Source organism: Nyctibius grandis, chromosome 14 (genome assembly GCF_013368605.1).
Source record: "Nyctibius grandis isolate bNycGra1 chromosome 14, bNycGra1.pri, whole genome shotgun sequence".
NCBI classification, from domain to species: domain Eukaryota; kingdom Metazoa; phylum Chordata; class Aves; order Nyctibiiformes; family Nyctibiidae; genus Nyctibius; species Nyctibius grandis.
Genome location: NC_090671.1, coordinates 5899614 through 6115423, shown reverse-complemented (window position 1 = coordinate 6115423; position 215810 = coordinate 5899614). Strand labels below are relative to the sequence as shown.

Sequence of the window (215810 nt, the reverse complement as noted above, 5' to 3'; positions counted from 1 at the left end):
CTCTCCAGGTCTCTGAATACTCCACATTTTTATTACAAAACATGGTAAAAATGGCTTCACTTTTTGTATTCATTGCTATACGATGTGACACACTCTTGCTCTTCTTCATGCTTTGCAGTTTACAGATAAAGAAATAAAAAAGCAGTGGCTAGGAAAACACATCCTACTGATCATGCCTGGATTTGTTTTTCATTGATTGGAGAGTCAGGGATAGAGGAGAACCCATCTTCTGGGAGTGTGTTGTTGGGGTCAAGGAATATTGTGTCTGTCTGGTTCTGGAAATGAGATCCTCACTACTGACTGTTGCAGATGCTGCACAATAAAATTTGCAAAAGGACCTGAATACTGAGCAGCAGTTACTTTCACAGCCCTAAGGCTCCTGCTATTTTATCATCACACCATCCTCCAGAAATATTTGTAGCAGTACCAAGAGCTAATACCGAGAGCATTGGACTTCCCCAGCACAGCCATCCTTCCTATGACAATCATCATATTACAAAAAAAAGCTAGACAAAGTTATAGTTTCAAGGTTGGAGGTCATGGATTGCACAACACTGCAGTAAGAACCAACATACACTCCTTCTTCTGGTCAAAAATGCAGGAAAAAAAAAAAAGAAACGTTTAAAGTACTTTGAAAAGAAAGGATTAGGTAAGACCTTAATTATTTTAAAAGTCTTTTTTTTTGGTCTGGTCTTTCTCAACCTTACTGATTCCCAGTGAGGAAGTTTTTAGTGTCTTGTAAGACAAATACAGTTTCCTTATACATGACTTTCTACAGCATGATCTTGTCCAGCATGCCTGACTTCTTCCCTTCTTCCCTCCTACTAGTAAATACTGTCTGCAAGAGGGGAAGCATGGTAAATCATTAACATTGCCATAAACTAGCATGAATTGGGAATAAAGGTTAACGAAGTACTTGTAAATCTGCAGGGTACCTATTTGATTTCCAGGATCACACAAGTGCAGCACATGGCATCTTTGAAAACAAAATCCCTCCAAGCCAAGGGTATTGGGTCTGGAATAAGCACATTTCTTGTAGTGTGCAAATTCTATGTGGAAAGACTCGTCCTGTCCTCCTCTTTAGGAAAATAAATGAGAACTATACTAGGCATTTAAGTCTTGCTTTCTCCATATTGCAGCAGTGAACAAAAGTGTGAGGCCAGATAGAAATGAGACAACAGTATGAGTATTCTGGGAGGAACAGGGCTCTGCAGGGACTCTTTGATCAACCAGATGTTAAAATCTGGCCACAGACAGAGCGTTTAAAACCCCCTCCAGAAAGACCCAGAGCTGCCCTGCATGTCCTTCCTTCCAGCAGCCAAGCTTCCCATCCTCAGCTCAAAGAGCAAATCCTGCTTTCCCCTCTAGTTCATTCAGGCTCATCTGCTCCCTGCCCGTGTCCCCACTGTAACGTGCCTGAACCCTGCTGTCTGAGTCTAGCGAAATGGTTTGCTGCTTGTCTGGCAGAACCCCTTTGAGAGGGAAAAGAAAAATAAAAACAGACTTGCAAGGTACAGTACAGCATTAAAAGGTCTGGAAACAGAGATATGACATTCATATTTGATACAGGAAACAGAAGTTGTTAAAAGGAAAGTAAAGATAAAATGAGAAAAACGGCAAAAGAGAGGGGTAATGATTTCAAAAGGAGCTTTTAGTGTGTCCTGACAGAAAGCAAGAAGTTAACACTGGGTTGTTCAAGTATCTTGTTAGGCCTTTCTGCCACAGGAGTTGGGAACAACAAAAGTTTACAAGAGTTCAAAGAGGATCTCTGTAAATGTGTGGGAGGAGCAAATATAAAGCCACCATCCTGACTGACAAAGTCCCAGGGCTGTGCATCACTGGGGCCTGGAAGACACACAGGGAAAGCATCACTGCACACTTGCTCAGTTCTTATGCTTTTGCCTACAACTGCTATTTGTGACTGACAGCTCTGGGTTACTCTGCTGGACACAGTTCTGGCCTGATCCTGGAAGATAAAGTGGGCAGTGGTGGGAAGAGAGGACAGGGGACAGCTGTGCAATCTGGCTGAAGTCTTCTCTGCAACAGCAAAATCTTTGGCTGAGGGGAGGGCAGTGGCCAGTATTGAAGTGACTAGAGACTGAGAGGAGGAATTTGTAAGAAGCAAGAGAAAACCTAAATAAAGACAGTGATTTTTCCAGTAGAAATTGAAGAGAAAGGTAGATTCTGGGGTGTTTTAGAAGAGGAAGTGATAACGTTTGAGGAGTCTGTGCTGAGAGGGGAAGGAATGAAATACACAACCACAGCTGATATGGAGGTGAGGAAGACTTCAGGAAGGATGAAAATGGAATGGGTGGAAAGAAGAATTCAGCTTGAATTATTTCACTGTACCAATGTGCAACAAGACACCCAGGCAGAGGGTTTGGAGAGAGCATTACTGGGGCATCCAGCAGGAGAAAGGCCAAGGCGTGACTCAGCAAGCTCGCCCTGTGCTGCAGGGCACACGGCCCAGGGGACAGTGTGGGGCTGGTGTCAGTCACTGTGACATGAAAAGCAAACTGTAGGAGGAACATCAGTGCTTCCACCGTGCTCCTGAGCAAAGCTGCTGTTGCCTTCAGAACCATAACCCCACCTTCCCGCCTCCCCCTTTGGCACTAACCATAGACAGTTAAATCTTTGTAGTATAGAGTGAACTATGTTGTATTCGGTGTAGTACAAAATGTTACGTGTAATACATAGAAGCCTGAAGGAAACGAGAGTTAACTTACACTCTTTGTAAACAGTTAAGTCTTTAGCTGATTCAAAATCTTTTTTTTAAGGTGAAAAGTACTTCTTAAAATCAACTCTCAAGCCAGAACAGAATGAGCATCCCGCTCTGGCACACAGTAGGCCATCTCCACTGTTGTAGAGAGGGAAGATTGAGGCTTCTGAATGATTCTGGAAACAGCCTATTTCCATAAAGAACTGGGTTTAGCAAGGACCCAATATGCCAATATTCAGATACTTCATGTTCTGCAACTCAGAAATTGTTCAAATCACTTCAAGCAATTGAAAATCTTATAGCACGCAAGAAGAGGCATTACAGCTCAGCTACAATACGAAGTGGCTTGTCTCTGTAGTAGACTGGAGAGGAGGAAAACACTCTCTGCCTAAGCTGCTTGTCAGAGAGGTGAAGAGGGACCCTGCTCCCCTGAAGGACAGATGGTAGCACCATCTGATTCCTTACACAGCAGCAACACGCAGTTGTTTTAGCAGTGCGAGTAACGGGGAGTGCTCCCAATACAAGAAGGATAAACATTTACCAATGTTGTAATCAACTTGGCATATCTGGGTTTTAGAATAATTAAACCAACAAGAAGTGGGCTTGGCCAGTGTTGGAGGAGGACACAATTCACGAAAAGCCCCATAGTTAGAATTTAACTTCTGCGCTATGATCCCAACTTCTTATAATCTCAGCATAGAAAACATATCTCTCATCTGGCAGACTTGACAAGGGCTCTCAGAGCAGGCAGGTTTTCAAGGGGAAATGGCTGGTTTCCTCTCAGACCTGGTGAGTATCCAACTTCTTGTCTTCTAGCCCTAGTCACTAACAGCAGCATGATCTTTAAAGATTACAGCAAAGGGAACCAGTATTTCTTGTAACAAAAACGAGCAACAGAGCTCATGGTTGGGTCAACAGTGATTCAGCAATAAGACTACACGGCATCTCCAGAAAATATGTTCGAAATACAAAAGAGTGAGAGGTTTAAAAGAGGACCTGGGAAACCAGGAAGGAATAGGCATTTTGAGGAAGACAGAGAAAACAGTAGCAACGAAAAAGACAAAACAGAAAAAACCCTCCCACTGTACTGCCCTGCACTCTCAAGGATATTTGAGGATACTCATCTGTTTAGAGCGTGACCTGGCGAAATGCCTGAAAACATATGTGCTTTGAAGACCGCTCTAAAATCCAGTGTACACCATGGAACCACAGCATTTCAAATAGGAGTCATTCAAGTAAGGACTCTAAAAATGCAGTTTCCTATGGGGATAATAAAAGTGAAATGTAAAAAAAAAAAATTTAAGAAGACAAACTTGATTAGTCTCTGGAAACATTGGGTGAACAATGTCTCTGAGGAGGCAAAGTTGAAGGAAAAAGGGGATTCAAGAAAGCTGTAGCTTCTTACTAGTACAAAAGCAAATACAAACTATCTGAACAAGGCTTTTATGACTTTTTTTTTAATTTCTGTGTCTAGCAGAACTAACAGAATTAGAGACTGCATCTTTTCAGGCTGCTAATAACCGGGAGAGGAATATAAAGGGACGTGCAGATTTGCATCTTGACAATTTCCCAGCAATTTTGCTTGATTATTGAAAATTTCAAAAAGGGTTTTTGCATTTTAAAGGCTTCTTAATCATAGAAATGTGAAGATATAAGATTTCATAAATTATCTCATGGTCTGAAAGCCATGCTGGTATCAGGAACTTAGGATGTGTTTCATCATCTTTGGCAGGTTCAATACCGGAAGCTATTGCTAATGATTACGGTGCTAGGAATTGGTGGAACCCACCTATCTGGTTTTCAAATGTCTGTGATCAATTATACTTCTCCGGTAAGCAAAGCCTTCAGAAAATCACATCTGTAACTGCCCTTCATGGGACTAGGCCTTACACTTTGAAGATGGTCTAAAAAATCTGTTAGTTGTTGCTATGTGAGTTTATTCCCAGCTCTTTCCAATGCCATACTGTCTACTGTCAAAGGACAAAATGAGTTTGCATGATTGTTAGGAGCTGTGCTCCAAAGAGAACTTCCTACAGCATTGTGTGTAATCAACATATTGAAACACCCTCCTTAAAGATTATGCCATGGAGAAAAAAGATTAAAAACTAGCTGACTGAGTCTCAACCTTCAGTTCAGCCCTTTTCTCTTTATATCCACTGCCTGCAACAAGAACATTTGCACTTCACTAGAATCAATAAATGGTCCCAATGTTTTGGTGTAGGAGAGACAGTATTCAGCAGACTAAACAGTATAATTAATTTTTGAAAGATTCTTTTACACTATTAGGCTGTATGAGAGGAAATATCAATCCTAATTTGCAAACAAGTGTCCCATAGTCATGCTTTTACTAATGATTATTAATCTATTTTTTTTTAAGTTGTAAACATTATGAAGAACTATTGTGATTAGTGGAATGAAAATCTCTTTTTCTGTCCCAGTACATTCAGAAGTTTATCAACGAAACGTGGCTGGAGCGATACGGTTCTGTGCTGCATCAGGAGACACTCACATTATTGTGGTCCTTCATCGTGTCTATGTACTGTGTAGGTGGAATGATAGGGTGTCTGTGTAGTGGGTACCTGACTGCAAAATACGGAAAGTAAGTATATTTCCCAACAGCTCACTAATCAGGGGTGCAACAAGGGAAGCAATTAAATATTACCTAATGTAATGGATGTCAGAATTCTCACTGCCCCCTCCTAGTGCAGAATTTACTCTACCCAGCATGTATAACTACACTGCAGTACTTTAGAGAGACAAGAATATGCAACTATTCCTGATTCCCTTGTCATGGTTTTTGGTGCCATACAATTCCTGTAATTTTGCTGAAATTTCAGTAAAAAATAAATATCTGAAATTTCTTTATTGGGCAATAATGCCCTAGGTAGCCCAACAACACTGCAGTAGTGCAGAGGAGGATAGATATTCTGGAGGAAAAGTGCGCTTTTTTTGACTTTTTTTTTTTATTGGTCACACCCTTTAAAAAAATTGTGCAGGTTTATTCCTCTGTAAGAATAATGAGAGTTTCAGCAAAGGTAAGCTGAAGTCCCTCAGGCCACATTCAGAACCCTCTCTTTGAGGGTGGCCATAAAGGACAAAGCCAGAACTCTCTAGCTTGAGGTGGGCAGTGAAGCAAGTTCTCAGTGAAACTGGATTTGCCTTGCTCTGGGGACATGTGCAGTGTTTGAGATGGGAGCCTCGCCCACAGGAAAGAAGTGAAAAAGACCATTCCTTATCAGTATTTATCCTGCAGGAATTTCCTTCAGCTTCATGATGTACTCACATAGTGTTAGGATGGAAAAGAGGATATCTAGCTTCTCCCTTTGCTGCAAAGACATCATGTCTTTTCATAACCAGATGTGGTTGTCCTATAAGCGATGGATTGAAACATGGCCATGGCTTAGTCTGTAAACCCAGAGGAGAACAAGCAGACATTAGTCAAAGATGAAAAACTAAAACATGGATCATACCCACGTGTTGTTTGCTGTTGCAGGAAGAAAAGTCTGCTGTTCAACGACGTGGTCCTAATAATAGCCACACTGCATACTGCCTTCAGTAGGAGAGCCAAGTCTTTCGAGATGATCCTGATTGGGCGCTTCCTCGAGGGCATCAGTGCTGGTAGGACTCCCCACTACTCCATGTTAATGTGACTTCTTTGGGGTGGATACAGAAATCTTCCTGCTAGGAGTACCTGGGCATGCAGAGTAACCCCAGTGGAACAAGGAACAGGTTGGGAAAAGGTAAGATGAGCTGTCCTTTGCCTTCAAGAGGTCTCTTGAGAGAGAGATCTGATGGATTAGCTAAACTTCTTGCTTGAAGTAAAAGGTACATTTTCAGCTAATTATTATGGAGGTTATATAGCAAACAGTTTGGAAGAGAGAGGTGAGAGCTACCTTTAGTTGAAGGTGACATGAAAAGGGACCCTCTCTCTTGCTTTCTATAGCTTTAGCTCTCTCATGTCTTCTTCACTTTAGGAATACATATAAGTGCCCATGTTCAGTATGCTGGAGAGATCTCACCTAAGAAGTTGCGTGGATTTGTAAATGTGACCTGCTCTGTGTTTCTTGCACTAGGAAAAGCTGTAGGAAGAGTTCTTGGATTACGGTACTTGTGCTACTCCTTTTCATCCTATTTTCTGTTAATTTTTCTTCTGTGTGGCAGGGAAGTGTTGTTCTCCCAGTCCTAGAAATAGACATACGCTAAGGGCAGGGCTTTACTTTGCTTAACTACAGCTGTCAAAAAGGATGCGCCTACCCCATACCAGTCACTGAGGTTTCCAATGTCATTCACTGGGGAGAGAAAGGTCCTTCTCTTGAGAAAGGACGAATCCATCTCAGATGCATGGTCTCTCTGCTGAAGTTAATAAGAAAAGATTGTATGTAAACACTCTTAGTAAACTTTTGAGATCTGAAATCTCTGCTAATTTCTTGATAACCTCCTGCGGAATTGCAGTGTTGGTTCAGAGGGCTTTTATGGGACTATTCAGACTCCACTGATCTTTAGAAAATATTCAAATTACAAGAAAAATATCAGTCTTGCAGTAAAAATAAAGTGCTGGTCTATTTTCCTTTCCCTAGACTAAACCTCTTCTATTTCAATTTATCTTTTCAAGATCTGTATGTATGTGTCTCTTTAGCTAGCCTAGGATCTAGTTATAGACTGTAATTGTACTGGACTATAAATACACTCTAACGTGCTTTCATAGAGATCTTTTAGGAAATGAAGACATGTGGAATGTGCTATTGTCCTTCTCTGGGTTGGTGGCATTGATTCAACTGGTCTTTTTGCCATTCTTTCCTGAGTCCCCTCCCTATCTCTTGCTGCAAAAAGGAGACAAGGCTGGTTGCTTGAAAGGTAAAATAAAACTTTAGATCCTTAATTTGTTAAACCATAACTCTTGGGAAAGTGAAGCTAATAGAGGGAATCAGCTTTTCTATTAGCCAACTACAGATTTCTTGATAATTATATGATAAAAGCCCTCCAGACTAAGTGGAGTCATCAGAAATATTTAAGATCTGCCCCTAAATACTACTACAAGTTGAAAGCCATTTTCCAGGGAAGTCTCACCACATTCCAGTAAGCAATGTTCTAGTTCTTTGCTCAGTGACTGATGAATCAAAGCATGGACTGAACTGCAAATGTTTAATGTCATTAAAAAGTTGAAAAAACACAGAACTCTGAGTGGATCAGGTGATGGAGGAGTATACTTCATTCTATCTCTTCTGTAGCCATGAAGCAGCTCTGGGGAGAAGGGAATTATCACACAGAATTTGATGACTTGATGAAGGAAAAGGCTCTAACAAAAGGCACAAAAATCATGAATGTCCTAGAGGTGCTGAAAGAACGATCCGTGTATCCGCAGCTGGCTACCATGCTCCTCCTTCTACTGAGTCTACAGCTCTGTGGCCTGAGTGCAGTTGAGTATACTCTATTTCCATGCTTAGATCTACTATTAAGCAACCGAAGCGCCACTATTCCAACTTCTCACTCTCCTCTGGATCTGCTTACACTATTTACATGACAGAAGCAGTACGCTTCTTTCAACTCTTTCTTTTTTTCCTGGACTTTCAAATCCCTTTTCTTCATCTCCATTAACCTTTCGATTTTTCACGTCACAAGCAGTTATGTCACCTCCACTAAGCCCCAATAATGTACTGCTGCTTTTGCAGTGATGACAAATCTAGTTCTAAGTGATGCTGGATAAGCACGTTTCACATCTATTGACTATGCTTAATTTTTAAAATGTTTCTTGTTTCCCAGATCACCTTTTACACCTCAGAAATTTTTCAGACAGCCAACCTGCACGAAAGCATAATCCCATATGTATCTTTAGGAGTTGCGATCTCTGAGCTCATCTCTATCATCTTCTGTGTAAGTCAGACCTTTCTGGGGCTTTAAGAGTTAAAGTACATGTGAGTTGAGTCTATTCTTCTTTAAAGAAAATGAATCTTCTCTTTATGCACTAAAGAATTTTTCTGTGGTACTGCATAAATCTGTAAATTGGTTGTTCCATCCGCTCCAAATTTTGTCCCACCTTTTAAATCTTTCTTCCCATCTTCATTCTCCATTATTTCTTATTAAAAACCCTCTCTTATTCATACAGCTATAAATGAAAAGTCATTCAAACATAAATATGTATACTTATTACCATATATTTGTGTATATCTATATATTCGAATGGAGTCATAACATGCTTCCATTGATTACAGTGTTTATGAAAAAGTAGCAGCAATGCTGTGCAGCGATGGTAGTTCATAGCATTAGAGAGGCTAGAAGGAATTCAATAAAATAACAAACTTGGTGCCAATAAGATTTGTGTTCTCTAAAGTAAAAAGAACTCAAGAAGAATGCTTGATTTGTTGGATGGCTGACAGCTGGATTTTGCCATACTTCTAGTGATAGGCAATTTTTTTCTACTCTTCAGAGCTCCATTATCGATCGTTTTGGACGCCGGATACTCCTGTGGGGTGGTTATTTGCTGATGGCACTGATACTGGTGTTGCTTGAAACAAGCCTTCTACTGAGCGTAAGCAAATGTCTCTCTGGGAGTGGACCTGCATCAGAATTCTTTGTGCAGGACGGCAGATAGTCAGCCTTAGCTTGCATGCTCAGAATAGCAGGTCAGAATATCTTCTGAATACAAACTCATAGCCCCTCTGCAAGGCTTTTTTTTTTTGTCTTGCCTTGTAGTTGACCTTTTTTAATCAGGTTTTCAGACAGTCAGTGAAAAACATTTTGTAAAACCATTGGCCTGCCATAGCGTTCCTCCAGCTCTCTGCCTGCCTGGGCTTTTTCATAAATATTTCTTCTCCTATGTGTTTGGATCAGCTGTGCTGCAGCTATAAAATTAATTTTCATTCTCTTCCCTCCTTTTGCCTTTCTCTAGGATCAGTTCCTCTGGATGCGTTACTGCAGTGTTACTCTCATCTTTTTATTCATCATTGCCTATGGATTAGGACCAGGTGAATACAACAATAACAGCAACAACAGGAAACATTGTACCACATGGATAAGCACAGGCCATGAATGTATGGAAGTGGAACTAGACTGTGTGAATGTATCTTTGAAAATCAACAGCTTAGTTTTGGACTGAAATTGGGGGAGTTCCAATTTTTGTTGAGTTAATGACCCAAGAAACAATTTCTTTAACAAAGTATTTGAAATTATTCAGACCCTGATAAATCAGGACCCTGTTTCCTCTCACTGGATTACAGGTTCAAGCCAAAAAAATACTTGTCAATCCATTCACTAAGACTCGTTCTGGAGGGTGTGAATGCTGTTCAGTGCATACAGGCTCAACTGGTCCATCTCTGTCTTTGCCTAAAGGCAGAGGTAGCCTCTTCTAAAATATCAGTTTTCTCAACTGACCTGTAAAATCCTACTCTATTAAAGAATGATACCTGATAGCACACATAGTCTGTCTCTTAGCATTGCTCTGTCCTTTCTCATCCTCTCTTAATGTCACTCTGAATCACCTACACCAGAATGCCAGAACCACACTTACAGCTCTCTATTAGGACCTCACTTGCCTAAGACCAATATTTACTATGGAAGTTCCCTGACTAAACACTACTTTTAGTTATTACAGCCTCCAAATTCAAATGGGAACCTTTATTATGGTAAGGGCTGTATATGAGGACCATGAATGTCTTGTAAACCTAACAGAATTCCCATGGTAGTGGAACTCACGTTTCTCCTATGGGCAATGGAGAGAAATAGGCGATTAGGGCCATTCATCTTCATATTTTTTACATCTTAGGTGGTTAGAAACTGCACTTCAGGGGTGTCCATCTCTCTCCATAGACCATAAGAGAAGTCTGTAGGGAAATGCAGATAGACATGGCTGTGCTGCCCAAATTCAGATGATCTCACAGTAGCCTGCCTTACTGGGGCTGTGTTTGACCAGTGACATCAGTTCACTTACTTGGAGGAAAATGTGAACTACAACAATGTTTCTATTGCTTTTTTATGGTTTTTCCTCAGCTGGAGCCGTGGCATCTGTCATGAATGAAATCTTCACCCTTTCAACAAGGTCCTCCGCTTTTGTAATTGGTGGAATCGTCATTTGGCTAGGCCTCACTTTCACTGGAATGATTTTCCCCTTTGCTGTCGTATGTAATTTGATTCAAATCTTCTCTTTGGCTCTATCAATTTAAACTGGTTTCTAGGCTGGTCTGGACAGGGAGTAGAATGTAATGCCTTGCGGATGATCAAAGCTGTGAATCCCTTATTGCTACTGGCATATGGAGGCCATTTATATAAAACACTTCCTAGACTTCAGACATCATCTGCTGCCTCAAGAACAGATTGAAAAGATAAATAAATGTTCCTTGTGTAAAATCAACTTATTCCTCATTTCACAGGGACAAATCAACCATTTTCAAGAATCTATAGGGGCAAGTGTTGTCAGGGAAATCACTCATCTTATTCTATTTTTATCTCCAGATGCTTCTTGGTCCTTTTTGCTTCCTCATCTTTATTGCTGTCCTGATCATTGCAGCAGTTCTCATCTACCTGTTCCTCCCAGAAACAAAAGGGAAGTCGACCTCCGAAATCACAGAAGAATTCAAAACACGCCAATTTAAGAAGAAACGTCATCAGACTGTGGAGAAGAATGCTACCGAAGAAAAGACGTTCTGCACCAAGCTCTGATAGGCCACCATAAGCAACTTCCACTGACAAAAAGCTCCGTCTCAAAATTGAACTGAAAGCTAAACCTTAACATGGACTTTCCTCAATAAAATGTAATCCAAAAGTAATCCACAGATAGCTTGTCGTTAATCCAAGTAGTCCTATTTTATATTCATCTTTGCTTTTCATGGTGCGGGACAATGGCTCCTTCCTACAACAGCTCCGTAGCAGGAAGACATTAGTAACTACAGACACTTCTCCGAACTGGCATGTGGAAAACATTTTCAGGCATAACACATCAATTTTATTTCAAGTCTTTCTCCTTTGCTATCATTTTAAAGAAGCAGGATTTGCTCTATGTTTGTTACTTTGTAAGAAAGCTCTGCTCAAGATTAAGAGCAGGATGAACAGAGGACGAAACATAAACATAGTTCTTGCAAACAATTTTCATGTCATCTCTTTATGATATCACACTGTAAAGGACCAAGTACTGATCATGAACACTGCACATGAACAAATATCAGGTAGAATAACAAGGAGAACTCAGTTTTGTTCTATTTTCTTGGGCTGACATCAAGTAACTGTATGTCCTGATTGTCTCTAGAATGACTGTCAGCGATCAGCCCCCGTCCCTGGGCATTTGGTAGAGAAGAACTCTCACCTGCATCCTCTGGAGCAAACTGACTGCACCCTCCGTGCATATCAGTTGCAGCAAAATCTGGAGCAAGTTTTTGTAGCGTAAACAGTGCTCTCAGCCTTATTCTGGGTACCTGATGGATGGCACAAGGGTTAACAAACACACAGGCAGTGCTGAGAGCTAGAGGACCAGAGCCCTGGAGTGAGTCAGGGAGTAAGACACTTTGAGAGAGCACTGAGAGAGTAGACACTTTGAAAATTCAGCCCATTTTATAAATAACTAACTGCTCCAAAAAAAAAGCAGAAGCTGTGATAGCCAATGTCTGCTAGCTGTGTACTGGCCTAGGACACATTGCACTCTACTAGTGCACATCAGCATACAATATTACACTTTTTACCACTGCTGTGCTCCACAGCACCCATATACTGCTGCTATTCAAGAGCTGTTAATCTTGCTGACCACTGCAGCATTTAATCACTTCCCTCACCAAACTCTTCTACCTTTGTATAGGACAATCAATTATTTTTCCATTTTCTGTCACAGTTACAAAGGGTATACCATGCCTCCTGGTTAGTAGGACCATAAGTCCTATCTTTCTGCAGTTTAACCACTCATATTGATTATCATTGTGCTGGAGCACTGAATCAGTGTTGAGTTTTAGGGAGTTTTCTATTTAAAAATTTCAAATAATATGCTTGCTACTTCTAACGGAATAGCCACAGAAGTGGCTCTGGTATTAAAGCACCAGTGTGTGTTCCAGCAACTGAAACTTGGGCTAGATTTTATATTTGATCTGATTTCATTCCCTGTATCAAAATAGGGAGCACTCATGCTACAAAATGTTCCCATTCAGAAGGATCTTTCCTATTGAGTCACTGAAATATTGAATCCATCCGTTCTAAGCACTGTCCAATTGCTGCAAAAACCATCAATCAACAGAAATCATACGAAGTAAACATTAACCTCAGAGTCAGACGGTTACTTATGCAGAAGCTGCAGAAAAGGCATGAGGGAAAACACTTCCTCAGTCTAACAGAGTTCTGTCTGCCTGGGATCAGCCACCCCTTCGATATAAGATGGACAAGCTCCTTTCAGCAGTGGTGAGTACTACAGCTGGCAGTACCAGCTGTGGATATTAAGCTTTCAGAAGAATTGAGAGGTTGTCTTTTGCAGTTACCATTCCTAAAGAAAATACAATACATATGTACCAAAATATTTTTGAAATAATAGGGTAGACAATGGATAATCCTTCTAATTTTGTTACTGTAAAAATTAGAGCCAACATTTAAAATAAAAAATCAAAAGACACAGAATTAACTTTCTGGACTAAATCATCACGTAAACTTTGAAGGAAGTTCCAGCTGGGTAGAGAAACTGATTTTTAAAAGAAGTTTAAATGTCCTCTAGTACTTAAATGGTGAGGCATTTCTATACTGTTTTCACCTGCTCCCACACCTTCCCACGTACAACTGCGATACTATTAAGCTTTCCTAGCAAACAGCCTGATAGTGATATGAAATTGTGCATTTGAAAATAAAGGTTTTGTGGATTGGTTAATTAATTAATATGAAGAAGAGTAGCAAAACTGATAATCCAGAACCTTTATCTGGCTGATCTTTTTTTGCATTCATGCTTTCTTTGCATGTTCTGCTAAGATTATTTAAGCGTCATCAAACAAGATATCCTAGAAATGCAGAGACTGTGATATCACCAGTTTCTTTTGTGATGAACTCGTACTGTCAGCAAACTGCATAAATTACCTCATCAATTTACTACAAATTCTTTCCAACAAATCTGTCTAGATACAGCATGACTTTGAAATTCTACACGGAAACGCACATGCATACAAACACAAAGCCCTTTAATGAATCAATATGCTACGTTATCAGTGCAAAGAGCTGCCAGTGACTGTGACCGTAGTTTCTCTGTTCGGGTTCAGGGAGGGCACTTCCAAGGTGCTGTAACAAAAGCCATGTTATTCGGCAGGCAAAGAGAGAGATCAGAGACTACTGATGTTTTGACAACTGTATAGTGTTAATTGAGGTTTATATACTAACAACTGTGAGACAGGATCTTCTTATCTGCAAGACTGTAAACACAGGATATAAACATATGTCACTGGTGTTACCAGTGCTTGTTAATATCAGGATGTCTGAAACCTTAGGGGAATAACTAATTAATAATCTAAATAAATCTGCATGTACAAATATTATGATGCATGAATAGTACAGTTGTATTAAGCGTTCCTCTTTGTTCTGCACAGCTATGAAGAAACTGTGGGGTGAGGGAGAGCACCAGGCAGAAGTGGACAATCTGCAAAAACAAAAGGCAGCGATGGAAAACACCAAAATCCTGAGTGTGCTGGAAGTGATGGAAGACCAACCTCTGCACTGGCACCTGTGCATTTTGATTATTGTGATCATAACTCTGCAATTCTCTGGCATTAATGCAGTTGGCTATCTTCCCCTGTCCATGCATTAAAACAACTCTTAGGTGTCAATAAGAAAATTCTGCAGTTTAAGCTTGCAGACACTATCAAAGAACTTGTATCTGGGTGGGAGTCAAGCAGGCACGAGATTTACTCCTGGCCATCAACTGGCTGCTGTTTTGGCTTTGGATGTTTTTGCCCATTGATCTACCAGTTTTTATTTGGAAAACTGGCATTCACTATCTATCTACCTGACAGAAAGAGAGCTTCACTGAGCTGGCAAAGTGCTACATAAATGCACCATGTTATCTAAGAAGAGAAGTTTTGAAATATGGACATTTATTCTGCAATAACGCTGGGGACAGACTGGCTTGTGTATGTTAACCTGCCCACAACAGCTCCTGTGCCTCCACACCTCCAAAAAGCCTAACAAGGTGCTACCTGCATCCAGGCTAAAATATGCTTCTTTTTGCCACCATGTCCTCTTCCCTCATCCCCTCTGTGGCAGTGCTTCTATTCAGCTTGCAGCTTCCCTAACAATGTTGTAAAGGGGAATTTCTAATGCCTGAGTTTCCTGTTTGCCAATAAGAACAGGACAAGACCAAACGGAACACAAATATAACATTTATCTTCTTCCATGCTGTTCATTTCCCAGTTTGCACAGATTTCACAACGTGGTGCAATTGCAAGTGGTAGTACTTCTGAACTGTGCTGAGTAGCCATGGAGTAGCTACCTAAATAGACATATAGAAAAATACATGTTAGGATCAGTGTTCGCTATTGGCACTGTACCAGATCAATAGTGTATTCTGCTGTGTTAACTTCCACTTTCATTTGTCAGTTCCTTCTCTCTGATTTTACTCTCCTCTCTCTCATTTTCATATCTTCTCTTCAAGAGTCCCAACCTTTCTTCACATACAGAAGAGAAAGTTTTCTGTGGTAATCTTGGTCAGTGTGACTTTGTCTTTGCTGGTCCTATTGCAGGAACCAGTCTCAGCAGAAGCACAGCTGGAACATTGCAGAGGGACTGTTCATCCCTGTCATACAGCACCAGGTCAGGTTTAAAAGCATGAGCCTGGAATCCCTCTGTCCCTCTCAGGAAGTCCAGCCATGCTCACTCTGATACAGCTCCAGTGTTTCCTGCAAGAAGTCAGTCCTTCACAGGTAGTCTTGCTGGACACCTTCACTACTTCATGGCTTAGGGAACCTTTCCGTCTCAAGCATTCATCCTCTCAGGCTGCACAAATCCAATGTGCCAAACCTCAGGAGGCCTGTTCTCCCAAATGCTTACTGGTGCTGCATCTCTTGCAGTTACTGATAAACTGGGCAGTACATGATTAACCTGCCAGTATTAATGTCTGCATGTTGTTTTAACTCCATGCCAAGGCCTTTCTTTCTCATACTTCTGCAAGCAATATCTCAAATTATTTTGACTATTCACCCTGCCTATCTTTTACTCAAAAGGAGAGATAAAACAATTAAGCTAGGCTTTTTTCTTTTAGCTTTCTCATCTTTGTAGTACTGCTGCTTCAGTGTCATTGCTGTGACTGACACCTTCAAGAAGAAGGTGGAAATTTCGGTGCCATCCAACCTTACTTATTTCAATACAGGCCCATCAGGGCCAAAATCACTGTTCTGAGGCTGCAGCTGGCATGCAACAGAACTGAATATAAGCAGTGGCATCACTGTTAGTGTGTCAGGGTTATGCTTGCAGCTGTTCAAAGGAGGTTATGTTCTGTAAATATTATGGCTCCAGTAGCTGTTGTTGTTGTTGTCAGGAGAGTTAATAAAACTGGCTAGAAGGCAGAGCACAGCCTCTTTCAGCTACTGCCTGATAGAGCCTTCTCATCCCATATTTTTTTGTCTTTTCTTGGGCCTGCCTGGACATAGTGGGGCTAGAATAGCTGTACCAGTAGTGAAAAGAGAAAGGAAAAAGCTTCATGTGAATTCCCTCATCTTCCTCAGGAAATTCACCCATCATTAACACCTCTATTTTCACTTCTGTAGGTCCAACACTAGATGATGATAGGTCTATCATTTTTCTGGACCACAGCTGATTTGTATCAGACAATGACTAGGACAGAAAGTAAAAAGACAGCAGTTTCTTTCTGTTAAAAGCATGTGAAAAGCTTTTAAAAAGACAATTCCTATTTCTAACACTTCCTATTTTCTTGACAATCAGCAAAAAGGACAGGTCACTGGTGGAAATGTACCCCATTTGCTTGCTTACCAGTCCTGACATTAGAGGTGATATCACACCTTCAATCCATTGTTTCCAATGCAAGTTTTTCCTTCTGTTGTGTTTTCTGGGTCTATTTCTGCATTTCTGAGGTGCTGCGCACAGCTGGGCTTGAAGAAGGCTTTATTCCACATGTATCAGTAGGAGCTGGTCTCTGTGTGTTCCTTCCCACTCTGCTGTGTGTAAGGTGCACTGTATCAGTGTGTTACAAAGCTTTAGCTGTGCTTACAGTGGAGTGAGTGCTTTTCCTGATCTTCCAGACCCTTACCATTGAGCAGTTTGGCAGGAAGACATTGCTGTGCAAGGGCTATGCTTTCATGGCCGTGGCACTGTCTGTCCTCACAGTTACTCTCTCCCTTCAGGTAAGAAGAAATTTTTAACTGTTTTATTCCTATTGCTGTTCCACACCTAAAGACTGACACATTTCATGTCACAGTGACAAAACAACTGGATGTAGACAGCTACAAAGTGAAATTTTGCCATCATTGTCATCATTTTGTCATCATGTTCAAAGTGCTGTAAAAGGAGAAGAAAAAAAATTATCTTTCTCTGCTTTATTTCCAGAAAAACCTTGTCTCTTTCTGCTTCCTTATCTTTACTGGGATCTTCATCAGCTCAGGCATCTTCATCTACCTCTTCCTTCCAGAGACAAAGAGGAACTTGGTTATGGAAATAGCTGAAGAATTTAGCACTTTACATTTTAGGAAGAGACCTCATTCCTTTACAGCAAATACTTCTCTTGAGGAACATAGCACCTACACTAGCTTCTAGCTGGTCAGCAGAAGGACCATATATTAAGCAAGGTCATAAAGGACCTTGATCCTTGCAGACAGCAAAACAAAACAAAGGCAAATTATTTGTTTTCCATTATTGGAAAAGATATGAATGTTCCTTCACAGACACAAGTGCATCTTCATGAACGAAAGTCACTCTCCACCTTAAAAACCTGAGAGCAGTCAATAATCAATAAATCATCATAACATAAAATATGTGCCGTGCTGAAGATACAGATTTCACTTAGGAAATGTTTTGTGCCTAAATGTCTTCCTTAGTTCCAGTGTCTGTGATTTTGCTATTCAGAATTTAATTTTGAGTTTTGGATTATAACAAACCCAAAGTCTCAAATCAAACCTAGAAGAAATCACTGAGTCCCACTCAGTGTGAAAGTAAACTGCAAATGGCTTCAGCCATCCACAATGTGCAATACAGCGTAGATCAAGCTGGCTTAGAACCAAGACCAGCTTTGAGCTCTTTAGACAAATTTATGACACATCTCATGAAAGTGAGTTTCATGTGTTTGTCCGTTTCACAGGAAGCATTTCTTACAGCTCTGTATAGAACAAATTAAAAGATCTCCTTAACTCTGTAATAATTCTTTAAACATGAAACCATGCACAATTTTTATAGTGTAACAGAGCTTTTTCTAGAATATAGTTGAAATTTTTAACAGAAAGGGTCAATTCCATTGACTTGACAAAAAACAAGAGATCAGCTCCCAGGATAAAATCCTCCTAAAATTGCTGATAAGGTGAAACAGTACCAAGCTGTATAGTCATGTGTAGCTCAGAATCACCAGAAATCCCCAAAAATATACAAGATATTTTACTGTGAGCTGGTGGAATTTACTGCTCTTTGAGATCCTCGATAATTATTTTCAAGGAGTGTAGGAATCCTTATGACATAACCCCCCTACACTTTGATACAATTTAAGAAAAATTATGTAACTAAAAGGAAACATTAAAATTAAAAAATTAAATAGTCAATAGCTATGCAACTTGCATTTTTGTACAATCAAAATGTTACAATTGTTGGCGTTCAAAAGAAAATGCTAACAAAAATGCCAAATCGTTCTAAATGCTATTGCAAGCCAGAATAAACACCATTTGCTATGTCATTATATGGGCAATAGTTGGAATTACACAAGTGAACAAGGTTTTATTATTAACATGTATTTTTTCTCATTTCTTTAGACTCCCAGTATCTGCAGTAAACCCCTCTGTAAATAATTGCATTCTGTGTTTTATGAACTGAAAGTACAAGTCCTGAGGGTGAGCTTGGGCATCTACTGATAGCTTCAGTACAATCCCATTGCCCCATCTGCCCTCACCCCAAGCCTTGAGGGTGGGGGAAGTCCCCCGGCATGAGTAAGAGCAAGCAAAAGACTTTGAAGGCAGGAACAACATGAGAGCCCCAGGCAAACCTCTTTCTGCCTTTTTACCACTCCTGGCCAACAAACATCCCCATAAACACCAGACAAGAAACACCCTTCCTCAGTGCAGTCCAACTGATACATAAAGCCAGAACAGCAGAATTAGGCTTTGAAATTTGCTACTTCTACTTCAAGCCCAGTGAAGGGCTGTGTGCTTCAGAATTTGCCTATTTTTCATCTGATGATAAACAAAATTTACTATACCAATGAATCTGAAACACAACACCACACACTTTACTTATTAATAAATAACAGTATCTAAACAATGTACCAGCTGCTTTTTGCTTTGTGCAGATTACAGCAGAGATACTTCTCAGTCTGTATTGTAGCAGTAAAGTATTTTACTGTTCCTGGAAAACTGTTTAGATTTTTTTGCCTGAACTGTCCTCCTCTCCTTTTCCAAAGCCCTTGCTACCCACCACGTGCAAAATTCCTCTGCTTTGAAACTTTCCCCCTGCAGACTGAACTAGGTGCAATTATTTCCTGAAATATTTAATCCAGCAGTGTCAACTTTGGCCAGTCCAAGTAAATATAAGTGAGTGAAGGCGAAGTAGTAAAAATTTAACTCTGGTTCCTGAAGCCAAATGCCCACTGCCATACCAGCAGGCAGGAGACAGAGACACAGAAGCCTGTGATGACAAAGACACATCACACACTGGACAACCAGCCCCTAGCCAGAGATGACCGGCTTCCTATCAGACCTGGTAAGTACTTGGTGGGGTATTTACATCTGGGGTATTTTTGTACACTACTAGTGTTTCAAAGAAAAGAAAATCAGTATCTCAGTAAAAACAAGAAGGCTCCTGTTCACTAAAAGCATGTCAGAAGTGGTTCTGCCCACTATTTTGAGATATCACAGATGTTTGCACTTCCTATGCTCTGCCATACATCTTTGTCATATTTTTATCAATACGTTAACATTTCTTAAATGTTTTAATTTACTGGAAAATACTTGCTTATCCTCAAGCATAATTTGCTTTTCTTACCTGCTGAAAAAAGAGTTTTGTTAAATATATCACTAATTATTTAGTGCAAGAGATGACAGGCAGAGGTTTTGAAAGGCAGGGAACAGGACTGGATGTCAGCAGCTGTGGCACCTTGACAGGGGTGTTTGTGGGAGCCTGCAGCATTTATATCCTGGCTATGACTGAGTCTTGAACCCTCACACATCAGTGAGGCACCTCCAATTAGGACAGTGTCTCTTTGAGAAAGAGCTCCCAGCTCCTGCTGGGCCCACTTAACCTCTTATCTGGGAAAGGGGAATATGGCAGGGCACCTCTGAAAGGCTGGCAATTTTTCATTCATTTATGGCTTATTCACTATGTCCTGCTGCAAAGGCTGCTGTAGTGGAAACCTAAGTGCTGTGCCGGTTGTGTATTTTCAGATCTGTAACCAACTAGAAAAGTATCAAAGTGGGATGCCTGTTCTCAAAGCTCACAAGAGATTAATATGACCATGCTGCTTGAGACAGACAGGAGGTGCAAGAGTTCAGAACTGATGATGGTAATAAGAGCTAGAAAAGACACTTTCCTCCCGCAGCGCAGCTTGAGCAGAACCAGTGCAGAAGGGAAATTCTGTCCCAAGACTTTTCTTTGCTGTTCCCTCCTCTCTGTCTCAGTAAAAATACCATGGATTTCTAAGGGCTGCCACACTGACAGAAAGCTGAGTGGAAAAACATGCTACAAGCAATGTAAGTCTCCTTTTTTGCCCATTTCAGACTTCTTTTTAAATTTTTAGCTGCTGTGGGCAATTTCAGGAGGCTTTGCCGTAAAACTTGAGTTGCGGGATCACTGCCCACTATTCAAGGGCCTGAAGGGTAGCTAGCACAGCGCTGCTCTCTCAGATAGGATAGGAAAGGTCTGGGTACAGAGGGCCTGATCACTACTGTGGGCACACGTCTGAGCTGCAGATAGCCTGGCCACTGTCCAGAGAGCAGAGAGGAAAGTAAGACCTCCCTCCTCAAAACCACTCACTCACGTATTAGCCTTGGAGTGTGGAATGACCTTCAGCTTGCTACTCTGTTGACTAATTATGAAGGAGGGGAGGGAAACGTAGTGGTTTCCATAGATAAAGGCTGCGTTTCCTTGAGTGGGATGTAGGGAAATCACAGGAGGATGTACACTTCACACCAGGGCAAGCAGAGGGAACATGCCTATCTGCAAATCCCTTGAACAAATGAGATGTTTCCGGAGAACGAAAGACACATTCCAAGACCAGCCTGATGTGTCTACGAGCTTAAGAAGACTTTGTTCTACCTCTGCAGGTACAGTACCAGGGGCTCTTTCAAATGATCGCTGTCCTGGGGATTGGTGGAACGTTCCAAATTGGCTTTCAAATTTCTTCCATCACCTACATGTCTCAGGTAGGCAAAGATGCACATGGCACACTGGTTAACGGTGGCACTGAGTCTGCATTCCTGCTTGAGGATGCTCCTTTCTGGCAGTCAGCAAGGGTTTAATAACAGCATTCTCCTCTCACGATTCTTTCTCATTACTATGCTATCATGTAAAGCAGAACATGTCAAAGTGTTGAAAACAGAAGAAAAGAGAGACCTGCAAGTTGTTGTTTATAAAGCTGTTCCTCAGAAGACGCACACTGACTGGGGTGGCATCTGTCTCCCCTATAAACCTACAGCACATGTGCCTACCTCAGTGGTCTCATTTGACACTATTCTTCACTGCAATCTCAGCCAAAAAAAACAAAGAATGAACTCCTTTTAGTGGCAAAATGAACACACCATACTCTATTACACTATGTCTATTAGCTAACGCATACTTTCAGAGTCAATATGAAATAGTGACTTTAGCTGAAACAACTAAATTATGTTTGAAATATAATAAAATACATGCACTGGAGTTACAGTTATTATTAACGAAAATCCTTTTTTCTGTCTCAGCATGTTAAGGCTTTCATTAATGAAACTTGGCTGGAACGATATGGCTACCCCATCCATCAGGATAACCTCTTGTTCCTATGGTCTATCACTGTGTCCATCTTTGGTATAGGAGGTCTCTTGGGTTCTTCAGGAAGTAGATACCTGACTGTCAAGTATGGCAAGTATGTATGTTTAAAGACAATTTGTCAATAGAATCTTAGCATAAGGAAATGACAGTTGAGGTTTTACATGTGAGACAGACTTTTAGGCTTAGTCATGGCTGTAATACAGCCAGCTTAGCAGTGATGTCAACAGATTTTGCTGTTTCTTGCCCTTGTCCTGTCACACATGCTAACCAACTGTGCCTGTCACACCAGACACAGTTATTCAGGTTGGGTTAGTCTCGGCAAGGAGGAAACGGAGCCCCCCAGATGAAGACAGAATGGGTTTCTTGGAGGTGCTACTCAAAATATAGCAGCATTGAGATGCTCCTAAGTGCTGCATCAATGTGTTTCATGATGGTTTTTCAAGTGCAGAAAAGCTTTAAGACTTTTCTCCACTACAAAACCCAGAAGTGTTCCCAAACTCCCTGGTCTAGCCATGTGCCAAGGCACACTGTCAGTCCAGAGTATCCAGTGCCAACAGTGTGGAAGGGCTTATTTTGTCCTGGACCACATATGTATAATTTGACAAAACTAGCAAGACAATTTCACCCAAGACATCCTACATACCAGAAGCTTAAGTGCCACTTCCTTTCTGATTTACAAAAATTCTTTTTACTTTTCGGCACTTACAGAAAGAAATGTCTCCTGTGCAACAATCTGGTCATGATAGTGGCAGCATTCATCATGGGCTGCAGTAAAACAGCCCAGTCCTTTGAGATGATTCTAATTGGACGCTTCATGTGTGGAATAAGTGCAGGTAAGTGATTTCTCCCACAGGTCAGCAGGCTCTCCCAAAATTTTACATCTTTATTCAAAGTAAACAATAACCCTCCACTAGGAAAATAAAGTATTAAAGTCAGTGATACCTCTCCAGAAGACCTTCTATAACACCCAGCAATAAAATGCATAATTACTACTAATTTCACTGGTACCAAGCGAAATTCAGCTTTCCCAAGCACATAAATATTCAGAGCTGTCAAGAATGTTTTGATTTAATATGAAACAAGTTTTTTTTTTCTTATGGAAAAATATGTATAGTATTATCTTAATTTTGGTTAACAGTACTGGAAATTATATGGTATATGGTTTAAAGCTGGTATTCTCATAAAGCTCCAGAGAACCAGGCTGTTCAAAGCCATGGCCATTTAATTTTGACTCTGAACATATTTCAGTTATGTTCTACAGGGATATTCAACCTGATTCAAAGCAGTAAGTCCTTGAGGATACTACAAAGACCTGGGCATAATCAAACAAAATCAGTGCTGGCAGGTAGACCACATACAGCAAAAACATCCTGTGCTGGTATGACTTGTATTTGTCTCCTACACAAAATGTTGCTTTTCCATTCAGTTTGGATATTCACAGGGATGCCTATTTTAACTTACATCATTAGAAATTAATGTCTGTTCTTCAAATAACAAGATTTTGTACGTTGCTTCTCTGACATACAGTTGTACTGAAGAACAACAGTTGTATTTTGAGAACTATCCACGCACTCACCCTGCTATGATCTAGAACCTGTATCATGCCTCATGCAAATACCTAATTTTTGTTAAAGAGATTGCATATCTCCATTGCTTTGCCAACACGTAAAGCCAGAAGAACATGTTGCTTTCAAAACAGATAAAAGGGGCTGTGACCACCATATCAGGAAAAAGCTCTTGTTCCCAGAATAGTTTTCAGAATATCTGAGTTATTAAGTACTTCACTAATAGCTGGAAACATCAGCTCTGCCAGAAATCATAAAAACTATTGCTGGACAATGGAAAAGAAATACTTGTGTCTTCCCCCAAATCATGTACAAATCAACATTGAATATAGCACTGTATATTTAAATCTGCTATGGTTCTACCATGCTGCTCTTCTATAGCTCTTCTTTAGCATTGTGTCAGAAAAAGCTGAGGTTATGTGGGTTAACTACAAGGAAATTAAATATTACTACAGGGTGTTTAGTTATTCAGGACTTGCATAGTCTGTGTCCTTTAAAACATGCTAAGGCTCACAAGAGATACTGTGATGAGGCTACACCTACACGCCAAAGGGAAAACTATATATTTCTTAAGACTGGGAAACTGTACTGTGCAAAAAGGACAGGAACCAAATACTTTTGTAGAAAGGATTAGAAAATCTAGTACTGAAAAATCTCACATGTGGGTTGAGGTATGAGAAACAAATAGGTGCATGAGGCAGCTATATTCAGTAATGCTTAATTATTTACATGCAATTTTATTTCCAATGGTTATGAATGTCTTCTTTCTTCTCTCCCATAATTGTCTCCTCACCTCAAGGTCTTTGTATTCCTCTACATCATCAATACATTGGTGAAATTTCTCCTAGGAAGCTACGTGGATTTGCAAACTCTACTTCCTCTTTCTTTTGGTCACTGGGAAAAGCCGTGGGGCAAATTTCAGGACAAAGGTATAATACAATTGATTTCCCACACAATTAATTTCTGGATCCCCTCTACCTTTTGCTTCTTCCTCTGCTTTTCCATCCATTCCTTTCTCTCCTTAAAACAAATGCAATGAACTTTTATTCTACACACATGTTTTATCCCCACCAGGGAGCTGCTGGGCAGCCAGTCCCTGTGGCCCATGCTGATGGCCTCCTGTGGACTGCCAGCACTGGTCCAGCTGGTCACTCTGCCCTTCTTCCCTGAGTCCCCACCATATCTCCTCATGCATAAAGAAGACCTGGAAGGCTGCAAAAAAGGTAACCAAGGGCTCCAGGTTCCTGTTCCTCACTTGTCTTTCAATTGGTTTGTGATGTTTGCACTCCTCATATGGAAAAAAATAAACAGGACAACATTTCTCCTTGCTCATTTCTAAGATGACTCTGTGAATACCTACTAAGTATATTTTTGTTGTAGTCTCCACATAGAACATGAAACTACTTCTCTCTACAGCTCTGTATTACAAAACCTTTTGCATTCAGCTGACACCACTTGAGTGGTCAGTCTGGTGATAAATGATAAATGATAAATGGCTGTTTGCACTGCAGGACTCCACAGTGCACCCCTCAGCTCTGGTTGTTGGCTGTGTACCCTGCTCACACCCTGAGAGAAGGAGGGAGAAAAGTGGACCCATGGGCAGAGAGGGAGTCATTGTGCACCTCACTAGGCCCCTCTGTCAGAACAGGTCCCTTTGTGCAGGAGGGGACCAGGACTCTCGAACACGCTATAGGATATCTCTGCTTCACACCATAGCCACAGCCCATGCATGCTGTGCTGCCAGACACTTGCACCACCTACTCAACAAACTCCTTATGCAACAAACAACAGAGATGAATTAACATGGCAGGTCTCGCTCTCCTTCTCCACAGCCATAAGGCAGCTTTGGGGTGAAGGCCATCACCAAGCAGAGATTGATGACATCATGAAAGAGAAGGCAACAATGAAAAACACCAAGATCTTGAGTGTCCTGGAGCTAATGAAAGAACCAGCTTTCCGTTGGCAGCTGTACATGATAGTTATTCTGACCGCCACAGTTCAGCTATGTGGCATCAATGCAGTTGAGTGTATTTCCCCCTTAAAGTCTTGAAACACTTATTGACAACCTTAAAGGAGACATCAAGGCTCCCAGGAGCTCCCTCCATTTTTCTCAGGCTTCTCAGGCCACAACTTGCTGTCTGTCAGCCCTCCTACAGGAGTAGCAGCAGTCTTGACCAGGCTTTTCATGTGACATCCCTTTGCCCAGTTCTTGGTCCTTGCTGGAGTTACCTTCCTCGGTAGTTAGGCTTATTTAACAGCCATTTTTGGAAGCTATTACAAGGCCCCAGAACGCACTCTTACAAATGAGCCCACCCTATATTGGCAAAATTCACAATGTGGTTTTATGTTACTGCTCTCTGCAACTGCTGCTATTTGGCCCGCGGCTCTTATCATCCTAAGGTGTTGGGATGGCAGTGTGCTCACTCTATGTTTAAACCTAATCAACCAGCATGCTCACTGTTCTGGCAGCTTCTGCAGTTCTCCACCTCTTCCTCAAGCAGCACCTTTCTGGGATCATTTCGAAGCCACAGCTTTGCAATTGCCTGCATGATTTTTCATCACGGTGCAGCAACATCTGTAAAGGAAATACACAGCTGAGTATGACACAGCTTAAACCGGAATCTTTATTATCTCAGCATATCTCCAAATAATAGCAGAGATACTTGAAAAGAAAAGACGCTTGTTTTACCCCCTCACGACTCCATAACCCATGGTCTTCTTTCTTGAGAAAGGAGAGTATATCCTACAGTGATGTTTTTGGGTGGGCTCCAGAAGTGATAATATACGTGGCTGTTTCTGAAAGCACCTAAATCAGGACTCTGCAAGCCTAATTACTTTGCAGCAGCTGGAGGTCTTTTTGTCCCAGCATTTTGTCTTTTATCTAATTAATTAATTAATCACATTTTACAACATTTTTATCTGCCAATAAAGTGAATACTACCAAAAAAAGTGCAGAATTCTAGCTCACTCCAAAGCTGAGCTTCATACTCCTTGGTTAGCAGCTCCTATCCAGGGCAGTGTCACACAGGTATGGGTAAGAAATCAGTTATTTTCTTCTCTTACTGTTTTATGGGTTTTTTTCCAGATTTATTTTTATACTTTTGAAGTCCTCCAGGCAGCCGGCTTTGATGAAAAAATTATCTCCTATATGATCCTCTCTGTTGGACTCTCTGAACTCGTAGCTACTGTAGTCTGTGTAAGTCACATTACTATGGGAATGGGTCACAATTTGCTGTTCTGGCACTGATACCAGTGTGATTTCTGTCCTTCAGAGCTCCATCATTGAGCGAATGGGCAGGAAAGTGCTCCTAAGAGGAGGCTATTGGATCATGGGTTCACTGCTGGCTGCTATCACCGTGACACTCTCCCTACAGGTAAGGAAAATCTTGTGGCAGATTTCTCTATCTATTCTATTGATAACCTCTGCTCACAGGCAGGACCATGCTGCTGAGAAAGGAAAGTGAGGCTTAGAAGTGCCAAAATAACTTCTGTGTTAACAGCTTACCCTCTGGGAGGGGAATATCCTAAAGATCAAGCTTGTCTATACATAGGATTAAACCCTCTCTCAGCAAGTACTCTCTTGTACTCCTACCTTCCTTTCAACATGATCCCATGAGCTCAGTGAGGAGCACATAAAATATTGGAGACTAGCGCTGATTCCTGATTTCCTCAGACTGCAAGCACCAAACACTGGCCAGCATAGATCAAAAGACAGTCCTAGGAAAATGGCCCTTTCTATTCATGCAGTTTTTAACAAGTAACAACAAAACCCCAGACTCTTTGCATCATTTAAATTGAAATTTAACTTTGCTGCAGAAGATACTGGGAATGCACATATTTGTTGACAGACTGGAGACCAGTTCACCTCTATAACACTGTCATTGCTGTAGCTTCTTCATAAGCAAGTGTCCTGGGTTACCAGTATTCATCCAAGAGCTACTCCATAGACGCTACTGTAAAATTAGCCTTGAAGCAAGGTGGCAGCAGACTTCCACTTTTGTTTCATTCATGAAGGATCTCAAACATAGGAGGGAGAGATTTTTTTTCCTAAAGCATTGAGTCTTGTATCTTCTTGACTAAGATGTAGGGAAGTTCCTTTTCAGTACCAGTTATTGAACAATACTTTAACAAAAGTGGAGAAAGATGTGACTTGGCCTTTCCATATCTCTAAGGGTTGGAGGAAGCACCGTGGGGTCAAGAAGAAAGTAGGACAGGGTGGAAAAGTACTATTCAGAGTTCCTTTAACTGAAGGCTTCCAAGCTTGACAGCTGCTCTGCACTAGCAAACCTGCTTCTCTGCTCACCTAACAAAAACCTCACTGCTCCATCCACAGGGAAAAGCACTCACATTTCTCTGCCAGTTTCCCCACACTGTATATTTTTTCTTGAGGTGACAGTGTTGGAACACAAGCAGCATTTCTCATCTATGGCTATCAACAGATTTCACCCAGAAGTTCATCATGTTTCTTTTCCCAGGACTGGTATTTCTGGATGCCATACTGCAGCCTTTGTCTGATTATCTTGTTTGTAGTTGTCTTTGGAGTTGGGCCAGGTGAGTACTTCATTCAAAAAGAAATAAAGGAATCGAGTCATGTGAGTTTATTAATAAGGCTAGGAAAACACTGCATAATATTGCATAAGATTTAGCATAAGTAAATTCATTTAACCTAATCTTGTAGTCATTTAAACATTGTGGGTCCAATCATTGGCCAGAAACTTCAATGGTTTGGGTTTTGCTAATGAGAGGAAAGGAAGAGAGCAAAGAGTACTCACTGGAAAAATACAGCAAAAATAGAGCAAAAGCAGATGGGTAAAAGATTTTTTTAAAATACTAAGAAAAAAAGAAAGAAAAAGAGAAGCAAGAGTTCTCTTAAATTCAGTGTTGTATAACATTACATCTTATCCCACATAGACAGCAGTGCAGAAGACCTACTTCAGAGTAATTATTTTCCTAGCATACACTACCTGCTGCTCTTTAATTTTTTTTAAAGCCTGTTCATTCTTAAAATATTTGCCTTCCCATATGACAGGGACGATTTTCCTAACTCAAAGCTGTCGAAGACCTGTGACTTTGAAATATAACTGAAATGCCCAGGAAGAGAATCCAGGAAGATCATTCATTGGTGATCTAGCAGTATCATGCTGGGAATTCTTGTTAGTAATAATAATTGTTGTTATTTGGTCAATGACATACTCAAGTCTTTTGAAAGCCAGTCCATGACAGTACCCTCTATTTGCTGACTATGTAATGGTAACGCTCAATCCAAATGTTGAAACCAAACACATCAACAAGTAATGATTCTTATTCTTCTTTCCTTTCAGCTGGTGCCACTGTTTCTGTTAGGGTTGAAATTTTCAAGCTCTCATGCAGACCACCTGCCTTTGTGATTGGTTCAGTTCTCAACTGTCTGGGCATCTTTGTGATCGGAACAATCTTCCCATTCGTTGTGGTAAGTGACTTTCCCTGGGACATTTCCCAGGGGCACTAAGCTCAAATCGGCCATGGGAGCAGGAAGAAGAGCAGCACATGATAATGCCACGTCAGTCTAGAGTGGCCTTGGCACCTGCTCTCCCCGTCCACTTTTGCAACTGAAGGGCCCTGATTTGCTAAAGGTACTTATTCAGACTGAAATATTTGTCAAAGGTCAAAACACAAAGAACTCCTTATCAAATTCAAAGTACTTTGGGACCCAAATACAAAAACTGTGGCAAGAAAGTGACAACAGAAGAGATATGCTCATATTACTCTCTTTCTCACTTTGCTCTTCACTGCAGGAAAGACTCAAGCACTTCTGCTTCCTCATCTTTATGGGGGTACTTTTCACTTCAGGGATGATCATCCACCTGTTCCTTCCAGAAACAAAAGGGAAATCAATCATGGAAATCACAGAAGAATTCAATAAGCTAAACTTTAAAAAGAAGAGTATTCCAACAACTCCAAATCACGTCACAGAGGATTACACCTTCTGCACCCGGCTCTGACCGGCCGTGAGGGGGAGTCAGGCTTTCTTAAAAGGAAAGAAAAAAAGACATTTGTCGTTTTCTGACTAGCAAGCCTGTCCAAATGGACTGCCAGCTTTCCTACCTGTCTCTTACAAGGTTTCCATTTTGCCAAACCAGCACCTTTCTCAAGCACTCCACTCTGGGCAGCTTAGAAAAGGGATGATGGCTGATATTAACAGGATAGACTCATGTGAATCATGAGCATTTTGGCTTAATTTGCTGATGTGTAAATCTCTTCGTAACAGAGCAACAAATACACACTGAAACTACATGTAGAATTTATAAACACTCTGCTGACCACAGGGAAAGGGAAGACCTGTGATCCCCTCTCTCTCTATGATTTCTGAGTGTGTTTTTACAACCCTGAAATGAGAATAGTGAAGTTCTTGGCTCACTGTCTCTGGCTAGGGTTCAATCCATAACAGAAAAAAAGAAAAAATTTAGTGTTTCTCTAGACTCAACTGACTAATCAAACCCTGCCAGGTTCCCATGCATAACACCATGTTGTCCTTGTGTTTTATCTAGTTTGACAGACTTCAACCCTTTTGGATTGAAGTTTTCCATGTCAGCAGCCATCCTTGCTTGGACTTAAATTTAATTTTTTGCTAAAAAATTCAGCCATTGATTCTAAGTTCAGACTTGTTCATGAAAAAGTATGGGGAAAAAGTTCCTGTACAACTCTTCTCAAGGAATAGTGCCTTTCAGTGGCAATACAACTAAAGGACTCATGAGTGGAATCCAGTTGCCATAAACCACAAGCACCTAGAGTCATTTTAGATACTCTGTGCTATCTTGCCCATCACTGTCATCATCTCAAGTCTGTAGCTCCTCTTCCAGGATCACAGTTCCTACAGATATCTCATAGGCTGTGAATCCCATAGCAATTTAGCTGCTACTTTCCTCTGTGTGACTTTCAGTTACCTGGACCCAATTCACCCCAGAAGAACTGCCCCAGACTGGAACTCCTGGCTGTACAGAATAGTTGTTGCTTTATAGTTTCTCTTAAAGACATCTATACACTACCTCGCTGTATGTACAGCAGACTGCCAGCAAAGGCCCAGTCATGTCCTCCAGCTCTTGGATACAAGCAGGGCTCCTGCCTAGGGTGTATTTCTCTATCATGACTAAGGAGTGATCACATATACTCATATTTCAGGGATGTGCGATCAGTACAGACTCCTCAGTTATTGTTCACTGCAAGTGTAGATGCTGATTGACAGCTGTAGAGATGACTGTAAATATTTTATGCTTTGAATATTTTGTCAGACTCATACAGCTAGATAAGATTTACAGTAAAAGTGGGAAATGTAATTCTAACATAACAACTTCTAAGGCGTTCATTTAAGCATTTCCAACAACAATTTATGGTTTAATTTACAGTCTCTCATAGGAGTTTTGCCAGTTTTTACAAGCATGTAGTGTGCACAAAGATAAGGAAACGAAGTGAAAGAATATGTTAAAACATATCATATGCAAGTTTTCTAACTTCCAGATTTAGTGTGATATACTATTCCCAATGATCTCTGTTGTAGGAATGGATGCAATATAATTTTCTACACTGATCTATAATTAGTATCGGTGCTTGAGTTCACATACTGCAGGCTTTCAAACTGTGAATGATCTTCAAGGCAATCTGATACCAAGTTCCTAATTCTTCTCCCTGCTATACATAGTTAAAGGTAAAAAGAGTTTGTGAGCCTTATAGGATAGTGTGATCTTGTAAAGTACCACAGGGATTAATTTCACCAGAAACTTTTTTTGAAATATGCAAACTCATGGGACTTTTCTGTTCTTTAGAAAGTGTCTAATATTCTGCACGTTTCCCTCTATTAATAAGAGGCTTACACAGTCCTAGTAGCAAAGCAATACTATTAGGAAGAACATGAACAAAGCTAAAGCTCATAGTGGAGCACACTATAGAAATTAAAATCCAAACTCTAGACTTGCACAGTAAAATAAGAGTTTTCATCTCTGATATTGCTTTGACTGGCATATTTACTTCAACTTAAATAAGGTTATTCAAAATATGAATTCAATTGTTCATCTTAACTGCTGCTTATTTTTAACTGGAAATGTTAAACATAATAAAAATGGCAGGTTGCCTTGTAATAAAACTTCTGTCTCCACAAATGTTTCTTTTCCAACATCAGGATCTTCCTTAGGGACAGCTGACTAAAAAAAATGTTATTGGTGTGCACACCCTTCCATGATTGGGGTTTTTCATTATTCCTGTCTTTAGTATTGAGGGACACTTAAGACTTCTCATTAAAAGATATTCTATGAAACATGAAGTGTCCTTAAAGTCAGAAAAGCTCAATAATTTTGTAGTGTTCCATATGCATATAACATGATTAAAAACTACCAGTCGTTTGGAGACAACTACCAATATAGAAAGGAAATCTCAACTTTTTGCAAAACAGAATTCTCTTTTCCTAACCAGCTGTTCTGAAAACATCCTTCATTCCATTACAACAATATCTGAAGTCTTTGGAAATGTAAGCAGAGTGGCATCGTGTAGCATTGCTGGAGTGACTCCCTAGTGAGCCACTCCTCTGATCTCAGTTATTCATTAGATGTTATTAGGAAAGCCTTCCCCATAAGATCCTCACCAGGAAGCGAGCGGATGCCCTATGGAACATTAATGTGACAACGAAGTGGAACAGCTATTTGGAGCACAGGTCAACCTTTGCCTGTGCTCAGTGGAGCAAGAGGAATTCTGGTAACAGTCTGGTCAAGGGATGAAACAGCAAAAAGGTATGGTTCAAATATACATGGGAGGTGACAGGGACAAAGAGGACAGTCATTCAGAAGTTTCAGGAACACTACATGTACATTTTTTTCCAGAGATGTCAGCTGATAGGTAAGATATGTCTCAAATACTGACTCTAACTGAGGCAGATGTAAGCACTTAAAAACTGGATCAGTGAACTGCTGTCAGCTGGACACAAAAAGCATAGATCTGGTCTGGTTGGCCAGTACTAAGGAAGGCCTAGCACAGCTTTGCATATGTGTGCCATGCATGACTGTAAAATTGCAAGATAAATGACTAAATGACCTGATGTGAGATTTACTGTCCCGATCACAATTATGACTAAAGGATATCGGTAAGATATCTGCTAACTACTTGTTAGGACTAATTATGAAACTGAACATCTAATAAAGGGGCCTTCAGCACAGTGTAAGTAATAAGAGCACAGAAGCAGTACAGTAACTAATCAACACAAATGCAAAAGACATTACGCATTAAGGGCATTAATGGGAGAAAGACTCCCAACCTACCAGAAGTAGGAATCCTAAATTAAAGTACAAGAGCAAAGAATAAAATTTACAATATGTATAAAGCATACTAAGTAGAAGTGGGTGAAGTAGAACATAAGAAAATATGTGCAACAGGCTGCATTTGAGAAGGAATGCCCCATGCTGGTGGCTCCATATTATTGCCTGCTTGTGTCTTTCCCCAATATCATCTAAGCAAGGCAGATACTAGCAGCTAACATGGCTTTCTTTCCTTTGTCAGATGCATATTATGTTGTTTCAACTTTGTATGACTTTACAGAAAAGGAAAGTAATTCTTAGCATCAAAGGGACAGGCTTGTTTGTGCTCTAACCACAGCTTATCTGCTGGAGAACCTAATCTGGGAAAAAACCTGCCATGAACTCTCATTGCACATGGACAACAAAGTCAGCTTAATGATGAGGACTGCATAAAAACGGGAGAAAGGGCCGGGTGGTGCTACATGCTACATTTCAGACATTAGTTAGAGAATTTGTGAATATTCTTTGCATGTGATGTTTTTTCTAGTAAATATGACTGCTTGCATCCAATAAGCCCTTTACAATTTCTTCATCCTCATCTTCTTTAACTGAAGTGTAAATGGCAAATTATAACTTAGCCATTTTCCAACTTAATACATACAAAACCCTCTTAATTATGAAATAAATTAAGTTAAAGCCTGAGAATCTTCTGTCTGAAGGAAGAGACATCAACCCAGCTATGGAGGTTACAGGACAGTTTCAAAGCAATCTTTTTTTCATCACAGACACAGAAATAAATATACTGACTAATGGAAATACCAGACAAAACTGTGCATGACGTTGAATCTTCCTCTCCCAGCAAAGGAAAATCAGCTACTATTAAATATTTAGCTGGTCAAGCCTGGTGTGCCACTGTAGAATCGTTAAGTTTGCACCCTATTCCAAAATGAAGGAGCATTTTAGTTCCTTTAAGTAATGATTAAGTTACAATGTGCTCCACTTGCCGTCACATGAAGAGAGAATAGGTCTCTCCTATTATATGTCAAAGTCCTATAGTTCACTGTCCAAGCCCCATCTAAGATTCCTAACAGGTAACTTTGTCTTTATGTTTCTGAGCTTATACTGAAAACTGAGTGAGTTATGATTACTGAAATCCTGTTTAAAACTGATGTCTCGGTTCCCTATCCCCCCAGCACAAGACAGAGTTCATGAAGCATACAGGTTCCCCGCAACGGAGACCATTTTGTTTACTTGGGCTAGACACAACCATTGGTTGAAATATTTAATCCAACAATTCTAAACTTTGTACAACAGCTGAAATATGTGTAATTAACTCAAAACCCTTTGAAGTAAAATTTAACTTCAATAACATGGGACTAGTTCACTGACACTGCTATTGCATAATGCGAGCATTTGGTTCTTTTGGCAGATACTAGCTAGTAAGCAACAGGAACCAGCTCTTTCATAGGAGATGGCTACCTTCTTCTCTGATCTGGTGAGTACCTGGTCACTTTTTCTCAGGGCTCTAACTTATAATGGACAAAGATAACATAATACTAAAAATCCAGATTTCTTAAAGATTGTAAGCTCTTTTGGGACAGAGACCATCTTTCTCTTCTGCATTTAAACATCACCAAGAACAACGGGGCTTGGGGCCATGATAATCATGTTGCATGGTCTTTTCCATGCAACAAGATAAAATAAAATAAAACAAAATCAAATCAAATCAAATCAAATCAAATCAAATCAAATCTAACAAATGTCCTGGCAGTTCCACCACTGACAATGTTATTGTCTTCTGAATTATTGAAAATAACACTAATTATTAAGCACTCTGATTACTTCCCAAAGTAATGAATAGAATAACTATACTGCAAAAGGCTCAGAAATTCATGACATAAGCTTTAAAATAAATTACTTTCTTCATTTCATCCAACGATATTTAATGAGTTTCCATAGTCTTATACAGGGAAGAAATGACAAGTATTTCTTGCTCTATTTCTCAACTGCCAGCAAGAAGCTATTTTGCTTGCCTTTTTAAGTATTAAAATTGTTAATTTGTAAGCCTAGTGCAAAAAAAAGGAAGAGTGAGAAGTTGAGTTCTTAATTTGTTTGAATGCTTTTGCCAATTAGCAAATCCATTGAATTTGACACAGGATTTTTAAGGAAATTTAGAGTCTTCTGGTCCATAGCTTCTTGGTTCTTGTCATGTGACAAGTTGGGAAATCCAGCTGTGGACTAATTAAGTAACGAGCTCTTGATAGATAGACCTAAGAACCATAAAAAAGGAGCGTTCTAAGTATCGCCTAGTCCAGCATTATTCACGCTTGCATTACTGTGTTCCTGACTGATGGCATTTTCTGCTAGCTTGTCTTCATCCAGGCACTGATCTCTAAAAAGCTGTGAGCTCATGAAGTTCGTATCTGATATGAAAAGAAGAGAGCACAGTGTCTTCTATCCAGAGATAATGTTACTGTCCTGGTCTGTGATGTGCTGAATAAAAGGAAGAGGCAGTCAAACCCCAAAGGACCCTGAACAGATCCTGATGGGGCTAAAAATCACAATTTTGCTAGGTTTTGTCTGCTAGGTACAGCCTAAGATGTTTGAGGATAATTCCATCTAGCCTTGCAGGCACTTGGAAACAGGATGGATGACCAGTGGTATCACATGCCTCAAAAAGGTCTAAGTGGTTACATGTTATGTTTTTTCTTATTTACAGTTAAAATTATTTCATTCGTCAAAGCAGCCAGTGTATCTCAGTCCCTAATCCTTGACCGAGGAAATTTTAGATGGACAGTATTCCCCTAGCCTGGAAGATGCCAAGCCCTTCAATAGACAAGCACATACTTTCATGGTTAAATAAGTAGAAAAAATAAAATATTCAGAAAGGAGAAATGAAATCCCAAGTCCATCAGGAAGATTTTTGTTTTAATGCAATTACAGAGGCTATTCCAAATTATTCTCTTTGTAGTCCATGCCTTTCTGAAAAAGATGAATGTTAAAAGGATCTTTTCTTTATTATGCTTAAAGATATGACACAGTCAGAAATTAAAGCAGTGAGTACAACAAAATGTTGTTGATTTTTAATGCTGTACTTTTATGGCATGACTTCATAGCTTGATATAAATAGGTTACTGCAGATTGCAGACAAGGAGACTGATTCCCTCTTCCCCACACCTAGGTCTGCCAACCTGTCAGATATTGCAGGCATACAGTGAAAGCTATGCTATCAGGAATATCTTTTAAAATTCTTTCTCCTTCTTGTAAGCAAAGTGGTGGATTATCACTCTTATACAAGCACTTACTCTTGCTATGGCAGTGTGGCTGATGATTGCACTTTGGCAGTAAGTTAGAGGGATTTTGGAAAAATGTTTAATTCCCAGAGGGTTTGAAGTGAACTATGCAAGTTTCCAGAGGGGAAGGGCAAGTGTGGCTACAAAGACTCTGGCCCTGCACAAATCTGGACTAATGAGAAGGTAATGGAGCACTTTATTCTTGCTTTGCAGGTTCAGTTCCGGGGATTATTTCAAATGATCTTAGTGCTGGGAATTGGTGGTAGTTTCCCTTATGGATTCCACATTTCTGTCATCAACTACCCTTCTGTGGTAAGTAGCCATCTCTCTGAGGTTGAAAACAGAAAACGGAGAGCCTGAGCTCTCCATTCTCCCATAAATCTCAACTTTACTGAGCATTCAGCTCATACATCTATGCCTTTTCTTTGACTAACGTAAGATCAAATGTGTAGAGAACTTTTTCTCCCGTAAAGAACAGGATGGCACTTTCTGTTTTAATAAATTGTTACCACAGAGTATACAAGCTTCCAAAGGAAGGCAGAAAATGTGCTTTTAGCAGGCTTCATCAGGGAGCTTACTGACTGATACAAACTTGAAGATTCTGCAATGTGATCTCAGCTAACATGTTTCACTAAGAAAGTTAGTTTCAAAAGAAGTCTAATAGTGGAACCACAGGGTCAATCTGAAGTACAACAGGCAAATTATATGAAGGGATCTTATACCCATTGTCCAGCCAAATCTCATTTTATTTTTCAGTACATCAGGAAGTTTATTAATGAAACCTGGATAGAGCGACATGGCTCTCCCCTCCATCCTGAGACAATCATGCTGTTGTGGTCCTTCATTGTGTCTGTTTATGGGATAGGAGGATTCCTGGGGAGCCTCTGCTGTGGCTACCTGACCACAAAATACAGGAAGTAAGTGTTTCTTGTAACAGCCCAATACTCAGAAAGTACAGGGAAATACCAAGGTGCTTCTTGGTTGAAGCAGTCTGATTGAAGACTAAACGGATTTGGTTTGCTACCACATCCACCTCTCTCAAGTAGCAAGCAGTTTTTTGTCTTGTTTATCTGCCCTCCCCAGTGAACTCTATTTCTATAAAGGATGCATTCATCAACACATCACCAGATCAGTGCCTCTGGGAGTAGCAGGGTAGTGTAACTGCCTTGTGTTCTCTTCAAGATCCCCTATGACTCTCATAAAGGTCTCCCAAGCTCTACAAACCCCAGAAAAGGAGCTGTGTGTCTTGTGTTGTAACATGTTACATGCAGTTACTCTAATCACCTGGAAACCATTGTGTGGAAGATATCCTTAAGTGTCAAAGAGCCAGATTTCCACTTAAATACACTCGCTCTTGGGTGATGACATAATATTAAATATTCATATCTACTTTCATGAAAATGTGAACAGAATAGAAAAAAATTATTTACCTGTAACTATGCTGTAAAGACACAATCAGCACCAAAACAAATTATCCAAGAGACATCTCTGTGCTTGGCAATCCATTTTACTGAAAGTCAGTTCCCAGCTATCTTTCCCACTGGATGGAGAAAGGATTCCTCACCAGTCGGGTCTGTTCCCAGTGCCTTGTGTGTAACACCACTAATTTCATTTGCAGAGAAATTGGCAAACATATCTACTTGGTGTGACCCACTTAAAGATCTGCTCCACAACCCACTGATCCAGAGGCCCCTCACATGGGTCTCAACAAACCATCTTAGCCTGCCTGCAATTGTGTTCTTTCCTATCAGGTAAGTGCCCCCAAGAAATTTCTTGTGGGACACTGCCTCATCCCACACTCAGAGGGTCTCCCAAGACTGGAAACAAGACAATGCACTTCTCCCATGGGTTGTTTAACACATGATAACCTAATTGTTGAATCACAGTCTTCTAAACACAGGATCTCTGTGAATCCTTAATGTGTGCAAGAGGACTCTTGTCTAGCAAGCATCACTGCGAAACAACTGAGTGCAAAAGACTGATTTGAGCCTGAGACAACAGGGTTGTGAACATACCAGCCCACGATTCACACGAAGTGTCTTTTGAAATATGCCTCTAAAATCTCTTTCTGCCATCTCAGATCACATCCATTTAGCCAAGAGTGTCTTTAATATGAGCCATTCTAGAATGGGAGCCATAGACTCAGATTATTTCTGGGAAATGACCTGACATTTTAGGAGGAGTTCTAGCCATTTAAAAATCTTGGTGACAAGCTGGGACAGTTCTTTGATCTCTTTCCCCACTTGTACTGTGGAAATGCTGATGAAGTGTTCCAACTGTTTAAATTCTGCGCTAAAAAATATTAACGAATTCAAATCTAAAGGATCCTGAAATTTTAAAGAATTGCTTTGACAATCCAAAGTGAAAATTATTTCAGCCATTCCTCAAAACAGCAGGAATGGCTGGACTATGCTTCCTGTCACAGCAAGATTAGTCAAAAGAGCACAAGAGGTTCTCATTTCACACTAAATTCTCATGGGCTTTTTTTTTTTTTTCCCAGAAAAAAGTGCCAAATGTTCACCAACCTGATCATGCTGGTAGCTGCACTTTTCATGGCCTTCAGTAAAACAGCCAAATCCTTCGAGATGATTCTGGTCGGACGCTTTCTCTATGGCATTGGTACAGGTATGTGCTCATGCCACTGTGGAGCGCAAGCCTCCTTGCTGTCCCAGGATTGTTTCTACAGGTATTGCCATTCTTGGAGAATAATTTTTAAAGCAAATATACTAGGCACTTCATAAAAGTGAAAGACATTGTCCCTTCTGCAAGAAATTTTAATCCAAATACCAGAGTGAATGGAAACAGTATAAGAGAGGATGGAGTTAGAAATTTAAGCTTTTCTAAATATTTTAACAGTCATTTATCCTCTTCTGTGTTAAAGGTTTTTCTCTCAATATACATCCTCAGTATGTAGGAGAGATTTCACCCAAGAAGCTGCGTGGTTTTACCAACTCCACAGTTGCTGTTTTTCTGACACTGGGAAAACTCACAGGACAGGTTATTGGACTACGGTAAATTCTCCAATCTTTCTATCAGGTTACACTAAAAGTAGCAGAAATCTTTCTATCACTTTACCCTATCCCATAGTCAGTGACTCAGAAACCCTTTCACCTTCCCCAAAACAAGCCTTTGCTTAAGCCAGAAGAAAAGTTTTGATCATATTTGAGACCAACATACAATTCTAAATATCGGAGAATGAAAAATTAATTACTCATAATCTGATTTCTTCTTATTTCCACACTCTTCTACCAGGAGACTTCCTCTTCAAAATTTACTACACTTACATGAAAAGTCTTAGCAAGATGTTTTGGTCCTGTGGTCAAACAGTGGTCAAATCAGTCTCATCAGCTCTCTAGACATTATATTGGATCCTAATGATATTTAGAAAGTTTTCCAAATAATTTATTTAAAATCATCTGAAATAAAAATAGCCAAATTCGTGAAATTTGCCAAATTATCAATGCGGGTGTTTGCTCCAGTGCACTCCCGAATGGAATTTGAGCAATCCTCATCACTCAGAAAAACTTACTGAACATTCATTCCATTATTTCAGCATAATTTTGTTTCACATACACTTTCCAGGGAGATTTTAGGAAGCGAAGCTTTGTGGCCATGGTTGTTAGCATCTAGTGGACTGTCAGCATTGGTTCAACTGGTTATCCTCCCATTTTTCCCTGATTCGCCATCCTATCTCCTGATACAGAAGGGTAATGAGGAAGCCTGCAGGAAAGGTAGAGTGTCTGCTTTCCTCCCTTGCTTCACTTCATTTGATATGTTAGACTGACAGCCTCTGCAGAAGACAAGAAAGCAGGGCAGGGCTGTACATCACAGTGCAGTGCCATGGAGTAACAGCAAAGGCAGTTCTAAATAAAGCAGTTGAGGAGCCTACGGCAATACGTCTGTATGAACCTGGGGTCTCACTCAGTTTAATTTTATCAGTTAAGACAAGAAAGATAGATATATATTAGCATGTCTAACATTTCCCACTTTGGTGGGCACTACTTTATTTCTTTAAAGGAAATGGTTTAGGCAGCTCTTTTTTTTATTAAATAAAATGTACTTGAATGTTTACTTCATTTACAATTAAGTTAACTCAACATTAGAAAGCTATGCTATACTGACAACCAGTGAGACAAAATTCTTCCGTTCGCCCACTGCCCCACAAGTAACCGGATGGCAGAAGCAGACAGCACTGACACCACCACCCACGCCAACGGACAGGGAGACTAAAGGGTTTAATGTAACCACTTGTGACGGAGCTATACTGGTAGAATAATCCACTCCCCTCTTTCTCTCCAATAGCCATCAGGAAGCTCTGGGGGGAAGGAGACCATCAAGCAGAAATTGATGACATTATGAAGGAGAAGCTTGCAATGACGAGCACAAAAACCTTGCGTGTCCTCGAAGTAATAAAAGAGCGATCTTTGCGCTGGCAACTTTACATTTTGATGACTGTCATGACCACCTTGCAGCTCTGTGGAATCAATGCAGTTGAGTGCTCTCTTTATCCCCAGAACAAGAGACGACTCTAGGCAGCATTACAAACCCCTCTAAGTCAATGTTATTACACCAGCTTAGAACTGCATCACAATTGCAACACTTTTTTCACAGGTGCATTTCCTCTCTGCATTTTTCAGATATACTTCTATTCTTTTGAAGTATTCCACACAGCCAAGTTTGAAGAATACCTTATCCCATACGTGTCCCTGGGAGTTGGGTTGTGTGAATGCTTATCCTCTATTCTGTGTGTAAGTCTTTTCAGACTTGAGTTTGAAGGAAAAATTTAATGTGGTCAACAATTGTACTCTTCCTTACTTATAACTGGGCTTGGGGAAGATTTGCATAACCTAAGACACATCTTCTTGCTTCTGCAAAACCACATGCAGGACAAAAGGCAGCTCTTTTGCCAAACTATTTGCATTATTATATGTTTTTAGACTCATTTTTATTCTGTAAAATAATTTTCTGATGTTCTGGATTAGATGTGTGTATGTATGTGTGCACAATTTGATACACAGCAGCATGCAAGAAAGAGAACTGTCTAACAGCCTAGGGTTGACTAATAAACACAGCTTAGCTTAATTAATAATGAATTAGCTTTGAAGAAGCTAATCAAATTCATTAGGAATTAAGAGATTCTCAAATGACATTGATTTCTGGCCATTATTGAGATAAGTCTTCTGAAAAGAACACATGGAGAAGGGAGGAATTATTTCATTTGAGAACTGGGATTTATGACCCCTGTGTTCTGCTTTTCAGAGCACCCTTATAGATCGCTTTGGGAGGAAGGTGCTGCTGTGGGGAGGATACACACTGATGTGTTCTGTGCTAGCGCTCCTTACCATGACCCTGTCGCTGCAGGTAAAGAGGCAGCAGCCTTCTGGCTACTTACTCAGCATCAGCCCACCTTTCTGGTCTTGCCTCACAGGTTATGTACAAAAACTTGAGTAGAGAGCTCTGCTATTCTACCACGTATCTAACGGTTTGCTGTCACTGGTTTCTCACTTTTAGCATCAGTTTTTCTGGATGCATTACTTCAGTGTTATCTTGATCTTCCTATTCGTTGTCTTCTACGGAATGGGACCGTGTGAGTACATCAATTGTAATGTTGGGAGAAAATTTTATACCATATTGGTTGGTGACACAACTGGCAGAGGAAGAATAGACTAGTCCCATGGTAAAAAGTTCTGGAAATTAAGGAGGTAAGGGCAGATATGTACAAGTGGGAGACAGGAAAAGGATACAGACACCTCAAATTTTATTGGTGATCACAGGATCTAAATAATTTAAAGTACAGTATCATCTTCTTCAGAGGGTTTGAGACAGAAATTTCAGAACAATTTTTAAAATACTCAGCTAAAAACAGGATTCTAGGCATTGCCAGGTATATTATAGCAATCATCTTTATTAACTTATCAGGTTAAGCTTTATGCCTACCAACATGCTTCAGGTGGAACTGACCACAGGAGCCAAAAGGGGAGCTGGTTTTATAAATTACTTGCTGATAGTGGCTACCAGTGCAATATGGAACTGCACAGATCCACTGGCACCAGAAAAAGGATTCCAGTATGTACAAGAGAAGCCTAAATTAACATCTGTAGTCCCTTTCTGGAATCAAGGTCTTTCACCCTCATAGCAGAGGCCACCTGCCAACAGGCCACCTACGCTGCCTGTTTGTCATTTTCTACCACTGCCATTGCGAGGATCTTCGGCAGGAGCAAGGAAACATGTATACCTGGTTTGTGTTTTGCTTTCCTTTTTCAGCTGGAGCCACTATATCTATCATGGTTGAAATCTTCAGCCAGTCCTTCAGACCATCAGCCTTTCTGATTGTTGGCTGCATCAACTGGATGGGACTGTTTGTACTTGGGATGATTTTTCCATTGATTGTTGTAAGTGACTTGAACTGGATCCCTCCCTCCAGGCTAATCCACTTCTGATTGCTGACAGGGAGCAAAATAATAGCAATAAATTGCAATGATGTGCAAAGCTGAGAGCTCTGTCCAAGTACCAGACCTGCTCAGGAATCCCCCAAGCCTGTCAGAAGAGCAGCAATTGGACTCAGGTGAAACATGGCCAGTGGAAACTCCTGGTTTGATACCTGTCCTGGTTTGTGTATTGAGCACATCTTTGAATTTTCATTACTAAGACACAGACTTGCAACTAGGGGCAGGGAAATAGAAATGAGATTCTTATTTTCCTTACAGTGTCTCCCATTTCTGCTTGCAGGATAACCTTGGACCCTTCTGCTTCCTTATCTTTTTGGGAATCCTTGCTTTATCAGCAATTTTCATCTACCTGTATCTCCCCGAGACCAAGGGAAAGTCAATCATGGAAATAAAAGCAGAGTTCAACAAGCTGAACTTTGGGAAAAAAGAAACCTCAGTCACTGAAAATAACTTTCCTAAGGATCAGTTGTTCTGTACCAAACTCTGAATGTTCAGAGGAACAATTTGCATCCCTTAGAAAAGACAGGAAACGATGTTGCAATAGAACTAAAAAGAAAACATTAAAAACAGACTGCAAGCTCTGCTGTGTCCTACTCCTTTTTTTCTTTTTTTTTTAAAAAATACAGATACGAAATTCATTATGCTAGAGTTTTATTTCTTTATGATATCTAAACATTTTCACAGGAAATTTCACCGCTCAGTTTTAAGATCTTCTGGATATAAAGAGATTTTTTTTTCTATTTAAAAAACCCTTTTATGACAGTCTACCTTATGAAGTTTTAAAACATTTTGTTAACAGTCTGTAGGGCCCAAATCCTGCTAGAAAGAACATACATACAGACTCTGCTCACAGCTCTGAACCCACAACCCTGGGCCTCAGTTGGTCTGCCTTGCTCCCAGGAGTCCTGCCCAACGCCACAGGTACCTGCACAGTTTGTTATTGAGCTTTCCTAGATGAGACCTCGCTAGCTCTAAGCACCTGAGAATCAGGAAACTGCTGACAAATAGCTCAGAGAAGAGTATCAGGAATATGAAGGGCCAAGTAAAATAAATTAAGGCGGCAAACCAAGGCAAGGAAGGATTAAGATAGCTAAATGATCATCAGTCATGGGGCTGGGGAAACACAGAAGTCTAAAATATTTGACTAGCAGGCCGATAGAGGAAAAGCTAGATTTAGGGTTAGATTTAGATTTGGTTTAGGGTGACTCAAGGAGATACGGATTCAAAACTTAGCACAGTAAATTAGGAAAAAAGGTTCCAACCATGGTAACAGCAAAAAATATTGAAAGTGAAATTGTACTGTGCAACAATCCTTCCAGAGATGTAATGGAAATCTCAGTGGAGAACATCCTAGTAACTCTAGGCAAAGAGAAGGACCTGCTAAACAGAGAGATTACTGTTCGCAAAAGAAGTAAAATGGCTCCTATAAAATAAAGCACACTCCCAAGAGTATCTGTGGTGTCTAAGGATCTGATTTCCAACCTGGTACATTGGCTTCTGGGAATTACATCAGATGTTTTCAGTGAAGAAAGAGTTTGTTTTGGAAATGTTTTCCTTGTTATGTAAGCAAGCTGCGAATAACGAGTGATTATTGTACCCAGCAGAAAAAACAGGTTGTGAAGTTCGTTGGAAATACAGTCAAAGTTTTTCCAAGTGACCACTACCAAGTATAGTATGATTTGTGACTAACTGCTTTGGATCATGCCACCTGCTTTCAACTAATCGTTGAAGAAAAGGTTCCTCAATATTACAAACAGAAGTTCCTCTCCATATGGATGGAGCTGTCACTTGAGTTTGTTTTTAACGCTTTGACATAGGAAACATGCCCTGAAAAGGCTGTTTGTACAAATAGATTTTATTTCTCAATTTTTTTCAGGATTTTCACTATTTTCAGAAGGTTTTGGATACAGGAGACACAATCCACTAACACGGGCTGTAGATGAACACTGGCACATAGCATTCATCTCCTGACTTTTTATTTGCTGGCTTTTTACAGCAAGGGTGCTGCAGTGAAGGAACTGACTTAAATCAACATACACCACACAATCAACTGAAGCACGTTCATACAGGGGTTTTCACCATTTAAAAGTATTTGTTTAAATTACACCGTTGCAGTACAAGCGTTTAGCGTAAACTATAGAAAGCTCTCCCTCTTTTGCGCAGGCTGGGGAATGGAGTGAGTAGAAAGGCCTTTAACTCACAGAAGCTACTGGGCATAAAGATACCCATCACCTTTACCATGGAGAGATTAACAAACCATTTCTTTTATCCCCATCAGCATTTTGAACCTGCTTCCCCCACACACATCTCACTGTGAACACCCCTTACCAAATGCTGTATGACCCCTCTAAATCTCTTCTCTTGTGTAAGACTCTACTAGGCAGCAAAGAGAACTGATCCCAGCTCTGCCACATACTCCACTCTGGATAAAACCCTCTCGTTTTAGAAAGCATGTGGATTTCCTTTCTCTCAGGCAATCCTGTTGACTGTTATGGGACTATTTGCACAACAAAGGAGCAAGTTGAAAACAAACCTCTTATGAGTATGTAGAATCCAGTGCCCAACACAGAAGAAAATCAAGACCCTGATTTTAAGGCATCTTTGTCATGACTTAGTCACAGTTCAGGAAAGGTCTCCACAACATGTGCTACTGTTTTTTTTCTGTTATGGTCTATTCCACAGAAAGAGCTCCAGACTTCACAACTGAGGCGTCCATCTACCTTTTTAAAATAATTATAAAACTGGCATAAAGAGGTACATTATAACTCTCCCACTCTCAGTCTCTGAAACACTTGCTTTTTCACTGGTTTTCACGATCAGCCTGTAGCCATATATGAAGTGTTATTTTGGATGCTTTGATTTCCAGAGCACAAAAAGCCCGCTTTCACTCCTGTGAAAGCTGCACATTGACAACAGCAGCCCACAGAAGGCACATGTGGCCTCACCTCTCCCAAGGCACTCCCACCCCTCTGGGTGCACCTGAGGAAGGCACCACTGACTATTTAAAGGCTCCTGACGTGCTTACTAGAACAGTTGGGGTAAGCCATCTTGGAGGTGAGTTAGAAACAAAGCTGTGAACAAGGTGAGCTGAAAGAAAATCCTCTTGTGATCCAAAGATGCCTAAATTCATTGTTAACACAAATATAAGCAAGGATAAAGTTCCAGAGTCTTTCACGGGGGAGCTCACCCAGCAGTTATCAAAAGCAATGGGTAAACCAGCACAAGTAAGTCCAGATGCTTAAATGTTTTCCTTATTTAGTCAGCTGTGCCTATGTAACAAGCTGTTTCTTAGTGATAGCTTCTATAAACTAATATACCTAATGACTTCTATAAACTAATATACCTAATGACTCACCAGTATTTAGAGACTTCTCTCTGTACAACTATCAAATACTTGTTTGCTGTAACGTAGCTTTCTTGAGGCCTCAAAACACTTAAAGTATTTAAGCTAGCTTTGTGTGTGATGGTATTCTATGTAAGTCTCCATGTAGGTCAAGACACTTGATGTGTGGGGGACATATACACAGGTATCTCGGTGAATCCCTCTCAAGAATCTAGCAGACTGAAAGCAGCCTTGCTCTCTAATTTCCTTGTTGAGTCCTGCTGAATATGCTGGTTATTTGCCACCAAATTGCCTGTAGCCTAGTGGTTACAGCTGAAGGGAAAAATCAGGTATTCAGCTTGCTTGGACATCTAGCAAAAATACCCATGTGACATCCTGCTCTTGTAGTCAAAATACCAGACTAAAATCTGTCTGCTAGTTTCTTTACCAAACTGAGGGATTTTTACCTGCCAAAACCCATGGCAATATGCTACTGAGGTAAAGTACTGAAAATACCAATTTAAAACAACTATCATTAAGGTCTTGCAAGGCTTTTATTTTCTTCATTAATCCTGAAAGGTCACTAGTTGTTTACTGAAGACTGTCAGTAAATATGAAAAACAAAGTGAAAGCTCCTCCATAGAGCTGTAAGCTTTATTAACATGAGCTACTCCTCAGTTGCTGTGCCAGCAGTAATTTAAGCAAGTCAGCTATAGATTTTTAGCAGCTTTTCTAAGCTTTCTCTAGCTTTTTCTAATACCTTTTCTAAGTATTCTCTAGCAAATCAGCACTTTGAGAAAATGTTTCTTATTTTACTTTGGGAGTGATGCTTTGAAACCTGAGAAAGAATGAAGTTCTGGTGCCTGCAGAAAGGATTCTGAGGGCTGCCCAGTGAACCTTTCTCTACTCACTGGGACACCTGAAGCTCTTGAGCAGATCTTTGCTCTTCATGGAAACAGTGTTCTGAAAAGGTAGTCACACCAGATTACTTAAGATAAAACCAGAGGTCTCTGAACCCCTTAGCAATTTTTGATAACTGCCATGGCTGGAAGTGTCCTGGGAAGGGAAGAAGGGGAAAAATGGACCCAAACTTAAAAAGCAAGTGGGATAACTGGGAATATTAGAACAGACTCCTGAATGTCTTAAAAATCGTAAGAGGAAAATTGTGAGCAGCTGGCATGGTTTTGTCAAAATTAGGAATGTTTTAAACAGTCTCACAGTCATGCCTTATGCTCAGATCTAGTCAACACTTCCATTAATGACTTGGTGGACTGAGGTGGGCAGATGACAATAGCTTGTATGTACAGGAGACTAAGAATTCAAGAAGATAATAAGAGATATCTTCTCAAGTCAAGAACCTTTCTTTCAATAGCTGATTAATAAGTCAAACTGCATAAAAGACAAAGAATAATTCGTTAAAGAGCAAAGGATTTGGGGAGCTATTATGGGTTACAACATGAATAAGAGTTAAGACTGCTTGGGAGCAGGGGAATTTTGCTCCTGTTGTGCACAAGGTGGAAGAAAGCCTCAGCAGGAGTACTCCATCCAGTCTCAGGCCCTCTACTTTGAGAAAGAGGTAGGCAGACTAGAGATGCACCAAAGGAAAAACCCTGAAGAAGTAAGAGACTATAAGGATCAACTGACACTCTGGCTCTTCTAGGAGAGAAGGCTGAAGAGGGAGGCTGTTATGCAAGAGACAGGAACATATTTTTTTCCTTCATCAGTGGCATGAGGCAGGAAACAGCCAGCTTAACTTGCAGCAAGATTTCAGCTGGTTCTTGAAGGAAAACTTTTAAAGTTTCTGTGACTTCTAGTCAGGTTCTGCATTGGACTTGCGCCATGGATCCCACCAGTGGTAGGATGGTTAATAGTACTGACATTTCTTTGAACAAGTAGAAATTCTCAGTTCAGCACTGATAATTAGAATATTTCTATTTGTTGTTGTATGGCTGTAGACTTTAGACAGTTGTATGTGGTTGGATAATCTCATAAAATTGATTTGATGCCGAGATTAAAAAGCCAATTGACCTGGAGAAGCATGGTTCTACTGTGTCTCTTCCAGGCAGATTGTTTGATGTCTGATAAAGGGACCCCTCTTTCTCTAGGGACAGTAATGGAGCTCTATGCAATCAACCAGTCTCATTAAACATGTAGGAAATCAATCTCTGCCAAATTGGACTAAAGTTAGTTATCTTGGGGAACAGAAGCATGTTTTAGGCTTGTATAAGCCTTATCTCCACGAAAAGCAGGCTAAACGGTAAATGGGAGTAAGATTTTTTTTTCCAACACATGCAGTAATATAATGAAATTCTTATGTAAAACTGATGTGTTCTATCCCTCTTCAAAAAACATTTTTTTTATCAGTCTAGCAACCAAGCACTTGCTGCTGGGGGGGGTGTCAGCTGGTGGTTCTTGCATAACAGCTCCTGAATATAAAGCTAGAGGCCAGGGCTGGGATGCAGCTGGAACAGGTTTGTGGAGCCGTGTGGAAGCGATATGTAATGGGACTTAGAAATATACAGGGAATAACAAAGAGATTTTTTGAAGAGGACACGTAAGCTCTTCATGACAAAGGAGGCAATAGGAAAGGAAGAGTCTCTTAGTTATAACACAGAAAGAAGGAAAGGATTAGGGTGGGCTGGAATGCAGACCTTTCCTCTTGCAGGAAACAGTACCATTTGGAAAAAATACTGATTTTTATTTTTAATCAGATAGGGTTTTTTCTACTCAAAAATCTGTTTCAAACATTTTCAAACTGCTCTAAGAGAAAATAATGCTGATTAACACTTCAGCTTGATTTTTTTTTTAAAATAATGATCTGCTTCTGGGGTAGATATTAAAGGCATATACGTACCTACATCTGGCATAAAGTTGAGAGCACAGGGTGTCCAGCCAGGGGATAACAGAGCTAAGCAAGTGGTACCTCAGCAGGACCTCCTTGGCTTATCCTGTACTGCTGTGGTCTGATGCACCTTGCACCCAAACAAGCCATAAATGATGGCCAAGGCTATTACCCAGACAACTCAGGGTACTCAGGCTAGCTGGTTTTACCAAGAGGGTTAATTGCTGCTGAGTTCCAATGATGCGCTGCTAATAAACGTGGGTAAGAACAGAACAGAAGCCAGATGGATGCCAAAGGAACTGATCCCTGGACTCTCCAGTATGGGGATCTGACACTGTGTATTAGCAACAGGGAAAATTGCAGGCTGGTCATTAATATTAACATAGATACATTCTTCTATTTTTCCTGCTATCAAGAACAAAAGCAGGATTAGGCTGTATTTTGTTTAATGAGGGGGGATGTTGATTTAGACCTGTGCTGTGTCAGTTCACATTTACCTCAGCAGGGAGGACTGCAGCAGGAGCCAGTGAGGTGCAAAATCCCTCTGGAACGTATGGCAGCAGCAATGCAATTGCACACCCCCACTCATTCTTGGCCTTCCCCCACACAGGCAGGGAGAGCTGGCTGGCTTGGAGGAGGTTCTGGAGGTATTGCGGGTCACTGAGCTCTCGGAGCACCTGAACTTTCTACACAAAATTCAAAGTCAGTAAAGGGTACTGCAGGGTCCTCCTTCCAACAGTGTACCAGGGCTGAACATCCAGAACCTATCTTTTAGTAGGTAATTGGGCACACGGGGATTGAAGGTTGCAAGACAGCTGGCAGGGAAGGATCTTTACCACAGGGTAACTTAAGAACAAGAGTGAAACTATTTGCATGTTAGTAAGTCGTGAAAAGTATCTCTGCGTGCCCAGGACTGCTCTTTTTTTTTGTTGTTGTTTTTAATTTTATGTGCTGCTAGTACTTTTGGTTAAGAATACAGGCATTCAGCAATAGATGAAAGAATTGTGATGGCAGTGCCTGTTTCCAAACGGTATGTCATGGGAATGTGATTGTATTTCATACCTTCTCATCTTTGGGACTTGCAGGAAAACATTTAGGAAGTCTGGAAGTGCAATGAAGTACATGCAGGACAATTTCAAAACCATAACTGATAGGCATGCACCTATTTTCACTGCACTTTAGGTACACAAATACCTTCCTGATTTTCAAAACTTTTCCTAACATGGCAAAGGAAAATAATATTCTTTTCTTCTTCCAACAGTATCTAGCAATACAGATCTCTCCCAATCAACTGATGTCCTTTGGTGGCTCCACAGACCCCTGTGCTATGTGCTTTCTCTACAGCATTGGCAAGATAGGGGAGCAGGAGAACAAGGTCTACTCCAAATTGCTTTGTGACCTGCTCAACAAACAGCTGAAAATACCATCTGACAGGTGAGCTCATACAGCAACTTGTCTGACGTGACTTTACACAAATTAAGACTATTAATCCCAGACTTGTCCTTTGGTGTTCTTCTATTAACCTTCTGCTTGAAGAGGCTAAATGCCAAGTCAATAGAGCAGCTCTCCAATTAAAAAGAGGACAGGAGCAATTGCATGAGCTGCAATACCAATGCCCAGAAGCTGTAAAATTTCTTTCAGTTAAAATGATGGAGGCTTAGGCACTGCACGTACCCACAGATCTCATATGCGTGAGAGCCCAGGTACAGACACAATAACTTGATGTTATTAAATTGATAACCTGAGTAACGTATACCAACACTTCCCTACTGCCTGTGGGGTACAAGTGGAGGTCTAGTACAAAAGCTTCCACTTACATAAAAGCATTTCTAGTCCTTCTCCTGAAGGTACACCAATCTGCTCCAGAAATGACTGTAAATAAAACACAGCATCCTGAGATCTCCTTAAAACAACAAGTAGGAAAATACCAGGAACTCCAGAATGCAAGTAGACAAGGCATTAAAAAAGGCGAGGGGGCAATAATGCAACACTCAAACGCCTGCCAGAATTGCAAAAGGAAATCGTAACTTGCTGAGAAGCAGCGCAGGCCTGAGAAGTGTAAAGCTCTGGAGACAGTCTACAGTGTGGCTGTGTGTGTCCTGCTGCAGGAACACCCTGGCCAGCCTGCAGCACTCTGCTCTCAGCAGCTAACGGTGTCTGTCTTCCCTTTCAGAATCTACGTCAGCTTCTTTGAGATCAGTGCTGGCAATGTAGGCTGGAACAACACCACCTTTGCTTGAGGTGCCTTCGGGTGGTAACAGCTTATTCCTGAACCCTCACCGTGGTTTTTGAGCACTGCCGCTCTAGTCGTGTTACCGGTATCTGGCACAAACCCAAGGCAGTAGTACATTAGTTGCTGCTACCCGCTGCTGTTTAACATCTTGTCTGCTGCTTAAATAAATGTAAAAACCCAGGAGGAGAGTTATGATTTAGGCTGTCTTGTTATTCTGAAAGGCCTGTGGTTGAGATGGAAGGTGCTTTCTCAAAATACTCTTAACAGAAGCATTTTTTAAAAAAAACAATTCAGTCTTTTGTGCAAAGATGAACACTCCTTTTGGGTATGCCTTTGCCCCATTCATGCTGGACAGCCTGGCCAGATGTAAATACAGCTATCTCGACCTGATTTCAACATACACTTACATTTAAGTCAATAGATGTGGCTATCAATGTGACACACGGCCTCCCTTCAAAAGGAGGAAAGACATGACTGCCTCTTATTCCAAAAGGATGGATTGCAGACCAGGTCCTCCTACATGGACTTCTAGCTGCTTAGCAGAAAAACTGGTGCTGCTAGACTCTCCCAGGGCTCAGGATAGGCAGAGGGAGTAAGTGGAAAAACCCACTGTTCACTGTTCTGCCCTCCCCTTTTCATCCATTGAACAATTTGCAGTGACAGTGAAGATCAGAGCACAGCTCAAAATGAGGCAGAGGCACAGTGAGCCATTCCCGGAGGCCAAAGTAATGAATTAATTACAAAAGGAAGATTTCCATATAAATATTTATTATTCAAGCCCTGGGTCAAATCAGAGCATTTGCTTCCAAAGTAAAGGAGAAAGATTGAGTACAGATCTGTTTCCTGAACCTCTGAAATTAAGTGTATTGTGACTTTTTTTTTCTGGAAGAACAAACCCATCTTGCCCCTGTTCTGAGCTCTATTGTGAACATCCCATTTTGTCCCTAGCACAGCTTTGCTTTGTAGCCGTGGTCTTAAAATACAAGCCTGTACCTCAACCTGCAAAAATGGTTTGTTGAAATAACAAACAAAAGCTACTTTCGTGAATCAAAGCAACACAGCCAATGAAGCAACGTGCTACTTAGCATCTAAATACAGTATATCTTATTAAATAGATTTCATTGCACTTAATGCCTTGCAGAGTGGCCCAAGGAAGGAAGACACAGCATGAGGTAGGTAGTCTTTTGGCAGAATTGCTTGTGGAGAACACACAGCAGGACCTACCATGGGGAAGCAGTTTCCTTCTCCATAAATCAATCTGCCTTCTTCATAGAGCCACCTGCTCAAAGAACGCTGCCTTTGCCTGTTCGTGGAGCCAGAGCACCAGCATTCTCTGATGTTCTCCTGGTCCAGTTGCTGTGTCCTCAGGCTTTGACTGTGATGCAGGTGGGCATGTATAATTGCAACCCATGAATGCCCCAGTGCTGCTATTTGCAGTCAGCCTCCAGGAAAGGCTTCAGCCTGCCCCACATCTCTTCTGAAGCCTTTCTGTGCTAGATGCCTTCAGAGTTATTCTCAGAGCATCCAAACCCTGAAATGTGTGTTCCTAAGGTACGTCATAGCACAAGTACGACTAAGACCACCTCTACTTGCTAATAATCCTTCTACCCCCTAATAGGGAATGTAAAAGCTTTCTTTGCCTCTGTCTCTGGCACATCATTAGAATGTTCTTTGGTATATTTCTGTAAAACATTTTACCTTTCAGTTTTTTGCTCTTAGACACGTTTCTTCATTGTTCTTATTTTCATCACAAGCAATTGTGTTTTAAAACAGATGCTGTACATCCAGAAAATGTATTGTGAATGCATGAGTCTGGAGCAATCATGTGAGGGAGGGGTGCATACATACACGCTGGTATTTGGTTAACTTCTGAAAATGCATCTTTAGAAGCTATGAAAACATATGCACTGCTTCTTCCTTAGTCAAGGGGGCAAAAGAGAATGAAATTGTAGATGTCTTTCCATTGCATGGCAGCATGGTCAGGGTCTATCACTTTGGGCCTGACAGGCCACAGAGCGGGCACACCAGTGGTGACATTGCTCTCCAGCTTTTCTCCCTGCGCTGCCAGAATTCCCACCCTACCTCCATGCAACTACTCTGGGAGGCAGGAAGGTGGGAGGAATAAGTGGCACTATGCAATGGCAAGGAGCTGAGGATGTCAGTTCTTAATAGCATTGTTAATCACTAAAAAAATAAGTGCTCCAGTCCTGCTAGTTCTCAATGCTACAGCCTGGGCCAGTCCAAAGCATTCCCATACGATACCATCCCTTATTCTTTGTTCAGGGCTATGTGTGTTCGCACATGTAACGTCTGTATGGTCAAGCTTTCTAGCAGCAGCAGTGCCCGGACTTACTTTGTTAAAAATTAACGCATGCTCGATTCCTGTGTGTAAAATGTCTGTGTGGAGAGGGCTCAGGGCCTGATCCTCTTCAGCTTTCCTGTGAGTCATCTCAAGCAGCACAGCAGAGAGCTGCGCCGCAGTCAGGGCAGCGTAAGAGGCAGGGTGGGGAGCCGTGCCCTCTGCAGCCTACGTGCATCGCATCACACAGCCCAGCAGAAGGCTCATCTCAGGCTGCCTCTCACCTCCGAATAGACACGCACCATTTCATTTCTAAGCAAAAAAAAAAAAGATCAGTTCTGCCTTTTTCCAAGTAGAAAAATATGATATAAAAATGAGGACGCTGAGGAGTAATAGATCCGTTTCAATTTGACCGAAAAACCTTACAGAATAATTAAGATGCCAGCAAGTCGGACATTTCAGCTTACACTGCATTAAAACTACGCATAAAATTAAAACAAAAATGTACAAATCTGCCTTTATTTTGCAAAAGAAGAAAACTCCCTTCAGAGCCAGGACTAGTATCCCTTTTTGCAACTGCCAAGCTAGGGCCTGTAGCCCTTTTTGGCCCTGATCCTGCAAAAGCCAGAGTGGGCGCTGCAGCCGTGGTACCGCATGCGCTAGTACCCGGTTATGTATGAGCTGCCCAGCGCGGCAGGGCTCGCTCCCAGGGAGGAGCCTGCAACACACCCTCAAAAAATGCTCCATAGTAGTAACAAAGCAAACGAATAACGGCGGAAAAGGGGCAGAGCTCTGGCCGGGCCGCTGCCGCCGGAGGGAAGCCGCAGGCCGCAGCGAGGGCAGCAGATTGGGGCGGCAGCCTGCCTCGCCGCTCCCTCCCCCGCCCCGCCGGGCGCGGCCCCTTTAAGGCCGGCGCGGCCCCGCGCGCACTAAAACCGCCGCCGCCGCCGCCCCGTCCCACTGCGCCGCCGCTCGCTCCGCTCCGCTGCCGCCACCGGTCCCACCGCCCCCCGTCGCCGCCACCATGCCCATGTTCGCCATCCAGACCAACGTCTGCAAGGACGCCGTGCCCGACAGCCTGCTGGGCGACCTCACCCAGCAGCTGGCCAAGGCCACCGGCAAGCCCGCGCAGGTGAGGGCGGGCGGCGGGGCCGGTGCTCCCGGAGGCGGAGGGCCGCGGCCCGGGGGGAGCGGGGGCCGCCCCGGGATGGGGCCGGCGGGGCTGCGCTGGGAGCGGGGCGAGCACGTGCGCGGCGCCCGGCGGAGGGGCGGCGGCCCCGGCGCTGAGGGGAGGCCGCGGGGCTGCGGCCGCTCTCTCGTCCGCCCGGGGCGGAGGGGTCGCGGCGGCCGAGGGGAGTGTCTGCGGGCCCAACGTGACCGCGGGCCCCGCTGCTCCGGGGGAAAGGGCCCGTTCCTCCCCCCGCCCCCGGCAGCCGCCGAGGGAGCTGAGGCGCGGCGGGCGGTGTCCCGCCGCCTCCGTCTGCGCTGCTTGCCCGGCCCTAGGCCCGGCGGCTGCCGGGGGCCATCGGCCCGGCCGCCCGGAGCAGTAGCCTGAGCTGCAGGAACCTCGGTGCTCGAATGGCTACAACGGCGGAGGCTTGTCTGTGCGTGCGCCCGGGCGCCGGGATTCCAGCCGCGGCGCTGGGCCAGCGACACCTTGGGGGGAAGGGGCTGGTGGCTGCAGGGCCGGCGAGTCTGTGGCAAAGCGCTGTGAGGGGTACGGGAGCTCCCGGCTGTCCCGTGGAGGGATGCAGCCCCTCTCGGGCCGTGCTGCTGCAGCCTGCGAAGTCAAAGCCCGATAAGGCTGAATCGCAGACAGGCTCTTAGACAGGCCCAGGGCTCAGTCAGTGATTTGAGGGTGTGAATTCTGGCACGCACATACAGTTATACAGCCTTTATCTCCAGCCGTGTGCTCTGCCCTGTGCAGCCGTGGTGCTGTGGCAAGGCGTACCCATCTCGCCTGCAGCTTTGCACAAACACAACCATCGTTCCTCAAGCTGGGAGCCAGGCTCGGGGGATCCCCGCAGCGCGCTGCTGTGCCACCCATGTGGGCTGCAGCGCCTGAGCCTCGGAAGGGCGTGAGCTGTGTGGGCCACGGCGCAGCACACAACTGCGCTGTGTGAAGTTAGTGCCTAAAGCAAGGTTGTATCAGGAGAGGGAAGGTGAGATACCCAATAACCGTTTGTTCTCTTACCACAGTACATCGCTGTGCACATCATACCTGATCAGATGATGTCCTTCGGGGGCTCCACCGATCCCTGCGCGCTCTGCAGCCTTTACAGCATCGGCAAAATAGGAGGGCAGCAGAACAAGACTTACACCAAGCTCCTGTGCGATATGATCTCTAAGCACTTGCATGTATCTGCAGACAGGTAAGGCTGGGACATGATGTTGGCTTTCTGAAACGGGTTTGAAAAGTTTATTTAAAAATGCAAAAAGCCAGGAATAAGTCCATGTGTTTGAGAAAATACAAAGTGGTCATCTGCAGCATTTTTCATGTCCAGCTAAGAGTTTGATGCCTACGTCTTTCCCTTGAGTCCTCTGTTAAATGGTGTCCTGTTCTCAGAGTAGGGAAAACTCCCAGAGGACTGACAAGTTGTACAGTGTGTTTTCTGCTGCTGAGGTGTGATGTCTGCTGGTGATGGGAGGCTGAGAGCACAAGGGAGGAGCAGTAACGAGCTGGAGCTGAAAGACAAAGAGGAAACCAGCAGGCTATGAACCGTTCCCTCACAGGCTGCGGAGCCTTGGGAGAGTGTCTGCGTGCAGCAGGGAAGGATGGGGACAACCTGCTGCCACTGACGTGCTGGGGTTGGAAGGGAGAAGTGCAGAGCTGGCCCCGAGGGCCTGCTTGGCTTTCGTAAGGCTGCCTGTCTGTTTGACATGTGTGAAGGACTGCAGCCCTCAAAAACAAAAGGTTTTGATCTCCGGAAATTCTTGACAGGCTGCTAACCAAAAGCTGTCCAGTGTCTGGACAGTCCCCGACTGAAGTAGAGTTTGTATTTTAAAAAAGAAAAAAAGTACAATTCCAGGGACTCCGAGGAATATTGACTGTTTGGAGGCTCCATCAGAGAAGTTAGCTAGATTTCAGTAAAAAAGAAGCTTGAAATTTCTTCTGAGGAATGGGAGGCACTGCCCCCTGTCCTGTTGCCCTGTCTCACTCATTACTTATATAAATGAGTTAATAAGGTCATTGTGTCTTCCTGTGCCTCTTCTGCAGGGTGTACATCAACTACTTTGACATGAACGCTGCCAATGTGGGCTGGAATGGCTCCACCTTTGCGTAGAGCTCTGCCGCCTGTCTGAAGAGGCTGCTCCTGGACCTCCCCTCATCCTGCCCCTTAGCAGAGACCACCGCACAAATGGCCCTGTGTTGCATTTTGTGCTCTCTCAGATTGATGGCTCCCTGCTAGCGTGTTTCAATATTACTGCTTCAACATTCCTCTGTTTTCTCTGTGTAGAAAACCAATAAAGATTTAGAAGTAAGCTGTCTGGTGTAGGCTTTGGCAGGCTGGGGCATGGGAGTTGGGCAAACAGCAACATCTCTCTCACTCTGATTGATGAAGCAAACAAAAGGAACACTTTGGGTGTGTTTCACTTTCTCAGACATGGTATTTCACAGTATGATTTGAGTGGCAGGTGCCTGACACCACTCCAAGGTGATTTTTTTTTTTTTTTTTTTTTTTTTTTTTTTTTTTTTTTTTACCTTGCTGGGCTCCAGAGGCTGTAGGTGCCTTCAGGGCTTCTTGTTGTTGTGAGTTTTGGGGTTGTTTTTTTGGCTGTGTCCTCTTGCCACAGAGGAAGGAGTCCTTGGGCCTGCCCTGTGCCTGCTCCTTCATGGAGGTTTTTCTCTAACACTGTGCCAGCCGCACGGGGGCAAGGAGGGAGTGCTCCCACTCACGGAGTCAAAACGCTGCCATGCGCACGGCTTGTGCTGCTCCCTTCAGGCGGGCAGGGCTGGGGGGCCTGTGGATGCTGCGGGAAGCCTGTCCCCGCGGCGATGCTGTGCGCTGCTGGGCCTCGGCCGGGGGTGCTGCCGCTGAGGCTCTCCCCCCCTCAGCCCCCTCCGCCGCCCGTTCCCGCCCAGCCGCCCTCCCCTCAGGCGCGCGCGGCCCCGCCCCTCCCCTGCCGCCAGGCGGCGCGCGCCCGCCCCCGCGCCTTCTGGCGCCTTCCGTCGCGCGGGCTCGGCTGACGTCATCTCCGTGCGCTCAGAGCGGCGCGGCGCGGCCATGGCGCTCTTCTGCATCAACAGGTACCCCCAGCCCCGGCCTCTTTCCTGCCCGGCCTCTCCCCAGCCCCGGCCTCTCCCCCGCCCCGGGAGCTACGCTCCGGCGTCCCCCCGCGGCAGGGACTCGAGCGGAGGGTGTCTGGGCGGACGGGGCCTGGTGCGGGCGGGTTGTTCCTGAGGAGGTTTTGTCTGGGCTGTTTCAGGTACGGCGGGGAGCAGGAGGAGGAGGAGGGGGCCGAGGCGGAGGAGCGGGCTCGGGTCCTGCTGGAGCGGCTGCGGCAGCAGGCGAAGGCCCGGCAGCTGAAGAAGCAGCAGGAGGCACAGCCCGAGGGAGGGGAAGGTGAGCTGTCCGGAGGAGCCGGCCCCGGGGGTGAACCCGGGGAGGGAAGAAGAAAGAGGAAGGGGGAGAGCGAAGAGCAGTCCTGTGCGCAAGGGCAGAAGAAGCTAAAGAAGAAACAGCCTCGCAGCCCTTCTGAAGAGAGGGCGGATGCTGAGGAGGCAGCAGATGGCAGCATTCCGTCGAAGAAGAAGAAAGAAAATAGAAGAAAATCGAAAGTGCCTCAGGAGAGGAATGAAGCAGGTAATGATAAATTGAGGCCGTGGGATTTCAGGTCATCGTGGTTGACAGTTCTCAACAGAGAAGTAGACGCCAGTTGCCCTTTGAGTAATTTGCTGAATTTAGCTGATGGTAAATTTTGTTTTCCTCTGCTTTATGTGTTCCCAAAGTAATTCTTTTTTTAGGGGAAAGCCCTGTACTGCAAACTTTGAGGATCAGTTTAGGGTGAGGGAAGAAGGGAAGCATATCACCTCAGTCTTCAGTTGCCTCCATACCAATGAAGGAGTGTTGGGCTTTTGCACTTGGATTTAGGAAAAAAGAGGAGCTTGCAAGTTGTTGCTTAAGTCCTACATTGTAAAATGTTCCCTGCATCCCTTTTCTGTAGCATGTTCTGACCTGTAGCTTTGTATTCCTGTTATCCAAATTCCAGATTCTGAAGAAGATATCAAACAACAGGAAAACAGAAGCAGCTTTAACAGTAAGTCTTCTAAAAGGAAGAAGAGGGATGAGGAAACAGAGGGAGCTGAAACAAGGCAGAAAGAGAACAGTGGAAGTACTGAAGGAAATGAAAGCACAAAGGAGGAGCTGTCCTTAGCAGCCTTGGAGGAAGAGGCAAATCCTCCACCCTCCAGCTTGATGGTTCTTGGAGACTACGACAGAAAGCCAGTGCAGAAGGTAACTAGCCTGACTGAATTTTGATGATAGTCAGAAAGGAACATGCATGTTACCAGCTTACTTTATGTATGGCATTGCCTGTTTGACAGCAGAAACACTTTGTTATTCTCCTGTCCCTCACCTCAGGTTCAGCCCTTCTTACCACAGTGGCTTGCTCAGCCCAAGCTAGTGCAGAAACGTATCAAAGATAATCTAATTCCAATCGGAGATGTCCCAGGAATTCATCCCAGGCTGTTGAAAAAGCTGCAAATGAATGGGATAGAGACCTTTTTTCCAGGTACCTTGATACTGCTTTTGCGTCTTCCTAAACTGACTTACGTAGTTCCTGCAGTCTGTTGCTGTATATTTTATGTAGTCAGCGAAGTAAAATATAGAACAAACCCAAGTTTAATGCATCAAAGTGATTGTACCAGTTTTAACGCTTCACTTTCAAAGCTTTATGTAGGCTGAGTAATTGAAGTCTGTCATCTAGTCATAAATGCAGCTTCACAAAATATGGTGGCTTGAAGTAATAGCTCACAGCTGCCAAAAGAGGGAGGTCTTTCTTGTGTCCTCCCATTTTCCCCCTTATGCCAGGCATGTGCTTTAAGTTCCTTTCTGCTGTCTCTGCTTCTAATCAGACCTCTCTAGGAACCTGTTCAACACATTAAAGCAGCAGAAAACTGTTCAAGCAAAAAAAAGCTGTTGATTTTCCATTATTTTACCAGTTTTGCAGTCAAGTACAGTAAGTAGGCCAGCTCATAAATAAGGAGAAAGCACAGCTGGAAGCAGGGATAAGAAGAAGAAGGTGAGATCTCTGACCCTCAGCCAATTTCTTGGTCCAGCTGAGCCTGGAGGGTTAGACTATCAGAGACTCACCAAGGTTACATTGGAAAGCCAGCATGTGTCTTCTCTTTTTAATTATGCTGTTTCATTACGTTTTAATATAAATGCTATTGCTTATTTTGTTCTGGGAGATCTTAGCAGGTTGCTGATAGCAACTTCTTGTGTTTTCTTGTAAATCAAGTGCAGCTTATGGCAGTTGGTAGTAGATAAATCGAGCAATGTCATGCTCTGTCTGGCAGAGATGGTGTGCACTGAAGTCATATGTCATATGCGTCACTGAGTATGGTCTTATCGTGGAGCTAGATCCCCTTGCTGCTAAACCTTGTAGATAAACCAAAGCTGGCCAGTTTGTCAGGGCTTGTCATGGGGCAGGGAAAGGAGAGAGTTCGTGCACGATAGCCAGAGCAGTGGTCTGTACAGGACTGTTTGCGTCAGTCCTTGAGTACTCTCCTGCAGCGAGCTTGACTTACTCCAAAGCCTACAGGAGTTGTGCGTTTTGCTCCTTGGCAGATAAGGCTGCGTTGCCGTGTTGCATATTCTGTGTTTATGTAAGAGTAGTTTGTATTTCAATGAAAGGATGCTTACAGACAAGTATTTATAGGTTTTAAAACTGCCCAGTGCTATCCTAACATGAGAACAAGAAAGCAGATATGAGTGGAAGACAATATTTAACACAGCAACATCCTAGCTGAGCGCTAGAAATAGCTGAATTCTTGGAGAGGGAAATATCTGTATTCAGTGCTAAGCTCTTGTGAGTCAAGAAGAATCGAGTAAAGCCAGATAGCGTCTCTGTTAACAACTGGGTTTGATTTCTTCCTCTCCTAGGCCTGTAACAACAACAGCACAGATGTGGAAACAGATTTATTGTATATACCTGCCTTTCTGGCTACACTGGGTTTATCCCAGTTAACTGTGTAGCTAATGCTTGTTTCCATTTTTGTTCAGTTCAGGCACAGGTGATTCCTGCTATTCTACAGAGTGCGTCCAATGGGTATTTGATGGGGCAGGGAGGATACCGCCCCAAAGACATCTGCGTCTCTGCACCTACTGGCAGTGGTAAAACCCTGTCTTTTGTCATACCCATAGTGCAGGTGAGTTTACCCCCAGTGAAATATCTATAGGGAAAATGCTGGGGTTGATTTTTTTTGAGCGAAACCTGAACTTAGAAGCAGGTCAAAAAGCCAAGGAATTTGTGGCTGCAAAGCAGCAGATTCTTAGCTCAGAGCTGTCTGAGGGAGCTGTGTGAGTCCCCTTCATCTCAGCATCCCACTCCTTTTCTCAGACAACAGGCATAGCATGAGGAATTGGGGGTGTGAAGGGGAGTAAAATGGAAACAAAACTCCGTGAGGATGTGTCAAGCCCATCTCTTCTCACTAGGTCAGATACAAGAACCCCCTTCTCTCCCCACTGCTTTCAGGGACTAATTTGGCCTTTGTTTTGGCAGGTTCTACTGGATCGAGTAGTGTGCCAAGTACGAGCTCTGGTTGTTCTGCCCACCAAAGAACTGGCACAACAGGTATGTGGCTCCTCGCCTTCTCTCTGAGCAGAATTGGACCAAGACAAAGGCTGGTGCAGTCAATACTTTGCTTGGTTGTTCTGTGAAGCAGGCTGAAAACCTGTCAGGGGATTTGATGTTAGCCTAATGGAAAGTATTATTTTAACTGATTTTGTTGTGGCTAACAAAGCCTGTCTCTTTGCAGGTGAGTAAAGTGTTCAACATTTACACTGACGGGACAGGTCTGAAGGTCATTTTGATTACTGGCCAGAAATCTTTTGCAAAGGAGCAGGAGATGCTTGTCCAGAAAAAGTAGGTAAAAAGGCCTTTTGATAAGGTTTGTAGAGGTTGTAAACTATTTAATCTCAGTAAGCAGAGGTCAAAATATAGGCTGTTGCATCACACCATCATGCAATAATGATTTTGGATAGTGTGCTTATATGCTAGACACTGGTTGTTCTGTCTTTGTCAAAGTGCCTGCTGCCACCCCTTTTTTGTGATTGTTGTTTTACTACATTCTGGGGGTTCTTGACCAGCTGAGTAGAATGCAAACATTTACCTTATACCTGCAGGTACAAATGATTGTTATGGGATTTTGCTGCAATTAAGCTTTTTTTAAGAGCAATGAAGAACAACACTTTCTGTTTAAAATGAGGCAGTACAATGGAGAATAGTGTTTAGTGTCCAGCACTGCCTTTGCATGCTCTCCAGAGTAAAGTGCATCTTTGAATTTTATTATTTCTCAGTTAATTGAAGAGTAGGAAAATCTTAAGGTCTGCTGACCAAGGATCTCTGTTGCATGTTTTATGCTGTAGGGAGAAACGTGCTGATGGGCTGCTTGTTCTTTCAGAGTGACAGGCTACTGCAGCCTGGCTGATATTATTGTGGCTACACCAGGGCGGCTCACAGATCACATTAACCAGACCCCGGGGTTCAGCCTGACGCAGCTTCGCTTCCTGGTGAGTCAGCTCCACAGCTCTCCTATCTTAGTGCAGGGTCCATTACAGCTGTAATTTCTGCTTTGTTCTTGCATGGTACATAAATACATCTCTGTTGGAACTGTTGTATGGGCCTAGTCTATGCTCCAGATTGCTCAGGCAGTGGTCTCAAGATGAGGTGTTTTATTCCAACTCGTGACACCCAAGCATCCACCATCCACTTCCCCTTCTGTCTTAGCCTCTTGCAAACACAAACTCAGAGAAAAACCTTATCAGTCAAGGTCAGGTTAAATAGTCAGAATGTAGTAGCTTCTACCATGTGGCAGCCTGTGCAGAGACATAGTTGCAATCTTATTTAGGATTGTGGAGACTTTTATCTCTTATTCAGAGCATGGCTTGGATTTACGTGCAAATGAATGTGTGTGTAGTTTGAATGTCACGCTAGCTACTGAGTTACTGAAATAAAAGCAAAATTCAGTTTTGGGGTAGAAACTTCTGCCTTCATTTGATAATGATAATATTACAAAAGGAAAATAAAAGCTGCCTAACACTAGACAGTATTTAACAAATAGTGTTTTTTGTCCTTGTGAATTCAGATTGTAGATGAAGCTGACCGTATGATCGACGACATGCACCAGAACTGTCTGAACCAAATTGTCAAAGCTGCATTCCAAGTAGAAAATGACTCTGGCTCCAATATGCTTTTTCAGAGGACCAAACCAGGGCCTGTAACAGCAGCCAGGTAAGTTGCCAAATGCATTTCTTTGAACTGGTAGCACAGACACCAGCACTTAGATGCCACTGCCTGCTTCACAGTCCTCCCTCACAGGCACTCCCAAAGCTTGCTTACTCTGAGAAATGTCCGCCGAAGTAAGGCAACTGCTTTTTCAAAGCCTGAAAGAGCAGGTAGTGAACAGCTGATACTAGAGGATGTCTTTTAGACTGAAGCTTAGGTATTGTATTCTCCAAGCTTTCCTTAACTAGACTAAAGGAGCATCAAAAGAATGCAGATATTGTAAGTCTGTGATTCATTTGTACAGTAACTATAGTAATGCCCTCTGGCAAGCTGAGTAATGGATTTGAAGGAAAACTCTGGGAACTGTCTTATCTGCAGCTGCTGTTTTCATACAGCATGGATGGTAGAGGTGTGTTAGAAACTGAAATCAGCGACCAAGGAAGGAAGCAACTAAAATGAGGACACGGATAACTAGGATGCAAGGATGTGTGGAGGGGTAATGGATGTGTGTTGTGCAGCTGGTTGAGAGTGCTGATCAGTTCTGCCTGTGAACTCCACCATAAAACAAGGGTGGAAAAGAACCTACAGGAAAGGCACAGAGCAGGAAGAGAGTATCAAAAAGAGTTAATTGCTTTCCTCATAACATCATCTGAAGGCATTTGTGGAGGAACTCCTTTGCCTCATCCTCAGAGCTCAGCTTCTGTGTGCTGTTTATTTCAGCTCCTGCTATCCTCAGATACCCTTACAGAAACTGCTGTTTTCAGCCACGCTGACCCAGGACCCAGAGAAACTGCAGCAGCTGGACTTATTCCAGCCTCGCCTCTTCACGTCAGTCTATTCTGAGAAAAAAACGCTCAGAGATGGAGCAGAGACCGAACAAGATACTAATAAGAAATACACACTCCCTGAGGGGCTATCGGTATGACATTAATTCTCTTGAATAATTTATACATGAAGATACTCTGGAGTATCTAGTTATGTTTTACCCTATAAACAAATATGTCTTCTTGATGATTCCCTGCATTACAGAGGTGCTGGGTGAAAGTAGCTTTGGGAGTATTTATGACCCAGAGCGCTCTACCTTTGCGCATTTGTTTTCTCATTACTTAGTGTTCGTTTGGCTGAGACTGGATTTTTTTTTTTAATTAAAATCTCTTCATGCAGAATTAAGTTTACCAGCAATGGGGAGTGGAGATATGAAGTAATGTAGTAGCGCTTATCAGCTCTCCATATGTATAATATGCATTTCAAGGCATGTAGATACAGGTCACACTGTAGACGAGAAGGCAGTGCATGTTGTTACTTGCCGTGGAGAAGTGAGAACATGATAACAGCCCAGGTCTCCCGTCTCCACCTTATCTTGTATCCTCCCAGACTGTGACTTGTTCTAAAGGGGGTGGCGTTGCGGGGTCTGGTTTTGCTGCTATTAGTTGCAAAACACCTGAGCCTGTGTCGGTCATGGAAGGGTAGTGGGTTTCAGAGAAAATAGCCTTGGCAAGAAGTAACTTTTCTCTCTGAACTTCTTCCCTGTTGACTACAGCAATGCTACGTGCCTTGTGACCTGAATTCCAAGCCTTTGCTCCTCTTGCATTTCATGCTGACAATGAAATTTACCCGTGTGTTGTGCTTCACCAACTCCAGGGAGGCATCTCACAGGTGAACATATTAATAAGATCACTATAGTAGGTGTCTGTCAAGTAATGTCACAGAGGTAATAAAGTGACTGTTTCTATCCCATTTACCTATAGATTGTTCCTCCTGGTTCAGGCCTTTGGTGGAGTCACAGTGGCTGAATTTTCTTCTCGGTTAGCTCCAAATGAGAGACGCAGAACCATGAAGGAATTTGAACAAGGAAAAATACAACTGTGAGCATCTTAAATGAGTTTCCTGCATGTCTTCCAACATAGGCTATTTCCAGTGTGAAAAGCTAGGTAGAACCAAGAACACAGTTAAATGGGGTCATCTGTAAAACAGCGTGTGCAGGAACCAACTTGCAGAATGTGTGTGAGACGTGGACTTGTGACCTTTGAATTGTTTACCCTGCATGTCACTTGGCCTGTTCTAATCTAGCTGTAAACTGAATTTCTGTGTGTTGTTTTATAACAAGCAGTAAATGTAACTGCTTGTTCATATAGTTGCCCAAAACATATAGAGTTCTGAAAATTGTAAGTTTTTATGTCTCTGTGCTTATGGGAAGAAAATGCATGTTGGTGCTAGAACTATATATAGTAGTAGTGCTTCCTACCAAAGAAATCCCTGATTAGACTGGCATACAGATTTAGTTCCATCCATGTGTTTGATTTGCTTTGTGATTTTGGTAGCTGTATGGGATTGCATCTGTGGAATGTCTCTGAGAAGAAGGTAAATATTTATTTTCTGGATTTTCTTTTTATCCAAACCTGGTGTTTAAGTTCCTCCTTGACTGCTGGAATTTCCAACCTCGCTGTCTGCGTTCAGTGCTTTTGTGGAATGTTCAGATAGATTACAGATTGTAACCTCTAATGTGGTGGGAGCCGTCTGGCTTAGTGTTGTGTGCTTGGAGAACCTGGAAACACCCAGTAACTTTTTATACATGACAGCAGGTGACAAGCCTGTAGTGATGTTTGGAGGTCCACAGGCAGATAGTAATGCCAGTGACAATAAGGAGTGACTTAAAATGCTGCTGTCGTGCTCGGGGGTCAGAGACTGGCTGCCCACTTTGAACAGAGATCAGCAAGAGTTGTGCTGTGTTCACTTGGGTTTGAATTGTGTGTGTAGTGCGAGAGATGTTACCTGAAAATGACTATAATTTATATTATAAATTATAATTTAATTATAATTTTAAATTTTAATTTAAAATTCTGCATTAAATTAACTATAATTTAAAACCAGGTTAATCAGCACAGATGCCACTGCACGAGGAATTGACGTTAAAGGAGTGAATTATGTAATAAACTACGATGCGCCGCAGTTCATCAGGACGTATATTCACCGGTAAGACAACCAGGAACAAAGGGAAGATGTCTGAGCTTTGTTTACTTTGAAATATTTAGCAAAGGTGGCATGCACTTAAAAGGGTTTTTAGCTTTGGGTTTTTTTTACTTTAATATGGAAAGTAGCTTTCTAATGAAAATTAAGCCCATAGCATCACTAGAGTAATGCAGTATTGAAACAGAGAACTTAGCACCCTGTGATAGAAAATGTCTTCTACAGGAGCTAGAAATACTGTCCTGGACAGCATCGAGTATTGGATTTCTAGATGTTCAGAAAACTGCAGTGGCTCAGCAGCTGTGAACAAGCCCTGGAAACATTCATCCTTTGTAACATGGCTAGTCCTGCTGTGCTAACCTCAAAAAACTAGGAAACAGACTTCGTTAAATCTGGAGAATTTCAGAATCAGACTCTTGGAGCTGATAATGGCAGTGACTATGTGGCTAAACTGACTTCACGCTATTTTTTTTGTTTTTCAGAGTTGGAAGAACGGCTCGTGCAGGAAAAGCGGGCGTCGCTTTCAGCTTGGTCCTTAGAATTCAGGTATGTCGTCGGTATGGGATTCATTTGATAAGATTGCATGCAGGGGCGTAAGGAAGAGAAGGCTCATACTGCTTCCCACCTTTTCCAGTCAGCTGAGCTTTGTACTTGGAAACTTCAGTTGTTTCCTGACTAGGCAGCACGTTCCACAACGTGCTCATTTTCTAGCTGACAGGCAGTGGGGTGTCTCATCTCCTGTGTCTGTTTTCTTATGCAGGAACGTAGGTTTCTGCGGATGTTGAAGGATGCCGGCATCCAAGACATAAAGAAGCACCCAGTGAAGGGCAATGCATTAAAGCCATTGGTGCAGCGATATGAGGAAGCTCTGTGTAAGCTTGAGAAGACAGTGAAGGTAATAGAAATGGGGAAGAAAAAAAAAAATCAAACTACAACTTGCACAGCTTATTGCAAATCATGACCAGCACAAATATTAGTGTCCAGGATCCTTTCCTTTAACTGAGACATTTCCATTTCAGTGTGAAGGCAGCATTTGTGGGGGCATCATTATGAAATACTCAGAAAGGGTGGGGAGGGGAGAAGGAGGTTTTCTGTTAAAAGAAAGGCAGGCACCATCCCTGGGGGTATTTAAAAGACATGTCGACGTGGCACTTAGGGACATGGTTTAGTGGTGGACTTGGCAGTGTTAGGTTTATGGTTGGACTTGATGATCTTAAGGCCTAAATGATTTTGTGATTCTGCTCTATGATTTCTGGTGTTTCCTGTTCTGTTCTGCCTTTCTCTTTACCTCTGGAGCTGGGATTTTGGCAACTACCCAGAGGAAGGCACACAAAATGCAGAGATTAAACCTTTTGTCATTATAGTTTTAAGGCTGTAATTTACAGCCATGCTGACTAGAATTGGGTATTCCAAGCCAGGAAAGCATTTTCTGCATGCCCTGCTTTATACACTGGTGGGAAGGTTGAGAGCTTTCAGACAAAAGGGGGGTAGCATTTACCTTGCCAGACGGGTAGACTAGGGATCCGTAATAGACTTTCTGTGCTGTAGGATTTGGACAAGTGTTCTTGCTCTCTAATTTGAGGACTCCTGATAAACATCTGTCCTTGAAAAATTATGATTTTGAGTTCTAGACTAGGAATGTTTGAGAACCGGGGCAGAAAGGATTAGTAAATTGTCCCATTGCTCCCCGAAGTCCCTTCTGTGTGACTCTGAGACAGGGGCATCTTCAGTCACCATCTTAACTTTAATTTTGAACAGAACGAGCGAGCACAGAAACGAGCCTGAATGAACGGAAGCTGAGAAGGTCATGTTTCATGGCACTGAAGCTGCTGAGCAGGATAGGTCATGGACTGCTACCCGGCACGGTGACAATGAGACATGGTCCGTGAATGGAGCTGCGTGGTTGGCTCCTCAACCTTATCACACCTAAAGTCATCCCCCTTCCAAGGACACTGAGAACAGAGTTCAGCTACTGGTTTAAAAAAAAAAAAAAATATCTTGAGATACAGTTATCTTGAAGAGGATTGCATCATATCCTACGCCATATGTAAAACTACCACCAGTAAAGAGAAGAGCCATCACACAGCTCTTGAGCGGGTGCCTGATGGAACTGCTGTCTCCAAAGGTGAGGGCTGCGCTCTTTTTGCCTCTGAACTGGGACAACTCCTGATTCTGTCTTACTGCACAAGCAGCTGCATCTGTAAATGCATCAACACCTCTACAGTGCCTATAGCAGAATTGTGTTTGAAGAGCTGCTCTAGGCTGCAGTGACTGCAAATTTTAAATAAATACTATTATATATTTTTAAAACAGTGTCTAATAAAGGTTCCTGGGTACAGGGATGGAGATAATGTTGGAGAGATTTTTCACTTGAGTAGTCCTGTGCCTTTCTTGTCATTTTCTTGCCTATGTGGTTTGCTTCCAGTATTCAGTACCAGTGGCAACAGCAGGTATTACTAAGTGTTGTGTTAGTGTTAATGCAGACTAAAATGTCTGATGTCTAATATGAATATCCTGGAGCCAGCTACTCTCACTGCAAGCCATAGATCTGTATTTGACACATGCCACTGATATTTTTAGCTGCCCCTAGTCGAAGGCTTAGAGCTACCCTGTAGCTTCAGCCTGCCCGCCAAGACCTTCAGCAGGAAACTCCCCTGCTCTGGCTTTGTATTTTGTAAGATGAAATAAATGTACACCAGTGTTAGCAATACATTATTGGAGCAAAATGAAGGGCTGGGAATCTTAGAGGGATGGGGGTTGGGAAGGGTGGTTGTAAAGATGGGAGCAATGTGGGGTGTTATAGCAGTGAAGTAGCATGTGTCTTCCTACTGTGCGACTGCTTTCTCTTGCAGTGTTTGCATAGCACGGGTGCCTGGGCTGCTGTCAGCGTAGCAGGAACGGAAAGTCCTCTTAGGCCAGGGCTGGGAGCTGCTGTGAGCAAAGGATCTGCCTGTTGTGCACCTGCACCCCGCCAGCCTAGCTTTGGTTTTCCTTATCATTAAGCAATTAAGGGCAGTTATTAAGACAAGCCCGAGTTCAAATCAGAGGTGGCAGAGCCTGGTTGGGGCTTTGCTCTGGAAAACTGCCATCGCCCCCGGCCTTTGGAACCACGGGGCGCGGCTCTGCCCGGCCCTGACCCCCGGGGTCTCCCCGGACGGGGCGGGGGCTGCTGCGCTCCGCCCCCGCGGGAGGGCCCGGCGCTGCCCCGCCCCGCCCCGTCCCGGGAGCGCGGGGGGACGGGACGGGCCGGGAGCGGCGGGACCGAGTGGGAGCAGCAGCAGCAGCGGCGGGATGGGGCTGGAGCTGTACCTGGACCTGCTCTCGCAGCCCTGCCGGGCGCTCTACATCTTCGCCCGGAGCAACAACATCCCCTTCGAGTTCAAGCACGTGGAGCTGATGAGGGGTGAGCGGGGCCGGGGGCGGCAGGGGCTGGGCTGGGCTGGGCTGGGGTGGGGTGGGGTGGGGTGGGGGGGGGGGTCCTCGGCCCCCCGCGGCGGGACCCGGCGCTGTCGGGGCGCCTGGCTGTGCCCCCTGCCCCTGCTGCTGCGCACAGCCAAGCTGGGCTCCCCCCGCGCTGGGCTCCCCCCGCGCTGAGCTCCCCCCGCGCTGGGCTCCCCGAGCCCAGACCCCGGAGTGGGCCCCCCGGGCCGGGCTCTCCCCGGGCCGGGCTCTCCCCGCCGCTCCGGACACCGCGCTGGTTCTCGCCCCCGCGCAGGGTGGGACCGCGTTACTCAATCGTCCCCCTCGGTGCTGCCAGCGGGTGGGGTGGCCCTCCAGCTGCACAAGGCTCCCGATGTCAACAGGAAAACAAACCCTAATTTTCTAAAGAACCCCCGCTCTTTAGGCGGCAGTCTGCGTGCCTGCGCTCCCCTGCACTAAATACGACCCTGCGAAGGCGTGTGATGCCCCTGAAGTTGACCCTGCCCCAGCAGAAAATGGGTCTCCAAACCAGGACAGCTTTTCTGAGAGGCAGCGCTCAGATGCACGGGGTGTGAGGCCGTTTAGATGGAAAACAAAAAGCAACAGAGATGGGACGCTCACGTATGGGCGAGGCCAGCTGAGGTGCACGGTTCTTCCTCTCTTAATTCAACTTCCTTAGAAAACGTTGCTCTCCGGTAAGCAGCAGCGGCTGCTGCAGAGCAGCTTTTCTCCTCTTAGCAGGGGTTAACGGCCCCTTGGGAAGGATCCTCGCGCCCAGAGCCCGCTGATGTCCCCCCGTGTGCAGGTAGGGCAGGACAGCCAGCCACCCCTCTGGGGGTTTCATCAGGTCAAGCTGCGGTGGAGTTACTTTGAGAGGGTTGAGGACAGGTTTGCACAGACAGCGAAGGCAGCGGAGCGAGGCAGCGCAGCCACCAGGGATCTGAACGCTGAGAAATGGAGAAGAGAAGGTGGTTTAGTTTCTATTAAAACCAACTGATAATCAGTAGGAGCCTGCCCAAGAGGTATCGTGTGTTTTCACCAAAGGATGCCCAAAGATCTGTATCTCTTCTCTTTGTGACTAAAGCTGTTAAAAGCAATCCTTCAACCTTTCCAGAGCTCTGCTGGATTTGAAATTAAGATAAAGTATTGGGCATAAAAACGCCTCAGTAAGTAACGCCTAAAAACAATGAAAGATGAGAAGGCTCCTGGGGCTGAAATTGATAAAGGAACAAAAGAGGCTCCAGCTTGTGACTTAAACCTCAGGCGTGTTGTGGTTTAGGCTCTGGGTGTTCCCCTGCACACCTTAGCTGTGCGTTGGCTGCACCTCGCTGCGGCTTTCCTCTGACCTGCCTCGGTAGGAAAAAATTGTTGCTATTGTTTGTAGTTGGGGGCAGGCCCATGTAGTGTCCTTCCTCTTCATTCTCAATAAATAAACAGTTGGGGTGAGACACTGGGGCAAAGAAGAGGAGGGTGGCAGGCAATGAGAGCAGGAAGGAGAATGGAGCAACTGAAATACGGGTATCGGGGAACTGAGAGGAAGGAAAGTGAATTACATCACAGTTTCCTGGTGCTCTGTGCCCTGGGGCATCAGCACTTGCTTTTGTTCAGTGGATTTAAGATGGGTAATTTGTTTTATGGGAATGTTGCAGGTGCGTCCCGTTCCCACAGCGTGTGCACCTCCCACGCCGTGGGGCAGCACTCCTGGTGCCCGCAGCTGGGTCAGCTCGGCATCCGGCTGCTCGGCAGATGGATGTGGGCACACCGGCCCCCGGGTGAGCACTCACTCGGGGATACGGTCCAAGGACCCACGGTACATAAGAACCAGGTGGGGGAACATATATTCAGATTTGAGCTAAATGTGACCCCCTAGAAAAGCTCTGGGGCCCCTGGCAGGGTGTGTCTCAAGGAAATAGGTGGAAAGAGTGAGAATGGATAGAAATCACAGGACACTCCAGGGACACCCGAGGACCTGGCATCTGCACACCGTGTGTAGGAAATCCCAGCGTCTTTTTGAAAGGGGGTGGGGGAGACGAGCTGTGAGCCAAGTGACAGGGGAATAGTCACAAATCAGGTTTACCAGGTACTGGGAAAACTAAAACCATTTCCAGAGCATCGCCTCTGGCACAGGGATTCTTGGGTGACTCACACAGAAGGACATGGCACTGGGTTAGACGTTAGAGGAACTTGAACACAGAGATGCACACGTATGACTGAAGCCAGGGGCTGGAAAAGGCTGGCACGAACAAGTCACGTAAAACAAGGCTCCTGGGACTGGGTTCAAACATAATGGAGCACTCTGAGACCTCAGGTGAACAAAGGACCTTCTCCTGTCAGGTTTACTTTCGGAGGGGGGACTGAAAGGTAGCTTAAAAGCAAGCTCAAATCCATATTTGCTCTGATAAAGGATGTGCAAAACTGACATAAAGACCTGATTGATAGATCTGTAATAAAGTACCCTGGTTTCATAGGGGATCACAAAAATCTATTTTCATCTGAGGACTAAAAAGAGTTGAATATAAATTACATTATCTTCCAGCAAAAAAACCCAAACATATCCTTTGCTTTCTCACTGTCCTTGTGGTTTGTGTTTCTGATGCCGAGATCTCTTTCCTCCAAGGCGCTCAGTGTTCACTCTGGGGTTGTACAGGACAGGTACCTCCCGGCACAAACTTAGAGCTGATAGAGCCCTGAGTGGACAAGTGCTGCTGGTATGAAAGGACTCTTAACCATTCTGACCTTCATCAAGAGGTTGTTCTGGTATGCAGGCAATAAGCAGGTAAGTTGACATCATAGGGCACAGCCCGTATTCACCCTGCAATGTTTTTTATTGCATATAAACTTAAACAAGACTGTATTTGTACAATCGAAACCAGGAACTTGAGGCCAGATGGTCCCCACAGACTCCTCGGGTGTTTGCAGACAGGTCCTGAGCATTGCTGCCATGTAGAACTTCTCGTTTCCCTCCTCAGGGCAGCACAGGACGGAGGAGTTCCGGAAGGTGAACGCCCTGATGCAGGTGCCCGCGCTAAGGGACGGTTCTTTCACCTTAACAGAGAGGTGAGGCTCCAATAAGCTCAAAGCCCTACTGCAGTGTTGTTTATCCGAATGCTGGGATTCTGCCAGTGTACTCTTCGGTCTCTACTGGGACTCCAGCCCAGGTAGCTGTTTGCTTCCTTCCTGTCTGTTCCACTTGCACGTAAAATAAACCCTGTTTCAAGAGCTGCTTTCTCATGTAAGCAACTCAAACAGCATTGATCATGGAAAAACCTGTGAGCTGCTGCTTGGAGCTGGCTTGCACGTAGGCAATGTCTCTAAGCCGAAATACCTGTCCGCGTGTCCTCCTGCTCTCTGCCTTCAGCTGGAGGTCAATGCAGTAACCCTGACGCAAGGCACCCGCTGCTGGATGCCCAGGCAATACAAAGCTCTGATTTGGTATAAACTCATTAAAGGTCTTTCCCAACCAAAACGATTCTATGATTCTGTGGCTCATACTTGCTCAAAAATGTCGATGTAACTGTGCCGGCAGGCCACGTCTGTCTCACGGGGCTGATGTATCAGATAATTGCTGCCCACCAGCAGCCGGTCAAGCCAGCACAGACTCTCCCATGTGCTGTGCCTAGCTGGCAGTTGTGTGTCCTGCACTTCTGCCTGCCTCAGACCAGGTTTGTGCTGCTGCTGGTCCAGCAGTGCGAAATTTGGGGGAAGAAGGAAGGATGAGGTGCTTTAATCTCAGCTGATCTGCTCACCAGACTGCCTTGCTCTCTGGGCAGCATTGCAATCCTGCTGTACCTGGCACGGAAATTCAAGACTCCTGATCACTGGTACCCATCCGACCTGCAGAAAAGGGCTAAGGTTGACGAATACCTGTCGTGGCAGCACGTCAGCATTCGTGGGAAGGGGAGCAAGCTGTTCCTAACCAAGGTAAGACCATTATGTACCAAAAACTTAGTGCTAAGAGCTGTGAGTGCAATGGCCCAGGAAGGACCTCCTGTGTGCGGGACCTAAGCAAGTGTCCAAGCCAGGTGACAGATAGGAACAAAACTAGATCTGGAATTGACTTTGCTGCTCAGCTGAGCCTAAGTGAAGTGGCCCGAATACTTCGTGCTGCAGCCACAGCTCTGTGTGTGCACTGAGATCCACAGCAAATTCGTCCTGGGTGAGCAGCTACCACCAGACACAGCTCACTGCCTTCGGCCCGGCTTCGTGGAAAGAATGAACCTCCCTTTGGAAAACAAAACAGCGTTGCCTGCAGATGATGCAGCCTTCCCTTGGGAGGAGACTCTCATGGTTGAAATTTCAGACTTTCTAGGGAGGAGACAAGGACAGGCAGGAATTAATGACTGACATTAATGTTAATCTGCTGAAGGAGATTAGCACTACTAGTTGTTCTCATGCACGGCTGGTGAGGGATCCTTAGAAGAAAGCAGTGGGAGGGTGTGGACTAAGTTTGGAGGGAAATATATAAAAAGCAACTTGTTTCTTCTTCCTGCCAGGTGTTTCTGCCTCTCCTCACAGGCCAGCCAGTTCCTCCAGAGAAACTGGAAGGTGTTGCTGAAAAGCTGAACGTTGTCCTGAAGCAGTTTGAGGAGAAGTTCTTGCAGGACAAGCCTTTCATCGCAGGCAGCGAGGTCTCCCTGGCAGACCTTGTAGCACTGGTGGAGCTCATGCAGGTGAGCATCAACCCCAATGCTGTTGGATATGCAAGCTGGGTTACAGGCAGGCCAGGCCAAGGTGTAGCTACACCACCAGCACCCCTTTAATCTTTCACCCTGCAGTTAACTCCTTAGTGGAGTTAAATCTTGTTCCTTTTTGACTTTGACCATAATTGAGCTTGCCATGGACCACCTACTTTGAGACAGTTCTCTCTATAGAAGTGTGGACAAAATTCCTCAGAAAAAAAGATAAATTACAAACTAGGCAGAGAAGGTACAGATACTTGGAAGAGAGGTGTTGGTGTGCATGGACCTCTGTGTTCTGCATTAGACAGTTCCTGGGTTAGCCATGGCAGTGCTCTTTTGCTGCATGTCCCAGGGGACAGCAGCTGCTGAGGATGACAGCACTCGCTTCCTACTAGCTAAGAGCCAGAGATGAACTCCACCTAACGTGACGACTGTCTGCTGCCTTGAGCCAAAGGCATACCCGTGCTTCATTCTGGTCCCATCCCTGGTAAATGTGGTGTTTGACTCACTCCCAGGTTCTCTTGCTCTCTCCCTGCAGCCTGTAGGTGCTGGCTACGACCTCTTTCAGCAGAGGCCAAAGTTAGCAGAGTGGCGCGGTCGGGTGGAAGAAGCGGTGGGGAAGCAGCTCTTCCAGGAAGCCCATGAAGGGATCTTGAACATCCAGAACTTGACCGCTGATCAGATGCCACCTGAACTGCTGGAGCATTACAAGCACCAGTTCCTGAAGCAGGCCAGCCAGAATTAGGGGGTTATACTCTAAGTAAAATGGATTATTTTGTGCAGGCTTTTTGTAGTATTTCAGCATTTCTTCTAAAAATCATACCGAAACACCATTCCAGAAAATTCACTTCAATCACAGCCTTTCTGCTGCTTAGAAGGGAAGAAAACTACATCTTAAACAGACTGCAGTGAGCTGCTTTCCCCTCTTGTCCACTACTGGTATGTGAGCTGTAGCCCTGTAGGCTTTTCTTTCTTGCTCCAACACCACTGGATCTGCTTGAGGACAGAGGTGATTAGTCCGTGTGGGAACTGGGGCCAGTCAGAACTGCCCTTTCCATCCCTGTTTTGAGTTTCCCAGGTCACAGCACTATAGAAGGGACAAAGGTTTCCTCAGGGTGTGGCAGAGCAGATCTGTCTGAAACAAGGGAAAATCATTGAAAATGGCTTTCCCTTTGCAACAATCTCAGCTGGAAGATTTTTGCTCTTTCCGTAGAGGGACAGGTCCGGGCCCAGCCCTTGGTGGGGACCCTGCCAGGTCTCTCAGAGCACTTTGCCACTAGAGGCTGCTGTGTCACCTCTGGGAGCAAAGGGACCTGATCCCTGTGAGCAGGGGGGCTGTGCAGGTACCCAAGTGAGGCCTCCAGCTTCTGGGAAGGACGGGGTTAGTCCTGTCAATAAAGATCCTCAACTACAGACTCATGCCATACTCTACAAAGAACAGCCTGCACGGCTGAGGAAAGCTACTCTGCTAGGTGAAGCTGCTCCAAACCACGCGGTCCCCGTCCCCAAGCCATCCCCGTGCTGTGTCCTTTCCCCGCAGCAGGTTTGTCGGTTCGATGGAGGCCATTCAGGCCAGGCTCTCTCCACTGATGAGTGCTGCTGTGGTCAGGCCAGCACTGGTGGCAGAGGGAGCTGTGCTGGCCAGCCCCGGGTGAGCAGAGCGCACGGTGTGAGCTGAGTAATGCCTCAAGTACCATTAATGTGCCACTACTCTTGTGTCATGTCAGACTCTCCAGTAAAGTTAATGGTTACACTCGCCATGTGTTGTAGCTCTGCTTGGATTTGTAAACAGGATTTGGAAGGAAGAGGCCACTGATTCATCCTCTGCACCTGTGCAGCACCCTTCGCACCGCTCGCCTGTGTCCCTTTGTACCCCTCCTGCCTTCCTGTCCTCTCCCGTCCCTGTGACCTCCCATTTCCCGGTATGAGCCGTGAGGAAGGTTCCAGTTGGCAGAACTGGTTTTTTTTTTCCCCTTCTTGTTAAGCTCTGGTTGTATCTGGAAGTCCATTTGTCTCTGCGCTGTGGCCTGCTGAGTGGTTACACTGCCCGCAGAGATGGCTGCGTACTATGCTGGGTCTGAGATGTAACTCATCTCAAACCATTCTATGATCTTAATGCAAGTCAAGTTACTATAGTGCTCAGAAAATGTGGAAGTAGCTGCTCAAACCAGTCTCATGCATCCTTTCATCTGGACCTCCTGGTTTTGGGGAATGAGCCAGCTGTCTCCTGTGTGTTTGTTTCCTGAGTAAACCTGCCCTTTCGTTCAAAAGGGCACCGTGAACCACAGCTCGCAACGCATGTCCCCGCGGGCTGAGCTGAAGCAGCCGAGCAGGCTGGTCCCTTTTACTTTCCAGTCTTACAACCTGCAGGAAATCCTAAATGTCAGTGGTGAAAAATGAGATTTGCCCCAAAACCCTTTCAGTTTCAATGCTGGCACAGGCAGGGACATTTTTCTTCTTACCTGATTTTTTATTGGTGAGTTTGTTGAGGAGAGCCTATTTCACTCCAGCCGGCAAAGTCGGTGACAGCAGCTTTCTTCTCGCCCTGAGAGCGCTTGCGTGGTTGGTGCCCAAGCAGCGAGCCCGTGGGCACTGCCCTGCTGCTCCGCCCTAGCAGCTTGCCTGCAGTGCTAAGCCGAAAGAGAACAACAGCCTGTTTCCACTGTGCCACCAACCGCTTCCTTTCCCCTATAATCTGCAGCTCACCACAGCCACCAGCTGGGCTTCTGCGCACTGCTGGAATAAAACGGGTCCTTCTTTGCTACCCCACCAAAGCAGCCCAGCCTTGCTGCACTCTCTCCTGTTAGCATGTTTGTACTTTGCCCAACTGCCAGATTCCTGACCTCCAACTTCTCCCTCTTTTTGTAGAGAGCAAACCTCCTCCTACCAGCACAATAAATCCTCACACAGCTTCTGTTCAAGCAGAAGCAGAGCAGAGAAACCATCACAACCAAAAGCCTAATCTATAGAGTGCTAATCTTGACAGACCTCAAACCAGGCTTGGTAGCAGAGCCCTTCTTGGTACACGTCTCCCTCCAGAATCTCGACATAGGGCTGCTCTGCGTGCAAAACCATTGCAGGAGCCAAAGCAAATAGTGTGGGTTTTTTTTTTTCTTATTTAAAATGATACTTGCAGTACAAGAGCTCCATATAAGAGAGTCTTGAGCCAATTTTCTGCTTGTTTGAATAAGGCACAAGTTCCTTAAACGTCACCCATTGTGTGCTCCTGCAAAGACAGCTGCCTTCAAAAACAAGTTGGAACCGTGCTCAGAGCTTGTTGTCTGGTGCTCCTCTGCTGCCAGTGCCACAAAGCATGAACACACTGTTGGGTATTGCCTCGCTCTAGCACGGTCATGGTGACAGGAGGAGATTTTAAATTGTTTTCACCACAGTCACCTCTGTCTGCTCTAAGCCCACCTGAATTGTAGTTTCCCTCTCCCAGTGAAGCTGTGTGTGCAGTGACCAGTGCCATTTGGGGCCCTTCTACACACGCAGGACAAAGCACCTCAGTGTAACTCCTTGAATGGCACCAGAGCTGTACAACAGATAAATCTGCCTTGGTGTTTTTTTCACCCTAAATCATGGAGATAAGGCATCTCGTCCTTGTACTTTGCTTTTGCTGTCCCTCCACCTCCCCCAGTTTGTTCATGTGTCATTTGATCTTGGCTGGTTCCAGCTCCTAGACTGAAAGCCCCAAGAGCTGCCTGCCAAAACCCAACGGGTTGTGCCAGAGTGTTGCCTGCCTCAGTGCAAGGTCTGTTTGGTGTCCGCTCCCCTTTCACCTGAACACAGAGAGAGGTGACACCTCCAGTGACAGTTTCATGTGCTCTTCTGATGCCATTTCCTCAGTTCTTTCCAGGGGCTATTTGGAAGTTGGTGAGAGCCTGTGATTTCTAGAATAAAATGAAGCTGGGATACAGAAAATGGGAGGAATGTTTAAAAAAACCAGCTACACATCCTGAGACATTTTCTAAATGATTAAGAAATAAACTGCAAAAATTACTGCATTTTTCTGTGTTATTCCTGTTTCCAAAGAGCTGATTGGGAGGAAAAACAGCCTTTGAGGTGATGGAGCCAAATGAAGCTGGAAGCTGGAAGCACTAGCCTAGAGCAAGGAATAATGCAATCAAATGCCATGTAACACAACCAGATAAAAATATCTCTGTGGTTGTGTGGGCTGTGCAGTGCAGTCAGCCAACTGGAGAAAAACCTAAGGAAGGAACATTTCCAGGAGGCACATGAAAAGATCTTTGAAGTCCAGATAGGTCTAATGGATCCATTGAACCATAAATAAAGGAGCAAAGTGAACCCCCATTGCTAATCTTGCTGCCCACCGCTGAGATCAACGAACTCTTCTCAGTGGTATCTGAGAGCAGGGACATGCAACCATTTTGAAGCACAAAGACTTCTCAGACTATTACCTGTGCAGAGCCACATTCACGCTCCTTTTCCCCACTCCCTTCACATTTAAGATTTCTTTGCACTGAAGGAGTTTGACATGAACCCAAGCACCTGCCACAAGACACTGAGCCTTCATCTCCAGCGTGTTGGTGATGCATGTGGGTGCTCTAGAGGGTAAACTGTACTGTGGGGGAACTGAAGTGTGTGTGTGCACAGCCCCTCTCCTTGTTCTGGCCAAGAAACTGAAAAAATCTTATCGTGCAGTTATAAATCTGAACAATGGCTCTGAAAATAGGTGTGTGGTGCAGTGGACTCAATACTTCATGTTGAGATGCAGCTTGTTCACCAGACTCTGGCAGACTGACCAGTCTAACGATAATCCCCACTCCTAAGGAGTTCTCAGAGCAGAAGTCTTGGCAAAGTGGTATAAAATGAAGCACCTGAAAGTGTTCCAGTTTGTAATTTATCCAGTCAACGAGCTCCCGGCTCAGTATCCAAACCTTTTCACCACCCTTTGTAATGATCCTTTACACAAGTAAAAGAGCAACTGATCCTCCAGTTCCCTCCCCCTGAGGTTCCTGTGGCTCTTTCCAAGGATTTCTGCGTGACATAGAAGCTCTCTGGCACAGCACTGATAAAAAGGTGTCAGCTGAGCCGAGGTGGGTTTGACTGGGGGTGACTTTGCTCTGAGCGCTTCAGCCACTCTATCTTCTAGAGTCACAGAAGTCCCTGTACTCAGCCCGCATGTCACCTTACCCGAATCACACAGCTCTGAAATGCTGTGGGCTCCATGCAAGGGCTTGAATTCAGTCTGAATTTCTTTAGTCTCCTCTGCTTGTGCGGAAATCTGAAATGACAAATACCAGGCAGAAAGGAAAGTCATTTGACTGTGAGCATGCAGAAGTAACGCCCGCAGAGAAGTCCTCCACGCGTCACTGCCATTCAGTCGTCACCTTGCAGCGCTGGGCAGACTACATGACCAGAGAATTATCTTCTGAACTGAAAACCATACTAAGATCTAGAGGTGCGAGATGAACGCTGGCTTAGGGATGTCACGCAAGGGCCCCATTTGCAGTGTGACACAAGTATTTACCTTGTGAGAGCCGCGGTGGGATGCTGCAGGTGACAGCAGGGTGACCGCACAGCAGGGTGATAGCAGGCTGCCGAGCCCCCACGGCATCAGCCAGGGCTGCGGAGGGGAAGGATGGCCCCTGCTCCCTCAGCGCTTAGTACCAACCTCCCCCCTGCGGTTAGTAATTTACCGTTACTCATAAGTTACTATTACTCATCTGTTACCTTCTTGTCCTGCAGCAGGCCTGTAGGCAGAGGCCAGCCCTAGGGTGGCCAGGGCAGCCTAACCCTGCTGGTGGGGACCCCTGTGCCCCGCCAGGCTCCAGCCCTGCGGGGTGGGGACCCCTGTGCCCCCCCAGGCTCCAGCCCTGCCGGGGTCCTCCGGCATTTCCCCTGCCCTCGCCCCGCAGGAGACTCTTGCCCCTAGGCCCCCCCGGGGCGCAGACCCCGCTTCCCCCCGCCCCGGGGGAGGCCGCGGCCCCGCTCCGCGCCCCGCCCCGCCGCCGCCACCTCCCCTCAGAGCCGCCGCCCGGCGCAGCCCGGGGGAGGGAGCGAGGGCATCTCCCGCCCGCGCTCGGCTCGGCCCCCGCGGGGCGGCTCCGGGCGGCCGGTGGCAGAGCCGCGGCAGCCTCCCCGCGGGCCGGGCCGGGCGGCGGGATGGGGCTGGAGCTGTACCTGGACCTGCTCTCGCAGCCCTGCCGCTCCATCTACATCTTCGCCCGGAGCAACAACATCCCCTTCGAGTTCAAGCACGTGGAGCTCTTCAAAGGTGGGACGGGCACGGCCGCCCGCCCGCCGCCGAGCTGCCCCGCGGGCGGTGGCGGGCGGCGGGGCCGGGGCGGGCCGCACCCCGCCGGGGGTCGCGGGCTCAGCGCCCCTCTCTTGGCTCTTGGCAGACTCGGTGCTGGGGAAGAAGCCGGCGGCGGGGAGCGGCGCGGAGCAGCCCCGCGCAGGTGAGGGTCCCCCCGCAGCGGGCACCGGTTCCCCTCGGGCGTCCGTCCGGTCAGGCCGGGCCCGATCCCGGGCGGCGCTGGGTGCCTGGCGGCGGCCCCGCGGGCAGGGAGGGGACGGGCCGCGCTCCGGGGCGCTGGCAGCACCCGGCGCTGTACCGCGGTCCCGGGCGGGGGCTGCGGGGGGCCGGGCCGAGCCCCCCGGGCGGGGGCTGCGGGGGGCCGGGCTGGGCGCCCTGGGCGCTGGCAGGGCCGAACGCTGCGCCGGGCCCCGGCAGCGACCGTGGGGCAGCAGCGCCCACCGCTCCGGGCCCGGATCGCGCAGCCCGCGGGGGGTTTTGCCCTCCCGGCCCCCGGAGGAGCCCCGTCGCCTCCCCAGCATAGGAGCAGGAGCGCGTCCTCCTGCCCGGCCGTCGCCGCCCCGGCTCGGCTCTCGGAGCAGCGTCGCACCGCCTCCTGTCCTGGGCTGCTGCTCTGGGAACTGACGAGCTATTGACCCGGTTTGGACCGTTCTCGTAGGGAGGTTCAGTTCGGTCCATTCCGGATCAGTGGAGGGTCCCATCCTCCTGAGGCAACGTCAGCCCGTGTTTGGGGAGGCTCAATCTCAGCTGAAGGAGGAAACGCTTGAACCCTGGAAGCCAGCAAAGTGCTGGAGCTAGTGGAAGAGGGAGATCACCCGTTTATGAGAGGGATGCAGAGCTCAGAGGAGGCTTATCTGTGGTCTCACCCTGGTGTCCTCTCAAGACAGGGTCCCGTTCTGCCGGGGGAGGGTGAAACAGGTCAAGCCTGCCCAGACTTGCACTCCAGAGCTGAATCCGCTCCCAGCCCCTGGCAGCTCTGCTTGGCCCGTTGGGAGGGAAACACAAGCTCCTCGGATAACCTGAGTGATTTTAGATACGTGCTCTGCTGAGGAGCCTCAATAGAGTGGTTTGACCATGCAGCTCTTACTCCCAGAGCAGTCTCATGGCTATACTGCATCTATTTTTGTGGATCCCCAAGGAATGTTCCTCCAGCCATTTCTAGCAAATTAGTCACAGTGACAGGGGAGTGCTTTGGGAACGGTGTGCTTACAGAAACACTCAGCTGTTCAGACTTGTCCAACTGTGTAAGATGACTATTGCCCATTTACATATTGCATTTTCCTAGTAAATTGTTCCTTTTTTTGCCTAAGGTACTTGGAAATCCTTGGCTGAAGGGATGATTAGGCAGGGATGTGATTGGCAAATAGACTGATTTTTTTTTTTTTCCCTTTCTACTTCTGTGAAATCTTGTCCACTGCTCTTTTTACCCACCAGTACATTTCCTTCCCTGCACTATGACTTACACTTAAGAATTCATCCTGTGTGCAGCCTGCCCTGCTTTTTGACAGTGTATAGTCTGCTTATTAAAGTTACTCCTCAAAGCCCAGCAATACACACACTTTGTGTGTGTGTATGTGTATATCCTTGTGGGAGATGCAACTGATGTTAAACAGCCCCGTAAGTCGTCAACATGACAGGAATGATAAAGATGGGCCACCTAATGCCACTAAACAAAAAGGCTAGCTTTGCTTGCTGGCAGAGAGGCACAAGCTCAAACTCTGCTAAACAGCAAATACATATATTGGTCTCTAATACAGTAAGCAATGGGTCCTAATGAAGCAACCTGGCATTAGTGAAAAGGCTTTTGCCAGTTTGCGGCGCAGTGGCAGAGGCTCGGCACAGGTCTTTTAGGTCTTTACGCAGAGACCCTGTATGAGCCAAAGCAAATAAGGTGCCATCTCTGGGCTGCAGTGCAGTGTGTGTAATGGACACCGACCTGCTGTCCAGCCTGCTGTAGTGACATGTTAGTCCCATCAGGGGAGTAGTATGTTCAGTATTCCTGCTAGGACCGCTGCACGCTGAAAGAAGGCTGAAATCTGATTCAGGCTGCCCTCACCCGCTGATTGCTCTCATACCGTTGTTTCTCAGTTGCCCGCTACCTTGGGTAATAAGCACAGAACAACCAGGCAGCGAGGTCTGAGAATGGACTGCTCATTAGCTGTAAGCATTACTGACTTGCAACTTTCTGCTGCATTTTTCCAGAGACTACCAGAGATCTACAGATCTCACCAGAGCTGGGTGTGTGATGGCCATTGGCCTTTGGAGCCCTTCTAAAAGCACAGGACCAAGCACCTTCCCAGAGCAACTCCTTGCATGACAGTAGATTTACACAAATTTGCTTCACTTTTTTTATCATATAAATCATTAAATCATGGGCGTAAGGCACCTTGTCCTTGTACTTTGCCTGCTGGCTTGATTTTTAGGGATTTTTTTTTTAAGTTTCTCAATTATTAGGCTTAACTTGCACTTTCTGTCTGGCTCTTATTCTGAAGAAGCGCTTTCTTCCTACCTCTCCTGACAATGCTGCCTGGTTCTGCTGTGCATGTAGAACCTCTTTCCCAGCTAAGCTGGAGGCCGCCATCACTGCAGGTAGCCAGAGGCGTTCCCCAGTGAGATGGGAGACGTGGGTTTGAATCCCCTCAGACAGCGGATGAATGTGAACCTTGATCTCCGATGAAGCTGCTTATACCAGAATTTTAAAAAAGCACTTCTCAAACAAGAAAGAAGGTAGAGGCTGCTCAGCTAGAAAGAACAGGGTGGTCATGTTTGCTCTGCTTGATTTGTCTCATTATGTGAAATCAGTATTGGGAAAGTAGTCTGTAATTTGTAATGCAGCAACCTTCCTTCCTCCCACCTCTTCCCAAAGCCAACTGCAAATGAACTTGATAGTCCAAAGGCTGGTTTTATTTCTTGGAGACCATTTCCTGCTGCACGTTTGTCCAGTAAAGCAGACACTGCCGTTGCCTCCTGAATGGGGGCAAATAGTTCTTGGGCATGTAGATCACTGCCTGTTAGTTAACAGCCCTTATTTTTTTTTCAACAGAGGGATTTTTGTACAAGATCTGCTGGTCATGCTGATTTGGTCAGGATTTGCACCCTAGAATGTCATGTCTCTTTCTAGAGAGCACTTAAAACAAGCAAAGCGAACAAACTCCTCGCACCTTTTCTTACGTAGGTGTTCCTGGACTTTTGTACAATCCCCTGGCATTTGACTGCTGACTGGCACGAGCAGTGCCTGCAGTGGGAAACTGAAAACCTGATTAGATAGTCAGCTCTTAATGCCTCCAAACTCCAAGGGACTGTGGAGTTTAAACTCTTTTATGGGATGGTGTCTTCCTCCTGCGTTTTCCTGACAGAGGCAGGTTGACACGCGGAGCCAGGAGTAATGCAGGGTGGAGGTGTGTGAGCTTCCCTGTGTCCCCCATGGCAGAGTGAATTCTTCCGTGAGCCTGCTGTTGTATTGCTGACATTCATGTTTTTCCTATCCCAGCAAAAGCTCTGGAAGCATCCTCAGCTGCATGTCTGCCCAGGGCTCAGCTCTGTTGACAGCATTTGCTTTCTTTGTAAATGCTCAATTCCCTCTGCTCTTCAGAGACAAAAAAACAGGAAAAGGATTTTGCTCCGTGGGTCTATAAGCCAGCTGGGTTCTCTTTGATTAATTAGCCACTGCAGTGATCTCTGTGTGCACAAGGCTGTCAGTTGCTTTCCATCGTGACTCCTTCCTAGCTAGAGTCAGCCACATTTACAAGCTGCAGGAAAATTACTTTGTTTTGGTATTGCCTGTGGGAACAGGAGCAGGGGTAGCAACCATCTGCCCTCGTTAGGATGCCCTGCGTGCAAACTCAGCTTCTCCAGACGCTGCTTCCTTGGCAAATATTAAGTACTTTTTAGGTGCTCAGTTGTCTTCATCCTAACTCCTGTCTTTTTCCCCGCTGTCTCTAAAGCCGTAGGACACACGGTTCTCAAGGCAGTTAGCAGTTCCTGGTTATCTGCAGGAGTGTTTTCAATACCAGCACCTTCATTCTGGTATCTAAATGCCTCTCCAGGAGTGATTTTTTTTCAGTAAATTTTGCAACTATTACTGGTACCTGAGTCAAGGAACAGAATTCCTGTATAGAAATGTGAACTGCTCCATTCCACGTGCCCAGCCTGGGCCGATTGCCCTCTACAAACAGCATTTACACTGACTCTTCAACTTCAGTACCTTTTAATGGTGAAATATGACTGTATAGAGAAAACCTCACACAGTTCACTGAATGTCCCGTTGGCTACAGGTATTTCATTCATCATTCACTGGCAGATATACTTCTAACCTCTCACTTGTCTGTTCATGTTTTTAGGGCCATCAAACAGTGAAGGAGCTGGCAAAGTCAGCCTCTTGAAGAAAGTACCAGCACTGAAGGACGGAGACTTCACCTTAGCAGAATGGTAAGAACTCAGTCCTCAGACTTCCTTGGGTACCAGTAATCTCTGCAGCGTTTAGGAGATGTTATTCCTGCTGAATGATTCAGGATCACGGAATTTATGAACATGTTGGTTACTTTTAATAGTATAACCTCATTTCCTCTGTTTCCATTTTCTGTTTGAATTATCTTTCAGAATGTAAACAAATCAGATGACTTAACTTCTTGATCTTACCCTAATGCAGTTGCCTCAAAATGGGATTATAAACATTCCTGGGAAATGTTTAAAGCTTATAAAAATCCCTTTTACCCTAGGAAAAAAAATCCCTTTTACCCTAGGAAAAAATTCTGTTTATCTGAATTAGTCATAAAGGCCAAGTGAACACCTACAGAGATAAAATTTATGTTTTACATTATAAGGTTAATATGGAGACTGGTTAATGGTGTCATAATACTGAAATAATTGAACTCTAGTAGTATCAGCATAGGACGAGGGTCTGCATTTTCTTCTGTTTTGTCAGCACAGGATTTTCTATGGCATCTCTTTTTGTAGTAACAGCCTACAAATTGTTGCAGATGACTAAAATATTTTTCCATCTGACTTCTCCTGCCAATTAGTGAAAATATAAACATCTGGACAAACACAAAAAGATTCTGGAGGCTCTCCTTGTTGGGACCTCCACTGACTTCAATGGAAGCTGTGGGCTAGAAAGAGAGAGATCTGGTGAAAAGGCAGCATAACTCATCAGAGAGTTTCATTTAGTACACAAGTGCATAAACATGCATAGGTCTCAGAGAGATGGGTCAGAACAGTGGAGGAATAAGTGGGATTAGCATTGCTGATAGATGACTATGGAGGCTTATTGTTTGTTTACCCCAGTACTGTCCAGCTGTCCTCTGCACCAAGGAACAGTGCTGTGATTTTCCAGCAGGTTAAAGTTTTCATGGGAACTAAGGTGATTAAGTGGCATCTCTGATGGCAGCATGAATTAGATGCCTATGCGTGGCTCCTAGAGTCCATCGGAAATCCTGATCTGAGTGCTTTTTAGCAGAAGCAGCAAGCTCAGAAGGGGCAGGAGAGGGAGCTTAGGCGAAAGCGTTCTGCACCATAACTCCCTGACCCCTTTCTTGTCCTTGTTAATGTCTGAGCAGCACTGCCATTCTGCTGTACCTGAGTCGAAAGTACAACACTCCTGACCACTGGTACCCATCAGACATACAAAAACGGGCCCAGGTAGATGAATACCTCTCATGGCACCATGCGAACATCCGGGCTAATGCTCCTAAGACCATGTGGATCAAGGTAAGGACACTGAGTATTAAAATGCGAGTAAAGTGATGTTTTCCTGGCAGAATACTGAGCATTTGAACAGCCCCAATGCGGAGAGAGTTTGTCACACTGGAATAACAAACCTAGGCCATTCCTAGCTGAGAGGAGCTGTTAGAGAGGGAGCTGTTCCTAATTGCTCAATGTCAGGATCTGGCAAAAGCAGCTTTGGTCATTTTGCTTTTTTCCTTAAAGTAGGTCTGGTACAGAAGGTCTCAAAGCCTGACGGACTTCCATTGCCTGGATTTGTGAACACATCTATAACAGATCGGGTATTGGCTCCAGAAGCCTCCCCTCCCTGCACAGCTGTGCAGAGTGTGCACATAGCAGTTTTGCCTCTTTGGCGAGCGCGTGCTTTGTTACTGGAAGCAGAAGGGCTTGCATTCATACAGCAAGTCCCTGCAGCCCCATCAGGGTGGAAATCCAGAAGGAGCCTTCTGCTTCCAACACTCTTACGTGCTTCTCTGAAATGGGTTCAGGGATAGACAGAACAGAGACACAGGGAGAATGGCAGAATTTCTTTATTCGGTGTGGTCAGATCAATTTACATTTAGGCAAAATTAACAGAATCACCCTGAGGCAGAAAATCATTTCATATCAGATGATTTTGCTGGACACCTATTCCCAGCCAACTCACCAGACAGTTAATGCAACTACCCTTGGAGAGGCCCAGGTGCAAGTACAGCCCTGCAAGTACAGCTGTGGTGTGGAATTTCAGGTGAAATCAGGGTTGTCAGTAAACAGGTAAGAACTTCACTCCGTGTAAAGTTTGCCTTTGTTTGTGCCTAACAAAGCATATCAGGACTCATTTAGCTTTTTGATTTATTGGCATTTGAATTTTTGGCTAGAGAGCACAGAGAAGCAATTCAAATATGAGTCAGATTCATACAAGAAGCAGTTTCTTCCAGTCTCTGCAGGCTGTTACTGCAGTGCTCCAAGGCAAAGAAATCCAGCTCATTGCTGCTGCTGATTAGATAACCCAGATACACAAATGGTCCTTGGAATAATTGAAAATAGGGAAACATATAAAGCCACCGTGTAACAGAAGGCATATTAGCTAGGCATGGGGGAGGACAGACTGCCCTGACATACCGAAAAGGAAGGAGATGCTGTTTCAAGTGACTCTATCCGGAGAACCCATCATGCATAATTGGAACCACTTAGGAAGAGAACTGGCCATGAATTTTCTGATGAAATAGATTCCACATGTATTTGGCAAAAATCCTGGCTTGGATTAAGCAATCCCGACTTGAATTGTTGAATATAGTAGCAATAAGTAGAAATGCAGTCCACTCCGACCGATGGAAATTTGTATCTTTAATTTTGCTTCTCTAAATAAACTGTATTTCCTTACCTGTGGTAGGTGGAGGCAGCATAGTTGTGAACCACTGAGGGCTCCAACAATGCATACACTTCTGTGAATGCTGACTGAGCTCACGGAAAGGCAGCTACCCCCTGTGCCAGCAAGTCCGTGGAGACAAGGACCACACTTATATGACTGGTCTGGAAAAATTTCTAGTGGTTTAAAGAATGGTGCTCGGGAGGCCACAGAAAGGCTGGTGTGAAAGTGGCGCTTACCCACTCCCAGCCTCGCTGGCTGCTGTCACGCAGAGGAAGCCATTTCCTGCCTCTGCAGCCAGTGCTGATGCATTCCAGTCCCTCCTACGCTCCCTGCCACAGCCACCGCCATGCCCTCCTCCCTGTCACCCTGCAGGAGAGGCAGCTGCCTGTCTGCCTGCCTCCAGCACCCAGGTACACCACAGGGTGGATAGCAGGGGCGGCTGGTGGGCAGGCGGCCTGCTGACCCGTCTTGGCAGGCTCTTGAAGCAGAGGACATAGCAGGGGTGGCTGTGGCAGAGGTTTGTCTTCTCTGGAGCTGTTGCCCGTTTTTCTTTTGTAACCCACCAAGGTGGAGTGGGAGGGCACAACTGTCCCGCGCAAAACAAGCTGAACCCTTGGCTTCGTTCTGCACGTTGCTGCTCATTAGCTGGAGGTTATTGTCACGGCAGATCAGCCACTTAAGACTGCTTGTGTGCTCTCTGACCATGAGCTACTTGGAACTGCAGCAGTCCATGAAGCTCTAGCATCATCCCTTCCTGCAGCTTTGCAGGATCACTGACAATCATGAGTACTTAAGGGGGTGTAACTTAAAGGACTACCAGCAGATCCATGAGAAGACAGCTAACTGTACTCATAAGTCCCTTCTTTCTTCAGGTGCTGATTCCGCTCTTCACAGGGCAGCCACTGCCCTCCGAGAAGCTCCAGGAGGTTATGGAGGGGCTGTCCACTTCCCTGAAGCAATTTGAGGAGAGGTTTCTGCAGGACAAGGCTTTTATCATCGGGAGCGAGATCTCTCTGGCGGATCTTGTGGCCATTGTGGAGCTGATGCAAGTGAGTGCTGGAGCATGGGAAGGAAGTCTCAGCGCGAGGGAAGAGAGATGCTGCTGGGCAGGGAGGGCTGCAGCATGTGGTAACACTTCACTAGAAAGAGGAGTGAGTGAGGGCATATCTCAGCAGAGCTGGGCTAAGACAATGAGGAGAATATGGGAGTGGGTTCAGAACACCAGTTGAAAAACAAAAAAGCTGGCTGCAACAGATCCCTTTTGTTTCTCTAACAATGCTTCTCCATCCTTTATCGTGACTTTATTTTTAACCTCCAGAGAAGGACTTAATATATAAAAGTGAGAAGCAATAGCAGACAGTTCTGATGAAGTAAGAAAATGATACAGGAGTATTTTTATCATACAAGAATATTCTTCTTCAGAGGGTACTTTCCTGTGCTATGTCTGGAAGATGCAAGACTGAATCGCAGACAGAGGCAATCCAATTAAGTCTGTTACAAACTGGTTGTTCTCTGCCAGACTGTCAGGGCCTGGATCGTGCAGCCCAGAAGTGATTCTTTCTCCCAGTTCTGTATCCCAGAGACTGAAAAATATCAGTTCAGCCTCTCTACAGCATTGTGTTCCAGAGAGTGGCACAGGCAGCAAGTAGAAGGGGGGTAGATTATGTCAACTGAGACAGCAGTTCAATTAAACGCTCAGCGTTTTGTGTTGTGGTTTTGCTATATTATAGCAAAGTCCGTACTGCTGACTGTGCAGTTGTCCCTGGAACTGTCAGCCCACCATCTGTTCAATGCTGTAGTTGAAAATCACTCACAGTAAGTGGTAGGTCATCCCTGCTGCTCCTAACAGCGGTTCTGGCACACGGGAATTGAGTTGTAAATGCCCTTTAAAATACAGGCTAGATTCTGTGTCCCCCAGATAGATACACCTGACAGAGGAGATTTCCCTCCTTCCTAGTGCTCCTCTGTGAGCTCTTCTTCATTATTTCACCTCTACCTGTTGCTCTCTCCCCCTCTCTACAGCCTGTTGGAGTTGGTTGCGATGTCTTTGAAGACAGACCTAGGCTGATGGAGTGGCGCAGGCGGGTGGAGGATGCTGTGGGGAAAGAGCTTTTCTTCCAAGCCCATGAGATGATCCTCAATATCAAAGAACTGAGCAACATTCAAATTGATCCGCAGCTGAAAGAGCATCTGGCACCTGTGTTGATGAAGATGTTGAAATGAATTAACCCATCTTACCATTTTTCCTGCCCTTTTAACTTCTTCTCTGACCTCCGGTTCTACACGTAACTGGAAAGAGCACTGTAATTCTAACACAGAAATTGCAGGGTGTCTCCCCACTCCCCAGGCCTTCCCTGTGTCTTTGGGGGTGGAAGCTGGGAAAGTTTTAAGACCTGAAATGTTAAATTTATACAAAAGGCTGAGGCCCTGCAGGTCACTTAACACATGCATCTGGGTTTTATTTCAGTGTCAGTCTTCTCAGAGGTGATGGAGACACGAATGGTATTTCTTGACAAAGATTGAACCAGGCTGCACACTGGGAACATGAGAGAACTGTAGAGGATGAGGATCGTTGTTTTCATGTGTTTTTAACATTTGCAGCTCCTTCCCAAGTGGCCAGCACTGCAAAGCATGCCTGATCCTCACCTTCCCAGCACATATCTGCACAGACAAGTGTGGAGCAAAACTACAGGCAGTCACAAAAGTGAAAAAAGACATTGAATTTTTTTTTTTAAGTTTCTTATTGCTGGGGCATCTTGCTTGGCTGTCCATGTACATTCCACACGTCTATTTGCCTTTAAGTTCCTGTGATAAGTTTCTTCATATTCATCTACAACTGTGAATCTTCGTAATTCTTCAATTTAATCACTGCTCTTCATTTTTGAAAGCCTGGGTTTCGTTGGTGCTCGGTCTGCTGGTACACAGGTGGCAGGGGCTGTTCTTGGAGATTTGTCCAGTAAAGACCAAGCCGCTTCAAAAAGCTGAGGGTGGCCACAGCCTTCGAATAACTGCCTACCTAAAATACTCTGTTGATATTATATTGGGAATACACTGAAAGAATGCATTCACAGTGATTTCTTGAAAGAGAATATAACAATCAAATCGTGTTTTTTCTGTGGTAATACTGTAATGGCAACCCACATTTCTCCTAGAAAATGCACAGGGGGGAGTAAATCTAGACGTGCTCTTTGGGACTGTTTTGCATGGAAGTTCACCAAGTAAGTCACCCTCTGCAGCTGAAGTAATAGGAGAGATTTTGTGGCATTGAGCAACATATGTATCACAATAAAAGGGCAGAGAATTGTTTTGGAGCTTTTGGGCTCTTTTTCTTGGCTCTGTTTATTTCTGGTTAGCTGTAGCTCAAATACAAAACCCTTTTGTACTGCGGCACAATTTGTGAGGTAAAACTGAGAGAATCTAACCATTTCTAGTTTCTTCAGTTGAAAAAAGCAAATTATAAAGGATGCAGAAACTGATGGAATATAAATCTCTGAATACTTCCATTCACAAGCAGTTGTTGCCCTTGAACCTTACCCTGAAATCCTTGCCCCAAGAACTCTTCCTATAAGGAGTAAGACAAAATAAGTAAATAGTTCAGGAATTGCTTCTCTCACTAATCGAGTAGCTTCTTTCCAGTACTACCATGTCTTGGCTAGTGATGTTTCTGCTGGTATGTTCTATAAAGCCTGATGTGTTCTGGTCATGTTTTTCACTAAGGTTTCAGTTCTAGATAATACTGCTTTAGTCCAGAGCCTAGGGAGATCTTTAAAGTCCCTGTTTGGAAAGAGATTCCCATTGTATATTTCAGCTTGCATTAGCAGGAAATTTTGTTTTGTGATTATGTTCTCTATAAAGACAACAGACCTGACTGAAGTCACTCTCTTTTCATGAACCAAAAATATTGGAAACAGACACACGTTTATTCCCACCCCTCCCTTCTTTCCTTCCCAAACAGTAGATGAATAATATGTTTTTATTGATGTTTTATTCACAAAATATTGTCTACAACTGAGTTAAATTTTAAATGGGAAGTGGTTGAAATTTTTTTTATAATTTTGAGAGTGGAATTGCTAAGTGGATGATGACACATGCAAATGTCTGCAGGAGGGAAAAAACTACCGTGATTTTCCAAAGACTGAGCATGTTTGAGACTACTTGCTGCTGTGCTGTCCTCTCTTGGTTGCACGTTCATCCCTCTACAAGCATTTTAATCGCCCACTCCAAGACAGAAACAATAAAACACATGTCTTTAGTTTAAAAACTCTGTGAGGCCGTGAACAATTTGCCATTCACATGAATCAAGAGCGAAGGACAATGCGTATCATCAGTGATGTTTGTGACAGCCCCATGTCCTGTTGTAATTGCTGACATCCGAGACTTGAATCTTGTTTCCTTTTGGAGCCTTCTGATACGCTGGTTTCTTGTCACATCATGTTTTTTGGCCTTGGAATTGAAAAAGATTTTTAGTACTTGAAGGAAGGTGAGAGAAATAGAAAAATGGATCCATTACCTGGAGGCAATGACTCCCAGCAATCAGGCAGAACTGGGCTTGCACCAGGGTTTGCAAGATGGCTGAATACCCCCACTGCCTTCATTTCAGTGACAAATTTGGGATCATCTATTTACAGTACTTTATCTTTCTGTAAATTTACCCTGGAATCTAACAGTTTTCCTGGGTTATTTCTTCTGCTGCTTTCCTGGATTAGAAGGGAGCCACCCGTGCCAGCCTGCCTTGCCCTGTCCCCTCTCCGGTTGGGTCTCTCTCTTCACTCTCTCTCCCCTAGAAATCTGTTTCCAGCCTTTTTCCTGGCTGGTTTATACACACCGCTCCTCATGCCAGTATTGTCTTCATTACCTGCAGTGAAGGCCAAGCAATTCCCCCAGCAGAAAAATGTGCAATCCCATCAGTTTTCATTAGGATTGTCTAGAGCTGTAGAAAACAAAAAAATCACATTGTACAGGGCCAATTTTCACAACAGTGCTGTGCCTTAAACGAGGTGACCTTTTAATCTAGCTGGTTCATAACCTTTTGCTGTAAATGAGCACATACAACCCTCACTGGACAGTAGCTCAGCAGCTGAAAACCCTCTGATCTCCAGATTAGACACCTCTGACCTGTAGATTAGACTGTCCCTGAGACCCAGCCTGCCAGGGTCACTTTTATCAATTTTGGAGCTCAAAGTCCTGATTACAGAAGCTTGTTTGATAATTATGTATTTTGGATAAAACAATAAACCTCTCTGCTTGCCTTTTAATTTCTTGTAGTGCTGGTTGTTCTGAGAAGTCGCTGCTCTTCCATTCGTAACCCTCCCTGCACAGACAGGCGCAGAGGTGCCTGTTGCGGTGACCAGAAACGTCTTCCCACCACCAGTAAGGACCATCACAAAACTCATTTTAACCTTCTGGCAGTGAGATGTGATTTTTTGCTCTCTCAGTCTCTAATACACCTCGCAGCGATGCACACCGTGAGAAGCAGAAGGCCCGAGAGCCAGCTGATGTGTTTGGGGTAAAACAGAGAACAGCCAAAGCCCTGCCGGGGGCTGGCACAGGGCGAGGAGCCGGTGCGAGGGCGAGATCCTCGTCGTAGCGCTGCAGGCAGCCCCGGGAGCGGCGGGGACGGTGCCAGACCCCGGCCGCTGGCTCCCGCCCCCGCCGGGGCTCGCTCCGGGGGCGGAGCGGCGGCCGGGCCGGGCCAGGCCGGGCGGAGGCGGTGGGGGAGCGCAGGGCTGCGCCATGCCGTTCCTGGAGCTGGAGACCAACCTGCCGGCCGGGCGGCTGCCGCCGGGGCTGGCCCTGGAGCTCTGCGCCGCCGCCGCCGACATCTTGGGCAAGCCGGCGGAGGTGAGCGGGGGAGCCGGGGCGGCGGGCGGCGGGGCCGGGGCGGCGGGCCCTGACGGTGCCTGTGCCGGCAGCGGGTGAACGTGACGGTGCGGAGCGGGCTGCCCATGGTGCTGTCGGGCTCGGCCGAGCCCTGCGCCCAGCTGCTCGTCTCCTCCATCGGCGTGGTGGGCTCGGCGGAGCAGAACCAGCGGCACAGCGCCCGCTTCTTCGACGTCCTGACGGCGCAGCTGGGCCTCGGCCCCGAGCGGTGAGTGCGGGCCTGGCCCGGCCCGGGGGGGCTTAGCCCCGGCACCCCCTTCCCCTGAGGGTCAGGGACACTGTGCTCAGCCCTGGGCAGGGAGAGGTTTGTGTGTGGTGTGCGGATGCATGAAACACGGCGAACAAAGTACGGGAAGGTGTTCAAAGTGGTGATGATGATGTAGGTTTCCAGGCCCTCCATGAGATTAAGGTGTAATCTAGGTCCAAGACTAGATAGCAAACATTAAGGGCTGTTGGTTGCTGAATCCCAGCCACATGGTTTAGGTCCAGATGAAACCATGGGCTGGTTGCGCTCATTGAACAGTCTGGGAACAAGTGTTCTCTGAAGATGGGTAGTTCCAGTTGGTGTAATTGGTGCAAAACCCAGTGGGAACTGGTAGAGCTTCGCAGTGGGGACGCCATGCCAGAACAAGGCTGTTCCTGAAGGTAAGCCATGTCCCTCTCTGCCCCTCTTCCCCATCTCCCCAAGGAGAGGAATAGCATTTCGCTGCCTCTTGGGTGCTGTGAGGGTAAATACCCAACAAGATTATGAGCTGCTTGGGTCCTTCTGACATGGACAAGTACCTCGTATAAACAGTGTCGAAATTCAGTCTGCTTTTCAGTTTGTGTGGGTGAAGTAAGTCTGGCACCTGTTTGTACCCTGCCCACACACAGCTTATTTTTGCTTCTGTTAAATTAACACCATGAAGTGTGAGCCAGCAAGAGCTTAGTGCAGATCTTCGACCTTGTTGCAAACTGGGCAGGGATACTACTTAATAGTAAAATAATGTTTTCTGTCCACTTCAAAGGATTGTCATCCGCTTTTACCCACTGGAGCCCTGGCAAATCGGCAAGAACAGAACAGTCATGACGTTCCTGTGATCCGTCGAGTGCCTGGCTGGAACAAAGCAATGATGAAGACAACGCAGAAATGACCAGCTCCATCTATCTACTTGTTTCCTCTTATGATCAAATCCGTGTAGCTCCGCACCTTTACCTGTACGATTCACTTTTGTCTTTGCATCCCATGCACACAAAGCGGAAGAGTGGGGCAGTCAGCTGTGCTGATTTTACTAAAATGGTTCAAGGTCTTTGTCTCAAGCTTGTCTCGTAGCCCAAAGGCTCTCCCGCTGCCTATGGCTAAGCCATTGCAGTCTGGTGATGGCCATATGTAGGCCTAGAAAAAGCTCTTTCGTAGCAGCAAAAAGTTTAATTCCAGAACACGTTTGAGGACCAGAGAGGTTCTCTGCTTCATCCATATTTCCTCATACTCTGCAAGACAGAAAGATCCTTGTTTCTGTTTCTCTGTGGCAGCAGAAGGGTCCCAGGCTGGCTACGAAGACCTGGGAGTTAAATTATTCTCTTTTCAGGCTCCCTAAAAGCCCTTTCTGGAAAGGAATGTGATTATTAGAAGGGAAGTTTATGCATTTATGTAATTGCTTATTCAAGGCTCACGTCAGATCTTGTGCCCTGTGCTCTAGCATTGCCACCCCTGCTGGCTGCTTCCACGAAGTTTTATTTGTCCACAAGATTTTCACGTCTGAATGTTTGTGTGCCGATGGCAGCGTGTAGAGGAGGGAGTCACTTGTGAAGAATTGCACTGTGCCACAGGAAAATATTTTGAAGGTTCTGCTACTGCTAGATTTAATTCCTGTCATTCATCCAGTTGTTCAAAATACTTTTCCTCACCCCGCTGTTACAGGGAGTTTTGGGATGATGCAGCATCTCACTGTGTCCTGTGGATGGTGTTTTCAGCTCACTGTCCCTGCAGGGAAGTGTTTTGGGTTTTTAGGACTAATATGCTCCCTCACTTTAAAACTGGAATACACATGGCATTTGATTAAAACAAAAGGATGGTACTTCTTATGTATAATGTTCTCTGTCTTCCACTGATAATGAAAACATTTACCAGTTTCCTTTCCACTTTGTGACTTGGTCAGGTCCCAGACAGGGAGCTTGGAGGAACTGAGAGCATGCCCTTGGGACATGGAGGTCCATGGGAACGCAAGGCTGAAGGGTGCTTCTGCTCTCCTTTGTCATTCTGATTGGAGTTTTATTTGTTTATGACTTGAGGTCTCAAGATAGTTGAAAATATTCCTTCTAATTACCCTTGGAAGTTGCTTGTTCACTATGTAGCATAAACATCTTCTATGTTTGCAAAATCTGTCAGGAACATGAACCAAACACAAATTTGTGTATCAGGCTAGGGGGGCTACACCTTATCTGCTTAATAAAATGTATCAAAGCCTCTTTTGATAAGTATCAGTTTCTTGGCTTGCAACATTTGGTTTTTTAGCTCTCAGTGCTTGGACACAGGTGTCATGGTTGCCCAGGTCCGTGCGCTTTCTCAGGAGGTCTCTTCAGCTAAAACTTTTTGAAACTCAGGTAATGAACAGGTCGGTGACCTGAGTCTGAGACGCACGTGTCACTCAGGAGTGCTCTCTTGCAGGGAAGAGGGTGGACAGCCCTGGCTTTGCAAAGGGCTTGACCAACTTGAGGTGAATACTCTGAAACACAGAAAATAATGTCGCTTTAATTCAGATCTGCAGATGGCTCATTTTCTGGAGGTCCTTCTACCCCGTGAAGGAATAAGCACAAACTCTTGCCAAAGCCTTTGTTTCCTTCAGAGAAACCCTGCTCTGCCCTGTGCCCCAGCTCTCCTTTTTTGGCATGTTGGCCACTGCCAGGCACTGCTGCAGGCTCTGTGACTTCCCCTCGCCCTCGGCTGCTCCCCATGTGGGCTCTTGCCTAGGAGCGACTTTCCCAGCATTGCAGAGCTGAGCAGGAAGAGATAAGGAAGGAGAGGGAAAGCTTTGCCATGCAAAGTTGTCTGAGTAAAATGGGTCCTCGGTGTGACTTTCCCACCCGTTTCCATGCTGTGGCTGCGTTCTGGCGTTATCTGACAAAACGTCCTAGAATAATGCAAAATCACTGCAAAAGTGCTGGGTCAAGGCCCATCTTGAGGATTTTATCGTTCATGGACTTTGAGCTTTTTTTATAAGAGCAGTTAAAATATTAATCAAAGGATCATTTGGTTATGAATTGTTTGTGCCTTGGTCTGAGCCAATCGATTGATACTTTTTTGGTGCTGGGGTCTGTCAGCACAGAATGAGCTTCTGAGAGTCCTGGGAGCTTGCAGATGGCCGTTTTCCTTCAGAAACTGCTGGTGCTGAATATACTTTTAATGTTCATGTTGATCTGAAGAGATGGCCTATTTTTCGTCCACTGTGCTAATGTTGGTGTAGGTTCATGCAATATTTTAGGGCTCAAGAAGGATACCCTGCAAAGGGGTTATGTAGCCCCCCGAAACCCACCCTAGAGCCCGCACACAGAAACCAACAGAAGCAGGAAATGTTTTCTCAGATCTCTTGCTTATTCTTCCTAGTTGGAGAAAATCAGATACACCACCCTTCTCTAGGGCTCAGCAGTAATGTTATAAAATCACTTTCCCTTGAATGCTACGTGCAGATTGTCCCTCTTCCATGGGATGGACCCTGCCTGACATCTGGATTTAATATCCCAGCTACAGCAGATCTTTTTACCGTTGTACTGACTCTGTAACTTCCCAGGCTTGACCTCCTAAGGTTAACTAATATTTCTGCTCCCAGAAATGGCCTCTCCTGGTTTGTTTGAGAACCCTGTGTAGGCATGTTTGCAAATTCAAAGGTAATGACCCGATTTTGAACACTGTGTAACCATTTCCTAGCTTCAAACCTTTGAAGTGAGGACAATCTTTCTGTGTATTTACACAAGAGAGGACCTGCGAGGCCCTGAGCACACTGAACGGCACTACTGACAGCAAAGCGTTACAGAAGCACAGTAGCCTTGGAAGTCACCCTGCAAGCACAACGGTGTCGTGCTGCAACGTACGTGGATGGCAACCCTGTTCTTTGTCATGATGAAAGGATGGGTGTTATTTTCTTCCACAAACGGGACCCCGGAGTTCATACGTTCAGGACTGGGAGGACTGTTCCTTACAGTGCTAAACACTGATTCAGTGAAATGCCTGATCACAGGCTTAACTTCCCCAGCGTGATGCGACCCGTTGTAACAAGGGGCAGCTTTAAAGGTGTGGTCGTACCCCACAGACGGAGCAAGGCCCCAGTGCGTTCCTCAGCCTGTGTCTGCTCAGAGCCTTCCCCACATGGTGCCTGCACCAGTAGGGCTCGCGTGGGGCTGCCAGTGGCGCGCCTTCTCTCCAAGACTCGCTGCAATATGATCACCTTACATTTAAACAAAGCTATTTCCACCAGAGCTGTGGCGGGCATTGTCTGGCTCGGGTCCCTGCCTCACGCCGTGCTGCCGCCATCGCACAGGGTCACCCCCCAACACCTCCCAGGGCCACGAAACCCTGTTCCCGCCTCCAGCTGGCACCGCGGCGCGTTTCAGGGAAAACCAGCGACTTGGGGATGATTTCCACACCCACGGGAAAGGGGATCCGGGATTTATTTAATCGTTTGCACCCGCACCCCACACGCAGAGACCCTTCGGCCCCGCCAGCCCCCGAGCGAACCTGCGGCCCCGCCCTCCCCGCCTCCCTCTGCCCAGCGTTTCTATTGGCCGTTTAGGGAACGGCTGCTCGGCCAATGAGCAACCTCCTTATTGGCGCGCGGGGCTCCGGGGGTTCGCAGGGGGTTGCCGTGGAGACCGCCGGTGAGGCCGCGTCTCCGGGGAGCCGCCGCTCGCCTGAGGGAGCCGCTCCGGGAGCCCGCGGCGGCCGCTCCCCGCCCCCCGGCCGGGAGCAGCGCCGGCGTCCCGGGGCGGCCCTGCGAGGTGAGTGTCCCGTCCGGCCCGGCCCCGCGCAGGGGCCTGAGGGGCTGCCGGGGCTTGGCCCTACGCGCAGCCCGCCGGCGAGGGCTGCGGGAGCCCGGCCCGGCCCGGCCCGGCTCGGCTCGGCCTCGCCTGCCCCCCTCCAGGGAGCCGCGGTCAGAGGCAGACGTGGGCTTCCTCCCTCCCCCGGCTCCTCCCGGCCCTTTGTGCCGCCCGCCGGCTAGTGGAGCCTGGCAAAGCAGCGAGAGGGGCGTCCCTGCTTCTCTTTGCGGAAAGTTACCGTATTTCGGTAAAAACGGCTTTAATAAAATGCGGCGGAGGTGATCTGCGGTGTTAAAAACCCAAACCAAAACAAAAATCAAGTGTTTTTAAAACAAGTGTGTGTTTGCAGTGTGTGGATCCCAAGTGTAGCAACAACAAAAGCCAGCAGTGCCCAAGTCACTCCCTTTGTTTCTTGTTTTGAACTTGAGAATCACACAAGCTCTGGGAAGAAGAGCTGCCGTTTGAAATTTTTACTGAAGTTTTAAACTAGTGAGGTAAAAGGAGATAAGATTTTGAAGGCAAAAGGCTTTAAAGAGGTATTGTTGCCCTTTGAGGATGTGCTCACCTGTCGTAGCCATAGGCTTATAGCTGAGACGCTCTTGTCACTGAAAAACTCCAAACCGTTTTGTAATGCTTTATATTAAAGACTAATTCTTTTTTTTCCTCCCTACCTGATGTAGCTGTGTTCCCCTGAAAGTGATTGTAGTGACATACTTAATTCCTACATGTTATGACACTGTTGTAACTCAGTCCACAGTTAGGCTTGCAACCATGCACAGTGCCTGGTTTAGAAAAATAAATTAAACCAGTGCCCCACCTGCCTGACACACCAGTATAAATGCTGTGCAGAGGCAATATCCTTGTCCTGTTTTTCAAAAGCATTACACTGTTCTGTTTGGTTATGCTCCCTCAAGTTGCGATTCCCCGGAGAGGAGAGGTGCTAAATATTTGTTACAAATTTTCTGTATAAGTAAAAAGAATTAAAATTGTTTCCCCACTTTTCTGTAGTTGTGGTTTCACTGGCAGTCTAACCACAGAAGTAAACTCTTGACTGTAGTCCCTCTCCTGTTGACTTCCTCTGCTGCCTTGAGCAAGATTATGTGGATTCAGCAAAAGACTTGGGCATATTTCTGAATATAGGCATATTTGTAAGTGAACTTAAAAACACTCAATTTAAATATGTAATTGATTTGGGATCATACAGTCTTACTTATTTAGATGTCTTAAGCATCTGGCCTTCCTGTCAAAACCTGGGGCGTTCAATATTCCTGAAAGAGATAACCATTAATCTCTGCATGTTTTCTCCATATAGTAGACAAGGAATCCTCGTCTTGAAAGAAATGTGAGATTTTATTAACATTTACTTAGTGACTTAAAGAGAAAAATGCTTTATTGCTGTGCCGTTGCCAGTCTGATTTAGCTGCAAGCGAGGAAAGTAAGTGGTGCATGGGCAAGCAAAATATCATTGCTGAATGAATGAAATTCCTGTCAAAGCATTGTTTTCTCTACATGCAGAACTAATCATGATGATGTGTGAGTTAATTCAGCTTATAGTTCAGAACTCCCACTGCTTCCTGCTGTGGTTAATTCTGGATTTATTCTTCTATTAATGTGGCCTCCAATGTTAGACTGTTTTTGGCCTGTCTTGCATGTGTCATCTTTTTGTTTCAGTTGATGGGAAGGTTTCAGCACATAGCAGTGAAGCTTTTCTAAAAAAGCAACACAGAATTATCTCATATTTTTTTGCCTTTACTGACATCATGTTTCAAGCAGTTCATAGAGTATAAATTATGGGTTTAGTTATGAGGAAAAATGACTTACAGATTATAAATGTGTATTTTCCGCTTTAAATTTTATCAGTGGTAAAAAGACTGGAAATATTAGTATCCTTCCTTCAGAATGAAGAAATACTGGTTATTACAAGTTCAGTTTCTTTTGTTTGCATAAATCTAATAGATCTAAGTGCATATGCAGTAGCTACAACTTGGTTTTGCATTAGAGGTGGTCTGTGGAAGTTGGTAACATACTCAGAAAAGGCAACTGTGTTATAAACACTGGTTCTGTTCTTGCAGGGATAGCGGTAATGAAAACATTTTTAATCAGAGGAATTTCCAGGTGCAGACAGTATTTTGAGCAATGGGTTGACTAGCCACTGTGGCCTGACACAGATAACCTTCCCTTTTTTGTCCTTTCCTATTCTGTAAATATCCGTAACTGCTGTGGTTTCTAGACATGAGAGAGCGCTCTGGTTTGTGCTGTAGATAAAAGGTGCAGGAAAACTTCCATAATTTTTTTTAAAGTAACTGAAGATAAACTCATAAGCTATAATGATTCATGCTCATAAAACGTCAGAGTATTCAAGAAGCTTTTTTGGTTTTAGCTTTTGTCATTAAAGGGATTAATATTGTGATGTTGTTAATATAATGTATGTTCATTAGATATTATACAGTAACTGAATAACTTTATAGCTGTGATTACATTGCCAATACTTCCAGTCCCCCCACACCACCAAGACTAGTCTTCAAAGCCATCCTGAAGTAATGGATGTTCTTAACTTTGTATTTTATTCTCTATCTCTAGTTAAAATTCACTTCAATGTTATTGTTCCTATGTGGTAGGGCAGTTTATCTCTTGTCATGGGGTGGTGGTGATATAGGACAGTTAATTGGTTATTGATTAAGGTATTCCCAGCCTGTCATTTAGTTCTGAATGCTTTCTTTATGGACAGAATAAACATTCTAATCCTGTTTGCTTTCCAGACCTGTTTGTGTTAGGCACTTGCTCCCAATCCTGCAGAAAACCAGTGTGAATAACTGTGAACATGGTAAGGGCTTATTGAGATGGTTTTTGAGATGTTTTGGTAGAAATAAAATTGACAATTTTCTTTTTCCCCAGGACTAAGAATAAGTTGGCATAATGAGAACATTTTAAGCTGTTGCTTACCAGACACTTGAAATTTTGTTTTTTTCAGCTGATTTCGGGGGGAAATTGTTTTGATATTTTATTAATTGCAATTAGTGGTGACTAAATTCATTACAGTTCTTGTAACTTCATGTAGAGATCTCTCAGTATTGTCCATTTACCAACTGAAGTTAAAAAAAAATAGAAAAATTTAGTTTGCAAGGGAAACTGGGACACATGTAGATGTGGCATTTCTTGTGACATCTCCACTGTTGTTCTAGATTCGAATCGCAGCGCTGAATGCGAGCTCCACAATTGAGGATGACTACGAAGGTACCTTCAAAAGTCATAAGACACAGACAAAGGAAGCTCAAGTAAGTAAACCCACAGTTTTCTTAATGAAGTTCTGTCTTGAGGGGAGTTTTGTCCTCTCTTTTGCAGATATTGTTCAACCATAATTTTTTGTTTTTAGGGAAGTTGTGTTACTATCTTATCTCTTGAAACCCTCCTTTAACAAGATAAAACTTCACTCAAATGAGTTGTTTGGTCAGTAAGGCTAATGTTCTGCCACAGAGTCTGGATGTGGACTGCTATATAGCAGAAAGTATTAAAAGTGTGAAACCACTGATATTCATAATAAATATAAGAATATTGTAATAAGTATATTTAATAAAGTTGCCCTACGAAATAGGTTCTAATTTTTTAAACCACAGGAAGCAGAAGCTTTTGCTTTGTACCACAAAGCTTTGGACCTTCAGAAACATGACCGATTCGAAGAGTCTGCTAAAGCTTATCATGAGCTGCTTGAGATTCGTCTTCTGCGAGAGGTCAGTGACCTTTAAAGAATGAAACTCTAGAAACTATTTTTATTGTATTTTGTTTTACTTCATTTCTTATTGGCTAATTAGAAATGTCAGTGTTATCAACTGGCAAGTTGTTTGCTGTTCTTTTTACTTGTCTAATTCCTAATGCCTGAGTTGCAGGCATTATTTTATCATTTATTTTATCATTTCTAGGCAGTTCTTTCTGGTGATGAGAAAGAAGGGCTGAAACATCCAGGCTTGATGTTAAAATATTCCACTTATAAAAACCTAGCACAACTGGCAGCACAACGGGATGACTTAGAGACAGCCATGGAGTTTTATTTGGAGGTATGGTACAGCTGAAATAAACCACTGGAGCCTCAATGGTTGCAAACACTTGCCAAAATATAGATGTACACCTTTCAGCATACATCATTTGAATGTATGTGTGAATGCTGGGTACTTTCTGACGTTATATGTGATATAACTGGCCCACCATTCAGTCCCCCAATCAGTAGTGAACCTGCTGAAAACTAAAGCAGTGCCAATCCCTGTAGACAAGTGGATACACATGTGTGAAATGTGAATAATGCTGTTTGTGCTGCTTTCTAGGCTGTAATGCTGGACTCTACTGATGTCAACCTATGGTATAAAATTGGTCGTGTGGCAATAAAACTAATACGGCTACCTTTGGCTCGTCATGCTTTTGAAGAAGGTCTCAGGTGTAATCCTGATCACTGGCCTTGTTTAGATAACCTTATCACAATATTGTACACACTCAGCGACTACACAAGTAAGTACAGTACACCAAAAAAATTCTCAGGATATGTGTAAAAAAATTGCAATGGTGCAGTCGTATAGGAGAAAGTGTGTCTTGCATAGGCAGTACATGAGGGTATGATAGAGACTTTTACTTCATGATAGAGATTTTTTATTTCATGATGAAGTATGGTGATTTGTATCAGTTCTGGTTACCCTAAAAATAAATGCCTGTGGTCTCTTAGATCAGAGCCTCTGCAAGCAGTTTCCCTGTAGACTGTTCTCTTGCCTTTCAATGTATGTTGGTTTTGTCTTTCTAGTCATTTCCAGCTATGTAGTTCCAGGATTTGGGTATAAAGCTACAGACTAGTTCATAGCCTAGGTGATTAATTGTAGTTACAGCAGTTGATACAACTGACCCTGAGAATTTTACATTTGAGTAGTATCCAGTGGATGAACTGATTCAAAGGAAGTTTAGGAGAGAAGTTGCAAGATGGCAGAAATATTGAATCTATTCTGGTTTGCCCTACTGGAACGGTCCTAATTGTCTTCATGCAATTGCCCACACGAGCACAAACCTGGTGGGATACATTGCTTGTTACACTAACGGAATCTGGAGTTAAGGCATTTGATAACATGAAAATGGTAAATGATTGTGATTCTGCTTTATGATTCTAATTTCTTTCGTGCAGGAATGGAGTCTTGAAAGTAAATAAAGGATGTACTGCAAAAATTGTTTAAACAAAATTAATGATATTCTTTTTCTGGATATAATATTTGGGAAGACATAATATGTTATTTTAACTGTATGCATGTAATTATTTGGCATGTTACAAAGCTATTGGTCTTATTTATGTAAATATCATATTTAGTTGGAATTCAGTGGTGTATATGAAGCCCAGAAATGGGAGCTTTTGAATGAACCAAAGCAGCGACTGACCATTCAATTTCCATTTCTCTGTCAGCATGTTTGTACTTTATCTGCAAAGCTCTGGAAAAAGACTGTCTATATAGCAAAGGATTGGTTCTGAAGGAGAAGATCTTTGAGGAGCAGCCTTGCCTCCGGAAGGATTCCTTAAGGATGTTCCTCAAATGGTGAATGTCGTCTTATAGTATATACCGTATTTGGAGTGTAAATTTTGGGTTTGGGGTAGTTCAGAAAAGCTGGTGACATATAGTGCTTTAAGCTATAACAATGTCTTGCTGACCTGCCTTCTAAGTAATAAATCAATATGAAGTGTTGGTGCTGCTGACAGAATGTTCTTCAGTAATTACTTTTGGAGAGAGGTAGAAAGAGGCAAAAAATCCATTTGCTGCTACTATCTGCAGCATTCATTTTAGTTTTCCTAACTAAAAAAATGAAACAAAACAAATAACACCCCCCCGCCCCAAAACCCACACACATTACTGCTTTTCCAAGCAGTTACAAATTTGGAACTTGATACAATTTTCTCATATCAGTAGGTTTCAGGGAGTCTTACTGATTTTTGTTGACAAATGAGTACAGTCAGAAGACTTTGTATGTTTCATCAGTACTGGAGATGCAGAAATTCTTAGTTCATTAAGCTTTCAGACCACTGCAGCTCTGACAATATTTTGCAATATTATGTTTGAGGTTTTAGTCCTTTATTATTATTTTTTTTTATTGCAGTATGTAAAACTTTTAGTAAAAGTTTGGTGTCATGTAGCTTTGCAAAGCAGACTGTCTCTTTCTGTGTGGATTTTATAGTGCGAGTGAATATAGTAATCGCTGCATGTGCAGGTAACATCAGTGCCCTGTATAGATTGTATGTGGTAAATGGAAGTGGAACGTGAATCCTAGCATACATCCTTAAGTTATGCAATAAATCAGTCAAAAACATGTTTAACATTTTAGACTGCTATACTCTAACATCTAAAATGTGAAAATACAGAGTATTTAGAAGATATAGAGGAAAAAGGATAACAAATTTTAAGCCTCTAAGATTCTATGTATAGCAGTAGACCTTTAACAGAAAGTCCTATTCAGTTATAGAGACCCTGATTTCTTAAGGTGCCTTAGGTCTGGCACTTAAAATGAGTTACACGCTGAGTTAAGCCTCGGCTTTTAGCCACTTGTTTTTTGTTTCTGGATGGTAATATCTCTGAAAAAGTGGATTATTTTTCACAATTTTCCGCTCCAAATTTTATTTGTGATGGCATGAATTCCTTAAAATAGCACTTTGGAATGAAAGGAATTTCTCAGCCATACAATTTTTTTCTGAACCAAACACTTCTGTCCTAGAAAGAAAACAAAACCTCCTGCTTTCCTTTCATTTCTCAGTGTTTGGAAAACAGAATACGACAATCTCCCTTTATCTTAATTTTTAAGGGAGAACAAAGATTTCGTATGGTGAACACTTCTATATGCATGCTATAAAGTTTGTAAAATAATGTTTGAATACTTGTTTTAACACTGTTTATTTTTGTTACATTGTAGGAAGATATCAAATGAATCTCCCCGGGCTTTTTTTTTAAAAAAAAAAAACAAACAACAAAAAAACAACCAACAAACAATAACTTGTCTTCATTTCTTATTATTTCTTAGTGACATGTCTATCCATAATGTAAATGTGAGTGCAGCTGAAACAGACAGAATCATAGAAGAAGCACTGGAGCTACGTAAGAAAAGACAAGCTTTGCTAGTGCGTGACAGAGAACCCGACCTCAGACTGGTCCAGCCAATTCCCTTTTTCACGTATGTCTTTATATTTTCTCTTTTTAAAAGGTTTCTCTGAAGCCATTTATGCTGACAACTGTGTTGCACTTCAGATTTCTTCAGAACACTTTTTCTTGTAAAAACAAACACACCAACCCCCCAGTGTTTTCATATTTTATGAGTTTATATGTTGGTTTGATGTGCTTATAATTTTAGCATAAACCCCATATCTGTCAGTTTTCAATCTTTGAATCAAAACCAGTGATGTAAATGATCTGGCAGCCATTCCAACTGTATTATTGTTTTTTTCATATATGACTAACTTGTATATGGACTTCAAAGTAAGTTTAGCATTTTAAAAAATGGTTTTTTACTATTGGGATAATGGAAACTCAGAAACAAATTACAGTTCTGTGCAGCAAGATATAAGGATGCTGATGAGTTGTTGTATGTGTCTTTATTAAGGCATAAAGGATTGGATTTTGTTGTTTTTTTTTTTATTGCACATATTTTTCTGGAATATTAGTGGATGCTGTGCATAGGTCCTGTTGCAGAGAAGTTGCTTCTACTTGTGAATAAGGGTGAGACTGTTTTTTAATTGTTGTTGTTTGAATGCAGAAACTGAAAATGGTTCCTTTGACACTACTTTTTTAGGGTTCAGTATAAAGTAATTTCCTCAGCAGCTACTGCATAGACGTTTTTTTGTTAGAGACGCTTTTCGAGATTAGGCACATTGACTCCCATTTCCTTCCTACTGCAACCAACTCACCAGTTTCCTCTGAAAGCTTTTGCTTGCTGCCACATTTTGTTCTTGTTTTTCTAAGTGGTGTATTCTAGAAGGAAAACTCCTAAGGACCTCTGTTCCAGGCCTGGAATTGTCAGTGGTCCATATGACAGGAAATACAGAAAGATATTCTCCGGCTTTTCTAGTCGTGGGACAGACTTTGACACTCAAATGTGTATTCCTCTCCCGCTGAAAAGCTGCTCTTACTGCCTCTAAGCTATTGGAGAAAAACAATTTTGAATGCTGTTAGGTTTGTAAATATAATTTAGAAAATAATATGACAAGAATTAATGAAGTTGTGATGCCATTGTGTTTCCACATGCAGGTGGAAGTGTTTAGGAGAAGCTTTACTTGCCATGTATCACCACCTCACAACATGTGATCCCCCTCGACCCAGTCTGGGAAAGAGAATTGATCTCTCAGAATACCGAGACCCGGTTCAACATTTGATTCTTTCTCCTACCTCTACTCCTGTCAGTGTTATTCAGCCAACTCCCGTCAGCACTAACCCAGTGGTGACAATGCCAGATCCTGTATTACCTTATACTCCAACGACACCCAACTTTCCAAGTCACAGTCAGAATTCATTGGAGCCAGGAGCTACTGGAGGTGAGCAAGGTACTTCAATCTAAGATTCAAGATATCTTTCCTACTTATCTGGGTATTAAAAGCACTACCAAATTCGTTGGGAAATGCTGTCTTTAAAGTGCATGTTGGTGGATTCAGAACCTTTTCAGCGTGTGTATAATAACATCTGGTAGAAAAAGTGACGTTGAGGTCTATAAAATTGAGATCTCTTAGCCCTTCACATTAGAAAAGGAAGGCCACTTAAACTGCCTGAAAATCATTGATTCCTGACTAAGACGTAGGACCAGTGTTCAGGACAGTGGACTTCCCTATGTCATGGAATTGAGAGTCAGGCTGATTTGTTGTTGTTAATTGTTACTCCAGTATAGGAGTATCTAGACCTCTTCTGGCTATTGACTCATACTTCAGTTTTTCAGTCGTTAAGATTAGAAGAGTCATGACTGTGTTCCAGCAGTGATGCACATCAAGCTTTTAATGTTGTGAAGAGTCTTGAGCTCCTTTGAATGAGCTGTTATAGAAAATGATGACTGGATTATTCTTGTGCTTGTGTGTGACTTAAAGAACCCGAGAGAATCAAGCTGTCAGCTATAATTATTTGAAATCTGTAGCAAGAAGTTTGAATATTTTGTACTGTAGCTGTATTTATATTTACATATCTAAAACTATCGAGGAGTTACTAGTATTTTGTTGATATTCATGGGAGTTTACAGGTGTTTCTGGAGTTAAAGGCAGACTCCTCTGATTCCCATTTCAGAAACTTCTTGAAGACTAAAATAATGAATTCTAAAGAATAATGAAATGCAGAATTTTCAGTAAGTCTGCTTCTTGCCTCAGACCAGCATTTTTATGCAAAATGCCATAGCCAGTTTATATTAAAGTGATTTTTTTAAAATTATTGTTAAATTTTTGGCACTGTCTTCAGAAGGAAACCAATGGATCTCAAGTGTTGCTGTAGAATAAAATAATGCATCACCCACAAATAACTTCTTTTTAAATAAAGATTATCCACTTTTTGTTTGGCAATTTAACCTGTCAGTATCTTTTTTCTTTTTTTTTTTTTCTTTTTAAAATTCTGTTTCTAGGTGACATATCTGCAGGTGATAAATCCAAGAAAGGTGTGAAGCGAAGGAGAATTACAGAAGATAATGGTGAAACAGCAAAAAGGAGATCTGCTAGAGTCCGGAACACCAAGTGTAAAAAAGAGGAGAAGGTTGACTTTCAAGAGCTGTTGGTGAAATTCCTTCCTTCCAGGTACTGTACAGCAATAACTTTCACTATCAGAGAATCAAGAGCTAAGTAGAGGAAGCTGTCTGGGGTCTTGTTTGATTGATATGCCCCAACCTTAAAACCACTGGACTCATGTTATTTTTTGAAGCAGATGTGATGCATTGTCTTCTCGTAAATTTAATAAAACTGTTTTTAGTGAAAATTACTAAAAACTAATCAAAAAATAAGGAAACTTTTATTACTGTGAAACTGAATGAGAGGACAATGCAGATGTCAAAATGGATAAGATAAACAAACAAAGTAATCTTGGGTTGGCCAAAATTTGGGAACTGGATGTAAATCTCTGAATTTGCTTCAGTTAACGTAGCTTCACTGTTAAAATATGCACAATGTGCCATGTTTAGGTTTCACTTACTAGTGAAAGAAAGAATGAGGATTTTGTTGATATTGTGGGTTTTGCCCCCCTTTCACACAGACTAAGGAAATTAGATCCAGAGGAGGAGGAGGACCCTTTCAATAACTATGAGGTGCAGTCAGAGATCAAAGAGGAGAATTTCCAGCATGTTGGACCACATAGAATGTCATTTGATTCTACAACATTTATGGAATCTGGTAAGGATTTCATTATAACCCCCACTCTTTCTCTGTTGTGTCTTTCATATCATATGCTTTATTTTCTCTATTTTTCTATCATATCTAGAAGATACAGAAGTATCTATTATTTTAAAAGTATAATTTCATGGCATAGAAGTATCTCGGTAACAGGTGTGAATTTTTATGTCTTGGGGACTGCTTAATTACTGTGTGCAAGAGCTCTGTTGTGTGGAGTTTCCCATTTAAACAGATTGGAATACAAGAACTTAATTCTGCGTGTGTGCAGCACAGGAGAACTGCTGCAAGATTAGTGCATAAAACACTGCTGAAACTTACTTCTTTCAAGTTATGGTCTGCCTTGACCTTAAACACATATGGCTTTCTGTTTATCTGCTTTCTAGAAAAACAGGACGTTCATGAATTCCTGCTGGATAACCTGAACAATGGTGGGATCTTGGAGCTGATGATGAGATATCTAAAAGTTATCAGCCAAAAGTTCCTAGTGAAGTGGCCTCCTGGCTTGTGTGAGGTGGTCCTTAGTATCTATAATAGCTGGAGAAAGCATAGTAGTAGTCTTCCCAATCCATTGCTGAGGGACTCAAGTAATCAGCATATCAAGGTAATGAAACACTTTTTCTTATACTTGTTTGCTGCTGTGTTGCTCTCTGTGTACCAAAAGTACCTAACTGAAATCCAGCCATTAGATGTAGGTTTTGTTTAGCTCTGGCTGGGGAGCTGCTTGTTCTGGCTGTTGCATCTTTCATCAACTGTGGTATACTGCAGCTCACGGAGCTGTGTGTTCCTGAGCTCCTGAACATATCTAGGTGATGCTATATGCAAGTATACCCTCTGCATAATATGTGTGTATATACACACACATGCATATAGACCTAATATAAATGCTATAGACATAAATATATTTTACTCCTTTGTTCTTTCTTTTTCTTCCCTCCTTTGGTTTTGATATGACACAAAGTTTTGTTTTGTCATCAGGTGAGTAGAGAGGCTGCTCTGTTCACACTGGCTGATTGAGGGTCAGCATTTCTGCTCTCAGTAGAGTAAATACAGTTTAGTTTTAAAATAACCTACAATTTACAGTAAAAAAAAAAAACAAAAAACAAAAAACCACAAACCAAAAAACAACCCCACCCCTCCCAGCATCGCCATTTTATTGCCTTTATAAATTTGTAGATTTCAGAAATGCAAATAGAAAAAATGGTAAGTTCATTAAATTAACGTTAAACCAGCTTAGTGACACAAGATGATACTTCTTGAATTATAAAACCAGTACTGATACTTCTTGTCCACGGAGCCTGCTTATGTTATCTTTTCAGTGTTGGCAATGTATATTCATTTGGAAAGTTACTTGCCTTTGGTATGACTGCAGTTTGAAATATTTTTTTCAGATCAACAGTGTTTCTACTTTTTTGCAAATTAAAAATGAATTCTGAAAATCATCTTCCATTGACTTAGGTTACAAAACAAACAAACAAAAATATTACTATGTAGCAGATGTTAATCTTTTTATACATCCTGTGATTTTGTATTTCTGTATATTTTTCATAGATACATACCCCTTTTTTAAACAAACGTAAATATCTTTATAAATGCATTCCCTTGGTTCTCATTATGACTGCATAACTGCTTGCTTGTATGTAAAATTTAAAAAGTCAAGGCTTTGTAGCTCTGTTATTAAAAATCACTGTCCTCATGCTTGTCTGTTCTTTTTCATCCTTGAATTTGTTTTAAACTTGATCTGCAAGCTATCCTGAGTGCAATAAATGCAGGTTTTTAAGATTGTAAAGGGCTGTTCTGGTAGCGTGTGTGGACTTTTGAACCTTTTCACAAGCACCTGTTTTTTACAGCTGGACCTGTAGCCCTTATTCCTATGAATTTAATCAGAAAATAGTATTTCCTTCATTGCACAAAACTACCAAGCAGAGATCCATGGTGACGTGATTTTTAATATACTCCTGAACTTTATCCAGCAAGCATTAATAAGCTGATAAGACTAGGGTACATAGTCTCATGGAGATAAATAATGAAAAAATTATAGGATGTAGACTTTTTATTTCTCAAGTATCAGTACTTCTATATTCTGGAAACATGCTTTTAGCATGATTTAGCAATTTAATATAGTTTTATTTCAGCCAGATATAAAAATAAGGGTGTCACTTTTTTCTAACATCAGGCAATGATGTTCTGACTACCTTCTTTTATGAGCTGAGATTTTTTTTTTTTTTTTAATACTCCTTCTAAGTATTGTTTTGGTTTGTACCTGTTGATTTGTAAATGCTAATATATGCTTCTAGACAGAAGAAGTAGTAGTTATAGCTTGGGAAAAGAAATCCCAAGAGGACAAGCTGAAGGTTTTCTTTGAAGTAAATTGCAAATTTAGTGGTGTTTTTTTTAATTCTTCTTTTAATGTATTTCTCCCTGTATTCTCTTTTTTGATATCTCCGTACTTTTTCTGAAGGATATGATGTTGATGAGCCTTTCTTGCATGGAACTGCAGTTAGATCAGTGGCTACTGACGAAAGGGAAGAGCTCTACAGGTGAGAACTGGATGTTACTTTCTTCAGAGACTAAAAACTTCAAGGTATATGAAGAAATGTTTCCAGGAATTCATTGGACTTTGGAACTATTTTTTTCTTAATATCTTTCAGATCTGTATTTTGATAGACCAATAATTGTTTGCCTTACAGAAGATAAGTACTTTTGAAATACTAGTATGTAGGACTCTTTTCATGGGATGCTAGTAACTTTATGATAAAATGTAATTAATTGGTTTGCAGTTTCTTCAAGAAATTGCCCTGCTGCCTCTGTGAACGGAAAGTTTGGTCCTGACTTCCCAGGAACTCATTTCTTGGGAGACCTGTTGCAGCTGTCATTTGCATCCTCACAGCGAGATTTATTTGAGGAAGGCTGGATGGAGTTTGTCACTCGGGTGTACTGGCTGAAAGCTCGCTTTCTAGCACTGCAGGTTTGTTTTACTTTTGATTTAACAAGTAAAACTTTTCCTAAATTAAAACCAATGTTGTTCAGAGACACTACAGCTGATTTGGGAATCTCAGCTTATTTAAGCAAGCTCAAAACATAGTGGTTTCATTTTACTTTTTAATATAATGAACTATCCCTAAGGGTAGAGGTGGAAATTAAGTAGGAGGTCTCACATACTAAGCTAATACTCAGATATGTTTAATATGTAAGGCTTTGTTTAAATTAGCTCATGTTCAGCTTAAAAAAAATATGTTTGAACCAAAGTTATTTGGAGTAGTATTGTGTAGCTGCAGAACATGGATTTTTTGGAACCTGAACTAGTGGTTACTATCAAAGTCCCAGACAGTCCAAAATGCAGCTTTCAACTGAAGCAGACTTGTATGTTTAATTACCCTCCCCTCTGCTTTTTCAAGGTAGCATGATTCTTCTTTCGGAGACGTTTAATTTAATATGCAGACTTTGAAGCAGAGGGTTTTAAACTTGTCACCAAGGGAATAATTTGAAAGAAATGTTATTTGATCACAGGCTTTTTTTTTCCCCTCCAAGTGTTGCTTCCTCAGGACATCAAAGAGTTTGTTTATGCATCAATTATGTTTAAGTCAATTGTCAACTAATAATGTGGGTCAGTTTCATGTGAACCAAGCAGTTCCTTCCATTTTTATTTTTTACATCTAAGGATTCCTTTCTAATAAACTTACTTGAGGAAAAATGAGAGTTCCTATATGGCTGCTGCCATTTTTTCTTTAGATATAGAGAATTATATTTTGCCTGTGCAGCTTGCATTCCTCACCTGACTACTCAATGTCAGTATCTACTTCAGTTGGACAGAGCGAGTAGAATGCATTCACTTTGCAGAATATAAGAACGTTTTCTTGACTCAGTGTTTTTATTTACACAAATGGAAGAGATACTTCTGCTGTTTTACTCTTCCATGTTTTTAAAGGAAAGGGACTTTAGCAATCCAGACTAATCTTTCAAATTTATGCAAGCTAAATTCTGTTTCTCTGATTTGTTTTACCTGTTATTTAAGTCACTGGTAAGATATACTGGTTTTTTTGTTAGTGGGTTTTTTTTTTAAATTTGAGGTTGTCAATTGGATTTGTTTTTCATTGGGGAGGATGTGTAGTATTCACACTGCCAGTGCCGGCATTGAATTTAAGCGTTTTCTCCATGCTTTAGAAACCCTTGCTGCAGACAGAACTCTGTTTTCTTGTTTGTTTTCCTCTGTACTGTTTCTTTAGGGAGACATGGAACAGGCACTTGAGAACTATGATATCTGCACCGAAATGCTACAGAGCTGCACTACAATGCAAGCTAAAGCTGGCAATGAATGCAGCATCGTAATACGGTTACCTAACCTACATATTGATTCTGTTGTTTCTTTAGAAGAGGTAAGAATTAATTTGCAGGTGTATTCTCCACACTTCATCCCTCCTAGTTTCAAAGGTCATCTATGAATTAGCTCTTTTGTGATGGAAGTTTACCATAAATATCCTAGAATTTTTCTAAGAGTGAAAGGACAGGTTCGTAGTACAATGATGATGTCAAGGCCATCATCTCCTTTTCAAAAAGACACCTTTTGGATCTGTTGGTCCTGTGCAACTTCAGGTTGCTTTTATGCAAAATAATAATATTAGAGCAGCTGCATGTAGAACAGTAGATTATTAAATTAGTGTTTTATTTTCTGTTCTTAAACATAAATTTCCCCTTTGCTTAAATGAGCTCTTTGCTTCAGCAGTCAGTTTTCCCTATAACAATTTGCGTACACTTTTAAAGGGGTGTCCATCTTTTATTCTTTCTATTGCTGTTTTGGGGGCTGAACTCCAACACAGCAGATACCATCTTCACTTTGAAGTCCATCTGATGGATGTGTTCTTGCAGTATAGAAATGTGTGATTTTGGGATTTGAAGCAAAAAAATTTAAAATCATTACAGCACTAAAGACATATACTATGTAATAATTAAAAACCTGTGGAATGGGTGAAGTGTAACATAGTACGTGTTTTCTTCTGGGTTTGTATTCCTGGATGTAGGTGTAGAGTTCACATAGCTCCACAGCTAAACTGCTAGGAGAAATGTCAGTAGTCAGTGTATGTGAAGACAAAATTAAAGTTGGATTGTACCATCTGTGATGTTTGCAGATTGAAAAGAACCTAAAATCTCTGGAGAGATGCCAGTCTTTGGAAGAGATCCAGCGACTGTATGAGGCAGGGGATTATAATGCCGTGGTGCACCTACTTCGTCCAACATTATGCTTTAATGGTTACGGCAGAGCAAAACATCTGGAATTTGCAACATCCATACCAGAGAGACCAGCACAGTTGCTTCTCCTGCAGGTTTGTTTTGTTTCTTAAACAATCTTTTTTAGAAGGGGATTAAGACTTATTCCTGAAAACAGGATGAAAGGATTTCTAGAGTGGGCATTAATGGTTAACGAGTCTTATTTGCAAAGCAAAACACGGAACCAAATCTGTAGATGGTCTGAACAGCATAGCTTTATCGACATCATTAGCAATATGCCACCTTTTGCTAACTGAGAATGTGGCTAAAGATACAAGGTGTCTGAGGCCTACATGAAATGGCCAGAAGAACTGTAAATTCAAATAAACTTGAATCATTTGCAGAGACATCTTATGGATGGCTTCGTGCTATCTGCGTCTGCTCTGAATACTTCCTGCTTTTGCTGCTGTTGACTATATGGGGATTTACAGCCATTCTGAAACTTAAAAGTTATCTAGCATATGAATGATTTTTATGATGTGGTGTATCTGTCCTGCATGAATGACAAACCCTTGATAGATACATGCAGTATAATTGCTATAGATTTAGTCCATTTGACACTGTGAAAATAAGTGTAGAAATGAGCTCAGCTGTAGGAACAATTTGAGTCTGTCAGGTTCTCTGGGGGAAAAAAAGGTTGCACAAAAATGGATGGATGCTCTTTTAACTGGACTGAACCAAATGCCGTGTTGTGACAGACTTGGCACAGTAGAAAGAAGCAGGAGGATGTTGCTATAATGCTAGCCTTATAAATGCTATTTTGTTATTTATGAAGTAATAGAACAGTAGCACAAGTTCATAAAGATCCAAACCCTGTTTCTGTAGGGCCTCTATTCAGCTGCATATCATTAGAACTTTAGACCTACAGCCATCCCTTTCTGGAATATTTTTTTATCTTGCATCTCTTATTAAAGCAGAAAGATTCAGTGATGATTTTTTTGAAATTTAGATCCTACTTGTATATTTGTCATCCAGGGTCTGTGCACCTCCTATTGTCCTTTTGCAATGTCATATTTAAAGGTTTCTGTTATTGTTTTATTAAAGTAACCACATTAACTGTATATAGTGTATTGCTTTGCCCTGCTGTACCTTCATGATTTAAAATAAACCCTTCATCCGTATAATAGATTTTTTTCATTTTTACACTCCCTAGGACTCCCTGCTTAAACTGAAAGATTACAAGCAATGCTTTGAGCACTCAGAAGTTGCCTTGAATGAAGCAATTCAGCAGATGATGAATATGACAGCAGCCTCAGCTAAAGAAGAGTGGGTTGCTACGGTAACACAACTGCTCACAGGAATAGATACTTCATTATCATCAGTCAGTAGCATCCTGAAAGACTCTTCTATAACACCAAGCCTTGTTCGATTAACAAACAACCTGATTCAGGTAACCTGTTTGCTTGCACTAGGAAAGAGGTTTTGTGTGCTACAGACCTTCAGACATGATACAGTTGCTGTCTGAATTACCACCCACTTGCAGTGACGTTTTGGGTTACATTTTTGTTATGGGAAGGTCAGGAGAAGATGAGCATTATCTTCATAGTTTTCATTTCAGTACGTTAGAAACACTGAGCACACCTGTTTTAGAATCAGTAACAGCAGGTACCTTCAAACACCAAGCTGCCTAAAATAATCAACGAATGGTAGTAAGATAACCCAAGGAGCAACACTATTTTCTTATGCTATTCGAAACGATGATAATGCGAAGACCGATTGAGCTGGCTGGGTGCAGTGTGTAAGTTATGGCACTGATCTTGGCTGTATGTGCTTTGGCCTAGAATACAAGATCCCGTAAGCCTTACGAACATGTTAGAGTTGCTTGCAAGTGCTGGCCAAGCTAAGGGTTTTTCCACTGAAAACAGAGAGGGTGATGAGAAGAGGACAGGAAAAAAAGTGATGTGCGGACTGTTTCTGGTGTTACGAATACAGCTAATTTTAGCCTTTTAAAGAAGGTACTTTCAAACCATAAAACTACTGAATGAATATTTTTCAGTCCAGGTAAAAAATGGCAGACTCTCAGTTCTGTTAAGAAGCTAGTTTAGTTAATGTCAAAATTCAATGTGCTTGCAACTCTCAAATCTTCATTTCCTTCAGTAAAAGCCAAGGACCTTCACTACTCAAAAGTTCTTACTCTCATTGTGTAAAGTTGTATGTGTCTCACTATGTTATGGAATGTAATGGAATTCTGGAGAACAGAGTATTCGTTGTAATATCCTAAATGGTTTCTGTAGTAATAATAAATACAGTTCTTTATCTACATCAACACCAATAGAAAAACTGTTGTATGTGTGAAAGAATGTGAGAAAAGTGTAGGACTTCAGAAATTCCTGGCACTGTGGCAATAAAATGGGCAGTTGTCTATGAGAAATACTGGGACGACAGTTCCATGACACAGCATTGTGTTGCTCAGAATTTATTCAGTTACATCATTTATATAGCATCTGTTAATGATTCTAGTTCATCTTTAACAGTTGTTGTACAACCTGGTAAAGAATTCAGGAATTCTTTAAACTAAGTTCCTCTTCCTTGCTGGGTTGTAGATAAATTTCTTGTACAGTAATGAGGCCTGATAACACTAAGAATTTATGCTGCCCATTTGCTTGCTTTGAATTGTTTGTATATGGTATTAACAGAGAAATAATTAGTTGGAAAATGATGACGCAAGAGGAATGTCAGGGTAAGGGAAATTATGTTCTACCCTTCCCCAAACCAGCTGATCTTATTTGTAGGACTTTTACTACCACTCATTGTGAGAAGTTGAGTCTCAGCTTTAGATTATTTCCTTAGGATAAAAGGCATTACCAACTTTGGGTTGTTTGGAAAGGATTCACACCTGATGTTTATTTCATAACATTTTGTCTGTATAATGTCTGTTTCTTTATTAGATCATAGACTGCAGCATGGCAGTCCAGGAAGAACCAAAAGAACCATACGTCTCCTCAGTGCTTCCATGGATTATCTTGCACAGGATCATCCAGACTGAAGAAGATTCTTTTCGATCCCTTTGCTGCCAGCAGCAGCAGAACCAGGGAGAAGAAGGTGGGTTAATTATTCACTTTTACATATTGGAGCTGAGCACCTTGCCATCCGGCTCTGGAATATAAGTAAGAAAGTACTTGTTTGTTGTCTTGTCTTGCTGGCTGAAGGGAGTAGAGGGGTATGCAAACATCACTTTCTTATCACAGAGGAAACTTCTTTTTGCCAGATGAAGCATTGGCTAGTTGGTTTTAACTCAATTCTGTGCTACTTAAAATATTTACCAACTTCTTTATTCCAGTGAGTCCTGATACCCCTATGTTGCCTTCTTCACTCATGCTGCTGAACACTGCTCATGAGTATTTGGGAAGAAGATCTTGGTGTTGCAATTCAGATGGCGCTCTTCTCAAGTTCTATGTAAGTGTTAGCATCGTAGAATAAATTAGGTTGGAAAAAAATACACTTTTAAATTCGCTTTCCTTCTTCTCACAGACAAACATATGAATGTTTCAGTCAGTTTAACCTGAATAGCAAAGGCTTGTTATTCTGTACCCCTGTCCATCGGTGTGCTTTCTAAACAGGACTTTTAGTCAGACAAGAGCATCTGGATTGCTATTGATCTCTTGCAGACCATGTGGTGTTACCTGCATTTCCTCCTGAAGCTTTGATGTATTTGGCTGTTCTGCTGTTGATAAATTTGACTTGTTTGATTATATCTGCCTTGATTTTATACCACATACTGAAAAAAACAGTAATTCTATTGCTTTCATGTTATTAACTAAATGTAAATTCAAATATATGTATTGAGTTTGTCTGTTGAACAAAGACGATGAGAATGAAGAATTACTTCAGTCCTTTGCTTCCCTTTGTGTGAAGGCTGTTCTTTGCTCTGTTGTTCAGATGGTGGGTGTGTTAGAAGATCTAATATGCTCCAGAAATGGGTGTCTGTGCAGTAATACTGTAGCATTATTAGATGAAAGGAGTTACCCATTCCTTGTTGACCTTTTTAAGATTATTCCTTAAGGTCTAGTTGTTAAACCAGAAATGAAATTTCCCATGGTTGAAGGAGAATATTTCTGTGTGTATTGCTGTTTCCTCACTTTATCCTTAGCTCAGAAACCGAAGTGCAGTCAGCTTTTCACTGTGCAGCGTACTGACAGTCTGGGATAGCCTGGCTGTTGGCAAACCCCAGATAATATGGTACTGTGGCGTTCATTGAGCAGTGCTCTACAGGGATAGTTCAGTGGCACTTTACAGATTCAGCTTGACTTCATTGAGGTTTATTACCTTCAGCCAAGAGAAAATCATTATTAGTTCTGCATAGAACTGCTCAGGAATCTCTTGATTTCACTTCTCAGCACTCCCTGGAGCTTATTAGCCACAGCTCAGTGCCAGACCCCATCTACCTCTGCACTTGAGCAGCAGCGTGTCTAGGACAGTAATTTAGACAGCTAGGAAGGATGGCACGGAGAGCCTGAGGGGTTCTGCAGGAGTCGGCTCACCCTGGTAGGGCTGGAGCTAATGAACAGTGTTTGAACTGAGGCTGATTCAGTGTAGGACTATTAGATTATCTCTGCATCCTACTCTCCTCAGTCTCCCTGGTATTGGGAGCATAATGCTGATACAATGGAGTTGCCTCTGCATGGATCTGCCTTGGGTCCGGAGGGCTTATTAGCTCAGGCACGGTGCTTCATGAAAACAGATAGCCTGTTTCCAGACCCGAGTTTGCCCTCGGATGCAGTGCCCCAAAGTGATGAATCTAAATTGTGTCTGTATAGTGTGCCTGTATCCACAGCCTGCGGAGTCTGGTAGTATGCCCTGTGGACTGGGATAAACTACAGATAATTGAGAGCTGTGAATGTATTTACAGATAGATCTTTGCAAATGTCATCAGGTACTTGGAACAAAATCTTCAATTTTCAGTCACAGAATTGCCCACTTAAACTAAAATATAATATGGTATTATTGAGCACAAGAATTTAGTTTTCAGAGACGAGGGTGTTGGAAGGGTATAGAAGGCAAAGATAAAATGGGATTAATTATTTGAAGGAAAGGCAGCTTCGAGAATGTTAAACAAAAGTGTGTTTTATAGGTTAGTATTATATGATCACCTTCTGGAGGTAAACTGTCTGCTCAAGTACATTGTGTTGCTTGTGGCTGAAGGTGGGGTTAATACGTAGTTAAGTCCTTTAGCAATAGTCAAAGTCTGAATTATTAAGAAAATTCTGGGTTACTGCCAAGAATTTAAAAGCTGAATAAGAACACGAGATTGTTTTTAACACTGTTCAAGTGAGAATTCTGTTATTGGTGTTAGATGTGATTCTGTTTGCAGCAGTCGGAATATCATGCTTTTGTTACAGTACCCTGTGATGCTTACATCTTCCTTTCAACTTATTTATCTACACTTTTTGTAAATTTCAAACATTGTTCACTAATTCTTACAGGAAAAGTAGTGGAAATACGGTGTCTGCTGTGACTCAAAGGTGACTGCTGAGACTCAAAATTTAATTGAAATACCTTCTAAGAATTGTCTTTACTCTTATTTTTTAGGGTTTTGGCTCTTAATAAATGGTACCTTGTTCTTAGCGCAGATCTTTTAAGCAGAAGAAAATTAACATCTTATAGTTAATCCCAGCACTTATAAACGAGCTTCTTACATGTAGAATGCCAGAATTTTGCCTTGTGATGATGTGCAGTGTTTGTAGTGTCAGGAAAGCCAGTCGTGATGAGAAGCTTCTTGTAGCACACATTGTATGCGTAAACAATTACAATCCTAGATGTTGAAAAATGATAAACGGTGATAATGAGGCAGCTGAAGTACTGTAAAAGTAATATGAACTTTTATACGAATTGCAAATAGATTTTTTGACTGTTTTGCATTTTCAATTTATGACTCCAAAATTTCAGTTGAGGAAACTCGTAAGTTAACCACTGTGTTGGGGAATGAGTGTGGCTGGTTTGGAGAAGTCAGGTCTTACTAAAATGAATAAATGAAAGTTGATGCTTTCTATCAGAGGAAAAATGGTAAAGGAAATTACTTATCAGTTAATAGAACTCTTCTGGTAGTACACAGCTTCCTAAAACTTCTGAGGCAAATCACAGTGGAGAACTTGGTATTTTTCTGTACTCTTCAGTCTCCCAAATGATAATTACAGTAGAAGCATTTCTCTACTATCACCTCAAATGAGTTTTCTTCAGACATAAGAGGTGTGCTCTGATACTGGGGGCACACACACAACATATTGCTGTTGGATGTGTAAGATATTATGAGTGTAATTTCTACTTACACATTTCATTTTTTAATTTAAATTTCAGAGTGGAACATGTTGGAATTTATCTTAAACGTCAGTGATTAAGTGTGGGTTTTGTTTTGGTTTTGAAATAAAAATCAAAAATTTCACTACAGAGATTATTCTTGGTGAACATGTTTTTATTGACTTTGAAATGTCTTCCTGGAATGTGTTCTTTTTTGGTTTGCTTTGTAAGGAAGCTTAGCAAAAATTTTCAAAGACTTACCTTTTGTCTTTTGGCATTCAGCTGCAGTTTTCTTCAATGAATGTTTTAGAGTAATAACATCTTCCAAAATATGCTACTGATGGGTACTTTTTCTTGTAATGTTGAAGTTAAAGATAGCAACTTGCTACAGTGTTTAATCATTTGGGATCAATCCAGCCACCTTCCTTGGTGTGTAGCCATCGGTATAATACTATTCATACTGTGCAATTCTATATCCCTTTTAGCCAGATTTTCGTTAGCTGTTCCTTCTTTTTCCGCAAAGTCCTCTCCATCCATGTTTTTCCATGCAGAGGAAATTGTTGTTTGTGAATTAGGGCAGAAATTCTTCTGTGCCTTTTCCTAATTCTCAGGGTTTACAAATTGTAGTGTTTATATTCACAGAAGCAACTTGGTGTGTAGTGGAAAACTTAGAATGATCTTAAGTCTGAAACATTAAGCCGATATCTAATCTCATTGATTAAAGACAAGAGTTCATGAATTAACATAGGAAAAAAAATAAAAGCACTTTATTGCAGTTACAGTGCCACTGAAATTACTTGTGTGAGACTTGTTTACAGAAATACGGGTACTATTTGCTTGTATTTGGAGATAAAATATGTGTAGTTCCCTAATGTCTTTTTCATCATCTGCCTTCAGACAACTAGGTAACTTAAAGCAATCTTCAGCTTGCAGATGACTTTTCCATTGGTATTTGTGGTGTTGTAGGTTCAGGTACTACAAAAAGAACTTGCAGCATCCACTTCTGAAGATACTCATCCATACAAAGAAGAGCTGGAAACAGCCTTGGAACAGTGTTTTTATTGTTTATATGGTTTCCCTAGCAAAAAAAGCAAAGCAAGGTACCTAGAAGAACATTCAGTACAGCAGGTAAGATACGTATTATTTAATGTCAGTGGAATATCCTGAAGTGATGAAAGATACACCCTTGTTTGCTCTTAATGCACCTTAATATATTTTGGAGAAAGATTACTTTTATTTCCTTGTAAATTTATGTATTTTACATGTTGTAGAAAATAAACTCATTTAAAAAATATGGAAGCCTTTATGAATATAGTGGTTCAGATATTTGAAATGAAATGCTAGTATAGTCTTGTTCCCAGTAGTCTGCCATTTTGAAACTACTGACTGATTTTATTGAGCCATGACTTTCCTTTTTTCAGCAGAGAAGGTCGTCAAGATTGAGGAAAATTAGAGAGGAAAAAAAGTCAGCTTGAGAGAAGAAAACTTTAGCAGCCACCCTTGCAGTTTATGAAAGTGAAAAATGTCACTGTTAAAAATTAGCTTATCTTGAAATCTATGATGGTAAATATCTGGTAGCTGTTTATGAGAAATGTGTGAAATTCAGTTGAGTCTGGGAGAAGAACAACTACAGAGCACGTTGAGAAGAGCGTTGTAGTACTAAGGAAGGGACAGAAAAAGCAGGTCAGCAATCCTCTGCCTTGAAACATCACTGATTTTGTTCAAAAATCTCAGGTGATCTTTGCATTTGCCAAATGTGAGTGATCATAGAATTATAAAGGAAAAACAGTTTCATACAAGCAAAACAGTTGTCTGGCTTCTTTGAACAGACTGTCTTAAATACACAAACACTGTTAATGTTATTACTCATTGAATATTTGTGAATCCTGTCTCTTAAACTTGCCTGTTAGAAAATTAAGAAAATGAAAAAAGAGGAATAACTAAGAAAAAGGGAAGTATAAGGAGATTACCCTCTGCCCCCTCAAAAAATAAGTATGTTACATTTGAGCAATTCTGGATGAAGATGTTCATATTGAAATAATTGACAAATTGAATCTTAGTAATGCAGTTTCCCTGTTTTTAGTGCACGAGCAAAATTTACCGTAAGAAATAAGATGAACAATAAAAGGAGAAAAAGTCTAACAAGAGAACTGTAAATTTTTCTTTTTTTTTTTTTACTGTTTTCAAGAAAGAAAAGTGAAGGGAAAATGAGGAATAAATTCTGAAAGTACCTTTCTGTAGAGAGTTTGAAGATTTTTGACTCAGGATTTTGTCTGATTCCCATTTCATTTATTCTTCTTGAGTTTGAAATTGAAGGTGTAGAGCTTTTTTCCTCCATATTTTACCCATGATGTCAGTGTGACTCAGGATGCTCGCAGTTGATTCTTGCTTATAAACAACTTTTCTGAGTAACTCTTCTAAGCAAGTAGAAGAGTTTCTTTTTCGGTGACGTACACTAAGGTACAGCCCAATACCTTAGTCTTTTAAATCAGTAAGCTGTATGCTATATTTGTGAGCAGTGTAAATTAGTGGCACCTTTAGTTCTTCTGTTCTTGGGAGATTTAATTTGTTTCCTGCTAGAGTAATATGTATATTCTTACGAACTAGAAAAGCCATAGAAACTCATTGTTAGTAGACTTTTGGATTTTGGAATTTGAGATAATTTTTTCCCCTCTCATCTACCTCCCTCTTCAGGTTGATCTAACATGGGAAGATGCTTTGTTCATGTTTGAATATTTTAAGCCTAAAACTCTTCCGGAATTTGACAGTTACAAAACCAGTACTGTGTCTGCTGATTTGGCCAACCTTTTGAAGAAGACTGCTACAATTGTTCCTCGAACAGACAAGCCTATGCTGAGCCTAGATACTGTATCTGCCTATATTGAAGGAACATGCAGCAAGGTATAATTAATTGCTTTTTTAAAAAAAAAAGAGTAAAAATTATTGCTGTTATTTTTATGTTGACTTTGAGATAGTTAGTGGAATTATTTATTCCATTATGTTGGATTTCCTCAGGTAATTGCATTTAAATGAAATAAGAATGACACCGCTAAAGCTTTTAGTCTTGGAATAGCAAGATGTAATGTTGATTAATATGGAGTCAGTATGAGAAGTTCATTAGGGTTTGTAAGTGCATCTGTGGAATGCTTTCACTGTCTTTATATTCAATACCTTCATATTCTGTGATGTAAAGGCTGCTTTCACTACAAGGAAGGAGCAAGTGCACAGCTCACTTAATAATGAACATTTTAGTTAATATGAACCTTTACTTTTTTTTTATTTTCAGGCACCATCTCTTCCGGATGGTGCAGTCTTGGAATAGCAAGATGTAATGTTGATTAATATGGAGTCAGTATGAGAAGTTCATTAGGGTTTGTAAGTGCATCTGTGGAATGCTTTCACTGTCTTTATATTCAATACCTTCATATTCTGTGATGTAAAGGCTGCTTTCACTACAAGGAAGGAGCAAGTGCACAGCTCACTTAATAATGAACATTTTAGTTAATATGAACCTTTACTTTTTTTTTATTTTCAGGCACCATCTCTTCCGGATGGTGCAGACTATTCCCCACCAGTGGTGACTGAGTTGTACTATCTTCTGGCAGACTATCATTTCAAGAATAAAGAACAGTCCAAGGCCATTAAATTTTACATGCATGACATTTGTATTTGTCCAAACAGGTCAGTATTATTGAATCCTGCTGCACGCCTTAATTCTTCTCAACTTCTTCCAGTACTGAAAAGCAGACAACAAAAGATATTTATTTTGGTTTCAGGAGTTAAAAAATAAATCAAACAAAAAAACCCATTCTGCAGTCCCCATTATCATAGGCCAATTGTATCATTAAGGGCATCTCTAAAACAACTGAACAAACAAAACAAAACCCAAAACCTAGTGTTAAATATTTGATTGTTTTGAAATTAAAACTGAAAAATGAAAGGAGGCGGGGAGGAAGCTAAATTAAAATCAAGACTAACTGGGAAGGGCAAGGACCGAATCAATATTTCTCTTTTGCACCTTTTGTTCTTTGTTTTGGCATGCTCATACATGACGAGGAATGAAAAATGTCACTGTTTAATAGCATAGCTGTGGCACAAATAGCATTCTTTGGTGGATTAACTGTTTAGGCTGACCTCTTACTAAAAGCATTGATCTTGCGTCTAGAGAACTACTCAGAGAATATAAGCTCAAGTAAAGTATTTAAGTGATAGCTAAACTAAAACACCTCGTTTCTTGAAAATTTAGAATTTACTGAAATACCACCAAGATTAAGCTCTCGTATCTTAAAATTAAGCATGTTTTGAATAAGTCTTCTAAAATGAAATTAAATAACCTTTAAATTTACTGATTAAATAGAGGGTTTGCATATTAGATTTTAGCTATCATTTTAATTCTCCTTGAAGTTGATAGATCAGGGTCAGTGATAAAAACCCTAGTTTGATAGATTTGAGACAAGAAAACGGTTTCTAAATCCACTCACGTAACGGAGACAAAAGGGAAGGTGAAGGCACAGAGCAATTTTACATGTGAAATCTACAGAGGAAATAGCTGTACTTTAATGTTATTGAATCTTCTAGTCTGGGAACTGTGATTAGCAGATTGCTAAAAGTTTTGTTTGAAGCCTGCTAAAGAAATTACCACCACCACCATTTTTCTGTAATTTTGATACTTTAAAACCTAAATTAATAAATAAATGAGTGCAATGCATTTTTACTTTAATGTGTGACATTTTGTTGCTCAGAAGATACTTTATGTGATAACATAGTATTTTTACTCCAGCCAATATGAGATGTTACATCAAACCTCTGTGTTACAGTTCCCCTTCCATTCCCCTCAGGAATCTGACTATTGAGGTCACTTGACCCAGAAATGGGTTTTCAGTTGAAGTAGGCAAGAAATTACAAGCCAAAATGCGAGAACATTACGATTATTCCTTTGGTGTTAGAATCATGGTAAAATTGAAAAATTCTAGAGCCATTGACCCCGGATGTTAATGTGAGATTATGGAATATGGCAACCACTCTTTAGACTGTATTGTCAATGATCTAATAAACACAACTAGGTCCTGAACAGTCCTCTCAATAAGCAATCTTTATTGTTCAGCAGAATTTTCCTACATGAATCCATTTTGGGTTTCGTGATTTTTATGTTAGAAAATGATGATGATAATAAAGACCATTCGCAGTTCAGTCCAGCAATACAAAGTGTCATAATGGCTGTCTGCTGGCCTACAGAAATAAAGGGTGACAGTGTGTGGACAGGACAGCATGGTTACTGAGAGAAGAAATCAGTGGGAGTGCTGCCATTAGAAGTATAGATATGCTGGTTTTGCATGGCAAATAAAAAACCTTGTTGTTGTTTCGTCTGTTTTTCATGGGTGACTATTACTGGGGACAGTGCTTTATTAAGAAATTATTTTCAATAAAATTAGTATAATTTGGCTATACAGCCTCTGTTCCACTATGAGAGGAGGAGGAGATGCAGAAATCTGTTTTGACAGAGTGTATGACGAAAGGAAGAGAAAATTGTGGATATGAGAAAATGAATCTTGTCTGTGCCATTCGGTGTAACATTTAGGGGGGAAATTGTTCATGTGTTGTGTTCTTGCTTGCATAGGTTTGATTCGTGGGCTGGCATGGCTCTGGCTCGAGCAAGTCGTATTCAGGACAAGTTAAACTCTAATGAGTTGAAAAGTGATGGCCCGATCTGGAAGCACTCTACTCCTGTCTTGAATTGCTTCAAGCGAGCCCTGGAGATTGACAGCTCTAATCTCTCCTTGTGGATAGAATACGGCACCATCTCCTACGCCCTGCATTCTTTTGCATCCCGGCAGCTTAAGCAGTGGAAATCAGAACTCCCCCCTGAAGTAGTGCAGCAGGTGGGATCTAACTGAGAGCAGTATGAAATTTTAAGTATTTTCAATGATGTTTTCTAACTTAATAACTGTTTGAATTACATATTTACGTGCTGTATACCACATATTAGTCTGTATGGTTACTTAGTAATATTGGAAATTCTAATATTCATTCACATAAGCTGCTGGTGTCAAGCAATATTTAAAGGGTTTTGTCCTTTCTTTTTCCTGTGTAAAATTAGTTTGAGCCTGATCTTTGAATTACCTTTCAAAGGTGACATAAAATTATTGTAACCTTCTGGAAAGGGGAATTATATTTACCTTACCTTTCTGTAAATGTCGTACAATGTTTCCACAAAAAGGTGAGATGTATACATATTTAAATAGTGAAAAGATCAGGAATTTCTCTGATATCTGTTCATATGTCATCTCTTGTATCTAAAGACATCCTCCCCCTTTTCTATGTTTTTGGGCTATTTACTTTAAAAGATCAAAATGAGGAGATTGATAGAATTTTCATAGAAAAAGTTGTTACAAATTCATCATGCCCTTTATGCATGATGATGATGAAAAAGTTAGAGTTATTATGAAGTTTATGTAAACATGCATTTTAAAGGAGAACAAATGGTTTATTAAATAGTATGTTTGAAATGACAGCTAACAATAGAGTTTTCTTTCTGAGGGTTATTACATCCAGGAGCTCCAAAACTAACTACTCAGAAAATGAAGTTATTACATTTTATGCCTTTGAGCTATCAATAGTTGGGTTTTACTGTCTTGTGGCCTTTTGGCTATGAGGGACTTGCTGAAGAATTCCAGGGATAATGCTGGAGTTATTTCGTATTAGCAGATAAAAGGTACAATGCAGAGCAGCCATCTCAAGTTGTGGATTAAATCAGAATGTTTGTTAAGGACTACTTGAATCTTCCTTCTTTCAAGTGAGTGTATTAAAATGGCATAATTTACTGTGAAAAGCTCTACGATAATAAAAGATAAATTGGAACAATATAATCTCCCTTCCAGGGATATATCTCTTCAGGTATGTGTTTCTCATACGTAAAAACCTTATTATTTTTTTCTTACAAAATATTTAGTAAAGGAAAGGCTATGTTATAGTTCTTGAAGTGCAACAAGTGCTTAGGGTAGTGTTATAGCCCAACAATTTAAATTTATAAAACTCTTTTTCAAAGAGAGAAAATTACATTAATGCATCTTTTGACCTATTTTTTTTATGTTACTTTATTGTCAGCTAACCTTAATTTATGCTGCTGGTTTTAATTTCTTTGGGGGAAAAAAAAAGGTATTCTTGCCATATTCAGCTCAAAATTAGATGCATTGCAAGCAAGATAAAATACATTTCTTCACAAATGATAGTGGTCCATAGTGGCTCTAGCAGACTTTAGTTGCAGAACAAAATAAATGATTTCTTTCTTTGAAGAGTTAAGATAATTACAGCTCTGAAAAAGTGGTAAAATTACTTTTTGTAGATATGTATATTGGTTTGTTATTTTTCAGATTTATATTTATATGCATATTCTTACACTTCTGTTTACTGTTTTGTTCTGGATATTTGTGTCAGCAGTTATTGGAATGAAAAAAACCTATCCATAAACACATTTTGTGGGCTGTCAGCATGTATTTGATCACTTGGATATGTTCTGTGTCTCTTAGGTTGAAAATGTTTTGAATGATGTACCTTGTTTATGCACTTTTATATGTAGGAGTGTATTTTTAGAATTTTTCATCCCAGCCACAGTGAATTCATGTATTCTCAACTCTTCATTCGATCACAGATGGAAGAGCGTCGAGACAGTATGTTGGAGACGGCCAAATTGTGTTTTACATCAGCATCTCGCTGTGAGGGAGATGGTGATGAAGAGGAGTGGCTTATTCACTACATGCTGGGAAAGATTGCAGAGAAGCAGAAACAACCTCCTGTTGTCTATCTGCTTCATTACAAACAGGCAGCTCATTACTTGCATGAGGAGGCTGCCCGATATCCAAAGAAGATTCACTACCATAATCCACCAGAACTTGCCATGGAAGCATTGGAGGTAAAAGAAAGCTAAATAAGTAGGCTTGAAAACCTTGTTCTCTACAGATAATGGAATACCAGTTATTATTAGTTCCTGTTATTAGGCATGTGCACATGGTGCTCTGCGTCTGGGAACATTTACAAGACTAACTTGGAGAATAAAATGGAGCCTGTTATTCAGGCTGGTCTTGCTTTAAAGATGGTTTATGTCTATGGTCTCAGGATTGGACAGGCTGAATTTCCACTTCTGGATTTTTCTGCACACAGTTCACTAGTCAGTTTTGATCAAAATCAAACGTGGATGGGTTACACAAGCATCTCATACCTATGAATGCAAAGTTCATGCAAGAGTTGGAATAGTAGCCATAACACTTTTGCTTTCACTGTGTTGTCTGGTAAAAATAGTGTATCTAGAACATACCCAGTGATGACTTGCTTCCAAGGAGACCAGGCCTGCTTTCATTGTTGTATTCTGTAGGGTGCAGCCATAAAATTCTTACAGTGTTCAGATCTTGTCATTTACAAGCAGCTTTCAAAGGCAGGAAAAGTCCTGTTCAGGTAAGTTTAGGTAACAGATGACTGTCTTTACTAACTCCTGCAGTTTCTACAGAGAAGAGACTACTTGTAATAGGCTGCAGAGCTATGAATTCTCTACTGACCAAATGGACTTCGGTGTTTTCTAGGTATACTTTCGTCTTCATGCTTCTATTTTGAAACTTGTGGGGAAACCAGACTCTGGAGTAGATGCAGAGATACTAGTTAGTTTCATGAAAGAAGCTTCTGAGGGACCATTTGCCAGGGGTGAGGAGAAGAACACCCCAAAAGTTCCAGAAAAGTGAGTGCTAATTTCCAGGAGTATCCTCTAAAAGCATACTTACAAACTACTGTATAATAAACTATTAAAACGAAGCTGAATGAAATATAAACCAAAGTGATTAGAATTAATTCTAATGTTTGCAGTTTTCGGGTGTCATGGGCAGTAAGATTATACGCTACTCTGAGATCTCAATAATTGGCACAGTGTAGATGGAAAGGGAACTAAATAGAACAATTTTGATCTTGTGATCCATTTTGAAGCCACTATTTATATTTATTAATAAAATTAATTTTTTTATCAACTTGTAACAAATGCAAAAGCAAAGGGTCTTTATTTTAAAGGATAAGAGACTTTAGTCCTCATAATTTGTCTCATTAACAACTACAAAATAAAGAATGTTTTACTATTGACCAGTGACAAGGGAGGAATATAACCTGTACTAAGAATCCATCATTTAGAATTTGTTAGTAAGATTTGATTACTGCATCGGGAATGTTGTAAGAACATGTAGGTCTCTTTTTGTTCTTTGTGCATGTCCCTAGTATGTTAATATTTTATTTTTTTTCTTGCCTCTCCCAGGGAAAAAGCTTGCATGATTGATGAAGACTCTCACTCTTCAGCCGGAACAGTGCCAGGCCCTGGGACTTCCCTCCCCTCATCCTCCGGTCCAGGTCTGACATCCCCACCTTACACAGCCACTCCAGTTGACCACGATTACGTCAAATGTAAAAAACCCCGTCAGCAGGCAACGCCGGACGGTACAGTCCCTGTTCTCAATACTGGCAGCACAGGGAGGTGCTCTAATCATGGGGGGTTTGACCAGGAATGATCAAACTGCTCATTTCAAGGAGGGTGATGGGTCTGTGGTAACACGGGCAATATTGAAGCTCATTACCTTTATAAATTCAGTGCTTTAAATAGAATCAATGTACAGTCAGAGCTTTAAATACAAAATTCAAAGTTGTCACCTGCCACCATTGGTACCTGTCACTTAGTCAAAACGGGAGCATCAACAGGAGGAGTATGTAGCTGACTGAATTTGCAGTGATATTTTTTTAAAATTTTTTTTTCCTCTAGAGCTAAATGTCTGAGCTTATTAGGAAAGATGTGGGTCCAGTCTTTAGAAGACTGAACACTGTTTCAGTGCCTGTGTGAAATGACCATGTGAAAAATTGAACTGTGGCTGCAACAAGACAAATTGTTAAAAAGGCAAAACCTAATGGTATTATCCTTTTTTGAAGGAGGCAGGTGGCAACTAATTTGAATATATTGTGTATCAGCACGAAGTGATTTGCATGACAGTCCAGTAGACTTCATCTTTTAATTTTTCTTTATCATTTACAATGACCGGTTAGCATCTCATCTCTATAGAATATATAGTGTTACAATAAATATTTGGCTTATAAATGCAGAAGGTAGGGTGGTATCACAGTGTTATTGAAGATTTTGTGAGAGAGAGAGAGAGAGAGAGAGAGAGAGAGAGAGAGAGAGAGATTAGATATTAAGTTACTATTTAAGTAACCTGACATTATTATTTGGCTAGGAATTTTATTCTGATTCTACTCTTCTGGTCATTTGTTTATCCATCTGGATCTATGAGTATCAGCACTCAAGGAGGAGTAAAATATCTGCAATGTATAGCTTAGTGTTGGTAGAATGTGGCAGACCCCACAGAAATGCTCTGCTTGATACGATTTTATTTCTGGAGGGTGGGCTGCTTCCTATTGTCATTTTCTGAAGAACAATAATTAACTTGAACACAAGTGTTCATATGCATGGAAACTCTGCAGGGTGAATTTATTCCTTTACCCCAACGACTAATTCTTGGTGAAACTGACAGAAGATCCTTCATCTCTTTCACTAAATTGAATAGAGAAATGTTCGTTTTACCCATGCTTACATTTCAGTAAGGAGTAATTCTTTGGGCTGTTTTGATATCCTGTGTAGTGTGTTAGCGTGGATGGGTTATATAGCGATCAGGCTCTTGTATTAGCCTTTTGATGTCTTTTGACACGGTAAGTGCAGAAGGGAGTAAATACTTAAACATTTCCTAAGTAATATTCCCTGTGAGAAGCAGTTCTGCCTCAGACTAGATCTGCTTAGGTCCTAAAGACTGATGAAATGTTCCCAGGAGATACATAAGTTAGATAAATATTCCAATACGTGTTGTTCGTACATTCACTCGAAGTAAGATATTATGGACTGTGGCATGCTAATTGCCCCATGGGAGCAAAGTTGGCTGCTTAGCAAAGCCTGAAGGTGCAAGCTAAGGACCATCTGCCTCTGCCACGGCTGAAGGAGCAGTTTTTGGGTCCACTAGCTTAGCCTAGCTAGGACTAAGCTTTGCTGCTGTCGAAGCAATTCAAAATGTCAGCTGCTGAAAGAAGCGGAGTTAGGGTGATCTTTAGGAAGGCTTAGTGTAACCATGACAAGTAGAATTGCAAGTACTGCATCACTAATAATGTTTTGTAAGTTGCTGGCGCAACTAAACTCTGGATACAGCATATTGAAGAGCCCCAGGAAACGGAAACATTTGTCTTGGGGCTGTTACAGATGGAAGGAGAGCTAACAGGCTGAGCAATGCTCAGGAGTCTTCCACTTCCCTATTACTACATTTACTGCGCTCCTCTGCGTGCGTTTGCATTGTACTTGTATTAAAATACATACTTTTGACGTAAAATGCTCTTGACATCTTACATGTAATCACATCACTGAAGTAAACTGGTGCCTGCATTTCCATTGTGCCATTCCTAAAAATAGCAAGAAAATATCCATAATTTGACTACTCTTTAGACTTTTTTCACAATTCTGACGGCAAACAAAACTGTCTGTATTGTTGTTCACAGAATGAATAATCTGGCCTAAATTCAGCCTATATATTTATTCTTTCTGAGGCTTGACAATACTCTTATTTACTTTTACTCATGTATTGATATTGTTGATCATATATGACATAAACAAAATAAGAGCATTTTGCAGAGTCTTACCTACAAAGGTCTCTTCATATGTTACCACAAGCAAACATGCTAGCTGGGATCCCTGTCATTGCTGACCTGTGAGACCTTCTTTGACCATTTTTGAGTGTTATACTTCAAGAAAACATGACCTGTGAGGAAAGAGAGAAGGAATTGGGATGGTTTGTCTAGGGATGAGAAGACTAAGGGGAGATATGACAGCAGTGTAACCTATATAGCGTCGAAGGCTGTACAAAGAGTTAGAGGCAAAAAAACAGGGTTTCCACGTCCATGAGAGACAGAACAGATGGTATTAGACTTAAATTGCATTTTCAATCTGGACATTAGAAAATAGTGTTAGAGTAGTATTAGGAAATTCTATTTAGCAAAAAAAAAAAGGTGAAACACTATAATATGTTCCTGGGGCTAGTATAACGCTGCAACACTTCAGCACTGAAAGTCTTTAAAATGTGGTGATACAGCCATCTGCCAGGAATTATGGAGATTTAATTTATCCTGATGGAAAAAGGAATGGACTAGGTGAACTCTTGCGGTTCCTTCTGAGCCCTATTTCTTCTATTAATTTTATGTTGTTTATGGGGTTTTGGTTTGTTTCTGGTTTTTTTTTTTTGTCTTAACAAGATAACCAGCAATGTGCCTTCTAGTGCAGCAAATGATCTCATTACAAGCAGGAGAGAATTACTGTACAGCCAGGTGTCTTTTCTTGAAAATTTTGGGACTCTGATCTTGAAGCATTCCTCCCTAGATAGGTAAAGTTGTGAGGATTTTGGATACGTTGTATTTAAACGTGTCATTATAGTTCTGTAGCTCTCCAGCACGTTTTGCTAGTGGAAAAAGAAGACCAGGATATGCAGAAATCACTGTTAAAGCTGAGAGCACTGAAAAGCTTTATATCCAGTGAATGTTGGCGATACTACTTTTAAGTCGTATATTTAATGGAAATGGGAGAAAGGAACCAGTAAATACAGCTTGTGAAGTAACTAAACTTCTTTTTCCTCGTGGCAGCTGCTAGCATGTGTCTCCTTCAAGCAGACAGAAGTTTTGCTGAGTGGCAGCTGTTATTTGCTGGCTGACTAGCTGCTGTCATGTGTGTAAAATAGGCAGCTTCCTTTCTCTTTTCTTGTCCTTCCATTCAGCAGCATCTTTTCCTTCCTTCTGTTAATCCTGTCTTTCCTGTCATCACCCCTGCCTGTTGCTGTTTTATAGCCCTCCAAAATGAAAACTTGGATTTGATAGGAGAAGCCTGAGGCTTAGACTTTTTTTATTTTCCAAGAGCAAAGTAGGAAAAAAGAAAAAAACAGGAACTCAGCAGGAACCAAGACCATCATTACCTGGGATGTCACTGTATTTACACAGCTAAATGGCCAGGGTTTTATATACCAAACCAGACATGCTCATTGTCCTGCTTTATACAGGCTGGATGTATGTAGTCATTAAAGACCAATCACAGTACAGACTTCAAGCAGTTTCAATTTACCTAGATTTTGTGCTAAGCATTAAAGTTAGTTCAGAGAGCAGTAAAAGTATTAAAATTAAAAAAAAAAATCTGAATGAGAAATCTGTTTCCCAAAAAGTGAACTGGGAGATTGTTGTGAGGTCTTCTTTGCTGTAATAAACTTTTGTTGTGTTGATATTCAATTCTGTATTATTGTGGTGGTATGCAGTTGATGTATGCCGTATCCGTTGCTGTTGCAGTGTTAAAATGTCTTATTGTTTAAGTCTTCATCCACGTCATGTAGTAGGTTATGTGTAGTTAGTTGTAATTGTCCTTTTTTGGTGTTTGTCTTTGCCTGATTGCTTTTGCAACCAATATTGCCCGTGCTGCCTCTAACCTTTATACAAATCTCTGTTCCCCAGGCATTCTCTTCCTGCTTTTACCTGTCACGGCTTGCTTTTAATAATTGGCAAAACCTGCATGATAAACTCACTGGGAAAGGCTACTTGCTTCATGCTGTGGGAGAAGTCTCACTTCATAGTTTGCTGGTCTGTAATTCTGCAAATGTTATGAAGATGCACAGTTTTTTGTAAATGGGGGTTCTCAACATCGTGATGAGACAAAGGTGATCTCTGAGAAACTTTTTGCACCAGGTTGTCACTCATGCCAAACTAAATAAGCTTCTAAGATGGAGTGGATATTTCTGTGCATAAAAAGAATGTCCACATTGCATTTGGGAACATTAAAATCCTGCCCTTCAAAATTCTCTCTCTCCAGCAGTTTAAAATGAAATCTTTTGGTCTGCAGTACATATCCTTTTCTGGCACATGGTACTGGATGTTCGTGGGGACTGCATACTGGACTGCATGAATAATGAATCAGATCCAGTTTATTGCAGTATGCTCCATTTTTACCTTTCCCCAATTTAACCTCTCTCAGATCAGTAGAAGTATCACACTGACATTTAGTGTGAGATCATGTTAAAAGGATTTGACTAAATAAATGGAACATTGATGAGATACTCTGTTGCTCTGCACTTGAAGACAGAAGAAAAGCGATGCAGGACTACAAGTTACCGAAACACACTCAGTGTTCAGTGCAGCTGGACAAAACATAGACACTCATCTTTGACTCATGTTATAAGAGAACTCCCTTTATACATTAAGAGGACTTGCTGTCCTCAAGAAATTAACCTGCTCCCATGCAAATCTCTGCAATTCTTTTGTTTTTAATAATGTGCAAGTGCCTTTTGATACAGAGCTGATTGTTGTCTTCCGTTATGGGTGGAATCTTTGAAGAATGAGAATTGTGTGATACATCATGTTTCTGACTACTGACCAATAAAGAAAAATGCTCATACATACAAGTAAAGAGAAGAAGGGAGATATGGTGCCAGGCAGGCAGGACAAAGAGAGAGAGTCTGTACATCCACAGCCTGTGAACAACCCACCTTTATTGCATGAGACAAGATTATTTTTTTTAATAATATATAGTTAGTTATTCATAAGCTCCGAACTGTGCAGCAGGATTTTTCTTTACTGTAAATTGTGTTAGCATATGTATATAGCTCTTTAGAAAAGCTTTCTGTGCCACTCATTTCTGATTTTTGACTCATACCTGGTTGTTTATCACATTTCAGATACCTTCTTGTAATAACTGGGCATACATTTTCCTTCAGATATTTAAGACAGAAAATGATATTATTCAGAAAAAGTGAGTTAATACCCCGTTGGCTTTCTGAGCCTGTTACTTACCCCCACATGCAGGTGTTTCAGAGGTCTTCTCCCTCCTCCTTCTAATTTCCAAAAAGTTTCAAAGGATGGAGGGCAGACAACACGATTACTGAGCTGCATAGTAATTAATTGACAAAGGTGGAATACCTAATTCATATTGGCACCATGAAGCTGTAATTCAGCTCCCCTGAGAGTAAATTACATAAGCTTGTACCGTGAGAGATGTTACCTGGTCAGCATACTTAGCAGTAAGGCTCTGTCATTAGGATTGTATGTCTGCTTGTTCAGGTCACTTACACTTTTAACACATCCCTGTCTCTCGTCTTCCCTCCTTCAGCCCTGTGAGTGGACACAGTTTAGGTAACAAGGCTTACGGCGTGTGGCCCACAGGGCTTATGGTGCATGTGGGAGAATGCTGGCACAGGGTAATGGCTAGTGAAGTACTGAGCCTTTTTTGTCCTGTTGCATTTTAAAATTAAATAGTCATTTAGATTCCCCAAAGTTTGACACAACTTTTTACTGTTAATTGGTAGGCATGCAGGTGTTGTGGCTGAATGCTAATGGAGCAGTGACAATGACACGCTAATGGCTTTTTCTGGTACGGAGGGATAGGGTGGAATAGGGATTTTTGAAGTCAACCCAATAAACCTATTTCATTCAGAATAAGATTAACGTTAAAATGCTCTTAAGCAGAGAATTAAATCAAATGGACTAGAGATATTTTTGTAATATTTAAGACAGATGTGTTTCAGTAATGATAGTTAATTATCCAAGTGACTGACAGGATCTCACTGTGATACAATAAAGGTCTTGGCAGTACAGATGAACATACAACTTCTTTCTTCCCAATGACATCTTTCCAATAATAATTAATATTTTTTTTTTACTACTACTATCTTGGAAAGGTAACAAGATTCTTCCTTTTGACCTTTTTACATCACCTGTCCAGAGCTGCTCTTTTTCATCTGTTGGCAGAGTAGGTGCTGTAGTCTGACATAAAGTCCCTGAAATGTCACAAGTTGAGTACATTCTGAGGAATGAGTTTAAAGAAAAAAATTTGCTCTCAAGTGCCATTTCCTTCATCTTTAGAAATAAACATGAAATACTTAACTTCATATCAAATAGAGATTTCAGCTCGTCAGGTTGTTTGAAATCTTCCTAAAACTTAGGTGTGATGCAACAAAGTAATGAAACAAAATATAATAATACCAGAGAGAGAATCTGGTATCGGGACATATTTTTAACAGGAATTTTGTTTCAGTTGCTTATGCACAATTTAGTCGACCTTTTTCCCTGTTCGTTTCTACTACAGATAATAATTTGGGGACATTAATACTCAGTTGTATTTTTATCTTAGCCTTTGAAATAATAGGGAACTTTACAGGAAGGGACCTCAAAAGAATATTTAGTCCTTGATTTATCATTTGCTTATAACTGAGGGATCACTTCAGCTTTTTGGAAATGCTTGCCTTATTGCTATTGCCAGATGGGGGAACTAAGAAAATACCTTAGGTGAAGAAAATATTAAAACCAGCAATTTTTAAACTCTTAAATTATAGAGTTGCATTAAATTGTCTTTAATTATAGCAGAAACTATTAAAAAGCACTGATGTTCTCCTTGGATTTGTATCTTTCAAAAGGACAGGTATCAACAGCAGTTGGGAATTTGAAATTAATTCTCGTGTCTCACAGACTGCAGTGGTCTGTGGCACGTAGGTTGAGTAAGACTAATGACTGTCTCAGCTACAGTCGACTCTTACTAGATGCAGGAAAAACTTTACAACACAATGAATGTAAAACTATATGTTATGTGTTTGTCTAGTATATGTATAAGAATATTTATGAGCTAGGCTAGAAGAGCATAGTACTTTCATGTAGGAAAAACGTAGATTTTTTTTAAAAAAGCAGAGTTAGGATGTGATTTGGTGCAGTTGCCATGAGTTCTGCATTACATACTGCAGCATTTAGGTATTGGCAGAGCTTTTTTATTATATTAACGTACATCTTGGGTAACCTAACAGATGATAGCTATTTGTCTACCTGTCCTTGAAAACCTCCAGTGATTCTTTAGGTTCTTTATGCAATTTTTTAACTGTATGTAACAGTTAAGCTAGAGATTATGAAAAAAGAAAAAAAGCAATTTTCAAGCTGCAATTAAAACCTATTGCCTCTTGCTCTGTACTTAGTGAATATGAAGAGCAATTATTGTATTTTTATTTTGGTTAATTGTATGTATTTGGAAATTTTCCCTCATCTTTTTGAAGAGAAAGAAGTCCAGTTCTCCGAGTGTTTTTCTTATATGCCATGTCATTAATCTCATCATTTCATTTTTTTCTCCTCTCCTCTGAATTCATTCTAGTTATTCAGTGGTGTTTTTTTTTTTTTTTTAAATGTGGGTCCCAAATACAGACATCATAATTAAGCTTAATTTTCATTAGTGCTTAGTAGAACAGGAAGACTCTTATGTGTTTTTTCTGTGAAGATACTGATTATACATTCAAATGTGATAGTTTGCTGAATTGCTGTTACAATAGCATGACATTTTGGCCATTTCTGCTTTGAGAATCACTAATCCTTTATAGGCACATATGAATATATGTGCTGGGATAACCACGCACATTTTCTACTACTGATCCTATTATCTTTTAGGTGCTTATAGACATATTTATTTATTTATGCTCAAGTAATTCTGTGGAAAAGGAAGGCTGGCTGGCTTTGACCTTTTATCCTTTGTAAAGATAGGTACTACACACTGTTTTCCATTCCCTGGAACTTTACCCATCCTCTGTGACTTCTGAGAAATTAATACTAATAACTGGTGGTGGCTGCTAATTTCTGAAATACTCCAGTGTTTTTCATCAGGCCCACTTAGTTTGAAAGCATCTACTGCATTCAAGAAGTATCTAAAATAATAGGAAGTTGTCTCAATAGTAGTCTTCCTCTGTTTTTCAGTGATTAAGGAGCGAGATGTTAGTATCATTAAGATTATTTTTTTATGTAGTTAACGTATTGAAAGAAAAGAATGAACACACATACCTAGACCTACACTCATTTCAGTAGAAATTTCAAATCAAAATAGCTAGCTAACTGTAAGGAGGTATTTACGTTTGTTCCCCATAGGGAGAAGCTTCCCTGTCATGCATACATTTGAAATTTAACATGCTAAATCATTGTCTATCTTTGCATGCCAAGAAGTTAGTGTAATTTCCTAGTGATCTGATATCACTCTCGCATATTGGCCTAGCAGTTCTTAATTTACATTCTAATGCTTCATCTGTCATAACCCACACATCAGAACTGACCTCCAGGCTTATGGCAACACTTGGAAATTTGCAATTTTCTTTTTCTTCCCTAGATGAGTAATTCAGCCTCTTTGCCACAGATGCAGAAACTTCCTTTAAAAAAATATCAAGGGAGCTACTGTAAATGTTTTTCCTGATGCCAACTGGGAGTTCAATAGTATTCATTTGTACCACAGAAGGTTATTAAAGCTTTATAAATGAGTCATTTAAAGCTTGACTGACCTCTCTTCAGAATCCTTCTCTTCCCATTCTTTATAATTATATTCTTTCTCTATAAAACTTGTCATCATTAACCAAGCACATAACTTCCAATTAGGAAGCAAATACTGTTCCCCCATTCTTTTTCAAGATACAGTTTTATTAAGATCTGTTCACTGAAAGGGAAGGTTTTCGTTGTGTGGTAGTGAAAAGCCTACAGAGTACATCAAATTTGGTTTAAATTTGTTGGAATCCTAATAAGCAGAACCTGATCTGCAAGCTGAAGGTCTGCAGAGGGATTTATCTTGATAAAATAAATTCATAGGAGGCCCTTGGCTCTCTCCTGAACAAGTGCAATTCAGATGGAACAGAAGAAATTTAATTAAATTATCAGCTCATCTCAGAGCAAGGGCTTTTGCTTTTTTAATTTTCATTCTTGATCTTATCAAGAAAATTAATGAATAAGAATGCAATGGAACTACCTAGACAATGGATGTAACATGCCTCTTGGTTAAGCTATTCCTGTATCTTAAGCAGAAACTGGAAATTAATCTTTTGGGCTACAGATTTAGAGAGAATTGCCTGTATTGGAGTTTTGTGTTGGACACTGAATTATGTTGGCACAATATTACAGAAAAAACGCCCCTCTCAGTGGGAATATGCACACATCTTTCTGTTGGAGTTACTAAGCTGCATTTTTTTAGTCATGCAGGGTTGCCTCTGATAACCCTTGGTTATCAGAACTTGGGTTATATCAGGCAGGTTTCAGACATGGGTGGAAGGTTTTCACTTGCCTGTTCTGAGGTGTGAATTTTATCCCCTGTGATAAAGTCATGATCCTGTAAAACTTTTCCTGTGCTGTCAGAGCTATCAGCAGATTAACAACTTAGTTGTGACTGTAATGTAGTCAGCAGCCAATGTACACTACTGCACTCTGTCAAGGCAAAGTCACTTCTATTCTTCTGACTACTGCCTTGAAGTCCAAGAGTTTTCCTGTCTATCTGAGACCTAGTTCTTTGATGGATTGTTTATTTGCCGTATGAAATCACCTTTCAGAACATTTGGTGAACAGCATCTAACACCTGCAGGATAGATGGCATCAGTGATCACTCCTGTAAGTCTTTGCCCTCTAATGGTACTGATTTTTCTGTCCTTCACAAGTAATTTTTACCAGTAGTGTTGTTCATGGTTTTCTTTGTCAACTGAGCTTTGCTTGTGTCAGACTCAAAATTATACTGGGTGCTTTTCAAGGTAAATGGCACAGTAAACTGGGGAAATTTTATAGGACCATGGTAGCTGAAATATTGCATCCTCAGCCTAACTGCTTTTGAAAGTTGAGCATCATTGCTTTTGAATCAAATTCCAGGGTTATATTCTAGGAAGAAATGTGGTGGGGCAGGGAGCGCTCTTAATACATTAGTGTTAAATAATACCTAGTGAAAGAAGATTGGGGGTTTAATTTCTTAGCACAAAGAGGTGAGATGAAAATGATAAGTTGAACTAGACAACATAAAAGAAAATAAATACCTTTTAGACAACAGAATTAGCGGTTGTTAAGGATCCTGTATTGAACTTGTAAGAGCTTTGCAGAGTGGCTGCAGTTTTATGTTGCTGTTACCAAGATGCAAGTAGCAGCTTGATGAGTATGAAATGGTGCATTCCTTCTTTCTCTCTTTTGCAGAGAGGAGTCAGGATAGCACTGCAGCGGTGCTCTCTGACTCCAGTTCCACACAGGATATGTTTAATGAGCCTGCCAGTTCTCAAGACAGCCTGAGGAAGACTTACACAGAGAAGAGGATTTCTACTACCTGTGCTGATACCCTGATGCCCAGCAAAGAGACCCTGGGATCTACAGAGGAAAAGAGTATGCCTGATTTAATAGATAACGTCAGCTGATATATTCTCATTAAAATGTTTCTTCTGGCATGCAGAAGCACTGAAATATGCTGCACCGTGACTGAGAATTTTAACTAGGCGCTATTGCTGCATGTATGTGTGTAGCTTGGAATTAGAACTGTGCCTTGCGTGTGTGGCCATCATCCCAATTTATACTACCTGTTAAACCTTAAAAGAAAAGAATAATGATAAACTGCTGTCTGTGGTGGCCCTTTGACTGGCTTGCCTTCTTTTAGGTTATTATTTACTCTTTCTTCAATGTTTCAAATCTCTAAATAATTTAAGGAGTAGTTATTTGAAGATAATCTCAAACAGAACATTTTTTCTTTTCCCCAGGTATAGATGCCCTTTTTGTACTGGCCCAGTAGCAGCTTGATATTCAGTACATAGAAGAGCACAAATAGTGGAATTAGATGTTTTATTCCATTGGATACTTTATTTCAGTGAAGAAGTGGAATTGCTCTCTACCAAACTTTTCCACATGTAACAGTACTAAGTGTTCTGTATTCCACTGGAAAAATGGTTTCAAAATCCGTTAGCTGGTATTTCCCTTTATCTGATGTTTGTACAGTTGCATGTGGCAGTAGATAGAGAGGCTGGACTTCAGTAGGGAAAGATAAACAAAACCAGTGTATAAATTTTGCCCACCTTTCTGGGTTGTGGAACTGGAATGTTTTACATTACTGACATTTATTAGAACAAATGTATTTTTTCTATGAAGCTATCTGTAGAGTAAAATCTAATGCATACATAGATTGTGCAAGCAAATTTTGAAAGATTTCTGTTCTGGAAAACATGTTTGACTCAAATTTCAGCCTTATTGGAGAAGAAGTGAAGCAGCAGCTTTGTACTTGAGGATGAAGTATACTTTAGTATACCTCTCGCCTGCTAGGAGATAAGATCTAATGTAAGAGACTCTTCAGCGGAGCAAAGACACAGTAAACTTCCATGACTAAAAATCAAAGTTAAAAAGATTAATCTGCATGTAGCATGCATGTTTTCAGCAATAATGACTAGCTAACAGGAAACGTGGGAGCTCCCACTGTCACGGATGTTTTCTGAAGTAAGATTTGGTATCCTTCAAGAGAAGATGGGTCAATTGAAGTATGATTTACCAAGTTAGTTGCAAAAATATTTGGATGAAACTGTAGGTCCTACACTATCCAGAAGGCCAGGTTGGCTGCTGCTAATCATTCTGTCCAAGCCTAAATTGTATTCTGGAATTGTGTTCTTCTAGGTAGATTGTTAAGAATAGTACATTTCACTTGGCAGAATGGCTTTAATTTTCCATTCCTTCTTCCTTTCTTTGCAAATAGAATTTTACTGAATTTACACTTCTATTTTGTTGTTGTCTCCTCTCCTCCCCCATCTTCCAACAGTATATAAAATCCTGCACTGTGTAAGGTGTGATGAATTCTTACTATTGCTCAGGGAAAAACCCAAATAAAGACAATGGAGGGATCAGTGTGTGGCCCTGTTTGTTAATGAGCTGAAGATTACTTATTCATTAAATGTCAGGAACAGTCATAATTTTTTCAGGAACTACTCAATGATTTTGTCTATGTGTTAATGAAGAAAAGGATTGCCACTTGTTGTATTTAATTTTTGTGATTTTGTATATTTCATTTGCTATTTTGTAATTTTCGTTGTCACTTTTGTCTTCTCCTAATGTACCAGCTGCAGGAAAGTCAGAAGAGCTGCTGGAGAGCTCAGAATCTTACCATCCTGCTGAGCCTACTGGCCAAAAAATCCTGGTGGATCCTCAGTCTGCTTCTGGCAATCCCATCAAAGCCGCAATCCCCCCACCCTCACAGTGGGACTGCAAAAAGAAAGCTGAACCTTGTGGAGATGCATCTGAATTTCCTCATGGTCTCCCAGCAGACCTTGAGGAACAGCGGAAGTTCCTGACAGAGCAGTGTATTGCCTCCTTCTGTTTGTGTCTCAGCCGCTTTCCTCAGCACTACAAGAGCCTCTACAGATTGGCGTATCTGTACACATACAGCAAAACACACAAGGTGAGCACACCATTGATACAATAGCTGACTAGCTGTGTTTATTGCCCGAGTAAACAAACTGTATTGTCATTTGTACTAATTCAGAAGTCTCAGTGTTATAATACAGCACTTAAGTTTGTTTAGTGCAGTTTGGATTGGAACTATGCCTTGGGAAGTCTCCAGCTCCTAGATTGTCTGATTCATGTGTCTTGAGGCCAGTTGAGTTGAAAATTTCTTTTTTTATTACTGAACTAAGTAATTTTTTGTCATTCAGCAGAGATTTACCTTTTAGATATGTCACATAAATTAAGATGGTCTCGTAAAAATGACAGCAATTATTTATTTTACTAAGTAAGTGGACTGAAAAGTGACTTGGAAGCAGAAATTCATCAGTATTGGTGTACACACACCATGTGACACAGATAGGCTTTCTGGGTATCTTGGGTCTTTGTCTGTAGAATGAAAGTTTTCATACTGTCAAAGCATAGACGTCATCTTGAGTAAGACAAAGTTATTTGCTGTTTAGAAATCACTGAGTGAAAGTCAGTCAGAGATCCTACTGCTCCCGAGCCAGTGATTTTTGGATTAAACGGGAATGACAATGTCTTGGTGACTGTAATAGTATCGGTTCCTATTTGAGGTGAGGGCAAAATAACTTGCTTCCTGCAGCATGATGCGTGCACATTCTTCATAATAAAATTAATTTCAAAAGCCTTCTGCTAAGAGTCGTCATTGGTTTGGTCTTAAAATCATGCTATTCTTTATTTTACTTCTGCATACTTCTTTTATTATAATCCTTTGTCTTTCTGAAGTATCAGTTAGTAAAATGTGTATGAATAATAGGTTGAGATTATCAGAGTTATTTCACTAATTGTCATAATCAAGGTTTGAACTGACAGATTTTGTATTTGGAAGTCTTGTGTTATGTCATATGCTGCACTGCATGGCTTCCTGAATGCTCTTCCCCACCAGTACTGAAGCTTGTGTGAATAATAGGCCAGGGAGGGTAATGGAAACAAATCAGAGCCCTTCCCTCATAGTAGAAAACATCCCAGCAGTACTGCTGCAAATTGAGCATGTCTTAGCAATCTACTGAAAGGTGATGAATCATTTGAATATTCCATTTGGCTGTTCAGTGATTACCCAGAAAAATATTACCCTTTTTTAAAAGATAGCTTGTTTTGAAAACATTCTTATGCTGTTTGTATGTGACAGTTGTTAATTTTTCCGTGGAGCTAATCATTAATAGGAGCCTTAGATTCCTTCAATCTGTCATTACTGTTGCTGACAAATGATTTTGTATCAACATTCAATTAAAAAGGCTGCCTATTTTCAATTTATTGGTTCAAATAGCATGTCCTTGCCTGAGGAACTACTTGCAAAATATTTTCTTTCCTTTTTTTTTTTTTTCTGATGAAGCCTTCTCTTTTGCTTTTTGTATCTCTCCCTATATAAATACCAACTTAGTGATTTGTAATGTTTTTCTGCATGAAATACACATTGTTGTCTAAATCTATGTCCTCTTGGAACTCAGAAAAATTGAATCCTACCTGTTTGAGCCTAGTAGTTACCAGGTTGGCTTCAACTACCATTGTTGGGTTTTACTGTCCTTTTTTGTTACTTCTCTGTGTAACAAACAACTACTTAACACTGAAAAAAAAAATCTTCCTAGTGATATATGCATACTGCATACTTTCATGAGGTTGTAATTTTCTTTCTTTGATGACTCATTCAGGCTCTTTTGTAGAGCAATGTCAAATGTCTGTGTTTAATGGGACACTAATATGTCTTTAGTGGGAATTACACTCCTGAACAAACTTAAAACACAAAATGCATCTATACATTTTCAGCAGTAACTGGAGTAAGTATGCTTAGATATACTGATGATAAGCCTGATTAAAAAAATGAGATAAATTACATCAGGTTGGGTTGCTGTGGGGACAGAGTGGATTACTGGTAAATTTTAGAAAGCTGAAATTAATTTTTAAATGCATATAACCATCTTGGAAAATTCAGCATTTATGTACCAGTGCCAGGAATTTGTATGAAGAATTTAGACTGATGGCCAAAATTCATGGTTGGCTGGGAAAGGAGAGGGTTGGCAGGTCTCCATAGTGCATAGAAAAACAAGTTTTCCATATGCAATCTGTTTTCTCCCATTTTACAGTATTACTGGTTTTGCTGTTGTGAGATTAGTAAAAATAGTTGTTGAGTGCTTTTTTTAACATCCTTTTCAAAATCTTTCAACATTTTGTTTGGCTATGTGTTCTGTTTTTTTTTTTTCCCCCTGCAAAATCCTGCTTACTGTTTGGAGGCCATTTCTCTTTGTTTTATTCTGTTATCAGAGCAAATTTGTACATAGCTGGTTTTTGTTGGAATAAATGTGCAGGAAAGTAAGGATGAATTTTCAGAAGTTGCTTCATTGCTGGTTCGGTCAGTAGTTTTAGATTCTCATTCACCTTGTCTTTGTCTTGAAGTAAAAGTCTTCATCCTTTGTGATTTTTACCTCCAAGATGAGTGTTGGCACAGTTTGGAAGGAGAAGATAGGACTTGGCAAGATGCTGTTCATCCATACAACTAAAAAGTTTTGTGAAAAGTGTTTGCCTTATGGATCAGTATGTAGAACTGGTCTGATACTCTGCAACCAGCAGATTGTCAGGAAGTAAAAAAATTTACTTACGTGCTTTTTTATCTTGAAATAAAAAACCACTCTGTAAATCATGGAAGAATCTGCTCACAGATACTATTTGTATGACTTAGGTTTTTAAGTTTGTATCTTCTATTATGTCCATTATTAACAGAGCCCTTCCTGGGGACATTAATGTCACGTATAACAATGTCAGTAGCATGACAATTTAGTCATGCGTGTAAAAATGACAAGATTATATATATGTAGGTCTAATATATACTTAGAGACAGGCATAATCTGTAAGCATAATAGACGTAAGCATTTCAAGTAGCAACAGTTTGGCAATAACTGTTCATCCAAAAGGCTACCCTTCAAGTTCAATAGTACTTTTATTTTGCTTTTATTTGATGTAGTAGCACTAGGGGTTTTTTGAGAAAAGCCTTCTAACTGACTATAAAAGAAAAGAGAGGGAAGGATTAAGTAAGGTGTTTTGTGTGCCTCTCAGCAAGGCTTCATGGAGTTTCCAGGTTAGGTAAATGTGGCTTCTGATACCATTGAGTATTGGGTATCCATCTCAGGTGACTCAGATTTCTACTTGGTTGACCATAAGAAATTTTCCTTTTCCACTTGAACAATGCCAGTAAATTTTTTTGCAAGTTACTGTACCCTGTCAGTCATCTTGTCTTTGAATCTTGGGGTGTTGAAGATGTGGGAGGCAACAGCTGAACTGGAAAGAGTACTTCATAATTGCCCTGAGTCAGACGGCTAAATCCAGCATTTCAGACTGGCAAGCAGTGTGCCAAGAAGAATAAATACTTTTTGCTATGTCCTGGATCCCTTCACCCACTCCTAATAACTTCATCAGCTAAAAACTAAGCAGAGCAGACTGTGAAATCTAATGAGTTGAGACCTGCTCAGGCGTGTTTACTGGGAATAACTGATCATGCTGATTTAAGGAGAAGGGTAGTGGAAAATCTGTAACTACATCTTTTATTCCTATTAGTTTTGATCATGTGAAGTTACCGTGTAATTGCCCCATTTGTCTGAATGATCTTTTCTCCTCCTAGATAGGTTACTGTCATCATCTTGTTCAATAAAAGCCTGTGAATTATATGTACTAAATACATGCCTATGGATGGTCAGTATAACGTGCACAGCAGATCACCAGAGCATGATGCTACACTTAATGGTCTTTTAACATTTTCATCATAAAACTTAGATTTAGGGATACATCCATAGCTAAAATTTGTTTAGACTGGGATTTTATATTTAAGCTTTGTGGTGGTAGCTTTCTTAAGGGTTTTGTTTTCCTTTAATTTTTATGTGATAGTTTTAACTGTTAAGATTCAGATTGCCACACATAGGCAATTTTTTACTTCCTTTTCACACTTGGAATTTACTTAAGTTTCTGATGACTGTGATTGGCATAAAATAAAGCATTTATGTGCCTGGATCTTGGATGTTATGATGGGCTTATTTTTGCCTATCATTCTGTTTTTATTCAAAACAGGATGACTTTCACAGAAGACCAGATTTTTGTAGGTTGTTTTCTGTGTTATATTTTCTTCTGTATGTATTTCAAAGCATTTTGCAGGCTTAGGTTAATGGGATTACAGAAATACATATTACAAAAGAAGTAACGTAGGAAAAAGCTAGTATACAGTTAAGTTTACATACTTTGTTTCCTTCAATATTAATTAAATTTGACACTCAGTGATAATAATTAAATTTACTGGTTCCCCTGACTGGCCAGAAAGTACCTTGTGATGTTTATGAGTGAACATGTTATTTGTTCCATACCAAAAGCAAGCTATCCAAATCCCCTTGACTGGCGTACACTGTAATCATGAAGGTCCTATATAAGTACCTATATCAGCGCTCTGAATGAAGGATTTTTGACATACGTAAATATCTGGTTAGTATTTCCAGTGTTCAGCTCTCTTCTACATGAATCTGTAATCAGCATTTTGCTAGAGAGGATGCTCCAATTCTGGTAAGGCATTGACGATTTCTGCATGATTACTGTCATTAGGACAAAAGCACTTAATGACTGAGCAGAACTTTTACTGTTTCACCAGAGCCTTGTAAAGAAAACAATCTGGAAGATAGGATAAAAACTTTGTTAATAACGCACTCTCCCCCCCCCCCAAAAAAATTACAGCTGGAATATATGTCTTGGATGGACATGATTTAATCAAATTTATGACTCACTGAAGCATATTTCCAGCCCACAGAACAGAGATCTGAATTCAACGTTCTCATTTCTCTGTGAACCAAACATCTTCCTCTTCCTTTTATCTTCTCTGTAGCGAAGTTGTCTCTAAAAAAAAAAGAAGTCTAATGCGACTCGAATGCTACTTTCTAATACTGAAATAAAAAATGAAGTAAAGCAAACCTTCTGTCAGTGAAACCTTACAATTAATAATTGTCCCATCTGTTAGTAATGTTTTGCCTGGAGCCAACAGCTGTCCCTAGTTCTCAACTACACAAGAGATGTTCATGCATTGAACTCTTAGAGGGATAGTGCTTTTGTTATTTTTTTACTGTTGTCTATCATTTAGTCTCCTACTGATACTTTCTTGTTAACTCACTGAGCGCTATTCACCAAATTTGGTGACAGGCATGGAATTTTCCGGAGAGGTTAAGTGAAATTACATGGCTGGGTAGAGGTAAACGGCCTGAATTCAGCCCCCCACTAAAAGAAGGCTGTGGTTTAAGCCTAAAGGTTGCCCGTTCCCTCAGGTGTGGGCGGTGGTGGAGGCCTCTGGGAGCTGAGGGGCGGCTCCCAGAGCACGTGTGGCGGGAAAATGGAGGGACTGAGGGGCAGTGAGGGGCCTGCTCTGTGGAGGGAGGCTGCAGGGTACCCAGGACAGCGAGTTCCACTGTTTGCTGAGGAACTTTATGTTTGTATATATAAATTATTTTATGTTGAGCATAAAAATTCAGCTTTTAACAAAAAAAATGAAGGTGTTTTAAATGTACCTATAGTTCAGGTTTCTGTAGGTGATAGGAGATGGAGGGTGGATCTCAATGAAATGGAGACAGGTTAAAAACAAAACAAAACAAAACAAAGCAAAACTTGATGATATGAGGCTGGGTTCAGCAGCTGTAAGGGACTGACTAGTCAGCTGGGCTGGTCAGTCTGGATGCCTGCCCTGACAAGCAAGCTGGCTTCTCTGTCCTGAGGGATGTCTTCTCCAAATCACATGCCTCTGCAAATACTGTCGGAACAGCAGCTATGTGGAAAATGAGAAATGACAATGCAGGTTAATAAACAAAAGCAAGTGAGTGCCTTGTACCTGTGGTGGCATTTCCATCCCCTGTCTGCAACTCACTTGCCCCGTTTTGTCCACAGAACCTGCAGTGGGCCCGTGACGTGCTGCTGGGCAGCGGGGTCCCCTGGCAGCAGCTGAAGCACATGCCTGCACAGGGCCTCTTCTGCGAGAGGAACAAGACGAATTTCTTCAATGTAAGTTTATACAGCTCATAAACACACCCGTGCTTTCTCAGCCATCATTTTAACACCTGTTTCTCATTTGAGAGGTTTGCAAAGGGACAGTAATGTGAAATTCAGCAAAGGTGCATTAAACAAGCCACATAAGCAGCTAAAAGAAAGGCAGAATTGTATTATAGAGATATTTACTGGGATTTTCCTCTCTTGAAGTGAACCACATTAGAGGGATTATTTCTGATGAGCTTGAAAACATGGGGAGAGAAGCACCAACATTTTTCAGTTATGCATCATTTACCATATACTTGATGGCTGAGCCCTCTATAAAAATTATAATTCTGTTCATCTTAATTATCCTCGTTTCTCAACTAGACTTGTACTTCTCATGACAAAAAAACAGTGCTAGTTGCTCTAAGAAATGTCCAGAGTTGGAGGGAGCTTTCTTGTTTTCAGGTTTCGCAGCGTGTCTCAGCAGAAAGAGTATTTCCAAGTCCCACGGTGTAGTAGCAGCACTGTCATATAGACTGTCCCTGTGTCTGTGATGTCTTCTAAGCCACAGGGGTGTCTGTGCCTCTCAGTGAGATGGGACACAGAATACTTCTGAGACTTATATGAGCATTTATCTATCAAATTCCCTGCTGTGACTGCGACTTAACACATTGGTGTTGTCTTCAGTATCTCTGGCTTTTCTGTGGTATGTTCTAGGTTTTTGTGCCTCTTGCCCTTTTGTGATAGGATTCTGTAGCTGTTTTGTGGCTTGCTGTGTGGCAAGAATCTGGAGATGTTCTGTTTATCTTTCTGGACTATGTATCTGTTATATGGTTGCCTGTGATTGCAGTGACAGTTTTATGTCTCTGCTTTCCCATCCAGTGCTTCTGTTTTAATATTTTAATTGTTGTGAAATTTATTTCCATTTTATATCTGTTCACATCTATCTTAATCTTTGCTGTATGTTGTGTTAACTAGCACCTCTGTGCAAGCTTCTGTTAAGTATAAAGCAAGTGCTCTTTGATTATAATCCCTCAGCTGGGTTGAACAACTAAGGAATATCGACAGTGGTTCAAAATCCTATCATGGATCAGTTTGCAAAAAGAGCTTCTATGTCATTCCATCTCTCTGGATAGAAGTTTTGATTAACAAATACTGTCGGTCTAATAGCGTATAGACCAATCAGTGGTGACCTGATTGATGACTACATGGCTTTGTTCTGGTTATTTCCCTGCAATATGTGCCTGCTTTTCCTACAAGAATCCTGCAGTGTGATTAACTCTTCAAGCTGGTGAATACTTTGGCTCAGATCCACCTAACACAAGTATTCTGGGAAAAGTTAATGAAATTATTCAACATGCTTCAAGTCAAGTGTGAACTTTGCATGATGAAGGCTGACTTGTTCATCATTGCAGGGTTAAGTATCCAGAGTACAGTGTATGAGGAAGATGAGCAGTAGGGAACTGAGCAGTGTGTGTAAAGGAGTGTTTCTACTTGAAAATGTGAATCACCACATTGAGAGAGATCAGTGGTTGACCTAAATAATGTCTAGTTTTTGAATGCTAATGCTAGGTAATTTAATTTAAAGATAGATTCCATTGTATCCCTAGGTGGATGTTTCCAACATTATTTCAAAAAACAGTCATTCCTTATTCTGCATATTGATCTTTTTATACTCTGAAGGATGAGAAGTACTAGTATAGATACTAGACAGCTGTATAATAATTCAGAAAATTAATTCCCATAATTTAACATTATTAATTTTCTTTAATAAGAAATTAAATACACTTTGAAATAAAAGATAACCTTCAACAAAAGGTATATGCTAGCTCAGTGCAAGATATCGACAATACTGTTAGAAAAGAGATGTGTGAAAATGATGTTCTCAGCTTGAACTTGCGTCTGCCAACAGATGGAGACAACGTTAGTCTAGAGTCCTCCACGTAGACCGCTGCCTCCAGGCTTGAGAAATTTCAGTTTTGGGGACTCAACTTCAGTGTGTCTCAGCTATGGTGACAGTATAATTAGCACACGGAGTGCCTCAGACAGCAAAACAACTTGTTGAGGCTTTTGTGAATCTGTGCTAACACCTTGACTTACTCCTGCACACATGTAGGTTAGTCTTGCTATTGACAGGTACAGTGTACATTATGAGTTTAGCATGATGAAATATTTTGGTGGTCTCATTTTTTTTACCCAGCTGTATTTTCAAAATCCTCTTCAAGTAACACTCTGTGTGGAACATGTGGCAGTAATCCAGTACAGATGACACAGACAGCAGAGTGAGAATATCCAGATCCGAGAGAGAAATGGCTACAAGTGCCCATGAAAAAAAAGCTGTTAGTGTCATCTGACATTCCAAAGTTGGACAAACCTAAATCTGTGAGCAACTTGGAAAAAAATCTCTCAACACTGCGTTGACCTTATCTGGGTTAAACCTCAACTAGTTTGTTCTCATGCAAAGCTCCCAGCCAGGCAGTGGGTAAGCAAATGCACTGCACCATCTGGGTCAGGGCTCAGAATACAGACTTGTGTGTCATCCATTGCGTGCAGATGGTGTTACAGCCCACTGTCCCAGCTAGTGTCTTCAGGGTCGGGTGATAAAACAGAAATTATAGAACTCTGCAAAAGTAAGTAGTTGCTTCTAATCTTAGAAATTAAATGGTCAACCTTAAGATTTTCTAAGCTTATTAATGTTCTCCAAGGGTATTTTCAACAGAAACACTTTGCTTAGTGTTTATTTGCTTCCATGTAGGCATTCGGTTTTATTTTTGAGAACTCTCTGGCCTTCATGATGCGAAAAAGTTAAATGAATGTCTAAGTGGCTTTCTGTAGATACTTTGCTATTGAAATACCTTTTTCTTCTGGACCAAGTAGCACTAGTGTTTTTAGTCTCCTGTACAGAAGATTCAGGGTTGTTGAAATTATAGCTGACTCAATTTTACAAGTACAAACAAGAGTGTGCAAGAGAGAAAGCTAGCAGCTCAAAGACAAGTAGGGACTGTGCCAGCCTGCTCCTCCCAGACATTTTATAAATCATGCATACTCCTAGTAGAATTATTTATGAAATGTTTATGACAGCAGTGTATGAAAATAAATAAACCTGGGTAAAGCTGTCTCCTGTTAAATTTTACTGCAGAACTGCTGGTCTGAATCTGTGTGTCATGGTCTGTTGTCTAAGTTGTTAGCTGTCACTCAGCTACGACGGAAATCTCTTTGAATTAATTTTTTACTGACTTCAGAATGAGCAAAAAAGGCATGTTCACTTAGCCCTGATTTCTCCTCATTTGACATATTAGAATAATGTCAGGATGCACAGAACTTCCCTTTTTCAGTTCTGAGAAAAAATACGCTTGCTGCATTATTGTACCTATTTGTTTCCCAAGCAGAAAAGAATGGCCTTGATTTTCTAGGACCAGAGGTTTTTGCACATCCATGGCCCTGCTAGTGATGGCAATCATTGTATGAATGATTATTGCAGTTAGATTGTTTTAGCTGTGTTCCTGTAAATGAATACCAGGTCTTTTCTGTTAGGCCAGTTAGACATTTCTCTACAACCTGCGTGTGCAGGTGCACTCTAACTTTTCTCCTCTTCTTTATCTGCGTGTGTATGTAAATATATAGAGAGATTTATGGTTTTTTTGAAAAGAGGGCTCCAGGATGGTTTCTATAGTAACTAAATTAGAAATTAATTCACCAGGAGAAAAAAAAAAATCCCCAAACATTGCTTTATATAGTAGGGCACTTTTTTTAATGTATTCAGATTTCATGCCACTATTAATAAAACAAAGTTAAACTTTGTGCACAGATGATGGGTATTCATCAGTCTGTGGGTGGGTGGTGATTGTGGAAGAAGCGTTTTGATGGTTGAGCTCAGTATATCAGTAACTTCTCCATATGGTTTAATATACGGTATTTGTATTTTCCTGGCACATCATCTGTGGTAATAATAATCTGTTGTAATAAAGATCTTAATGTCCATCTTTGGTAACTGTTCCCCACATACGAAAGCTGTGCATGCACACAATATACTGTAACGCAGACATCCATGTGCATGAAGTCTTGCTGCAAACTGTTAAGGATAATTGTTCTATTTTTAATTCCAAAAGAAACACAGTATGTTTATTCTCTGCTGTATCCCTGAAGCTGTTCATTCTGTGTTCTGAGCAAGCAGGGTCAAATTAAGGTAGCAGCATCCACTGGGAGCCAGAAGCTGAGAGATAGCAGTGATTTCACTTTAAGTTGCTGTTGTTCATACCAGGTGTGACTGGCCACTGACAGACCTCCGCTGTGCAGAACTGCAAGTTCTGAACGCTGAGCAGTTGAAGAATAAAGTCCAAGTTTGGTGCTGCAAGCTTCTAGGGGTAGTTCTTATTATAGCATGGTGATAACCAGTGGGCACTCTCTGTTACGCTCCTTGTGTAGCAGGTTCTTTCACTCGTCATGTTTCAGGTTGAGAGCTAGTTCTCTTTGTCTTACTAGAGGAAAGTTGATTCTGGAAGGGAGAGCAAGGTGCGAGGGCTGACTCTGTTTTGGGATTCTGTACAACCAGAGCGATGCAGGTGAACTTGAGATGTAGGAAGGAAGGCTGTTATGAAGTCCCTAATACAAAATCATGGAGAAGTTCATTGGGACTATTGACAGGAAAAAAAAGCAGCATGCCTCAGCTTTCCCAGAAGCTGGACAGCTATGTCAAGGAAGTTTCATTATATGCCTCAGTTGTTTTTATACCTTCCCTTAGACATACATTACTGGTCACTGTCAGAAATATGGGACTGAGTGAGCATATGGGATTTTCTTTTGATCTGATGCAGCCTTCTTTTGTTTTTCTCCCAGCTCCTGAAGTGTAACTTCAGCATTAATGATTCCCATGACTTGAATTAAAATGAAACATTCGTTACAGAATGTAATGTCTCTGTTGGAGATAACTGGCTATATATCATCTAAGGGAAGAGGGATAATCCATTAGGGTGGTCTGAATCTATTCTAGACATTGTTCTGCCCAGTCTGAGGTTGCTACTAATGTTGACCTGAAGAATCCCCAAATACCACGCAGGGCCAAGGGCAGCTCTTCAAGGCTGGTTGTGGCAACTTGACTGAAGCCTCAGGTTCACTGTTTCTTACCATGTACTGGAAAAGCCTGAAACTGGAGGCAACAGCAGACTAAAATCACATTTCTAGAACTTTACTGCTCTCCTTTCCTTCCTGTCCTTGGCTGGTGATAGATCTGGGTTACTCTCCTCCTGCTTATAGTTGGTGTGTGTCTTTTCAGCTGGCAAGTGTTCTTCCAGCTCCTAGGCATCTGCTACGTGGAACATTAGTCTTCTGAGAAAAATAGTGCCATTTGAATCAGATTGGGGGAAGAGAGAAAGAACTTGAAGAAACTTACTTTGCATCCATGTGAACTGAGATTGTGTCTTAATTAATGGTATCGATTGATCATGACTGGTTACAACTTTTTGGAAAAATGTTGGTCTTATTACGTGAAAATGAGGATGAGAGGATGCCAACTCAAGTTAAGAAAAAAAAAAAAAAAAATCACAAGTGACATCCCAGAAATCACAAGGGTTTAGTTATTCAGTTTTGCCCTTCTTCCTTTTGAGTGTTTTGGATGCCATTTTTATGCAACCACAAGGGAACAGAAACCATGAAGGAATCAGGATAGCCTTAAGTTTCATTTTAAAAAACCCTTTTTGATTCCAGCAGATAGATAACGCTTGAAACAAGTTATTAGACTTAGTACCATTTAATAGGTGGTATACAAAATAAGTGTCTAGAAAAGGTGACCCTCCACCATTAATACTGACCTTCTGTGTAGTTGCATAAAACAAAACCATAACAATACTGTAATGACAACATATGTTAATAGTCTAATATTTTTATGCTTCTTTTTTTCTTTTTTATGCTTATGGGAGGCACGTAGGGGCATCTGATTAGAGGATGGTTAAATCCCCACCTGCCTTAAAAGATAGAATTGTCTTTAATCTTTTCAGGAGATGGCAATATCGTAGCCATGAGATATCCATTTTTCCACTGTGCAGGAAATAGTCTTCAAAAGAGCGAGCTTTCTGCTTTGTAAAAGTGCTGTTCAGTAAATGCAAATTCTTACTGCCAGCTTCCTACTGAGAGTATTCAGATAAGTAAAAGACATCTCCCTGCTACATATTTTCTTCTTGTGCTAGGAGGAGCAAGCTACTTTATGAAATGGTTTGACAATTTAGAAATAAGGACTGTTCAGCAGTGTGCTGGTGTGTTGTTAGGAGGCACTATGCTGCAGGGAAATCTTTGCTGCCAAGGCACTTGCGTGAGCCAAGGCTGTATGGGTCTTCTCTTAGACGACCTCTTAGACGACGTCTCTTAGACCTCTACTTAAGAAGAGATAATGGAGACCTTGCTGTTCTGCACTGGGGATAAGTTTGAGCTAACATGCTGCCTGCCTAGCTTGCTTCCTCAGTAATTTTAACAAGTATTTCATCGCTTTTCCTACATTCCTGAATAATGTCATTATGAAGCTATTGTTCTTCAGCTCTGTGAGGAAACCATTTCTGGTGTGGTGAAGAGATGCTTGTGTAGAAAGCTGCTGAGGAATAAATAGAAAACCCTCCAGGAGTCCCTTCTGAGCCAAATGATTGTATAATCCTATGCCTTAATTTGTAAATAGAGTCAGCTGTATAAATGGCAGTTATTTTATGGTTACAGTGTAAGCTAAAGTTTGGAAGATTGAAGAGTGAAACCAAATCAGTGTCTTCCCATCCTCTGTTCCTTGTTTTTCTTCCTTTTTGGTCTTTGTTATCAATTTCCCTTCACTATATCTTCTGCGGAGCAACACCATGTCACCGGCGTGTGCTCCCAGCACCCATCATTGAGTGTCCATTGAGCCACAAGATAGAGGAACTTGTACTGAAAAAATAAGTCTCACTTGCCTGCAGATTCAGGAACGCATATTTATGTTGGTTAAGTATAATTCATATATACAAGGTTATTTTTGCATCAAGTCTAGAAACTTTTTTTTAAATGAAGGCTTAAATTTTGGATAATTGGCTCATTAAAATGCATAATGAGGTGGTAGCCTGGCCCTTCTCTCAAACCATAACTGAAAGTCAATTTTAGAAAAGTGAATGTATGGAAGAGAATTAGGGTTTTCTCTGACTCCATTAAATTTACTGATATTAATGTCTATGTTTGAAACAGGCAGACATTTTCTATGTGGAAAAAGGTAGCTTTTTGAGAATATGCATATTTCAGTCAAGTAGGCATAATAATTGCTTTTGTTTTTCTTGTCTAGCATGGCAAATGGCTTCCACTGGGGGAAAGGGAAGCGGGAAATTGTGATCCTAATTGCCCCTACAATAAGAGTTAAAATTTCATTATTTCTTTTCTGACTTTACCCTTGATAGTTGTTCTTTTGCCAGTAGTAAGCCATTTTCCTTCTTTGCCCCTTTTTTTTCACTTGTAAAGTTAATGTAATTCTACTCATACATATCCTGCCCAGATTTTCTAATGTTTTAATTGGAAGAATGCTTTTAGTAGGTACAAAGGAGTTTATTCTCTCTCGCTTGCTCTCGTGTGTGCTCACTCTCTTATGCAATCTTAATACTAACTCTGAAAACAAAGGTAAGCAAGGAGTTAACTGTGCAAGTGAAACTTTCATAATGATTGGATTAAGACCAGAAACCCAGTAAGCAATGAAGTCTTAAAGTTGCCTATAAAAAGCTAGATAACTTTTTCAACCTCTGCCCAACATGTTATTTACAGTTCTTCACTCCATCCTCTTGGAAAAACAGAACTCATCAGTGAAAAATGTCCGTCGTTCACAGAGTTTTCTGTCTCAATATATACACGCTGTTCTTTCTGGCTGACTTTGCAGGCTTCCAAGACCCAGCTAGTAAAGATGCCAATAAATCTAAATCCCTGGAGATACAAGCATGGGATTTTAAACTGTCGTTTGTGCCAGTGGATATTAAACAGCTATTTTTTTCCGTTCTGTTTCCCTAGGAAAAGTTTCTTCTTTTGTTGAGTAGATGAATTTCTAGACAAAGGTAAGCTAGGGAACAAATAACCCTGAAGTCAATGAAGATATGGCTTTGTAGAAGAGAGACTGTCATGGAGGATGTCCTGTGTTACAGGACATAAAGCAGTTAGTTTTAAAGCTGGATCTTAGAAGTTTAACAGCAACCAGTTCCTCCACTTTGAACAGAACAATTTTCTTCAACGCTTCTTTCTTAGGTGAAACTGTGTGATATAACCAAGATGAAGTATGTTTTTTCTTGATGAGCTTTTTCTACCAGTTGTATGTTAAGAGGATTCTGTGACGTTAATCAAGGCAGTTTCCTCTTCTGTATATTTAATTTTGTAGATATTTCCAGGACTGCCTTTGAGGTAGATATCAGCCTATATCTGATCTTGCTCAATACAGCACTTGTCTGTTCCGTACTCCAGGTATGACAGATTTTTTCATTCCTGTGTCTTGTCTGTGTAAAAATACCAATCTCACTCTGAAGGTTAAAGGAGCCAAATGGCAGTAAATGAATACAAAACCAGCTGCCATCAGACAAACAGCTCATACTACCTTTCTGAAACCCTGTGACAATTTCATTCTGCACCTGTGATGGTTTTAATGGGCCTGGCATTATGGTGATTTATTACAACTTTCATCCATATAGAAAGAAGAAAATTAATAGTGAAATTATTTTATTAAAGGAGCATATTTCATGAGAAATATTCCTGGAATTACAGTTCTCACCAGAAGTCTCTAAGTATTTTTTGTGGATATACATTGCCTTATTGTAAAAAGGAAAACAGAAGAATGTGGGATGAGAGCAGCATGATACAAGTCTGAGTGTACATCTGTGCAAGTGGATAGCATTTATAGATAAATATTTCAAATGTAATGGCTATGGCAGGATATAATTGGCCAAATTAAAAAGGTTAAGGTAGAAAAGATGGCAGATGATGACAGGTAAGAACGTATTTTGTTGTTATGCAGTAGCTAGCGTGTGATGAACAGTTTGCTAGCTGACTGCAGTATCATTGTGTGGAGCTTAGATGAAAATATTGAAGCAGGAGTTCTCCGAGTAATAGTACTCCATCTTTGGCAAAATTCCTAAAGTTAGAGGAGTAAAAATGTTGAATATTGTATAGTGTATTATTGTTCCAGACTGTTTGGCTCCTGTGGAGGAGGTAGGATTTCCTGGCATAATATGAACACTTGGAGTTTCCGTGATAGATACTATGTGAAACAGTAAGGGTTGACTACTTACAAGGTGACTTTCTCAGTCTCCTGAAAGGAATTAAAACAAAATGTGATTGAGTGGGTGAGTGGAAGTACTGAAGTCTACAGTGGTCAGTATTTTAGCTTGCTCCTCTGAACACTCAAATGTATTACTGTGATCCAAAAAGGAAAGTTCCTATAGGAGCTTGAGTGAAAAATGGCTTATTTCCAGGAGCTTTATGACCTTTGTTCATTTCAGTTGCCTACACTTCGTCTCCACCAGTTTGCTTACTCGCCTCCTGTCATTAAACAGTTTCACAAATTTGGCTTTTATGAAGTTATTTAATTTTTCTAGAGGTTAGAGGAAGCAAAATCAGAAAAAAACCACAGACCTTTCACTTGAAGCACTTCCTAACAGTTACTCAGAATGAATTATGAATTTTGCTGGCTATTTGGTTTGCTGACACAGAATAAAAATCAGAATTGAAAACTCCTACTAGGTCATTTTCTGTTTAAATCTTTATCTCTTCAGAGCTGCTCCCTGTGTGTATATTCAAAGTGTATCAGCACTTTATACTATGATCTCCTGCTTAGTAGACTGGAACTAGAGTGAGTCATTAATATAATGGCGTTTTCTTAAGTATTCAGGTGTTCGAGATAATGTAATGGGCTTGATGTAACAGCGAAAATTATTTCTGTTTACACATACCTAGTCTGATCCTCCTGACAGACTGCACTAAGGGTTTAAAAGTAGGTGTTAGGGTTTGTTGCTTGTTTTTTTCTTATTTAATGGTATAATGATCAATTACAATATTTCAGGGCCACTGAGCTCCACTTATTCCAGTGATACTGACGCTGAAGTGACTTAACGTATTTCCAGTGGGAAGAATTTGGACAAACCTGAAGGCAGGCCAGGCTTTTATGTCTGTGTAGCTTATCCACGGAGAAGCGTGTAGCCATCCCAAACTCTGTGACTCTTTAACACTGTCTTCTATCGTGACTGATCTGCTTAATATAGAGTATATATTTTATGTTTATTAACCATGTGTGTACCATTGCTAGTGGCAGATTCAGTGTTAAAAAACTTTAATAGAATCATAAATCAGATTTTTACAAGTAGGGATTACAGGCCAGTATAGTTGTGTAATGAAGGCAGGACTTTTGATGTGAATGCGGTGCCATGATTTCAAAAGCATTTTCTTTGTAGCATAAGAGAAAATACTTACAATAGGAATCTAAGTGTTGAAATAAAATACACATTCCAATTACTTTGTAAGATGAAGTATTGACAATGGGATAAACTTAATCTTTAAAAATTATATTTGATGACAGATAAAGGTGATGTTTTCATGCCTGTAATGAAGTAGTTGTTCCAGCAGGCTCAGAAGAAACATCTGGCTTTGTTTGCCCTTAGTCTGACAGCTCTGTACTAAAGGTCAGGAAAGAAATGTTATCTTTAACAGTAGCTAACTGGCTGGAGGACTTAATCCTGCTCCTGCAACTTACTGAATTCCAAAACTAAGATTTTGGTGAGAAGATAATAACACAATGAGATACTGATGCACTTTCTTCAAGTGTATTGTTAGTTTATTCAAATGTCTTGGAGAAGTATGAAAGCTAAAAAGAATGAAATAGTACTTCTGGGTCCAGTTGCAACTATTTCAAGTCACAAAGAAAAGAGTGGAGATTAGCTTCAAGATGCATTCACTGTACTTCACTGATGAGGGACTGCACAGTGAGTGTATTCAAACTGGAGGAAGTCTAATGGCTCTTGATCAGGAAACCTGCTTGGGTTCTCAGCATTGCTAGGTTGTGGTACAGAATTTCAAGAAGAAAATTCCAAAAAACAGTCTTGACTGCTTTGGGAGATCATCAGTATCTGGATGAGAAATTTTGGAAAGCCTGGTCCCATGCTGAAATTCAGAAATATCAACTACCATGTCATAAAAACTACGATTTCAGCTTGTGCCACCTGGCATCCAGGCACTTACGAAGCAAAAAGGTTTGAGTTAGGGAAGAAAGGAGGAGAGAGACAGACAGACAGGACTTAACTGCCTTATACATTTCATGCCCAGAGAGTTCTCAGCTGAGGATTTAGATAGTCAGTTGATGTGACCCTGCTGACAAAGTGCGGGAGAAAAGGGGAGAATAATTTTAAGCAGAAGGGTGAGTTTCTTCTTTGTAAATTTGTAATTAGTATTGCTCTCTTTCTGAAATCTTTGCTAGAAATCATAGACAGTGTATTCCGGGCACAGCGTTACTGTGACAATGTAGGCAGGTAAACCATTCACATGTAGGCCCGTTTTCTGGGTTATTTTGTCACTATCTTTTCAATATGTCACTTTTCTCCTTTGAAATCTGACAAGTCTTGGCTTGCTTTTTGTGAATAATTGAGCCAGAATAAAATTTCCTGCCTCTCTATGTTCTCAAATCAATAAGGTAAAGCAAAGCAAAGTGTCTTTCTTCCTGAAAACTTCCGTCTGAGAGCTGTCTCCAGCGGCAGACTGAAGCTGACAAAATGAAAGGCCCACCAGGAGATGAGTCTGAATCTGAAGTCTTTTAAGTATGTGGGCAGCAAGGTGAAGACAGCAAGATGATATACCACAGATTTCTGTTCCAGATCTCCTTTCAGTTTCTCTTATTCCTGTTGTTACCTTTCGACATATTCTTCTCCTGTTTTTCCATTTGCATTTATTCTTTCCTCTTCCATTTGCCCTTTTAAGAACAGCAGTTTAAATGTAGTGTGTGGACAAATAATTAGGTACTATTTTACATTTCCTTGTCTCTAGACAAAGACAGCTTATGTTCTGTATGAAATTCCCAAAAGAATAGCTTTATCCATAAAATTCCTTTTTTTTTTTTAAGAGGAGTAAGTTTGTCAGATATAAAATGATATTGAATTGGTTAAAATATTCTTTTACAATCAGATTTGTGGTTTTGAAGCAAAATAGTAATTATCAGAAAGGACTGAATTACCCTTACTTGTTGAATATTGAAGAGAGATTGGTTTTGAAAAAGTCCAAGTCCCCTGAAGGTCCAGATTTTGACACTTGCTGGTATATGTTTCTCTTTGAAATTCAAGGGGAATAAAATTACCTCCTAATAAACAAGAAATATAAACCTGTATCTAAACAGGATAGCATCTTTGCATAACAAAATAGGTGAATATATGAAATGCGAAATCTATGTTTCTCCCCGCCCTCCTCTTTGTTCTCCTTAACCACTATCTTTTTGTTACCTACTGACCACTATGTGGGTTTAGCTTTAGTGCAGGGTGTTGTTGGTTTTGGTGGTAGCAGCCAGTTCTGCTGCTCAGCATTAGTGGTCTCCTTACAGTAGTTCCAGCACTGATGGAAAAGAGAAATGCACCTGGAATATACTTGTATAAAACCACAAAGTTTGCTACTCTGGATTAGATTGGGTTTTCTATGCAAATATTCCAATCTGGTAGCTATTGTTATCTGTGTGTTTGCAAGAAGATTAAAAATATCTGAGTTAAAGGAAGCAAATAGTGCTGCTCAAGGAGGAATACTTTCTAGTTCCTGTAGGACTTCCATTGCCCTGGAAACTTGGGATTACTTTTATCTCTAGAAGAAAAAAAATGCCATCTATAAGTGAAAACAATATCCTACTTCCTTAAAAACAGAAGATGAAATGTACTCTTCCTAAGTGGAAACAGAGTTCATGCTAGGATTTACAATGCATATCCTCTGAACTGCAGAAAATCATTTGAAAGTGGAACAGAATTTCAAATATATTGACCTGAACAAACTCATATGCTGTGTTTGCAAGGAGAGCTAGCACCCTTATCTTGACAGTGCAGAGAGGTCTGGAATCATTCGTGGAGGTGTTTAAGAAAAGACTAGATGTGGCACTTAGTGCCATGGTCTAGTTGACACAGTGGTGTTAGGTCAAAGGTTGGACTCGATGATCCCAGAGGTCTCTTCCAACCTAGCTGATTCTGTGATTCTGTTATTCACCCCAGAACATTTAATTGAGAAATCCCAGTGTGCAAAAGTTAAAAATGCTTGAAAGCATAAAATCATTTCCATCTGCCTCCTAGTATTGTGCACTGGAGAGCACGTGCTAGAGCTCACATCCCGTAGGTGATTCTGGCTGGGACATTCCTCAAACTTTCTTTGGTTGTTATTGATTTAAAGATATAGAAGATTTAAGAAAAAACAAACAAACCAACCCCAAAACCCAAAGCATTTGATGAAATGAGACTCTAAAAGAAGGAAACACGGAGTGAAATATAAACTTGCCACTTTTTAATGGTCTGAAATAGTGCTTTGCCCTCCTCCTTTCCCATCATAAATAACTGAAAGACAAGTATAGGACACGGTCTTTGAGAATTACCAGTTGCACCTAGGATAACTGTTCTTCTTTCTCAGAGGTGGTTTGCTGAACTGGAAGTATTCATTATGAGTATTTATTTTTAAAAGGACAAATGTTAGGTCATCTTGTTGACTCTGGGCATGTTTCAAGTTCCCTGTAATTGCTCTGTCAGTCTTTTTCCCATCCATCCTTCCTTGCCAAAATACGTAAAGTCTCATTGCTTTCTGCCTGTGTCACCCAAATTAAGCTTAAAAAGCAGTAGATATTAGCTGTTTCTACAGCCCTCATTTGCACAGTGTCTCCAAAGTAATTAATCAGTTAAGAAAATACTAGATCATCTTTTACCCCTCATCAGCCAGAAGACTTGAATAGAGCATCCCAGGTACTGCACTGTGTAAAAATGCTTTAAAAACGCTTTTGCTATTACATAGTGTTATGTCTGAACCAAGAATCTGGGCGTAATTGTGCCAGCCATCTTCTGCAGCAGCCATTTCACCAGCGAGCCTGGAGCCCGCGGCGATGGAGTAGAACTACCTAAGCCAGAGATGTAGCTTAGAGGTGTGCTTATGGGTGCATGTGAATGACTCGAGGTTATTTCTGACATGAGCACCGAACGTTTACTCCCTTTGTGTGAACACCAAGTAAACAGTTTTATCCACTTTTTCCCACAACAGTACTGGATTTAGGGCGTCTCCGTAACCTATCTCCTATATCCAGAATGTGGAAGTCCCATGATATGTTTCTGGTTCCCACAGGTACAGGGGGTGCCACTAACACTTCACTGAGCCTCTGTATTTTTTGAGCCTCTGTATTTTTTTACCTTAGGTAACTAAATTTGAATTTTCTTGCTCAATGGCATCATAAGTTACAAACACCTACACGTGCAAATCGTGCAAAGTTCATTCTGCTTGTGATGGTTCAGACAATAGAATAACGGGTGGTGTAGGAGTCCGCAATGCAAGCCTGGGAAATGTCATGGTGATTCAGAAAAAGGCTGATTGAGATAGAACAGAAGAAAGTTTTGGAACTGGACAGAATTGAAGATAATGTGTGGTGAAACCCATATCCTTTTAAACTCTAAAGAGACAAATTTTTTTCCTTAATTTCAGTTGGGAGTGGACCTTTACCAAATATTTCTGTATAAAAGCAATAATGAATCAGACATGTAGTAAATATTCCAATTAGTGATATTTTTAAATTTTGCTTGTTTGTAAAGCAGTTTGACATTTAGGAACTAATTATTATTATAATTCTTGTTTACCTTTTATTATCATTTAGAGATGTCTGTGTTCTTGCTGCTTTTTATGGTACTGTGACTGTTCATTGCAACAGCTAAAAGGCATTAATTAGAAAATTAAATCCTTACATTACCACACCTAGGGCTTAAAGGTATTTAGTTCTGCAGAATTTTTATATGACTTAATTTCCACTCTAGTGAACACCCAGTCCTTGGGCTATTAACTTTAAGCATTTTACAATGTATTTAATTCCAGGTACAACTACTTAATTTGCATAAATAAATGACAGCACATGGGGAAAAACTCCAGTGCAATAGCAGAGATAGGAGCTCTGCAGTTAGCAGTGACTAAAGGAGCAGATGAAACAGGGCAGGTCAAAAAGAAGCCTGTTTGCATGAATACAGAGAAAATAAGTATTCATTTGAGTTTTGTATGTAAAACATAAATCCACGTTATGCAGTCAAAAGATCAAGGATTAATGGATTTTTGAAGTAGTAGTGCCAATACTGCATTGTTAATCAGCATAGAATGGGTTATTGCCTTTGGTAGCATGATGTGAGAGGCGATGAAGACATGGGTTATTTTAAAGAGTGGTAATGCCCACAGTGAAATCTTAGCTTTAAAACGAAAAAGCTGGCTCTTAGAGATTAAGTGGAGAGATAGACACAGGATGTTGTTGATTAATGTAATTTTATAAAAGGTAAATAGGATAGCTAAATTATTCTTTAGCTTTTTTTCCCCAAGATGCGGTTAGGTATAAATGTATATATATAAAGTACGCAAATAAGTAGGAAGGGGCAAGGAATATGGGGCTTTCAGTGTGAGAAGCCTAAAATTGATGTGGTAAGAAAAGAGGAACATGATGAAAGGAAGAGAGGGGTAAAAAGTGGTTAAAATTATGGGAAAGAAAGATAATTTTAGCAAACTGACTTCTGCATAGCATGTGGGGACTATTGCAGTTGTGGAGCAGGCTATGAAACCTGAGGTGTTAGTAAACAGGATAGATTTTGAGCACTTCAGAATAATCCTAGGAATCAGGAGGGTAAAAAAACAAATGAAACCCCTGCAATGTTTAGAAAGGCAAGGAGGAAGTCAAAGCAATTGCCCTGCTTGCAAAAGTGAAAGGAGGAACAACTAAAGATAAAACGTTTAAACATTTGTGATTAAGGTAATCGGGAGCGGAGCCCGGATGGGTGGCTGGGAAAAGAAGATAAGTTTAGCTGTGCTAAGCTCAGACTGAGAAAGTCGTATCAGACAGTTTGTGAGGCAGGATTAGATGGACTGAGGTTGGCAGCAGACTGGCACACGTTTTGGGTCTCTTACTATGGGATTGCCTGAATGCATCAAAAGTACGGAGAGGGGAGTATGGGGGGGAAGGGCACGGGTACACCTTTGTTTTCCCCTTCACATAGTTTGAGAAAAGGAGAAGGATGTGATGAAAGAGGAGGCAAAGGACTGGTGAAAGAAATGTGCCACCAGCACCCCCTGGTATTGCAGAAGCTGGAGATGAGTTAAAAAACCGTGGGGCTGGGGGAGGGGACATCGGGCAGTATAAATACAGGGAAATGGTGTAAGAGGGTTGTCCTGCCCTAGAAAGGTGTTTCGGTGGCACGAAGGGGAGCTGTAGTGTAGCAGGTTGCGGGGGCGAACCCCCGCCCGTACTTGCTGCGTGCGGCGGAGGCCCCCCGGCCCCCGAGCGGCCATGGCTGCGGCTGCGGGCCGGGAAGCCGCCCCCAGGGAGGAGGCGGCCGGTGGCAGGAGGCCGCTGCCTCCCTCCTCCCCTCGGAGCATCCAGGCGGGCTCCGCCGGCTCAGCGCTGCGGGGAGAGGAGGGAACCGGCCACGCTTGAGAAAAATAGGTCACGAATGGGCCTTGGGTGGCTGCGAGGTGAAGGGCGATGAAGCGGCACCAGCGGGGTTAAACGGGGTCAGGGAATATTTTGGGAAGGTTTGGCGGACAGGTGGGAGCAGATAACTGTTGTTTATCAATGCTGGCAAACCGACAGCAGCAGCTGTTTACTCACTCGCCCTAAGTGGGATGGCTCCGAGCCAGGCTCGGCAATAACTGGGACCAACATCCGATGTCAAACAAGACCGTCCTCCGGCAGGAGAGCGAGCAAACGGCTCCAGCCCTGCCCCCGGCGCCCTGTTGCAAAGAAAGAGGGAAAAAAAAAACCCAAACCAATAACTCAATAGCGGCGGCGGCAGGAAATCTAAGGTATGCGGTTTGCAGAGCTCGGGCGAACTCCGGTGCGAGAGGAAGCGTGCGCCGAGGCGGGGCGGGGGCGCAGCGGCGGCGCGGCGGGGCCCGGCCCGCGCGGTCAGGCGGGGGCGCGGGGGCGGCACGGAGCGGAGCGGGGGCCCGGGCGGGGGCGGGCGCGCTCCGGCTCCGCGGGCCGCCGGGGAACTCCGGCGGAGCGAGCCCGCCGCCTCGGTAATGGTGAGTGCGGGGGGCGGCCCCGCGGCCGTGGGAAGCGGCCGCCCCGCGCGGGGCGGGCGGGGGAGGCTCGAGGGGAAGTTACCCCCCACGCACACCCGGACACCACGGCCCCGGGGAGGCCGCGGCCGGCGGACAGGAGGGAAACGCGCCGGTGCTGCGGGCTGCAGCCAGGGCTCTGGGCTGCGGGGTGATGCCCCGGGGGGAGCCGGGCGCGGGGGGTTCGGGGCCCTCCCTGGCGCTCCGGCAGGGACAGATGCGGTGGGGGTGTAAGTTTGCTTTCTCTCTGCCACCAGCAGCACAAATAGCTGCCGCCTTCCCTAAATGGCAGGGCGTTTCTCGGTGTGGCGTGCCTTCGCCCTTCCCGTTCGCCTTGCCCGCGGGTGTTAGAGCCCTTCCCCGAGCAGCTGGTCGCCACCCGCGGCCGCCGTGGGGAATCCCTTCCCCGGGGCTGGGCTGGGCGGGCTCCGGGCGCCCGCAGGGCTCACCCCCGGCAGGCAGCCGGCAGCGCAGGCAGGCAGGAGATGTGCTCTGATGACATTTGCCGTCGTGGTTGGGAAATACTTATTTTCTTAGTTCGGTTCGCCTTCGGTTGGAGGCTGTAACAGATCTCCTTTGCTGCACAGAGGAAAATCCTGAGAGCAATGGGAAACCGAAGAGTCGAGAGAAGTTTGGAAGGGGGGACGAAAGGGTGAGGGATTTTTCTTTTCTTCTGTCTGCATTGTTTGGGATTTCTTGGCCTCCTTCCTCCACCCCCTTAGTGGGATGAATTATTTAGCACCCTCATTTTCAATTCAGCCCTAAAGCTTGCAAGGGGAGGCTTTCATGTCTAGAAGAAAAAAAGCGACGGTAGGTTGGTGAAAATCATGTCTGGCACAGAGCAACCCAGCTGTGATCTCTGGTGTGCGCTCTGCTGTTCAGGCTACGACAGCCAGGCTCACTCTGGAGATTCCCCTTCTTAACGGTGACCTAACAGAAAAGCCTGTTGTTCAGTATCTATTTTGCATGAGCTACTACGCTGTAGCAGTCGCTGCTTCATTCAGCTAAAGAGAGAGAGAGAGGGGATAAGAGGATTCCAATTTAATTAGCAGTTTGTTAAAACCAGTCAGCTTTGTCTGGTCACATGTTTATAATTTTAGAACGTATGTCTTAATTGCAATAAATTCTGGTGTTGTGCATAAAGCAAGTGCCTCATGCTGTCTGCGGCATTGGCTGTGGCAGCTTCATGTTTCTATTTTTTTTAATTTACTGCAGCATGTGTGTTTATTTGTGCAATGGCAGTTTTTTGTGTGTGCTGTGGGTATTTTGTATGAAGCAGATCTAGGAATTAAAGCATATGCTGTGGAGGTTTTTGTTACCCAGGAAGCTGCAGAATGCGTCTGTTTTATTGGAGCATATTCAGGTTGACATCTTGAATACCCAGATATTGTTCTGGTTGTTTTCAATAATAGGACTTTTGTGTGGTTTTAGCATCTTTATCAGAGTCTGAAATACTCTAAATGTTGAGGCCTTCCTCACTCCTTCTCTCCCTCAGTAATTACTCTGGTTGTTCTCAAACAAATAATTCCTCTCTCGCAATATTGCTGAAATCAAACACCAGCAGACTACCCTGTCTTCTGCCTAGCTAACTGAGTCACTGCCATGCCTTGTGCTAGATTAAGCTGCTGTAGTATTGCTGCTGGTTGAATATTGAAGATCCCCTGTGTATACTGGGATTTACATTACTGTAAATAGGGTAAATGAATTATAGCTCCTCTGCAGTGTCTTGTTCCTCTGGTGTTACCAAGGATCAGTCAGCTTTAGTTGGGGTGCTAGGCAGGCTGCTGCCTAAACGTTTACTTCAAATAGATATTTCCACTAACTCTTATTACTGGATAAAGTACTACTTTTGTTTGTTTTTAAACCCTGTATTGCTGAGGAAACGCAGTGAGTCTCTGAAAGCAAGACAGCGTTAGGTGTTAACACACATCACCCCCCACCGCCCCAAAAAGAAAAACGTAAAATACTTGAATAACAGAGTTAATGAAATTCTTTAGTTGCATGAATTCCTGTACCAGAGGAGAAAAGATATTCTGAGGGTAGCTATGGGGTGTATAACAGTAAGAGATTTTTTTGCCTTTTATAGCAGTCAGGACTCGTTCAGGGCCTCCACTTGCTGGACAGAGAAGGGAAATGTTCTATGGACGCTGCTGTAGTGGGGGGAGAAGAGGTAATGAAATGAGTTATCTGTCAGCTCCTAATAACTTAATTTGAAGATCATGGTGAGGATGAATTGTGCAACTCACGGAGAGCTTTGGTTGTCTGAGAGGAGTACGTCTTCTCTGAGGCTTGACTCCTTTTTACCACTGTATATGTCTTTTTCTGGTTCATAACCGCTAATATGAGGTATTTGTTTCTTATTATCTATTTTAAATAAGCTCCTTCCTGCCCTTAACTTCAGCTGACAAACAGCTTGAAATCCAGGATATGTACTTCTGTCATTCCTAAGCCAGTTTGAAACCTCAGACAGAACTGTGACCTTCAAATATGAACTAAGTCATGTGTTTGCGAACACGTATCTTTATAAAACTGGCATCAAAGAAAAAGAATTGGGAACTGTAGTCAGATCTCACAGAATTCTAGTTTGAGGTTAAAAGGCTTTTCCACTAGTTCCTGCTGTCATTTTACCTCTGTCAGAACACCAGAGGAGTTTAAATTTTTGTTCAGTTCAACTCTCCGTTGCTTTTGTTCTTCTCAGCATTGATGAAAGATGCAAGTATTTCCCTGTGCTTCCAGATTGTGTGCTCATACCGAAGTACCAGCGGGTGATGGAACATGCCATTCTTGTCGCTTTCCAAAATTTGATGGCTGATAGTGAACAGTTGAGTATAATTTTTTTAGTACCGTTCCTGGTATGTGTAGCATTTTAGATTTTCTCCTGGTTGGTAGTACTTCTTTATATTCATGCTATTAAAAATATTGACAGTTCTTCATTTCATTCCGATATGCAGCTCTCTTAATTTTTGTAAATAACCTCACAGCCTATTCAGTGAAATTTATCAGCTTTTTCCATAATCTTGATTTGTTCCTAAATAAGCTGCAAAAACCCTGCCTATGTATATGTTGAAAGCTGTGGCTTGTAAGCTACCGAACGTGAGTCTGAGGTCATAACAACTCTAATGAAAATTTTATGAAACATTGCCAGTACCCAACCAGAGGTAGTTTTTACAACTACATATTGATATGTCACCTCCTAATGATGACGTAGCTCTTCCCTGACCAAGCTGCAGTATGTACAGTACACAGATCTGGTTTTGTGTTGCATCACCTCGAACCTACTTACTTTTTCATACTTACCAGGTCAGCCAAGAGAAGCTATGCCTGACAGGTCGCTGAGGAAAAACGTACCCTTTTGAAAAGTCCTTGAAAAATCCTTTTCTCTCTGTAAAAGGTATTGAGGTGATATCATTAAATGTGTATGTGTATATCATAGACATGTGGAGTTAGATTAGATGAACCCCACATGTTGTTGAAAAATGAGAGTTTGCTAATGTCTGCAGGGGCTGATGCAGGAGCCTGCCCACTTCCAGGCAGATGGATGGACTGTACCAAGCTTGTTTCATTGGCTTTGAGTACCATTTGCATCTGATGCCAGGCAGTCTGGTTGTAGCAGATACACAGAAAAGATCTAAGCAGAAATATCCTCTTAAAACAATGAAAGGCTGTCTGTCACTCTCTGGATGTGCCCTGCTAACCATTTATTTTGGTCATAAAGAAATCTTCCTGCTTTTGGCCCCTGAGAATGCCTAAAGAAATGCAGAATACTGGTAAAGAGTTTTCCTGTCAAGGGTTTCACATTCTTTTATTAGGTTTCTGCATCAAGTTGTTTGCTTATTAGAACATCTAGAAGCATTCTGTATTCTTTGGATTTCTATGCTTTGTATCCTTCCAAGGAAAGAATTCCAGACTCTTTCAGACAGGGACAAGACATAAACCAAAATGTACACCAAAAAAAGATACTGAAGTAACAAAAGCAGAATCAGAAATCCCAGCACGGTGAGCCAGACATCTTACTTGGTCTTTTCTTTTGAATAGGTAGAAGTGCCTGGTTAAATCTCTAGATGACTTCTGCTCTTCTGCATCCCTCTGGCAAGCCTCTTTCCTCTTTAAACCCTGCATTGGCTGCAGGACACAATTTACTGCTGATAATTTCATTCCTTTCCTAACCAATCCCTTTTTCTCTCTTTCCTAAAATACAGCTGGTAAAAGGGAGCAACTTCTGGAGCAAAGACAATAAATTTACATAATTAGTTTGTCCAAAAGTGTTTTTATCAATAACTGACCTTCCAGCTTGAGGAGTTGTCCAGAAGGGAACCTTTTTTAATGTTGGCAACAGAAGAAAAGAATAAACAGTGTTCCACAGCTGTATCTTCAAATCCACCTTTGCTTTAGCACCCTGGATTTGCAGGGAAATGCGGGGCTAGACAAGAGGGAATCTAAGGTTTGTTTCTTAGAGTACTCCGGGGAAGGATACTCTGCCGGGCTGTTGGTGTTAACCTGGCAAAGTAGCGCAGGGAGCAGTCTTCTTCATCCAGGGGATGATGCATTACGCTCACTCCTCCTGGGTTTCTTGGATTTTCAAGTGGGTGATGTCTGCCTGAGGCATACCGTTGCGGAGCTCCAGAGGGAATGCGGCTGTGTCATTGCTTGAACAGGATGCACCTTCAAACAGGTTTTAAGAGAACAGCCTGTCGCTCCTTCTCACTTTCTTCTCTGTCTTTTATTCTATGGCAGCCATGGAGCAGAATGGATTCTTTATTTCCTTTTTTTTTAATAGTCTAGTTCCCTAGCCATTTCCCTTTGAAAAGAAACATTGTGACTTTCTGTTGACATGGTTTTGAAATCACATGGTACATGGGAACCATCTGAGTGAAAACTCCTCAAGCCTCCTGACCAGGAAAAACCTCTAGATTCTGCTTGGCAAACAGCCAAACCCCATCCTTTGCAAAGGCTATTTGTAGAGCTCAGTTTCTGTTTCACTAATTCCACCTGAACTTACAACTTATCATCTTAACACGGCATTTCTGGTTTTATAATTGCTTATGCAGTGAGGAAATGCCTCCCTTTCCCTGCCTGGTGTGGGTATGTCCCTGGCTCATGTTCACACATAATAGTCTCTCCAAGTGGGTATGGCTCGGGTGTTCTTTTCATATGGTTCCAACCAATTTAATGTTAAGTCAACTGTAAAATGATTGTTCTAGGAATTGAAAAATCTGAAATTTAAGTCTCTGAAAATACATTGTATTTTGAAGAGAGGAATAAGAGGTGAAAATTGTCCGTTATGTTTATCAGCATATGATAATTGGAGCATGTGGAGCGTTTTCATTTGTCAATATTTTTCATGCTGCTCTCTTGCTAAAATAATGCTGTAGGATTCCACAGTTCTTCCAGAAAGCATACATGCTGTTTGTTCACTCCAAGTGTGTATGTATTTAAAAAAGAAGAAAAGAGGACGTAGACAATATTTACCTTGTAGTCCAGGAATTGTAATCCTGCTTGGTTCTGACTTATTAAAAGGAAGTTGCTGCAGTTTTGCCTTATTTCTGTTTCCTTTTCCAGGCTGATAAAATGTAATTTATTTATTATAATACTATTCTTGATATTTTGTTACTGTAAAACGTGAACAAGACTAACAGCGGACATGAGGAGTGCTGCTTAAATACTCTGAAAAAGTTTATAAGATTTTTCTGAAATTGGCTAAGTTACTCACAGAAAGCAGGGGCTGCTTTTTTTTCCTTGATGACACAAGTCCTTGCAGCTAATAATTTTAATATTCTGAATATATCTGCTTTTATTTCTTATTACTTTTGTACCCACTCGCATTCCTGTTCACAGAGGTGGAATTGTTCCGCTACCTACTGAATAGCAGTGTGGATGAAATGAGCAATTGAGGAAGAAAAATAATAGAATTATCTGTAGAAAAGAAGAAAAGCCAAAATCAGGTGACAGAGTACAATAATAAGAGGTACGGGAGCATGTTGAGATTGGATGAGAAAACGTGGTTTAATAATTTGCTAAATGGGGGAGGGGGCAGCGGTTTTAATGGTTACGCTCAGAACTAGCAGGAAGTCGTGAGTCAAGCGAACGCACGCGTGCCGAGTTGAGCACGGAATCGAGCGATGCTTTCAGAGAGGAGCGGGGAGAGTCCAGGGTCGGCGCTGTACTGTTTTAGCTGAAAAGAGTGAGGTTTCAAATCCCGTGTGTTGAAACCATTCAACTTGAACCATATTCTTTTCCTTTTTGGGTCCCCAGTGACAGATCTTGTATTGACCTAGATAACTGTGAAGAGAGGACATGAGTAAAATTAATAGTACTTCAGTATGTTGTGCTTAATGCTGTATTTAAACATAGACTTAATAAAAATGTTTAGGAAAAAGCGAGCTTTCCAGGGATTCTGCAACTGTGCTTAGTTCAACTTACGATTTCAAAATATTGTGTAGGTTCTTGCATTATTAATCGGTGGCTTCCCTGCACCACTTTATTAGTTGGTTTGTTAGTTTTATCATATTTTATAACAATTTTAAATAATATTTAAATTAGATTGGTTTTTAGTAAAGGCTCTTCTTAACAGGACATTGCTGGGATTGACATACTGGTCAAAGAAGTGTTTGGTTTTGCTTTTGTTGCTTGAAGGCAGCAGTGGAATTGAGTTTGTTGTATGTGGTGGAACTTGCACTTCTGGGACCCTTGGAAAAAAGAAAACAAAAAAAAGAGGGAATTGAGTCGTAAGTAATTGGAGGTCTTTATTTGGAGCAGTAGTTGTTTTATGCGTTTGCTTGTTATATGTGAATTGGATGATCTGAAGTGTGACTAGCTCCATTTTATTAAGAGAAATCATGGAGCACTGAGAGTAAAGTTTGATCCCTGCTTAGAAAATGGCTTACTGTGAAGCTCTGCAGTGTCAGCAGCAGCCATCCCCAGAGAAGTTAGGGTTTTGTTGAGAATTGTCAGCCTTTCCTCTTGGAGAGGCATTCCTAATCCCCAGGGAATCCCCTCCCGTAAAGTTCTGGAGTAAGCAGCGTGGAGGAATAATAAGCACTTCCTTCCTTTCTATTTTCAGTGACTGAGCTAGAAAGTAACCACTATTGCTGTAGCTGGTGCTCCCAAAGCCCTGTGCAGCGTAGTCCCCTTCTCCTCACCCTTCTCCCTGAGTTCTCAGTTCTTCTGTGAGGGGAGGTTGTGCAGCAAGTTTCAAGTTGAAAAAAATGTAAAAAGTGTCACCAGGAATATGGTATACTGACTTCATTATTCAGTTTCATATTCAATGTAAAATTCAATATTAAGTCATCCACAGAATTTTCTTGTACTCCCAGATTTCTTTATTTCTAGCAGTGTGTATCAGGCTTGATTCCCCCACCCCCAGCTCTTACAAAGTGTGTTTAGCCAGGAAGGCACGGAGAGCAGCTTGATGTTTTGGATCTCGAGAGGCATTTCGGAGTTGTTGGAAGCGTCTGACTCCTTCCTCGGATTTCGTGTAAACAGCTTCGCTGGCTGTTGCAGGAGGGAGGAGAACCTTTCAGCTGCGGGAACGGTGGCCAGCAAACAGGAGCAGTGCATTGGACATAAAATCCTTCTGGTGGCCAGAGCCGGAGACATTTTGTCAAGTGGCCTGAGGGGTGATGATCAGTAACAAAACCTTTCAAAGAACTGCAAATGTTTGTCACAAGGATCTGCACTCCTCTGTGTGTGTACTTTCGAGGGCGGTACTTTGCCAACAAATGTGAATTTTCAAATGAAGATATGAAAACTTTGATTTTAGTCAGACTGAATAACATTTTCCAGTCTCCTCCCCAGGTACTTCATTACAAGCTTTGCATTTGTCTTTTTCTTAATTTTTGTTTAAAAAGCTGAATGCTAGGCTTTTTTTGAAACAGTTGCAGTATATGATCTGAATTCAGAAATATTCTTCCTGAAGGTTATTGATACTTAGGAAGGAAAAATTAATGCCTAATGGGTTTAGTTAAACTTCTCTTTGGGAGAGGTTTGAATGAAACTGACTGTTTCTTTAGTCTCTGGCTCAAATTGCAATCTTAAAAAGAATTCAGCATCACTCATGAAATACATTCCGATAAACTGACTTTAACATTGGTGTTTTGCATATTGCTTAATATAATCACAGTGGGTGGAATGCAGATTGTTCTGATTCCTGATGGCAGGTTTCTTTCTGCTTTGGGCTTGAGGCTGCATGTGAAACAGGCAGGTATGTAACATAGGGCAGTAATCTTATTCATTGCTGGTTTATATTTGTAAAAGGGCAAGTTAACACATGAAAAGTTAGTGACTTTCCTTTTAAAATCAGACCTTCTTTTGTAATTGCAATGATTGATAAACTAAACTTAAACACCTCTAATGTGAGTTTTAATTTAAGCTCTTCCAGTGTACCCTGTTGTAGAAAGACAGAAGAGCAGCATTTGCCAAAATATGCAACTTTGTTTCTATCAGATGAACTTTGTCACTTGCGCGGCTGTCTAGCAGCAAGTAGCATATTCTGTCATTGCAAATGGTTTTACTGCATTATTATAATTTCCGGGGTAGCACTGAAATGTATACACAGGACATGTGAGAAGGAGCTGCAAAATTTTCAACTGATTCCAGATACAGTATCCAAAAGCCCCCTCCACGTGATCTGCCCAATTCAAATGAAGGATGAGATAATGCTGAAAAAGACCAGGAACCTACACATTGGCTGTCTTCCATTCCTACAGTATGCATCTAAGTTGACCATAAATTGGTTTGTACAGTTAAATTGGCGAAGTACGTTGTTGCAATGTGGTGCCATTATGAGGCATTCGGTTGTCCTAGGATTTGGCAGAAACTCAGTTTACATACGTGCAGAGAAGCAAAAAATATCAACTCCAGAATGTGTTTCATCTGTAGCCTGAAAGGAGAGTCTTTGTATAGCTTGGGGGAAGAAAAAGCTTCTCTATTTAAATAAAGTATGTGCTGTTTTACGGAACTGTTACCTACAAGATCTGCGTGTGCTAGAGAGCTACTGAGCTGCAGATCTTTACCACCAAGCCACAGAAGGTACTTGTGGACATTGGTGGTTGGGGGTAGGAGGAAGCAATGGTTGTGCCTCAGGGGTCAGTCATGGTATGGTTTTAGGTACTTTCTGGAAAAGGGAAGCGACAAAAAAATTTTTGAAGGAAAGCTTCAGGGAGCAAAGAGGAAAAATGGCTTTCTCTGTGATCACATGGGAGTAAGAGTAGAGAGCATGAGGAAAAGCAAGAGGAAGAAAATTTGGCAGAACAGTCTATGCGTTGTATCTAGTCGAAGTCATTGTTTCCTATTTAAAAACAGGAATATTTGTGTGTTGTGTTTCCCAAGTTCCTGTACATCCTGTGGAGTAGAACTGCAGATTTTCTGAAAACATGCAGGGCAAGGGTCTGTTGTAGGCAGGCCGGTTCTGTATCTGCTGCTTTTGTGGTCAAGTGTCATTTATGATTGCAGTAATCATTTTTTTTGCTTCGACCTTGCATTAAGTTCTGAAGAATTTTGCTCACAGTGAAAATAAAGCTAAAAATATCAAAGCAAGACCTTTAAACAAGGATAAAAGAGTAAATATTTGTATATCCTGCTCTCAGAACAGGTTTGGAAAGCAAAATTAATTTTCAGTCAGGTGTCTCCTATCAATGAGACTATTCTTTCCTGCATTGTCACAAAATGGTATACATCACCAGAGGATACGCATCTTGAAGAGCTGCTACAGGAGAAGTTTCAGAACTGAATAAAGCACAAGGGAAGGGTTTGCACTGATGTAACAGCAGTTTTTGTGAATAGTCATAAGTTACATACTAACATGCAAGCATTGTAGTATTTGCATTGCATTTTTTCAAATGTGATTGACTAGTGTGTTGACATCATCCACGTTAAACACCTGAAAAACATCTCCTTGGACTTGTTAGGCATTGCAAAATCTGAGCTGACTAACCATAATTAAATTATATTTTCTGTCAGTCTCCAGCCTTGCTCCCCAAAGATTCCCTTGTCCCAGAAATTTAATTAGAAGGCTCAGGATGTATGCACAAGTATTTGAATCTGCCACTGGAAAATGGGTACTGCTGAGGAATCTGATTCTTCCTATCAGGCTGGTTAGTGCCTGGTGAACACTGATGATATCAAGGCAGTAACCAAGTTCCTAAGATGTTTAGTAACAGATTATTTTGAAGATAGAAACTTGCTGTGGCTGCATAAGAATAGCAGCTTTCAGGCCAGGAAAACTTATTTTAAGTCACTCCTTGTTTTTTATGATAGTTAAGCTTTGGCTTAGGAAGGCGTGTTCAAAGACATTTAAGAAACGTACACAATATAATTTAGGCTTTGCTTGCTTTTTTTCTGGGCATGGTTCAGAAACATATTTAGAAGGTGTGCTGTGGCTTCTGCAAGCCTCGCTCTTTTGCTACTGGCCGGAATCAGCTGACTTTAAAGCCAGATCTCGCTGTCTGAAGGACCGCAGCATTTGTCTGTCCATTATTCCCCTGACCCTCAGTGAAGTTCAGTATTCTGTGGAATCCAGCCCATATTTTAAGATTTCTGTCCTTTTCAGTTGGATACCTCGTTAGATGTTTCCTCCTTTCCTTTCTCTGCAGGGAATCTGGCGCATCCCCGTGGATGAGATCGACCGCCCGGGCAGTTTTGCATCTCATATGAACCGCTCTATTGTCTTACTGCTAAATGTGTTGTCACAACTAAAGGATTACAACACCTTGCTGAAAGTCTCATCTATGCTTCAGAGGACCCCTGATCAGGGAAAGTATGATATATTTATTTTAACCCATTACTTTGTAAAGCTTTGAGTATGTTTTGTTCACCATGTAACTATTTTATTTAAAGATGTTCTTAGTTAGGAAAAGAGTCTTTAGACAGATTTCCTTGGGAATATAGTGGAATGATGGTTAATTTTTCTCAGGATTACTATTCCATAATAGAGTCTGGAATTTCTCCAGCCATACAGCTGCCTTAACAGCCTTGCAGAGGTTTTCTGTCCTCTGGAGGGATTCACTGGTGGAACAGAGCATCGTGACTTCTGCACAGCTCTGCTGGCCTTGTGCATAAGAGCTATGTCCAGTCAGGGAGGTCACGGCCCAGGCGTCCTGCCTTCCTGTAATCCTTGACGGGCTGAACAATGGTTATGTGCCTGTTGGCAGCTGATGCTATTTAAAAAGCTTATCCTATTCAGAGATGATCTAATTTTAATTGCATTAACCTTATTTAAGAAAAAAGAAGCCATTTAACATGAGCTATATAAAGATTCATATCAATGGGAAGACCAAAATAAACATCTAAGGAAAACATTGAAGCAACTCAGGTAAAATTCTAGTAGCTTGCCAAGTGGGAAATGTTGAAGTTGGTCTCTGGCGAATGCTTGAGAAATTGAACTGAATGATTGATGGCAACAAGTTGGAGGCATTGAAGGTTTCTTCAGGTGTTTTTGAGTGTGAGTGCATGTGAATTTGCATAGATCGTAGCATGTCTGGGAATATGTCACCACACGTTCGGCAAACATGAAGCCAGGATACTTTGACTTTTAGCATATCAGAAGTACTGGACCCTAGACAGTTTAAATTCATTCCTAAGCAAGCCCACAGTTGTACTAAAAATATTATATTATTTATTAGCACAACAGTGCTTTAGCTCTAAAAAACCTATTTTCAAAGGCAACTGATATGACCAATGAGAAGAGATTTGCTAATGTCCTTGATCTCACATGCGTGGTTTATCCAGAACATGAAAATCACCTGACAGTCCAAGATAGCTTTGTGTGACTAATACCCTTTTTCAAGAAAATATTTGAATAAAAAGCTGGTATTTGAGGGGCTTGATATAAGAAAACTGTAACTCTGGTTGTCTTTTTTGTTCTGAGTTTGGGGTTTTGTGGTTTTTGTTTTTGTTTTTTTTTTTCCCATTTCATTTCTCCCCTTCCCTCTGTTTGTAGATAGTGCTACCTTTTGCTTCATGCATGTCATCTTTGATCATTGTGGGGAGGGGAGAAGTGGAGGGAAACATAGCTAAAGTGTTGTATTTCAATATGCAACTGTATATGTTTTGTTTGATTTTTCTAACTTGTTTTAAAAATGTTGTGTTGGAGTTTGGGTTTTTTTTTTTTTTGTTGGTTTGGTTTGGGGTTTTTTGGTTTTGTTTTTTTGTTTGTTTGCTTTTTTTTTTTTAATGTCCTGATTCTTGCTTTTAAAGTCCTGTAAGCTTTTGGCAGTTAGCTTAAATTCTGTTATCTTACTGCGGCACAGGAAGTACTTGCGTGATGCAGATCGCCAGGTTCTGGCCCAACAAGCCTTTGTGCTTACAGTGAAAGTGTTGGAGGACACTCTCAACGATCTGACGCAGGTAAGGCAGCAGTGCGTTTAATGGTCGTTGATTTGGTAATTAGATTTTTCTAGGTTCAGTTTACTCATTCCTTAGATCTCCCGAGGCTGAAGGGCTACATTGTTATAACTTACTTCTAATACCTTTTGTTTCTGTGCAACCAAACAGAAAACTTTCTTACAGCATTGTTGTTTTTCTCATTTGAAATCCAGTAACAAATACAGTTGTTGAGAACGAATTGCAGTAAGTTTGGTTTGACTGTCCCTTAAATTTCAGATGATGGTAGTTACATGGATTATAAGAACAGCTATGTTTTCAGGTGGGGTCTATTGGAAATTTCCTTCTAAATTGAACTGAGATTCCTCTTGCAAAACAAAACCAGACAACTAGATATTACATGCCTAGCCATTTTTAACTGCTAGTCCTTGACAGCACGACACCTGTTATTACATTTAATTGTAATTTAGATTTAATTTTAAAAAGTCCTATAGAGACTAAACAGTTTCCAGGTTAAGATAACTGGAAATTGGAAGTTTATTTGGTAAATGCATTCAAGGAAGAACTTGTTCCTAAGGGTTTTCCTAGTTAACAGAGTATAGGTTTAACAAATTAAATGAAAACATCCTTAAGAACACTGGAACTCTGTGTATGGAATAGTTAGTTCATAAATCTGGATGGAAGAATTGTATCATTAGCAATTCTTGAAAGAAGAGGTGATGTACTGAGGTTTTCTACCTTTGGACCATCACCAAAGTAAAGGTACAAAAATTAAAATACTATAGCAGAGTTTAGCATACTGCTTGATCTACTAACAAGAAGGAAGTTATGGAAGAGCAGCCAAAGGGAAGATTCTTAAATTTGAGGTTGATCTGCAGCTGCCAAAAGAAACAGGTTCAGTTTTGATTTCAATACATTAGAAGAAAATTTTGTGCTATTAAAACCTTGGATTTAATTTAGTTGGATCCCATAGTATAGACTGAAGTAGTGGGGGGGGGAAAAAAAAGTTGCAGCTTTGGTTCAGCCTGTGCTGTTGATTTCTCTGTGGTATTTTCACTGATTAAAATACTTTAATTGTAAGACTTGTGGCTTGGATTAATTAATATTCAGGAACAAACAAGAATAAACACTGAATAAATGCATTTTCATCAGCAGAGGCAGTAATGTGAAGGTGCTTATTGTCAGTATTCATGGTAGTCATAGCTGTGCTCAAATGCTTTCTGATTTCAATAATAACAGAGAAGAATGACTTCTTCTGTTAAGGTTTCAGAAGATCAGAGTTTCAAGTCTTCTAACCTTGCTTCAGGAAGGATGACAACAGATGTCTCTAATAAAACTAGTGCTGAAGAGGGGAAAGATGTCCTTCCCAAAAAGCCAGTTTTATCGGATGGAGTAATACATAGTACTGAAAATGGAGTAAAGGAAGTGACCCAGGGACAAATTCCCAATGCTATGGACATATTGGAACAAGAGGACAAGAATGACAAGGAAATCAAGGAGCTCCCTGGGCCTGGTTCAGTTGAGCCTATGGATCTTGATGGATATTCCAATGACCCTGAAAAAATTGATTCTTCATGCAAACGCAGTGAGCCAGACCGTCTTCAGTCTGGCAGGAACTCGAAGGAGAGAGCTCTAGAGAGCCGGACTCCAGAACTTTCTTTGGAAGAGCTAAGTATCAGCTCAAAACATCAGCAGCAGGTAGCTAAAGGAATAGTTCAGGCGGTACCTACAGAAGAACCTGTCCAGAGATCAAGCAGGAAGAGGAAATTACTTGAGGATGTGGAGTCTGGGAAAACACTTCTGCTCGATGCTTATCGAGTATGGCAGCAAGGTCAGAAAGTTATGGCCTATGACCTGGGTAAAATTGAAAAGATCATGTCTGAAACTTACATGCTGATTAAACAGGTAAAGTGTTTTGTCTTTAATTGTGATTTTTCTGTGTGACACCTCAGACATTATTCTAGGATAACAATAATTGCCAAACCAAGCAGTATAAAATTGGCCCTATATCTGTTCAAAAGTTGGGGAGATAAATATCTCCCAAAGAACCACTGTCTTGACAAGACCACTGCTAGAGGGGGGCGGGGAAGAAAAGTAGGACTCTATGTTTTGGAACTAAATTTCTGAAATCAGTTAAAAGCTATAATACCAATTATGTGGGGTTTGTTTGTGCTAAATGTTAGTTTGAATTAAGAGAGAGTTGTGTATCTTTGAATATATACTCCTGAATAACTTAAGAGCAGTGTTCTGCTGTAGAAGTGCTGCTTCTCCCCCTTACTCCCGTGCTCTACATCCCCATTTTGTCTGAATTTAATTAGATTCCTAGATGAGCTAAGTAATTACGACTTCATTAGTTGTGATTCTGTGTTCAGGTGGATGAAGAAGCAGCACTTGAACAGGCAGTCAAGTTTTGCCAGGTGCATATGGGAGCATCAGCACAGAAACAGGTAAGTTCTGTGAAGTCCCTGACTGCTTGTAACAAGCTTTTATTACTTAGTCAGTGCAATTAAGTCTGTCGCAACAATTAGAAATATCTGCTGTCCTTGTGCTGTTGTCATCTAAGATACGTAGGGCCACATTAGTGTAGGGAGCTCATCCCTTTCCTTAGGGTCATTGCTGTTGTTTATGTCAGGCTTGAAGAACAATTCGCGTGCCCAAAAGCTTTTGGGGAAACTCCAAACAGTCTTCAAATTGAGATATTTATGGCACACTACAATTTTCTTTACGTCCACATCATTCCTTAGCATTTCATAGATGGTAATTACTTCTCTCTGATCCCCAAGGGATAACCACCTCATCATCTCTTCCCTTGCTGACATTGCACTCTGCTCCAGAGATACCAAATATTTTTTTCTCTCAGCTTGCATGGTTGAGGATCTGATTTTAACTCTGCTTTATTACTCAGGGTTTTTTTAGCTTGTAGTTTCTGGGTTTAACCAATGAACAATTATAGAGCTTTAAAGGGATGGTTGTTTATCAGTCCTTAATGTGAAATCAAAGCCAAGAAAAAAACTGGATGAATGACGTGTTTAGTGGTCATTCATTTTGCCAGCAAACCATCAGTTGAAAGCCCCAAAGTATTTTCTAGTTTTGTACTTGCCATAATTTTTGCAACCAGCACACAATTAAGCATTTACTCAGCAGATTTTGACAGTAAGATAAAATATGCTTTGAAGAAAAATCTAAGTTTGTAGTTAATAGTCTATGTTTTAATACTGCTCGGGGCTTTGTATGTGTTTTATGCTATGAAAAATGTAGTCTGTGTTATGAATTGCTAGCTCTCAAAAAGTAATTAAAATAGTATTTATCTAAAAATATTTGAAAAAAATCTGTTGGAGTACAACTTGGAAACCTGTTGGTTTTGAGTGTTTCACAAGTGGTGGTCTGTATCATGCTTAAGTGTGTAAAACAGGAGGCATCTTTAAGGTTTTGTGTGCAAGAAAGATAACTATATGAATATGTTGAATCATGTTTGGTACTGATTTAAAGTAGAGGTCTTTCAGAAATGTCTTGAACAAACTTGTTTTATGAGCTGCAGAATTTTTTCTGGTTTTCTGCAGTTTCTCTCTTCTGTCCCTCAAGTACCTCATCCATTATTTCATCTGTCCATCATCTCCTGTAACTTTATCTTCCTGTCATGTCTTACATGGTAGAAGTGTACAAGAAGTACGTGCTATGACTAGTCTAGGGATATCCACACACTGCATTCCAGCTTGCCAGTTACCACAAAAAAAGTGTTATGGTTGCAGGGAGGGGGAGAATTGCCTGCTTCTCTATCATCACTTGATTCTTTCCCTTGGCCTAGGCACTAATTTTCATAAAAATGGAAGGACTGTAAAATCTCTCAGAATTTCTCTTCATCCTCCAAATTTGAATGAGTCTTTTCTTCTGTAAAATAAACCCATCTCTGCTTTGCAAAAACATAAGCTTTTGAGGAGGTACATCTCTGATATTAGCAAGTTAAATATTGTCTTAATGTGAAAAGGATTTGAATACCTATCTCGCCTGGTTTTCAAAATAAATACACTTCTTAAACTTTCAGATAATTCTTCTAGTTTCTGAAGCAAATTCCATATCGATCACCAGAACACTGCCTCTGTTCTTTAGGAGTTTTCAACCTAACCTCACATAATGGACATTGCCTGGTCCTCCCTTCCGTGTGTTAACGTACATGGCAAATGCTTCTCAGAACTAAAGCACAACTGTGTTAGAGATGCTGGTTAATAAGTAGAAGAACTTACAAGGGGAACCTTCTGTATTATATAGGGTTAAGAGGTCTTCCTCTTAGGTTTTTCTGCCTAGGGGAGCTGAAGGAAGTTGAGGCTGTAGGTCAACTCCTGTGACAAGGTTTAGTGCTGTCTACTCTGCAACTTCAGGAAGAGCAGATATTTCTGTGTCTTTTGTGAAAGGTTCTAGATATTTTTTGTTTCCAGTTAAGGTGTGTTCCTTCCAATGGAGCTTTAACCTTGTGTTTTCATGCACTATTCTCTTGAATCTATGGGTACTCGTTCTCATCTCGTTTTGATGAATAGTGTTTTATCGGTGATTTTTGCCATGTCCAGGAGGATAGAGGAGGTTCAGACCCTCAGGGCAGACTCTGATGTACAGCATTTGTTCTAGACAAGATTACCTTCACACTAAATTTCTTCCTGAAATGGTATTAGTTGTAGTTGTCAGGAGGCATGCCAACCTGTGTTTTTCCATGTGCTGTGTAGAAAGTCTGAATCTTGAGTATCCATAAAGGTGTATCCGGTTGTTAATACTGAGATAAAAAATATCTAACAGTGCATCTACTTAAAATGTGCATTTGTACAGTCCATCTCCTAGCAGAGTAACAGGAGAGGATGTAAGAGAAAAGGGAGTTTTTCTTTATTAGATTTTCATGGAAGTAACTTTGTTCAGTTTGTGCCCCTCAGGAAGTCGGTAACATTCTTCCATTGAACTATAGAAATGTCAAGAGAGGTGTTCTAGTGGAAGTGTTTCTTTGCCTGTAGTCTGGTATTTAACAGATTTTTATTTTTTTAATAAAGGAATCTTGGCTCAGAACGTTGAGTTTTTTAGTTTATCTTGGGAAAAAATAGGAGCCATCACACTGATTTATGACTTCAAAATAAAAAGAATTTGCTAATAAGCATCTTTAAAAAGTAATGTTACTGTTTGGGTTTTGGGTGTTCACCTTTTCAAAAACTACTCAACAAACTCGCATGTATCGGCCAAGTTCCTTGCTGGGCTTTCTTGAAGATTCTGGGTATGCGATTGCTGTGCCAGGTCTTCAGCAAAGCCAGCAGTTACTCAGGCGTGTGGCAAGACATTAGAATGGTGAAAAACCTGCACACAAACTAGTCTTGAAAGTAGATAAAATAGGTGAGCTACTATTTAACTGCACTGGAAGTGAAGAGATTTCTTGTTAAATCACTTGAAACAAAACATATCCCTTAATGTGGTGCACTTTGAAGCTTGTAACGTTCCCTTTTAGGAAGCAGTCCCAGCTAATGAGATTATCACGTGCTGCAGTCTCATTTTTGTCTGTTTCTAGCAGGATCTTGTAAGCTGTGTGAAGCTGCGCTACTGCTAGTATAACACTATGAATTAGTGTGGAGACACAGGAATAGCCACTCTTGTAGTCATCTGTCTGTTTTCAACAGACTGAATCCTGTTTTATTTAAAATTGGCAAGTATTTGCCTTCTGTAAACAAATGATGTCATGTATAGAGCTGCCACAGCCCAGAGAAGTGCTTTGTTATTGGATAGTTTGAGTAGGTTTACAGGGCCTGTGGTTTTTCAGTCACTTATCTCAAGAAATCGACAGTCAAAAAAAAAAAAAAAAGTGAACACAGAAGCCACCTTGATTATATGTCTTTCTCTGCTGGCTGTTGTATTTTACAGTTCCAGGCAGTATATGGTTTCTCTATGAAAGTTTTCACTTGCTACTAAAATCAGGAATTACTTGAATTATGGCTTTTCAACTTTCTTCCAGACCAGCCAGAGTTTTTAACCTAAATATTTAACAACTCTGTTGAAACCTTTTTATATGCTGCTTCAGGCATAAGCAGGAAGCAATACAGCAATCAGTACACGGAATTTGACAAAGTGGGTTATTATAATTTCGTGATGAGATCTAAACTTTTTTAATAACTTGACAATACTGTGACCCTTTTACCTGATTTCGGGAATTCCTCTGTAGTCCTGATGACTGATGCAATGTTAACATGTATTGAGCCGATGAGACTCTAGCATCATCTTCTACAAAGTCAGCTGAATACATAGGGAAGTGGCTTAGAAAGGTTGGCTCCCAGCTTTGAAGAAGGCAGAAAAAGATGGTGGTACAAAACCTTGCCACGATAAGTTCCTGTGCTCCTGGAGAACTGTTGAAATTGAAGTGTTCTCTATTGAAATATGACACATCAATGAAGAAATTAATTTAGATATTCTGTCATGTGATCTTGCATAGGGTGGTGACATACCCAGCTTGTGCCAGGGACAGAAGATTGTGTTTCAGAAAGGGGTCCTTTATACATGTGGCTGCTGTTCATAGTTCAGGTGTTGCTTGATTTCTTTACAGGATGCTTAACAGTATGCTTGTGCTTAGGCTGTAATACCTGTAACAGAAAGGTGTACCGCTCTGTACTCAGTACAGACTTGGATAAAACGCGATAGCATTAGAGCTCTAGTGTGGTGAGGAACCTTACCAGTTAAACAAAATCAGTTGAGCATCATTGTATCAATTAAACATCTTCTCAAACTTAATTGGATCCAGCTCTTACTTTCAGGAGTAACTGATGTTTTCCCGTAGCGCAAACAATTTTGTTTTACCAAATCCTGCTAATGGAGGCTCCTGAAACAGTCATTCAAAGAGGCTACCAGAGACACTTGTGAGTTTCAAAAAGCTGTGAGTAAATACAATATAGATTAATCTATGTATATTACCATATTCAGGGAGGGGAGGAGACTTTAACTTTATGAATAATTTGTGCTACGTTTATATTTGGCTAGGTTCAGTGTTAACGCAATAAGTATTTACTGTTAAACCATAATGGTGAAGTAAAATCTGAGCTTGTAACACTATCTAATGTGAAAGGGAAAGGGAGGGGAAGACTAAAATGTGCACACTTTGTTTTTAATAAAAAGGAAAATCCTTTATGGTGTGTGGGAACAGAGTAGCATAAACGGACGAGATTCCAGTAATTGATATAAAAATGCATTCAATGTTAGTTGCTGGGATTTTTCTTTCAGTATTCCATAATAATAATAATTATTATTTTAAAAAGTGATGTATTTGTCAATTTCGGCACACTTTGGTTCAAAATCTGAAGGCTGGTGGTGCAGCGTTCTTACACACTGATATTAATGCTGCTGGTTTATCTTTCTTATCGTATCCTCAGAGTTAAGAGGACAAGGGCAATATTGTCTGATCAGTTTTCAGTGTACAGAAGATTGCCCAGAAAACATTTAGAAAATAAATACCATTTTATCTTACAGCAGTGTAATCATCAGCCTTTCAGGGAGTTTTGTTTTGCTCCTTGTTGCATATTTAACTGCTCTTGTAGAAGTCACTGAGTTGATCATATGACTAAACTAATGTATGCTGAGGATTTAAAAAAATATCTTCTAAAATATTCACATTTTCTAGTATTGCCTATTGACCCTTTAGCCTATTGCACTGTTTTTAAAAATAAGAGACTAAAGTTCCAGAGACTACTTAAATTTCGTTCAGACTATGGCAGCTTCAAAGAAGGGAGTATGACCACCAGTAATGACCCATCAGGAGTGGGCATGTGACTCCAAAGACATTTAATTGCTCGTGCTAGTCTGTAAAGTCATGAAGTGAGTAGTCCTGCAACTGGAAAAGGTGGGAAAGCGATAGCCCATCTCCTCTGATGGGCTTTTTGTAACTGAGGGAAGAACGTAAGTAGTTCTGGTTGAACTTAGAGTTGTGATGGTGTTGGAGTTTTCTGAATTGTTGTTTTTTGAAGTAGTGCCTCTAGAGGACATGATAGTGAGTCATAGCATAAGAACAGCATAGATAAATCAGCACTTTAAAGTGAGAACTGCTGCTAGAAGAAGTAAACCTGCTTCCTTGGTGGCTGCTCCTTCCTGTGCCATGGTTATGTGTTCCTCTGTGCTGGCACAGGCATTTGTATGGCTGTGCAGCACACTGGACTGGAGAACAGCTGTGGCTGAACGTCATTCCTCCTCTTTTTGTCCTTTTCTGTTTAAGTTCTTAAGTGTGAGCAAGATTTTTGATATACATGTATCAAATGGGCTGAAATTGCTATCCCATAGTGGTCACTGTGTCATTAGTAGTTAAGTTACTAAAGTTACACTAGAGATTAATTTGCTTTGTGGTCAAGCAGCGTTTTGAAGGATGCTTGTTCTTTGATTTTCTCCGTCTGAGAATGTTATCAAAAAGATTTGCAGAGATCCTGAAAGCAGTCAGCTATTGCTCTGAGTTATAAGATATATTTTTAGTCTTGCCAACTATGACTTTCATATGAAATTAATGGTCCCTGGAAATGGAATACCAAGGAGGCCTTGTTGAGGGAGAATGAAAGATTAAGAGGCAGACTAGTTTGACCTTGACACAGCATTATACTTAAATGTGTGGTCCTAAGGACCAAGGAGGTGATATGCTGGCAGAAAGCAGTTGTGAGGCTTCTAGATAATTAGAGAATTTCTAAGAAGCCTTTCTACTGACTGCCTAAAATTGGTCATATGAAATTCTTCATTTTATATACAATGATGATGTCTGTGATACTGTTAAGAACGTGTCGGTGTGGGAAAGTTCTTGCAGCACAAGCTAGGATGAAGCTTCTTAGTGCACAGATTATTCTATTAATGCATGTGGAGATACTTCAGTCTAAGAACACATCTGTCTTCCTTTTTCTTGACTTGCAATATGAAAAGGTATTTTTATTACTGTGGACTTAATATTGAATGCCTTAATGCTAAAATTACAGCTTTCATCAGTGTTGAAACTGTCATGACAGGTAGCCTAAAGAGGACAGGTGAAACTTTGTGGTTGTGTGTTAGGGTATACTGTGTATCGCCAGTGCTGAGAACTGAATTTATATAAAACAAATAGCATAAAACATTGCAGACATCAACATTGTGCACAGGGCTGGATTTAACATCTCTAAAAATACAAGAGCGTTCAAAGGCAAAGTTCCAAAATGCCCCTAAGTCTAGTCCTGTGTTGTGACCCTTGAGAATATGGGACTGTATGTAGAAAGTCCTAGTAATGGGTAACGTTGTAGCAGCTGAAATTTCTGTTGGCTCCTCACAGTATAGTACATCATCTAAATGTCATGAGAAGGGACTATTTCAACATTGCTGAGCTATTTAAGACTCACTGCTGCCTTAGCCAAAAAATCCTTGCTCTGGGACCAGCTCCATCCCTGAAGAGTGAGGGAGAGAAAAGAAGTTTTCAGCCACCCTTTCCTGCTCCAGCTGCCAAACCTCAAGCTCTCCCTGCACTGATCTGACTGATCAAATCTTCCCTTTCACCCTTAGCTTCACTCACCTCTTCCAACGTAACACGTCCATGACCACCTTCTCCCACTGGCTGGTGCCAAACTCTGCTCTCCTCGTTTCCCTTTCTAAACCTGCAGTCAAAACTCTTCAGCAGCTTTCAGTGTCAGATCTAATGAAACATGATGCTTCATGAAGAAGCTGCCACCAGAATCAAAACAAGTAAATTTTATTACAAACACGAAGGTACAATCAGTTTATGCAAATCAGCCGTTTCAGGCTCCTGGCAGGCTGCCAGCGTGATCCCTGATTTTATAAAGTTTTGCTGCTTCTGTAATATAAAAGCAGTATGTGTTGAGGAAAGGCACTGTTCTAGTGCTGCTGTTACTGCCGTTCTCTAGTTCCAAAACAGGTAACTGAGGTCTTGTTTTCTCCTTTCACCGGTGTTTAACTCTTCCCAGTGCTGGTGATGAATAGTCTTAAACCGCAGCCTCGTGCTGAAGGATTTTAGCAGATCATAGGTGATGGGCTTGCTGTACAGGGTCTGTGGCTGGAACCACACAGCCTCAAAAGTGCTCACGTTGGCTCTGGACCATCGGTCTAGTGATGTTACAATCTCTGTGTTGGACTTTACAGTGAATGTGACATTTTATTTGGAACAGGAAAAATTGTCTTCTGTGATATAATGTTTATAAATATGTAAAGGGCAAGTGTCAAGAGGATGGAGCCAGGCTCTTCTCAGTGACATCCCTTGACAGGACAAGGGGCAATGGGTGCAAGCTGGAGCACAGGAGGTTCCACTTAAATTTGAGGAAAAACTTCTTTACGGTGAGGGTGACTGAACACTGGAACAGGCTGCCCAGAGAGGTTGTGGAGTCTCCTTCTCTGGAGACATTCAAAACCCCCTGGACGCGTTCCTGTGTGATATGGTCTAGGCAATCCTGCTCCGGCAGGGGGATTGGACTAGATGATCTTTCGAGGTCCCTTCCAATCCCTAACATTCTGTGATTCTGTGAGTGAAGCTTGAGGGCACTTCAGTGGATTTTTCCCCTTCTGCTGTGGAATGCAGTCGGCACTGCGGTGACTTGGTGTTTTAGGCTTTTTTCTTCAAGGAGAAAACTTGAGAGTGGCTTGTTTGAACTGCCTTGAATGTCTAGAGCGTTTTCTTTTCAAATTCTCACTTAAAAAAAAAAAACCAAACAAGCTGTTCTCTTCAAGAAACAGCTAAAAGCCTTCTGTAAATGCACTTTCCTGGGGATGGGAGGAGATAGGAAAATATTAAATTATTAGAAAATAATCATCTCTAGTTCCACCTCATGTTTCCCTCCCTTTTTGTTCCACCCACATGCTGCTAATTTTCATCTTTTCTTCCTGCATATCAAGACGTCAGAGACTGCTTACAGAGAAAGTTGTTTTTCCTGAGTTGTCTGTACACTTTATTAATGCAGCAAAGATGAGGGGGAAGGAGAAGGTGGGGATAGGGGGGACAAAAGGACGAGCTCTTTCATGGTCTCACTCCTACCAAAGGGTGACCGTTTAATTCACTGTTGCATTTGCCAGTTGCCATAGCATCCCCCTCTCACTCTATCCTGGAGGTGTGTTCTTGATATAATTAACAGCTCTCCTCCTGTCTCCTGCAGGAAGCAATCATTAAGTGAACATGAAGGAAAGAGAGGTCACTTTTTATCTTTTGCACTATCAGTGTTCTTCATCCTACTACCTTATCTCTCTTGGCCCAATAATCATGTTTTTGTATATGGAAGCACTGCTGAAATGTGGCTGCCTGTGTAGAGCAGGACATTCAGCCCCTGCGTGCATTTGCGTAAATGGAGGATTTTGTTAGGCTGGAGTGCAATTCAGTCATGTGTATGTAAACCTTCTTTATTTTCTGTATGTAAAGCTGTAATCTTAGGAAATGTAAGGTTCTTCAGAATCCGGATAATGGATATTGCTGCTAGTTCTAATGTACCTTGAACAAGACTTCAAAGATCTATTTCAAATATTGCTGCAGAGAGATGGAGAGAAAAAAACATGAATAGGCGTAGTTCAATTAAAGCACAATATTGAACAGAAGTTGGAGTGGTAATATTATAGAATCATAGAATCATTTTGGTTGGAAAGGACCTTTAAGATCATCAAGTCCAACCATTAACCTAACACTGCCAAGCTCACCACTAAACCATGTCCCTCAGCACCTACTCGTCTTTTAAATCCCTCCAGGGATGGTGACTCCACCGCTTCCCCGAGCAGCCTGTTCCACTGCTTGATAATCCTTTCAGTGAAGAAATTTTCCCTGCTATCCAATCTAAACCTCCCCTGGTGCAACTTGAGGCTTTTTCCTCTCATCCTGTCGCTTGTTACCTGGGAGAAGAGACTGACACCCTGTTGTGGAAGGTGGCTGGCATATTGTTCAGCCAGTTTGTGTGACAGTGTCCAGGCTTTGTGGTGATGCGCTGGTATTCTTTTAAGAAGGCGCACCTCTTTTTGCGGGTGGAGTCAGAGCACTAGGGTGCTAAACTCAGACATGGGAGTAATTTAAAAAATCAAGAAGAAAATGCTACGTAACAGTTGCAGTGCCAGCATCTTTCGTTAGGAAACTTCTGTTGGGAAGACTGTCACTTTCCTTTTCTATGGAACATCCGATCGTTACTTTTTCCTACAGCCCAGGAGCAGTGAACCGTTCCAGAAGCAGTATCAGTAAGGTTCCTAAAGGATTTCTTTGTTTTTCAAAATGTGTTTTGAAAACAACAATAAGTAAGGTAAAAATAAACCCTTGGTCAGGTTGTCTGGCTTATGACTTCACAGATAGTCTATGAAGTAAAATTTTCTCATATTTTATCTTAATGCTTAATTTCTTTTTGCTGCTGCTCTTGTCTTATTACTGAAGTGCCTCACTGGGAAACTATAGGGAACTATTTTTTCTGCTAATGTCTGTGAAAAACTTCTGCACTTTTGCTGCTGCTTTTCTTGGTGGAAGGCTATCGCAGTGCTGGCTTTCCTGCATTTTCTTTACTTTTTACTTTACGTCAGTTTTCAGCATGGGAGGGGTTTGTCTATAGTCTCTGTGAAGCTGAATGATGTCTTGGAGGAGTATGCTGAAATAGTCAAGGTTTTAGCAGATAAGGGGACTGATTTGGACCCCTGTATAAGTCAGAAATAGTCACAATTCACGCAAACATGTGTGCTAATTATTAATTTAAATTTTAGTTTTATACAGACTTCATAACAAAGAACACTTTTATTAAGTATTTTAAAGAAGAGCAAATAGGATAGCGGATATTTATGGAAGTAATGGACTATTTTTCCCACTGTCTGTGACATGTCATTTGGATATTAATAAGCCTTAAATGTTTCTTCCATCCACTTTGATAGCACAGTAAAGAAGACAAAAGTAGTACTGCACACTCTTCAGTGCCTCGTTTTGTTTTTAAAAGTCCAGAAGGAAGTCTGATCTTGACTAGATGAACCTGCAATTACAGTGAAAGATATGAAGAAGGCAGATAAACGAGTTTTGATCTTATTTCAGTTATATGCGCTTGTTCTATCAGTAGCATCCTCATCAATGTAAGAAAAGATTCATTTCCTCTTGGTGACTAAAGCCACTTTGTAATAAAGCTACTGTATTTCAAATACAGTGGTGGTAATAGAGACGCTCAGCGCGGTGAGGTGGATTGGAGAGGGGGAAGGAGAATTTCTGTAGTTCTGACTTTGTGCCACAACAAAGTAAAAACTGAAAAAAAATCTAATGAGAAACCACATAAAACACTGGTAAAGGATTGTTACTGCTTCTCAGTTCCCTACTGTGTGTGTGTATGGAAAATAATATTTATTGTGCCTTACTGCTGGTATAGCAGTGGAAATAGATTAACATAAAGTGCTCTGGCAAATCCAAGACTTCTGTAATGAGTTTTTTCTGGGATATTTCTCAAATGTGGTGTTAAAAAGTGGTGATTTCCTGGAGGCAGTCACCTGCGGGGTGATGAAATGTGGCCTCGTAAGTCTCGAGCAGTATAGTTAGTGACATTGCCCTGACCTGGCTCTCGGGAATAGCATCACTTACTGGTCAGAAGTGCTGGAATTCTTGCCCTTACACAAACCTAAATATTTTAGAGAAAAGCAAGTGGAAAGTGTGCCTCACTGTGGTGTTCCTCTTAGCTTTCTGCTTACGGCTTTTGGGTTTTCTTCAGTTTCTGGGTCCAGTAAAACACACAAAGCAAGTTTAAATCCCTTTTCTTAGGGCCATGTGAGTGGCAGAATACACAGTAGCCAGCGCTGGGGTTTTTTTAATGCTTTGACTCTTACTTTAAGGATAGTTTTCCCCTTCTTTTTCTTCTACCCCCACACCCTCTTTTGAGAAAAGAAAGTAATTGAGATATTTTTCCCCTCCTTTCAAGGTCTCTCTGTTTCATTGAGTTGAAAAGAACCTGTCTGTTTGTAGAAGCCTTAGACAACTCTTCACAGGGTCACATCTGGAAGGTTCCCTTTAAAACCATAAATACGAAAATCTTCTTTGGTTGCCATTCTTTGGTATAAGGCTGCACTTTTTGACTACACATTAGAATTTTTAGTCATGGTTTTACTGAGACAGAAACGTCATGTTAGTTTCAGCTATTCTTTTGCACAAATAAAATGTTACTCTCTTTATGAGGAAGGTTGATTCTCTCCCCCCAAAAAAATTAATCTTACCCAAACCACAAGTTCACCTGGAGGAACTTGCTTGTCCCTGAAGGTGCTTGTCCCTGATACAGCATCTTCATTTTGAGAGAAATTAAATTTGAATTTGGTTCTATCTATGTATACCAGTAAGAGTTGTTTCAGTCTCAACCTTTTCTCTCTGTGTGCCTGATCCTCTACAACTTATAAGAAGGCCTTCCTCTTTTCCACGTTTGTCACTGCCTCCATTGCCTAGTTAAAAGTGTTGTGGCCAAGCACTGGGATCCTACCTGGCAGCCAGGTCCCAGTGGCATTCTTCAGAGACTTTTACTAGGGCATCATCCTCTCTAATGCCTTGGATAATGGGATGGAGTGAACACTTAGTGAGATTGAGTGACACCACCAACTTAGAGGGCATGGTCAGTATGCTGGAGAGCAGAGCTACTGTTCAAAGGAACTTCAATAGGATTGCATTGACAGGAACTACCTGAAGGTTCAGCAAAGAGAATTTCAAAGCCCTGTACCTGGGGCAGAATGAACCCTGTGCATCATAACTGGCTGGGGAACAGCTCTGCCAAAAAGGATTTGGAGCCCTGGACAAGAGGTTGAACACAGGTCAACGGTGTGTCCGTTGGTGAGAGCTGGGTGGCTTCATCCTGGGGAGGAGAAGACTAATGGAGGGTGGGGGTATGGAATTGCTATCTTCAGCAGAGAGGAAGGAACCAGATGAGAGGCACCATTTGAAGTTGCAGCAAGAGAAATTTGGATGAAGTGATAGGAAAAAAACGTTCACTGTGAAGGTGGTAAAGCACTAGAACAGAGGCCCAGAGAGGTTGTGGAATCTCCATCCTTGGCGATATTTGGAACTGGGCTGGACACAAGCCCTCAGTAAGCTGATCTAACTTTGAAGTCAGCTCTGCTTTGAGTAGGAAGTTGGACTAGAGACCTCCAGAGGTCCCTTCCAGCAGGAATTACTCCATGATGTTGTGCTCCTCCTCTCACTAATCATTTTTCTTCTGAGTACCATCCAAATATTTCTGAGTTACTTTCCAGGTGTCCTTCTTCTCTCTATGGAAATAGCTGTGCATTTGTATAGAAATACAGTTTGAGGTGCAGATGTATTTTTAACAAATATGTGCCTAACTAGTACATTAATGTATTTCTGCTGAAAAAATTTTGTATACAAGCACAGAAATTTCAGGCTCTACATAATGTATTATGTAAGTTAATAAAGTACATGGATGTGAAGGGTTTTCCCCTCTAAATCACAGCTGAAAACATTTCCTCTAGTGATGTTACTTCTGACTTAAGGCTTTCTTCTGCAGTTTAATTTCCCTTGGGTTTGTGTGATCCTGTTTGTGCATCTTGAGACCTTTAGTTTTGGAACTGATGCTTTAAACGTCAGAAACTTGCTGCTTTCAGAAGCAGAATAGACTTTTTGATCCAATATGGTAATTGTTGTGAATATAGCTGCTATATTTTGGTTTTTGTGTGCACATAGAACCTGGCAGGTTTTAATCATATGCTTTTTAGAGATTGACTAATCAAGTTCAGGAATTTTAAAAATACATTCCACCAATTATTTAATACTTGTGTGCTTTCCACATTTGAATTTTAAATATGTAATTTCTCCAGCTGAAACTTACTCTGTTCTCTGAGTGAAATTCTGCTGACTTTTCTGGCATTGTAATAAATCTTTGGTTATCTAGGACATTAGAGCCCTATTTGATTTTACATTTGACAGCAGAACTCTTTATTTCTATTTCAAACACTCATACTCTATCTCCATGGTTAAAATGAGTTTTTCTTCATGGTAGAGGTATGAGAGGTAGAGGTATGAGACAGACAATTAAACAGTTGAGGATTCCATTCAACCATATCTTTTACAGTCCAGTAAGTCTCCATTAAATGACAATTGTAAAGAGCATGAAATAAATGCATTCTGTGGCCTCACAGGCAAGAACACTTTGTGGTTGCTGATAAAAATTATAGAGAAGATACTCATTTTATGGGTACTTTTGTTCCCTTCTTTGGTGAATTTATGTCACCCTTTACCTTCTGTCTGTATAATTAATGACACTGCATTAAATTCTTAGCTCTGGCTTTGGAGAAGAGCGTCGCTCTTAGTGCCACTGTTACTTCTGCAAAGGCAATGCATCTTCCAGAGCATTGTTCTAAGTTGGGCACCAACATTACTCAGTTCTGCATTATTGGAAATTTATGATTTGGGGTTAGGCTGATCGCTTATTTTGCAAGCAAATATATTTTTCTGCTTTCTCCATTTCTTCTCTCATCATTCACTAAGAGTAGTTTCTTTTAATAATTTGCAAATTCTTTTAAAGCACTGGAGATTTGTTTGTTCAGGTCAAGAGTTTGTCAGCATATTTTTAAATGAAAGAAATATGTCTGTTCAGAAGAGTTAGTAATTCATGCTTAATAATGGAGTTCAGGAAAGTATGTTATGTTGTGATGGATTTGTTAAATAAAGCATTGTAAATGTGAATATGAATAAATGTTCAAGTTGTAGTTTGATAAATAGACTGTAAAGAACAGAAAAATAATCTGTAAAGGAGAAAGATTTCTTTATAATAGTGATTGATTTTTATATTTGCTTTAGAGAGAGTGTTTTCTGTCTACAAAAAGTTGTATTGCCTGCAGCTGTCACTGAAGCAGGTAGCATATGCAGAATTACTGGGACATATTTTCTCACTCTCTCTGCCTGCCCTTTTTTATGTAGTCCACAGGAGAAACACCCACAACCCCAAAGCATACAAAGGACAACAGAGAGAGCTTCTTCCCAGTAACGCCAGCAACACTGCATCCTACCCCAGTGAATCCAGACACCGTGACTCCTGAAACTCTCCTGAGACTGAACGATCTGCATTCCAAATCCAAACCGACCTCTTCCTCTTCATCCTCCTCCTCCTCAGCATCTTCAGTACCTCCATCCCAGGAGTCACACAGGGACACTGAGCATCTCCGGAGTCAAAATGCCGAGACTGCTCCCAGCATGAGTGATCTCGCACGTGGTAAGTCTCAGGGAGACAGAATGTTTTGGCCCTCTCTAATGGGTTTGCCTAAGCCACGGGGTGAGTCAGTGCCAGAGTTCTGATTCTGGCCCATTTTCTGAGCGCTAGACCACATTCAAAAGGCTACACAGAGTTTTTGTCTTGGTCCTGAATTGGGCACATCTACATAATTAATACATATTTTAATTACTAGGATAGATCAAAAGAGCAACCGCTGTCTATGTAACTTGCATGTGAAATCATGGAAAAACAGCCTAAAAGTAGTCATATGTTTTAAATAGAGAATTTAAGTCTCTAGAAACATAAAAACATTTGTTTTGTTTTCTTCAAAGAGGTAAGGATGCAGTTATTTAAAATGCCTTAAATGTTTAAAAAAGTTAGAAGTGATTGGAATTCAAATAACTGGTGGACAGCCTACATCTGACTTACAAGTGCCTGATTAACATAATTAGATGCATAGCTATCGCTGCCCTGTATATGTGCGTGGAGATACACTAACTTTATGAACCATGTAGAAGCTTGGAATTTTCACAGTGTTACGTATCATCACTGTTACTTTTTGCATTTGAGAAAAGAAGCATCTGGCGGGACTGGAATGCTGGGATTATATTATTTATAGACCTAGGAGGTTTATGTGCAAGGTTAGAGTACAGAAAGGATTGAAGAAACAGAACAAATGTGTTTTATTCTATAGCATGATTATGTGGCTTGTTTAGGAATGTGTTATGTACTTGGTTGTATACAGTTTGTCTAGATGAGGAAAGAATTAAATGAGTGCTGTCTTTTTCTTTACTGCTGTCACAGCAGGCTGGCTTGTTAGCATAGTCTGTGCAAGGCAGTACTGTAAGTTTAGACCCAGTTTCAGACTTGTCTTGGGTGCCCAAAAGAGATGGTTGTGTTTCTTTGTGGGTCACTGTGCATGTTAAGGTGGCAGAGCACCTGCCATAGCCTGTACTTTCTTGTGACCTTAGCAGGAACACTGTCTGAAAAAGCATCTGCTGCTGCTTTTGCTCACTCCATCTGTTCACGAGCTTGGGCCCTAACACTGCTCACAAAATGCCATAGACAAATTTGTAGGAGCCCAGATAAAGTTATGAATGAACCATATACATACAGGTATTGTGAAAAGTGACAGATGAGGATACAGTAGAAATAGTGCCCAGATTTGTGAGTCTTAATGGTGCATAATATTAATTAATGATGAATAGACTCTGATCTAGTCTGGATGTTTTGTTAATCTGGTATTGTGACACTCTGAAATTTTGATCTGTATACTTCTGGTATTTCATTTCTTTCCATAATGTAATCAGCCTTGGCATCTGAATGCGTGTAATCTTCTGAATTCATCAGCAATGAAGAGCAATTTAGAGAGAAATCAGTTTTCCGAATTCACTAGTCTCTGAGTACAGGACAAAATCGAAACTTAACATCCAATATTAGCAGTGGCATTATAATCATCTAATTTTCCTTTTTCACAAATCCAGGGAGAGATTGTCTTGGGAGGGGAAGAAGGAAAGGGGAATGATAAGGAAGGAGTGGCTTAGTCAGTGTGTAAACCATGTTTGTTATTGTCCTTATGAAGCTAAAGAATGGAGTTGCATGGTGTCATAAGATATCTTGTCAGGCTTGTTCAACAGGGAGTACTTCAGGTTTGTGCCTCGACAACAGAGGAGAAAAAAATGAATCCTCTGTAAAGTCGCTGTATACATACTGAGGAGACTAGTAGGAATGACAATGCAGATAAGAACTCACGTATTCTTTTGGTTTTCAAACAAAACTCACGAGCATTTCTGATGTGCTTTCCTCTCTGCAATTTCCCAGGCCACATTGCAGTGATTGGAAGGTTTGTTTTAATCTTTTGAGTTCCTAGGCTTTGTTAGGGTGCTAAAGTTACAGACTGTTTGTTCTTCTTTCATGCTTTCTATACATCATCTTGGTTGAGGGAGGTGGAAGGGTTAGCTGCCAGAATTACACCCCTGAAACTCTGTCTGAAGATGAAGAGGCGCTCTGCAGAGTTCTCATTCCAGTGCTGAATGCATATGTTGTATCTGGCGTTCTGGCTCTCAGATCTACCTGACAGGTGATTTCTCTAGCTGAGACACCAATTACTGCTGTGTCCTTTCTTTTTCTTTTCTTTTTAATTCTCCTACCTCTGCATCCACCTTCTCTAAAAAGAATTATTTATAATTCTATTATAACCCTTTTTCATCTGTTTTCTATTAGCTCTGTTTCTGTAAAAAAAAACTCCGATTTTTAATCTGTTTTCATCTTTTTTGTCTCGTCACCTCCTCCTGTATCTATTTGTTCATGTGAAAGTATTCTGCATCAGAGTATTAGCTGCTGTCATTTCCTGTGACTTCACCCAGAAGAAGGAATGCTTTTCCAAGCAATGTTGATGCTATGCCACTGATTTCTTATGTAAATATTTTAGTGCGATTCTGTCTAGTCCATGACTAACTGGTACAGAATACAGCGTGATGAAGTCCAGCAGCAAAGTGATGATAGCGGTAGTTTCAGCCCGAGAGCATCCTACTTTTAGGTGTAAATGTACATAGGACTATTAGCCCTTGTGACTCAGCCTGAAATTTTCTCTGGGGAAGCTAAAATAGGACAATTAGGATAAACCCTCTCCAGCCTGTCACGCTGTTCCAGTATTATACTGTTCTGAATTGCTGAAAAATCTTGACATTTTCTTCTGCTTTGCTGTCCTTATTCTATAACGATTCTTATAAGGAATGAACAGGAAAATGTTCACATCTGAGTTTTGATACCAAGAGAAGGTTTTTGTACTTGGAATTATTTAAAGTTATGTATTTTGCTTAAAGCCAACATTTTGCCGAATTGGAATATAAAATCAGAGTAGAAGAGTAATGCTCCCCCCCATTAAATTGATGTCCATTTGAGGCCTAAGCATTTCAATATAAAAACAAGAAAGTCATGGTATAGCTGTCCAAACTTAGAATTTCAGAGCTAAGGAAGACAATTCTTTCTGTATTGTGCAGGGAAGTTGCACTCCATAAGCCATGTGAATATCCTGCTGTAATTTCAGATGTTTATGTAGGCACAACAGGGCAAGTGGAGGTGTAAATGTATTTCAACCTGTAGAGCTTTTAGACTTTCAGAAGCACGAGAAATAAATGCATGAGGGTTCTCTCTTGAATGCACACAATGTTCTACTCTGTTTTCTTGTGTCACTTGTATGCAACTTACTTTCATTACTTTCTCCTTCATTTCCCATGTTGACTTGTCCTGGTTTTTGGCAGCTGTCTTCCTCAGTTCCCAAGGCTGATTTCCTACATGGCTTTAATAACTCTTCTTTAAAAACTTGTAATCCCCAAGCCTTCTGTACCATCCTAGGGTGGAAGCTCCTATCCCCCTGTTAGTGACTCTAAAGTCACTAATGGAAATCACCCAGGCTGCCTTCAGCTAGCTCTGCATTTGCTCTCTCTGAGCTCTCGCTGCTTCAGCCGCCTTGGCATTGGTATTCTCACTTCCCTTTGTCTGTTCGTTGCTTTTCATGAAGCTTTTTATTTTTCACAATGGGTGCACTCCGAAAACAACTTCACTGCTGAATGTCAGCAGGGGGCTTCCTGCTTGTGAATGACTTAATTCCCTTTTGCCCAGTGCTCAGACAGTACCAGTCAGTCATGTCTTTTCCTCTTCCCTTTGGAAGTACGTTGATTTGCTTTGCTATTACAACAAAGTCATTCCAGAAGAGTTTTTGGGTACGCTTAATGTCGATTTCTGATCTTTACCCTTCAAATTTCTTAAGTTTTATTTATTCAATCCAATGCTGTGTAGAAAATCCTTTGAAATTAAAACTCATCAGTTTTGTGTATCCATGTTAGATCAGTAAGGAAAACAGGACAGGAACAGCAGCTTCCCAGCTGTGGCCTGTGAGGTACGTAGCCAAGGGTTTAGTGCAGGCTGGGCAGGTTTGTGGTCCAAGAAGCGCTCTAGCCCCATGCACCCTTAGATCCCCCTGAAAATCCCAGGGAGTCACTGGCCTATGGATATTTTGCAGTGATGGAACACATCTTCTGGAGACCTTCTGTAAAAAGATTGTGAAAGAACATGATAATGGTGCTATGTTGTTACAGTATTACTGTTTCAGTAATACTGTAACAGTTCAGTTCAATTTCACTAGTTCTAGATTACTGCCAGCAGTGTAAAATTTACATATATTCCTGCACAAGTGAAGACTAAAGAGAGATCTAGTTGTAAGCCTGCTGTACGGGTATTATGTTACTTACAAAGTTCTTAGAAAATTGTGGGGTGTCATTATATTCTTTTAAGAGGTTTTTCTAACAGCTGCTTTTGCTAATTTGCATTGTGCTTAGCTGGCTGTCACTCCAAAGAAGGATGAAATACTGACAGAGAAGGAAAGGTCTTATGGCTTTCGTTAGATAACTAGTACATACAATTCAGAAACAGTAGACCATAAATGAGTGACTGTTACTATCCACAGGTGCTACTGTTTGATGCTCTCCAAATGATGCGTGCTTGCTGAGCCAGATACTAAAACACAAATATCAATTAGCCGTATTTCTATAATAACATTTGAAAGTTCATGTCGTTGAATAACAAACTGCTGTCTTTTTGATCTAGGCCCATGCATTTTTTAATTGAAGTTTCTGTTTTGTTTTAAAAGGAGAGAGAGAAAGTTAGGATTGAACTTCAGGGCTTTTCTTTACCAACATGCGTGCCAGCTTTCTGCACTTCTAGGAAGCTTGGTAGAGGCACGGAATGTTTTTGGCCACGGGAACTCCACTGTCTCTGCTGTTAGACGGGCTGCAGCGTGGCTGTCCCAGCGACCAGGTAGCTTGGGAATTAGTACGGGCCAGGGGCTGTTTCCAGGAAGCGCTTCCAGAGCAGCCACCTGTAATAAGTTTTACTTGCATTAATGTTGTTCTGTGACAGCTGACCTTGGCATTAGGAAGCCGTTTGGGGTATGTCTCATATAATTGTACAGTAGAGTCTCTGTTCAGGACCCTAATGGTAAATATAGCAGTATGCCGTGTTATTACAGTGCAAACTTCTGTTCACCAGATTGCTTGAATTTCTTTCATTTCAGGGAGCAATAGAACTTGTGTTCTGCAGCTTTGCACCTCCAAAATTACTCTGATGCTTAATTTTTAACACATGGCTTTGTGTGTCAGCTTTGAATGTAGTTTCCTGAATTTGGCATTTCAAGTCAAATACTTATTTCTACAGCTATGACTTTGGTCGTGTTTTTTTAGAAATAAATTTCATGGCAGGATATTTGGAATGAATTCAGAGAAAAAAAATGTGTAAGGAAAGGGTACCAAGTATACCTGCCACATCCTATGATGAACTAAAGAGACTTGCTGCCTGCTGTGGTGTAGTACCTCATGGCAGATACAACTTGAGGGCTCATACCCCCATTATTTCTGTAGGTCAGCATCCTTATCAAACTGTATTCAGCTGAACCAACCTGTGTTCCAGTGCAGTCTTTCCGTTGACTTAGTAGCACAGTGTATGAGGAAACTCTGAGCTCCTTCAAATTCAAGCTTTCCGTGGCCTTTGCAACTGCTGGGAAAAAAGCTGTATTAATTCCCGGCACTCTGGAGGGCAAGGCAGATGGAGTACAGAAAATTAATTGTTTTTACGTTAGCACTAGTCTTTGGAAATGTGGTAAGATATTTACTCCATTGTGTCAGGGAGCAAAGGATCAGACCCATTTCCATCACCATGAAAAAAAACCCCGTAATAATAATATTTACCTCGTATGGTAAATAAGCAGCAGTCAGCTCTGTGAACAATTGCATGTGCTGTGAGTTAAAATACAAAGTAAACCAATTGTTACTGGGCCTAGTAAAATAAGTATTTCCTAGTGCCTGCAGCCAGCAGAATTCAATCCTTACTCTTTTGAAGTGGTTGGAAGGCAAGGTAGTACAGATTCACTAAATCATAGTAATGGATTTTCAGGTTTTTTGACTTGACACACAGAACTGCTGGGGAAGGTGTTTTGCAGAGGGATGAAGGCAAATCGTGCAAGTGCTTTATTTAAGCACTTAAAGCTGTTGTCTATTAATTTCTCCAAGCATTCACTTTTGAAACCATGTTAGTATTCTGTCCTGGAGTTCAAAGCTCAGCTCTATCCTTTTCCCTATAAAGAATGATGTTTTGTGCATGCACTGTAAGTTGCTTGTATCCTTTAACATGTCTGTGCTATAACAGTTCAAACTGCTTCCATCAGAAACTGGAAAACATTTTTTCCAGGTGCTAGTCACATTTTCTGGGCTTGTCTTTCAGTTGTCGTGTAATAGGTTTAGTGCATGACTAATGGATTTTTTGAAATTCCTCATAAAATGTTTTATAACACTGTAATGTTAATGTCTCTTATACCTGACAGCATGACAAAATCAAATGATTAAGTGTACAGTGCAGTGCAGAGAGCCCAGAGCAGCTGTTTACTGGTTACAGTACTACTGCTTTTAAACTTTCTCCACATCAGCAAATTGCCAAGTGAATGTTTTTGAAGGTGTTATTTTTCGTTTTATACACATCAGAATAGCAAAGTAAATTGTCTCGGTTGCAGGAGTTGTATAATCCAGATGTTTATAGTGTGTGGATATATGTATATAGTGTATTCTCTGTATAAAGAGAGACTGAGAGAGAGAATATTAACTGTGATGAAGTCATGAACCCAGGCGCCCGCTATAGGCATCTGCAAACACTGGTTACCCTGGCAACAAGTGGAAAGAGGTTGGAGAGGAAAGCTGGAGTAGGTTGTTGCATTGAATTGTTTTCAGCTTGTTTCTTCCTCACTAAAGCAGGGAGATGTTGAAAGGTATGATGTCCCTCTTTCTATGTATGTGCTATTTTATATGTATTTAGACAGTTGTTCGAAAGGGAAGGCTAAAAAAAATACTTGTAATTCAGCTCGATTGGAGATGAACTTTTCAATATAAATAATAATTGCATTGCAAATCTGTGGGTTTTTTCTGTGTGCTTAATTTTTGTGTGTTGTATTGTAAGGTGAGAGTGTTAAACGGATCTCCAGAGTACAGCACCTGTCCCATCTTCAGCCTGGAGACAAGTGACTGTTGCATATTACGTCTTCAGAAACTGTTTTTATTTTAAACTGGGTTTGTAGAGCTAATGTTTGAAAACCTGCCAGGACAGTACAAGTACTGAATATGACCAAAAGATTTGTTAACTGATATTAAATCTGAGCTTCTGAACGTCTTCAGAATGTGCTGTACCTATATTCTTGTGCTCTTGCACTTGTGCAGAATATTGTGGCTCATGAGTTAGTGGAGTCTTTACCTCCCTGGGGAAAGTTTTTATTAGAAAAACTAGGCCATTATGTTCAGGGCTGTAACAGCCTCTTCCACAAGACAAATATCAAGATACTCTCTTCAGAAATCTGTTTTAGACAAATAATTGGAGATCCAATTGTGTGTTTCTTCTTGATTATCCTCTCTCTTTTGCCCTTTTGGTCTGTAATGAAAAAAGATATAATAAATATCTGTGCAGTACATTAAAGTATAAATAGTATAAATTATCATATATACACATGAAACAACAAATTCTTGGCATTTTGAAGAATTTTAAAAAATACTTTGTTCATTAACTTTATTTTTAACTTAGAAATAATGCCACTCAAGTGACTATTACCAAAAAAAAAAATTGCACAGTCCTGAAAGAATAAAGCGTATGACCCAGTCAGGGAGTTGAATTCAGTCCCTGTGTATTTAACACCTCTGACAGCAAGGGATTGATTAACAGACAGTGGTTCTTGATTTCTCATGTACTGAAAGACACAGCCTAATAGAATATTAACAAGTGTTGTTTCCAGAAGTGCAGTGACAGAAATACACACTTAGTGTGCCAGGCATCTACCCTTTCATGTCCATTCACTTCTACATGAAAAAGGGCTGACACATAATTTTATTCAAATGACATCTGATTTTACTACACTGTAAAACTGGATCTTCAAAACTAACAAAAACAAATATGATATGGAAGATGGAGATGCTTACGAGTACGCTGATTGCTCACAAAAGAACATAGACTGATAGCAGTCTTGTAGCATCTTCCTAGAAATAGGCTGCTCAAAAGAGCTTTTGTCAGTGGGGCATAATTTGGTTAAAAAGCAAAGCAAATCAGCTTAGGCAATGATGTATCTTATAATTAAACAAAGATTATAATCAGCACAAGAGGTAGAGTTTTGTCATTAAACAATAATCCAAATCAGAGCTCTTATTCTGAATGGTGAACTAATAAGTCCCTAATGTAATTTAGCAGCTGAGTACATACAAAACTGTTCTCAGTTAGCAGTGTAGTTGAGGCTGTAGGATTTGCAGTTTATTTGCATGTAGTATTGTATCTGCTAAATGAATTACTGTTTTTGTATTCTTGGTTAATAAGTGGATAAGAAACATTGTGTTAGTACTTACCCTAGGTACTTCAGGCTGTGAGTTTGGAGTAAGTTAAAAAGGAGTTGACTTCTTAGCTGTCTTGTAGGGTAATCTTCTGAAATCATAATTTTCATCTTGCTTTTCTTCAAATGTTGATGTAATGATTCTGTCTTTTGAACAAGTGTCTTGTAGCCATTTCAGTGTGGGAGTCTTCTGGGTTTAGGCTACAGCTTACCGTCAGACGCTAGCAGTGTAATGGGATATGTGTATATTGGCTTCAGGCCACATTAGGGCTGATCCTTCTTCGTACAGTCTCTTGTGATTTGTCAGCATGTGGTTAAATCATACGTGTATCTGGTATAAAGGGTAGGCAAAGACACAAAATGATCCTTAGCTATCCCCTGCTTCTTAAGCAGGGAAACAATGGATTATTATTTTTCTAGTCAAGATTCCTGTAGTTTAAGTACTTGCTTCTGTGTTGTTTTTAAGCTGATTTCGTCTATTAATACAATATATGTATAGATGCAACTATTATTTTTCTACTTCCAAAGCTGTATTTTGAAGTATCCATAGAGAAATGTGCAAGAGAGTGCCGAGAATGAGAACTACTTTCTTCTGCATTAGACCTTTCCATTTTGTACTTGATAGTGAGTGGAACATCACAGAACAGAATCTGCCTGTGATTTGTGCTGTAGTGTGTGACCTTTCTTTTTTGGGAACTGTTGGAGAATTCTCTACCAGCAAACTCATTTATCCTAAGGCTTGTATTGGCTACCAGCTACAAGGTTAGATGATGGGTTCTTTTCTTTACCAATGAAAATCAGTGGATGAAAGAACTTACAGCCTCTTTTGGTAAGCCTTTTTTTGCACAAATTATTCAAGAAGCCTAGAAAATGAATTAGAATCTAATTCATTTTAAAAGTTGCATCTTTCAAACTGCATTGATCTGACTTTTACCAAGCTGTTAAGCTGTAATGTTGTCTTAAGCGTTTTCTGCAAGGGGAACTCCCGTACAGGAGAAGATTACCATGGTAAATTCCAAGTTCTTATCTATGTTTATGAAGACAGAGAAGTGTTTTTAACATTTGAGGGGGTGGAAGTATTTTTCCAGTCAGGAAAAGCTGAAATATATATTCCTTTCTAGGACATTATACTGTCAAAATCCTGAATTAATTTAGGGCATGGACATACAAAGAATTTTAGAGTAAGTTAGACTGTGAACATACATTGCATCTGCTGGTCTGTCATAGCTGCCTGTGCACACCTTAGCCTGTGTAAATATAAGGTGATTCCCATTAGACTAGAGAGCTCTTTGTTTTTGAAGGATAACTTCATTTTTATCAGAGACTAAGAGCTTGTTTGTGTGTCCATAGCCTTGAAAGGCTAGCTGCTGTTTCAGTCTGCCCTTCCCAGAAAGGGCATCAGTAGCTCTCCGTAGTTCAGTGAAAAATGCTCCTGTTGTGTACAATATGCAGCTCAGTGTGTAAGAAAACTGGTTTAACGCTGCATTAATTTAAAAGCAGATACAGTGGGTATGTAATGAAGAGATTGTACACACACATACATGGATTCTGAATTAGAAACACCCCAAGTTCCAGAATAGCAGAAGGTGGGAATTTTAGACTAATGTATTTATAGAGGTACAGTGGACACATCAGTGAAAAGTGGGGATTTAGTATAACTTGATATTGGTTTCATAAGAAAACAGATTTGGCGCTGTTACTGGATACTCACAGTAATTAATCTTACCAGTAAGCTGCACTTCAGTGTAGCGTGTACCTGTGGTTGCAGATCAGAGAGGGACCCATCGATCACAGCTGGCTCATCGTTAAGGGTGGTGGATTTTGCTCTGCATGTGTGACAAGTGCTTCAACCCTCACATCTCCAAAGGAGAGTGGCCAGTTGCATGTGTTTTTCTCACAGATGTGCAGAGATAACAAAATGTCATACACAAGAATTTTTTCTTTCGCTTTTTAAACGAAATTTACTTTTTTTTAAGAGCTTGAATTGATGGCAAGTATGAAAAAGTTGGTTCTGCCATTGTAGCTCGCCAATATTTAATTTTACTCAGTCATGTTACAGTTTAGAAATAGAGCAAGGGTTAAAAAAAATTCTACCAGTTGGTTAGACAGCAAAAGAATTGAGGCTTAGGAGAGAGATCAGGATGTCTCTTAATCTGTAAATTATATTTCATTAATAAAGAGGAAGAAGAGCTTGAAGTGCCTTTGGAGGGGCTTGGATTTCAGCAACAGGAGTCACGGCTTTGTCAGCAGATGAAAATGGCTACCGTTGCACCATCGCCAGAGCCTGTTTGCTGGCAAGTGGAATCAGTGACCAGCACAAATTCGGGACATGCTTGTACCCAAGGTAGGAGCTTTCTGTGCTTCAGAAAATTCTGAAAATGGGTGGTTAGTCACGGAGCAGTCTGTAGGGATGGACTGATTGGATAGTTGTGATGTGTATTCCTCAGTTTCTCTGCCTGCCTTCCAGTCAAGTATCCAGAGCTTAGAGGCATTCCTGGCAATGTCCCAGCTTCCTGGGAAGGTGCCTTGTTGTCCTGTAATGGTTATTCTTTTTGGTGTATGACTCACATGCTAAATACCACGGCAGTGAAGCCAAATAAAAAAACCTCCCAATACCAGGCTATCACACTCCTATAGTTTGTGCATCATTTAAAGTAGAATGTTTCTTTAAATTGAAATCCTACACGGGGCAATATGACAGCACTTTGGATTACACTATTGGAATATTTAGCAGAAGGAAACGATTTTTCACAAAACCTGACTCACTCAGTCTGAGTAAAACAGCATTACAGCAGTTAATGCTTTCTATCCCTCCTCTGCCCCCTTCCCAGGAGAAGTAGGAGTTGGTGTTTTAATTGGAAAAATGTAAAACTTGTTATTTCAGGCAGGCATATTCTAGATATTCATGTCTGGAGTATCTTGTTTTTCCTTATTTGTGAGAGGCAGATTATCTCGTGTCTGATTACTGCAACATTTCTGCTACTCTACTCTGAAAAGATTGGCTGCCCATCGAGACGGGTCACTGACCTTCCTGGAAAGCCGTGCCTCATCTGTTGTGGCATTTCTTACATTCTTGTGTACAGTTGAGAACATACAATTCAATTTTACATCCCTTAGTTCTGCTGCTGGTTGTTTTCAGGATATCATCAGGAAGCTGGCATTTTATTTTGCTGTGTTTAAGTGGCCATGTCAGTTCCAGAAATCTGCAAGACATGGATTTGACAAGACTGAATCTGAAAAAAAAAAGTATATGAACACCCACCATTATTACCAGTCTGAGACAGACTCTGGTGTTTTTCAATCATATAACTTTTTTTAAAAAATAGTTTTGACTCCATGTGAAGCAGCATTATTAGTAAGAAATCTCTTTGAACAAATTCTCAGTTTTTAATATGAAAGCACCCTCTTCTACTGGTTCTTGTTGCATATATATTATTTTGCAATGTGATAGTGCTAAGGAAGGGCCGGATCCCTCTTTACTTCATGAGATGAGCCCTGTTTGAGCAAGTTCACATTGTAAAGACCACAAGCTGATACACTTGGGAAGTATGTGGAAATTATGCTAACTAGTGTGGCAGACAGTGGCGTGAGCACACCAAGGAGGTTTTTATGCAGGATTTGAAGAGAGTAGTGAGGAAATCTTGACAGGCATTACCATATATTTTTCTTAAATTGTTGGGGAGTTGCTATCTCAATAAAGAGGCGATGCTATTGTGAAGGGAATTAAGATTCGTAAGTAAAGCGAAGTAGCTTTGTTTCATTACAGACTGGACAGGTAGTTAGGGAATGCAAAGATAAGATGGCTGCATCTGAAACAACAAGTGGGAAAATGGCGTTAGTAGTAGCCTTCTAACTAGATGTAGGTGGGTCAGTGCTACACTGACACTTGTCATGCTTGGTCAGGCTGAGTTTCTGCTGTCCAGTTAAGATTTTTTAAAAAGTATTACTGGTTTCCCGTTGTCATTATAGAATTTTAAGGCACTTCTTCTTCTGTTTCTGAGCCTTAATTAAAGCAAGGCTTGAAGAAAGGCCTTTTGAGCCAGCGATATGTCTAACAAGGAAATGTTCCCTCTTCTTTGACATCTGAAATCCTAGATCATTTCCTAACGTGTTTTTCTTATTATTTTCTGTTTAGCCTCCAGTTCCAAGCCTGAAGTCAGCTCCAGTTCACAGACTTTGGGAAGTCAGCAGAACAAGACAGATGGCACGCGAGTAAAAACTCGCATTCTGCCCAACATGCCAAAGCTTTTCATACCTTCATCTGTCACCAAATTTCCACCTGAGATCACTGTCACTCCACCCACTCCCACCCTCCTTTCTCCAAAGGGCAGCATTTCAGAAGAGACCAAGCAAAAATTAAAGGTAATAAAAGGGAAACACTAATTTTTTAGATTATTGTTTTTTTCTTAATTTTCCCCTCAATAAAATACTTGTCTGAAAGGAGCAACAGTTCCTGTCCTCAGTTCATAACCAGAGATAGAATAAGTAGTGGAAGATGCTGCTGCTGTTATCAGCAGGAGCCTTGGTGACATATTGGCTATGGGTGAAATCAGAGCTATTCTAGTCCTTACCCCTTTTCTGAGGGAATTAGGAAGAACTGCAAAAATGGGTGAGGGAGCTAGTGCAGCCATTGCAGTACTGAGTTTAGTGGAAGCTACCAGAATATTAACGGTGGGGAAGCCTACTGGTAAATGTTATGTTGTCTCATGTTAAGATGCCCTATCTTTTGTAGATGTAAGAGAGCTATTGAATGTGAAGGAATAGCAACCAGTTGGCTTTTATCCCTGTGATCATGGGTTTATCCTGACTATTTAGCAATATATTCTCTCTCTCTCTTTTTGGGATCAGTCTGCTATTTTGTCTGCTCAGTCTGCAGCGAATGTAAAGAAGGAGAGCCTTTGTCAGCCAGCTTTGGAAATCTTAGAGACCTCAAGCCAGGAGTCCTCACTGGAAAGTGATACTGATGAAGATGATGACTACATGGACATATGAATGAATTCTGGCCATCATCAACACCAACCATATAACCATTCTTCTTATTGCCAGCATCTCTGGCAGTCGAAACATCTTCGCTGGCATTACTCTCCATTTAATCTGCATCATTGTGTTCTTCACTTTCATTACCTTTGTTATCACCACTACCGCTTGTATTCCCTTCAAAATCTTCGCCATTCTCCCCACCATGGTGCTTGAAGGAAAGAATGATTGTTTACCAGGCAGTTAATTTGGACCATGCCATCACCTTTAACTTCAGTAAACACAAGGATGTTTTGATCTGCAATTCGTATCTCTACTGTTCCTGCTTCTTCAAACCAGAGCCTTGGGAGTCACTCCAGTAGCTCTTTTCTATAGCATTTTCTTCCTTTTAGTTGTCTTCTTGTGTTTTCCCTGCTAGTTAAGGTTTTTTCCCAATAATTCAACAACCTAATGTCTGTCTAGCTGTGCCATGATTAGTCTAACAGCTCCTTTTAAGGTGAATGGAGTAGGAAAAATTTGCTGAGCTGGTAGAGGTTTTAATTGCATCAAAGTCTATGGCTTTGTTGTGGGGCAAGAAGAGTGAGCTGAGAGTCTGTCAACTCCTTGGCACTGCTGGGTGCTTTGTTGGAATGTGACTCAGTGACAACAGGCAAAGAACCAGCTTTTCCAGGCAGACAGAGAGGTTGGCCTCCTGTTTGTGCTCATTTCACACCAATGTATGAGGTCCAGCAAAAGTGATCTACCTGAATGTTGGCTTACAGAACTGATCTTTCCAGAATTGTCTTACAGTCCTTTCTCTTCTAATGCCTTGGACAAGCATTTTGAACTGGGGGCTAGATGATATTTTTATGGTGGTATTGAAAAAACTTGAAAGATTTCAGTACCATTTCAGTAATGTCTGTTTTTTACAGAATGACACGAAAAGGTGTTTTTTATCTATCTGCAGAGGGACTGCTCACAGTTATTTATATGAGAAAATAATGGTAACAAAGATCCTTTTTTTTTTCTACTAAATGTTAACTTTGTAAAATAATGAATGCAAACCATGCAAAAAAAATACATCACACACTATATATACACACACGTGCGCCCACACACATATATATGTGTGTGTACATATATATGTATGTATATGAAAAAGAAAATGCATACAGCTTGCAATGTCGGATTTCTTTGTGTTTGGGGGAGTTGGTTTTCTGTAAAATGCAGAGCTTTGTATAAACTTGTTTTTTTCTAATAAAGTTGAAATGTACTGTTGTCTCTGTCTGTTTGAGAGGGCAAGGTGCCATGGTTCTGGAAAAAGTACTATTCCTCCCTTCCTTTTATTTCTTGGGTAGGAAGGTAGTGGAGGAAGGAGGGTGGAAGGAACCCTCTTCCTTTTCTGAAAACTGCCAGAGCTCTTCGGATGGGTTTAGTCTTGTGTGACCCAGAACCCGGCTCAGCCAGTGTTGCCAAGATTGCCTGCAACAGGTTCACTTCCCCATTGAGATGTGATCTGAACTGTTTTTCACCTGAGTATCTTTGAATGCTGATGAGCAACATAAGGGGTAAGACAACACGTGGTAAACAGGATCACATAGAATATTTGGCTGTACAAATTAGCATTTAATCCACTGTTACAGTGATCGCTCTCATTCACCCTAAGAATGGTGAATGGACTCTGGATAAAAAGAAGCAGCATCAAAGTTTGTATTGCAAGTTTATTCTCATATTCTAGGTTATTTGTTTTGAACAAAATGTAATTTGTAAGCAAGTGAGCACGTCCGTCTTGGGTGTATTAGCAACTGTCTGTGTAGCTTGTTCACTTACAGCAAGTGAGCTGGATGCAACTGATGTGGAAAAGGTCACACACCTGAATGGTAAAAGCAAATGGATGTTTTCAATAGTAATGTTTTCAGTGTTTGCTCTTTAGTTTGGTGTAAGTTACAGATACTGTGTATAGTGTCCTGTATAGTCATTGACTGGTAATAGGCTAAGGTAGCTTTAGATAATCAGGCATGATCTTTATTTTTGGAAGATAACACAGGAAAAAAGAAATCGGCTCCTTATGAGGAATGAAACACAACTTGGAGGAATTTGTTCTAAACAGGGCTCTTTCATCCAAGTAGACTACATAGGCTTTTTGGCTAATGTATATTCTTAAATGTATGGCTAACTTTAAGATGACATTTAAATTCTTAGATCTATACTTCTAGCATGGGTTTGATGTATGAAGACAGAGCATTTGATTTTCTTAATTGAATTTGGCCACTGAAAATGGTTGAGGTTTGTTTGTGGTTTGTTTTTTTTTTCCAGAGCTTGCTAAAACGCCTGATCTTGAGCTCTCTTTTGACTTCTAGTCTTGCTTTTTGAGAAGGATTTAATTTTTTGCTGGTTAAGGAAAGCTAGAACAGTGAAACTGCTCCTGTCAGCAGAGAGCTGAACTTTGCTGATCTGCTCTAAACTCGTTCTGATCTTCAAACTACACAACTGTGCAACTTGTTTTATCCTATGTCCAAAACACTTAACCTGTTTTTCTTTATTTTTAATTTATGATCTTTTATTCCCATTATGCTCTCTGGTAGCTCAAGGACTTTTTCTCAAGCTCAAGAAATTACAGGGACTGAACTACACAGGCCACCTCCAAATCCTGCCCTTCTGCTAATGACTAAATAGTGTGTTGCTCGGCTGTGGGCCATCTTCCACAATGGCTATTACTGCTGATGTACAATAAGGAGCCATTCTTCTAGACGTGTGAAATCGTCGCTCTGTAAGTACAGTTTATGTAGTTCTTCAGTTCAAGGACCCATATTCCAGAGCAAAGATGCCAAGATCACTGGATGCATTTACATGTAATGTTTGTCTGAAGCACCATCCCTAAAGGTACTTGAAGCAAGAACTTCAAATCCTTACAAACTGAAGTATTCACTTAATACGGCATCTTCTGAAGCCTGGCAATATAATTTTGTGGAATTCTCAAGAAAAAAAGCATTATGGTAAGACTGCAGTTAGCTATGAGTTTACTTGAAGTAGTTTCTTTGATTTCAATCTAATCCTAGTCGTAATAGCTTGAAATCTGAGTATAGGCAAGGTCCAACTTACCAAGTCACATATCAAATGTAAACGCAACATCAGTCTTCAGGATTTACTGGGTAACTGTTGCTTCTGAAATCTCAGTGTTCCCAGGTGTCATTCTAAGGTGCCAGATGAATAAATGGCAATGAAGTGTATTGCTTTTGTATTTTTTGATTTGGTTTGGTTTTTCCCTGTGAAGCTGTAGGGGCAGGAATGTCTGGTGCCTAAAGTAAATGTAAAGATAAGGTCTGTGACCAGGTGGGGTGACGAGGAAGCTTTTACTACTTTTTTTTTTTTTCTTGCCAGTAATTGATTAAAAAGCAAATCTGTTTTGGCTACTGAAAAATCGAACTGTGAAGACTTCCAGGCAAATAGCAAAAACATATTTGTTCCAAAGCAAATGGAAAAAAGATATTATTTTGAATCAGATATTGAGAGTAATTTCTGGATAGTTGATACACACACTGTGCTGTTACTGAGCATTGTTTTTACACATGGTAAGGTATCTTTCACTGATCACCATTGTTACGGTGTATAGTACTGGGATTTGGCTGTGTTTAGTGCAATTTCAGTTCCTGGCACAAGGATTATATAATCTATGTATAGTTAAGGCCATCGAGAATTTACCTCTCTGAGGCAAGGACTAGTGTTTTACTAAAAGAATTAATTTTGTTGAGTAATTTTATCATTCACTAGGGTTTGTCAGTTGTTGTCTCTTCGTTGTTTTTTTTTTTTAATTAGAATGAGATTTCCTCATGAATAATGAAATTAATGTCTTTTGCAGCCAAAATAAACATCATATGGTCAGGGAGAAAGGGACCTGGAAAAGATGAGGAAGGCATGGCAGCCAAAGCTGAGCAGGAGGCAAAATGGACTGAATGGAAACAGAGGGGCCGGGTGAGAACAGACTTAAGTCTTACCATCCAGGGTGGGAACACGCCATTGTTAAATTCAATACTCTGGTTTTGGCAGTGGTGTTGATATTTCAATGAAGATGAAAAATCTGTGGTGTGTGTGTAGCTGGTGTGTACAGTGTTAGACACTGAGCATAGCTCATTTCTGTTCCTGCAGATGCTTGTCCTATTTTCTAAGGAAAAAGGTGGCAGGGTAAATGAGTTGGGATGCTCAGCAGAAAAAACAACAGGTGTAAATCTTGTGATCTCTTGCTTAGTCATGTAAAGCTGGGATGGAGAAGCTTTGTTCTTGCAGTTGGAGATGATAGTAAGAACTTCAGTGTAGGTGTTGAGTGCTAATTGCCATCTTTTCCTTTCTTCTCACTGATGACTAGGAATCCAATAATGGTAAGCTTTGAAGCATGTGTCAGGAGTCTGAGAGTAACCTTGGGCTACTGTACCGCAGGCTGTACAAGCCCAAGTTATGCCTGTGTGAGAACTTCCCTGTGGGACTCTGAGCTGTTGTTGCAGGGCACAGTGTGACAGGTGGTATTGTGAAGGGTAACAGACCAGCATCTGAGGTTTGTTATATTCTGGAGGACAACTCATCTTCACTTGAATGCCTCTTGCATGTTAATACTTAGAAACTCCAGGCAAATTCACCAGAGATTTAAAGACATATCTGTCCTTGTTCCTGCTGCTGTTTAATGCATGTATGAGGATGACAGCCCATCAGCAAGCGCTTGTTAGCCAGCTCCGCAATCCCTGTTCCACAGTCTCCAAAGCTGTCTTACAGCACACCGACCTCTGTGCAGCTTTGGTCACGTAATGTGGGCATCTTACTGCCTGTGGATTTCTTTTGGCCACAGCTGACCCTTAAAAAAGAGTTGGGGCCTTAAGAGGCTATAGATGGAACGTGCGTGTTTGTTTGATTCCCCCCGCCCAGTACTACCCACAAGGCATCTATACCAAGCACATGAGCTGTTTGCCATGTCTGTAGGAGTTCAGTGCTTGCAGAGGCTCTGATGCAGGCTCAGATTGCAACCTTGCAGTGCTCAAATGCAACAGCACAGTAGCTATGGATGTCAAGGGGCTCTTCTGTATATTATCTTAAAAATATTTTCTATCCTGTGGATGGATTTATCCCTAATAAATTGTCATGTATGAATAAGAACAAGGCATGTGGCAGGTCTGGCTGGAGTGCAATCTCAAGGCTGTCAGTGCATCTCTATATAGCCGTGTGCCCAAAGTTCATCCCGTGTCATTTGGGAGCTCCACTGTCTGCTCTGGTAGCACTAGAGGGGGCCCTAGGACAGAGAAGAAAAAGAAAAAGAGGGGGGGAAACCAACCCCCACCCCAAACCCTGAAATGGATGACCAGGATCTATCCTTAAACTTCTGAAAGAGTAAATTACATTGCTGTCTTTGACCTCACTTCTAAGGGCCTTCTGCTGCTGTACCCTATGTCCTTTCCATAATATATAGTCTGATTGAAAGCAGAGGGAATGAGAATCCTCGTAGTCTGTTTACAGGATTCTGTCCCATGTTCTTGGCCACAGCAAAAAAAAAAACAAAACACCACCCTCACTTTGTTACCATTAATATTGCAACTTAGCAGGAAAACAGATCCACTATATACTTGCTTTTCACACAAAATCTGTGTGCCCCATAACTATGGGGTTTGTTTTTTTTTTTTAACTCCCCTATAAAAAGTCTACTGGGTGTTTTCCATTTTCTTAATGTGTGGCATGTTATAATGGGGGAGAGAAAGAGTATTTTTTGACAGTTAATCTTGTGTAAAAGGACTCAAATAATGCTTTCAGCTTTGTCAGTGTAAATCCTGCTTAATTCAGTCCTAGTTCATTGCAGTGGCATGGGGTTTGTACCACTGTAACTGGGCCCAAGAACAGATGATAAACATTCAACTCATGGATCTGTAAAGTGTTTTGAGAGTGTTTTGTTAAAGTGAAATACTAATTAGGGACAAAAATGTGTATGAAAATGATGGAAGAAATATGTAGCTTTCAAGCTTGGAAAAAATCTTGTATAACAGTCTCTGTTATCTAAAGTAGCCAGGAGCAAAGATGAAGTAGTGAGGTGGAGCTGAGGCCACGAACTGACTGCAGAATCAGAAAAACAAAGTCACTTCTACCAAGGGGAGAAGTAAAAGCACACTTCTGCCTGTATTTAAGATTTATCTGCGCAATTAAATGATTGCGTATATATAGCTTGGTACAAAAACATTCAATTATATAATCTCAGTGGGAGGAACACTTTGCAATGTCTCTCTAAGTACGTTGTCTTATCGAAGGAAACTGCCTATCTAAAACCAAGTCAACATATACGGTAAAAAATAGTTTTTGCTCTCAGAGTAGACACTGATATCCCCCTCTCAATTTTTATTTCTCAGCCTATTTTTTTCTCTCCCTTCTCTTTCAGAGACCCTGCAAACAACAGTGAATTCCAGTGTAAATGGAATATAAACAAAGTTCATATATGTTACAAGCATATGGGAACCACATTGAAATGGTATTCGTTTTATTTTAGTGATATTATTCTAGCTGCAAGTGAAAGGCCGTGTAGCAGGATAAGGGCATTTTAGACAGCGCTTCCTGTGCGAATGCGTAATTGTTACATATAACTACTGTTAGCTAAAGAACCTGTCTACATGTTCACATTCTTTTCTTTTTACTTCTCTGAGGTTTTTTTTTTATCCTCTGACATATACGGAGGGCTATTCACCAGAACTAATATGCAGCTGAGCTTTATTTGCAGATATGCATTGCATGAGCTATTATCTAATATAGAACTGAGCACGTACTGTTCAGTAATAATTAGTAAAGGATGTTGTATGAGCAGAAAAGCTTCATACTTTAGAAGTGTTTTTTGATTCCTTGAAATGTAAGTCACAGCAGAGATGTAATTTCCTTAAGTTATACACTGAAAATGTACATAGAGTCACATTTTCTCTTCTAAATGTGTGAGTACATATAAAATGTAACTCCTTCAATAAGATTGCAATGATAATTTTTCTTTTCCCCTTGAGAGATGGAGAGATGGCACTAGATGTATTCTCAAAGTATAGCTTAACTTGTTAATTGAGCCGACATATACAACCACCATGCTATCTGAATGTCAGAAAGCAGTAGTTTGAATGTGAAAATTTGTCACTTAGGAATGTCTAGACTTTATATTAGATTTCCATTAAGTTAGAGTGGGTTAGAAAAAAAAAAAAAGTTTAGAAATTCATAGTGGAAGTTAGTGAGCTTACAACATCAATTTGCAACGCTGTGCCCTCAAGTAATCAATGCAAGTTCAAATAACAGTGCTGCTATGACTTTCCCAATAGACGGCACGGCTGGAAATGCTTCCTGTACTTAATAAGTAAATGGGCTTTCCTGGGAGCAAAACAAAGAGTCTGCCGTGGTGTCTCACAGCAAGTAGCAGTGGTACAAGATGATTTCTCAGTTTGGCTTTCTTGAACATAATAACAACTTGGGATTGCACCTCGTAAAGTATTGCTGCGCAAAGAGGTGCAGGGGTTTTTTGTTGATAACCTGGGCCCGCTGATCCCCTTGCTTTGCTGGCGTAAAGAAGCCTTTAAACTCTGCCAGCGCAGTGAGAACCAGCCATAGGCACGTAGTCAGTGCTGTCAGGCTGTTCACACTGTAGTTGTGAGAAGACAGAGACATGGGTCTTTCTGTAGAAGCCAAACAAGCCAAGTGCATTTACTGGTACGCTCTTG

General features: G+C 41.4%; 10 protein-coding genes and 1 long non-coding RNA gene across 15 annotated transcripts; 10 read left to right on the top strand and 1 right to left on the bottom strand.

Annotated features, from left to right (window-relative positions):
* The first annotated feature begins 3484 nt into the window (after nt 1-3484).
* LOC137670061 (solute carrier family 2, facilitated glucose transporter member 11-like) lies at nt 3485-11371 on the top strand. The gene is made up of 12 exons (XM_068412646.1): nt 3485-3508; nt 4452-4550; nt 5158-5318; nt 6213-6337; nt 6694-6823; nt 7425-7573; nt 7948-8135; nt 8480-8590; nt 9144-9245; nt 9606-9681; nt 10703-10830; nt 11165-11371. The coding sequence occupies exons 1-12, from the start codon at nt 3485-3487 to the stop codon at nt 11369-11371; spliced, it is 1500 nt and encodes a 499-aa protein (XP_068268747.1).
* An 8172-nt stretch (nt 11372-19543) lies between these two features.
* On the top strand, nt 19544-29372 carry LOC137670083 (solute carrier family 2, facilitated glucose transporter member 11-like). The gene is made up of 12 exons (XM_068412686.1): nt 19544-19567; nt 21127-21225; nt 21760-21920; nt 22535-22659; nt 24191-24320; nt 24466-24614; nt 25224-25411; nt 26477-26587; nt 26664-26765; nt 27867-27942; nt 28713-28840; nt 29166-29372. Exons 1-12 carry the CDS (start codon nt 19544-19546, stop codon nt 29370-29372), a joined length of 1500 nt encoding a protein of 499 aa, XP_068268787.1.
* A 4747-nt stretch (nt 29373-34119) lies between these two features.
* On the top strand, nt 34120-42877 carry LOC137670082 (solute carrier family 2, facilitated glucose transporter member 11-like). The gene is made up of 12 exons (XM_068412685.1): nt 34120-34143; nt 36155-36253; nt 36698-36858; nt 38442-38566; nt 38823-38952; nt 39524-39672; nt 40244-40431; nt 40579-40689; nt 41201-41302; nt 41453-41528; nt 42206-42333; nt 42671-42877. Exons 1-12 carry the CDS (start codon nt 34120-34122, stop codon nt 42875-42877), a joined length of 1500 nt encoding a protein of 499 aa, XP_068268786.1.
* A 2629-nt stretch (nt 42878-45506) lies between these two features.
* On the top strand, nt 45507-50794 carry LOC137670170 (macrophage migration inhibitory factor-like). Its single transcript, XM_068412853.1, has 3 exons — nt 45507-45614; nt 49816-49988; nt 50728-50794. Exons 1-3 carry the CDS (start codon nt 45507-45509, stop codon nt 50792-50794), a joined length of 348 nt encoding a protein of 115 aa, XP_068268954.1.
* Nucleotides 50795-54008: 3214 nt separating this feature from the next.
* LOC137670135 (macrophage migration inhibitory factor) lies at nt 54009-56569 on the top strand. Its single transcript, XM_068412787.1, has 3 exons — nt 54009-54218; nt 55286-55458; nt 56304-56569. The coding sequence occupies exons 1-3, from the start codon at nt 54111-54113 to the stop codon at nt 56368-56370; spliced, it is 348 nt and encodes a 115-aa protein (XP_068268888.1). The 5' UTR covers nt 54009-54110; the 3' UTR covers nt 56371-56569.
* A 729-nt stretch (nt 56570-57298) lies between these two features.
* On the top strand, nt 57299-67872 carry DDX51 (DEAD-box helicase 51). The gene is made up of 16 exons (XM_068412653.1): nt 57299-57335; nt 57515-57891; nt 58298-58542; nt 58669-58819; nt 60313-60458; nt 60812-60883; nt 61068-61174; nt 61713-61821; nt 62397-62542; nt 63257-63455; nt 64077-64192; nt 64285-64401; nt 65408-65509; nt 65986-66049; nt 66264-66398; nt 67262-67872. The coding sequence occupies exons 1-16, from the start codon at nt 57313-57315 to the stop codon at nt 67286-67288; spliced, it is 2136 nt and encodes a 711-aa protein (XP_068268754.1). The 5' UTR covers nt 57299-57312; the 3' UTR covers nt 67289-67872.
* Nucleotides 67873-68697: 825 nt separating this feature from the next.
* LOC137669986 (glutathione S-transferase theta-1-like) lies at nt 68698-75360 on the top strand. The gene is made up of 5 exons (XM_068412516.1): nt 68698-68906; nt 71893-71980; nt 72694-72844; nt 73417-73593; nt 74141-75360. The coding sequence occupies exons 1-5, from the start codon at nt 68795-68797 to the stop codon at nt 74345-74347; spliced, it is 735 nt and encodes a 244-aa protein (XP_068268617.1). The 5' UTR covers nt 68698-68794; the 3' UTR covers nt 74348-75360.
* On the bottom strand, nt 71622-79462 carry LOC137669987 (uncharacterized). The gene is made up of 4 exons (XR_011049203.1): nt 79300-79462; nt 78760-78850; nt 76065-76232; nt 71622-73228 (listed from the first exon to the last, which is right to left on the bottom strand). It is a non-coding gene; the product is annotated as an uncharacterized lncRNA (long non-coding RNA).
* Nucleotides 79463-79716: 254 nt separating this feature from the next.
* LOC137670099 (glutathione S-transferase theta-1) lies at nt 79717-90268 on the top strand. Its single transcript, XM_068412709.1, has 6 exons — nt 79717-79843; nt 79971-80027; nt 84226-84313; nt 85441-85591; nt 87830-88006; nt 88980-90268. Exons 1-6 carry the CDS (start codon nt 79732-79734, stop codon nt 89178-89180), a joined length of 786 nt encoding a protein of 261 aa, XP_068268810.1. The 5' UTR covers nt 79717-79731; the 3' UTR covers nt 89181-90268.
* Nucleotides 90269-92636: 2368 nt separating this feature from the next.
* On the top strand, nt 92637-95285 carry LOC137670068 (D-dopachrome decarboxylase). The gene is made up of 3 exons (XM_068412658.1): nt 92637-92798; nt 92870-93045; nt 93845-95285. Exons 1-3 carry the CDS (start codon nt 92691-92693, stop codon nt 93915-93917), a joined length of 357 nt encoding a protein of 118 aa, XP_068268759.1. The 5' UTR covers nt 92637-92690; the 3' UTR covers nt 93918-95285.
* Nucleotides 95286-97726: 2441 nt separating this feature from the next.
* On the top strand, nt 97727-209339 carry CABIN1 (calcineurin binding protein 1). Of its 5 annotated transcripts, none has more exons than XM_068412561.1 (37): nt 97727-97808; nt 100607-100671; nt 101030-101122; nt 101462-101575; nt 101765-101899; nt 102164-102344; nt 103276-103405; nt 104877-105026; nt 106097-106380; nt 107442-107610; nt 108062-108198; nt 108582-108799; nt 110657-110735; nt 110976-111163; nt 112422-112571; nt 113322-113516; nt 114614-114850; nt 116349-116502; nt 116741-116856; nt 120661-120822; nt 122389-122595; nt 123230-123375; nt 125312-125573; nt 127343-127603; nt 128268-128419; nt 128981-129072; nt 139726-139908; nt 141618-141955; nt 147919-148032; nt 175854-176017; nt 177510-177606; nt 178846-179487; nt 179955-180029; nt 194441-194732; nt 205322-205486; nt 207278-207504; nt 207991-209339. In XM_068412561.1, the coding sequence occupies exons 2-37, from the start codon at nt 100669-100671 to the stop codon at nt 208132-208134; spliced, it is 6456 nt and encodes a 2151-aa protein (XP_068268662.1). In that variant the 5' UTR covers nt 97727-97808; nt 100607-100668; the 3' UTR covers nt 208135-209339. The 5 variants fall into 5 exon arrangements, with proteins under 5 accessions (XP_068268662.1, XP_068268660.1, XP_068268661.1 ...); XM_068412559.1 differs by having other exon boundaries at nt 128981-129159; XM_068412560.1 differs by having other exon boundaries at nt 106097-106389.
* Nucleotides 209340-215810: the final 6471 nt, after the last annotated feature.

Bases quoted from the DNA above. Each gene is read 5' to 3' on its own strand.
- LOC137670061 (XM_068412646.1), top strand. From the start codon at position 3,485: ATGGCTGGTTTCCTCTCAGACCTG. The intron at 4,551-5,157 runs GTAAGCAAAGCC...TTTCTGTCCCAG, and splicing joins TGATCAATTATACTTCTCCG to TACATTCAGAAGTTTATCAA. The intron at 6,338-6,693 runs GTAGGACTCCCC...TCTTCACTTTAG, and splicing joins CCTCGAGGGCATCAGTGCTG to GAATACATATAAGTGCCCAT.
- LOC137670083 (XM_068412686.1), top strand. From the start codon at position 19,544: ATGACCGGCTTCCTATCAGACCTG. The intron at 21,226-21,759 runs GTAGGCAAAGAT...TTTCTGTCTCAG, and splicing joins CCATCACCTACATGTCTCAG to CATGTTAAGGCTTTCATTAA. The intron at 25,412-26,476 runs GTTGAGTGTATT...GTTTTTTTCCAG, and splicing joins AGCTATGTGGCATCAATGCA to ATTTATTTTTATACTTTTGA.
- LOC137670082 (XM_068412685.1), top strand. From the start codon at position 34,120: ATGGCTACCTTCTTCTCTGATCTG. The intron at 36,859-38,441 runs GTAAGTGTTTCT...TTTTTTTCCCAG, and splicing joins CTGACCACAAAATACAGGAA to AAAAAAGTGCCAAATGTTCA. The intron at 39,673-40,243 runs GTAGAGTGTCTG...TCTCTCCAATAG, and splicing joins TGAGGAAGCCTGCAGGAAAG to CCATCAGGAAGCTCTGGGGG.
- LOC137670170 (XM_068412853.1), top strand. From the start codon at position 45,507: ATGCCTAAATTCATTGTTAACACAAATATAAGCAAGGATAAAGTTCCA. The intron at 45,615-49,815 runs GTAAGTCCAGAT...TTCTTCCAACAG, and splicing joins CAATGGGTAAACCAGCACAA to TATCTAGCAATACAGATCTC. The intron at 49,989-50,727 runs GTGAGCTCATAC...CTTCCCTTTCAG, and splicing joins CTGAAAATACCATCTGACAG to AATCTACGTCAGCTTCTTTG.
- LOC137670135 (XM_068412787.1), top strand. From the start codon at position 54,111: ATGCCCATGTTCGCCATCCAGACCAACGTCTGCAAGGACGCCGTGCCC. The intron at 54,219-55,285 runs GTGAGGGCGGGC...CTCTTACCACAG, and splicing joins CCACCGGCAAGCCCGCGCAG to TACATCGCTGTGCACATCAT. The intron at 55,459-56,303 runs GTAAGGCTGGGA...CCTCTTCTGCAG, and splicing joins TTGCATGTATCTGCAGACAG to GGTGTACATCAACTACTTTG.
- DDX51 (XM_068412653.1), top strand. From the start codon at position 57,313: ATGGCGCTCTTCTGCATCAACAG. The intron at 57,336-57,514 runs GTACCCCCAGCC...GGGCTGTTTCAG, and splicing joins GCGCTCTTCTGCATCAACAG to GTACGGCGGGGAGCAGGAGG. The intron at 64,193-64,284 runs GTGAACATATTA...ATTTACCTATAG, and splicing joins TCCAGGGAGGCATCTCACAG to ATTGTTCCTCCTGGTTCAGG.
- LOC137669986 (XM_068412516.1), top strand. From the start codon at position 68,795: ATGGGGCTGGAGCTGTACCTGGACCTGCTCTCGCAGCCCTGCCGGGCG. The intron at 71,981-72,693 runs GTGAGGCTCCAA...CTCTCTGGGCAG, and splicing joins TCTTTCACCTTAACAGAGAG to CATTGCAATCCTGCTGTACC. The intron at 72,845-73,416 runs GTAAGACCATTA...TCTTCCTGCCAG, and splicing joins GCAAGCTGTTCCTAACCAAG to GTGTTTCTGCCTCTCCTCAC.
- LOC137670099 (XM_068412709.1), top strand. From the start codon at position 79,732: ATGGGGCTGGAGCTGTACCTGGACCTGCTCTCGCAGCCCTGCCGCTCC. The intron at 80,028-84,225 runs GTGAGGGTCCCC...TCATGTTTTTAG, and splicing joins CGCGGAGCAGCCCCGCGCAG to GGCCATCAAACAGTGAAGGA. The intron at 85,592-87,829 runs GTAAGGACACTG...TTCTTTCTTCAG, and splicing joins CTAAGACCATGTGGATCAAG to GTGCTGATTCCGCTCTTCAC.
- LOC137670068 (XM_068412658.1), top strand. From the start codon at position 92,691: ATGCCGTTCCTGGAGCTGGAGACCAACCTGCCGGCCGGGCGGCTGCCG. The intron at 92,799-92,869 runs GTGAGCGGGGGA...CTGTGCCGGCAG, and splicing joins TCTTGGGCAAGCCGGCGGAG to CGGGTGAACGTGACGGTGCG. The intron at 93,046-93,844 runs GTGAGTGCGGGC...TCCACTTCAAAG, and splicing joins CTGGGCCTCGGCCCCGAGCG to GATTGTCATCCGCTTTTACC.
- CABIN1 (XM_068412556.1), top strand. The intron at 176,018-177,509 runs GTATGATATATT...ACTGCGGCACAG, and splicing joins AGGACCCCTGATCAGGGAAA to GAAGTACTTGCGTGATGCAG. The intron at 207,505-207,990 runs GTAATAAAAGGG...TTTTGGGATCAG, and splicing joins AGACCAAGCAAAAATTAAAG to TCTGCTATTTTGTCTGCTCA.